The 241,227-nt window shown below is 39.4% G+C and overlaps 25 protein-coding genes, 2 long non-coding RNA genes and 6 pseudogenes across 35 annotated transcripts; 30 read left to right on the top strand and 3 right to left on the bottom strand.

Moving 5' to 3' along the window:
- Positions 1–2,313: 2,313 nt before the first annotated feature.
- Positions 2,314–6,851, top strand: LOC148366311 (uncharacterized). The gene is made up of 2 exons (XM_088336746.1): positions 2,314–2,759; positions 5,243–6,851. Exons 1-2 carry the CDS (start codon positions 2,639–2,641, stop codon positions 6,472–6,474), a joined length of 1,353 nt encoding a protein of 450 aa, XP_088192872.1. The 5' UTR covers positions 2,314–2,638; the 3' UTR covers positions 6,475–6,851.
- Positions 6,852–8,109: 1,258 nt separating this feature from the next.
- Positions 8,110–15,426, top strand: LOC148366310 (uncharacterized; annotated as a pseudogene). Its single transcript, XR_015850562.1, has 2 exons — positions 8,110–8,532; positions 12,795–15,426. The product of XR_015850562.1 is annotated as an uncharacterized LOC148366310 (transcript).
- Positions 15,427–16,170: 744 nt separating this feature from the next.
- On the top strand, positions 16,171–21,205 carry LOC148366309 (uncharacterized; annotated as a pseudogene). Its single transcript, XR_015850567.1, has 3 exons — positions 16,171–16,230; positions 16,442–16,593; positions 20,117–21,205. The product of XR_015850567.1 is annotated as an uncharacterized LOC148366309 (transcript).
- Positions 21,206–26,816: 5,611 nt separating this feature from the next.
- LOC148366308 (uncharacterized) lies at positions 26,817–30,640 on the top strand. The gene is made up of 2 exons (XM_088336733.1): positions 26,817–27,028; positions 28,815–30,640. Exons 1-2 carry the CDS (start codon positions 26,923–26,925, stop codon positions 30,194–30,196), a joined length of 1,488 nt encoding a protein of 495 aa, XP_088192859.1. The 5' UTR covers positions 26,817–26,922; the 3' UTR covers positions 30,197–30,640.
- Positions 30,641–39,846: 9,206 nt separating this feature from the next.
- On the top strand, positions 39,847–43,934 carry LOC148366307 (uncharacterized). The gene is made up of 2 exons (XM_088336760.1): positions 39,847–40,090; positions 41,803–43,934. The coding sequence occupies exons 1-2, from the start codon at positions 39,985–39,987 to the stop codon at positions 42,846–42,848; spliced, it is 1,152 nt and encodes a 383-aa protein (XP_088192886.1). The 5' UTR covers positions 39,847–39,984; the 3' UTR covers positions 42,849–43,934.
- A 3,104-nt stretch (positions 43,935–47,038) lies between these two features.
- On the top strand, positions 47,039–58,489 carry LOC148366306 (uncharacterized; annotated as a pseudogene). Its single transcript, XR_015850566.1, has 2 exons — positions 47,039–47,256; positions 57,346–58,489. The product of XR_015850566.1 is annotated as an uncharacterized LOC148366306 (transcript).
- Positions 58,490–64,013: 5,524 nt separating this feature from the next.
- On the bottom strand, positions 64,014–67,951 carry LOC148366305 (uncharacterized). Its single transcript, XM_088336734.1, has 2 exons — positions 67,649–67,951; positions 64,014–65,604 (listed from the first exon to the last, which is right to left on the bottom strand). The coding sequence occupies exons 1-2, from the start codon at positions 67,932–67,934 to the stop codon at positions 64,421–64,423; spliced, it is 1,470 nt and encodes a 489-aa protein (XP_088192860.1). The 5' UTR covers positions 67,935–67,951; the 3' UTR covers positions 64,014–64,420.
- A 3,079-nt stretch (positions 67,952–71,030) lies between these two features.
- LOC148366304 (uncharacterized) lies at positions 71,031–75,768 on the top strand. The gene is made up of 3 exons (XM_088336738.1): positions 71,031–71,296; positions 73,539–73,604; positions 73,698–75,768. The coding sequence occupies exons 1-3, from the start codon at positions 71,140–71,142 to the stop codon at positions 74,894–74,896; spliced, it is 1,422 nt and encodes a 473-aa protein (XP_088192864.1). The 5' UTR covers positions 71,031–71,139; the 3' UTR covers positions 74,897–75,768.
- An 843-nt stretch (positions 75,769–76,611) lies between these two features.
- On the top strand, positions 76,612–78,848 carry LOC148366303 (uncharacterized). The gene is made up of 3 exons (XR_015850571.1): positions 76,612–76,683; positions 76,818–76,916; positions 78,832–78,848. It is a non-coding gene; the product is annotated as an uncharacterized LOC148366303 (long non-coding RNA).
- A 90-nt stretch (positions 78,849–78,938) lies between these two features.
- On the top strand, positions 78,939–80,379 carry LOC148366302 (uncharacterized; the record flags this gene model as incomplete). The annotated part of the gene is made up of 1 exon (XM_088335269.1): positions 78,939–80,379. A coding segment is annotated over one exon (1,143 nt), but the record flags the coding sequence as incomplete, so codon positions are not given.
- Positions 80,380–80,953: 574 nt separating this feature from the next.
- On the top strand, positions 80,954–84,453 carry LOC148366301 (uncharacterized; annotated as a pseudogene). The gene is made up of 2 exons (XR_015850561.1): positions 80,954–81,550; positions 83,116–84,453. The product of XR_015850561.1 is annotated as an uncharacterized LOC148366301 (transcript).
- A 3,107-nt stretch (positions 84,454–87,560) lies between these two features.
- Positions 87,561–89,645, top strand: LOC148366300 (uncharacterized; annotated as a pseudogene). Its single transcript, XR_015850563.1, has 2 exons — positions 87,561–87,824; positions 88,343–89,645. The product of XR_015850563.1 is annotated as an uncharacterized LOC148366300 (transcript).
- Positions 89,646–91,299: 1,654 nt separating this feature from the next.
- On the top strand, positions 91,300–98,887 carry LOC148366299 (uncharacterized). The gene is made up of 2 exons (XM_088336756.1): positions 91,300–91,526; positions 94,376–98,887. The coding sequence occupies exons 1-2, from the start codon at positions 91,370–91,372 to the stop codon at positions 95,425–95,427; spliced, it is 1,209 nt and encodes a 402-aa protein (XP_088192882.1). The 5' UTR covers positions 91,300–91,369; the 3' UTR covers positions 95,428–98,887.
- Positions 98,888–99,249: 362 nt separating this feature from the next.
- On the top strand, positions 99,250–103,179 carry LOC148366297 (uncharacterized). The gene is made up of 2 exons (XM_088336758.1): positions 99,250–99,513; positions 102,019–103,179. Exons 1-2 carry the CDS (start codon positions 99,357–99,359, stop codon positions 103,038–103,040), a joined length of 1,179 nt encoding a protein of 392 aa, XP_088192884.1. The 5' UTR covers positions 99,250–99,356; the 3' UTR covers positions 103,041–103,179.
- Positions 101,030–101,199, top strand: LOC148366298 (U2 spliceosomal RNA; annotated as a pseudogene).
- Positions 103,180–104,693: 1,514 nt separating the features above from the next.
- LOC148366296 (uncharacterized) lies at positions 104,694–108,071 on the top strand. Its single transcript, XM_088336752.1, has 2 exons — positions 104,694–104,953; positions 106,085–108,071. Exons 1-2 carry the CDS (start codon positions 104,797–104,799, stop codon positions 107,194–107,196), a joined length of 1,269 nt encoding a protein of 422 aa, XP_088192878.1. The 5' UTR covers positions 104,694–104,796; the 3' UTR covers positions 107,197–108,071.
- A 2,856-nt stretch (positions 108,072–110,927) lies between these two features.
- Positions 110,928–114,397, top strand: LOC148366295 (uncharacterized). The gene is made up of 2 exons (XM_088336745.1): positions 110,928–111,174; positions 112,717–114,397. The coding sequence occupies exons 1-2, from the start codon at positions 111,018–111,020 to the stop codon at positions 113,961–113,963; spliced, it is 1,404 nt and encodes a 467-aa protein (XP_088192871.1). The 5' UTR covers positions 110,928–111,017; the 3' UTR covers positions 113,964–114,397.
- Positions 114,398–115,417: 1,020 nt separating this feature from the next.
- LOC148366294 (uncharacterized) lies at positions 115,418–119,717 on the top strand. The gene is made up of 2 exons (XM_088336736.1): positions 115,418–115,670; positions 118,265–119,717. The coding sequence occupies exons 1-2, from the start codon at positions 115,514–115,516 to the stop codon at positions 119,548–119,550; spliced, it is 1,443 nt and encodes a 480-aa protein (XP_088192862.1). The 5' UTR covers positions 115,418–115,513; the 3' UTR covers positions 119,551–119,717.
- A 1,050-nt stretch (positions 119,718–120,767) lies between these two features.
- LOC148366293 (uncharacterized) lies at positions 120,768–131,946 on the top strand. The gene is made up of 4 exons (XM_088335268.1): positions 120,768–121,153; positions 121,843–123,125; positions 125,714–125,927; positions 127,861–131,946. The coding sequence occupies exons 1-4, from the start codon at positions 120,997–120,999 to the stop codon at positions 129,846–129,848; spliced, it is 3,642 nt and encodes a 1,213-aa protein (XP_088191394.1). The 5' UTR covers positions 120,768–120,996; the 3' UTR covers positions 129,849–131,946.
- A 1,414-nt stretch (positions 131,947–133,360) lies between these two features.
- Positions 133,361–139,859, top strand: LOC148366292 (uncharacterized). Of its 2 annotated transcripts, XM_088336724.1 has the most exons (3): positions 133,361–133,617; positions 133,931–134,829; positions 139,118–139,859. In XM_088336724.1, exons 1-3 carry the CDS (start codon positions 133,461–133,463, stop codon positions 139,571–139,573), a joined length of 1,512 nt encoding a protein of 503 aa, XP_088192850.1. In that variant the 5' UTR covers positions 133,361–133,460; the 3' UTR covers positions 139,574–139,859. The 2 variants fall into 2 exon arrangements, with proteins under 2 accessions (XP_088192850.1, XP_088192849.1); XM_088336723.1 differs by lacking the exon at positions 139,118–139,859 and having other exon boundaries at positions 133,931–135,801.
- Positions 139,860–142,685: 2,826 nt separating this feature from the next.
- LOC148366291 (uncharacterized) lies at positions 142,686–146,746 on the top strand. Its single transcript, XM_088336773.1, has 2 exons — positions 142,686–142,978; positions 146,160–146,746. The coding sequence occupies exons 1-2, from the start codon at positions 142,822–142,824 to the stop codon at positions 146,744–146,746; spliced, it is 744 nt and encodes a 247-aa protein (XP_088192899.1). The 5' UTR covers positions 142,686–142,821.
- Positions 146,747–146,812: 66 nt separating this feature from the next.
- LOC148366290 (uncharacterized) lies at positions 146,813–147,822 on the top strand. Its single transcript, XM_088336774.1, has one exon. It carries the CDS (start codon positions 146,813–146,815, stop codon positions 147,515–147,517), a length of 705 nt encoding a protein of 234 aa, XP_088192900.1. The 3' UTR covers positions 147,518–147,822.
- A 3,109-nt stretch (positions 147,823–150,931) lies between these two features.
- On the top strand, positions 150,932–156,272 carry LOC148366289 (uncharacterized). The gene is made up of 2 exons (XM_088336776.1): positions 150,932–151,166; positions 154,229–156,272. Exons 1-2 carry the CDS (start codon positions 151,010–151,012, stop codon positions 155,668–155,670), a joined length of 1,599 nt encoding a protein of 532 aa, XP_088192902.1. The 5' UTR covers positions 150,932–151,009; the 3' UTR covers positions 155,671–156,272.
- Positions 156,273–159,020: 2,748 nt separating this feature from the next.
- LOC148366288 (uncharacterized) lies at positions 159,021–172,117 on the top strand. Its single transcript, XM_088335267.1, has 4 exons — positions 159,021–159,290; positions 161,751–163,108; positions 166,867–167,062; positions 169,658–172,117. Exons 1-4 carry the CDS (start codon positions 159,134–159,136, stop codon positions 171,097–171,099), a joined length of 3,153 nt encoding a protein of 1,050 aa, XP_088191393.1. The 5' UTR covers positions 159,021–159,133; the 3' UTR covers positions 171,100–172,117.
- Positions 172,118–173,322: 1,205 nt separating this feature from the next.
- Positions 173,323–177,968, top strand: LOC148366287 (uncharacterized). The gene is made up of 2 exons (XM_088336747.1): positions 173,323–173,599; positions 176,441–177,968. Exons 1-2 carry the CDS (start codon positions 173,443–173,445, stop codon positions 177,625–177,627), a joined length of 1,344 nt encoding a protein of 447 aa, XP_088192873.1. The 5' UTR covers positions 173,323–173,442; the 3' UTR covers positions 177,628–177,968.
- Positions 177,969–179,253: 1,285 nt separating this feature from the next.
- Positions 179,254–195,899, top strand: LOC148366284 (uncharacterized). Its single transcript, XR_015850570.1, has 3 exons — positions 179,254–179,463; positions 181,247–181,360; positions 194,389–195,899. It is a non-coding gene; the product is annotated as an uncharacterized LOC148366284 (long non-coding RNA).
- On the bottom strand, positions 182,826–186,649 carry LOC148366286 (uncharacterized). The gene is made up of 2 exons (XM_088336748.1): positions 186,240–186,649; positions 182,826–185,142 (listed from the first exon to the last, which is right to left on the bottom strand). The coding sequence occupies exons 1-2, from the start codon at positions 186,358–186,360 to the stop codon at positions 183,935–183,937; spliced, it is 1,329 nt and encodes a 442-aa protein (XP_088192874.1). The 5' UTR covers positions 186,361–186,649; the 3' UTR covers positions 182,826–183,934.
- Positions 187,675–193,119, bottom strand: LOC148366285 (uncharacterized). Its single transcript, XM_088336714.1, has 2 exons — positions 192,905–193,119; positions 187,675–190,685 (listed from the first exon to the last, which is right to left on the bottom strand). Exons 1-2 carry the CDS (start codon positions 192,996–192,998, stop codon positions 188,902–188,904), a joined length of 1,878 nt encoding a protein of 625 aa, XP_088192840.1. The 5' UTR covers positions 192,999–193,119; the 3' UTR covers positions 187,675–188,901.
- Positions 195,900–196,528: 629 nt separating the features above from the next.
- LOC148366283 (uncharacterized) lies at positions 196,529–201,053 on the top strand. Its single transcript, XM_088336764.1, has 2 exons — positions 196,529–196,973; positions 199,219–201,053. The coding sequence occupies exons 1-2, from the start codon at positions 196,877–196,879 to the stop codon at positions 200,199–200,201; spliced, it is 1,080 nt and encodes a 359-aa protein (XP_088192890.1). The 5' UTR covers positions 196,529–196,876; the 3' UTR covers positions 200,202–201,053.
- A 2,441-nt stretch (positions 201,054–203,494) lies between these two features.
- On the top strand, positions 203,495–211,529 carry LOC148366282 (uncharacterized). The gene is made up of 2 exons (XM_088336726.1): positions 203,495–203,852; positions 208,997–211,529. The coding sequence occupies exons 1-2, from the start codon at positions 203,759–203,761 to the stop codon at positions 210,514–210,516; spliced, it is 1,614 nt and encodes a 537-aa protein (XP_088192852.1). The 5' UTR covers positions 203,495–203,758; the 3' UTR covers positions 210,517–211,529.
- Positions 211,530–212,727: 1,198 nt separating this feature from the next.
- LOC148366281 (uncharacterized) lies at positions 212,728–217,799 on the top strand. Its single transcript, XM_088336735.1, has 2 exons — positions 212,728–213,142; positions 215,686–217,799. The coding sequence occupies exons 1-2, from the start codon at positions 213,046–213,048 to the stop codon at positions 217,032–217,034; spliced, it is 1,446 nt and encodes a 481-aa protein (XP_088192861.1). The 5' UTR covers positions 212,728–213,045; the 3' UTR covers positions 217,035–217,799.
- Positions 217,800–219,628: 1,829 nt separating this feature from the next.
- LOC148366280 (uncharacterized) lies at positions 219,629–232,954 on the top strand. Of its 3 annotated transcripts, XM_088336730.1 has the most exons (3): positions 219,629–220,044; positions 221,306–221,485; positions 231,353–232,954. In XM_088336730.1, the coding sequence occupies exons 1-3, from the start codon at positions 219,948–219,950 to the stop codon at positions 232,573–232,575; spliced, it is 1,500 nt and encodes a 499-aa protein (XP_088192856.1). In that variant the 5' UTR covers positions 219,629–219,947; the 3' UTR covers positions 232,576–232,954. The 3 variants fall into 3 exon arrangements, with proteins under 3 accessions (XP_088192856.1, XP_088192858.1, XP_088192857.1); XM_088336732.1 differs by lacking the exon at positions 221,306–221,485; XM_088336731.1 differs by lacking the exons at positions 219,629–220,044; positions 221,306–221,485 and adding an exon at positions 228,691–229,104.
- Positions 232,955–233,915: 961 nt separating this feature from the next.
- On the top strand, positions 233,916–238,854 carry LOC148366279 (uncharacterized). The gene is made up of 2 exons (XM_088336765.1): positions 233,916–234,318; positions 237,412–238,854. Exons 1-2 carry the CDS (start codon positions 234,222–234,224, stop codon positions 238,317–238,319), a joined length of 1,005 nt encoding a protein of 334 aa, XP_088192891.1. The 5' UTR covers positions 233,916–234,221; the 3' UTR covers positions 238,320–238,854.
- Positions 238,855–241,227: the final 2,373 nt, after the last annotated feature.

Genomic DNA, 241,227 nt, shown 5'->3' with positions numbered 1-241,227 from the left:
TACCACTTAATAAACTCATATGTTTAATTCTTGTGGGTTTTTTTTAAATTGTCATAGTATTAAAAAAATTGTATAACATTCTGAAGATTCAAATTAGCAGGTTACCATAGCTGCACAATTAGTTTCCACTGTCTGTTTTTAAAATGAAATACTGTGTATCATCAACTGTGTCGAACGGTTTATTTATAAAGAATTAAATTAAACATTTTAGGTATTATTTTGTAGATCCATTATCTACATGTATACTGAGTGCAAATCCATTATGTAGATAATTGATTGAATTTGACTTTGAGGGATTTGGATTCCTCGTAAGAGATGCACTTGAATGTGATATTGAATAAAGTATCACTCTACACGTTTTTTTGCAGTGTTATGTATGTCATTACGTTTTGAAACCTGAGGTGGCGACAATATATTTCCATTTCCTCAATTTCTAAAATATTGAGTGAGTAGTATAAGCGTTTAAGAAAATACAATGTATCCATTGGTGAAAGGACATTGCTATCCTGGCTCAGATTGCCCAGATTTTGAGGGTATTACAGTATCAATTTGAATAGTGTTGATAGAATGGTCGGCTCAATAAGACAAAATGGGTCTTTTGTCGGTCCATAATCCATTCATGAGTGGTTATAAGCAGCTGCAGTTCCAACATCTGTCTGACGCATTGGTCTGCACTCTGCAAAAACAAACTATTAAATACAGGATAAACTTTAAAATTGTTGCGCTAAAAAACATTCATGCCAACTTTTTGACATTAAAAAGCAGTCGATTTTACTACTCACTCTATTTCTACCTGCAAAAAAAACTGTACATTGCCAGATTGGCAGGAGACGAACAGGAATTTGGAGATCTGGTCAATCGCCTGGACAAAGCATCAACCCAGTATGGCATGGAAATAAGCACATAAAAACAAAAGTAATGACCAATAATCCCCAAGGTATCACCACCGACATCACCATCAACCACAGAGAGCTAAAAACTTCTCACCAAATGTAAATATCTTGGAGCTGTCATACCAGAAGATGGGTCAGAACCAGAAATCATGGCCAGGATAGCTCGAACCACAGCCGCACTTGCCGTACTTTAACCAATCTTAAGGGACAAGAACGGTGCAGTAAAATCAAAGATGAGACTCATGCAAGTGCTGGTTACTTCCATCTTCCTCTACACTTGCAGGGACATGTACTGTCACGACAAATCTGGAAAAGACAATCCAGGCCATGGAGATGCAATTCTCTAGGCATCAGCTACTTAGCCCATGTGACAAACAAAACGGTGCGCAACACCATTAGAGGGCACATTGGACCCTACGAAGAACTGTTGTCAACTGTGCGCAGACTTAAACTTCAGTGGTTACAGTCACATCACAAGATCATCTGGACGGACCAAGATCATTCTATGAGGCACAGTCCAAGGGGGCAGGAGGAAGACCGAAAAAGAACTGGGTTGACAACATCAAGGAATGGACTGGTACCAACCTTGCCACGACCCAAGAACAGGCCGGGACCAACAACAGTGGAGAAGGCTGTCCAGAGTTGCCTTCTCGTCTGTGCCCCGGCGACTCATGCGGTAAAGGGTTCGATGAACATATTTGAAACCGAAAATGGCAATTTTTTACCAATTATCTAATGCAATTGTTGGAACTTTATAAATTCATGCACAAATACTTGTCTTGCTTCAAAATGGCTCAGGAGGTAGAGCCCTCGTCCTGGGATCAAGAGATTGCAGTTCGAATCCCGGCTTCTTCGTGTTACATGTCGAAGTGTCCTGGGTAAGACACTGAACCCCTAATGCCCCCAATAAGCAGGTTAGCGCCTTACATGGCTGCACGGCCACTATTGGGAAATGTTAAGCACACTGTAAAGCGCTTTGGGAAGGCTTGACGTGAGAAGCGCTATATAAATGCAGATCATTTCATTTCAAAATAAAGCAGCCATAGGCTAAAATACCTGTCTCAATATAAGTCAGTCTATGTTGTTTAAATTTAAAGGGGAAAAAAACATAGATTTTCTTTCAAATTGATAGGCTTTTTAGGGAGAGAAAAGTGGTAGAGTTAATGCTTAAAACAGTTCTGTCGGTGAGTATGAAAAAAGACGATCAAGAAACAGAAACTAAGGAAATATAAATTACAATATTTACACATGTGCAAAAATAAATTGTGAAATATGAAACACTTTTTACTTTTGATTTACAAAACAATTTTTAAATCAACAACACTGAATCCCAGAAAGTAATGCATAATGACTCATCACAAGAGAGTCTCTAAGGGAGCCGGCTTGTAGAGCCGTTGGATTCACAAACGACACATCACTACAGCTCTCGCCATAGACATTCAGGCACTTTTTTTCCAAAATGGCGTCTCCCCTTAGTACTGGATTTACGACTGAGTGGTTTCGGATAAAAACTGTAGCCGCTGAAAGTAAAACTGGTGCCGTCAAAATGTGTTCTAATCTCATTCAATCATAATTATTGCTTTCTGTTATGTTAGATGCGTCTTGGTGCCAGTCGAAACGTTCCCCGTAATCCGTTATTTTAGCTTAACTCAGATGAGCTCGCTAGTAGCTAACAAAGGAGTGCGTTATTTTTGGTCTCCAAGTTAACGTTGCAGAGACTGCGTGCGAGAATAACATTAAGTAACATGTGCGAAAGGGTAAAACTTAAACACGAAGGGGACCTTTTGGAAGCGCAAGAGGAGACTGAGTGGCAACCTCAGCGGTCGGAGGTTGACGAGCATCGTTTGGTGGTGACGGACAAAGCAGGTTTGCCATTTATTTGGTTATTAATTTTTTGCAATGTTCCTTTACGGTTGTGCACTCTTCTTCTGGGCACTTTGTTGTTGTTGTTGTTGTCATTTGTTCTGAATATGCATTACAAGTACTGCAAGACTTCCTAAATATTGTCCAACAATTTCTTAAAACAAAAGCATGTAACACAGAAAAACAAATGAGGATGCTACATTAACTAGAAAACAAAGGAAGATAAAAACAAAATACATATTCAGAAAGGAGTGAGCAGAAGCGTAGCTTATTAGCTCTCACCCCTTTACAAAACATAACCAAATATATATGTGTACATACACATACAAATGAATACATACATACATACATTGTGCACCTTTCTCCGGGTACAGGACAGTACTGTAGTGCTTCTTTCCGCCGCCACTGGCGCGTAGCGCTGTGAGAGTTCACCTGGCATTCACCTGGAAGAAGAAATCCACTTCCTCTTCCTAATTCGTGTGTAAACATACTGTACTGTATCTCCAGCACGCTAAGAACTTTGACCTATTTATTGTTTGACATGTCATTTTTTTTGTATAGCCCTTAATCACAAAGAGTCGTGCATACATTTAATATGGTTGGTGCAAAGAAGAAATGAGCCGGAATAAGAAAGCTTGATGCGGTTGAGAAATCGGTTGGATCCATTTTTTTCGGCCTGTTTCCATCACGGAGGAGGAAGGCGCCTAACTCTTAAAGCTCATCCCTTCAGTCCATGTAGATGTCATTTATTTTATTTTTTTGTAGTTTCAAGGCTTTGCCAACTGCAATTCTTTGGAGAAGCAGAGGAAGTTTTTCTTCATTCCAATTGTCATTGTAAAAAAGCAGTGGCTGGCGAAGGAATGATGTAGATGTGGGTTGGGGAAATAAAAATCGAATATTTCACATATTGAACTAAAGTACCGTATTTTGCGGGCTAGAAGTCGCAATTTTTTTATATGTGAAATTATTGACGCATTAATCGGGTAAAAAAATTTCACATGTTGATTTTCACACCAAACCGCAAGAGGGCGCTGTAGGCCTTTGTTGATAATTTCAAATTTGCCTGTGTTGTCCCCCCAAGTTTTTGCACTAAAATGACTTTGTATGTAATTTTGGGGGGACGTAATAGTAAAGCACAGAGAATTTGCACCAAGTGTACAAATTACTTTTTAGCTAGCTGAAAATATTTACTTCGGTAAAAAAAGGTGGTGTCATTTCGCCAATCGGTGGACAAGTAAACAAGTGCTTTTTTTGTGATTGACCAGCGATTCAAAGGTGTAATCTTTTGAATAAAACATTTATTGAAAACTGTTATGTGCTCTACCATATAGCTATTTACGCTAAAATGATCCGTCAAATTATTGTTGCGTGTCGTTTTGAGGAGGTTTAGCATCACGCATTCTCGCAATCAAAGATATAATTGAGTAGTAATTAGTAGTCATGTGTGTGCGACTGGCTGGCAACCAGTTCAAGGTGTCCACTGCCCCAAGATAGCTGAAATCAGCTCCAGCACCCCGCGACCCTACTGAGGATGAGCGTTGCAGATAATGGATAGTTTGATGTTTTAATGATAGCTAATGTATTTTTGCTTATTAGCCAAATGAATAATGTTATTTTTAATGAAGTTTTTTTTCAACCATACCTAATCTCGTTGCATACAATGACAATAAAGACAATTCCATTCCACATTGAGTGTCTCTGATGTAAGTCATACGTGCTTACCATGAATTTGCTCGGAAATATATGAAATGTACCTTTGAAAAAAAAATGCTTGCTGCAAATCCTAGGGTACTTTGAGGGCTGCCAGTCCCTCTGTTTGATTTCAGATATCCATCGCCGTCTTCTGAACTTCTCAAAAGGGCTACGATAAAATGCCAAACTGGGCTTAGAACCTTGCCGGTTTGCACAGTCCACCGCACAGCAAGAAATCACTGTCGCAAAAAGGCGTGGTTCTATTCGTCTGCTGCGGTTATTGATATTTGTTTACCCAAAGCTCATTCAACCTCCGTGCACTTAGGTTCTTTCGCTGTCCGTCAAAGTGCTCATACTTCCGGTGACGTCACGTGCAAAGGATCAATAGGTGTCATGTTGACATGGTTATAGTTTTGTTAGATTGCCGCCTTTTTGGTTTGACTCGCTTGACTTTTTTTTAAAACAATTGTTAAAGAAATTGATGTTTTTTATCATGATAATTTTGCATTTTAGTTATTTAATAAAAAATAAAACATTTTTAGTGCTTAAAATCTTTGTGTTCTGTTTATGAAAATTACAAACCCAAGCTGGGTGAGTCAACTATTCAACAGTTGGGACGTTTCCAAAAAGTATCGGTATCAGATCAGTATTTATTGATACCACCGTATACTTACTTTAATCAGATTGCTAACAAAATCCCTTGCATGGCCCACTTCAGCGTATAGATTTTGACTCCTAATTATCAATGTTCGGCAGTATGATTTTGTAAAATATGTTTGCCATTTGTCCTGCAGATGTCAGTGACAAATATCTTCCTCCTGGTGTAAAGAAGTCAGACGTGCCTGTTGTTAAAGGGGAGGAGGTCTTGGAACCTGTTCTTGTTAAAGAGGAGAAGCAGACGTCAGCATACATTAAAGAGGAGGGAGATTTCCAAGAGTTTCCTGTGACTTCGGCCCATTTAACGCCAGACAATCGCAATCAAGATAAAAAGGAAAAACCAAAAGAGCCTCCAAATAGCATCTCAGGTCAACACATGACAACAAAAAGCGATGATGAGCTCTGCGAAAGGTCTTCATCAGAAAGCTGGGCGGCTCCAATGTCAGATGAAGACAACACGTCACACTCTGATCACACTGATGACGACAAAAAGTCTGAAGGTGATGCGATGTGTCATACTGATGACAAAGGCTGGAAATGTTCTAAGTGTGGAAAAACGTTTCCATACAAGTCACGCTTGAAAGCACATATGATTGCCCATTCGGGTGAGAAACCTTTTGCTTGCTCAATTTGCGGTCAAACATTCGCTCGGGGTGAGAGCTTGAGAACGCACGCAATAACGCACACTGGGGAGAAGCCTTTTTCCTGCTCAGTTTGTGGTCGAAGATTTGCTCATAACGCGTCTCTTAAATTGCACACAAGGAAACACACGGGTGAGAAACCTTTTACCTGTTTAGTTTGTGGTAAAACATTTGCTCAGAGTGGCAGCCTAAAAATGCACACAAGAACCCACACTGGTGAGAAACCATTTGCATGTTCAGTTTGTGACCAAAGATTTGCTCATCGTAAGATCTTAAAAATTCACACGAGGACCCACACTGGTGAGAAACCTTTCGAATGTTCAGTGTGTGGTCAAAGATTTGCTCATACTGCAACTTTTAAAATGCACACAAGAACACACACTGGTGAGAAACCTTTTGTCTGCTTAATTTGTGGTCAGCGATTTGCTCATAGCGCAAGCTTGACGATGCACACAAGGACCCACACTGGTGAGAAACCGTTTGCATGCTCAGTTTGTGGCAAGAGATTTACTCAAAGTGGGAACTTAAAAACACATAAAAGAATCCACACTGGTGAGAAACCTTTTTCTTGCTCTGTGTGTGGCCAAAAATTTGCTCTTAAGGGACCATTAAAAATGCACAAAAGAACTCACACTGGTGAAAAAGCTTTTCCTTGCTCAGTTTGTGACCAAAGATTCGCTCATTCTACTAGCTTAAAAAGGCATGAAAGAATCCACACTGGTGAGTAACATGTTCCTTGTTTGGCGAAAGTGACCATTTGTCTTTTTCAAGTTAAGCATTTCTTACTGGGGAAATCAGTCCATAATATAGTCCAAAACAGCAAAAACAATATTACGGTAGCCTTATTCTCCTCTACTGCCTCGGTTGATGTCATTGAAGGACACAGACCATTGTCTACTTCCAAAAGCACCACTTAATAAACTCGTATGTTTAATTCTTGTGTTTTTTTTAATTGTCATAGTATTAAAAAGTGTATTACATTCTGAAGATTCAAATCAGCAGGTTATCATGGCTGCACAATAAGTTTCCACTGTCCAAATACTGTTTATCAACTGTTTCGAACGGTTTTATTTATAAAGAATTAAAATAAACATTTTAGGTATTATCTTGTGGTTCCATTATCTACATGTATACTAAGTGCAAATCCATTATGTAGATATTTGATTGATTTTGACTATGAGGGATTTGGATTCCTCGTATGAGATGCACTTGAATTTTATATTGAATAAATTATCCCTCTTTACACCTCTTTCTTGCAGTGTTATGCATGTCATTACGTTTGGAAACCTGAGGTGGTGACAATAATTTTCCATTTTAATGAGCACAATTAATTGATCCTCATTTTCTAAAATATTGAGTCAGCAGTATAATAATTTGATATAGACTTGGAATTTGATATAGTGCCCAGTTAATACAAGTTTGAATCGAAACCGATTCGATACTTTTAGTTTAGAAATGTCATGATCATTGAATAATTTGTGGTGTTGCCACAGTGACGTGCCACTCCAAAAGTCCACATCACACTGTGCTTCCTGTTTGCCTCTGTCATTTTTAGATTCAGGTATGCGTGGGCGGGTCAATCGGGATGCTCTCTCACTTTGGCCTCGCTTCTCCTTTGCCTGGCAGGCAGAGTATAGCGACCAACTAGTGACTGGGTATGGTAAGGGGTTGGGCCAAAGATAGGGCGGGGCGCTATCTGCGCTGAAATGTGAGGCTTTGAAGAATCGGTGGTATAGCGTAAGTATCCACCTCAAGACAATAGTTTCGATCGGATCCAAGTAGTTACTTAGTATTGATCATATTAATATTTAGATCGATCCACCCACACCAAGTTGATAGAGAAGCTGCGCTCTTGTGATTTTCTTCTTGTGACTAAAAAGAGCCATCACTCTCAAGTCAAATCATGATTATTTGTATCGCCCTTAATCACAAGATGTCTCAAAGGGCTGCAGAGCAAAATCACTAATTTTTCATAAAGAGTGCCAGATTTCGTATGATGAAAATGTGTGACGAATGACTATTCAGCCCAGCATTCTTTAAACAGTATTTAGAAAATTCAAAGCCTAATAAATTGACTTCATACTAAATTTAAGGAGAAAAAAACAATTATCCAATTACTCGACAAATCAATTTAATAGTCGGTGACTAGTCATTAGGTTTTTGTTTCTGATTTCATCGATTTTTTAGTAATTATTATGTAACCTTTTGATTTAATAAACAATTTTTAAATCAACAACACTTAATCCCAGAAAATAATGCATAATGACTCATCACGTGAGAGAGAAAAAGGTCTTGAAGGGAGTCAGCTTATAGTGCCTTTTTGTTCGCAAACGACACATCCATCCAGGGTTTGCCATAGACATTTAGGCACTTTTACAAAATGGCGTCTCCCCTTAGTACTGGACTTTAGGATTGAGTGCCTTCGGATAAAGCCAGTGGCCGCTGAAAGTAAAACTGGTCCCGTCAAAATGTGTTTTAATCTCATTCAAGCATAATTATTGCTTTTTATTATGTTAGATGTGTCTTGGTGTCAGTCGAAACGTTCCGGGATCTGTTATTTTAGCTTAACTCGGATGGGCTTGCTAGTAGCTAACAAAGGAGTGCGTTATTTTTGGTCTCCTAGTTAACTTTGCAGAGACTGCGTGCGAGATTAACATTAAATAACATGTGCGAAAGGGTAAAAATGAAACACGAAAGGGACCTTTTGGGTGTGCAAGAGGAGACCGAGTGGCAACCTCAACTGTTGGAGGTTGACGAGCAGCGTTTGGTGGTGATGGACAAAGCAGGTTTGCCATTTATTTGGTTATTCATTTTCTGCAATGTTCCTTTACTGTTGTGCAGTCTTCTTCCGGGCACTTTGTTGTTGTTGTCATTTGTTCTGAATATGCATTACAAGTACTGCAAGACTTCCTAAATATTGTCCAACAATTTCTTAAAACAAAAACGTAAAATAGAAAAAAAAATTGGACACAAACCAGAAAACAATGGAAGAGAAAAAAAAAAGCATATTCAAAAAGGAGTGTGCAGAAGCGTAAGTTATTATCCCTCACCCCTTTACAAAACCAAACAAATATATACACATACGTATACATACATACATATACACATGCACATATACAGAATATAATTATATATATGCGCGTGCGGCACAGTTCTTAGGTCGTGGGAACCTCCTGAGTGGGTTCAAATCCAGCTCCCGGCCTTACTGTGCGGAGTTTGTATGTTCTCCCCGTGCTTGCGTGGGTTTCCTCCGGGCACTCCGGTTTCCTCCCACATTCCAAAAACATGCATTTCAGGTGAATTGGCCGGTCCAAATTGTCCCTAGGTGTGACTGAGCGAGTGAGTTGTCTGTCCCCGTGTCCCCTGCCCACTGCCCGATGATTGCTGGGATGGGCTCCAGCATGCCCGCGACCCTACTGAGGATAAGCGGTGCAGCTGATGAGATGAGATATGTATATATATATATATATATATATATATATATATATATATATGTTACTGCGGTGTACCCGTCCCACCAAGGATCCACATTCAGGCTGGACTTGATGATGAGGCTCTTATTTCAGTTACGTTAGCAGCGCGCTGGAGACTGCAATGATCTACACAACATACAGACACCATGTGGTTATCACTTCCGCTGGTTTTCAACATCGTTAGCAGCGCGTTGGAGACTGCTAACAATATCCGCGTTCCGGTCATAAAATCAGAGGCTAAACTAAACCTTACCCCATACCAGCAGGTGGCACTGTTGGACTCGTCATTGCAGGACACTTATACACAAACTATACAAACATATTTCTGCAGGAATTTCAACAAAACAAAAGTTATGATTACACCCGTTACACACACACACACACACATATATATATATATATATATATATATATATATATATAATCTCATCTCATTAGCTGCACCGCTTATCCTCAGTAGGGTCGCGGGGATGCTGGATCCCATCCCAGCATATATATATATATATATATATATATATATATATATATATATACACACACACATATGTACCTACTACTGAGCTGTAAGCACTCAGGTGGGATATCATTGTCTTCTTTTATCTCCACATACTTGAGGTTGTAATGATATTGGTAATGATTATGTTTGAATTTAATACAAATTACTTTTTAGCTAGCACAAAATATTTACTTCGGTAAAAAAAGGTGGTGTCATTTCGCCAATCGGTGGACAAGTAAACAAGTGAGTATTTCGATGTACTTGAAAGTCATGACCAGCTCAGTAGCCTAGATGTTAAGGCGCCCGCTTTGAGACTGGGAGGTCGGTGGTTCGCGCCCCGGCCGAGTCATTCCTAAGACTTAAAAAGTGGTCGGCGGCGCCCTCTGTTGGCTGCGGCTGCATCGGCTCGCTACAACGGGTCAGGTGCAATCGACATTTCGTTCTGTGTACATTGTTACACAGAATGACAATACAAGGAAATTATTATTATTATATTATTATTATTGTGTGCTTGTCTTCAATTAAGTCAAGTCACATTTATTCGTATAGCCTAGTGAGGAATAGCTTTTTTCCTCAGGGTGTTTGTTGGTTCCGGAAGGACTGTTTTCAAAATGGAGGCTGAAACAGATGAGCATTTTCTTCGTTGTTTCACTGAATATATTCAGGGAATTATTGAACTAACAGACAATGGTTTTACAATGATTCTTATAGAAAAAAAAGGCAGTTTGTTTGCTGATTGAAAACCCATTACCAGTCATACATACAGTTGAATGGAGCACTATTCTACTGATGACTGTCAAGTTGGGGAAGTTTTACTCGAGCTTCTCAAACCTTAAATGAAAAATCCATTGTATTTTGTCAAAACGGACAAAAGCTGGACTTTACTTAGTGTGATCTTCTCTGGATTGTGATGATTTAAACATCTTCTTTTGAACTGAAATTGATGTTTCCTGTCTGCCATCGTGTCATACAATCGGAGAAGTAGAAGCTTATTATAAAATAAAGCACAACCCAGGTTACATAATTAGGACTTCATAGATTAAGAAGAGACAAAGTGTTTAATCGTGACTAAATATGGGCAGTAAGAGATTTTCGTATTACAACAAGCCCTTCATCACAAAACGTCTCAAAAAGACTGCACAGGCCACAATTACAAGACCCCTTGATCTGAAACTTGCATGCAGGCAAGGAAAAACTCAAAAACCTTACATGAGTAAAATTTGAAACCTTGAAAAGGGCCGCACAATAGGTAAAATCAGTTCCAGTATGGTTGCAATAGATGTTGCATTGGGTAACAATACACAAAATGTAGACGACATCAACAATAAACATAGGTGAGACAGCTTACCATTTCGGGCAACTGAAAAGCACAGGAAAGCTAAATTATTAGGTTGGCATCAGTAATAAGCTATATACTACAAGTGTGTTTTAAGTCTAGATTTAAACACTTCCACTGAGGTTAAAGATCTTATCTGAGGGGACTTACAATTATTTGGTGAGACTCATATAATGGAAAATAAATGCAATACTTCCCAACCTAAGGGTAATTAAAATGCATGTTTATATGATAGTTCATGTATTTTTGCTTTTTGTTTAAATCAATGTTGTTTATTGTTTTTATGATCTTTTGTAACCACTAGTTAGTGCTAAAAAAATACACATTGTCCCTTTAAAGCCTATTGAACAAAGACATCCATTCAGTCTATGTAGATGTCATTTAGATTTTGTGTAGTTTGAGGGTTTTACTAACTGCAATACTTTTGGGAAAGCAAAGGAAGTTTTTCTTCATTTCAATGGTCATTGTAAAAAAAGCAGTGGCTGGCAAAGGAATGATGTAGAATAGAATAGAATAGAATAGAATATACCTTTATTGTCATTGTTACAAAATGGGTTAACATATTGTGACAACGAAATTGGGTAGATGTGAGTTAGGGGAAATAAAAAGCGAATATTTTACATGTTGAATTAAATTACCGTATTTTCCGGAGTAGAAGTCGCTGTTTTTTTCATAGTTTGGTCAGGGGTGCGACTTATACTTAGGTGAGACTTATATGTGAAATTATTGACACATTAATCGGGTAAAAATGTCACATGTCACTCTATACCACAACCCCCCTAGAATGCGTCACATGGGCAAACGTCACTAAAATGACTTTGTATCTATTTTTTGGGGGGGGATGCAATAGTAAAGCACAGATCATTTGCAGCTTGTATTGAAATCACTTTTTTGCTAGCTGAAATATTTACTTTGGTAAGAAAAGGTCAGTAAATTCAGATTCCCCAGGTCCACGTTATTTGTAAGTTGTAAGGCACAGTGTTAAAAATGTAGAAAGAAATTAGCAGCTTGTTGTCCGGAATTTACAGTATATAAATCAATACAGTCTTAGTGGGCATAAAGTTGTCTTATGGCACAAGTGTCAAACCGGCGGCCCGCGGGCCAGATCAGGCCCGCTAAGGGATTGAATCCGGCCCGCGAGACAACACTCAGAAGAGTGCAAGAGAAAAACAAGCTGCAGGTTGTAATATGTCAACTTGATGTTGCCAAAGCCAGGTGCCTCTCACAAAGACACTGTATTTGTATTTATTTCTCTCTCTCTCTCTCTCTCTCACACCCCTTTTCTCCCACTCTGTCTCTTTTTCTCTTCCTTTGTTGCTCTTTGTCTCTTTCTCTCTCTGTGTCTTTTAACCTCTTTTGCTCTAACTTCCTTTTTTCCTTTTCTCTTTCTCTCTTCATACTCTTCGCGCTTTCTTTTCTCTTTTCTCTCCTTCTGTCTTTCTATTTCTCTTTGGATTTCTTTCTTCCTCTCCTTTTCTTTTTCCGCTCTCTCACGACTTTTTATCTTTTGTTTTTCATGCTCTCTCCCTCTCTCTCTTTTTCTTTCTTTGTCCAGCCCTCTCTCCTTTTCCCTCCCTCCCTCTTTCTCTTATTTCTTTTTCTTTCTCTTTAATCTACTAGTCCGGCCCCCGACAGAATGTTTGTTCGATTGTGTGGCCCCCCGAGTTAAAATGAGTTGGACACCCCCGTTTTACGGGATAGAATTTGTGTTACAAAACCATGTTTGTGCCTTGTGTCTTACAGGCGTCAGTGACAAATATTTTCCTCCTGGTCAAAAGGAGCCTGATGTTAAAAAGAAGGAGGACTTAAAGCCTGTTCCTGTTAAAGAGGAGGAGCAGATGTCCATATACATTAAAGAGGAGGAAGATTTCCAAGAGTTTCCGATGACTTGGTCCATTGTAACAGCTCTCAATCAAGGTAATAATGAAGTGAAACTACTGCAGGAGCTTCCAAGTAGCTGCATCTCAAGTCAATACAAGACAACAGGTGAGAAAGAGCAGCGTGAAGGCTCCCAAGAAGACAGCTGGGGTGCTCCACTGTCAGATAAAGATGACACGTCGCACTCGGCTCACACTGATGACGACCAACAGTCTGAAGTTGATGCGACAGGTCACACTGACGACAAAGGCTGTAAATGTTCTCAATGTGGAAAGACGTTTCGAAACAAGTACAACATGAAAAAGCATATGATTATCCACACGGGTGAGAAACCTTTTAACTGCTCAGTTTGTGGCCAGAAATTTGCTTATAAAGATTCCTTAATTGGGCACACGAGAACCCACACGGGTGAGAGACCTTTTGCTTGCTCAGTATGTGGTCTAAGATTTGCTCACAACACGACGTTTAGAATACACACCAGAACACACATGAGTGAGAAACCTTTTGCCTGCTTAGTATGTGGTCGAAGGTTTGGTTGTAGTAGTAAATTGAAAATACATTCAAGAAGCCACACTGGGGAAAAACCTTTTTCATGCTCAGTTTGTGGCATGAAATTTACTCAAAGTGGTAACTTGAAAATGCACAAAAGAACCCATACTGGTGAAAAGATTTTTTCTTGCTCTGTTTGTGGTAAGCATTTTGCTCAAAATACAACCTTAAAAGTGCATACTAGAACCCACACTGGTGAGAAACCTTTTACCTGCCCAGTTTGTGGTCAAATTTTTCCACAGAGTGGGTGCTTAAAATCGCATTTAAGAACCCACACGGGTGAGAAACCGTTTTCCTGCTCAGTTTGTGGCCAAAGTTTTGCTCAGAAATCGCACCTAAAAGTCCACGCAAGAACTCACACTGGTGAGAAACCTTTTGCCTGTTCAATCTGTGATCAAAGATTTGCTAAGAATGGGATCCTACAACAGCACACAAGAACCCATACTGGTGAGAAACCTTTTGCCTGTTTGGTTTGTGGTCAAAGATTTGCTCATAGTGGGAGCTTAAAAAAACACACAAAAACCCACACAGGTAAGAAACCTTTTACCTGCTCTCTTTGTTTTCAAATATTCCCAAGTAATGCCAAAGCTGAAAAGCACAACTGTCCAAGTAAGAATGACAATTGACACCATCTTAATATGATCTCAGTTTTACATTTCAGTCTGATAAATGCAATTGACGGATAAACAAATCAATTAATTTTGTACTGATTGTGGCACATACATGGTAATATTTAAGCGACTCAATTGAATTGATTAATTTTAGTGTCATGGATAGGTTGCAACACAGCCAACTTTCCAATGTTTTTTCTTCCCCAAACGGTTAGAATACTGATTGACACAATACTAAAGTTGGCCCCACAGTCGGACTCCTTCCAATAATTCAATGTATTCCATTTCAAAGGAACACAATAAGGGTTAGGTGGTGTCAAACCTGTCATTACAGGGCACTATCTGAAATAAATAATGAATCATGTAAGGTACATTGATTTTCAGGAATATTTCAAGCTTAAACCTAGGCATAGTTCAATAAAGGGTTTCATGTTGGACCGTAATCTCTAAAGCCAAGGTGTTTAATCCCTCTAAACGTGCCACATATGTTTATGAGTACTCTTAAAATTGGAGAGGTGTCTTTAAAAGTTTTCAAATTATATAATCATACATTTTATGAAAACAATCAAAGGCGACATTGGTCCTCAGTGATCAGGGGATGGTGTAAGAGTAGTCTAGTGTGTACATCCCTTAGAATCTTCTGATTAAGGGCTGTACAATAAACATGACTTAACTTTACAGACGCCCTTGAAACGATTTCACATTTTTTCTGAGATTATTAGCTCACTAAAAGTTGAAGGATTTGGCAGGATTTCTTTTCCTCAATCTGCAAATTTAGTGTTGTTTAATGAACACTTTCCATCGATCCATCCATTGTCTGCACCGCTTATCCTCATTGGGTGCTGGAGCCCATACCAGCTGACTTCGGGCAGTGGGCAAGGCTAATGAACACTTTTTGGGGGTTATTTTGTGGAAGCATGAAAAACCACAATGAAACTTAAATCTGACTGATAATTTGTATATATAAGCTTGCCAGTTTAATCATACAGTAACTGCACATTTTGAAATCACAAAAATATGTTTTTGTTTTTTGTTTTGTTTTCTGTCAAAGAATCCATGTATATTTGTAATTATTGAACTATATTGAAATATACTTATTTAAATTGCCATAGTAAATGTGAATAAATAAATACATTCTAAATGTGGGATTTTGAATTTGACAATTATGCTGTTTTGTATGCAGTTGCTGCTTTTTCTTTTGGAATGGTTTGCCAAACTTGATCAATCGGGTTTGAGACTTTGGGTGAAAATGAAAATGAACATATTGTCATCAACAGGAATCTTTCACTGTTCAGAGTCGATTTTTATTTAAAAAATAAAAAACACAATGATTTGCAGACACTGTTTGTGTTTTAGTCACATTGAGACTCCATAGTTTGTATTCTTCCTTGTACTTCATAGCACTCGTTTTCTGTAATACGGAGATACTAGTGGTCAAATAATACATAATGTCTTTTTAATGACACTCATTAACATGTTTATAGCAAGAAATTTGATTCAAAAAGTGTTTATGGTCACTTTGTGTGTCCAAAGATTATATTTAGATTTTTAGCAGTCCATTTTGGTTGCACAACAGAATCCAGCAACATCTAGTGGTCAAATAATGCACACTTCCCCTTTAAATTTCATATAATGGTGGGGGCTTAAAACAATCATCCTGGGTGTCGCAATTAGCTCCAGGCTGTGAGTTTGTGACCCCTGCTCAAGGGAGAGCTTTTTTTTCTTTTAATTTTTTTAAATTTATTTATTTATTTTCTTTATTTTTATTAGTGTATATTTTGGGACATTATTTAAATGCTCTCTATCTTACATGTTATATTGGGTATTTCTGTATTCTATACCTCTTATCTAGCTAATCAAAATTAATATATTTTATGATCCTAAAAAATAAATTATAAAACATAACTATTTTTACTTTCTATATCCTCAACATATTTAAAATCAACAACACAAAATCAATGAAAACAATGCATATTGACTAATCGCAAAAAAGAAAAAAAGCCTCTCGATAGGAGCCGGCTTTCTTCGTTCACTTAAAAGAGCTGGCTCGTAGAGCCGTTACACTCGCGAACGACACATCATTGCTGGTCCAACAGACATCCAGGCACTCTAAAAATGGCGTCTCCTATCAGTACTGGACTGTAAGTGCATTTGGATAAAGCCTGTAGCCGCTGAATGTAGAACAGGCGCCGTTACGAATGTGTTTGAATCTAATTAAAAGATAATTATCACTTTTAAGTGCGGGTCAACATCTTCTGGAATCGAATAGTTTTGCTTAAATCAAACGAGCTTGCTAGCCGCTAACAAAGGGAAACGTCTTTTCTCTGTTTTCTTGTCAACAATGTGATTCAGCAGAGATGGAGTACGACCGTTGAGTAAAATGTCAGAAAGGATACAAATCAAACACGACGGGGACCTTTTCAGAGCGCAAGAGGAGCCTAAACGGCAGCCTAAGCTGTCGAGGGATTTTGGCAAAGAGCTTTTGGTGCGTGTGAACCGAGCAGGTTTGTCATTTTTGGAATGCTACTTTGCAGCCTTCATCCAGAAACTTTATGTATTGCACTGTAAATACTAATCATGGTGCAACCTACCCCAAATCCAGGGTTGGGTAGGGTTACTTTAACTTGATTACTTTCAATTACTTTTGGATTACTCCAATACCAAATAGGTTAATGAAAGACAAAAGAAACGAAATATGAATAAAATGACTAAATTTTGTGCAGGCTTGGGAAGTAACGGAATACATGGAGCGGCAAAAATGATGTTGGCAAGCTGTTTGGATTTATTTTCATTTTGTTTCTGTCGCATTTTATGTTAGTTTTGCCGGAGATCAAAGAGATCAAAGACAGGAGAGAAAGCTTACCACGTGTTGTGAGTCATTATTTTATTCATATTTAGTTTCTTTTGTGTTTTATTAGCATATTTGGTATTGGAGTAATCCAAAAGTAGTTGAAAGTAATCAGGTTAAAGTAACCCTACCCAACCCTGCCCAAATTAAACAAAAGGGGATTCATTATATCAAGACTCCAGGTTTGCAGGTGTATTAAAATGTGCTTCCAAACTGTGTAACTCCCATTAAAAAGCGAGTTGAAAATAGATCAAATAATTTGACATTTAAATAACATATTGAAATTTGATAGGAAACACATTGTAGTAATGTTTGATCATATAACTAAAATATGAAATGAATTGTAATTATTACTAATAATTATTATAAAAAAGATAAAAGATACAATACCTGTAGCATAGTGTGGGTGTCAACGTGGGGCTGCTGCTAGGACACGTTCACTTCCGGGTTGTTTAATTTTTGTACACAGTTTTTTTTTTTTATTCCAAACAGTCAGGTTTATTTATTTTACTTATTTATTTTTGGGTGTGAGTAGTTTGGATATCGTAAATTTTATGTTGATTTAATGAAGTGCTTTAATTTTATTTACTTGAGTTGTATTAAAGTATATAAAAAAATATCTACTTCCTGGTTGTGTTGCCTTCAAGGTGAATCAAGTAGCATAGACGGTATGATTTGATATTCCCTTCTTCAACAAAGATTTGTAAGAAAAGACATCACAGCTGTTGACTCAGATGCTTGCTGGATTCTTAGTCTGGGGTATTTTACCACTCGGATCACAGAGATTTCCCAGCATCAAAGGGATCGAGGAATTTTCCTGGGAGGTAAAAGAACCTGGCCTTTGAAAAAAAACTAGAGAAAGATATTTATTCTTTTTTTTAAAGGATAAACTTTGACACCGTCAAGCCCTCTGTGGCTACTTGTCAACAAACATCAAAAGGGCGACTTTTAACAGCCCGAAATAGTTACAATAACTTGTACATTTTCACAGTAATTAAGCAAGTCAAGTAACAACATAGAAGTACAATCAACAAATACATAAGATATTCGAGGAAGATCTCAAATTTGATTTAAATTTTGTAAGCTGTTACCACAGGCAACGTTTTTGTAGTGCATCAAAGCAACCTTTTAATGCTTCAAAGAGAAACAGAATCTGCACTCACCAAAACTCGTCTCGGTCATGTTTTTTTTGTCCATTACCGTCACTGTTGGGTCAACAAAAATGGGCGATTTTTCCAATTCAAGTAATGTTGTGCTAACGATTGTGGTCATAGGTTCTGTCTGTCGTCTACTCTAAGGCGCATGTTCTGCCTAGAGTGAGCAATGACAAAATCCTGGCTTTCAGCACTCTCTATGGTGATTGTCTTTGATTTATGGAGCAGATTGTAGTCTGAAATTTACAGGGATTAAATTATAAAATTACATTTTATTATAAAGCACCTTTTAGGACACCCAAGGTAGCCGTACACAGACTATAATAATAATAATAATAATAATAATTTCCTTGTATTGTCATTCTGTGTAACAATGTACACAGAACGAAATGTCGATTGCACCTGACCCGTTGTAGCGAGCCGATGCAGCCGCAGCCAACAGAGGGCGCCGCCGACCACCTTTTAAGTCTTAGGAATGACTCGGCCGGGGCGCGAACCACCGACCTCCCAGTCTCAAAGCGGGCGCCTTACCATCTAGGCTACTGAGCTGGTAACATCAGTAAGTCAAGAATAAATCAAACATGCAATAAAAACAAAGTAGTTAAAAGAGGGAGCGGGGTACATATGAAGCAGTGTATTATGGAAAGGCATGTCTGAAGAGGTGGGTATTGAGTTTCAGAACTCGGGGGCAGAGCGGCTGAAGGCTCTGCTCTCCATTGAGCCAAAACCGGCAGCGGGTACGGTCAGATGGAAGGGCGAGGAAAATCTGAGTGTGCTGGATTGCATGGCAATGTGATGGTCAGAAGGGTAGGGAGGGTCAAGATTAGTGATGGTCTGAAGGGTGGGGAGGGTCAAGATTATGGATGGCCTTATAGGTGTACAGAAGGATTCTGTAGGTGATTCTTTGGTTGGTTGGGAGCGAGTGGAGTTGGTGAAGGACAGGGGTAATGTGGTGGCGAGAAGGGTTTTTGCTGATGATGCGGGCAGAAGAGTTCTCGACCAGCTAATGTTTATGGAGGGATTTAGAGTTTGGCCATAGAGGAAGGAATTGCAGTAATTAAGGCAGGATGTGACAAGGATGGCGGTGTTGTGGGGGGTGAAGATGGTTGATAATAATATATTTAGTTTCTTTTGTCTTTTATTAGCATATTTGGTGTTTGAGTAATCCAAAAGTAATTGAAAGTAATCAAGTTAAAGTAACCTTGCCCAATCCTGGATATAGCACAGGTGATATTAAGTGGCCCTGGTGATGTTATTTGTTTGAGGGTGGAAGGAGATTGTACTGTCAAGGATGACACCCAGACTCTTGACCTGAGGGGGAGGGAAATAGTAAGGAACTGTTGATGGAGAGAGAGAAAAGATGTCAACTTTAACCAAAGTGGATTTAGTTCCAATGAGAAGGAATTCAGTTTAATTGCTGTTTAATTTTAAGAAGTTGACGGTAAACCATGATTTTATTTCAGATAGGCAGAAGGTGAGGGAGGAGGGAAGGAGTGTGGTGTTATTTTGCAGGAAAGATAGAGTTGTGGTTCATCCGCAAAGCAGAGGAAAGAAATGTTGTATTTACGAGAAAAAATGCCTAAGGGGAGGAGGTAGCGTATGAAGAGAAGGGTATCCAGGACAGAGCCCTGGTGCACACCTGCGGTGACCAGCAAAGGCACAGAGGAGAAGGACTTCAGTTGTACCAACTGAGTACAGCCTGTGAGGTACAAATGAAACCATTGGAGGGGGTGTGGGTTAATCCAGGATCTTGATGAGTAAGGAATAAAGTGACTTGATGTTGCCTTCTTGGAATGAGATGAATACAGTGTTATAGGCAGATTAATTATGTGCCATGGAGTCTTTATTTTCTCTTCCTCCAGGGAGCGGATGTTGAAAGGGAAACATTAAAGTATATTATTACTTATTATTTGGGCATGAAGTTGTTTTATGAGATTAAAAAGATTGATTTCAATTTGTGATGTGTTGGGAAGACCGTAATACCAATTTGATTTTACCAAACCATATGTCCCTTGTGTCCTACAGACGTCAGTGCCCAATATTCTCCTCCTGGTCAAATGGACGTTAAAGACGAGATGCAGACGTCAACATACATTAAAGGGGAGGAGGATGTCCAAGACTTTCCAATAACTTGGTCCCATTTAAGACCTGACAACCAAGGTCAATATGAAGAGAAAATACTGAAAGAGCTTCCAAGTAGCAGCATCTCAAGTCAGTACATCACAACAGACGGTGACAAGGAGCAGCGTGAAGGCTCACAAGCAAACAAGTGGTTAGCCCCAATGTCAGATGAAGACGACACGTCACACTCTGCTCAAACTGATGGTGACGAACAGTCTGAAGGTGATGCGACATTTCATACTGACGCCAAAGGCTGGAAATGTTCTCAGTGTGAAAAAACGTTTCGATTTAAGTCTCGTTTAAAAGCACATATGATCGTCCACACAGGTGAAAAACCGTTTGCTTGCTTGGTTTGTGGACAAAAATTTCCTTACAAAGATTCTTTAAATGTGCACACACGAACCCACACAGGTGAGAGACCTTTTGCTTGCTCCATTTGTGGTCTAAGATTTGCTCATAATACGACTTTCAAACTCCACACAAGAACACACATGAGTGAGAAACCTTTTGCCTGCTTGGTTTGTGGTCGAAGATTTGCTTGTAGTAGGAACTTAAAAACGCACACAAGAATCCATACCGGTGAGAAACCTTTTTCATGCTCTGTTTGTGGCAAGAGATTTACTCAAAGTGGTAACTTAAAGATGCATGAAAGAACGCACACTGGTGAGAAAATTTTTTCTTGCTCTCTGTGTGGTAAAACGTTTTCCCAAAATGCTAGCTTAAAAGTGCACGCGAGAACCCACACTGGGGAGAAACCTTTTACCTGCTCGGTTTGTGGTCAAATATTTGCACAGAATGGGTGTTTGAAATTGCACCTAAAAACCCACACTGGTGACAAACCTTTTTCCTGCTCAGTTTGTGGCCAAAGTTTTATTCAGAAATCGCACTTAAAAGTCCATACAAGAACTCACACTGGTGAGAAACCTTTCGCATGTTCAATTTGTGGTCAAAGATTTGCTACGAGTGGGGTCTTACAACAGCACACAAGAACCCACACTGGTGAGAAACCTTTTCCCTGTTTAGTTTGTGGTCAAAGATTTGCTCAGAGTGGGAGCTTAAAAAAGCACACAAAATCTCACACAAGTAAGAGACATTTTACCTGCTCTCTTTGTTTTCAAATATTCCCAAGTAAAGCTAAATCTAAAAATCACAACTGTCCAAGTGAGAATAGTAATTAACAGTATCATAATATAATCCCAGTTTTGCATTCCAATTTGAGAAATCTTTATTGTGAAATAATTAATTTTGTACTGATTGTGATACATAATTGGTAATACTTTAGGAAATTAATGAATTGAGTAATTTTGGTGTCATCCTTACAGATGTTGCAACCTAGCTGATGTTTTTTTAAATTCAAAATATTCGAATACTATTTGAGACAATTTTAAAGTTGGATCCATAGTTGGGCTCCTGTCAATGATTCAATGCATAAAACCTTATAAGATCACCATTAGGCTTTCTCTTCAGTCGAAAGGATTGTCTACTCATTAGTACCATGGAGAGCAAACCCGACGATACTCAATAATGTTAGGACAAGTGATTAATATTTCATGCTTTGGCCTAGGCATGGGTCATTAATAGGTTTTATGTTGAACTCTACTCTTTGAAGCCAAAAATTTAAATTCCTCTCAACTCGGCACATACGTCTTGGTGTCCTAACAAAATTGAAAAGTATATAAAACTATATGAAAAAAATCAGGAGATATAAGTACTAGGTGTTCACTTTGCACAGACTCCCTTGAAACCATATTTTCTGAGCTGGTTCGCTCAATGAAACAAGATGGAATTAGCAAGGTTTATTTCTGGCAATATAAAGATTTATTGTTGTTTAATGAACACTTTTGTTTGTTTTTTTGTAAGTGGAAAAAATGACAATGAAAACTTAAATCTGGCAAATTGTATATAAAATGTTGCCATTATAATCATACAGCAACTACGAAAACACACACACACACGCACACATGAGTATATATATTTTTTTTACCAAGACTCAATGTTTTGTAGTCCTTACTTACTTAAACAAGAGGGCAAACTCCTATCAAACCCGGTGTGAAATATACTTATTTAGAAGGATATAGTAAATGTGGTTTTCACTTTGTGTGTTTGGAAAAAATGAAAAAATTAAATCAATATATTTTGAATGTGCACAATTGTGAAGGCGACACTGATGCTGTTTGTATGTGCTTTGAGTCAATATTTTCGATGCTTATTGCTTAAAATGAGTCACCAACTTTGACAATGGATTCAATTAGGTTTGAATTTTGGGAAGAATACAAAAGATGAAAAATGTTTCATTGCTGTCTAAAAACATTGTCGGAAAGGTCTTTGGACACATATGTTTTTAATTGGTTTCGTCTTTTGATTGTTTGATATCTTTGTTCCTTAAATAAAAACGATAATACAGTAATTAAAAGTGGCGTCAGCAACTTGAAATTTTGCCACGCTTCTCTGCTTCCATCTCTTGACTTAGCGTAATCATCGCAGCCCCAGTTAGCTCATTCCTCAAGTGCTAATACCCTTTTTCATCTTTTTGGAGGTTGGGGTAGGCGATTTTAGCTGTATTTGAAACAGGCCTTTTCTTACTTTTACCATTTTCAGGCTACACTAACAAAAAAACCTTGTGCACAAGCATGAAATTACTCTCCACCCCTTTTCCTGCTTCCTAATGTGGTGCTCGTCCCGTAACATGTGCTAAAATTAAGACGAAAACAGATAGTGGAAAAATAACATAATAAAGATTCTTTAAACTCAGTTGGACATTGTTGACACATACCTAATTGAGAAAAAATTCCCCTTTTAACTTTTAGGGACACCAGAAAATGACGCATCCCACCTTTAAAAAAATAATCTAAAAGTTTTAAGTCAGGTGTCGTAAAGTCCAGAAAACCCGACCGTGCGGTATCATAAACAATGGAATCTGCACGTCCTCGTCAATGTCATATTTTACCCTGTATTCTAATCACAGTGCAGGCGGGAGCAGGACTAACACAGCAAAAACCGTTTTGGAATTGGGGGAGTGGTTGACTGACCATGATTCCTTCTGACTGACAGAGATTTGTAGCACAAATACATGAGATTTCTTAAAGTTATTGTGATACTTCGCATTTATATACATTTAAGAATATATTTGTCAATAACACAATTTTATGAGAATCTGGTGGAACCAAAACTCGTTTGTGTATTTTCAAAGTTATGAATAATGTGCGTCATTTGGAAGACCTCAATTATTTTATACAGTGAATCCTGTTATTTAGAAGAAGAATTTTACTTTTTTTTACTGTCATTCTTTGTAACCATGCACACAGAACGAAATGTATAGCGTTAAACTGTAGCGAGCCGATGCATTTTAGACCCAACTGCTGTGTTGGGAGTCATTAGGTGCCCAAACCCCCCAATTCCAACCCTTACTGCCGAGCACCAAGCAGGGAGGCAATGAGTACCAATGTTGTAAGTATAGGTATGACTCGGCCGAGGCTTGAACCAGCGACCTCCCAGTCTCGGAGCGGGCGCCCTACCAGTGACGTGTTACGTAGGCTGCTGATTTGAAATGAAATGAAATGATCTGCATTTATATAGCGCTTTTCAAGTCAATGACTTCCCAAAGCGCTTTACAATGTGCTCCACATTTCCCAATAGCGGCCTTGCAGCCATGTAAGGCGCTAACCTGCTTATTGGGGGAATTTGGGGTTCAGTGTCTTACCCAAGGACACTTCGACATGTAACACGGACGAGCCGGGATTCGAACTGGGATCCCTTGATCCCAAGACGAGCGCTCTACCTTCTGAGCTACTGCCGCCCCGATTTATTTTGTGATTTTGACTTATTTACATTTTTTTCTGTTTTATGAGACTTCTTTGAAACATGTTTAATCAGAGCACGAGTGACATTTCTGAGGGTGTAGCTGATCAGATGACAAATATTATTCAGGAGATAGGACATAAATTGGCTGATAGCATTTTCTCACGTATACAGTCACACAATATAGTAGCTCCTAGTGCTGCTGCCACACAAGATGTAGCAAACATATTGAGTCAGCCTAGTCATGTGTCAGATGTATCACAGGTTCAGGTGGTTACACAGAGAAAGGTTAAGGAACCACTGTCATTTATTGGGGATGGCTCAGACTCAATAAAAGTACATGAGTGGGAAGATCTAATAAGAACATCTATTAAGAAGAGTAATGTACTGAAGAACCGCATCCTGATGATACAATTTATAATCGCATTGTCTAAACTACAGTTTTATATTGATGACAGGAAATGTTACGTTTATAGGACGTTTTATGTTTTTATACCCAAGGACAATCAATGCAAATCCAAACTCTTTAAATTTGTCATTTATCTGAATAAATGCAAAGGGCAGCTGACTTGCAATTAACCACCAGAGCATTTTTGATGAGTGCTGCTGTAGAGAAAATTGCTTTAAATTATATTTATTTGGTTCACGATCTAATTCAGTGGTTACCAATTCGGCCAGCGAGTAGTGCTCCTAGTTTCCCACCTGAATTAATTTGACTTAGCCTAATATTTTGCTTACCATTTATCATGAAGAAAGCAATACTCTAAACATAGATAAATTTAAGCTTTGAAATAGTTATTTTTCTGTGCATTGATATGGATAACGATTAATCAGACTAGAAGGAAAATACTAGAGACACACAAATAAATAATGCACGTGTTTGATACGTACAAACTACATTTGAATTCACTCACTCACAAGAATAAAAGAGATTGTTGACACAAGCCTTCGCAGTCTTAAGTCTTAGTAAACGGGAAGGGGGAAAGAAACTGGGTTACAATAATAAAATTAAGGATCCCTAAACCCAGTTAAGATAATCAACTCATTTGAATGATCGGGAAGTATTTTCATAGCGTGTCAGGAAGGAAATATTATTTGCCCAGCACCAAACGGTTTGTTGTGAAATCTTTTCTTGCTTACCTTTATGTCAGACAAAGAAGCACGTGTGGGGGGCCGAAAACAAGGCTGATCTCTGATTTTTTCACACATAACTCTAAGGGTGTTTATCTTCTTTTTTTAAATATTTATTTTACATGAACAATACCAAAGAAAGCTGCACTTTTTAGGCCTATGTGAGTGTGAGGTCTTGTTTCTAACCATTCTTTGAAAAACTGAATAGTTCTGTATTTAGAGGTAAAAGTACACGTTTTGTATATGACACTAAAGAATCCACCCATTTTAGTGTTTGGTGTGCTCTTGCCTGTGCAAGAGTAGATCACAAAAGCCCCAAAAATGTTGAATATAAAAAGTCCATGAACATATTGAGGTTCCTTTATGTTCTGAGCAGTAACCCGAATAGACACAAAGGAATCACCTTGTTCTCCTCCTGTCGTGAATTGGAGGAGAACCCAAATGCGTGATGTTTCTCACACAAGCTTTTATTTTACGGGAAATGGGGCAGTCATGCACGTTAACCCAAACGCCTGTGGTTCAGCGATCGTTGGGCGGAAGATGTAAGGCAGCAGTCTGGCGTAGAATGACAGGAAGCCAGCGACCGACGAGATCGATACCAATTGCACTAGCAGATATCGGACGGAAGGGTTCGATACTGGACAGGACGGGACAGAGAGGATTGACATCAAAACTGGATATCGAAATTAAACAGGACAAACTAGACGGGAACAAAACTGAAAATCGATATTAATCGGGACGAAATAGGTGGGAACAATACCGGACAGGAACCCAGCACGAAACCGGACATAGTCAAATACCCCACGTCTTGCGTGTGCAGAGGTTTGTTGACGGACTGACCAAGGGTGAGTGAGAGCACTGAGTTTAAATAGAAGGGAAGCCAATCCGTCAACGAGCCGCAGCTGGCGCCACATGGGTGGGGCCAATTCGGTGCCATGGCAACCGTGACATCATCTCTTAAAAGTCGTGCAGTCTTGACCTATAAACATGATTTAATAACACTAATGCTCGACTAATTACTTAGCTTTATTCTGAAAAAAAATACTACTACAGTAATATTAAGACTATGCAAATATTACAAAAATACTTCTACAGAAATACCACAGCAATCTAATCCAAAGACAACTACAGTGATACTACAAAAATACAACAGAGATACTGCAAAAATGCTACAAAATAAATACAACAAAAATACTATATTAATCCTACATAATAAATGTGACGACAAAAATACTACAGTAATACGACAAATAAATCCTCTAATAAGACTCAAACTAAATATCCTATTTGGTGGCTCAAAACAGCCTATTATTTTGCTTTGACTTAATTGTAGTTCTGTGGATTTCGAAAGCAATTTAATGAAATTAATCTATTTATAAACAAATATAAAATTACATTTCCTCCTTGGCCCGAGCCTTTAACCAAATGTGGCCCGCCTGATTAAGAAAATGACAACCATCAGGTCAGGGTATTCATTCACTCATTTCATATAATTTACATTACACTCATTTTGATTGAAGCTAGAATGAGATATTGTTTTGTTGTTTGGTCAATAAATTGAACAAAAATATTTACAATACAAAACATTCAACTTCAATTCAGATGTCGTAATCCGTTTTGGGCAGTGTCGTAAAGTTAATGGATCCGCGCATGCGCAATCGTCCAGCAAAACAACCTCAGCGGACAAGCGCTGTCTGCGAGCTATCAGTTGAAGAAGTCGCGTTTGTGGACAATTCTTTGACTTAGCGGAGATCAAGTTTCAGCTTTAAAGTGTTGTGAAAATGTGCACAAGAGCTAAATTCGAGTATAAAGAGGAGCCTTCGGTAGCGCAGCTGGAGACTGAGCAACAACTTCACCGAAACTGTCGTGTTCTTTTGAACAGAGCAGGTTTGTCACTTTTTGTATTTCATAATTATTATTTTTTTCCCCATTTTTTGTGCTTAGTCTTTATGCATTTGTAGGCAATGCTCTATTTGTAAGAAATAATCGTGAAAACAAAGGCGCTTTGAAGCATCACTAAGCTAACTGTACTAGTGCAAATGCCAACTCACCACGACGATTTGTTTACTAGAGGCCGCCATTTTGAAGTCTAAATATAGAATTGGAACATGATACTCTCGTTACTTTGGGATATTTAGAACTCCCAAAAACTAAATTGAAGTCAATTTTTGTTAATTGTGAAATCAAGTATTATGTCGTGTTTTTTTTTTTAAGAAATGAGAAGCTTGTCATTCTTTCCATTCATATCTGCCCCCTCTACAGTGCTTGTGCATCAGAAAGAGACTTAAAATAAAGCCAAACTAATTGTTTTATTTTCAAACTTATTATCATCACTGACAAATTCTACATTCACAAGTGCTAATTCACTGGTAGAAAAATATCTTTCATTGCCTTCCAATGTGAAGTCAAACAATGCAATATATCCATAAATCTAATAATATTTGTAAACATTTTGGCATTATTATGTCACTTATCTGCTTCCCCCTCTGTTTGTTTGATTTTATTTTCTGGTATTTTAGGTTGTTTATAATGTTAACACAACATTGCTGTGAAATATTGTTTAGAAGTGTTTATACGTTTCGTTCTCATGTCATTAGCTGTATCGCTTATCCCCAGTAGGGTCACGGGGGTGCTGGAGCCCATCTCAGTAATCATCGGGCAGTGGGCAGGGGACACCCTGTACTGGTTGCCAGCCAATCGCAGGGCACACAGGGACAGACAACTCGCTCACTCATTCACACCTAGGGACAATTTGGACCGGCCAATCCACCTGAAATGCATGTCTTTGGAATGTGGGAGGAAACCGGAGTGCCCGGAGGAAACCCACGCAAGCTCGGGGAGAACATACAAACTCTGCACAGGAAGTTCCCATGACATGAACTGTGCCGCACATGCGCTAACCACTGTCCCGCCGTGCCGCCCTCAATAAAGCGATATAAAACAAAAATGCAAAAAAACACTGTCGCAGGCGTGACCAAATATGCAAAGGCGAAAAAAAAATCAATCACTCTTAATGAAATCAATTGGGCTGAAACAAAAAATGGGGAATGCTTGGGCAAAAACCAATACATTTTTAAAAAAACTATTAAAGAAATCGAATAAAGTTTAAACCCTGCAACTGGCTGGCAACCAGTTAAGGGTCAAAATATATCACAATTATTTTCCTGGATAAAATCCTGATCTCAGTTTTATTACAATTCTTTGAAAAAAAGGGGGGTGGGATTATTTGTGGCACTTTTCATACAAAACACTTCGTCACTGAAGTGTACGCTTCAGCTGAAGTACGCACGGCTCCGAAATGCAGCGCCGACGTACAGCTTCGGGTTTACTTCAGCCTCAGTCCCTCAAATAGAATGTGCTCTTCGGCACCGAAGTACATGTGGTCCCGAAGTTCAAGCGGCACCGTAGAGCAGCCACGAGGTGCACACTTCGGCCCTAAAGCGTGCATTTCGGTGCCGAAGTACGCATGGCGCTGAGGTGTAGCACCGGAGTTTGTTACTCAAGTAAAAGTACAGTTATTTCAATATGTATCTGTATGCAGTATTGGTATTAATGGCAACTTGAGATTTGACATTGTTAAGAAAAGATGTATTAAACATCCCTAAGAAACACAAAGCAGAGAAAGTCAGAGCAGTCCGATTTTATGATACCATGTTCATCTTGTCTTCCACAGAAGTCAGCAAAAAAAATATTCCACCTGTTCAAAGGAAGCCAGACACACCTGGCATTAAAGAGGAAGAAGACTTTCTTCCTGTTCTTGTTAAAGAAGAAGAATGCCTGGAGCCTCTTCACATTAAAGACGAGAAGGATTGGGATTCTGTTTACGTCAAAGAAGAGGTACAGACACCACCGTACATTAAATTGGAAGGAGATTTTCAAGAGTTGCCTATCACTGGGGCCTGTTTAAAAACTGATCATCAAGGTCAATGTGAAGAAAAATTTCTTAAAGAACCTCCAAGTACCGGCAGCTCAAGTCACCTCATTGAAACAGAAGGCAAGCACTGTGAAGACTCACCAGCAGAAAGATGGTTGGCTCCAATGTCAGATGGAGAAGACACGTCCCACTCGGCTCACACTGATAACCAAGACACTCAAGAACATACAAAAACACACACATCTGAGAAACCCTTTCCTTGCTTAGTTTGTGGTCAACGATTTACTCAAAGTGGGAACCTGAAAACCCACACAAGAACCCACACGGGTGAGAAACCATTTGCTTGCCCAAATTGTGGTCAAAGATTTGCACAGAGTTGGAACTTAGAAAGGCACAAAAGAACCCACACGGGTGAGAAACCTTTTGCCTGTTCAGTTTGTGGTCAAAGATTTACACAGAATGCAAGCTTGAAGGCGCACACACGAACACATACTGGTGAGAAACCTTTTGTTTGCTCAGTTTGTGACCAAAAATTTGCCCATAAGATATCCTTAAAAGAGCACATAAGAACACACACAGGTGATAAACCTTTTGCCTGCTCAGTTTGTGACCAAAGGTTTTCCCACGAGAGATATTTACAAGAGCACACAAGAACGCACACAGGTGAGAAACCCTTTGCCTGTTCAGTATGTGACCAAAGATTTTCCCTTAAGAGATCCCTAAAAGTGCACACAAAAACGCACACCGGTGAAAAACCTTTTGCTTGCTCAGTTTGTGACCAAAGATTTGCTAAGAAAGGAACCTTAAAAATGCACACAAGAAAACACACCGGTGTAAAACCTTTTGCCTGCTCAATTTGCGGCCAAAGATTTGCCTATAGTAATAGCTTACAAATTCACACAAGGGCCCACACTGGTGAGAAGCCATTTGCCTGCTCAGTTTGTGGTCAAAGATTTGCTCAGAGCGGGAGCTTAAAAATGCACACAAGAACCCATACTGGTGAAAAACCGTTTGCCTGCTCAGTTTGTGGCCAGAGATTTGCCTATAAAGGGAGTTTAAAAACGCACGCAAGAACTCACACTGGTGAGAGACCTTATGTATGTTCAGTTTGTGGTCAAAAATTCACCCGTAAGGAAAACTTAGATGCACATACAAGAATTCACATTAATATAATAGAATAGAATTGTCTTTATTGTCATTTATATTAATGTTGAGAGACATTGTATGCAAGTTTAGACATGGAACTCCAGGGTGAACATGTAATAAAGATTTTAAAGAGAAAATAAGATAAAATACTGTCCGGATATATAGGCCAAAATATTTACAAGGCAGTACTTAGAGACTGGCATATGTTATATATGTCTTTTAAACCTTATTATAGTTGTGCAATGACTGAATCAATATGCTCAAGTAAAACTAAAAGTCACAACTGTCCTGGTAAGAAAAGCAATTGATCCTATTGCTTAAAATTATCAAAATTGTTGTTTTTTCACCATCAAAAAATTGTTTTAACCTACTGAGTAATAAATGAATGCATGGTGTATTTATTGTGTCATATATATGTTGAGTGTGGCTTTTACTTTTATTTTAGCTATACAAATAAACATGAAATTAATTGACTTTGACGATACTAAAGTCGCCTGTTTATTCCAGCTATACATGCTAACTAAACGCCTGCTGTTATGCTTTATTATTTCTTTCTTTTTTTTCTTTAAATAAATATGAATCTTTTCACCATTTGTCTTTATGCAAAGAATGTTTGAACTCATTTTTGAAATAGGAATGAGACATTATGTTTCTGGATGGATTTATTCTAAAGAGGCACAAATGACACTTTTTATTCTCACAAGTAATAAATGGCTTTTTCTACATTATTTTTTTGATTTTTGTTTAAATAATGGGATTTTAATTGCCAAAGACTATAACCACGGATATCGTTATAATTAAACCAAATATTAATCATTGGATAATTTACCTGAACATGTTTAAGAGGTCCCTCAAATAATCACTTCCAAAATCGAACAACACTGACTTAATTTGTGGAAAAAGTACTTGTATTTTTTGTTTTCATATTTTGGACCTTGTTGCCGGTGACCAAATGTTTGTAACCAAAGTGCCTCACATTGTGTTTGTTCTGTTGTGTGGGAACAGTACTGTACTTAGGTCGTTTATTCTTATGAGCTTACAATATGTACTATATAAATACAGTATACATATATATATATGTTTTTTAGACAACACCCTTTTGCAAAACATTACTCTCCTCTTATGATGCATAGGTCGTTTGACATTAATTTATTTTGATTTAGCTTGACCTTGAATTATTACACACGGTTTTTGATGTTTTTTAAGAAATGAAACCTTTAAGTTATAAGTAATGAATAACACAAAGGACAATACCAAAGAACACTTTGTGATGAGTTCCGGTTCAGCCCGAAAGACAGAGTGAGGTAAGTTGACCCACGACTTGTATTTTGGTTGCCCAAAGACTTAAATTTGCTTCAAAATAAAGCAACTACAGACTAAAATACTAGTCCTGGGTCAATATTTGTTGCTTGTGTTTGAATTTGCAAAAGCAGTGATGTGGTAGTGTCGGCAGGTATGATACTCCATGACTTTAAACTAATTTGAGGAATTAACATTCATTTTCTTTTTGGATTTGTTGAAAAAAAGGGAGCAAATTATCCCCACATGTTGAAAATTGAAAAGCCCCTTTTCAAGATAAAAAGTAATTCTCCCCAACATTGAAAACACTCAAATTTCACAAACGCACCCAAACGCGTCAGAATAGTTTGTCTTTGGTCCCACTTCAGTGCCTGAACCTTGACTGGATATAAATAGTGTTGGAGAAACTGTCAAACTTCAGACAGAATTACTTGATGTGCAATTTGCTGCAAGTGACGCCGTAAAGGGGGCACAAAACACGTATTGGCACAGAAACGGATACTGGACCTTACTGTTTCAATTCCTCCAGCCAATGAGAAGTGTAGATCTGTTTTTTCTCCTTGTTGACAAGAAAACGCACCTCATTACTCCTGAAAACTGTGGCACAGGTCTCTGTGATTGTGGTGTCCTCAAGCGCTGCTGTGAAGATCTGCTCCCTTTCACCCGATTTGTTTGGTGTTACAGATAAGGGCGAAGTGTCCGGTGGCCGTTAAACCACTGTAGCTCGGGCAACCAATTTTTCTGACCCTCAGAGCACATTGCAAGAACATCAGTTTCAGGTTTGCTTCATTTAGTAAGTGCTGCGAAGAGGTTCGGTTCTGTCTGGGAATCTGCTGTGCGGGACTTGATGCAGATGTTCCGATCCAGAATTTCTTGGATGACGTCCGTCAAACCCAAGTAGTCTTTCCAAAGATATAAATAATTGCTCGAGTCTATGGTTAAGAAATATGAACCAGTTCGGGTCTTTCGAGCGTTAGACCGTCCGGTCTGTTCAATCATTGCTCGAATCGCCAAGTTGGAGTGTACATGACCTGGATTTGACATTGACCTTAACGCTTTGTGGTCTGCTGGTGAACTTTCATTACTCATTGGATCTTTGAATGCCTTGTGTGAAACCAAAACACGAGCGCCAGTGCCTGACCCTGTTATTTATTTATATAATCATTTTATAACGTTTTACTACACAGAAAATTGACATTCAGGGATGATAGCCCACACACAAAAATTGAAGGTACACCGAATTCTAAAACATGGAAAACTTGAGAAAATAGTCCATGTCTTTTTGCATAAAATCCATATAGATTTCATTGGTCTACTTGAATTATTTTCAGAGAAAATGTAAATTGAAGACAACCTATCTCACGTCATCAATGTAATCCTCGCAAACCAGTCACAACAATGGTCTTTCTGTTAACTAGTCGAAGAGGTAACGAGTGTTTTAAACCAAGTTTTGGGAGTTTTTGTGGCGAATGCCCAGGCATTCCCCGCGACCCTAGTTAGAAGAAGTGGCACAGGAGATGGATGGATGGATGCCAAGGCATTGTGTTGCAGGTGGATCTAATAACGGTACAACTTTGCTCAAGTGGCAACGAAAAGCAACTACAGCGACACCTGGCCAAGAATAAATCAAGTCAAGTTATTTTTATTTGTATAGCCCTTAATCACAAAGAGTCTCAAAGGGCTGCACAGGTTATTACACAGACTATTTTTCAGACTATTATTACACCATCCCCTGATCTGGAACCAACATGAGGGCAAGGAAAAACTCAAAAACCTCAACATGAAGAAAATGAAGAAACCTTGAGAAGAGACCGCACATGTTGCATCCCCCTTTCAGGATTACCAGACAGCAAAGGATGTTGCAATCACAAAAAATACAGATATATTGTCCACGAAAAGTATAGGTTATTCATATGCTAATCAATGGTCTGTCGGCTGCTAACAGGGGGCTAACCTGTAGCAAACAAAAGGAGGCAGCATAGAGCTCAGAGGTCTTGGATGTTAGAACTCTGCTTCCCTGATGACACCTTAAAAAACTCACAGGGCTACATTCAGTGGAAGATTGAGAAATAGAAGATTTTGACTTATTTACATTTTTTTCTGTTTTATGAGACTTCTTTGAAACATGTTTAATCAGAGCACGAGTGACATTTCTGAGGGTGTAGCTGATCAGATGACAAATATTATTCAGGAGATAGGACATAAATTGGCTGATAGCATTTTCTCACGTATACAGTCACACAATATAGTAGCTCCTAGTGCTGCTGCCACACAAGATGTAGCAAACATATTGAGTCAGCCTAGTCATGTGTCAGATGTATCACAGGTTCAGGTGGTTACACAGAGAAAGGTTAAGGAACCACTGTCATTTATTGGGGATGGCTCAGACTCAATAAAAGTACATGAGTGGGAAGATCTAATAAGAACATCTATTAAGAAGAGTAATGTACTGAAGAACCGCATCCTGATGATACAATTTATAATCGCATTGTCTAAACTACAGCTTTATATTGATGACAGGAAATGTTACGTTTATAGGACATTTTATGTTTTTATACCCAAGGACGATCAATGCAAATCCAAACTCATCAAATTTGTCATTTATCTGAATAAATGCAAAGGGCAGCTGACTTGCAATTAACCACCAGATTATTTTTGATGAGTGCTGCTGTAGAGAAAATCGCTTTAAATTATATTTATTTGGTTCACGATCTAATTCAGTGGTTACCAATTCGGCCAGCGAGTAGTGCTCCTAGTTTCCCACCTGAATTAATTTGACTTAGCCTAATATTTTGCTTACCATTTATCATGAAGAAAGCAATACTCTAAACATAGATACAATTTAAGCTTTGAAATAGTTATTTTTCTGTGCATTGATATGGATAACGATTAATCAGACTAGAAGGAAAATACTAGAGACACACAAATAAATAACGCACGTGTTTGATACGTACAAACTACATTTGAATTCACTCACTCACAAGAATAAAAGAGATTGTTGACACAAGCCTTCGCAGTCTTAAGTCTTAGAAAACGGGAAGGGGGAAAGAAACTGGGTAACAATAATAAAATTTAGGATCCCTAAACCCAGTTAAGATAATCAATTCATTTGAATGATCGGGAAGTATTTTCATAGCGTGTCAGGAAGGAAATATTATTTGCCCAGCACCAAACGGTTTGTTGTGAAATCTTTTCTTGCTTACCTTTATGTCAGACAAAGAAGCACGTGTGGGGGGCCAAAAACAAGGCTGATCTGTTTTTTCACACACAACTCTAAGGGTGTTTATCATTTTTTTTTTAAATATTTATTTTACATGAACAATACCAAAGAAAGCTTCACTTTTTAGCCCTATTGTGAGTGTTAGGTCTTGTTTCTAACCATTCTTTGAAAAACTGAATAGTTCTGTATTTAGAGGTAAAAGTACACGTTTTGTATATGACACTAAAGAATCCACCCATTTTAGTAGTTGGTGTGCTCTTGCCTGTGCAAGAGTAGATCACAAAAGCCCAAAAAATGTTGAATATAAAAAGTCCATTAACATATTCTTTTATATTCCGAGCAGTAACCTGGATAGACACAAAGGAATCACCTTGCCTCTGTCATGAACAGGAGGAGAACCCAAATGCGTGATGTTTCTCACACAAGCTTTTATTTTACGGGAAATGGGGCAGTCATGCACGTTAACCCGAACGCCAGTGGTTCAGCGATCGTTGGGCGGAAGATGTAAGGCAGCAGTCTGGCGTAGAATGACAGGAAGCCAGCGGCCGACGAGATCGATACCAATTGCACTAGCAGATATCGGACGGAAGGGTTCGATACTGGACAGGACGGGACAGAGAGGATTGAAATCAAAACTGGATATCGAAATTAAACAGGACAAACTAAACGGGAACAAAACTGAAAATCGATATTAATCGGGACGAAATAGGCGGGAACAATTCCGGACAGGAACCCAGCACGAAACCGGACATGGTCAAATACCCAATGTCTTGCGGGTGCAGAGGTTCGTTGACGGACATACCAAGGGTGAGTGAGAGCACTGAGTTTAAATAGAAGGGAAGCCAATATGTCAACGAACCGCAGCTGGCGCCACATGGGTGGGGCCAATTGGGCGCCATGGCAACCGTGACAACGTCTCTTAAAAGTCGTGCAGTCTTGACCTATAAACATTATCTAAACACTAATGCTCGACTAATTACTTAGCTTTATTCTGAAAAAAAATACTACTACAGTAATATTAAGACAAGAATATTACTACAGAAAGATTACAAAAAGTTTACTATCCGAATATTACAAAAAACTACGACAGAAATCCCACAGCAATCTTATCCAAAGACAACTACAGTAGTCAAGTCAAGTCAAGTCATTTTTATTTGTATAGCCCTAAATCACGAAGAGTCTCAAAGGGCTTCACAGATTGTTACACTATATTACACAAACTATTTTCAACCGACAAGAGGAGTAGGTTATTCGTATGGAATGGAGTAGAAGTGAGTTTTAAGTTTAGATTTAAACATTTCCACTGAGGTTGCAGATCGAATCTCAGGGGGAAGAGCATTCCACAGCACCGGTGCCCGGATGGAGAACGCTCTCGAACCAGCAGAAGACTTCTTTGCTCTCGGGATCATCAGAAGACCAGCACTCTCAGATCGTAGGCTTCGGACCGGGACATAGTGGCAGATCAGATCTGAAAGATAAGAGGGAGCAAGTCCATGTATGATTTTGTACAATACTAAGAGAACTTTGAAGTCACATCTTTGGCTAACTGGGAGCCAATGCAAGTTAGCCAAAATCGGTGTTATGTGATCGTACTTTTTTGTCCTAGTTAAAAGCCTCGCTGCGGCATTTTGTACTAGCTGAAGAGACTTGATTCTGGACTTCGGGAGACCGGAGAGTAGTGCATTGCAGTAATCGAGACGGGAGGTAACAAATGCATGAATTATTGTTTCCGCATCAGACTGAGACAGTATTGAACGGATTTTAGCAATGTTGCGAAGATGGAAGAAGGCAGTTCTAGTAATTTGCTTTACATGCATCTCAAAGGATAGATCAGGGTCAAATATGACACCTAAATTTTTAACTGAGTCACTCTGTGTGATGTGACATTTGTCAATGTTCACAGCAGTTTTTGAGAATAAGTCCCGGCATTTAGAAGGACCAATGACTAACATTTCGGTCTTTTCAGAGTTAAGACGCAAGAAATTGAGTGACATCCACTCTTTTATCTCAGTGAGACAGGCCTCCAAATTTCCACAGTTTAGTGTGGAAGATTCCTCCAACGGAAGATATAGTTGAGTGTCGTCTGCGTAGCAGTGGAAGCTGATATTGTACTTGCGAATAATATCACCTAATGGAAGCATGTAAATGTTGAAAAGTAGGGGGCCGAGCACTGAACCCTGCGGAACACCGCAGGTAACATTAAAGGGCTCAGATGTCGTTTCACCATATTTAACACAGTGCGTCCTATCTGAGAGGTAGGATTTGAACCACGAGAGGACGGCTCCTGAGAGACCAATCCATTTTTCCAACCGTTCTAGTAGGATATTGTGGCGCACTGTGTCAAAAGCAGCACTAAGATCCAGCAGCAGCAAAAGTGATGAAGCGCCAGAATCCATTGACATTAGGAGATCATTTGTTACCTTGATCAGAGCTGTCTCAGTAGAGTGGTTAGCCCTGAATCCTGATTGCATGGATTCAAAAAGGTTATTCTCCGATATGAAAGCATTCAGCTGCTGTGCCACTACTCTTTCGAGTACTTTAGAGAGGAAAGGTAGGTTTGACACAGGTCTGTAATTACTTAATATTTCTGGATCAAGGTTGGGTCGTTTCAGTGTGGGTTTAATAACGGCGGACTTAAAAGCTGCTGGAACTACACCTGAGGAGAGTGATGTATTTATAATATTTAGAACTGAAGGCCCAAGGACGCTAAAAAGACTTTTAATAAGTGAACCTGGGAGCGGGTCGAACTGGCAAGTTGTCGGTTTGGCCGCATTCACCACTTGTTTGAGATCATCAAGTGACAGTTCACTAAAACCGGCCATTTTCCCAGGGCAGCCACCCTGTCGTGCATCTGTAAATTTCAGTCCTTTAATACGTGTGGTACTAACAATATCTTTTGCAATTTCTTCCTGTATGCATTGAATCTTCTTAGTGAAGAAGACCATTAAGTCCTGAGCAGAGTGTGTCGAACTGTCTGCGATAGCCTGTTGCCTTGTAAGCGATGCTACAGTGTCAAAAAGGGCTTTGGGGTTGTTCTTTTGAGACGCAATCACCTTCGAAAGGTAGGCCGATTTTGCAGAGGCAAGGGCCGCTTTATACTTTAACAAGCTGTCACACCAGGTTTGATGGAAAACCTCAAGCTTGGTAGCGCGCCATTTTCTCTCCCATTTCCTGCATTCTTTTTTAAGGGTTCTAGTTTCATCAGTAAACCAAGGTGTGCGTCTTTTAGGACGTGATTTTAGTTTTATGGGCGCTATTGAATCCAGCACACTAGTCAGGGTGGTATTGAACTCATTCATGAGTGAGTCAATCGAGCCATTGTATTTAGGAAAGGACGCAACTGCTCCAGGAAGGAGTTCAAAGAGCTCAGAAACTGTGCCAGTGCTTATATTGCGTCCGCTAAATCCCTCAGCTTTATTAACTCTACATTTAGTTAGCACCTCAAATGTCACTAAATAATGATCAGAGATAACAGTAGTACACGGTAGCACCATAATGTTTGAGGTTAAAACTCCTCGAGTCAGAATCAAGTCTAGCGTGTTCCCATTTTTATGGGTTGGCAAGTCAACCAGTTGAGTAAAAACCAAATGCATCAATTAGAGAACTAAACGCAATAGTAAGTGAACTGTGTGGGGAGTTCATATGAATGTTAAAGTCTCCCATAATTATAATTTTGTCTGCATAGGTTACTAGTTCAGACAAAAGTTCAGCAAATTCGTCTAAGAAAGTTGTGTATGGCCCAGGTGCACGATAGATAGTTATTACATCAATTGACAATTGAGGGGACCGCATCACAAGAGCCTCAAACGTTTTGTAATTATTAGAGGTACGTGGATTAAATTTGAGCGATTTTTCAGAGATTAGCGCAACACCACCACCCCTTTTCAGCGTGCGTGCTATATGACTACTCTCGTAGTCTGGGGGAGAGGCATAATTTAGCGCTAAGTGCTCATCCGGGCGTAACCACGTTTCACAAAGACCCATACAGTTAAGTTTATAATCACGAATAATGTTATCAACAAGTAAAGCTTTTGGAGCAAGCGATCTAATATTTAACAGACCAAATTTCAGCTTTGCTGAATCATTTGACTTAGCTGAACTCTTTGTAGTCTTTGTCGAGATCTTCAAAAGCTCCCGGCGTTGTGGCCGTTCGTGAGCGCTGAGTTTAAAGCGTCGGTTGTCCGGCGAGGAATGAATGGTGGAATTAGTTACATCCTCGCGTCCATCTTGCTGCTTGGACTTCACACGCTTCACACATCTACCTGCACGGCAACCACGCTTCTGTTTCCTTTCTTTACGGCGCCGCCGCCGTCGTTTATTAAGAGGAATAGCTGTCCACAAGGATGCCGGGTCTCTTTGAAGTTCGCTCGGTATATCATAGCCGGTATAAAAAGTGCCCGAAAAATCGAAATTTAGACGCCCACCCAACCGAATAAGTTCGTCCCTACTGTAAGTGTTTTTGGCCACACATGTGTCCAAAAGTAAAAGCAAAAAAGACAAGAGAACGGCAATAAATAGAAGATTAGCTGGAGAGCTACGAGCCGCAAGCATGTATCCATGCGCAGCCGCCATCTCTCCTGACAAGTCACCCCAATGTAACCGCGTTGTACGTGTCCCACCAAAGATCCACATTCACGCTGGACTGGATACTGTAATACTACAAAAAAATACAACAGAGATACTGCAAAAATGCTACAAAAGAAATACAACAAAAATACTATATTAATCCTACATAATAAAAGTGACGACAAAAATACTACAGTAATACGACAAAAAAATCCTCTCGAAACACTCAAACTAAATATCCTATTTGGTGCCTCAAAACAGCCTATTATTTTGCTTTGACTTAATTGTAGTTCTGTGGATTTCGAAAGCAATTTAATGAAATTAATCTATTTATAAACAAATATAAAATTACATTTCCTCCTTGGCCCGAGCCTTTAACCAAATGTGGCCCGCCTGTTTTAGAAAATGACAACCATCAGGTCAGGGTATTCATTCACTCATTTCATATTATTTACATTACACTCATTTTGATTGAAGCTAGAATGAGATATTGTTTTGTTGTTTGGTCAATAAATTGAACAAAAATATTTACAATATAAAACATTCAACTTCAATTCAGATGTCGTAATCCGTTTTGGGCAGTGCCGTAAATTTGATGGATCCGCGCATGCGCAATCGTCCAGCAAAAAAACCTCAGCGGACAAGCGCTGTCTGCGAGCTATCAGTTGAAAAAGTCGCGTTTGTGGACAATTCTTTGACTTAGCGGAGATCAAGTTTCAGCTTTAAAGTGTTGTGAAAATGTGCACAAGAGCTAAGTTCGAGTATAAAGAGGAGCCTTCGGTAGCGCAGCTGGAAACTAAGCAACAACTTCACCGAAACTGTCGTGTTCTTTTGAACAGAGCAGGTTTGTCACTTTTTGTATTTCATAATTATTATTTTTTCCCCATTTTTTGTGCTTAGTCTTTATGCATTTGTAGGCAATGCTCTATTTGTAAGAAATAATCGTGAAAACAAAGGCGCTTTGAAGCATCACTAAGCTAACTGTACTAGTGCAAATGCCAACTCACCACGACGATTTGTTTACTAGAGGCCGCCATTTTGAAGTCTAAATATAGAATTGAAACATGATACTCTCGTTACTTTGGGATATTTGGAACTCCCAAAAACTAAATTGAAGTCCATTTTTGTTAATTGTGAAATCAAGTATTATGTCGTGTTTTTTTTTTAAGAAATGAGAAGCTTGTCATTCTTTCCATTCATATCTTCCCCCTCTACAGCGCTTGTGCATCAGAAAGAGACTTAAATTAAAGCCAAAATAATCCTTTTATTGTCAAACTTATTATCATCATTGGCAAATTTTACATTCACAAGTGCTAATTCACTGGTAGAAAAATATCTTTCATTGCCTTCCAATGTGAAGTCAAACAATGCAATATATCCATAAATCTAATAATATTTGTAAACATTTTGGCATTATTATGTCACTTATCTGCTTCCCCCTCTGTTTGTTTGATTTTATTTTCTGGTATTTTAGGTTGTTTATAATGTTAACACAACATTGCTGTGAAATATTGTTTAGAAGTGTTTATGCGTTTCGTTCAATATAGCAATATTAAAACCAAAAATCAAAAAATATATATATACTGTCCCAGGCATGACCAAATATGCAGAGGCGACAAAAAGATAAATCACTCTTAATGAAATAAATTGGGCTCAAACAAAAAATGGGGAATGCTCTGGCAAAAACCAATACATAAAAAAAATAAACTATTATAAGGAAATCAAATGATCTGCATTTATATAGCGCTTTTCAAGTCAAGACTTCCCAAAGCGCTTTACAATGTGCTTCACATTTCCCAATAGCGGCCGTGCAGCCATGTAAGGCGCTAACCTGCTTATTGGCGGTATTAGGGGTTCAGTGTCTTACCCAAGGACACTTTGACATGTAACACGGAGGAGCCGGGATTCGAACTGCGATCTCTTGATCCCAAGACGATCGCTCTACCTCCTGAGCCACTGCCGCCCAGAAGAAGTTTTTGAGATTTGTTTTTGTACTGATTGTGATTCTCCAAATCAGGGCTATATGTCAAAATACATCGCAATTATTTTCCTGGATAAAATCCTTATCTCAATTTTATAACAGTTCTTTAAACAGGGGGTGGGATAATTTTTGGCACTTCTCATACGAAACACTTCGGCACTGAAGTGTACGCTTCAGCTGAAGTATGCACGGCTCCGAAATGCAAGCGCCGACATGCAGCTTCGGGTTTACTTCAGGCTCGGTCCCTCAAATAGAATGTGCACTTCGGCACCGAAGTACATGTGGTCCCGAAGTTCAAGCGGCACCGTAGAGCAGCCACGAGGTGCACACTTCGGCCCTAAAGCGTGCATTTCGGTGCCGAAGTACGCATGGCGCTGAGGTGTAGCACCGGAGTTTGTTACTCAGGTAAAAGTACAGTTATTTCAATATGTATCTGTATGCAGCACTGGTCTTAATGGCAACTTGAGATTTGACATTGTTCAGAAAAGATGTATCAAACATCCCTAAGAAACACAAAGCAGAGAAAGTCAGAGCAGTCCGATTTTATGATACCATGTTCATCTTGTCTTCCACAGAAGTCAGCAAAAAAAAAATTCCACCTGTTCAAAGGAAGCCAGACACACCTGGCATTAAAGAGGAAGAAGACTTTGTGCCTGTTCTTGTTAAAGAAGAAGAATGCCTGGAGCCTCTTCACAATAAAGACGAGAAGGATTGGGATTCTGTTTACGTCAAAGAAGAGGTACAGACACCACCGTACATTAAATTGGAAGGAGATTTTCAAGAGTTGCCCATCACTGGGGCCTGTTTAAAAACTGATCATCAAGGTCAATGTGAAGAAAAATTTCTTGAAGAACCTCCAAGTACCGGCAGCACAAGTCACCACATTGAAACAGAAGGCAAGCACTGTGAAGACTCACCAGCAGAAAGATGGTTGGCTCCAATGTCAGATGGAGAAGACACGTCCCACTCGGCTCACACTGATAACGAAGACACTCAAGAACATACAAAAACACACACATCTGAGGAACCCTTTCCTTGCTTAGTTTGTGGTCAACGATTTACTCAAAGTGGGAACCTGAAAACCCACACAAGAACCCACACGGGTGAGAAACCATTTGCTTGCCCAAATTGTGGTCAAAGATTTGCACAGAGTTGGAACTTAGAAAGGCACAAAAGAACCCACACGGGTGAGAAACCTTTTGCCTGTTCAGTTTGTGGTCAAAGATTTACACAGAATGCAAGCTTGAAGGCGCACACACGAACCCATACTGGTGAGAAACCTTTTGTTTGCTCAGTTTGTGACCAAAGATTTGCCTATAGTAATGGCTTACAAATTCACACAAGAGCCCACACTGGTGAGAAGCCATTTGCCTGCTCAGTTTGTGGTCAAAGATTTGCTCAGAGCGGGAGCTTGAAAATGCACACAAGAACCCATACTGGTGAAAAACCGTTTGCCTGCTCAGTTTGTGGCCAGAGATTTGCCTATAAAGGGAGTTTGAAAACGCACGCAAGAACTCACACTGGTGAGAGACCTTATGTATGTTCAGTTTGTGGTCAAAGATTCACCCGTAAGGAAAACTTAGATGCACATACAAGAATTCACATTAATATAATAGAATAGAATTGTCTTTATTGTCATTTATATTAATGTTGAGAAACATTGTATGCAAGTTTAGACATGGAACTCCAGGGTGAACATGTAATAAAGACTTTAAAGATAAAATAAGATAAAATACTGTCCGGATATGTAGTCCAAAATATTTACAAGGCAGTACTTAGGGACTGGCATAAGTTATATGTCTTTTAAACCTTATAATAGTTGTGCAATGACTGAATCAATATGCTCAAGTAAAACTGAAAGTCACAACTGTCCTGGTAAGAAAATCAATTGATCCTATTGCTTAAAATTATCAAAATTGTTGTGGTTTTTTTCACCATCAAAAAATTATATTAACCTACTGAGTAATAAATGAATGCATGGTGTATTTATTGTGTCATATATCTGTTGAGTGTGGCTTTTTACGTTAATACTTTTATTTTAGCTATACAAATAAACATGAATTTAATTTACTTTGACGATACTAAAGTCGGCTCCCCTGTTTATTCCAGCTATACATCCTAATTCAACGCCTGCTGTTAGGCTTCATTATTTATTTTATTTCCCGTAAACAGCGGTGTGGGGCATAGATTTGTCATCTGTGTCTTACACTACACACTCAGTGGCATAGCGATTCTTGTACAAACAAATAATAATAAAGTGTCAAGAGAGTGCTAGACAAAATAAAAAAAGAAGAGGGAAAAAAATAATATCCATGAGTATAGTTAATAATAACAAATTGGAGTTATTATGGCTGTCCTTATTACTGATTATCTGAAAATGGTCCCCAGGCTAGTACTTATTTCAATGAAATTGTGTTTTTGATCTCTTGTATTCATTACTTCCACTTGAATGGAGGGAATCCGCAATTGAGATATAAACCTTTAACAAGTGGTTTTACTACTGTTTAGGTATTGTATATATTTTGCTCCCTTGACATGGCTTGTAATTTTTCAATCTTCCCAGTTAAACCATGTTGAAAACGGGAACATTTATTTTGATTTTTTTTTCTTCAAATAAACATGATTCTTTTCACCATTTGTCTTTACGCAAAGCGTGTTTGGACTCATTTTTGAAAAAGAAATGAGACATTATGTTTCTGGATGGATTTATTCTAAAGAGGCACAGATGACACTTTTTATTCTCACAAGTAATAAATGGCTTTCTCTACAATACTTTTTGGATTTGTGTTTAAATAATGGGATTTTAATTGCCAAAGACTATAACCACGGATATCGTTATAATTAAACCAAATATTAATCATTGGATAATTTACCTGAACATGTTTAAGAGGTCCCTCAAATAATCACTTCCAAAATTGAACAACACTGACTTAATTTGTGGAAAAGTACTTGTATTTTTTGTTTTCATATTTTGGGCCTTATTGCCGGTGACCAAATGTTTGTAACCAAAGTGCCCCACATTGTGTTTGCTCTGTTGTGTGGGAACAGTACTGTACTTAGGTCTTATGAGCTTACAGTGTGTACTGTATATAAATACAGTATACATATATATATATATATATATATATATATATATATATATTTTAGACAACACACTTTTGCAAAACATTACTCTCCTCTTATGATGCATAGGTCGTTTAACATTAATTTATTTGGATTTGGCTTGACCTTGAATTATTACATACTGTTTTTAATGTTTTTTTAAGAAATGAAACCTTTAAGTTATAAGTAATGAATAACACGAAGGACAATACCAAAGAACACTTTGTGATGAGTTCCGGTTCAGCCCGAAAGACAGAGTGAGCTAAGTGGTCCACGACTTGTATTTTGTTTACCCAAAGACTTAAATTTGCTTCAAAATAAAGCAACTACAGACTAAAATACTAGTTCCGGGTCAATATTTGTTGCTTGTGTTTGAATTTGCAAAAGCAGTGATGTGGTAGTGTTGGCAGGTATGATACTCCATGACTTTAAACTAATTTGAGGAATTAACATTCATTTTCTTTTTGGATTTGTTGAAAAAAAGTGAGCGAATTATCCCCACGTGTTAAAAATTTAAAAGGCCCTTTGCAGGATAAAAAGTAATTCTCCCCAACATTGAAAACACTCAAATTTCACAAACGCGTCAGAATAGTTTGTCTTTGGTCCCACTTCCGTGCCTGAACCTTGACTGGATATAAATAGTGTTGGAGAAACTGTCAAACTTCAGACAGAACTACTTGATGTGCAATTTGCTGCAAGTGACGCCGTAAAGGGGGCACAAAACACGTATTGGCACAGAAACGGATACTGGACCTCACTGTTTCAACTCCTCCAGCCAATGAGAAGTGTAGATCTGTTTTGTCTCCTTGTTGACAAGAAAACGCACCTCATTACTCCTGAAAACTGTGGCACAGGTCTCTGTGATTGTGGTGTCCTCAAGCGCTGCTGTGAGGATTTGCTCCCTTTCACCGATTTGTTTGGTGTTGCGGATAAGGGCAAAGTGTTCAGTGGCCGTTAAACCACTGTAGGTCGGGCAACCAATTTTTCTGACCCTCAGAGCACATTGCAAGAACATCAGTTTCAGGTTTGCTTCATTTAGTAAGTGCTGCGAAGAGGTTCGGTTCTGTCTGGGAATCTGCTGTGCGGGACTTGATGCAGATGTTCCGATCCAGAATTTCTTGGATGACGTCCGTCAAACCCAAGTAGTCTTTCCAAAGATAGAAATAATTGCTCGATTCTATGATTAAGAAATATGAACCAGTTCAGGTCTTTCGAGCGTTAGACCGTCCGGTCTGTTCAATCATTGCTCGAATCGCCAAGTTGGAGTGTACATGACCTGGATTTGACATTGACCTTAACGCTTTGTGGTCTGCTGGTGAACTTTCATTACTCATTGGATCTTTGAATGCCTTGTGTGAAACCAAAACACGAGCGCCAGTGCCTGACCCTGTTATTTATTTATATAATTATTTTATAACGTTTTACTACACAGAAAATTGACATTCAGGGATGATAGCCCACACACAAAAATTGAAGGTACACCGAATTCTAAAACATGGAAAACTTGAGAAAATAGTCCATGTCTTTTTGCATAAAATCCATATAGATTTCATTGGTCTACTTGAATTATTTTCAGAGAAAATGTAAATTGAAGACAACCTATCTCACGTCATCAATGTAATCCTCGCAAACCAGTCACAACAATGGTCTTTCTGTTAACTAGTCGAAGAGGTAACGAGTGTTTTAAACCAAGTTTTGGGAGTTTTTGTGGCGAATGCCCAGGCATTCCCCGCGACCGTAGTTGAGAAGAAGTGGCACAGAAAATGAATGGATGGATGCCAAGGCATTGTGTTGCAGGTGGATCTAATAACTGTACAACTTTGTGGAAGTGGCAATGAAAAGCAACTACAGCAACACCTGGCCAAAAATAAATCAAGTCAAGTCATTTTTATTTGTATAGCCCTTAATCACAAAGAGTCTCAAAGGGCTGCACAGGTTATTACACGGACTATTTTTCAGACTATTATTACACCATCCCCTGATCTGGAACCAACATGAGGGCAAGGAAAAACTCAAAAACCTCAACATGAAGAAAATGAAGAAACCTTGGGAAGGGACCGCACATGTTGCATCCCCCTTTCAGGATTACCAGACAGCAAAGGATGTTGCAATCATAAAAAATACAGAGATATTGTCCACGAAAAGTATAGGTTATTCATATGCTAATCAATGCCTGTCGGCTGCTAACAGGGGGCTAACCTGTAGCAAACAAAAGGAGGCAGCATAGAGCTCAGAGGTCTTGGATGTTAGAACTCTGCTTCCCTGATGACACCTTAAAAAACTCACAGGGCTACATTCAGTGGAAGATTGAGAAATAGAAATATAGCTGCATATGCTAGCCGGCCCATAACTTGAAAAATCCTTAAAAAACGTATATTGTGTCATCAACAGTTTGCTGTGGGAAATGTTTTTTTTTTATTGCAAATCATCGATTGTTTTTTTGCGAAATTTGAGAAGAAAGCTGTACAGAATCTGTCCTTTCTGTGTCCACGCAGGTCTTAAAACAGAAATATATTTTGAGTTGGTTTGACTTTGAATTATTACATGCTGTTTTGTCATTTTGTTCAAGAGATAAAAAATAAGTCATTTAAAAACATCCAAACTACAGCAAGTGTCGTAAAGTCTCCTAAACATGTGCTGGCATGTCGTAGGCCTGGTTTGTTCTGCGCATGCGCTGCAGTTCGCGCATGAGTAGAAACAATCGTGTGGGTAAAACATTGTCCCTCGAGAAGCTAAGCTTGCTAGCTAGCCCCTAAAGGCGTTGGGTTTGTCGTCTCATTGATTTGAGATTTGGCTTCATTTTGTGAAAATGAGCGCAATTGACAAATTTAATCATAAAGAAGAGCTTCGGGGAGCACAGGAGGAGACCGAGCGACAACTTCAACTGGACATCTGCAACCAGTCTCGTGCTGCATTGAAAAACAAAGGTTTGTCGCCTTTTGCAATTTATACTCTGTAGCTTATTTCATACATTGTGTTTGAAACCATCCCCTTATTCACTCCCTATTTATATCGAGAAAACATGATCGCAATTCAATGTGGGATATGGAGCAAAAAGTCGTATCCATTGCGTCCAACCATTACCTGCACCGCTTATCCTCAGTAGGGTCTTAGGGTGTTGGAGCCGATTCCAGCCATCTTCGGGCAGTGGGCAGAGGACACCCTGAACTGATTGCCAGCCAGTCGCATGGCACACAGGGACATACAACTCACTCGCTCATTCACACCTAGGGACAATTTGGACTGGCCAATTAACTTGACATGCATGTTTTTTGGGAATGCTCAGAGGAAACCCATGTAGGCACGGGGAGTACATGCAAACTCCACACAGAGAGGCTGCGTTAGCTGGACTTGAACCCTAAACTTATGCACCGTAGGTTTGCTTGCTAATTTCTAGGGTACCTTTCTGTGATCTCCATATGTCACCACATTGATTTTGAAGTTTTTCTGACTTTTCCCTCAGAAGTTACGGGGGAGTCTGATTTTGGTTGGTGTCTCATTCACAATGGTCCTCTTATTACGATTAGTGAACAACTACATACAATAAACATGCATTACAACAAGGCTACTATAGTCCACCAATTAAAAGCCTACTACTGTACAATTAGTCGTGATCGCGAGTATTATTATTGCTTTTAACTACAGTGTGTTGCCTCCTGTATTGTGGTGACATTTACAAATGTCTTAATAAACTCATTATATGGACTACCATCATTTTCTGTTTTAATCCTGCCAAACAATGTTCCTTAGTCACCACATTATACACACTATGATTGCGACGAACGTTTTGTCGGCATTGAAGTGCTAAGAAGCATAGATCACGTAAAGGGGAGTCAGATTTTGCATAGTAGTCGGATTAAGGCACAAATCCGGCCCTTACTTGACCGTTTCCGGCAACTAATTGGCAGTAACCCTTCTCTGAGAGAATTAACCGGAGCCCAAAGAAGATTTGTTTTTTAGATTTAGTTTATAACAGTGCTGTTAAATTCTAGAATAATAGTAATGAAAAGACCTAAAACAAAAAAATGAAAAATGTTAGGATGGCTAGGCAACTAGTTTGGAGGCTGGGTTAAGTTGCAATGACAGATTTCTCAACTAAGTCAAAAATAAATATGAATACCCTTTTTATACACAGGAAGAATATATATTTTATCAGAGTCTTGTGTGTTTGTATCAGGTGGCGATTTCCGGGGTACACGCTGTATCAAAGCCTATTAGTATTTGTTTTAACTCTCCTGCTGTCCCCATTTTCAGGACCACCTTTGTACTTGTTTATACAGCTTACATTAAAATGTGAATAAAAATACATTTATTTTCTACTGTTGGGATCAAATTAGGAAAAGTCATGATGTTTATAGTTGAATAAAATATGTAGGCAATAGGTATAGAGGATGATTTTTTTCCGGGTTTTTAACAACAATGTGGCGGGCCATTTTAACTTGAGTATAACAGGAGAAAAAAGCGCTAAGTGTAACTGTGGAAGAGGCTGTGGGTGGTTAGGAAAAAGAAGTCCATAATCCAGCATTGGATGGAATAGGAGAACTATAGGTGAAAGGGGTTTTTCACCAGGATCTTCGGGATGATTGCGTTGAATACCAAGCTGAAGTCTAGGAAGAGCATCCGTTCTCCTGGTAGCTCATTGCAGTATGAAGTGCAGTGTTTATTGCATCATCAGTGGAGCAGTTTTCCATTTCTGGCACTCGTATAGTTAAGGAATTTAAAGGGAACATAAACCTTACGTAATTGTGGCCTTAAAATATCTGCTCAAAAAGTTTGTTTTTAATTTAACGCAGCGATTATTGGTCTACTTATCTGAACCATAAGGACAAAAAAATGTTTTGGAGAGGATTTGGAGAATTTCAGATTTAAAGGAAATGTTAAGGATGATGATAAAATATAGTTTCCATTCCTATGATAATCGATTAGTGGGTGATTAATGTTGGACCTCTTTTTTTCACCACTTTATACATTCTTTCCACAAAATTTAAAGGCTTCATATTCAGTCAAATCAACTTTTTAAGAGTTTTTTTTTTTTAGATTTTTTGAAAAGCAAATAACTCACTAAAAGAACAGAATGTTTTCTGCTGATCACCCGCCTGATCGAATTCCAACATTGGGTACATTTACATGAAGGCAATAATGCGATTAGAAGGAGAGTATTGCCAGTATTGCGATTATGTGACGCCATGTAAGCACGCAGAGAAATCAGTTTAAGGTCTTTGTTCGACTGGGAGTATCATGACTGTAACAGTGTGGTTAGTCCTTTATTTTCCGATTACTTGTGCACACATTGTTGAATTTGGTAAGTGACATGATTTCAATCCTATAATGTCAAAAGTTTAATCCAAAAACAACATTGTAGTGTCATTGATATGACACTGAGCAAAACACCAAAGACGGACTGTTACCACAGGAGACCTGTAATTGAAGCTTTCATTCCTTCTCCGGATGGTGAACACTGCAAAATACAATACAGTGCATTAAGACGATGTGCGGATAAGTTCACGGATATAAAGTGCATAAACTTTAGATCTTTATGAACTTTTGCTCGATATAGTTGTTTACACATCATAGCATTGCCTTGTTAGTCCTTCAACATGCATGAGGGTGACGTGAGAAACCTGGAAGTAGTAGTATTTAGCTACACTTTTCAACTTGAAGCTCAAATAAACAACATATTTGTGTAGAACACTTCCTAACAAACTCTTATTTGTGTTCAGCCTTGTATTACATTTTATACACAGTCACTTATTTAGTAAAGAAAAACATTTGCGCTGAGGGCAACACACTCCATGCCTGGCCTCATGGGCCATTATGGCGTTTTCAACCTTGCAAAAGTGTCCGTTGGTAGAGGAATTACATGGTTGACTGGTCGCATACAAATCGTTAGACTTCTTTTACTTCGATTTTCCTCATGTGATGGTCTCTTTCAGGAAATATGCCACTGACCCTAGCCATGGGCCAGCTCTTGCGTGGCCTTGCTTATCCTTCTGACATGTTTTTAGGCAACCCAAAGAAAAATCGGTATCACTTTGCCTGATCCTGTTCATAAAGTGTCATCAACCTGCAGCAAAGAGGCAGGTGGATGAGACTGTTTTCAACAATTTTCCTTTCTTCCCATCAGAATTTTTGTGTACTAGTAACATTGGTATATGGATTGGTAGCCTTGACTACTCAAAATTCAGTATTCTATCTCCCTACCTACCTACCTGCGTCATATCCCTCAAGAGGGGTGACCGACAACAAGACAAACACATACAATTGTAACCGCGGTGTACGTGTCCCACCAAAGATCCACATTCACGCTGGACTGGATGATGAGGTTTTTATTATTACAGTTTCTGCAAATGGATGAGTCACAACATTAGCTTTTTCTGCTGGGTTTGATCTCTTTGATCTCTTTGTAGTACTCTGGTTAAAGTGACAAAACCCCGCCTCCTGGTCACATGTTAGAAGCCAAAACCAAACCCCACCCCATACCAGCAGAGGGCACTGTTGGACTCAGCATTGCAGGACATTTACCAAAAACTATACACATATTTTAGCAGGAATTTCAATAAAATAAAATTTATTATTACACCCGTTACATACACCCCCCTGAAATTCTGCTAAATATGGGTGTGCTACACTAAACAGAAAAAAAAATCACATGCCAAAAAGGCAAATACTGATGAAAAAGAGGACACGAAAACTGGTACAGTATTACAAGGAACAAACTGAAGTGCATGTCAGTTCTAAAACTCTCCCAAAAAGGAGTGTGAAAAGAAAGGAGGCGATCAAACTCCTAACTAAGCACAGACTCAAAGATGCCTGTTACATCTCTGAAATATCAAACATTGTTCCTGTAGTTGTAAGTGCTCACATAGGCACAATTCTTGTTTCTTACTCAAGCTTTGTTACTCAAACTGAAAGTGCATCTCTACTGAACTTAAACTAGGAACTTGCAGATATTGCGGACAGATGATTGTCACCTACCACATGGTCATTCATCTGACAAATAAGACGACTAGGAGGCCTGATGGACTGGCGGACCCTAAGACCATAACGGTTAGGTTGAGCACAAATAACCTGAGCTTGAAGGTCTGGGGCAGTCAAGTCTAAACAGTCAGTATCAGGGGAGTCTGCGTCCAGATGGTCAGTGTTCAATGGGGTCTCGTCTGGGAGACCCATACCCAAAGGGATCATGTTTTCAGAGCACTGTGATGGGCTTTCCGTATTGTCACTTGAAGTATGGTCAACATCTTGTTCGGGGATGTGCTGACTTCCTCGGCTGGATGTATCAACACTGCGAGAGTCGGACTGGGCATCAGATCTGCTGTCTAGTGAGTTATCCTCTACCTCTGGATGAACTTGCTCTTCACCTGCCTGTATCACCCAGTTTACTGTACGGACATCACTGTCTTCAACCGCGTCAGGTAAATCAGGGCATACATCACTTCCATGCATAGCAGCGTCAGACTCTGAGTGTTCAGATTCGCTGGCCAGATCATCCTCACAGGGCAAGAAGCTAACAGAGAGCAGCAAATTCCTGTGAACTACCTTCTCTTTGCCCGTCAGACAATTCTTGACTCTGTAGACATTGAGATCAGGCTTGACTGATATGACTTCATACGGGGTCGACTCCCACTTGTCTGCAACTTTGCGTTTCCCCGGGACACCTCTGTTGGCGATCAACACCCGGTCTCCCACGACGAGAGGTGATCCTTTGGCCCTACGGTTGTACAGCTTGGCATGACGAGTCTGTTCTCTGAGAGTATTCCTCTGTACAATTTGAGCAGCTTCATGTAGATCTTTCTTCAGATGGCGTACAAAGTCAGAGTAGCTGACAACAGCATCATTGGTATTAGCATGTTGAAACATGACATCGACAGGGAGACGAGGGATCCTACCAAACACTAGGTAAAACGGTGCAAACCCTGTTGTCTCATGCTCTGTGCAGTTATAGCAGAATGTGAGCTGCTGCAGCATTTGTGGCCACTTTGCTTTGGGCTGAGGGGGAAGGGTTCTGATCATATCTCCCAATGTTCGGTTGAATCGTTCTGCGATGCCATTTCCCATGGGGTGGTACGGAGTGGTATGGGATTTCTGCACCCCTGCCATCTCTAGAAGCTCTTTGATCAGTTTGCTCTCAAAATTAGCTCCCTGATCAGAGTGGATACGCCGTGGGAAACCATAGACAAGGAAGAAATCCTGCCACAGACGGCGAGCAACTTGTTTGGCGGTTTGATTTCTGCAAGGGAAGGCGTGCGCCATCTTGGAGAAATGATCAGTTACGACCAGGACATCTACAGACTTGTTCTCTTGCTCAGCAGTCCAAAAGTCTATACAGACCAACTCCATAGGCTCAGAGGTGACTATGTTCACGAGTGGTGCACGGTTGTGTGGTTCCGGTGTTTTCCCTACTACACAGCGCTGACAGAATTTGACATAATTCACAACATCACGTTCCATGCCATTCCAGAAGAATCGTTGCCTCACCAGAGACAAAGTACGGTTCTGGCCTTGGTGACCTGCTGAGTCATGTAAACCTTGAAGGACTTTCTGTTTCAATGAATCAGGCACCACAAACTGGAAGATTTTCTTGGCCATGTGAGGATCTTTCCTTATTTTGTAGAGCATTCCATTCTGTATGGTGAGTCTGCTCCAATGCTTCAGTAGTTTCATCACACTAGGCGACTCGACAGCTCTCTCACGCCTGGTAGGTCTCTTGTGTCTATGCACAAAGTACATGGTCCTGCTTATTGTGTTGTCCTGTTCTTGTAAACCAACAAGCTGACTCTGTGGGAGTGCCGTTGACTGATCTCCCTTCTGCAGAAGATTGAAGTTGGCGTCTGTTCCCATCACTTGACCCACGCCACCAGTGGACTGAGCACTGAAGACAGCAGCAACCTCTTCTGATGTCACAGAACCATTGGAGCCTGATGGAATTGCCCTTTTTACTGACTCGTCTGATGTCCCAGCACTCTCGTCTACAACAGCGTGACAATTGTTGGATACTCTGAACACCTCTTGCACAGTACTGTTGTTCACCCTGTTGACTTGGTCCAAGAGCGAAGTATAGGGCTCGGTAACAAGGCGATGACCCACACATGACCGTACAAATGGCTCACGGCTCAGAGCGTCGGCTACGATGTTCTTTGGGCCGGGAATGTACTTCAGGTCAAAATTGTATGCAGCTAGCTTCGCTACCCACCGCTGTTCACACGCATCAAGTCTTGGTTTGGTCAAAATGTATGTAAGTGGGTTATTGTCGGTCCACGTGGTAAAGTGTCTTCCTTTCAACCAATGGCTGAATTTATCACATACCGCCCATTTCAAGGCAAGAAATTCGAGCCTGTGTGCAGGGTAGTTGAGCTGGGAGCGAGAGAGCGTCTTACTTGCAAAGGCGACTGGTCTGGCTACTTTTCCACCAGGTGGCAGCTGTGACAGGACTGCTCCAATCCCATCAAAGGATGCGTCGACAGCCAGAATAAACGGCGCATCAAAATCTGGGTGCGCCAGAGTGACACCTGTCACGAGGTCGTGCTTCAGTGTTTCAAAGGCGTTCTGGCATGCATCGGACCAATCTGCAGGCGTCAGCTTCACTTGACCTTTCTTGCGGTCTCTCTTGCGCTTATGCTTGTCACCAGATTCAGATGTGAGCCTGAACAGAGGTTTTGCCTTCGCAGAACATGCTTCAATGAAGCTTTGGAAATACATCACCATGCCTAGAAAAGATCTGATTTTACTAGGGCATGGCGTCTTGCCATCCGACTCCATTAGATCAGCGACTTGTACGTCATTTATCGCTCTCACTTTCTCGGGGTCAGTCCGAATTCCATCCTCACTGATGACATGCCCAAGAAATGTCACAGTCCGTCTGAGGAAAAAACACTTTTTGGGTGCGAGCTTGAGGTTGTGTTCCTTAAGGCGAGTAAACACCATCTGCAGGCGTTGGAGTGCAACTTCCTCTGTGGGGGCAAACACCATCAGATCGTCGAGGTAACATAATAGGCTCATGAAATTCTGATCACCAAATATTGACATCATCATCCTCATAAATGTTGCTGGGCTGTTGCAAAGTCCCTGAGGGAGCCGGTTGTACTCGTGAAGGCCGAATGGTGAGGAGAATGCCGTGTACTTTTTGTCGTCAGGGTGCAAGGGGACATTGTAGTAGCCTGACGTCAGATCCATTGTGGAGAAAAAGGCATTTCCCCCAAGTGCGGCCAAAGCATCAGCTTGATGCGGTAGTGGGTAGGCATCCTTTATGGTTCTTGCATTAAGCCTTCTGAAATCAGTACATACCCTTAGTTCTCCATTCCGCTTCCATATGAGAACAAGCGCAGATGCATAGTCGCTAGTCGACTTCTGAATAATTCCTTTCTCTTCCATCTCGTTCAGAGTCGTCCTCAGTTTTTCATACTGACTTGGTGGTATACGTCTGTAGGGTAGACGGAACGGCTTATCATCAACAAGGTGGATACGATGTACAAACTCTTTGGCCTCTCCACAGTCCATCTTATGGCGAGAAAAGATTGACTCGAATTGTTCGATGATATGAAGGAGCTTGTCTTTACACTGCAGCGAAACCTCACATGACTTCAGGTCAATGTCTTGCAGTCCCAGAGCTTCCAATGCACGCATCATGTCCTCTTCTGACCTGGGTCGGACCTCTTTGCTCTGTACACTCTGCACGTTGCACTTGACCTCCTCTGCATTGGGCAGGTCTTCCGCTGCGATACAAGGAGACACATCTGCAATTTTCCTGTTTCTTCTCAGCACCACAACTCTGTCCGTGGGATTAAAGACTTTAACAGGCACCCATCCATCTCCCCAGAGTGGAGTAACAACTCGTCCGACAAGGACTTGTCTGGGCGCAGCCTTAGATTGGGTTGGCTCAACGACCACTGTGCTGCCCGCTGATGCCCCGGCCAACTCAGGTAACTTGCCCCAAATAACGTACTCGGTCCGTGGATTCAGCGTCACGCAACTCTTGATCTTTACTGTCCCTACCTTGTCTGGAATGCAATCACCTCTCCATCTCTCTGTGTTGGAAAGCATTGACAGGAATTGACTGTGGTTATCGGACAGACCGTTGTCAGGAGTGGAAACTAATCTCCAATAGCCATCGGTACTTTTCAATTGAGTCAAAATATATTTGATGGCATTGCTGCCAAGGATCATCTGTTCTGTCTGGCCTGGCACCACCATTACTGGTATTATCATTTGGCACCCGTAAACTGTGACGTGAATGTCGTACATATCTCTGGGAGAAACTTGGTGTCCACCGCAGCCTACAATGACATAATCATCGGCCGTGTAACTCATCATATCAGGGAATTGCTGCAGGAGGGACTTAGCCGTGTCCTCACTTACTGTACAAGCCATCGACCCACTGTCCAACAGCGCTCTGAAAGTGGGGCCTTCTTGCACAAGTACAGGTGTGTAAAACAGTTCGTCAGTCTCCGCTATTCTCTGAAACCCCTGAAAGATCAGCTTCTTCGATGGAGGTATCTTGTTGCTATACATCTCATAAATTGATTTATTATCTTGCATGTCAGGCTTCACATTAGTGGTGGGAGGTATACTCAGTTGATCTGCACTGTTCTCCCCTAAGCGCAGATCAGTTAGTTTCCCTGAGGCAGTGGGACAACTTTCGTCACTGGACAATCACGTCGAGAATGCCCTGGGGCATGGCAGTGAAAGCAAAGGTTTTTGTCTCGGCAATGAGAGAGAGCACTGTGGTCGACTTCTTTGCAAATGATACATGGCTTGTCAGTGAAACCATTAATTCTGTCTCCAGGTCGCCTGGTTGGAGCTCGCCTTCTCCCTTGAAACTGGTTTGAGGTAACACGTATCAGAACCTTCTCCAACATACTAATAACGTCCGTTAGAGAGACATACTGTGGGCTCGAAGTCTGAGGTGGCTCGTGCATGAGGGTTGGACCATGGTTCACCTCAGCTTTGTGTACGGCAATTTCCGCTCGATTCGCAGGTTGTTGTAGGGAATCTGCTTTGTAGCTCTTCTCAGCGTGGTATTCATTCAGCACCTCTAGTACCTCACATGCTGACCACTTTTCGATGGTTTTTGATCTGTAAGTGAGTGCCAGTTCCTTGCATGGGCAGTTCCTAATAAACATGCGAGTGACCTCTATTTCAGGGTTGTCAAATGTTTTGCCCTGCTCACTCAAGCACTCAGAGGCAAGGTCAGCTGCTCTGTTTAGTCTCAGCCAGTAGTCATAGGGGTCCTCCTGGTGTTTGGGCAAAGTTGAATAAAAGTCAGCTAAAGGGACAGCAGAGTACTTGGTACAGCTAAAGCGTTTCCTGAGGAGACTATAAATCATGTCAGGGCGGGTATAGACGTCTATATTACTGTTTCTAATGCCAAACCTAACTACATCTTTAGCTTTTCCTCTCAAATACATTTGGATTTCCTCTGCTTGTTCTTCAAGTCTCACATTACTCTTCTTAACAAAGAAAATAAAAGGGAAAAAATATCAGAAAACACACACAAAAATTGTTAACCATGGCCAACCCAAACACCTAAACAAGTTCGGCACCTAAGTTGGTCATGCTTTCGTCCCTCCAGATGAAACGGGACACGAGAAAGCGGCCATGTCACTCGGGTCAGGGTGACACAACACACTCTTTTGTTCAACAGCAGGGCACGACAACTTTCACTGGTTTACCCCTGCCGCATCATACAGGTGCCCTGCTCATCCCTTAGAACGCGCCCAAACATCCCACTATCCTTTTACAACACTTCTCCACTCATTCCTATAATATAATATATATATATAATATATATATACATAATATATTATATATAATATAATATAATATAATAGCTCTAGCTTTCACTTGATTTAGACCTCTTTCCTGCAGTGCACTCATAACACCATCCATCCACGTCAATCGCGGCCTTACTCAGTATTAGGCTGAATAAATGTGCCATTCCACGTCTATAATAAGAATAGACCTCAAAGAGTACACCGCAGTCTGAGTTTTCAAAGCCATGTGTGCCTTGTGTCCCGCAGACATCAGCGAAAAATATTTTCATCCTGGTCAAAGGGAACCGGACGAGCCCGATGTTAAAGAGGACTTGGAGCTTGTTCGTCTTAAAGATGAGAAGGACTTTGATATTGTCCAAGTTAAGGAAGAGGAACAGACAACGTACATTAAAGAGGAAGATTTCCAAGGTTTGCCTTTGACTCAGGTCCATTTAATGGCTGACATTCCAGGTCAATATGAAGATAAAAAGCAGCGGAAGCCTACATCTAGCCACCGTTCAAGTCAACGCACGACAACTGAAGGAGATGGAGAGCACCCTGAAGAATCACAAGCAGACAGCTGGGCGGCTCCAGTGTCAGATGAAGACAACACATCACACTCTGCTCACACTGATGAGGACAAACAGTCTGAAGGTGATGCGACATGTCAAACTGATGGAAAAGGCTGGAAATGCTCTCTGTGTGGAATAAGATTTCCATACAAGTCTCGTTTGAAAGCACATATGATTGTCCACACGGGTGAGAAGCTCTTTGCCTGCTCAGTTTGTGGGTTAAGATTCGCCCGGAATGGAAACTTAAAAGAGCACACAAAAACACACACGGGTGAGAAACCTTTTGAGTGCTCGATTTGTGGTCAAAGATTTGCACAGAATAGAAACTTAAAAGACCACCATAGAACACACACAGGTGAGAAACCTTTTGTCTGCTCAATTTGTGGTCAGAGATTTGCTCAGAACGGGCACTTACAAAGGCATATTAAAACTCACACGGGTGAGAAGCCTTTTTCTTGCTTGTTTTGTAGCCAAATATTTACTCAAAAGGTAGACTTAGAAAGACACACAAGAACACACACAGGTGAGAAACCTTTTGCCTGTTCAGTGTGCGGGAAAAGATTTGCATATAATTGTAACTTGAAAAGTCATTCAAGGACTCATACTGGTCAAAAACCTTTTGTCTGCTCAATCTGTGGTCAAAGATTTGCAGACAACATTTGCTTAAAAATTCACACGAGAACCCACACTGGTGAGAAACCTTTTGCATGTCCGATTTGTGGCAAATCATTTCCCTGGAAGGGACCCTTAAAAGATCACTTAAAAACTCACACGGGTGACAAACCTTATGCCTGCTCGGTTTGTGGTCAAACTTTTCCTACAAATCAGAGCTTAAAACGTCATACAAGAGTTCACACTGGTGAGAAACCGTTTGCCTGTTCTGTTTGTGGCAGTAAATTTGCTCGTAAAGGACATTTAAAAGTACACACAAGAACCCACACTGGTGAGAAACCTTTTACATGCTCAGTTTGTGGTAAAAAATTTGCTCTAAAGGGTACCTTAAAAAAGCACACAAAAACTCACACTGGTGACAAACCTTTCACTTGCTCCATTTGTGGCCAAAAATTTGCACGAAATGGAACCTTAAACAAGCACACTAAAACCCACACTGGCGAGAAACCTTTCGCATGCTCAGTTTGTGGTAAAAAATCTGCTCAGAAGGCAAACTTAAAATCCCATTGTAGAATACACGCAGATTAATAACCTTTTGCCTCCCCATTTTGCTTCCAAATATTCTGTAGGAATGTAAAACCTAATCACAAATGTTTAGGTGAAAATGACAATTGTTACTAATTAGAAGAAGTCGGACAGAAAATAAACGATATGTGCAATTTTGTGAAGTACATTCAGTGGTCAACTACAAAGTCTGTAACGAAAGAACTTTAGGAGTCTCAACAGTTGGTAATCAAGACTTGTGACAACTGGTGATTTTTTTCGGACTGTATGCCTTTGATGTCAGGCAGAGACTGGCATAACACTAAGGCTCTCTTTTTATTGCGAAATATGACCGTACAAAATGTACAATAAATGTCGTTACAATTGTATCAGCCGGAATGTTACTTGAATTATAAAGAGACAAGCCAGACTCCCATTTCCTTCAACTGTCTGACGTGTTTTCACTTTATATGTTCGTAAAACCACAAGGTACTGCCTTGATACGCAGTGACTGCTTTGCAAACTTAGCAAGTAGTCTTTTTATTTGCCGTATCGTGTCTAAAATGTTGCCAAACTTTAGTAGAAGTTTTCGTACGTGTTCTTGATGTTCACCGCATAATTTCTGTGTTACTGCTCGAGACATGCTATTCCACATGAGCGACTCCAGGGAGAGACTATAAACATTTAAGATGGTTCACTATGTTGGAAAAATGTGTATGCTGACAACCGTCAACACTGGAATTCATTGTCAACTATTTCTGTTATTATTGTCGACAACCTTCACTGATCACTGCTGCCATCTTTCTCATTGATGTGAACTAAAATATCACTCTAAGTTTTGAGACCCTGTGCTCAGTATTGCTTAGAAGCACCCGTTTCACATTCAGAATTAGAGATCCCCTGACATTTGGTCTACTTTGTGAAACTTTTTCCCATTTTCCCATTTATTTTCTGGAGCTCCACCACAGTGATCTTCCGGTTCTTATTTACCTCTCTAAACTCTCCCCTGATGCCACAGTATGGCTGGACGGACAGCTTTACGCAAAGCTTATCATGTCCCAAACTTCTTCCATTTAAGGAAAATGAAGGCCACTTTGGTCCAAGGAAATTCTTTATAACATTGGCCAGATCTGTGTCTCGCAACAAATTTGTCTTTGAGCTCCGTGCTCGTGTTTTTTGATTATGAAAATGACAGTTTGTTTCCTCAAGTTAAGTGTTTTATTTAATTTATTCAATATTTACAACCAAAATCAATGTTAGTCACACCCCACACCCTCTTCTACTGCCTATGGTGATTCCATGAAAGGAGACGGACAAGATTCCCTCTTCAGAAGTAACTACCTCATATTGAGTTCATGATGTATTTGTTGTGTCATATATTTCTCTGAAATTGACTGAGTATTTTAACTGTTACATTAACATGCTAGAGTAGAGGTCTCCAACATGGTGCGTGCTGGCACCTGGTAGCCCCCTAACAACACCTGAGTAACCTGCAGAAAGTTCTGGAAATGGCTCACCAGTGATGGGTCATTGCAATGTTCTGGTCAATTTGATTTTGAACTTATTGCGGTTGACTTAACTTTTAATAACTGCAAGCTGAAAATAACGTAAACACATAGTAATAACATAAGTTGTTAGTTTAGAAATGTGTATAAAAACGGTAGCCACACGTGCTAGTCAGTAACAAAAAGTAGCTCTCAGCTTTAAAAAGGTTTGCTGCCCTTGTACTAAAGGGTTATGGAATTTTTGTTTTTCTTATGTAAATGGTTTGCATTTATATAGCGCAATGAAGACCTCCCAAAGCGTTTTACACAATAACTAACCGATAGAATCAACTGCCTGCTATTGGGGACATTAGGGATTCAATGTCCTGCCCAAAGACACTTTGACATATATGGAGGAGTTTGGAATCGAACCTGCATCTTCTTGATCCCAAGATGAGCGCTCTGCCTCCTGAGCTAGAACTGGAGTATAAGTTGTCATGCAGTCAGGGGAGGTTGTGTCCCACCAGCCATCATGAGAATATAATGTGAAAAAATGCAAAGTATGTATAGTTAATTATGTGTTCATTCTTATTTAATTTCACAATTTTTGAATTTTTACGTCATATGACATTTCTAATACCATTAGTGTGTATTGTATTACTGTGCTGAACATCTACATATTCAGATTGAGGCTTTTGCCTAATGGCAGAGGGCTTATCAAAGTAAATTTAAAATGACTGTTGTGTCAAAGCAAATATATCTAGGTCTTAAATGATATGTTAGTGATTTATTCTCCCTCCACTCACGCATCAATATTACTCGCCATTCTTGACAATTGTTTAAAAACCTATTAGTGTATTTTTTTTTAAAAGGCGCCCTCCTTCCTAAAACACATCTTTGGTTATTTTGTGAAGTGTGGGGTAAAATAACTATGCAAAACAGTTTTGTAATTGTTGGTTTATAACTCAAATGTTTTATATACTCTACATAATTGAAAATCTGGAAATGATCTTCTTCCTGGTTCTTTTTTTTTTTAAACGAAGATTCAAAGTTATTTTTGCCATCAATCCATGCCAGCCAAAGTGAAGATGGAAAACAAAACTATTGATCTTTGTGATATAAAGTATTTCACTAGCTATAGTAAATTGACTATAATAGTCCTTGTCATTGATGACAACCTGGTGAAGAAAGTTCTTGTTAAGGTGTATCCCCTGGTATTTATTTTGTTTGTCTTTTTCTTCTTAAATTCAAATGTTTTGTGATGTGAAATAATACAGCTGTTGATTTGTACGGATTGTTCAATAAATTTCAAATTAAAATAATCTCCTGCCTCGAATGGATGGATGCCTGGATGAAAAAAACTAGCGTATATTGTGGCATAGGCATATGGTGTGGCCACAAATACAGAGCAATGATTTTTTCAATAGTCTAGTTTTGTTTGTCATGTGCGTGTGATTGTTGTTGATTTGAAAAGTCTTGAAAGTCATGGAATTCATTATTCTCATATTAAAGCCTTGATTGGCATTAAAATGTCTTAAATCCAATTTTCGAAAGTCTTAAAAATCAAAACACCAGGATTTAGTCATATTTATCAATTGTCCACCTCCAGGGCGTACAACTTTAATTCTATCCAAGCATGGTTTTTTTTGTTTTTTGGATGCTACATTCAAAATGTGTCATTTTCTATGCTTCATAGATGTAGCAAAAGAGTAGTTATCCGACAGTTTTGACTGAGGATCTATAATTTACCGTAAACATCCTTATAAGTTGTTATTCGTGTTTTGTTTCTTTAAATAGTGTTTTTTTGGTTGACTTGGTCTTAAATCTGATTTCAAAAGGCAACTAAAAAGTCTTAAATTTCACTTGCCTTAAGCCGTAGTTAACCTCGATGTTACCCCCGTCCATGTGTTGTAGCCCTTATACCAATTGTAATACATTATTGTGGTATTTTTAAGTGAATTAGTACAACCCTGGCGAGAGACTAAGACAGGGGTGTCAAACTCATTTTAACTTGGGGGCCACACGTAAGAACAAACATTCTCTCGGGGGCCGGAGAAGTAGATTAGAGAGAAGGAAATAAGAGAAAAAGAGGGAGGGAGAAGTAGAGAGGGTAAGAGAGAGAGAGAGAAACAAAAGAGGTGAAATGAGAAATAGAGAAGGGGAAAAAAGAAAATACGAAATCCAAAGAGAAATACAAAGAAGGAAAAAAGAAAGAGAGAAGGAGAAAGCAAGTGAGAGAGAGAGAGAGAGAAAAGAGACAAAAATGAAAAAGGAAGAGAGCAAAAGAAAGTAAAAAGACACACAGAGAAAGAGGAACAAAGAAAGAACAAGAGAGAGAGTGAGAAAAGGGAAGGAAGAGAGAGAGAGAAATCCAAGTACAGCGTTTGTGAGAGGCACTGGGCTTTGGCAACATCAAGTGGATGTATTTTAACCTGCGGCTCGTTTTTCTCTTGCGCTTCTCTGAGCGTTGTCTCGCGGGCCGGATTCAATGCCTCAGCGGGCCTAATCCGGCCCGCGGGCCGCCTGTTTGACACCTGTGGACTAAGATGTCATGCGAACAACTCCATTTTCAGATATGCCGCATTGTGTATACTTTGGACTGTAAATGGCAGAAATAAAACATCCTTTTTTAAACCACATGTAAATTTAGTCCAGACGCCTGTATTAACGATTAACAAATGTAGGTGCTGATTAAATGAGATCATCCGTCTTTGTTTTTTAAAGTTCGTGTAATCTTTCTCCTTTAATTAACGAAATATTGTTTTTCAACACATCCATCCCATTAATACAGCAATTTTTAAGAAAGACAGTGACGTAGTAAAGATTGGCTAGCGTCAAATAATTCATACAAACATATAAGAAAATTGTGTATCATTATATTGTCATGATAACTCAGTTGAAAATTCTCCAAACTCAGTTGAAAGTGTTCCATAGCGCCAAAGATCCAAATATTTGCAGACATCCTATGCATTCCTCTTGATTGAACTATAAGTTTACATCGAAACGCCACGATTCTTGATTGCACCCTCATTTTCTTGAGTGTTGGTCAAAGTCAAGTCATGTTTATTTGTAAAGCCTTTAATTACAAAGAGTCTCAAAGGGCTGCACAGACCACAGATTATTGCAAACCACAAACTATTATGACACCATCACCTGATCTAAAACTTACATGAGGGCAAATGATACACAGACATTGTCAATATAAAATTATTCATATGCTATAGAATAGGAGTGTGTTTTAAGCTAAGATTTAAACATTTCAGCTGAGGTCGCAGAACGAATCTCAGGGGGAAGAGCATTCCACAGCACTGGGGCCCGAATGGAGAACGCTCTCGATCCTGCGGCTCTCTTCTTGGCTCTTGGGATCACTAGTAGACCAGCATTTTCAAAGCGAAGGCTCTGGACCGGAACATAGGGGGAAATTAATTCTGAAAGACATGGGGGAGCAAGTCCTTGCATGATTTTGTATACTACCAACAGAACTTTGAAATCACATCTTAAGCTAACAGGGAGCCAATACAGGTTAGCTAAAATCGGGGTAACAATTAAAGTCTGTTATAGAAAATAATTTAAATATGACACTAGTCTTGGCTTAAAGCATTCATAACTTAGGGTGACTTGAATCTTATTTGTTTTTAATGTATCCTTTTCTTTAAGTTTCCTTGTTGGAAATGTTCTTACCTGCAGTTTACTTCTCTCTGCATCACACAAACAAGAGCTGTGATTTCCGATTGGCAAACTTTATTTGTTTCACCCCAACCACCAAACAAGTTGTGAGTATCCATAAGGGGGCACAGTTCCTAACTCCATTTCATCAAACTACAACAACAAAAAATATTCTAAAAAAGGTGACGGGGCAGCTCACGCCTTCCTTTCTCCTATGTGTGTGCTCAAATGTTGAAGCAGATTGGAATTTTTCGTTAAATCCTGACCACAATCTAAACAACTCAAAGAAATTTTCCCTTTGTGAGCTTTTATATGTTTGACCACATTTAAGTTTTGAGAAAACATTTCCCCACAAACAAAGCACCTATAGGGTTTTTCTTCCATGTGTGTCCATTATATGGATTTCTATATCCCTTTTGTTTGTGAAGGCTTGACTGCAAAATGAGCAAAAAAGTAGTTTCATGCCTAGTGTGTTGTCATGTGTCTGGTCAAACCAAGCTTTTGAGAAAACGATTTTCTGCAAACAGAGCATGAAAAGGGGTTTTCCCCCATGTGTGTTCTCATGTGTTTGGTCAAAGTGGACTTTATAGAAAATGCCTTTGTGCAAACAGAGCAAGAAAAAGGTTTTTCCCCTGTGTGCATTCTCATGTATTGGGTCAAATTAGCCTTTTGAGAAAATAATGTTTTGCAAACAGAACAAGAAAAGGGTTTTTCCCCTGTGTGTGTTCTCATGTGATCTATCAAATGACCCTTGTGAGAAAATGCTTTTTCGCAAACAGAGCAAGAGAGGGTTTTTTCCCCCGTATGCGTTCTGACATGTTTGATCAAATAAGAATTGCAAGAAAATGCTTTACTGCAAACAGAGCAAGAATACGGTTTTTCACTAGTATGTGTTCTCATGTGTTTGGTCAAAACAGAATTTTGAGAAAATGCTTTACTGCAAACTGAGCAAGAAAAGGGGTTTTCCCCTGTGTGTGTTTTCATGTGTAAAATCAAATGAGACTTGCGGGGAAATGCTTTTCTGCAAACAGAGCAAACAAAGGGTTTCTCCCCTGTGTGCGTTCTCATGTGTATGATCAAATAAGACTGGCGAGAAAATGCTTTTCTGCAAACGGAGCAGCGTTTGTCCAAACCTTTACGACAAAGCTGGCAGAAGTCTTGTTTATCTCTCTCTATGTTATTAACAAAATGTTTTTTTACAAAGCTTACTCCACAAACTGAGCAGGTGACGTCACGTTTTCCACATAGGTTGATGTTCTCCCTGGGGGGAGTTTTCTTTTCGGAACTTTTGAACTGTTTATGATCCCCCTCGCAGTTAGTGCTGTTATCTTGGTCATCACTGTCTGACAGGGGAGCCAAGTCTTCATCTGGTGGAGGTCTTTCAGACCTGACGCCACTTGGACTTGCATCGTGGAGCTGGGAGCACTTCGGTGGTTCACCATTGTCGTCTTCAACCTTCGCATACAAGTTCGTTGGTGACAACTCGGTGATCTCAAACTCCTTTTCTTCTTTTTTAACATGGGGAAGCTGCATCTCTTTTTCTTCCATTTTGACAAGATGCAGCTGAGGACTCTTCTGCTCCAAACTTGAGCCTTGAATGTGGTCCTCAGGGCGATCTTCATTCTGGCTATTTAGCAGGGCCTGGTTATCTAAAGGATACAAACACATTTCAAATAACCCTGGCAAAAATGAGCTGGTACGTTATCAAACTTTTAAAGCAAAATTGCAGAACATAAATATTGTGAGGGACAATGTTCTTGCACTGATACAGGTGGTTTTGTATACTTTTAAAAGACGGTTGAAGTGTGTTTTATGTCTGTTTTTAGTTATTACTGTATAGCGTCCTCATTTCTCCAGTTGAGCCTTCTTTTATTGTCATATGTGGCCTTCGGCGATAATGCATTAGTGCGAGTTAATAACCGCTAGAACCGGTTTTAACAGTACCTTGTTATCCAGTGGAAAATTTCATACGTTTCTCCAACAGCATACCTGTCAAGCTGTACGATTTTGCCGTACGAAGTACGTTTATTATGCATTTTAAGACGTGTACGACGTACAAAAAAATCTGTACGGAAAAAGGCAAATTTGTCAATTATGGGTACCATCCGGTATACACCGACTATCACCAAATGGCAAATCAATCAAGTCAAACGAGTTTGCCGCGGTAGCCTCTATCTCGGTATCATTTTTTTTTTTTTTGCAAACGAAGCGAGCGGTTTGATGCTACTCTGCGCATGCGTCTGCCGCCTGAGGATTTCCCATCATGTATCATTCCGATCACACGTGAACAAAGCGAAAGCAGAGCAGTAGGCCTACATTACAACATAGTTTTGATTTTTCTTTGGATACAATCATCAAGTCGCAATAGCCGAACCTGAATTAAAACGCCTTAAGCCATTCTGATCTGAAAACAACAGGCAGGGTTGATTGAGTACATTTGAAATACATGTGGTCTTAAAAAAACATCGGATTTCATGTGGTAGTTGTGTAGTGAAAGGAAGTCCGTCTCTTTCTAGCGAACCGTATTTTTCGGCTCAACTCATTAAAGAGAGCCGGCTCACCTGCTTTGAGGCACTATATTACGAATTATTATGCTGTATACAGCTAAGAAAAAAATGAAGTATAAAAGGAGAAAATGAAAAAAGACAGGTTTGTGGTTATCCCTTTAATCAGTATATTACCAACAATAAGTTAATGCAGAAAATGAATTCATCATTTGAATAAGAAAATGTATTATTCTACTAATTACTAATTAACTAATTATATTTGCAAGTATTTTTTCCTCTTACAGTGAACATCCAAGCTGCTTAATTTGGGAATTTTTTTATAATAAACCTCATTCATGTCGAGCAACTCAGTATCTCACAACAAAATGTTAATTGACAATATATATGATATAACGAAACACATGTACAATACCACATGTTAAACCACATAAATAAACAATATTGAAAAAAATGGTGTAAGATTATTTTGTAAGGGAAAATACGACAGTTTGTAAGGGCATGGAGCCAGGATCTTGACAGGCATGCAACAGTTTCCACTTTGTTTCAGATTATGTTTCCTATCTGTATTTGGATAACTAACATTTTTCACCACCCGAAATCACAAACGCATGAACGCTACGTTGCACTTTGGACTTAGTTTAAATTTGGGATTAAACGCAGTAGCACTTTCTGATATCTGACGAAATGAGCAGGTTCTGATTGTTAAACAGACTCACGGGCACCCAGGATCGTATTTATTATTAATAGCAGGGTTGGGTAGGGTTACTTTAACTGGATTACTTTCAATTACTTTTGGAATACTCCAATACCAAATATGCTGATAAAAGACAAAATAAACTAAATATGAATAAAATTATGACTCACAACACGTGGTAAGTTTTCTCTCCTGGCTTTGATCTCCGGCAAAACTAACATAAAATGCGACGGAAACAAAATGAAAATAAATCCAAACAGCTTGCTAACATCATTTTTGCCGTTCCATGTATTCTGTTACTCCCCAAGCCTGCACAAAATGTGTTAATTTTATTCATATTTAGTTTCTTTTGTCTCGTATTAGCATATTTGGTATTGGAGTAATCCAAAAGTAATTGAAAGTAATCCAGTTAAAGTAACCCTACCCAACCCTGATTAATAGGCGAACAAATACTGAATAATACGATGTTGGGTGGTAGGGTTGAAAGCAGACCTTGGAAGACAGTTTGACTCTTGGAAACCGCTTCCTGTTGTCGTTTTTGTCGGCGGATTTCCTCCTCGTATGAAGCGATCCTTTCTTCAAAAAGTCCAAAAATTTCGTCGGCAGCAACGATGAGTCGCTCTCTTATCAAATCTTTCAACATTTTCTCCTTAAAAACAATTTTCACGGGCAAACGGATCACAAGTGAAGTAGATTCTCTGTCGTGCGTTGAAGCATCAAAGATGCGAACATTTGGTTCCGGCGTTTTCTTCTTCGTATTACTGTTAGGAGTTGACATTCAAAGCCAGAGACTTATTACTGACATCTTGTGTCTAACAAGAAGAACGCTTTTCACCACCAAGCCGCTAGCTTCGGCTTCTTCCCGTCATCCTGTTTTGTGTTGTTTTGTCAATTATGTATTGAAGTTGTTGATATTGGTTTACCGTATTTTCCGCACTATAAGGCACACCTAAAGTTATTCGGAGGTAAAGGGGGCGGATCCTTTTTATCATTTACAGGCTCGCATAGGCTAAAGGGGCAAAAGAAAGCCTGCAATTGGCCGAAAAAGTAAATGTGAATCACACGTTGGGTTGCACTACGGCATAGAGAAAACATTTTTTACTATTCTGTATTTGTAAACATTTTACTCTCCTGGCTTTACTACACTCACGGTTGTAAGAAGACCATGGTTACGTATCATTATTGAACGTGATGGCTGCAAGAGAACTTAGGTGAGCCATGCGGATTTATATTTTCCCGGTATCTTGTTTTAGAACGATCTTGATGTTTCTGTGATGAGTCTATTATTAAACTAAATTCAATTCAAAGTGTTTATTGTCATATGCACAGTAAAGAACCCCGTTTCCCTGCACAATAAAATTCTTACTTTGCTGTCCACACAGTTGCCAGCAAAAAATAAAATGGAAACTAAGAAATGTTTGTTTGGTGACATCGTACGGACACCGCATGGTCTACATTTATATAGCGCTTTTTAAGTCAAAGAAGACCTCCCAAAGCGCTTTACAATGTGCTTCACACTTACCCATTCACACACACACTCACACGCCAATAGGGAGTAAGCCATGCAAGGCGCCTACCTGTTTATTGGGGGCATTAGGGATACAAAATCATGCACGGACTTGGTCCCTCATATCTTTCAGATTTAATTTCCCCCTATGTTCCGGTCCGGAGCCTTTGCTTTGAAAATGCTGGTCTACAAGTGATCCCAAGAGCCAAGAAGAGATCAACAGGTTTGATAGTGTTCTCAATTCGGGCCCCAGTGCAATGGAATGCTCTTCCCCCTAAGATCCAAACCGCGGCCTCAGTGGAACTGTTTGAATATAGGCTTAAAACACACTTCTTGTCTATTGCATATGAATAACCTATAATTTATGTTGACAATGGCTGTTTATTATTTGTTATTGCAACATCCATTCCAGCCTGGTCATCCTGGAAGGGGGAGGACCTTATGTCCCTTCACAAGATTTCTTCATTTTCCTCATGTTGAGGTCTTTGAGTTTTCCCTTGCCATCATTTAGTTTTTAGATCAGGGGATGGTGTAATAATAGTCTGTAGTTTGCTTTAGTCTGTGGTCTGTGCAGCCATTTGAAACTCTTTGTGATTAAGAGCTATACAAATAAACATGACATGACTATTAACTTCAGACACTGTTCATATTTTGATTCTCCTTGAGTGTGTGTCCAAAAGTCTCGCCTGAACATAGTGCTTTTTTACAGAAAAAAAAGTATATGTCCATGCTGGTGCTGGAAGGATGACCACCCACATAGCTTATACTGTACATACGCAACAATTAGCTAGGTTGATCATTATTGCATTGGATTCAATGCAGCTAAAAGGAAGACTAATATCTGTTGATGATAATAATGTCATGGTATTTGGTGGCAAAATAGTTCAAAATAACCACTGTATAATATACTCTCGACGAAGTAGTGAGGGCAAAATGAAGCCCAGTATAGCAGTAAAGTCTTCGAACAAAATGCTTCAAATAGGGGCTTCAAGATGGTTCATTACTTCGACTACACCATCATGTTGTTTTTCAAGCTTCTCTGTGATGCGGGCTTTACGTAATGACTGGCGCTTACTGGGCTTGTATGCCTTAGCATTTAAAGCGGTTTCTAAAGAAAAATATGTTGAATTCATTGTAAACGTTAAAAAAACCACTATAGGATCTCTTGTTAAATGTATCTTGTTAAAATGGATGTAAAAATGTATTGTGATATTCTAAAATTTAATTTTTGTAAATTGAAAAGAAAGCGCAGCACGGCGGCGCAGTGGTTAGCGCGTGTGCGGCACAGTTCATGTCTTGGGAACCTCCTGCGTGGGTTCAAATCCAGCTCCAGACTTCCTGTGCGGAGTTTGTATGTTCTTCCCGTGCTTGCGTGGGTTTCCTCCGGGCACTCCGGTTTCCTCCCACATTCCAAAAACATGCATTTCAGGTGAATTGGCCGGTCCAAATTGTCCCTAGGTATGAATGAATGAGTTGTCTGTCCTTGTGTGCCCTGCGATTGGCTGGCAACCAGTTCAGGATGTCCCCTGCCCACTGCCCGATGATTGCTGGGATGGGCTCCAGCCTCCCCGCGACCCTACTGAGGATAAGCGGTGTAGCTGATGAGATGAGATGAAAAGAAAGCTCTTTGATAAGCTTTTGGGCAGTCAACAGAGCGAGCTGCCAACGAGATCAAAGACATCAAAGCCAGCAGAGAAGCTAATGTTGTGACTCATTTCATCCGCAGAAACTGTAATAAAAACCTCATCATCCAGTCCAGCGTGAATGTGGATCTTTGGTGGGACAGGTACACCGCGGTTACATTGGCTCTGGATACCAAAATATACATTTGAAGAGTGTATTAAGAGAGTCATGTTAATTCGTATAGCCCTTAATCACAAGAAGTCTCAATGGGCAGCACAGACCACATGCCATTACAGTTTTATTATTTTATACCATCTCCTGATCTAAAACTTGCACAAGTTCAAAGAAAAAAGTAAAAACCTCAATATGAGGTGCAATAAACTTCGGAGCATTTGCAGCTTGTAAGTGAAATCACTTTAGAGCAAGTCGAAAATATTGTCTTTGGCGAAATGGCAGTGGGAATGTTGCGGTCAGGAATCATCTGGACACCACCATTTTAAGGCAGTTACCTTGTTCACATTTTTATTTTGTTTTACTATTTAAAAATGCATCTAGCGATTTTCATCATATCTAATACTATCCTGTACTTTATTTTAAAAAAAACGTTTTTTAACTTATATACATGTTGAGGGTGCTAGTTCCGCACATGTTTTGAACTGATCTCTGGATTCTATCGACAGGGAGGCAGAAAAGCGTCTCGGGCTTTAGATGTCCACACCTTATATGTACCACGAAGAAGAAAACACCGGAAGTTAGCCAATTTGCTAAATCCAATGCTACACTATCTACAACTGAGTTAGAACTAGTTTTTTTTTCTCCCCCGTTTGGCTGACAAACTTTATTTAATGCTAAAATGTTAAAACAGTTTGTAAGAGCGCGACTCATCGCTGCGGCTGACGAAATTTTCGGACTGTTTGAAAAAACGATCGCTTCCTACGAGGAGGAAATCGACCGACAACGACGGCAACTGGAGACGATTTGCAAGAGTCAAAACGTCGACAGGCTTGAAGGTCTGCGCACAAACTTTCATTTAAACTTTGTTTTACTGAGTACTTGATCGTCCATTCATATTAATTATGTGTGAGTCTCAAAAAGTCAAGTCAATCAGAACTGTAGTTCAACGGAAGTATTACTGTGCGCTTTAGCTTGTCGATACATGAAGCTTGCATGTTCTTTACATGTTTTTTATATGATGCCAATAGGTTGATGAAAACAGGTAGGGCGTTCCGACAATTTATTCAATTGGGTTCACTAGATTATGCCTCCTCGGGTTGTTACTTCTTTCCACTCCACCAGTTTTTCCTTTGCCTTCTCACTTGCAAGCACACCCACTCCTTCTCTAGCATGTCCACCCGTAATTCCAGACTTTCTATCATACATACCTCCAAGCTGTAATCCACCCTTTCCTTTCATCTTTGTTTCACTCAAGGCTAACTCATCAACCTTCCTTTTAGTCATCTTCCTTCCGATCTCCTCTTTCTTCCACTCAGTCGCTTTACTTCCACATCCTCTCACATTTAGTGACCCTATAACCAGGGTTTGCGACCCCTTTCGGTCTCCCGCCCCTCTTTCTTTGCCTTGCTGTCTCTTGGGGAGTAGGGATAGAGAGGAGAGGATCCCCAGTCCCCTTGCTCGCTCCACTTTAGTCGCCTCTTACGACACGCAGCGGACCACGGTGGGAGAATTCTATTACCTCTCACGAGGAGAGGGCCCCTCACCACAGGGTACTTGCATGATGCAGCAGGGGTAAACCTTTGAAAGCTGTTGGGCCCTACTGTTGAACAAAAGAGTGTGTTGTGTCACTCTGACCAGAGTGACATGGCCGCTTTCTTGTGTCCCGTTTCATCTGGAGGGACGAAAGCATGACCTACTTAGGTGACGAGGTGCCTAACTTGTTTGGGTGTTTGGGAATTTGGGTTGGCCATGGTCCAAAAATGTTTGTGTGTGTTTTTTGTTATTTTTTTCCCCTTTTTTATTTTCTTTGTATTTTTATGTGTTTGTCTTGCTGTCGGTCACCCCTCTTGAGGGATATGACCAAGATAGATAGATAGATAGGTTACTTGATTTCTTTTTTGGGCACTTTTATCCATTTGACTTTGACTCTCTTGACCCAGTAAGAACTTACAATAAGAACTTTCACTTAAAACAAAAAAAACATATTCTGCTCTCACAGCTAAACATTAACATTAAAGTATTACTCTTATTATCTATTTTACTGATAATACCACTTCAATCTCGGTGAAGTCTCCTTCACAGTTTGGCATAGAGCACAACATACAAGTCTTCTGCATTACCTAGATTCTAGGTTCCTGTTGAACGCAAAAACATAAACACCCATAAATGACTATTTGTTTACATGTTTATGACTCATAAAAAATCAATATGTGGTTATAAATGAGAAAACTTGTTTTACTTAAAGGTGGTGTCCGTAACTTCAAAATATTCTATTCGCTGACGCCATTTTATGGCTGAAATAATGATTGCATCTTCTGTCAAGCTGCTCATGTGGTGCGTGCACGTCCGTGTTTCTCTTAGAGGTGTTGATTGAACTCTTTACATTTTTGGGGGGTTTAGGTTGGCATTTGGACTGTATTTGAAACGGTCCTTTCCTTACTTTCACCATTTTCATCCTGGAGCAAAAGTAAACCTCGAGCACGGTGTGTGCCTGGGCAAGTACAGTCTAGTTGCGCCGATTTTTATCCTTTTTACACTTATTAAGGTATTTGGTATTCAAGTAAAAACCAGATGGCCACGATAACTTATCAAATATGAAATTCAAACTCAAACGGACTCTGAAGAGCAGCTAAAGGAAAAACAGAAATCTTCAAACTTTTAAGGGACAAAAAGACAGAATACTGAATAATGCACATTACTAGACAATTTGGCCTTTGGACTTACCTTGATTTTTGGTTAAGTTAAATTTTGAAACTTTCTGTTAATATGGAACAGTTTTGTTGATGAACAAGTAAATTGAAAATGTTATTTTGAGATTGTGTTAATTGAAACCACATTATGCCATTTACAAGGAGAATTCTGGCATAAATCAATCAATAAATCAAAAGATTGATGTCACAGAGTGCTGTCCATAATTATCAATATCAAGAACATTTGATACAACATAAAACAGAGACTGCAGCAAACACGAATGAAATGGGATACAGGATCTCAGTTTCATTTTCTATGCCCCATTCATGCTGCTGGTTTAATATTTGGCTAAGGATTTATCCAATTTTCTGGTTCTTTTTTCTCCAGGCATCACTCAGTCACCTCAAACAACAGGGCTATGGAATGATTCACAACAGATTTCTTCTTTTAATGGTACTGTAGCCATTGAAAATTGGCCTTGAAAGTGCTTGAATTTGGCCATTAAAAAGATGGACGAACCCTGTCTGAACTGTTTGTCTGCTCTAGAAATCCAGCATCTGTTCAACCGCCAGGATGATCTCCTCCCTGAGGACCAAGGTCGAAGCTCAAGTCTGGAGCAGAAGAATCCTCGGCTTCAAATCGTCAAAGAGGAAGAAAAAGAGGCAAAGCTTTCACGTGTTAAAACGGAGGAAGAGGAGTTTGATGTCAGCAAATGGCCGCCAACGGGCTATGGGGAGATTCAAGGCGACGAGGTCGACCCACCCGAATGCTCACAGCTCCAGGATGGAAGTCCAAGTGGTGACGGGTATGAAGGACCCCCACCAAATGAAGACTTGGCTCCCCTGTCAGACAGCGATGACGAAGAGAGCAGCGCATACTGCGAACAAGACCTTGAACAGTTAGAAAGCCCTAAAAAGAAAAACACTCCCGGAAAAAACTCCCAAAAATGTGGCAAACGGCACATCAACTGTTCAGTTTGTGGTGTAGTCTTTGCGAAAAAATATTTTCTGAATCGTAAAGGGAAAGAGAAACACGACTGCTGCGGGGTTTGTCGTAAACGTCTGCCCCAACGTTGCTCCGTTTGCGGAAAAGCATTTCCTCGCAAATCTTATTTAATCACGCACATGAGAACTCACACGGGAGAAAAACCGTTTTCTTGCGCCGTTTGCAGGAAATCATTTTCTCTCAAGGGACATTTGATCCCACACATGAGAACGCACACGGGGGAAAAACCGTTTTCTTGTTCTGTTTGCAGTAAAGCATTTTCTCTCAAGAGTCATTTGACCGATCACATGAGAACACATACAAAGGAAAAACCCTTTTCTTGCTCGGTTTGCGGAACAGCGTTTTCTCAAAAGATTAATCTGATCACACACACGAGAATGCACACAGGGGAAAAACCTTTTTCATGCTCGGTTTGCGGTAAAGCATTTTCTCAAAAGCCTAGTTTAACCAGACACATGAGTACGCACACAGGTGAAAAGCGATTTTCCTGCTCGTTTTGCAGTCAAGCCTTTGCAAGCAAATTTAATATGGAACTCCACATAATAACGCACGTGGAAGAAAATCCGTTTAGGTGTTTCGTTTGCGGTGAAAGACTTATTAAAACCTCAAATGTGGTCAAACACATCAAATCTCACAAAGGGGAACATTCTTTGAATTGTTTAGATTGTGGGGAGGATTTGACGAACAATTCTGATCTGTTTCAGCACTTGAGTGCACACATAGGAGAAAGGAAGGCCTGAGTTGTGCCGTCTTTCCTCATACTTTGGAGAATGTTATTTTTGTTGTTGTTTAGAGAAATGAGATTTAAAAGCCTGCCCTTATGGGTACCGACGACTCGTCGGGAGTTGGTTGTACTCTTGAAATGTGTCACAGCATTTATAGACATGACATCATCACATTATTTTTTTATTTGAGTTAATCATTTAATGGTCATTAATGGATGATTTAAAGGAAGTTTTTTGCTTAGTTACTTCCTGTCTTTTTTACTTGACGTCTTAATGTCAGTTAGTTTTTTTTACTTAATTTATTTGGTGCCCTTATTTTCACCAACTGTGCCAGTCAGTGCTGTCGCAGTGAAGCTCTTGCCAACTGACCGATTTACAGCATCTGTTTTTTCCAGGCGGTCTCCTATCCAATTAATAACTAGGCCTGACCCTGCTTAGCTTGCCGAGATCATGCGTATTCATGGTGGTATGACTGTAAACTTTTTTTTTCTAAGTGGTGTTCTGATTTTCTGTTGGAAGAGTCGCCTTTATTATTATCAAACCAACGGCATTATTAGTCAGGACACAGGACTGGTGTAAAACTGGAATTTGGTAGAGCTTTCCACAGACTTATGTTTCGTTTTATGTCATCGCCCGTTAGTATTCCGTTCCTCTGGTATATAAGTTAATGAGGACTTGTGAAATAATCACAGCCTATGGAATGGCCCTCAGGATTAACTCGAGTCAAAGGGCTGGTGTAAAGCGGGGAATTGGGGAATTTTCCACTGACCTATGTTTTGTTTTTGTCATCGCACGCCGCCGTGTTCCACCCCTGTGGCATGTAAAGGAAAGTTCACTTCTGAAACCATTACAACACAGTTTTATTCAATAAAACATGTGAAATTGTACTGACAATAATTTTTTTGGGGGGGGAAAGGCTAAAAACGTACTTTTTTGAAAACAATAGTTGCACTTAGTCTTTTATTTTTAGATCACTAAGTAGTAAGTACTGCTACCAAACAATGAGTTTGTCGAAACAATCGCTAATTAGCGTATAATTGATTAAAATGGTTTGGGTCATAACACCCAGATTATCATGATATATTGTTTAGTAATCTGTTCGATTGTCATGAAAGCCATCATGAAACTGATCAGGAGTTCTTATTCAGTGTGATGAATAAATTTGCCAATCAGAATTTATCGGACCGATCTGTGTGATGCATTTAAGATAGAACATTTCGAACAAGAAAACACATTGATACCGTTACTTGAAATTCAAATAAATTATCTTAAAACCAGCGTTGGGTAGGGTTACTTTAACTTGATTACTTTTAATTACTTTTGGATTACTCCAATACCAAATATGCTAATAAAAGACAAAAGAAACTAAATATGAATAAAATTATGACTCACAACACGTGGTGAGCTTTCTCTCCTGGCTTTGATCTCCGGAAAAACTAACATAAAATGCGACAGAAACAAAATGGAAATAAATCCAAACAGTTTGCCAACATCTTTTTTGCCGTTCCATGTATTCCGTTACTCCCCAAGCCTGCACAAAATTTAGTAATTTTATTCATATTCAGTTTATTTTGTCTTTTATTAGCATATTTGGTATTGGAGTAATCCAAAAGTAATTGAAAGTAATCAAGTTAAAGTAACCCTACCCAACCCTGCTTAAAACCACCTGAAATCCTGATGTCTTTTAATCCGGCTACGTTGGCCTACACTGAAGAACACAGGGTGGCAGCAGAGAGTCTTGGTTTTTAGATATCTACTTCTAAAACTAGAACGAAGATGAACACCGGAAAATAGCAAATGAGGTTCGTCTTCGCCGATCCAATGCACAACAGAATTTGAACTACGCTCGTTATTAGTTTGTATTTTGGGGGCACGTGAACATGTTAAAACAGTTGGTAAGAGAGAGACTAATCGCTGCCGCTGACGAAATTTTTAGCCTTTTTGAAGAAAGGATCGCTTCGTACGAGGAGGAAATCGGCCGACAACGATGGCAACTAGAAGCGCTTTGCAAGAGTCAAACACGTCCAGCTCGAAGGTCTGAATCTTACTTTTTAATTTTGTATTATTTACTATTGATTGTTATATTGTGCACAAGTATTTCTTATCTGCGTTTAACTCCAGGTATAGAACTAGCCCACCGTAACTAACAAGCATTTTTGAAAATATGAACCCTAGAATCCCAACAGATTTCTAACATGTTCACTACCAGAAGTCCTTGAAAAGACAAATAATATTTTATTTTAAAAACAGGCCTTTCATTTGAATTAAAACGTCTTAAATCCAATTATCAAAAGTCTTAAAAATGTGAACACGTGAGAATTTGTTTGAAGTAAAAATATTTTGTAACCAAGTCATTTTTTTCATGATTCATGATAAAAATGTATGTAGCAGAAGACTTTTATGGAATTAGTTGTTATCTGCCAGTTTTGACTGAGGATCCATGATGTACTGTAAACATCCTTTTGATTTATATTTTTCCATGCCTAAAACTTTGGAGAGAGCTATGTTTTCAGATGGGCCGAAACGTGATTTAAAAAACAAATTAAAATAAACATTCGTTTAAAATCACCTCTAAATCATCTGTAACGGGTGTAATAATAACTTTTATTTTATTGAAATTCCTGCTGAAATATGTGTATAGTTTTTGGTAAATGTCCTGCAATGCTGAGTCCAACAGTGCCATCTGCTGGTATGGGGTGGGGTTTGGTTTTGGCTTCTAACATGTGACCAGGAGGCGGGGTTTGTTGTTAGTCTTACCAGAGAGAACTACAAAGGTAAGACATATCTTTTGGTGCTCCACAAAAGAAGTTAATTTTAAACATTATAACCCCAGCTGACAAATCTCTCACCATGCATAGTAATGTGATTGATATTGTCAAGCTGTTTAGGTTTATTTTCGTTTTGTTTCTGTTTTACTAAATATTAATTCCCCTTGTAGAGATCAAAGAGATCAGACCCAGCAGAAAAAGCTAATGTTGTGACTCATCCATTTGCAGGTAAATTGTACCCATTTTTATACTCATTATTGTTTTTATCCCTATTTTCTCATATACATTAAAAAGGATGATGTTGGTTAAAATTCAGACTAAAGAAAAACATGTTGAATTCATTGTAAACGTTAAAAAATCCACTATACGATCTCTTGTTAAAAGTATCTTGTTAAAATGTAAAGATGTAAAAATGTATTGTGATATTCTAAAATGTATTTTCTATAAAGTGAAAAGAAAGCTCTTTGATATGCTTTGTTGTTAGTCTTACCAGAGAGAACTACAAAGAGATCAAAGAGATCAGACCCAGCAGAAAAAGCTAATGTTGTGACTCATCCATTTGCAGAAACTGCAATAAAAAAAAACTCATCACCCAGTCCAGCGTGAATGTGGATCTTTGGTGGGACACGTACACCGCGGTTACACATGTGGTGATTTTTGTTTTGTTGTTTCAATTCTGAGTTTTTTTGTCGACTTGGTCCCAAAAATGATTTCAAAAGGCATTGAAGAAGTCTTAAAAAGCCTTGAATTTAACTTGCTTTCAGCTGTAGGAACCATTATTACTGTTCAAGGGTGACTCGAATATTGTGTTTTAAAACTACGTAGACATGTTGGATACTGTTTGAAAATTTAGTTTTGGTTCGTCATTTGAAAATGGCTTAGTATGACATAAATCCACAACCTCCAAAAAAAAATAAGGAGAGAACGAGCTTTTTTGTGAGAAAAAGAAACCAAACGAGAATACTTTTTGGGATCGCAAAATAAAGATTAGTGTACTGCAATTACAAGTTGTAATATTCTCACATTGTACAAAATGTTTAGAACATTTTGGCTATTAACATGAATGTTTGTGCAGGTGGGTGTTTTTTTAAACCCAATACTGTATTTTGATGTGTTAACACGTGAAGTTTTGCCTGTGTGGAAAGGAAGTTTGAAAGATTTGATCCTGTTTGTTTCCTTCAGCTCCTAACAAAACAAACTGTATCAATGCTAAGGCGGTTGACTGGGCCTGTAACATTGTTGTTTCATTTTTAAAGGTTCCTATTGTGCCACCACTTGTTTGAGTAATAAAATCTTTACTGTGTTTGTGCCTTGCAGAAATCCAGCCCTTACAAAATATCAACAATGAAGATCGCCCTGACGACCATGGATGGAGCTCAAGTGTAGAGCAGAAGAGTCTTCAGCCTTCCAACGTCAAAGCGGAAGAAAAAGAGCTTCAGCTTCCCCATTTTAAAACGGAAGAAGAGGATCTCGATGTTGGCAAGTCACCGCCGACTGGCGTCCATGCGGGGAATAAAGACAACGAGGACAACCCACCCGAGTTCTCACAGCTCTATCATGAAAATGTAAGTGATGACGTGTCTGAAAGACCCCCACCAGATGAAGACTTAGCTCCCCTGTCAGATAGCGATGACCAAGACGGCAGCACCAACTGCAAACAAGACCCCGAACAGTTGGAAAGCTCCAAAAAGAAAACGACCCCCGGCAACAACCCCCCAAAATTTGGCAAATTGGACATCACCTGCTCAGTTTGTGGTGTAGGCTTTGTGAAAAAACGTTTTGTGAACTATAACATTAATGATGAAGGCAACTGCTGCCGGGTTTGCCGTAAAGGTTTGGACAAACGTTGCTCAGTTTGCAGAAAGTTATTTTCTTGCAAGTCCCAATTGAACATGCACATGAGAATGCACACGGGGGAAAAACCCTTTTCTTGCTCTGTTTGCAAAAAAGCATTTTCTTGCAAGTCTAATTTGATCAAACATATGAGAATGCACACTGGGGAAAAACCTTTTGATTGCTCTGTTTGCGGAAAGGGATTTGTTCGCAGGTCTCATTTGATCAAACATATGAGAACACACACCGGGGAAAAACCCTTTTCTTGCCATGTTTGCGGAACGGCATTTTCTCAAAAGGCTCACTTGATCCCACACATGAGAACACACACAGGGGAAAAACCCTTTTCTTGCTCTGTTTGCAGAAAAGCTTTTTCTCTCAAGGGTCATTTGACTAATCACATGAGAACCCATACGGGAGAGAAACCTTATGCTTGTTCTGTCTGCAGAAAAGAATTTTCTCAAAAGCTCAGTTTGACCAGACACATGCTCTCGCATTTTGACGAAAAAGCATTTCCTTGCTCATTTTGCAGCCAAGCATTCGCAGACAAAATGGACATGGAAATGCACATGATAACACACATAAAAAAATCCCTGTAGGTGCTTTGTTTGCGGGAAAACATTTACTCAAAAGGGAAATATGGGGCAGCATGGCGGCGCAGTGACTAGCGCGTGTGCGGCACAGTTCTGAGGTCGTGAGATCGAACCTCCTGTGTGAGTTTGCATGTTCTCCCCTTGCTTGTGTGGGTTTCCTCTGGGCACTCCGGTTCTCTCCCACATTCCAAAAACATGCATGTCAGGTTCGTTGGCCGGTTCAAATTGTCCCGAGGTGTGACTGAGCGAGTGAGTTGTATGTCTGTGTGCCCTGCAACTGGCTGGCAACCAGTTCAGGGTGTCCACTGCCTGAAGACAGCTGGGATGGGCTCCAGCACCCCCGCGACCCTACTGAGGATAAGTGGTGCAGATAACGGATGAATGGTTGGTAAATGTGGTTAAACACAAAAGGTCACGAAAGGGTACATTTTTTAAATTGCTTGGATTGTGGTCAAAATTTAACAAACAGTTCTGATCTGTTTCAACACTTGAGCGCACACATAGGAGGAACAAAGGCTTGAGTGAAATGTTACATTTCTTCAACAAATTGTTGTTGATTTGTTTTTTTTTCTCAGACATGAGGGTACAAAGCATGCCCCCTCGTAAATACTGATTACTGGTTCGTTGGTTGTGAGTTAATGAATAAAGTTGCCAATCAAAACAATGGGATTTTTCTGCTTGATGCAGAGAAACATGCACTGAAGGTAAGAACATGTCGAGCAAGGGAGACCAAAAAAAAACCCCATACAATAACATTGATTGATTTATTAGTTTTTTCCCCGTCGTTCATCAGATACAATGTTAAAATGATTTTATAACGAACAACTTTAAGAAACAATTGAGAAAACAGAAAGAGGAAAAGGGAAGAGTCCCCTTGACATTCTAAATACTTCACAATTATTCAATCGTAAAACCAAATTCTTACCAAGTATTATACAGTACAATGAATCATATCTCATAATTGTAAATAAATCAACATATGGCTTCATATAAAGGCCAATAATACATGTAAGGATAATTTCCAATCACCCTATCTGAATCAACATTTCTCACACAAACTTAGACAAAAATATTTCGAGACACGGATACATTTGTTGTTTCCGTTCTTTCTCTCCCCTCACTTAAAAAATAAATTAGCTTGTCCTACTCAAAGAGACAGGGAGCGGTACTCAATCTTAGCATTTACATGTTAACTCCTTACCGTACAACGAAGAAGAATTCACCGGAAGTCAAACATATTTGCATTGCTTTTGCTACAGTGAATGACTGAGTTTGAGCAACGCTTGCTATCCTTTTATTTTTATTTTTTTTGAATGTGAAAATGTTAAAACAATTGATAAGGGAGCGACTCGTTGCTGTTGCCGATGACATTTTTGGACTGTTTGAAGAAAGGATCGCTTCGTACGAGGAGGAAATAGGCCGACAACGACGACAACTGGAAGCGGTTTGCAAGAATCAAGTCGTCCAGCTCGAAGGTCTGCTCACACACTTATATTTGAACTTTGTATTATTGACGATTGACAATAAAGTGCACAAGTACCTAATTTTACAATCAACAGTACAGTGTCATGACGTCACAAAACAGCGACGTGCCGCTGTGTTTAACAAAACAAGCCCAGCGTATTTAGTTTTAACGTTGCAGTCTTTTTTCCCTTCTCCTTGTCAAGTCAAGACATGTTTGTTTGTATAGCCCTTAATCACAAAGAGTCTCAAAGGGCTGCACAGACCACAGATCATTGCAAACCACAGACTATTATGACACCATCCCCTGATCTAAAACCTACACGAGGGCAAATAATACACAGATATTGTCAACAAAAAATATAGGTTATAAAGCATATAAATTGTAAAGTACAGTGGAACCTCGGTTTTCGAGCGACTCTCAGTTCGAACAAATCGGAGTCCGAACAAAAAATGTGGGAAATTCTTGCTTCGTTGTTCGAACAAAAATCGGAGTCCGAACGCCGGGGTGGATGTTTCACATCACATTTTTTTACTCCTTTTAATTTTCTCAGGTGCAATTGCACCTCCAATAGACTAGGGGACGTCCGAGATTAAACAAATGTGTAGCAAATGGGCTGAGTTACAGAATTTCACCTTACCGATGAAGCTGCAGCCACCAGAGTCATCATGACTTTAATGACACTGTCATAAACCACTTCCGAAAAGTGCGAAAAAGAAGGCAGAAGCAAGTGTCATTGGATAGATATTTTAAGAGAAAAGAACATCCTGTAGCCAGTCATCCATAGCAAAGAGATTTGAATGTGTGAGCACCCCTCAGACAGAAGAGCTCCCCGAAGTTTTTATGGAAGGGGACTCTCCTTCCAAACAATCATTTTCCTTCCTCTTCCATCCCTCTCACCGTCCATCTGCGCCTTCTGCTGACCACCACAAAGGTAAAAAATCCTATTCATAATTATTTTCTTTCTTTTTTTTATTTTTACACGTTCATGTTAGCGCAATCTTTCGTACGAAGATTACGATAACGCGAACGTACTATTAGCCTGGGTTACATTTATGTTATTTGTGTCTTAAAGGTAACAAAGGTAAACATTCGGGGTGTTGGAACGGATTAAAACAATTTACATTATTTTTAATGGGTAAAAGGATTTCTGTGTTCGAACAAATCGCTTTTCGAACAGGGTTCTGGAACGGATTATGGTCGAGAACTGAGGTTCCACCGTATATCCATTAATGTATATAGGTGCTGAGGCCCCCCCAGAAGGAGATCATACATTTTCTTTCTTGCAACACGGGTAATTAATAGTCTGCAGTCTGTACAGCAGTTTGAGATTTCTTGTGATCAAGGGCTATACAAATAAATATGACTCGACTTAACTTGACTTAAAGGCTGCCTATGCTAAATAGGCCAGGTGGAAGAATCTTTACGAGGTGAGTGGGCGGTCATTCAGTATTGCCTCAACGTCACGGAAGGCAGTTTCCAAGGCTTTATCATCCCATGTCTGTTTGTCGTAGGAAAGGTTGGAGCACACTCTTTCTCTCTTACTCATGGAATCTCGACTGTGTTTGTATCTTGTAGATGTCCAGTCCATGCTAAACCGCCATGATGACGATCCACCTGAAGACCAAAGACCAAACTCAAGTTTGGGGCAGAAAAATCCTCAGCTGCCCATCATTAAAGTGGAAGAAAAGGAACCCCTGCTTCCCCGTGTTAAAATGGAGGAAGATGAAAGTGATGTTGCCCAGTCGTCACGGACCGGAATCTGTGTGGGGATTGAAGGCAACAATAATAACCCACCTGAGTGCTCACAGCTCCATCGGGAAAGTCCACGATGCGACGGGTATCAAGGACCCTCGCCAGGTGTAGACCTGGCCCCCCTGTCGGACAGCGATGACAAAGAGAGCAGCGAAAACTGCGAAAAAGACCTTGATCAGTTGGAAAGCTCCGAAAAGAAAACTCCCGGCAAGAGCTTCAAAAAATGTGTCAAACTGGACGTCACCTGCTCAGTTTGTGGTTTAAGCTTTTTCAAAAAACGGTTTCTGAACCAATTGGGGAAAGATGAACGTGACTGCTGCCGGGTTTGTCAAAACAATGTAGACAAACAAGAGAAATGTTTTTCTTGCCCTTTTTGCAGAAAAACATTTCCTTTCAAGTCTTATTTGACCATACACACGAGAACGCACACGGGGGAAAAACCCTTTTCATGCTCTGTTTGCAGAAAAGCATTTTCTGTAAAGTCGGTTCTTATCCAACACATGAGAACGCATACGGGGGAAAAACGATGTTCTTGCTCCGTTTGCGGTAAAGCATTTTCTCAAAAGTCTGATTTGATCATACACATTAGAACACATACGGGGGAAAGGCCTTTTTCTTGCTCTGTTTGCAGAAAAGCATATTCTAAAAAGGCGGTGCTGACCAAACACATGACGACGCACTCCGGGGAAAAACCCTTTACTTGCACTGTTTGTGGAAAAGCATTTTCTCAAGAGAAATATTTAATCTTACACTTGAGAACGCACACAGGGGAAAAACCTTTTTCTTGTTCTGTTTGCAGAAAGGCATTTCCTCGAAAGACTCGTTTGAGCCAACACATGACAACGCATACAGGAGAAAAACCCTTTCCTTGCTCGATGTGTAGAAAAGAATTTTCCCAAAAGTCGAACTTGAACAAACACATGCGAACGCACACAGGAGAAAAACCTTTCCCTTGCTCTGTTTGTGGTAAAGCATTTCCTCAAAAGCCTCATTTGGTCAAACACATGAGAATACACACAGGGGAAAAACTGTTTCCTTGCTCATTATGCGGTCAAGCCTTCTCAAACAAAAGGGATATGGAAATTCACATGCTAACACACGTGGATGAAAATCCCTATCGGTGCTTCATTTGTGGGGAAAGGTTTACTAAAAAGTTAAATGTGTTTAAACACATCAAATCTCACAAGGGAGAAAGTTCTTTGAGTTGTTTGGATTGTGGTCAGGATTTGACAAATACTTCTGATCTGTTTCAACACTTGAGTGCACATATCGGAGAAAGGAAGTATTAACTTACTTAAACTTTTGAACATTTGTGGGAGGGTTTTAGGGGGGTTCTTCTTTTTGCCGTAGTTTGAGACATGAGTTTAAGAAGCGTACCCTCTTGCAAGTAGTGCCTACTTTTGGGGTGTTACAATAAATAAAGTATATCTGAATAAATGGGACTTCATTGACTTGCACGAAAAAAAGTGTACTGTTGATACGAACCGGTAGAGGGCGGACGCGCACAAAAAAATTATAGATTTAAATTACAATAAATTACGTTTAAATCCCATTAATTTATAATTGATTTGAAATCAAGACTTGATTCATATTTTAACCTCTGACCTTCATTGACTAGCAATGAGAAACACAAGGAGGCAGTAAAATGTTTTAGTCTTTAGATGTCAACTCTCAATTCTACAGCGAAGAAACCAATGGGATTTCGCCTGTTCAACTTATCCTTTTTGTTACAATCCACGACAAGTCAACACTACGTTTGTTAAAATAATCTTACACCATATTTTTTTTTCAAACGTGTTTATGTAGTTTAACATGTTATATTGTACATGTGTTTCTTTATATCATCTCATCAGCTGCACCGCTTATCCTCAGTAGGGTCGCGGGGGTGCTGGAGCCCATCCCAGCAATCTTCGGGCAGTGGGCAGGGGACACCCTGAACTGGTTGCCAGCCAATCGCAGTCGTTATATCATATATATTGTTAACTAACATTTTGTTGAGAGATACTGAGTTGCTCGACATTAATGAGGTTTATTAAAAGTAAAGTTCAAAAATTAAGTAGCTTGGACGTTCACTGTAAAGGGAAAAAATACATGAAAATATAATTAAGTAGAATAATACATTTTCTTATTAAAATTATGAATTCATTTTCTTCATTAAATTATTGTTGGTAATCTACCGATTAAAGGGATAACCACAAACCTGTCTTTTTTCATTTTCTCCTTTTATACTTCCTTTTTTCTTAACTTATTTATACAACAATAATGATTCGTAATATAATGCATCAAAGCAAGTAAGCCGTTTGAGAGCCGGCTCTCTTTAATGAGTTGAGCCGAAAAAGCTGGTTCTCTAAAAAGAGACGGACTTCCTTTCACTACCTAACTACCACATGAAATCCGATTGATATGCCGTTTTGTCATAGTCGGTGTATACCGGATGGTACCCATAATTGACAAATTTACGTTTTTCGTACAGATTTTCTTGTACGTCGTACACGTCTTAAAATGCAAACGTACTTCGTACGGCAAAAACGTACAGGTTGACAGGTATGGATACTTAATATAGAAAATATACAACGTAAATATTAAAACAGAAATACTACAAAAATACAAATACAGTAACATTACAAAAATACAAAATTCTTACTACAAATATCCTACTATGTAAATACTATAAAAACATTTCTGTGAAAATATCACAACAGTGATACAATAATATAAAATATTACAGTACTACAAAAATCCAAATACAATAATAACGTGCCCTTAGACAAGACACTGACTCCCGTATAGTCAGGTAGGCGCCTTGCATGGCTATCGTTACTATTGGTGTGTGAGTGTGTGTTTGAATGAGTAAGCGTGAAGCACATTGTGAAGCGCTTTGGGAGGTCTGCAGCGTCTTGAGAAGCCCTATATATGTAACCGCGGTGTACCTGTCCCACCAAAGATCCACATTCACGCTGGACTGGATGATGAGGTTTTTATTACAGTTTGTGCAAATGAAATGAGTCACAACATTAGCTTCTCTGCTGGCTTTGATCTCTTTGATCTCGTTGGCAGCTCGCTCTGTAGACTCCCCAAAGCATATCAAAGAGCTTTCTTTTCAATTTACATAAAATACATTTTTACATTCATTTTAACAAGATACTTTTAACAAGAGATCGTATAGTGTTTCTTTTTTAACGTTTACATGAATTAAACATATTTTCTTTAGTCTGAATTTTAACCAACATCATCCTTTTTATATATATGAGAAAATAGAAATAATAACAATAATGAGTATAAAAACGGATACAATTTAGCTGCAAATGAAATGAGTCACAACATTAGCTTCTCTGCTGGCTTTGATCTCTATAAGGGGAATTAACATTTTAGCACAACAGAAACAAAACGAAAATAAATCCAAACAGCTGGACAACATCAATCACATTACTGTGCATGTTGAGAGATTTGTCAGCTGTGGTTCTCATCTCATCTCATTAGCCGTACCGCTTATCCTCATTAGGATCGCAGGGGGGCTGGAGCCCATCCCAGCCATCTCCGGGCAGTGGGCAGGGGACACCCTGAACCGGTTGCCAGCCAATCGCGGGGCACACGGGGACAGACAACTCACTCGCTCATTCACACCTAGGGACAATTTGGACCGGCCAATTCACCTGAAATGTATGTTTTTGGAATGTGGGAGGAAACCGGAGTGCCCGGAGGAAACCCACGCAAGCACGGGGAGAACATACAAACTCCGCACAGGAAGTCTGGAGCTGGATTTGAACCCACGCAGGAGGTTCCCATGACATGAACTGTGCCGCACAAGCGCTAACCACTGCGCTGCCGTGCTGCCCATTCAGCTGTGGTTATAATGTTTAAAAATAACTTTTTTGAGGAGCACCAAAAGATGTGTCTTACCGTTGGCAGCTCGCTCTGTAGACTGCCAACAAAACCTCGCCTTCCGGTCACATGTCAAAAGCCAAAACATACCCCACCCCATGCCAGCAGATGGCACTGTTGGACTCATCGTTGCAGGACACTTACCAAAAACTATACACATATTTGAGCAGGGATTTCAATAAAACAAAAATTATTATTACACCTGTTACATATAAATTCAAACCATTTACCATTTACTTTGCACTTTTTAAAAACAACTCAAACGACACACCCCACCTTCAAACTTTCAAACGACAAACCTTTATTGCTTTACCCTAAAGAATACAGAGCAGCAGTAAATTGTCCTGGGATTTAGATGTCAGCTCTTAATGTACAACGAAGAAGAATTTACCGGAAGTTAGCAATATTTACGTTCTTGTTGCTGCTACATAGCACGACAATTTGACCTACGCTTATTATTTGTCCTGCAGTGGGACTCTTTTTGCACGTTAAAATGTTGAAACAGTTTATAAGGGAGAGACTTATGGCTGCCGCTGACGAAATATTCGGACTGTTTGAAAAAAGGATCGCTTCGTACGAGGAGGAAATCGGCCGACAACGACGGCAACTGGAAGCGCTTTGCAAGAGTCAAATCGTCATCAGGCTTGAAGGTGTGCTCACAAACGTACTTTTTAACTTTATATTATTGCTCCTTCCATTTAGATTAATTATCTTGTTTGTGGGTTGAGTCAAGTCCTGTTTATTTGTATAGACCTTAATCACAAGGTGTCAAAGGGCTGCAGGATAGAAGGAAGAAAGAGAAAACTAAAAAAAGACAGAGCGGCAGGAAGACAGAAAAAGACAGGACGAGAGGAAGAGAGAATGAATAAAGGAACAAAAGGAATAAAGAAAGAAATAAACAAGTAAGGAAGAGAGAAGGAAGAAGTGATGAGTCTATATGAAAATAAGCGCATCGAAGCTGTATCATGACGTCAAACAGAAGAATGTGCTGATGTATTTATCCCTAAATCATGTTTTAACGTTGCAATTATTTTCCTTCAGGAACTTTTACAAGTACACAAAGCCATCTCTTTCGGCCTGCTAATATTGTTGCCTTGTTCTTTAAGGTTCATATCGTAACAGGACGTATCTGCCCAAAGAATTTTGAATTGTGTTTGTGTCCCCCTAGACATCCAGCATCTGTTAAACCGGCAGAATGATCATCTCACCAAGGACCAGGATCGGAGTTCCAGTCTGGCGCAGAAGAATCCTCGGCTGCACGTTGTCAAAGTGGAAGAAAAAGAGTTGCAGCTGCCAAATGTTAAAACAGAACAAGAGGAGTTTGATGTCGACGAGTTCCCACGGTCTGGCGTCTATGCGGAGATTAAAGACGATTATGTCCCACCCAAGTGTTCACAGATCCAGGATAAAAGTCCAAGTGGTGACATTTCTGAAGCACCCCCACCAGATGAAGACTTGGCTCCCCTGTCAGACAGCGATGACGCGGAAAGCAGCGCAAACTGCAAACAAGACCCTGACCACTTGGAAAGCTCGAAAAAGAAAACATCTCCTGGGAATAAATATGAAAAAAGGGACATCACCTGCTCAGTTTGTGGCGGAAGCTTTGTCATAAAACATTTTCGGAAGCATAAAGTGAACAATGAACGTGACTGCTGCCGGGTTTGTCAAAACAATCTGGAGAAACGCTGCCCTGTTTGCAAAAAAGCATTTCCCTTCAAGTCTAATTTAATATTGCACATGAGAACGCACACAGGGAGAAAGCCCTTTTCTTGCTCCGTTTGCAGAAAAGCTTTTCCTCGAAAATCTTACCTGATATTACACATGAGAATGCATACTGGGGGGAAACAATGTTCATGCTCAATTTGTGGAAAAGTATTTTCTCAAAACGCTGATTTGATCATACACATGAGAACACATATTGGGGAAAATCCATTTACTTGCTCTACTTGCAAAAAAACGTTTTCTCTAGAGAGATATTTGATGCTACACTTGAGAACGCACACAGGAGAGAAACTGTTCTCTTGTTCAGTTTGCAGAAAGGCATTTCCTCGAAAGACTTGTTTGAGCCGACACATTAGAACGCATACAGGAGAAAAACCCTTTTCTTGCTCGTTTTGTAGCAAAGAATTTTCTCGAAAATCAAACTTGATCCAACACATGAGAACGCACACGGGAGAAAAACCTTTTCCTTGCTCTGTTTGTGCAAAAGCATTTTCTCAAAAGTCGGATTTGATCATACACACGAGAACGCACACCGGGGAAAAACCTTTTTCGTGCTCTGTTTGCGGAAAGGCATTTTCTGTTAAGTCTGTCCTGATCAAACACATAAGAACACACACAGGTGAAAAACCCTATCCCTGCTCTGTTTGTGGAAAAGCATTTTCAAAAAAGGCTGACTTAATCATACACATGAGAATGCACACGGGGGAAAAACCCTTTTCTTGCTCTGTCTGCAGAAAAGCATTTTCTGTAAAATCTGTTCTAATCAAACACATGAGAACACACACGGGGGAAAAACCCTTTCCTTGCTCTGTTTGCGGAAAAGCGTTTCCTCAAAAACCTCATTTGGTCAAACACATGAGAATCCATACAGGGGAAAAACAGTTTCCTTGCTCTTTTTGCAGACAAGCCTTCGCAAATAAAAGGGATATGGAAATTCACATGTTAACACACACGGGCGAAAATCCCTACAGGTGTTTTCTTTGTGGGGAAATATTTACTAAAAAGTTGAATGTGGTTAAACACATCAAGTCTCACAAAGGGGAAGACTCTTTAAATTGTTTGGATTGTGGTGAGGATTTGACAAATACTTCCGATCTGTTTCAACACTTGAGTGCACATATCGGAGAAAAGAAGGCATGAGTTGCCCTTTTGATGGTAAAAACGTTGACTTTTTTAAACTTTAGATATTTTTGTTGTTGTGTTTTTTTGCTGTATTGTGGAGACAAGAAGTTATGAAGCATGCCCTCTCATGGGTAGTTACAAATGTTGGTTGTTATGAATAAAGCTTTCCAATCAGAATCAGGAATTATGGGACTTGTTGGTGTTACGCAGATAACAATGGATTGTAGGTAGAAACATGTGGATCAGGGAAAAACACTAAAAAAGTGATACATTCAAAATAAAATAAATAAGCTATAAGTTATATAAAGCTACCAAAATGTTCATAAATGTTATTAGTTTAAATTGTCTTTTGGTTGGGAGAAAGCTTGATGGACCAAATATATTGTTTTATTTCACATTAAAAACTAAAGAAATATCTTTTTTCTGCTTGTGAATTTGCAGTTAGCAATGTGTAATTTTACGAAAATTATATTAAGATTGGCAATGAAGGTTTCTTTTGGCTTTGATATTAGTTTCTCAGGGTTGAATATTCCAAATATATCTTTCCAAAATAATTCAACCCAATTGACATTTTCATCTGCAATAAAATGATAAATTTCAGAGAAGAATTCTTTCACCAAGGGACAATGCCAAAATAAACGGGTTACAGTTACAGCAGAACAAAATGTACATTTAACATCAATATCTTTTAAAAAATATTTAAAGGGTGCACTCTGGAGGGGTAAATCATTTCAAAGGAAATTCTCGCCCTTTGTTAACAAATAGCAGTTGGGTAACAACCAGACTGTTTTCCAGTCAATTCTATGAACACATTTCTTCCGGAAAAACATCACATATGGAACAGTCCCTTTTTCCATTTTAATTGGTGATCTGTTAAGATTTTTGATATGATGATTGCTGGACAAAGCGCTTCTATCAGACATCCATCCATTATTTTTTCATCAGTAGGGCTGCGGGGAATCTGGAGCACACCTCAGCCACCTCAGGACAGTACACAGACACATACAACTTACTCGCTCATTCACAATTTGGACCAGCCAATTATCCTTTTATTGGTACCTAGAGGAAACCAGAGTGTCCGGTGGAAACCCTTGCAGGCACGGGGAGAATATGCAAACTCCACACAGTAAGGCTGGATGCACGAACCACTCAGCTGCTTGTGCCACCTGCTTCTAACGATTGACTTTCACTGACCTGCACTCAAGAACCAAGGGGGCAGTAAAGTTTATGGCCCTTTAAATGTCAACTCCAAATCCACAGCGAAGAAGAACACAACAGAAATCGGCCTATTGGGTGATTATTTTCTTCTACAAATACAGACAGAGTTTGATCAACGCATTCTATCGATATAATGTTGAAACAGTTGATAAGGGAGCGACTTGTCGCGGCCGCTGACGAAATTTTCGGACTGTTTGAAGAAAGGATAGCTTCGTACGAGGAAGAAATTGGACGACAAAGACGACAACTGGAAGCGGTTAGCAAGAGTCAAATTGTCATCCGGCTTGAAGGTCTGCCCACAAACCTACATTTAACATTAAATGATTGCTCCCCTGTTATTAATTATTATCAAGAAACACAGAGTGAGAAAAAAAGAGTTTTTTTTGTGTGATCACGTTGCAGTTTTTTGTGTTTAGTTATTCCAAATGCGACGCAGATTCTTGAATAATATTACGAGGAAGGAACGTCCTTTTGGGATGTCTCCACGTCGCTGTACTGCTGCAATGCAACCAACGATTATTTTGACAGTCAATTAGTCACCCCACCCCTTAGCTGCACCGTGTATCCCCAGTAGGGTCGCGGGGTTGCTGGAGCCCAGATCCGGGCAGTGGGCATGGGACACCCTAAACGGGTTGCCAGCCAGTTGCAAGGCACACAGAGACGGATAACTCACTCTCTCTTTCACACCTAGGAATAAATAGTCACCAACTATTAAAATGATTAGAGTGATCATTTGATTTAGATTTTTTTTACCTTAAATTTAGAGTAAAGTAATAATTTGGAAAACGGTGATTCTAAAACAAGGTCCTAAACCGAGAGGAAAAGCAGGATATATCAATGAAAATCTGAACCCCAAAAATTCTGAAATCGCAAAAAAGAAGCTGAAAATCTGGGATGACAAACTGCAAGATTTTGGTAAAACAAATGGCCGCAACCTACAAGAACACAAAAACAAGCTGATCAAATCAGTTGAGGATCCGACAGACTTTGAAAATAAATAAAAAAAGAAGACAACCTCACAAGTTTCTCAAGATATCTTCAACCTATCAACTTCACACTAAACAGAAGCCCCCTTGAAACAAAAATCAAATGATTTACACTTAGTCAACATGACCAAGAACTAATATTGGATTACAGATCTACAGACCCTACTTGATTATTTGACCCTAAAAACAACATGCAAAAAAAACTATAATATGGAGACTAGCAACTTGAACAGTTTACTCCAGAGTATAAACTTTCAATTATCGATCTAAATGCCAGGAGTCTCTTCATCAATTTCGATCAATTCAAGGATTACCTGGACCTTTTTGACCTTTTTGCAATTTCAGAAACATGGATAAATTAAAAAAAAAACACAGAGTTTAATCTTAAATGCTGCAAAATGGTATGTGTAAATAGAAATCAAAAACAGGTGATGGTGTTGCATTTTTTTTAATGAGAAGAATATTGCATTTCATGTTACAACTAACATTACAACTGCTATCGAGCCTGTGTGAATATATTACCTTAGGGATGGGCAGGGCACACATATGATGCGGCAGGGGTAAACCAGTGAAAGCTGTTGGGCCCTGCTGTTGAACAGAAGAGTGTGTCGTGTCACCCTGAACCTAGTGACATGGTTGCTTTCTTGTGTCCCGTGTCATCTGGAGGGACGAAAGCATGACCAACTTGGGTGCCGAGGTGCTTAACTTGTTTGGGTGTTTGGGCATTTGGGTTGGCCATGGTACAAAATTTCTGTGTGTGTGTTTTTGCTACTTTTTCCCATTTTTATTTCCTTTGTTTTTGTATGTGTTAGTCTTGCTGTCGGTCACACCTTTCGAGGGATATGACCAGGGTAGCTACGTAGGTAGGTTGAAATGAACAAAAATAAAAGTACAATTGTTAGCTGTATGAACAGGTCACCTTAAACCAAGATATAAGTCTTTGCTGAGTTAAGAGACTTCATGTGGAAAAAAAAACCCCACAGGAAGACATTCCTTTTTGGTGATTTTAATATTGATCTATTGAATTTAAACAAGAAGAGTAATATTGAAATTGTTGTGAATATGACATGGACTTAGATATGCAACATTATTGTGGAATGATTTAACTTATATTGCTGGTCGCCCGCCCCGAGACTGGGAGGTTGCTGGTTCGATCCTCGGCCGGGTCATACCCAAGACATACAACATTGATTGGTACCCCTTGCCTCTCTGCTTGGCGCTCAGCATTAGGGGTTGGAATTGGCGGGATTGGTCACCTAATGACTCCCAACGAGATGTTGCAACACATCAGTTGGGTTGAGTGAGGGGGCTGGGAATCCTCTCCTCTGTATCGGAAAGAGTCAAAAATGTGAATGTATTCTTGACTCTAGCCACCTCCCACTAGGGGGAAATTTAATGACTTCTTTGTGAAAGTGGGGCCTACTTGTAAAAGGAGATAGAGTTCTCCATGATGCCTTTATCTCGATAAAATGACATTTATAAACTCTTGCCAAAAGAATTCCAAAAATAGCACTGATTTACACAGATTTAATATAAATTTGATAAAAGAATTATTATGCTTAATTATCTGACTAATTCCATACATTTGTTGTTTGTTGTTGGGAGTTTGTCCCAGAAGCATGAAAACAATATAATATAGATGACACTGGCACCGAAAGGTCCATTTGTTTATTGACACACCTCTCAAATATTCTTGAACAATTCTTTACTAACAGACTCGACCACTTCATTAAAAAATTCAGTTTGGTAATTTTGATCAAATTGATTCAGGAAAATCACTACTTCCCTAGAGTGATTTAATGCTCGTGCTCGCAGTTATCTGTTAGTGTGGCATGAAAATGGTGAAAGTAAGAAAAGGACTATTCCCAATACAGTCCAAACGACAACCCAAACCTTAAAAAAGATGAAAAAGAGGAGTTTATACCAGCTCAAATAAGAAATCCATCTACTCGCTTGCACCACACAAGCAGCTTGACAGAGACTGCGATAATGATTTAAGCCAGAAGATGGCTTCACAAGTCGAGCATTTTGAAATCCCAGACAGCATCTTAATATTTTTTAAATAACACTATTTTTTTGTTTTATTTTTTTCTGGTCCATATTGTTCCTCCTTATTTGATGAATTAAATCTAAGAATTGATTGTGTCCACTAGATATCCAGCCCCAGCTAAATTGCCAGGATGAAGATGCTCCTGAGGACCAAGGTCGACGCTCAAGTTTACAGCAGAAGAATACTTCTTTGCCCATCGTCAAAGTGGAAGAAAAAGAACTGCAGCTTCCTCACGTTAAAACAGAAGAGCAGGAATTTGTCGTCAGCAGCTGGGAAAAATCAACCGGCAGCCCTGTTGAGAATAATGACAACAATGACCCACCTGAGTGCTCACAACAGCTCCAGGATGAAAGTTTAGGGGATGACATATCTGAAGGACCCCCACCAGAAGAAGACTTAGCTCCCCTGTCGGACGATGACAAAGAGAGCAGCGCAATAATTGACATAGACATGAGAACACACACGGAGGAAAAACCCTTCCCTTGCTCTGTTTGCAAAAAGGCATTCCCTCAAAAGATTTGGTTGAGCCGACACATGAGAACGCATACAGGGGAAAAACCATTTACTTGCTCGATTTGTAGAAAAGAATTCTCACTTAAGTCAAACTTAATCAAACACATGAGAACGCACACGGGAGAAAAACCCTTTGCTTGCTCTGTTTGCAGGAAAGCATTTTCCTGCAATTCCAATTTGATCAAACATGTAAGAACACACACAGGGGAGAAACCCTTTTCTTGCTCGGTTTGCAGAAAAGCATTTTCTGTAAAATCAATTCTAATCCAACACATAAGAACACACACGGGAGAAAAACCCTTTCCTTGCTCTGTTTGCGGAAAAGCATTTTCCCAAAAGCCTCATTTAGTTAAACACATGACAATACACACAGGGGAAAACAAATTCCCATGCTCGTTTTGCAGTCAAGCCTTTGGGGAAAAAAGGGAAATGGAACTCCACATATTAACACACATGGACAAAAATCCCTACAGGTGTTTCTTATGTGGGGAAAGATTTACTAAGAAGTTAAATGTGGTTAAACACATCAAATCTCACAAAGGGGAAGATTCTTTGAACTGTTTGGATTGTGGTCAGAATTTGACGAATAATTCCGATCTGTTTCAACACTTGAGCGTACACATCGGAGAAAGGAAGGCCTGAGTGGCCCTTTCGGGGGAAGAAATGTTTACTTTTTTTGAGTTTTTGAAAATGTTTTTTTGTTTATGTTGATAGTTTTGAGACAGTAGGTAAAGCCTTCCCACCTCATGGTTGATGAAAACTTGTGGGGTAATGCAGAATGGAATACACTGTAGATACAAACGCTAGGAGCAAGCAACTGCAAACTCAAAGAAACACATAAATCCATCCATTGTCTGTGCCGCTTATCCTCATTAGGGTCGCGGGGGTGCTGGAGCCCATCCCAGCTGTCTTCGGGCAGTGGGTAGGGGGCACCGTGAACTGGTTGCCAACCATTCGCAGCCCACACAGAGACAGTCATTCATACCCTCACAATTTGGACCGACCAATTAACCTGACATGCATGTTTTTGGAATCTGGGAGGACACCGGAGTGCACGTAGGAAACCAACGCAGGCACGTGGAGAACATGCAAACTCCACACGAGGAGGCTGCGGTAGCTGGACTTCAACCCTGAACCTCTACACTGTCGGGCTGCGTGCTAACCACCCATCCGCTGTGCTGCCCTGAAACGCATACAATAAAATTAAAAAAAATTAGCTTTAAAATAACTTATATTGGGCAGCACGGCGGCGCAGTGGTTAGCGCGTGTGCGGCACAGTTCTAAGGTCTTGGGAACCTCCTGTGTGGGTTCAAATCCAGCTACCAGACTTCCTGTGCGAAGTTACTATGTTCTCCCCGTGCTTGCGTGGGTTTCCTCCGGGTACTCTGGTTTCCTCCCACATTGCAAAGACATGCATTTCAGGTGGATTGGCCTTTCCAAATCGTCCCTAGGTGTGAATGAGCGAGCAAATTGTCTGTCCCTGTGTGCCCTGCGATTGGCTGGCAACCAGTTCAGGGTGTCCCCTGCCCAAGTCAAGTCAAGTCATTTTTATTTGTATAGCCCTTAATCACAAATAGTCTCAAAAGGCTTCACAAGTTATTACATATAAGAAGTTTAGGTTATTCGTATGCTATAGAGTAGAAGTGAGTTTTAAGCTTAGATTTAAACATTTCCACTGAGGTTGCAGACCGGCCCACTGCCCGATGATTGCTGGGATGGGCTCCAGCACCCCCGCGACCCTACTGAGGATAAGCGGTGCAGCTAATGAGATGAGATAACTTATATTAAAAATGATTTGAAATCAAGACTCGATCCATATTAAAGCTAATATTGACTGACTTTCATTGACCTGCACCAAAGAACCCAAGAATTCAGTAAAGCATTTGGCGAAAAATAACACAATAGATCTAATAGATCCGACAGCGGTGTTTTCAGCCAATCAGAATGCGAGGCAGACGACAGCTCTGCGCCTTTTTGTATCACACACAATGTATCGCATGCGAACGGCTTCACCATCAACTCAAAGTGCTTAGGATCAATGGGAACTGAAATAAGTGTTTTTTTTCTATGACACTGCTGTTGGGTCGATTAGTTTTCAGTGAGAAAAGTTTTTCAGTTACTGTGGCCGCTCTAATTGAGCTTTCTTTGAGTATATCACTGCGCCATCGTTAGCATACCTCGTTAGCAGGGTTGGGTAGGGTTACTTTAACTGGATTACTTTCAATTACTTTTGGATTACTCCAATACCAAATATGCTAATAAAAGACAAAATAAACTAAATATGAATAAAATTACTAAATGTTGTGCAAGCTTGGGGAGTAACGGAATACATGGAACGGCAAAAATGATGTTGGCAAGCTGTTAGGATTTATTTTCATTTTGTTTCTGTCGCATTTTATGTTAGTTTTGCCGGAGATCAAAGAGATCAAAGCCAGGAGAGAAAGCTTACCACGTGTTGTGAGTCGTAATTTTATTCATATTTAGTTTCTTTTGTCTTTTATTAGCATATTTGGTATTGGAGTAATCCAAAAGTAATTGAAAGTAATCCAGTTAAAGTAACCCTACCCAACCCTGCTCGTTAGCATATGACAAAAACAAATCTAAGCGATGGTGGTGTTTCGTAACTTGAGTAAAACAAAATCATGGGATAGATAGGATGCACAGTTTGTGATCCGGATCTGTGATGTAGTTTCCAAATGTTCCTCGCCAGAGACTTGGAAGGGGTGGAGATAGCAACACTCGTATCGTGAATTCGATGTGCTGGGTCTCTTATTTGTATATCCTCTATACATCGTAATCTCTCACAAATCTGAATCTATTTCTATGTGTAGTCGGTACAGGGCTTCCAAACTCCTCATAGATCGCCACAGTTTCGCATCCACCCTTAAAATGTTATTAGCGTCTTTGGACACCTTGATGCCATGACTATAACTGTATATAATAATTGAGACCCTTTGCTACTGTCTTTTGAGATGAGTTTGTATAATAAGGACGAAATGATGCGGCTATGCAATCTGGAATAGCGACCAAAGAGTCGCTCGCTGTTGTTTCAGCCACTCTATTTGCTCGGCGTGTGATACATGGATACAGCAACTATGGAGGGTGTGGCTTGTCGGATCTATTAATTCTGCTTCTTAGGTGATATATTTTTCTATACAGCACGACTGAATTTGAACTACGTGTATAATCCGTTCCGCTGTGGGTCATATTTGCATTTAAAGATGTTGAACAGTTGCTGCTGGCGACAAAAAATTCTGACTTTTTGAAGAAATGATTGCTTTGTACAAGGAGGAACTTAGCCGACCACTACGATAGCTGGAAGCGGTTCGCAAAAGTCAAATTGTCATGCGACTCGAAAGTCTGTGTAGGGTTAATTAAAGTATAAATGTGTGACTTTATGTTATCAATTCAGATTCGCTGAGGGTGATGTGACCTTATATTCAACCCGTAAGAACAATGTATGGTCTCACTGCACTTCTGCTGATAAAACCCAATGTCACAAACATATCCTGGTGTTTTCAATGATTGATTGTCTAGTTAAGTCTCCTCGAGATGGCAAAACAGCATCCTGCCATCTGTGCTTGATGTAAATGAGCTGGGTTGTTCTCAAACAGATGTATACTGATAAAATTGTCTGAGGGAAGCTGGCTTTCTTTTAGGTCATATCCTGTTTTGCACTCTGTGTGAATGTCACCATCGTTTATTGTGTTTGAGCCTACGATACAGCTGTCTTCATGGATGGATTGCGCAACTAAGTTTCAACTCATATCCTGTTTCGCACTCTGCGTAAATGTCACAATTATTAATTGTGTTTGAACTCACGACTGGAATTGAATAGAAAGCCAGGACAAATGGGGACTAGGCACACTTCAGCTTGCTGCATTCTGTCCATGTCCTTCTTGCAAGAAGCTAAATAAGTGTCACTCCGATCCGAACTCAGACTTCTGTCTTTATTTTACATGTGGGCGGCCAGAACCAAAGTAATAGAGGTTTAGACCTGACAGTCTGCTGACAAATGTATCTCTTAACTTCATATTATTGACTATTTTCCTTCCCCTTCAACATATATTATCATCTTGTGTTTGCACGTGATTCTGTTGAAAAAAAAAGTGTCAGAGCCATTAAATGACGTCACACAAGGAAATGTGCTGCTGTATTTTGCCCCAAATTAAAACAAGCCTATTGTGTTTTGACGTTGTTTTTTTTCTCTTCAGCTCCTTTTATAATTATATAAGACCCTTTAGGGTGTTACTTTCAAAATGTTGTTTTTATTAATATCACAAGACAAACGGATGTATTGAACCACCTTAATTTATAGACTATTTAAAATCAAGACTCGAATCATATTTAGAGTAAATTTCCAAATCTAGAAACTGAATTTCATTGACCTCCACCCAAGAACACAAGGGGGCGGTAGATATCCATAGCTTTTACGTGTCAACCTCCAAGTCTACAGTGAAGAAAAACAACGGAATTTGGCCTATTGGAGGACATTTCTCCATCTACAAGGAACGACATATTTTAAATTACGCTTGTTATCCTTTCTGTGGTGGGACTCTTTGCACGTAAAAATGTTGAAACAATTAATAAGGGAGAGACTCATCGCTGCTGCCGACGAGATTTTTGGCCTTTTTGAGGAAAGGATCGCCTCGTACGAGGAAGAAATCGGCCGACAAAGACGTCAACTGGAAGCGGTTTGCAAGAGTCAAATATTCGTCAGGCGCGAAGGTGTCCACAATCGTACCTCTTAACTTTTTATTATTGCATATTTGCTCCCCATTTGTATGATCGTCACTGTGTGTGTGTGTGAGAGAGAGAATTCAAAAATCAGAACTGTGTCATGACATCTCATCAGATAATGTGCTGACGTCTCATCTCATTTCATTAGCTGCACCGCTTATCCTCAGTAGGGTCGTGGGGGTGTTGGAGCCCATCCCAGTGGCAGGGGACACCCTGAACTGGTTGCCAGCCAATCGCAGGGCACACAGGGACAGACAACTCGCTCGCTCATTCACACCTAGGGACAATTTGGACCGGCCAATCCACCTGAAATGCATGTCTTTGGAATGTGGGAGGAAACCGGAGTGCCCGGAGGAAGCCCACGCAAGCACGGGAAGAACATACAAACTCCGCACAGGAAGTCTGGAGCTGGATTTGAACCCACGCAGGAGGTTCCCATGACATGAACTGTGCCGCACATGCGCTAACCGCCGCTGTCAATCTCAGCCAATTGCAATTCCCCTTATTAAATGATGGTAACGCTAACAAACGCAATGTAGGACCTATTTACTCACAGCAAGACTGAGTATGTAGAACATACTGTTTCCTGTGAGGGCCACATAACTTTTTCCTTCTCTGATGAGGGGCCCGGGTGTCAGTTTGTGACAGAAAACATGTGATGATTGTAGGAGTTCCTAAATGTAAACAGAAACTGTTTTCCAGAACGCCACAATCAACCCTTCTCGATTCTTCAAAGAACAAATAATAATAACAATTTAAAAAATAACACTCTTTGGGTCCTTCATGGAAAAAGGTCAGTGGAACATACACTTTCTGTCTTAACTGGTCTCAGATCAGCTTAGTCGTCAGAGCACTGGACCACCAGTGGTATACATAGATGAGTTGCGAAAAGGCATTTGATATTATCTCACTATCACATTTATTTTTGGTCTTGGTACCAGAGACAAATGTTAATTTCCAGATACGATCTACAACTTCTGTGTAACTCTATAAATCTAGGCTTGAAACACACTTTTATTCTATAGCTTATGAATGACCTATGTTTCATGTTGACATTATCTGTGTATTATTTGTTATTGCAACATCCCTTGCAGCTTGGTCACTCTGGAAGGGGGGTTATCTCATGTGCGGTCCCTTCTCAAGGTTTCTTCGTTTTCCTCATGTTGAGGTTTTTGAGTTTGTCCTTGCCCTCATGTAGGTTTTTGATCAGGTGATGGTGTAATAATAGTCTGTGGTTTGCAATAATCCTTGGTGTGTGCAGCCCTTTGAGACTCCTTGTGATTAAGGGTGTCTCAAATAAACATGACATGTTACAATGACAATAGATTATATTCTTCTCTTCTATTCTAATCATTGTGGCCAATGTATTGTCATTGTAACATATGAAATGGATAACCAAATTAGTAACTGGTACCGTTACTAAACACAGTGTGATAATGAGATAAAACCCAATGCCTTTTTAAATGTCACATTCATCAATGGTAATCTAGTGGTAAGAGTCTGATTATACTCTTAGGGATCGTGGTTCTAAGATTGTCTACTATATTAGAAGCTAAGTACTTAGCTTGGCCTTATGCTTTGATTTTTGCAATCTGGAGATGGAATAAGAGCTTGCTCTGTCCACTCCATGCATCGGCCCGGTATTGCAGTACCTCCGGGAACGGTGCATTCGCAATGATCGCAACAAGGCTTTAGGGCTAGAACCCTTAGCTTGGCCTTTTGGCTGAGAGTAAGAGTCCCGGCTCCTTGGCTTTGTAGCGTATTATGAACTGACCGATAACGGATAATGGATAATAAATAACGAAGATAGAACAATAACCCTTAAAAACCCCAAACCCCCCATACTCTTAGGGATCATTTCTATAGTTTTTAACTTCGCAATGATTGCAGCAAGGCTTTAGGGCTAGGACCTTAGCTTGGCCTTTCGGCTGAGAGTAAGTGTACCGGCTCCTAGGCTTTGTAGCGTTTTATGAACTGACCGATAATGGATAATGAATAACGAAGATAGAACAATAACCCTTAAAAACCCCAAACCCCCCGCCGTGAACCCAGGTCATTTTTATTTTAAGTTAAAAAAATTAGCATCAAAATGCTCTCAGGTATTGATCAGCAGGGAAGGTGGAGATGGGCCATATCCGACCCGCAGGCCGTAGTTTGGGGACCACTGATGTAGCATAAAAACAAAGATGATGTATATAACCAAGTTTATTTTATTTATCAAATAAACAACACATCTTTCTCAGTTCTTTCCCCACTTTCATTCATTTAGTGTTGCTCATTTCACGTAGAAGGGCCGGATTTCCCAAACCAAATCTGATCTACAAATGGTTTTACTTTGTAACAGGAATTGTCACAATTTAGTTCAATTGTATATAATAATTTGAAAATGTTCTTAAATCGTATATAATACGGAAGATGTTGGGGAGATATACGTTGACAGGTATTCACCACTTGTTTGAATTACAAAACCTGAACTGTCATTGTGCCTTGCAGACATTCAGCCCTCGCAAAATATCCACAATGAAGACCCTCTCAAGGACCATGGTCAGAATTCCAGTTTGGAGAAGAAGAATCCTCAGCTGCCCTTCGTCAAAGAAGAAGAAAAAGAGCTGCAGCTTCCGAACGTCAAAACGGAAGAAGAGGAGTTTGACGTCGACGAGTTCCCACCTTCTGGTGCAGAGAGAGAAGACGACAAAGAGGAACCATCCGAGTGCTCACACCTAAATGATGAATGTCCAAGTAGCCACGTGTCTGTAGGGCCCCAACCAGATGAAGACTTGGCTCCTCTGTCAGAAAGCGATGACAAAGACAGCCGCGCAAACTGCGAATGGAAGCCTCAACAGTTAAAAAGCTCCAAGAAGAAATCAATTCCCGGAAAGAATGCCAAAAAATGCCTCAAACATGACGTCACCTGCTCAGTTTGTGGTTTAATCTTTGTCAAAAAATATTTTCGGAAAGGGAAAGACGAAGTTGACTGCTGCCGGGTTTGTCAAAAGCACTTGGACAAACGTTGCTCTGTTTGCGGGAAAGCATTCTCTCACAAAGGTCATTTTCTCAATCACATGAGAACGCACACCGGGGAAAAACCCTTTTCCTGCTCTGTTTGTGGAAAAGCGTGTTCTCAAAACTCTGATCTGATCATACACATGAGAACACATACGGGGGAGAAACCCTTTCCCTGCTTTTTTTGTAGAAAAGAATTTTCTCAAAAGTCTAACTTGATCAAACACATGCGTACGCACACGGGGGAAAAACTGTTTCCTTGCTCGTTTTGCGGTCAATCCTTTGCGAACAAAAGGGATATGGAATCACATATTATAACACACATGGACGAAAATCCCTATAGGTGCTTCATTTGTGGGGAAACGTTTACTCAAAAGTTAAATGTGGTTAAACACATCAAATCCCACAAAGGGGGAAACTCTTTGAATTGTTTAGATTGTGGTCAGGATTTGACGAATAATTCCGATCTGTTTCAACACTTGAGTGTACACATCGGACAAAGAAAGGTCTGAGATGTCCTTTCGATGGTAAAAAAGTTGACTTTTTTTAATTTATGGAAAATTGTTTTTGGTTCTTGTTTTTATTGTAGTTAAAAGACATGAAACTATGAAGCATGCCCCATAATGGGTAATGACTAATTTTGGGTTATTATGATAAATAAAGTTTCCCAATCTGAAATTATGGGACTAATTGGTGTTGTGTAGAGGAGAGTGTACTGTAGATTCAAGCATGTGGAGCAAGGAAAGACCCAAATAAACTGATACATGAAAAATATAATAAAGTAGGTTAAAATCAAGTTCTAAATGATTTAAAATCAAGACTTTATTCACATTTAAAGGGACAGCTTGTAATAGTGATTGGCTCTTAGTGGTACAAAAACCTTTCATTCAAAAAAAAACATTTATTTGAATACATGAACTATCATACTAATATAATTTCTATAAATATTCAAAGGTCAAGACGTTTATAGATTTTTAACACGTTATAGGTCGCTGCCACGTTTGTCTGGAATCTTGCTGCTATGCCGTGCTCATTTGGCCCTGGTTTTCTTTCACCTTCGACCAGAGGTCTCAACCCGGCGACACTGGGGCTAATTTCGGCCCCCAGATGATAGTTTGAGGCCCCCGCCTCAATATGAAAGTTAAAGGGACAGTGTGTAGCATTTTCCCTCTATATGTTGCTGCATGCTGCTGTGTTACCAAAAACGAGTGCTAAAAGTATAACGAGAGAAGAGAAAATAGATTCGAATTGACCAAAACACACCCTATTACATTTGAAGAGTAGGGAAATAGAAAAAGAAAAACAAAAGAGAAACTAAAAAGCAAATAAAAGAAAAATGGGGGAAAAGTGACAAGACAAAAAATGAAACTCAAAAAAGTGAAAAAATAACAAGGAGAAAATGAAAAGAATAGGGATGAAAAAGAAGATATAAAAAACGAAAAAAGAAACAAGACAAAAAATAAAAGAGAGAGAGAAAGAGACTGTTTTTTTTCGTTTTTGTCTTTTTTTCTCTTTAATTCTATTATTTTCTTGCATTCCTCTTTTTCTTTATTTTTCTCCATTGTCCATTTTTGCTTTATTTTCCTATACTTTTGTTTTCATTCCCGTTTTCCTATTATTGCATCCGTTTTTTTTTAATTTCGTTTCCCCTATTTTTTATTACCTTGTTTCTTTGAATAAATTAGGTTATTTTGCTCACTTTCAGTCTCCTTGGACTGATTTTTGGTTGCACCACACATTACGGCGACATCTAATACATAAATATAAAACACTGTCCGCCCTGCGATTGGCTGGCAACCAGTCCAGGGTGTCCACTGCCCGATGATTGCTGGGATGGGCTCCAGCATCCCCGCGACCCTACTGAGGATAAGCGGTGCAGCTGATGAGATGAGATGAAAACACTGTCCCTTTAAGAACAGCGGAATGTTTTTATTAGCGCCGTTCTTGTGGAAAACCCTATTTCGCCCAACCTCACTCAGATCTTAACTTCAGTGGCCCCCAAATCAATTGAGTTTGAAACCCCTGCCTTAGACAATACAGTGCCATCCAGTGGTCAAATATTACACAATGCATCTTTAATTCCGCTTCTATCGAAAGACTTTCATGCAATCAAGATCACAGAGAAGCAGTAAAGCGTCTTGGGCTTTAGATGTCACCTCCCAAAACAGCGAAGAAGAGTTCACCGGAAGTCAGATTTATTTGCGTCTTTGTTAATACAACGCACGGCAGAGTTCGTACTACGCTAGTTATTCTTCTTTTAAAGTGAAAATGTTGAAACAGTTGGTAAGGGAGAGACTCATCGCTGCTGCTGACGAAATCTTCGGGCTTTTTGAAGAAAGGATCGCTTCGTACGAGGAGGAAATCAGTCGACAACGAAGACAACTGGAAGCGGTTTGCAAGAGTCAAATTGTCATCAGCCTGCAAGGTCTGCTCACAAGCATGCATTTTAACTTTTTATTATCGAGTATGTTGTCTACTGTTATCATTAATTATGATCTTTTTTGTGCGTGAGTCTGTTTAAAAATCAGTCCATCAGTACTATGTCATGACGTCACACAAAAGAACGTGCTTCTGTGTTAAACCCCAAACTCACAACAAGCCCATTATGTTTTTGCTCTTTTCTTCCTTCAGCTCTTTTTAAAAGTATGCAAAACCATCTCTATCGGTGCTTAGGCTCTCGAGGTCCCCTCGAATATTTTTTTCTGATTTTAAGTCAAGTCACAAATTATTTGTAAAGCCATCAATCACAAAATGTCTCAAATGACCACACAGGCCACAATTACACCATCCCCTGATGTGAAACCAACTCCGGGGGCAAGGTAAAACTTAAAAACCTCATCATGAGGTCAATAAGAAACCTTGATAAGGGGCCAAACAAAAGGGAACCCCCCCTTCCTGGATATCCATGCTGCATTAGAAGTTGCATTGGGTAACAAGTCACAAAACGTTGTCAACATCAACAATAAACATAGGTTATATGTTAAATTCACAAAGTCAAAGACAGCGACAACGCAGCTCCCCATCTTAGCCAGCTGGTGGATGAAGATGTTTACGTTCTTCAGGATCAGGTGCTGGTCAGCTGACTCATCTTAGTTCGTCTTTGTCCCTCATTTCGCCACGCACCAGGCAGTTGGAAAGGACAGAAAAAGAAAAGTATGAGGTCGGCTTTAATCACTCGCTATAGAATAGAAGTGTGTCTTAAGTCTAGATTTAAACGCTTCCAGTGACGTTGCAAATCTTACCTAAGTGGGAAAACCATTCCACAGCCCTGGAAAGAGAACGCTCTTGAGCCTGCAGATTTCTTCTTGGCTCTGGGAGTCACAAGTAGACCAGCATTTTCTAAGGGGAAGCTCAGAGCAGTAACACAGGGGGAAATAAAATCAGAGAAATAAAAGGCGGCAAGTCCATGACAACTTTTGTATGTTACTAACAGAACCGGACAGGGAGCCAGTGCATGTTAGCTAAAATTGAATTGATATGATCAGCTGGTTGAAGGTTAATATTGCTACAGCTCATATTTGACCAATGGAATTTTAACCGTGTTTGTGTACTTTAGATATGCAGCACCTGCTAAATCGCCAGGTTGAAGATCCCCCTGAGGACCAAGGTGGGATCACAAGTTCAGAGCTGAAGAATCCTCAGCCTCCCATTGTCAAAGTGGAAGAAAAAGAGCTCCAGCTTCCCCACGTTAAAACGGAAGAAGAGGAGTTTGAAGTCAGCAAGTCTTTACCGATTGGCGTCTATGCGGAAATTAAAGCCGACATGGACGACCCACCCGAATGCTCACAGTTCTATCGTGACAGTCCCAGATGTGACACATATGAAAGACCCCCTCCAGATGAAGATATGGCTCCCTTGTCAGACATTGATGACATAGAGAGCAGTGCAAACTGCGAACAAAACCCTGAACAGTTAGAGAGAAAGAAAATAACTCCCGAAAAAAAGTCCCAAAATTGTGTCAAACGGAACGTCACCTGCTCAGTTTGTGGTGTAACGTTTATCAAAAGACATTTTCCGAATCAAATGGGGAAAGACGGATGCGACCGTTGCCGTGTTTGTCAAAACGGTTTGGACAAACGTTGCCCTGTCTGTGGAAAAGCATTTCCTTTCAAGTCTCTTTTAATCATACACATGAGAACACACACGGGGGAGAAACCGTTTCCCTGCTCTGTCTGTGCAAAAGCGTTTTCTCAAAAGTCTGATTTGATCATACACATAAGAACGCACACAGGGGAAAAACCTTTTACTTGCTCTATTTGTGGAAAAGCATTTTCTCAAAGGACTTGCGTAAACCGACACATGACAACGCACACAGGAGAAAAACCGTTTGCATGTTCCGTCTGTGGGAAAGCATTTTCTCAAAAGTCGGATTTGACCATACACATGAGAACGCATACGGGCGAAAAGCGATTTTCTTGCTCAGTTTGCGGTCAAGAATACACAAGCAAATTTTGTATGGAAATGCACATGGTAACACATATGGACGAAAATCCCTATAGGTGCTTCATTTGTGGGGAAAAGTTTACGCAAAAGTTAAATGTGGTGAAGCACATCAAATCTCACAAAGGGAAACATTCTTTAAATTGTTTGGATTGTGGTCAGGATTTGACGAATAATTCTGATCTGTTTCAACACTTGAGTGTACACGTCGGAGAAAGAAAGGCCTGAGTTTCCCTGTCGGAGTAAAAAACCTCACTATCCCTAACCTTTAGAAATGTTTATTTATTTTTTGCCTTTGTGTGGAGACATGAGGTTGTGAAGTGTACCCCCTCGTGGGTTTTGACAACTTTTGGGGTGTTATGATGAATAAGGTTTGCCAGTCAGAAACCACCAAACTTATCGGTGTTATGAAAAGAAGAATGTATCGTAGTTAGGAACATGTGGAGCCAGGAAACGCGCAAAGAAACGCACACCGGTCAACGGATATGTTTTCCATCAATTTATGTTTTTTTTTAATCATTTCAAAATGTGTACGCAATAAAATTTTTGTACAGGAAAAACAAATACAGAATATACACTGCTACATATACAAAGCAACCCTGAATTGACTGCAAGTTGGGAAATAACTAAGAAATATGCTGAAAGTATTTTGTGTTGCGTATTTGTTACACAAATTGTCTTTTTTTTTTTCATTGGAGGTCTCAAACACGCATCCCTGGAGCCATTTGCGGCCCGTAGCATGATATTGTAAATACCCATCTAATATGTAATTGTTATGTGTTCCAGATTACCACGGGTATCACACAACAATATTGATTTAAAGTAGCCTAGGCCTCACCCACAGGGTCTCTGTAAAGTTAGTATATTGTGTGTTAGAATGAGGCTGAGTGGACCACTCTGCTTGAATCCTTAAACTGATGTGATTTGGGCGGAAGAGGCTCACGCTATAAAGGACACCAGTGAACAGCTACCACACAAAGGTTCCTACCCCATACATAACACCAGGGTTGGGTAGGGTTACTTTAACTTGATTACTTTCAATTACTTTTGGATTACTCCAATACCAAATATGCTAATAAAAGACAAAATAAACTAAATATGAATAAAATTATGACTCACAACACGTGGTAAGCTTTCTCTCCTGGCTTTGATCTCTGGCAAAACTAACATAAAATGCAACAGAAACAAACTGAAAATAAATCCAAGCCGCGTGCTCACAGCTCCATGACTCTCCAAGATGCGACGGGTCTGAAGGACCCCAGGCGGATGATGACTTGGCTCCCCTGTTGGACAGCGATGATGTAGAATGCAGCGCAAACTTCGAACAAGATCTTGAACTGTTGGAAAGCTCCAAAAAGAAAACAACTCCCGGCATGAACTTCCCTATTTGTAGCAAATGGAACGTTACCTGCTCAGTTTGTGGTGTAAGCTTTGTCAAAAAATATTTACGAAAGCACAAGGATAACGATGAAAGTGACTGCTGCCGGGTTTGCCAAAAACATGTTGACAAACGTTGCTCCATTTGCGGAAAAGCGTTCCCTCGCAAGTCTCATTTGATCAACCACATAAGAACGCATACAGGGGAAAAACCCTTTTCTTGCTCTTTTTGTGAAAAAGAATTTTCTAAAAAAGTCTCACTTGATCAACCATATGAGAACGCATACGGGGGAAAAGCCCCTTTCATGCTCTGTTTGTGGAAAAGCATTTTCTTTAAACTCTTATTTGATCATACACATGAGAACACATACAGGGGAAAACCCCTTCTCTTGCTCTATTTGCAGAAAAGCATTTTCTCAAACCACTTGTTTGAGCCGGCATATGACGACGCACACAGGAGGAAAAGCGTTTGCCTGTTCAGTCTGTGGAAAAGCATTTTCTCAAAAGACTGGGTTGACTATGCACATGACAACGCACACGGGGGAAAAACGATTTTCTTGCTCATTTTGCAGTCAAGCCTTCGCAAGCAAATTTTGTATGGAAATGCACATGGTAACGCACATGGACAAAAATCCCTATGGGTGCTTCATTTGTGGGGAAACATTTACTCAAAAGTTAAATGTAGTTAAACACATCAAATCTCACAAAGGGGAAAACTCTTTGAAATGTTTAGATTGTGGTCAGGATTTGACAAATAATTTGGATCTGTTTCAACACTTGAGTGTACATGTCGGAAAAAGAAAGTCCTGAGTTGCCCTGTTTGAGGAAAACAAAACTTCACTCTCTTGAACTTTTGAAGATGTTTTTCTTTTTGGTGTTGTTTATTTTGTAGTTTGGAGACATGAGGTGAGGAAGCGTGCCCCCTCATGGATAATGACTTTTGGGGTATTTTGGGTGGAATTAATAAAGTCAAGTCAAGTCACATTTATTTATATAGCCTTTAATTACAAAAATGTCTCAAAGGACTGCACAGGATTACAATGACACAATTACCTGACTGTAAACCAACCAGCTCGGTAGCCTAGATGGTAGGATGCCCGCTCCGATACTGTGAGGTCGCTGGTTCAAGCCTCGGCCGAGTCATACCTAAGACTTAAACATTGGTACCCGTTGCTTCCCTGTTTGGCGTCCAGCATTAGGGTTTGGAATTAGGGCTGGTTTGGTCACCTAATGACTCTAAACGCCTCGGTTGGGTTGAGCGAGGGTCCTGGGAATCCCGGCAAATCAATCAAGTCAAACTAGTTCGCCGCGGTATTCTCTATCTCTGTATCGTTTTTTTTTGTTGTTGCAAACGAAGCGAGCGTTTGATGCTACAGCGCGCATGCGTCTGCCGCTGTAGTGCCTAATTTCGACTCCCCTGCAAAATCTTCCCCCCCTCGCCTGAACGCGCATTCTGCTGCGCTTCCGACAATAGGTATCATATTCTATATAATAGGCTTATTAAAACAATAAAGCTATTGTCGGAAGCGCAGCAGAATGCGCGTTCAGGCGAGGGGGGGGAGTATTTTGCAGGGGGGTAAATATTAGGCACTATACCAGAAGACTCCTCAACAGCTGCAGAAGTGATGTTTTGCCATTTCATCACAGAGCACAACATACCTCCAACAGTTGACGATCACTTCACAAGGCTTATGAAAAAAAATATTTCCCAATCACAAGGCTGCAGGTTTGTATTTTCTGTCCCTGTTAAATAGTCTGTTTGCAATTTTAAATACAAGCGTCAATGGTTGATATTGTGGTTTGGTTTACAAAATAAAAATGCCAACTATTTTTTTCCTCCAAAAAATATATATTTATTTACAAATTTAAAGTGTTATTAATGGATATTTTATTTCATCTGGAGGGACGAAAGCATGACCAACTTAGGTGCCGAGGTGCTTAACTTGTTTGGGTGTTTGGGCATTTGGGTTGGCCGTGGTCCCAATTTTTTGTGTGTGTTTTTGCTACTTTTTTCCCTTTTTTATTTTCATTGTTTTTGTATATGTTTGTCTTGCTGTCGGCAGGGTTGGGTAGGGTTACTTTAACTGGATTACTTTTGGATTACTCCAATACCACATATGCTAATAAAAGACAAAATAAACTAAATATGAATACAATTACTAAGTTTTGTGCAGGCTTGGGGAGTAATGGAATACATGGAACGGCAAAAATGATGGTGGCAAGTTGTTTGGATTTATTTTCATTTGGTTTCTGTCGCATTTTATGTTAGTTTTGCCGGAGATCAAGGGGATCAAAGCCAGGAGAGAAAGCTTACCACGTGTTGTGAGTCATAATTGTATTCATATTTAGTTTCTTTCGTCTTTTATTAGCATATTTGGTATTGGAGTCATCCAAAAGTAATTGAAAGTAATCCAGTTAATGTAACCCTACCCAACCCTGGCTGTCGGTCACTCCTCTCGAGGGCTATGACCAGGTTCGATTGATCCACAGAATCTAACCTCGCGAACACTAGATGGCAGTAGAGCCTCTTTGGGTTTGGATGTCAACTAAAAGAAAAACAAAGAAGAATTCACCGGTAGCAACATTTTCATTTCCGATGCTATCAACCAACGACAGTGTTAGAATAAAGCGTGTTGTCTATTTTGCTGTTGGACTTTTAATTAATCGAGAAAATGTTGAAAGATTTGATAAGAGAGCGACTCGTCGCTGCTGCTGACGAAATTTTTGAACTTTTCGAAGAAAGGATCGCTTCGTACGAGGACGAAATAGGTCGACAACGAAGACAACTGGAAGCGGTTTGCAAGAGTCAAATTGTCATCAAGCTCGAAGGTCTCAGCACAAACCTACGTTTTAACTTTGTATTACTAAGCTTTTACCTCTACATTCATATTAATCATGACCTTTGTGGGTTAGTGGCTGTTTAAAAATACACCAATACGAACCATGTTATGATGTCAGTACAATACGTGCTGCTTTGTTGAACCCCAAAATGTTACAGTTTCTTTTTATTACTCAAATTAAGTGCAGTCGTATGAATTTCTATAACACTTATTCACAAAAAGTCTCAAAGCGGTGCAGAGACCACCATTACAAAATCCCCTGATCAAAAACCTACATGAGGACAAAAGACGACCCTTAGGATGCGGAAAATGAAGTAACCTTAAAAAAAATGGTCGCACATGTGGTAATCCGTCTTTCAGGATGACCAGGTTGCAACATGACACATAGGAAATAATAAAATGTAAAAAAAATCCAGTTGATAGCTTCCTGTCCCAAAACCTTGACAAATGCATCAGGTTCTAGTTTAGAGGTGGGCAAACTACGGTCTGTAAGCCCCTGCGTCAGGATTTTTCATCTGTAAAATTATTAGTATAATGATGATACAGTGGTACCTCTACTTGCAAATTTTGTCATGCACTTCCTGGACACATTTTCATCACGTTACCTAGTGTTTACTATGTTTGTGTACTGTAATGCTAAATCTATTTCACCCTGGTCGTGCTGGAAGGGGGATTACCGCTTGTGAGGCCCCTTCTCAGGTTTCTCTTTTTCCTCACGCTGAGGTTTTGAGTTGTTCCTTGCCCGCATGTTGGTTTAAGATCAGGTACTGTAATTGTGTAATTATAATCCTGTGCAGTCCTTTGAGACATTTTTGTGATTATGGGCTGTATAAATAAATGAGACTTGACTCGACTTAATTCGTTCTAAGAATAGTTTTGTAACCTGAACATTTGTAAGTAGAGACGCCTTTTAAATGGAAATGCACTAATCCGTTCCAAGCCCTGCGAAAGTATAATGTTTTTTTTTTATCATAAAAGAGCATCAGAACATGAAACCTACATATTAAATTGTATTACTTCACAATAAACATAAAATGAGGGGCACATTATGTTAAAATAAATAGAGGAACTAATACAAATATTAATTTACCTTTCAACTGGCCTCTTTATTTGCTGGTCGTCAGCAGTGTTTTTTGCATCGCGTTTCTTGAAAAAGTGATCGATCCAATGGCATCTGCTTTTGACAATTTTTGGGAATTTAGCATCACTCATAAGCTATAGAATATAAGTGTGTCTTAAGTATGGGTATAAACACTTCCAATTAGGTTGCTGAGATTATCTCAGGGGGTGAGGCATTCCAAAGAACCATGGCCCAAATGGAGAAAACTACTAACCTGCAGATTTTCTCTTGGCTCTTGCAATTACAGAAGACAAGCATTTTCTGATCAGATGCTCAGAGTAGGAACTCTTTTTAAAGTATAAAAAAACATCTTTATTGATGCATGTACCCCAGAGTCCCCGGCTAATATTTTTGTTTGGTTTTAAAATGGCATTATCATACTGTATTCTAAACTGTGTTTGTGTCCTTCAGATACTCAGCCCCTGAAAAATTGCCATAGTGAAAATCCTTCTGAGGACCAAGATCGGAGCTCAAGTTTGATGGAAAAGAGTCCTCAGCCGCCCATGGTCAAAGAGGAAGAACGAGAATTGCAGCTTTCCTTCGTTAAAACAGAAGAAGAGGAGTTTGATGTCAACGAGTTACCACCGACTGGCGCCTATACGCGGATTAAAGACGACAATGATGCCTCACCCGAGTGCTCACAGTTCATTCATGACAGTCCAAGCGACGACAGTTCTGAGAGACCCCCGCCAAATGAAGATTTTTCTCCCATTTCAGAATGTGATGATGAAGAGGGCAGCGCAAACTGCGATTGGAACCCTGAACAGTTGAAATGCTCCAAAAGGAAAGCTCCTGACAATGATCAGCCACCAGAGAGCTCACAGCTTATTTGTGACCGTCCAAATGATGACAGGTCTGAAGGACCCCCGCCAGACGAAGACTTTGCTCCCCTGTCAGACAGTGATGATAAAGAGAGCAGCGCAAATTGCGAAAAAGACCTTGAACAGTTGAAACGTTCCAAAAAGAAAACTCCCGGAAAGAATGCCAACAGTGCAAATTACAAACAGAACCCTGAAAGCTCCAATCAGAAAACAATTTTGGGAAAGAACACCCAAAAAATTGGCAACATGTGCCCTGTTTGCAGAAAGGAATTTTCTAAAAAGTCTCTTTTGACCAAACACATGAGAACACATACAGGGGAAAAACCCTTTGCTTGTTCCGTGTGCGGTACAGCATTTTCTCAAAGGAGTCATTTGACCCCACACATGAGAACCCATACAGGGGAAAAACCATTTTCTTGCTCTGTTTGCAGAAAGGTTTTTCCTCAAAAGTCCGACTTGACCAAACACATGAGAAGACATACGGGGGAAAAACCTTTTGCTTGTTCTGTTTGCGGAAAAGTATTTTCTCAAAAGAATCATTTGATCCCACACATGAGAACGCACACGGGGGAAAAACCTTTTTCTTGTTCATTTTGCAGCCAAGCTTTCACCAAAAAATTTAACATGGTAACGCACATGATATCACACATGGAAGATAATCCCTTCAGGTGCTTCATTTGTGGGGAAGAGTTCGCTCAAAAGTTAAATATGGTTAAACACATAAAAGCTCACGAAAGGGAAAGTTCTTTGAATTGTTTAGATTGTGGTCAGGATTTGACGAATAATTCTGATCTGTTTCAACACTTGAGCGTACACATTGGAGAAAGAAAGGCCTGAGTAGCCTTTTTCGGTCATGATATAGCATATGGACAAAAACCCATTTTGCTGCTTTATGTTTCGGGTAACGTTTACTTCAAATGTAAATGTGGTTAAACACATTAAACCCCTCAAAGAGCAATAGAACAGTCTTTGAGTTGTTTAGATTGTGTTCAGGCTTGAGGAATAATTCTGATGTTTCAACCAAGAGCATACACAAGGGAGAACAAAAGGCCTGAGTTGCCACCTCTGTGGAAAAAAAGTTCTTAAACTTAACAAAATGTTTTTGTTGTTGTAGACATGATGTTATAAAATGTGCCCCCTTGTGAGTAATGACAACTTGGTGGGTTTAAGGGATGGAATGAATAAAGTTTGCCAATTAGAAATTATCGAATTGATTTGTTTGCCGCTGAAAGAGGTCACCGGTAGAACATGTTGAACAAGAGAACACACCCAAAACTGATTGACATTAAACATTTTAAATTGGCTCCAAATCCACTTAAATTAACAATGATTTGACTCAAGGCTGGATTCGTATAGTGCAGGGGTGGCGAACACGTGGCTCTAGAGCCCCATGCGGCTCTTGACCAATAAGAATGCGGCTCTTTTCCTCATCATATTTTCTATATACTGTGGTTCTTTGCCTTATTTCATGTTTAGTTTTTTTGTGAGTATTGAGGGTGGACACTTTCCTTTCTTAGAATCGTAACGACACCAGCACACCGGGCCCGGTATTGCAGTACCTCCAGGAACGGTGCATTCGCAATGATCGCAGCAAGGCTTTGAGGCTAGGACCTTAGCTTGGCCTCTTGGCTGAGAGTAAGAGTCCCGGCTCCTAGGTTTTGTAGCGTATTATGAACTGACCGATAATGGATAATGAATAAAGAAGATAGAACAATAACCCTTAAAAAATCCCCCCCTCCTTGAAATCAACCAAGAACAATATTTGTATTGTAAGGAGAGGAGTGTGACATGGGAAATAATATGTTTTGAATTGTGTGTGTTTCTGTGTGTCCGTCTGAGTCAAGTCAAATTTATTTACACAGCCCTTAATCACAAAAATGTCTCAAAGGACTGCACAGGATTACAATGACACAATTACCTGATCTTAAACCAACATGCGGGCAAGGGTCAACTCAAAACCTCAGTGTGAGGAAAAAGAGAAACCTTGAGAAGGGACCTCACCAGTGGTATCCCCCTTTCAGGATGACTAGGGTGAATTACATTTAGCATTACAGTACACGAACATAGTAAACACTAGGTAACATGGCAGGTCAGTGCGTGGGGTGGCTCTTTGACTCTCATTGTTAAAAATTTCGTCTCTTTGTGTCAAACTTGTTCACCACCTCTTGTATAGTATAGTGTATTGAACTTCGAGCAATAAACGTTCATTGACCAAAACTCCAGAACACAAGGTGGTAGTAAAGCGTCTTAGGCTTGAGGTGTCCACTTCTAAATTACATTGAAGACGAACATCGGAATTCAGCACATGACTACATTTAAGTACATCTTGGTGCTACACTTCACAACAGAGTTTGAACTACGCTTGTTATACGTTTTAACACGTGAAAATGTTGAAAGATTTGATAAGAGAGAGACTCATCGCTGCTGCCGACGAAATTTTTGGACTTTTTGAAAAAAGGATCGCTTCGTACGAGGAGGAAATCAGCCGACAAAGACAGCAACTGGAAGCTGTTTGCAAGAATCAGATTGTCATCCGTCTCGAAGGTCTGCTCAAAAATGTACCTTCTAACTTTGTGTTAGGGTCTATTACTGAGCGCAAGTATTTTTTTATCCACAATCAGGTGTTGGGAAACGAGGAGCTTTAACGTTTAAAAGTTACGTTTTTTTCTCTTTCTCCTTTAAAAAGTCGTCTGTATCGATGCATAGACTGTCAATTGGCCCCGTTATATACATGTCTGTATTTACATCCCTCATGGTATGTTAGGTATGGTACCACTGACCGTTATTCGCGGTTAAATTTTGACCCGCGGTCTGACCACCATAAAGAACGCAGTACAGTATTGCTCAATATAGTCAAGTCAAGTAATGTTTGCACAGACTACAGACTATCCTTACACCATCTCCTGATCTAGAACATACATGAGGGCAAGGAAAATAAGGAAATAAGAAAAAAAAAACAACAACAAGAAGAAAGGATTACTGTATCTGAAAATGGCCCAACAAATAGCAAATACACCTGTAACAATTACATATTATCAATATTCTGTATGTTCTGTGATTTTGGTTTTCCAAGGTAGTTGTGAAGGACTACCTTTTAGAGAAGCAGGTTCTAACTACCACCTTTCCCACTACTTTTGCGCAGTATTTCCTGGATGGGATGCAAGTAACGGTTGTCTTTTTCTGTTTTAGAGGAAATCCCAGGGCATAAAAGCATGCATGTAGGCAATGTTCCCTGTAATTTTCCACGGGTCCGAGCGTTCACACAAAGTCGGTGAGCAACGCTTGAAACAACAGTGAGCAACCATAATCCCAAGTGTGGCAAGATAATTAATTATCAAACATGTCCAATACTTGACATCAAGTTACATTTTGCTGAGTTTCCGGCAATGCAAAATTATTTTTCTTTTTTGAATGAATTGACTCATGTACAATTGCAAAGGTTGTACGGCCTACAAACGTCGTTTGTTCTTACAATTCTTTTACAAGATATCTATTTCTTGATATATTTTGTCACATGATATTAACATTTTGGGGGGCTTATTTAGTCGGTTGCAAGATACAGAACTGTACTTAATCACATTTTTTTGTGGAAGTACAATGTTGGCAACAAGATTCACTTGATATCATTGGAAATTATTTAAATGCAACACAAACTTTTTCCGTGTTTTTTTCCACTTTTTTTTAAAGTCCTTTTAAAAAATCTCATTGTGTTTATTTTTTGTATGTTGGGATTAAAGAAGCAAAAACAACCTGGAGAGCCGTTTAGGACCCGAAAGAGCCGGTTCCTTTTAGTGAGCCGAGCCAAAGAAGCCGGTTCTCGACCAACTCTACTAACTTTACTCAACTTCGTTCTCCTCTGACTCGACTTCAAAATACCGCATTTAGGACACAACGTCAGGGGAACCCGTATATTTTTACCTTCATGCACTGTAACTTTGAATTAAGTCGCTTCTTAATTAGTAATTTTGAGCCCTCATTTTTGTGCGCCGGCTAGATTTTCTTGTGCGCAGAGAATGTGCGAGCAGTGCGCAATGGCGCACGCGCGCAGCTTAGAGGGAACACTGCATGTAGCCCTTGTGAGGTATAGGAGTCTGATGCCCATAAAAATAAGTCAAACTGTATGTCCATGCTGAGCACAACCCCAACATCCCAAAAAAACACTTTAGACATCCTTAACCATCCGTTCCCGTTGTGATTTAATTTTATGGGCCCTGAGACACATACGTTATTACATTTTATAACCTTAAAACAGGTCCAGAGACCCTAACATATCATAAGGGATATACACTTACCGGCCACTTCATAAGGTACACCTTCCCAACTACAACTTAACACTTAAGTTCTGTAAAGCCAATAACATGGCGTCACCTCAGTGCATTTAAGTATGTAGACATGGTCAAGACAGTCTCTTGCGGTTCAAACCGAGCATCAGTACGGGGAAGAAAGGTAATTTGAGTGAAGTGGAACGTGGCATGGTTGTTGGTGCCAGAGGGGCTGGTCTAAGTATCTCAGTAACTTCTTATCTACTGAGATTTTCACGGTCAACCATCTGTAGGGGTTTCAGAGAATGGTCTGAAATAGAAAAAAAATATCCAGTAAGTAGCAGTTCTGTGAGCGGAAATGCCTTGTTGATGCTAGAGGTCAAGAGGAGAATCGCCAGACTAGTTCGAGCTAATAGAAAGGCAAGAGTGACTCAAATAACCAACCAAAGTAAGCAGAAGAGCATCTCTGAATGGACAGTACGTCGAACTTTGAGGCAGATGGGCTACAACAGCAAAAACTACGCCGGCTGCTACTTCTTTTAGTTAATAACAGGAAGCTGAGGTTACAATTTGCGCAAGCTCATCGAAATTGGACAGTACAAGATTGGAAAAATATTCGCCAATTTATGAGACCATCATGTCAATATGGACAAAGCTCTCAGGAATGTTTTCAGCACCTTGTTGAATCTATGCCACGAAGAATTGAGGCAGTTCTGAAGACAAAAGGGGGTACAACCCGTTATTAGCATAGTGTACCTTAAAAAGTTACCGGTAAGTGTGTATAAATATACATATATAATTTTTCTTTTTAAAAGGTTCGTGTCTTATCAGTTTTCTTTTGCCCGATATTATTTGAACTGTGTTTGTGTCTTCTAGATATCAAGCCCCTGCAAAATCGCCAGGATGAACATCCATCTGAAGTTCAGAGTCAGAGCTCAAGTTTGCTGCAAAATAATCCTCATCTGGACACCGTCAAAGTGGAACTAAAAGAATCGAAGCTTCCCTACGTAAAAAAGGAAGAAGAGGAGTTTGATTTTAGCAAGAGTCCACAAACCGGCATCTATGTGGAGATAAAAGATAACAAATATATCCCACTCGAGTGCTCACAGCTTATTCACGACAGTCCAAGTGACGACAAGTTGGAAGGACCCCCACCAGATGAAGACTTAGCTCCCCTGTCGGACAGCGATGGCGAAAACAAGAGAGCAACCTGCGAACAAGACCGCGAACAGTTGGAAAGCTCCAAAAAGAAAACAACTCCCAGCAAAAACTCACCAAAATTTGGAAAAGTGGACGTCACCTGCTCAGTTTGTGGTGTAAGCTTTGTCAAAAAGCATTTTCCGAATCGTAAAGGAAAAGATGAATACGACCGCTGCCGGGTTTGTCGTAAAGATTTGGACAAACGTTGCTCCATTTGCAGAAAAGAATTTCCTGGAAAATCTGATTTGACCAAACACATGAGAACACACACAGGGGAAAAACCATTTTGTTGCCCTGTTTGCAGAAAAACTTTTTCCCAAAAATCTTATTTGATCCCACACATGAGAACGCACACAGGAGAAAAACCCTTTTCTTGTTCTGTTTGTGAAAAGAAATTTTCTCAAAAGTCTCACTTGATCAACCATATAAGCACACATACGGGGGGAAAGCCCCTTTCATGCTCTGTTTGTGGAAAGGCATTTTCTATAAACTCTTCTTTGATCATACACATGAGAACACATACAGGGGAAAAACCCTTCTCTTGCTCTATTTGCAGAAAAGCATTTTCTCAAACCAATTGTTTGAGCCGGCACATGACGACGCACACAGGAGGAAAAGCGTTTGCTTGTTCTGTCTGTGGAAAAGCATTTTCCCAAAAGACGGGGTTGACTATGCACATGACAACGCACACGGGGGAAAAACGATTTTCCTGCTCATTTTGCAGTCAAGCCTTCGCAAGCAAATTTTGTATGGAAATGCACATGGTAACGCACATGGACACAAATCCCTATCGGTGCTTCATTTGTGGGGAAATGTTTACTCAAAAGTTAAATGTGGTTAAACACATCAGATCTCACAAAGGGGAAAACTCTTTGAAATGTTTAGATTGTGGTCAGGATTTGACAAATAATTCAGATCTGTTTCAACACTTAAGAGTACACGTCGGCAAAAGAAAGGCCTGAGTTGCCCTGTTGGAGGAAAACAAAACTTCACTTTCTTGAACTTTTGAAAATGTTTTCCTTTTTGTTGTTGTTTATGTTGTAGTTTGGAGACATAAGTTCAAGAAGTGTGGCCCCTCGTGGATAATGACTTTTGGGGTGGAATTAATAAAGTGTGCTAATAAGAAATCATTAAACTTTCTTTCGTTGATGCAGAGGTCAAGTGCTTGTGATGTCGAGTAAGGCAAAGATGCAATAAAGTTTAAATACATTAGCTTCAAATCACCTTAAATCAATATTGCTTTGAGCTTGACAGAATTCATTAATTCAACGTTCGAAGGACAAACTTTCATATTTTTATCCTTTTTATCTTATTGGCTTAACTCATGTTGAATTAATCTTGTATTTTTATCTTTTAAATATTTGTAATATTCTTCTATGTATATAGTTTCTTCATTTTATTACCCTGGCAATTGTGTGGACAGCAAAGTAAGAATGTTATTGTGCAGGGAATCGTGATTTCCTTACGGTACATATGACAATAAGCACTTTGAATATAGCCTTTTTTTGTCCTGTGGTGAGGGGCCCTCTCCCCCTGGGAGGTGTGAGAATTCTCCCACCGAGGTCCGCTGCGTGTTGTAAGAGGCAACTAAAGTGGAGGGAGAATGAGAAATTAAATTGGGAGACACAGAACTGGAGTAGTAGTGGAACTGAGCAAGTGTGTGGATAAGAGAGTACTCGGTTGGTTTGGACACATGGGGAGGATGGATGAGGAGCGAATGTTGAAGAGGATCTACAGAGTAGAAGTCAATGGAAGGAGACCAAGAGGAAAGCCGCGATTGACGTGGATGGATAGTGTTATGAGTGCACTGCAGGAAAGAGGTCTAAATATCGTGATGGGAATGAGTGGAGAGGTGTTGTAAAAGGATAGTGGGGTGCTTAGACACGTTCTAAGGGATAGGCAGGGCAACTGTATGATGCACCAGGGGTAAACCAGTGAAAGCTGTCGGGCCTTGCTGTTGAACAGAAGAGTGTGTTGTGTCACCCTGACCCGAGTGACATGCCCGTGTGTCCCGTTTCATCTGGAGGTATGAAAGCATGACCAACTTGGTTGCTGAGGTGCTTAACTTGTTTGGTGTTTGGGCATTTGGGTTGACCATGGTCCCAAAATTTTTGTGTGTGTTTTTGCTACTTTTTCCTTTTTTTCCCCCCAATTTTCTTTGTTTTTGTATGTGTTTGTCTTGCTGTCCGTCACCCCTCTCTATGACCAGGGTAGATGAATAGAATTTAACCTCGCAAACACCGGGTGGCAGTAAAGCGTTTTGGAGTTTGGATGTCAACAAAAAGTAAAACAAAGAAGAATTCACCAGGCGTAAGCAACATTTTCATTTCTGGTGCTAACAACCAACGACAGTGTTTGAACTAAGTTTGTTGTCCATTTTTCCGTGGGACTTCTATTTTATCGAAAAAATGTTGAAAGATTTGATAAGAGAGCGACTCGTCGCTGCTGCTGACGAGATTTTTGGACTTTTTGAAAAAAATATCGCTTCGTACGAAGAGGAAATCAGCCGACAAAGACGACAACTGGAAGCGGTTTGCAAGAATCAGATTGTCATCCATCTCGAAGGTCTGCTCAAAAATGTACCTTCTAACTTTGTATTGGGGTCTGTTACCGAGCGCAAGTATTTTTTTTATCCACAATCAGGTGTGAGGAAACGAGGAGCTTCAACGTTTAAACGTTACGCTTTTCTCATCCTTTTAAAAGTCGTCTGTAACGATGCATAGGCTATCAATTTTCCCCCTAATATACATGTCTGTGTGTAGGCATGGTACCACTAATTTTGACCCGGGGTCTGACCACCTAAAATAACGCAGCACAGTATCGCTCAATATAGCTATCCCCAAAAACATTTTAGGCATCCTTAACCATATGTTCCCATTGTGATTTGATTCTATGTCCCCCGAGACACATACGTTATTACATTTTATAACCTTAAAACGGGTCCCGAGACTCTAACATATTATAAGGGATAGAAACACTCACCGGCCACTATATAAGGTTTTGAGACCATCATGCCAATATGGACCAAAGCTCTCTCAGGAATGCTTTCAGCACCTTGTTGAATCTATGCCACAAAGAATTGAGGCAGTTCTGAAGACAAAAGGGGGTCCAAGCCGTTATTAGCATGGTGTACCTAAAAAAGTTACCGGTGATTGTGTATAAATATACATATATAATTTTTCTTTTTAAAATGTTCGTGTCTTATCAGTTTTCGTTTGCCCGATATTATTTGAAATGGGGTTTTTGTTCTCTAGATATCAAGCCCCTGCAAAATCGCCAGGATGAACATCCATTTGAAGTTCAGAGTCAGAGCTCAAGTTTGCTGCAAAATAATCCTCATCTGGACATCGTCAAAGTGGAACAAAAAGAATCGAAGCCTCCCTACGTAAAAAAAGAAGAAGAGGAGTTTGATTTTAGCAAGTGTCCACCAACTGGCGTCTATCTGGAGATAAAAGAAGACAAAGATATCCCACCCGAGTGCTCACAGCTTATTTGTGACAGTCCAAGTGACGACAAGTCGGAAAGCCCCCCACCAGATGAAGACTTAGCTCCCCTGTCAGACAGCAATGGCGAAAACAACAGCGCCCCCTGCGAACAAGACCCTGAACAGTTGGAAAGCTCCAAAAAGAAAACAACTCCCAGCAAAAACTCACCAAAATTTGGCAAAGTGGACGCCACCTGCTCAGATTGTGGTGCAAGCTTTGTCAAAAAGCATTTTCCGGATCGTAAAGGAAAAGATGAATACGACCGCTGCCGGGTTTGTCGTAAAGAATCGGACAAACGTTGCCCTTTTTGCGGGAAAGCATTTTCTCGCAAGTGTCATTTGACCTTACACATGAGAACACACACAGGGGAAAAACCCTTTGCTTGCTCCATTTGCAGAAAAGAATTTCCTCAAAAATCCGATTTGACCAAACACATAAGAACGCACACGGGGGAAAAACCCTTTTTTTGCTCCGTTTGCAGAAAAGCATTTTCCCAAAAGTCTTATTTGATCCCACACATGAGAGCGCACACGGGGGAGAAACCCTTTTCTTGCTCACTCTGTCGAAAAGCTTTTTCTCAAAGGTCCGTTTTGATCAAACACATGAGAACGCACACAGGGGAAAAACCCTTTTCCTGCTCTGGATGTGAAAAGGCATTTTCTCAAAAATGTGCTTTGGAAAATCACATGAGGATCCACACAGGAGAAAAACTTTTTGCCTGTTCGGTTTGTGGAAAAGCATTTTCTCAAAAGCCTGGTTTGACCATGCACATGACAACACACACGGGCGAGAAACCTTTTTCTTGCTCATTTTGCAGTCAAGCTTTCACAAGCAAATTTTGTATGGAAATGCACATGATAACACACATGGGAGAAAATCCCTATCGGTGCTTTGTTTGTGGGGAAACGTTTACTCAAAAATTAAATGTGGTTAAACACATCAAAGCTCACAAAAGGGAAAATTCTCTGTGTTGTTTAGATTGTGGTCAGGATTTGACAAATAATTCTGATCTGTTTCAACACTTAAGAGTACACATCGGAGAAAGGAAAGCCTGATTTGTTCAGTTTGTGGACGAAATGTTACATTTTTTCAAAAAATGTCATCGGGTGTGAAGACTGTACCGTACATAAAGCATATCAGCCCATACCATGAATTGATATAGGTGCAAACTAGAAATTTAAACTAATGTCAAGATCTTTAAACTCAAAGCAAGAAGTTCAAGCTAATGTCAAGCAACCATAAGACCATAGTGGTAACAGTTGTATGGGAAAATTACTGTTAAGTGGATGTTGGGCAACTTGAAAAGAACAAAAAACTGTCAATTTGGCTGGCAACCGAAAGATGTCCAAACCCCAAAATTCCGAGAATGGCTGATAACTCGAAAAATGTGCAAAGCAGAAGACTGCAGTTGTGGTTTCCTGTTGTACTTTATGCCTGAGAAAAGGTATAAAAACCTTGCTTCAGACAGACTATTGCTAAGATTGTCGTCCATCTGTGTCCAGAATATATCCTACCAATAAAAAACTTCTCGAGAAGCAGTTGATCTCCAGCCTCTGATTTTACTGAGATTCTCCTCACCTGAAATTCACAGGTAAAGGACAACAGAAAGAAACTGCCAGCCTTCTTCAGGTGTAATGAACAGTGTTCGTCAATCAGAAATCTTAGAATTTAGCTGTAAGACGTGTCCCGGAGAGATGCATGACCTTCATGTTTTGGGAGTTTCTCTGGTCCAATACAGATGATTCTTATCTCCTGGATCATTATCAAGCTCCAACACAGTTGATATTTTGTATCACGTGAGTTGGTCAAGAGAAACCTCCAAAACATGCAGCGCATGCGGCTCTAGTGGACCAAGTTGGCAACCCCTGCTATCGAGTAATTTAGTTCGATGTAGTAACTCTTACTAATGACTTTTTAAAGTAACGTGCCCAACACTGATCATCAACATAAATTAGACTAGATGACTGGTCATCAAATTGAAATTAAAAAAATAATCAGGGTTACTGTGTATATATGTATCACGGCAAATGTATAATAAATAAGTAATTACAATTATTCTACAACTCTGGTGTATCCTCTATTAATTTTATCACTCACCAAACTTAGGATGAGTCTAGTAGCTTTTGTTCCCTCTTCCTAACAACATAAGTGCTACGTGTTTTTATTATTGCTTTTATTGTTTGGAGATGTAAGGTTATAAAATGTTCTGTGGGTAATGACAACTTTTTGGATGTTTACAAGATCATGCATGGACTTGCTCCCTCCTATTTTTCAGATTTAATTTTCCCCTATTTTCTGGTCCGAAGCCTTTGCTCTGGAAATGCTGGTCTACTAGTGATCCCAAAAGCCGAGAAGAGATCTGCAGGTTCAAGGGCCTTCTCCACCTGGGCCCTGGTGCTTTGGAATGCTCTGTTCCCGGAGATTCGATCTGCAAACTCAGTGGAACTGTTTAAATCTAGGCTTAAAACACACTTCTATTATATAATTTATGGATGACATATATTTCATGTTGACAATATCGGTGTATTATTTGTTATTGCAACCTCCTTCGCAGCCTTGTCATCCTGGAAGGGGGCGTGCGGTCCCTTCTCAAGGTTCCTTCATTTTCCTCATGTTGAGGTTTTTGAGTTTTTCCTTGCCCTCATGTAGGTTTTAGATCAGGGGATGGTGTAATAATAGTTTGCAATAATCTGTGGTCTGTGCAGCCCTTTGAGACTCCTTGTGATAAAGGGCTTTACAAATAAACATGAATTGACTTGAATGTATAAAGTTTGCCATTCAGAAATCATGGAGTTAATTTTGTTTGATGCAGAAAGATGTCAACTGTAGAACATGTCGAGTAAGGGAACACGGAATACGGGAACGGGTATACTGTATTTACATTTAGATGAACAAGCTTCAAATCACCTTAAATTATTAATGAGTTGAAATCAAGCTATCATTGTTTTGTCCCTATCAATATTTGATATTGATTATGAGTCCTTAATCACAAGAAGTCTTAAAGGACTGCACAGACCACCATTACAACATCACCCGATCTGAAACCTACACGGGGGCAAGGAAAAACTCAAAAAACTTGAGGAAAACATTGGGAAAATTAAGAAACCTTAAACCACCTTAAATTAGGAATGATTTTAACTCAATTGGCTGTGGGAAGCTCTGCCCTCTGAAATTTGATCTGCAACCTGAGTGGAACTGTTTGAATCTAGGCTTAAAACACACTTATATTCTCTATTTTATGAATGACCTATATTTCATACCGACAATGTCTGTGTATTGCAGCATCAATTACAGCCTGGTCATCCTGGAAGAGGGATTACCTCACGAGCGGTCTCTTCGCAAGCTTTCTTTTGTTTACGTTTTTCATTGCACTCATGTCGGTTTTAGATCAGGGGATGGTGTAATAATGGTCTCTTATAGTGTGTTGTCTTTTCAGCCGTTTGAGACTTGTTGAGAATAATGGCTATACAAATAAACACGACTTGACTCGACTTGATATTCCCTCAAAGAATAAAAGAGGGCAGTATAAAAACACGGGCTTTAAATGTCAACTGCGTGAACACAGTGAGGAAGACTTCACCGGAAGTGAGCACATTTTCGTGTTCGGTGCTCCAACTTACGACAGTTTGAAGTAGAGTAGTACTCTATTCAGTACTCTTATTTTCTGTTCGACCGTGGAGGATTTTCAAAAGTGAAAATGTTGAAACAGTTGATAAGAGAACGACTCATCGCTGCTGCGGACGAAATTTTCGGACTGTTTGAGAAAACGATCGCTACGTACGAGGAGGAAATTGACCGACAAGGACGAAACCTTGAAGCAGTTCGCAAAGATCAAACAGTCGTCAAGCTCAAAGGTCTGTTTATAAACCTCCCTCTTATCTTTGTATTGTTGACCGTTGATTGTAGGTTTATGCGCAAGTATCTCTTTAAAATCCGTTTTTTAGAACCGTGTCATGCACATAATGTCTTAACGTCGCTACAGTGTTATGTTTTCAAAAATAGGCCATACAAAATCATTTGTATCCCGTTGCTGATGAATATTTTTCCCCTCTAAGATTCGACCTGCAACTTCTTTGCAATTGTTTATATCTAGACCTAAAACGCACGTATATTTAATAGCTTAAGAATGATGTGGACTTTAGGAAACTGTTAACTGGTCATAACCTATATTTCGTGTTGATGATGTGGTGTATTAGTAGTCTGTACAGCATTTTGAGACTTCTTGTGATTGTGGGCTATACAAATAAACATGATTCGACTTATTGGTACATAGGCTGCCAAGTGCCCCCCCTAATATATGCCCGAATTTATTTGAGTTTTTTGGTTTGAACAATTTTATTGACACTATTAACAGCAAATTAACAATGTGAGCTTTGAACAATTTTTCTCAACAATTTTAACAGCAATTAAGCATATTCACAATTTCGTTATATCTGACAATATGACGTTTTAACATTTTTTCCGACATTTTTAGTAGAACAAGCTCTTTTATTTTCAACTCAAACCATAACTCAAGATTTGGGTGCGTGTTATTTACGAGGGCTAGGGTAACACGTGTAGCTGTACGATTTCTCAGTCGAAGATATCACTGACCGCAATCGCAAAACATTGAATGAAACCACACCTTTCAACAAGACTCCTACGGTCCAGTGGCGAGTTCTGATTTTGGGGGGTGCTGAGCACCCAGAGAGACATATCTCTCTCCCTTTCCACTAAAAAACACATACAAACATCTTTCAGTCATTACAATTTTAGTTCAGTCATTAATATGCTATAAATAATGCACCCCAATGTTGTCAAACACAAGTTTTTTTATTGCCAAGAAAATAAGCATTAATAATACTTTTACCCCCAAGTATCAGTATCTCACACACCACTGCCCAGCAATACTGAGGTCCAACTCATCTCTAAAGAGTGGGATAACGCTTTACACAGAAAGACAACAGCAACCAGATGATGAACGTGCTGTATCTGAGTCAGATCAGAAGGCTTCCCATGCTACTTGTAACTATGGAATCCAGGACTACGTCTTTCATATGGGAGAGCAAACTCTAAAAAAGTGGGCTGGAAAGGGATAGATGCAACCAGCCTGTACTTACCCAAGACACACCACGGGAAGTGGTGCCTTTACTACTTTAGCGGTTAAGGGATCATAAACCAGGAACAACTTGCACCACAATGTCATTCATGCGCAGGCATGAAATGTGCGGGGCGACTGTATAGCCCAGTGTTTTTCAACCTTTTTTGACCCAGGGCACATTGTTTTACATTGGAAAATTTTTGCGGCACACCACTAACCAAAAATGTTGTAAAATGACACTGAACAGTATGCTTAATTACAATATAATTTATAATACCCCCTGTTCTTACAGCACAGACACTTGACAATGATATATTTGCAGAAAATGATTCATAAATGTTTTATAATAAATTTTAAAAAGTGACATTGGATAATTTCTCACGGCACACCTGACGATCTCTCTTGGCACACTAATGTGCCGCGGCACAGTGGTTGAAAATCACTGGTATAGCCAACCAGGATGCGGGATGAAAACCCGGAAAGTAACGAAACCCCGATAAGTGATGCAGCAAGGGATTCAATTCAAATAATATAAATGACTTATCATGACAGCAAGAATTTAACAACATTTGTCTTTAACAATGCATCGTTTGAACCTATAAACACATGTGTTTTACTCAAATAAATACCGTGTTTACTGTATTTTTTTTTTTTAATTACCATATTTTACCAGCTCGTATTATCTTAACTGTGTCTTTGTCCTTTAGACATCCTATCCATGCATCACCCTCATGAAGATCCCCCTGGAGAAAATGTTCAGAATTTAAGTTTGGAGCCAAAGAATTTTCCGCTGCCCATAGTCGAAGTGAAAGAAAAAGAGTCAACACTTCCCCGTGTTAAAACAGAAGAAGAGGAGTCAGATGTCGGCATGTCGTCTCCGACTGGCGTCGATGCAGGAATTAAAGACGATGAAGACAACCTGCCTGAGTGCTCACAGCTCCATCGTGAACCGATGGACTCTGCACCGTGTTTGCGTCCTTTAGAGATCCAGGAATTGTTAAACCGCCATGATGAAGATCCCCGTGGGGACCAAGTTCAGAGTTTGAGCTTGGAGCCCAAGAATCTTTTGCTGCCCATCGTCAAAGTGAAAGAAAAGGAGTCAACACCACTTCCCCATGTTAAAACAGAAGAAGAAGAGTTTGATGTCGGCATGTCTTCTCCGACTGGCGTCTCTGCAGGAATTAAAGACGACGAGGACAACCTGCCCGAGATTTCACAGCTCCATTGTGAACCGATGGACTCTGCACCGTGTTCGCGTCCTCTAGATGTCCAGGATGTGTTAAACCGCCATGATGAAGATCCATCTGCGGACCAAGGTTGGAGCTCGGGTCTGGAGCAAAAAAATCCTCAGTTGCCCATCATCAAAGTGGAAGAAAAAGAACTGCAGCTTTATCATGTTAAAGAAGAAGAGAAGTTCGATGACAGCAAGTGGCCGCCAACTGGCGTCTTTACGGAGATTAAACACTACGAGGACGATCCACCCGAGTGCCCACAGCTCCTCGATGAAAGTCCAAGTAGCGACATGTCTGAAGGACGCCCACCAAATGAAGAGAACAGTATAAACTGCAAATGGAACCTTCAACAGTTGGAAAGCTCTGAAAAGAAAACAACTCCCGGTAATAACTCCCCATATTGCTGCAAAAAGAATGAATGCGGCTGGTTTTGTCGCAAAAAATTGGAAAAATGTTGCTCAGTTTGCGGAAAATCATTTTCTCGCAAGTTTCATTTTCTCAATCACATGAGAACGCACACGGGAGAAAAACCCTTTTCTTGTTCTGTTTGTGGAAAAGCATTTACTCAAAAGGTTCATTTGATCAAACATATGAGTACGCATACAGGGGATAAACCTGTTTCTTGTTCTGTTTGTGGAAAAGGATGTTCTCATAACTCTGATTTGATCAAACACATGAGAACACATACGGGTGAAAAACCCTTTTCTTGCTCTGTTTGCAGAAAAGTATTTTCTGTACAGTCTCATTTGATTGTACACATGAGAATGCACACAGGGGAAAAACCATTTGCTTGCTCTGTTTGCAGAAAAGTATTTCCTCAAAATTCCGATTTGACCAAACATATGAGGACCCATACAGGGGAAAAACCCTATTCTTGCTTAGTTTGCGGAAAAGCATTTGCACAAAAGCCTTATTTGATTCCACACATGAGAACGCACACTGGGGAAAAACCATTTTCCTGCTTTCTTTGCAGAAAAGCATTTTCTCTAAGGTGGTTATTGACCAGACACATGACAACGCACACTGGGGGAAAACATTTTTCTTGCTCTGATAGTGAAAAGACATTTTCTCAAAAAGCTTATTTGCAAAAACACATGAGAATCCACACAAGAGAAAAACGATTTTCTTGTTCTGTCTGTGGAAAAGCTTTTTCTCAAAAGGATGGTTTGAACAGACACATGACAACACACACAGGCGAAAAACGATTTCCTTGCTCATTCTGCAGTCAGGGCTTCACAAGTAAATTTAGTATGGAAATGCATATGATAACACACATGGAAGAAAATCCCTACAGATGCTTCGTTTGTGGGGAAAAGTTTACTCAAAAATTCAATGTTGTTAAACACATAAGAGCTCACAAAGGGGAACATCCTGTGAGTTGTTTGGACTGTGGTCAGGATTTAACGAATAATTCCGATCTGTTCCAACACTTGAGAGTACACATCCAAGAAAGAAAGGCCTAAGTATACCTGTCTATTGAAATAAGTGCTCACATTCTTAAACGTTTGAAATTGTTTTAGTTGTTGTAGTTGTACTGTGAAGAATTCACAGTACTTATTTGTGTGATGTAGAAAGAAGTGTACTGTGGATAGGAACATGTTGGGCAAAGAAACAGATACTGCTACGTTTATAGTTTAATACTCTCGTATTAAAGAGAGAAGACATCGATGAATTTTGAGCTTGCAAGGAGAACATAATCGTGTACAACTAGATATGTAATTATCCATCCTGTTTTTAAGGTCCAACATTGTGTCCTCTCATTTTATCAAAATTCCTAGGTTACTAAAAGCGCATCAACCATAAAGGGTTTAAAATATGGTCTGCATTTATATAACACTTTTCAAGTCAATGAAGACTTCCCAAAGTGTTGTACAATGTGCTTCACACTTTTCCCAAAATTGAAGAACAGCAGCATGATTGGCATACTGTGACAAAAATCAAAACCATGCAAAAGTGTTTAATAACAGTTAAAACAATGAACAATAGTGAGCAATAAAAGCCTAAACAACTCAAACCTGGCATAAGCATCAAAATAAAGGAACATAATAAGAAAATAGTTCCAATGGTAGATATTATTTGTACTATTTTTTAGGTGTTATTTTTACTTTTTTTGAAAAACAAGGAAAAAAAGTACAGTCAAATTTGAAAAATAAGGTAAAATATCTATTTATAAAAACTAAACCTAAATCAAAAGTTTTAAATAAATTACTCTGATTAACTCATGAGCCACGGTGACCACAAATGAAAAACTATATTCTGTTAATGTAGGCCTCATGCTAATTTTAACCTTGAACAAATAACATATGTGAAACTAATTTTTAAACATTGTCGATAGACGGTGTAGCTTAAAATTTTTTAATGAAATAAGTGTGCCTCGGCTTAAAAAAAAATGGGAGATGTTAAAATGGAACCACATTCATCATTGTAAGATTTCGAATAAACATATATTATTTGTCTTATTGTAGGAATAATTGTAATTACTTATTTATCATACATTTGTCGTGATCACAATATATATTTGCTGTGTTATGAACTCCATATTTAGCGTTTTCAGTTAAGGTGTGACTTCCAAACCCAGCGCATGTTGATAAGCATGCACCCGCCTAACAAGGATGTTGACGAACCTTCTTTTTTAAGCTCACATTGCAACCTTTGAGCCCTCTTCTGACGATGTCAACGGGCCTCTGTGTCGAACCGCGATGTTGTAACATTTAATCTGGGGTCTTGCGCCTATAAAAGGTCTGTCCAAATAAACCATTAAGAGAAATGCTGCATTGCTGCCCAGAGAGAAAGGCTGACAGTATTTCTCCTACGTGAAAACCTAAATTTGTGTATCTGTCTCCTTGTTTGGTGATTTTTACAAAATCCTTTTGGATGAACCTGACACTTATCAAATGCATTAAAGTGAACATAAAATAGTCATAACTATATAGAGCACCAAGAATGTTCTCCCGTGTCTGCGTGGGTTTCCTCTGGGCACTCCGGTTTCCTCCTACCTTCAAAAAACATGCTTATTGGGTTAATTTGACAGACCGAATTGTCCCTTGGTGTGAATGAGTTGTCTGTCACTGTGTGCCCTGCGAATGGCTGGCAACCAGTTCAGGGTGTCCCCTACTTACTGCCCAGAGATTGTTTGTTGTTGTAGTTTGGAGACATGAGGTTACAAACTGTGCTCCTTCATGTATACTGTTTACTTGTTGGGTGTTTGGAATGGAATGAATACAATTTGCCAATCAGACATTTTGGAGTTTGTGTGTGATGGATTTAAACTGTAAATATGTTATTCTACTGTTGCATTATCTTCTTTGCATACTGTGTGCCTTTCTTACTTGTGTTTGAAGAAGGAGGAAACAGGATGACACCTTATCTACGGCGAGATAAGGGACCTCTCTGACCGCAGGCTCACCTAGTTTCGTTTACTATAGATAACATGTTATCGTATAAACAGGTCTCAACTGTTTGTTTTGTCACTCCCCCTTCCTTTAGCAGAAGAGACCTTATGTAAATTAGGGCCTTCCGAACACAATAAAAAGGCAAGGTGCATAAGAATATTTTAGAGTGTCCAGAAGTCTACATTATGTAGACTATGCCCATTTCTCCTTGCAAGTAAGTTTAAACTCACGTTTTCTGTGTCTTTTTTGTATATAGGTTTTGTTACATCTGTTGGGTTGAACCTGACAGTGTGATGCGGAGAAAAGTGCACTGTATGAGAGAAAATGTTGAGCAATGAAACACACAAATAAATGGAAACGTTAAAATTACAACAAGTTGCTTCAAATCACCTTAAATGATAAATTATTGTATCCAGAGTTGTTGTAATTGTTTGCCCCAATGTTGCTCTGTTTGCGGAAAAGTATTTTCACACAAGTCACATTTGATCATACACATAAGAACGCACACAGGGGAAAAACATATTCTTGCTCTGTTTGTGGCAAAGCCTTTTCCACACAGACTAATAAGGGAAGACACGTGCGAACACACACAGTGGAAGTCAAGTCACATTTATTTATATAGCCCTTAATCACAAAAATGTCTCAAAGGACTGCACAGGATTACAATTACAAAATTACACAATTACCTGATAAAAAAACATTTTTTTGCTCGGTTTGCAATAAAATCGTTTTCACGAAAAAACGCTTTGGGAGCTTACATGAGAATGCTCACGGAAGTAAAAACCTTTTTCTTGTTCTGTTTGCGGAAAAGCTTTCCTTCAAAAAACTCATTTGATCAAACACATGATAACGCACACAGGCAAAAAACGATTTTCTTGCACAGTTTGCTATCAAGCCTTCAGGAGTAAATTTGGTATGGAATTCCTTATGATGACACACATGGAAACTCCTTTTCGGTGTTTTCTTTGTGTGGAAATGTTCAATAAAAAGTTAGACGTGATGAAACACATGAACTCTCACAAAGGGGGGAATTCTTTGAGTTGTTTGTATTGTAGTCAGGATTTAACGAATGATTCAGATCTTTTTCAACACTTTATAGTACACAATAGAGAAAGGAGGGCCTGGATTATCCAAAATGAATGTTAATGCCTTTAAATGTCTTTTTATTTAATTCATTTAATTGTTTTTCAGAGACAGGATATTATAAAGCGTGCCCCTTGCTGGTGCTGGTGACTCGGGTGTTTGGAATAAATAAAAAGTTTCTCAATCAGAAACCATGGGAGTTATTTGTGCAATGCAGAGAGAAGTGAACTATGGAACACGCTGAGCAAGAAGCATACAGAAAGCTTATACATTAAAAGAAAGTGGCCTTGAATCACTTTAAGTTATGAATGTTTTGAACACAAGACTGGATTCATAATTGAAATTAAACTTGGACAGTATTTTATTGTTTGACTTTCAGTAGTAAAATCAAGCCCCGCAACCCTAATAATGATAAGCGGTACAGCTAATGAGAGAGATGAGAGTAAAATCCAGAACACGGGGAGCAGTGTTGCGTCAAGACCACTAAATGTCAAATAATTATTTCGACGAAGAAGAAACATTACCGGAAGTTAACAAATCAGTGAACCATTAGCTCCGTTCATTGTTCTTGTTGGGCGTCAATTTTTGTTTAACGCGAAAATGTTAAAACAGTTGGTAAGAGAACGACTCATCGCTGCTGCTGACGAAATTTTTGGGCTTTTTGAAGAAAGGATCGCTTCTTACGAGGAGGAAATCGGACGACAACGACGACAGCTGGAAGCGGGTTTCAAGAGTCAAATTGTTTTCCGGCTCGAAGGTCTGCTCACATCACCTTAGATTTTGAATCATCGATTATTGTTCGCAATTCATGACAACATTGTGTGCGTGCAGGCATCTCTTTTTAGAATCTGCTTTTAAGAACCGCATCATGACGTCACATAAAGGAACGTTTTGCTGCTTAACCCCAAATGTAATACCAGTCCACCGTGTTTTAACGTTGTCTTCTTTTAGCTAGCTTTTAAAAACATACAAAACCAACTGCATCAACTTCTGAAGGCCCCCTTAATAGTGTTACTTGAAAAGGTTCAGGCTGTACCAAGTCATACATACTGTGTTTGTGTGTCCTGCAGACACTCAGCCACTATGTCGCCCAGATGAAGATCCCCCCGAATACCAAGGTCTAAGCTCAAGTTTGGAGCAGAAGAGTCCTCAACCGCCCATCGTCAAAGTGGAACAAAAAGAGCCCGAGCTTCCAAACGTTAAAGCAGAAGAAGATGAGCGTGACGTCAGTCTTTTCCCACTGACTGGCAGCCCTGTGGAGAGTGAAAATAATGACGACCAACCACCCGAGTGCTCACAGCGCCATCGGGAGAGTCACGAAGGACCCTCGCCAGATGTAGACCTGGCTCCCCTGTCAGACAGCGATGACAAAGAGAGCAGTGCAAACTGTGATCGAGAAATGGAACAGTTGGAAAGCTTAGAACAGAAAACAGCTCCTGGAGGGAACTTGCAAAAAAGTGACAAACGTGGCGTCACCTGCTCAGTTTGTGGTATCGTTTTTATGAAAAAACATTTTCGCCATCATACAGGAAGTGAAAAACACGAGTGTTGCGGTGTTTGCCGCAAACGTTTGCCCCAGCGTTGCTCTGTTTGCGGAAAAGCGTTTTCTCACCAGTCTCATTTGATCAAACACATGAGAACGCACACTGGTGAGAAACCCTTTTCATGTTCTGTTTGCAGAAAAGATTTTTCTCAAAAATCCCATTTGATCCCACACCTGAGAACGCACACAGGGGAAAAACCCTTTTCTTGCGCTTTTTGCAGGAAGGCATTTTCTCAACGGTCCATTTTAATCAAACACACAAGGACGCATACAGGGGAAAAACCATTTTCTTGCTCTGTTTGCAGAAAAGAGTTTTCTTTAAAATCTGTTTTGATCAAACACATGAGGACACACACAGGGGAAAAACCCTTCTCTTGCTCTGTTTGTGGCAAAGCCTTTTCCCGACAGACCAACATGACAAGACACATGACAATGCACACAGGGGAAAAACCCTTCTCTTGCTCTTTTTGCAGAAAAGCATTTTCTTTAAAGTATATTTTGATCGAGCACATGAGAAAGCATACAGGGGAAAAACCATTTTCTTGCTCTGTTTGCAGAAAAGCATTTTCTCAAAAGTCCGTTTTGATTAAACACATGGGAACGCACACAGGGGAAAAACCTTTTTCTTGCTCTGTTTGTGGAAAAGCCTTTGGCCGACAGACCAATTTGACAAGACACCTGAGAACGCACACGGGCGAAAAGCGATTTTCCTGCTCATTTTGCAATCAAGCCTTCGCAAACAAAAGGGATATGGAAATGCACATAATAACACACATGGAAGAAAAACGATATAGGTGCTTCGTTTGTGGAGAAAGGTTTACTCAAAAGTTAAATGTGGTCAAACACATAAAAGCTCACGAAGGAGAACATTCTTTGAGTTGCTTGGACTGTGGTCAGGATTTGACGAATAATTCTGATCTGTTGCAACACTTAACTGTACACATAGAAGAAAGGAAAGCCTTAATTGCCCCGTCTGTGGGAAAAAAAAATCATGTAAAAGTCTGATAAGGTTTGATCCATGACAATACATAGAGAGAAAAAACATGTTCCTTGCGCTGTGTTGATGGCTCGGACAATTATTCAACTCTGCCCTGGCACATGAAGATATACTCAAGTGGTTACTAAGAACATTGTCGTAAAAGTCGTACGTTTTGTTTCTTATTTAAATACATATTGTGTTACTGTTGCTTGTACAGTCTTTTGAATATTCAAAAAAGACCATTGTGGGTTATTGTGTGAGCATGATCATATCCAGATGCTAATTATTGTCTGCATCGAGTTCATTTAAAAAACATATTGTGTCTTTAAAGAAAGTGGTTTCGGAAGCAGGAACTCTTTGTAGTTGAGCAGCGATTTTTTTTTTACAAGAAAAGCTCAAATTAAAAAAAATCCACGCTTCTCATGTATCCTTTCAAAAACCTGCTACACATAATAAGATCACGAAACAAAAACCATGAAAATCAATGAATCAGTGATAAATCAATCCATGTTTTTGCATCAGTTGCACTTACATGAAAGGGACAGTGTGTATTATTTGGCTGATAGGTGTCGCTGTATTGTGTCGTGCAACCGAAAAGGACAAGGAAGAATACAGACTACGGTGACTCAAAGTGACCGGAACGCAACATTTTTTCTCCTGATTTATTGCTCAGCCTTTTGCAAAGAAATAATAACAATGAGGGGGTAACGAGGAAAAGGACAAAAAATAATAGACAAGGGATAAAAGCAGAGATAAAAAGTAAAGGGAAAAAAAGCAAATGTTTTTTTTTTCTGTACTGGTAGAAGTAGGATGGCCGAATTTCTCTATTTACGAGTATTCTAAAACATGTCCATTTACATCATAGTTCATGTACATTTGCTTATTTTTTTGATTCAATGTTTGTTTATAATAGGATTTTACTAATAGGGGCCTTTAATAATACACACTTTTCCTTTAATCTTTCATATTAAGACAGGGACCTTAAACTATTATCCTGCAGCCTGGAAATGGCCGCAAGTTTGAGGGCTTTGTTTGCATTAGAAAATAAAACAAATTCAGGAAACATTATCTTGTTTGTTGTGTACATAAAACAGGTTTTTCTTTAAATATTTGATATCCTGTTTAGAGACACGAGATTATGAATTTCTGTATGCCCTTTCATGGTTACTGACGTCTCAATGCGTTTTTGTGTTCTAATGAAAACCAGAGAAAATGTTGCAGATTATATAAAAAAAGAACAATTATATGATAGTTAAGGTATTTTTGCCTAGTCCTCAAAGTTTTTTTCTTACCGAATAAAAGTTTTTTGTACCACCAGGAGGCACTAAATATCACACACTGTCCTTTTAAGTTATAAATTCTTCAAACCCTCAGTTCATGTTCAAAGCCCCAGTGTATAATATTTGACCACTAGATGGTAGTGTACTGTCTAATGTAAACAAATACCAGAGCCACAGAGCACAGCGTTGTAGCAAATTGCCAGACTATCATGACAGTGACCTATGCTTTTTCATAAAAAAAATAACACTAGTAAGATAATTCTGTATTTTTCCCTGGTTCTCAAATCAATGTTTTTTACTGAATCAAATTTTTGTACCACTAGGAGGCTATATATTAAACACTCATCTCATCTCATCAGCTACACCGCTTATCCTCAGTAGGGTCGCGGGGGTGCTGGTTCCCATCCTAGCAATCATCGGGCAGTGGGCAGGGGACACCCTGAATTGGTTGCCAGCCAATCGCAGGGCACACGGGGACAGACAACTCACTCGCTCATTCACACCTAGGGACAATTTGGACCGGCCAATTCACCTGGAATGCATGTTTTTGGAATGTGGGAGGAAACCGGAGTGCCTGGAGGAAACCCACGCAAGCACGGGGAGAGCATACAAACTCCGCACAGGAAGTCTGGAGCTGGATTTGAACCCACGCAGGAGGTTCCCAAGACATGAACTGTGCCGCACATGCGCTAACCACTGCGCCGCCGTGCTGCCCTATATTAAACACTGTTCCTTTAAATTATAAATTCTTTGAACTCTTGATTCATATTTAAAGCCCCAGAGTGTAATATTTGATCACTACATGGCAGTGTATTGTCTAATGCGGACAGAAACCAGTGCCAATCATCACTGCGTAGGAGCAAGATGTCAGGGAAACATGGCGGCGACCTTAGGTAGGGATTCCACTATGTGAAATAAACACACATTTATTTACCTACGATAGTTTATGAAAATATTTTTGGAATGAAAGTTCAGGTATTTTTTTCCTAGTATTCAAATCAATGTGCTTTTTTAATGAATGGGAGTTTATAGTACCACTAGGAGGCTCTTAATATTACACATTCTCCCCTAAAACCTTATATCGACCGCCTTTCATTGGCCTACACCAAAGAACACAAGGTGGCAGTAAACCGTCCTGGCCTTTAGATGTCAACCACTAATAGTAGATCGAATAAGAAATCACCGTACCTTAGCAACTTGCTAACTCTTTATTGCTAGAATACAAAACAGAGCTCGAATTACGCGTTTTATCCGTCGAACTTAATTCAACGCAAAAAAATGTTGAAACAGTTGGTAAGGGAGCGACTCATTGCTGTTGCCGACGAAATTTTCGGACTTTTTGAGGAAAGGATCGCTTCTTACGAGGAGGAAATCGGACGACAACGACAACAGCTGGAAGCGAGTTTCAAGAGTCAAATTGTCATCAGGCCTGAAGGTCTGCTCCCATTTACAAACTTGAGTTATTTTTGTCATATTGAGTACTTGTCAGGCCGTTATTTATAATATTGTGCGAAAATGTTTCTTTTGAAAATCATCTATCAACAACGGTTGTCATGGCGCCGCTCAAAGGAACGTTCTGCTGCGTTAAACCTCAAAATTAAAACTAGAAAGTTTTGTGTTTATTTGCATGGCCCTATAATTACAAGAAGTCTCAAAGTTCCCTCCTGCATTCCAAAAAACATCCATGCCAGGTCCAAGTTGTCGCTAGGTGTGAATGAGCGAGTGAGATTTCTTTCTCTGTGTGCCCTGCGACTGGCTGGCAACCAGTTCAGAGTGTCCCCTGTCCACTGCCCGAAGATAGCTAGGATGGGCTCCAGCACCCCGCGACCCTACTAAGGATAAGCGGTGTGATAATGGATGGATGGAATCTCAACTGTGTTTGTGCCCCACAGATACCCAGCCCCTGCAAAATGGACATAATGAAGACCCCCCTGATGACCAAAGTTGGTGCTCAAGTTTGGAACAGAAGAAACCTCTGCTGCCCATCTTCAAAGTGGAAGAAAAAGAGCTGCAGCCCCCTTGTGTTAAAACAGAAGAAGTGTGTGATTTCAGCTTGTTCCCACTGACTGATAACCCTGTGGAAATTGAAAATGATGTCCTACCGAAGTGCTCACAGCTCCATTTTGACAGTCCAAGTGAGGACATGTCTGTAGCACCCCCGCGAAATGAAGACCTAGCTCCCCGTTCAGACAGCATTCACGTAAAGAGGAAAGCAAACTGCAAACAAGATCAAAAAAGCTCCAAAAGAAAAACAACTCCTGGGAAGAACCCCCACAAAGTTGGCAAACAGGTCATCACCTGCTCAGTTTGTGGTGTAAGCTTTGCGCCAAAAACTATTTTTAATCCTATGGATAAAGATAAACGCGACTGCTGCCAGGATTGTTATAAAACTTTGGCGCAATGTTGCTCCATTTGCGGGATAACATTTTCTCGCAAGTCACATTTGAACGCACACATGAGAACACACACCGGGGAAAAACCATTTTCCTGCTCTGTTTGCCGAAAAGAATTTTCTCAAAAGTCAAATTTGATCTCACACTTGAGAACTCACACAGGGGAAAAACCTTTTTGTTGCTCTGTTTGCAGAAAGGCATTTTCTCAAAAGTCGGTTTTGACTAAACACATGACAATGCACACAGGGGAAAAACCTTTTGCTTGCCTGGTTTGCGAAAAAGCCTTTTCTCTCAAGCTTTACTTGATCCTACACATGAGAACACACACAGGAGAAAAACCCTATGCTTGCTCTGTTTGCAGGAAGGCATTCTCTCAAAAATCAGTTTTGACCAAGCATATGAGAACTCACACAGGTGAAAAACCCTTTTCTTGCTCCTTTTGTGGGAAAGGATTTTCTCAAAAAATTCCTTTGGACAATCACATGAGGACGCACACGGGGGAAAACCACCTTTCTTGAAATTAAAATGGTATCTTTTTTTTGTTTTTTAACTAAATATATTTTTACTTTACTGATGGCAAATGTTTAGAGCATCAAATACAGGAATAACATTTTTTTCTCTCGAAATTAATTCAAGAAGCATGTTTTTATTTGTTTGTAATGCGTAAGAGCATTTAAACAAATTCACAAAGGCTCATGTTGTGTTCTTTTCAAAAAAAAAATATTTTCTGTTGTGTGTAGAGTTTAAAACACAAGATTATGAAGCGTGCTTCCTCCTGGGTGTAACAAATAAAGGTTATTTCATTCATTTCCCAGCTGATTGTCCTCAAAAGGGCTGAACGACTGCCCAAGCCCAGTGGGCATGGGATACCTTGGACTGATTTCTAGTCAGTTTTACAGCACATAGAGACAAACAACCATTCAATCACACATTTCATTCCCCGGGACTATTTGTAGGGGAAAATGCAGGTTCGATAATCTTTTAAGTCTTCTCTTACGTGATTTAATCAAGTACACGGAGGCTTGCCATGAGGAGGAGCTCTTTATTTCGTCATCCCAAAGAACTCAGAGAACTCCAGACACAACAATGCTTTTATAGCTTCAATTTGAGTACAACCCAAGAGGCGGCGGAGATCTGACGTAACAACAAGAAAGATGCTGTCATACCCTTATTAGGACATGTTGTTCGCCTCAGTTTGCTCAGAGAGTCCTTGCAGGTCCCAAGGACCTTCCCGAAATGATGTCAACATTCTCTCACAACTGTAAGCAAGTCTTTCTACATTTCTTTCTAAATGTATGCAACTCTATTCTACAAATGCAAGTCTATTTTCCACAACATATTCAGACTTGCTAATCCACCCGCCGTGCATGTGATTGGAATGTGGGAGGTAACCAGAGTGAACCCACTCAGGGGAGTCCATGCATACTCCAAACGGGGAGGCGAGTTAATGAAATTGAACCTGGAACCTCTGAGCTGTGAGACCAGTCGGCCACTGAGCCACCTGAATAAAGGTTGTAGATCAGAAATTACGGAATTTGTTAGCTCAGAGACTGCCCTAAGTTAAAATATTAATTCAAAGTTTGTTAATGACAAAAATAGTGCATCGTAACAATGGTGCAATGAAAAGATTTGCGATAACATTTAGTTGCTACACACAAAACAAAAAAGTTATAGGGAACATATTTTCACAGTTTCGTGTAATAGCATTTAGCAGCAACAGAAAAAAACAAAGTCAATTACCTTTTTTTGTGGATTTTCCCGTGTTAAATTTTTAGTGTTTGACTGCTTCATGCCATATTTTTTGTTATTGGTGCAATGTTCAATAAAAATATGATTACAAATAAGATACTTTAAAGCACTGGTTCTCAACTAGTCTGACATGAGGACCCACCATTCCACCCAAATCAAGAATAAATGTCCCCTTCTCAAATCTATCCAAGGAAATGATGGTGCCGTTTGAAACCAAGTTATTAGACTGTATTCACCCCTTTTTCAAAAAACGAAAATGACCAACACAAAAATGACTTTAAGTACCGTATATATGCCTACATCGCATATAAGCGACGCCTTAAAACTACTCTAAAATAGCCACATACTAAAAGATTTTTTTTTTATGAGTAAAGTATGATGATGATTTTATTTTGTAGTTAATAAATATTAATATCATGGGCGGTCTACAACACTATTTCACTTGGGTTTTTTGAATGTAGTAATGATTCAACTTGTTAGATCATATTTATGGATATTGTGAGCTCAAGAAATTAAAAAAAAATCTCTATTATTATCTGTATGTCATGTTGCCAATATCTGTGTAATTTTTGTACAGCCCTTTGAGACTTCTTGTGATTAATGGCTACTGTATACAAATAAACATGACTTGTCTTTTATTTAGGCAGTCACACTTTCGAAAGGTGACAGTTCTTGTTTATTGTTCAGTCCCTATAAACAGCTTTGCCTGGGGTGCCTTGTTCAAACTGAAGAAAAACAAGGACTTTTACAAGAAAGTTATGGATGCTTTCATTTAAAAGAAGCGGCACGTTGACTTTGTTTTCTTGGCCCAAACATTTCACAGAAACCGTATCCAACAAACCAGTGTAAGCAATCCTGAAATTAGAGCGCCAAAGTCCAAGGCGTTAGCTTTAAATACAGTGGAACCTCGGTTTTTGAACGCCTCTCAGTTCATACAGATCAGTTCTCGACCAAAATATTCGAGAAATTCTTGCTTCGCTTTTCGTTCAAAAAATCGGAGTTCGAACGCCGGTACGCTAGGGTGCGATGCTGAGCGGCGTACGGGTGTAGATTGCCCCCACCCCTCGTGAAGAACTGTTATGACGTGCGCGCACTTCTTTTCGCTTTCGCTTTTAATATCGGTGAACGGAATGTTAGCCCTTAATTATGCCTCCGAAGAAGGTCGGTGCAAGCAGCAAAGTTGCTACAGAGAGTAGTGCGTACAACTATTGCATTTAAGAAAGAAATAATAGCAAAATATGAAGAAGGTGTGCGAGTTTCCGATCTTGCTATACATACAGCATGGCTTCTGCTGAGCACCACAAAGGTAAGAAATCCTATTCATAATTCTTTTCTTTATCCTTTAACCGCTCACCACTTTTTTGGGGAGACCCGGGTGCTAAATGACGTATAAACGACCTGATTTGTTTATTTTTACACAGTCATGTTAGCGTAATCTTACGTACGAAAGATTGCGCTAACGCGAACGTACGATTAGCCTGGGTTAGCTTCATGTTTACGTTCATGGTAAACATTTAGGGTGTTGGAACGGATTAAAACGATTTTATATTACTTTTAATGGGAAAAACGATTTTCGGTGATCGAACAAATCGGTTTTTGAACAGGGTTCTGGAACGGATTATGGTCGAGAACCGAGGTTCCACTGTATTTAAAAGAAGCAGCACGTTGACTTCGTTTTCTTGGCCCAAACAATTCACAGAAACCGTATCCAACAAACCAGAGTAAGCAATCCTGAAACTAGAGCGCCAAAGTCCAAGGCGTTAGCTTAAAATAACTTAAACTTTTTTTTTAATTAACTGAGTTCACTCTTCTATCCGAGGACTTTCATTGACTTTATACTAAAAAGACAAGAGGGGGCAGTAAAGAGTCTTGGGTCTGAGATTTAGTCTCAAACCACAACCAAGAAGAAAAACGGAAGTCAGCAGATTGTAGTATATCCGACTGCTGCAACGCACAGCAGAGTTTGAAGAACAATTGTTATTCTTTTGGCCAAGGAACTTTTTTTTCCAACGCGAAAATGTTGAAACAGTATGTAAGGGAGCGGCTCATCGCAGCTGCAGACGAAATTTTTGGACAATTTGAAAAAACGATCGCTTCGTATGAAGAGGAACTCGCCCGTCAAAGACATCAACTGGAAGCGGTTTGCAAGCGTCAACTTGTCATCAGACTCGAAGGTCTGTTCACAACATAGCCTTATAACTCTGTATTAGTCAGTTTTTAATTGTAATATTAATTATTGTGTGATAGTATCTTTTTGAAATCCGCTATGAACACTCCTCTTGTGTTAGGGCCGCCAACGACCATTTTGGATTTGAAATGCATACAGGGTTGGGTAGGGTTACTTTAACTAGATTACTTTCGATTACTTTTGGATTACTCCAATACCAAATATCCTAATAAAAGACAAAAGAAACTAAATATGAATAAAATGATGACTCGCAACACGTGGTAAGCTTTCTCTCCTGGCTTTGATCTCTTTGATCTCCGGCAAAACTAACATAAAATGCGACAGAAACAAAATGAAAATAAATCCAAACAGCTTGTCAACATCATTTTTGCCGTTCCATGTATTCCGTTACTCCCCAAATCCTGCACAAAATTTAGTAATTTTATTCATATTTAGTTTATTTAGTCTTTTATTAGCATATTTGGTATTGGAGTAATCCAAAAGTAATTGAAAGTAATCAAGTTAAAGTAACCCTACCCAACCCTGGGAATTTGTAGTTAATTAACCAAATAGTGTACGGAAAACAAGATGTTTTCCTCTACAATATAAAACACCCAAATTAAATTTGTTAAGTCAATTCATTTTATTTGTATAGCCCTTAATTACAAAGAGTCAAAGGGCTGCAGAGGTTATTGCAAACCACAAACTATTATTACACCATCCCCTGGTCTAAAATCTACATGAGGGCAAGGAAAAACTCAAAAACCTCAACATGAGGAGAATGAAGAAACCTTGAGAAGGGACTGCACATGTGGCAATCCTCCTTCTAGGATGACCAGGCTGCAATGGATGTTGCAATAACTCATAATACACAGATATTGTCAACAAAAAAAACAGTTTATTCATATGCTATGGAGTAGAAGTGTGTTTAAAGCTTAACATTAAACATTAAGCTTAGATTTGTGGTGTTAGGTTCGGTTTCGCCTATAACGACAAGATTATGAAACACTAACTACTACTACTCATATTGCCATTTTGCCCACAACAAAAATAGAAAAAACAATATTTTCATCGATATTAAAGCCTTGCCAGGTAACTAAGAAATTAGAAAGAATTGGATATGGTAGTGATTTGTAGTGTATTTCACAGCTGATTTAGGACACGGGTCGCCACCGACTCCCTGACAGAGAGGGTGTTACCTAAAAACCAACACAAGAGGAGGGTTAGGCTAGGTGTCATGACTTCACACAACATGTTGTTGAAGGCAAAATAGAAAACAAGCCCACATTTTTAACGTTGCGCCTGCCACCTATTCAGGTCCCTTGAAAGGGATCCAAAAGACCATTTTTTCCAATTTGGCACAGAACGTGTAGTGTTCCTCCACAAGATCATGCAGATATGTTCCAAAATATTTGACGCACCATGGATCTCGAGGAACATTTTTCAAAGTCTAGTTTGAGCTCTTATCCCCTAGAACTGTAACGTCAACGAATGAGGACGAGAACCAAAACAATGGCGCGCTCTGTTGAAAAACAGACTCGATTGTAGTGATCAACGAATACATAGCGCTAATTCCAGCTTGGAGTCATTGGAACTTTGCTTATTGTGGGGGACTTCTGACTGTTTTCTCTGATGCCCTTGCTTTTGATCATTTCCAGCTTAGTCCAGTAAGTCTACAGTACCTGCCATCTTGCACAGCGTGCGTTCCTTTTTTGTCTTTGCCTCCTCATAGGTATGATTGTGACTTTCCCTCCTTATTTTTGCAGCATGTTTTGCAATTAATATAATATTTTCCAGATAGCTCCTAGTGTGCGGGCTCCTGAAGGCTTCCAGTTTAGTTTGTTCTAGCTTAATCCCTTTAGCAGTCAGCTAGCTGGCCTTCCTGCCGTGCTCATTGTTTTTTCTCCCGGCTGGGTCCATGTTTGCTGCTGGCAGTTTTGTCGATGGTGCACGGTTATCCTGGCTGCTTACTGCATGTATTCGGTCAGCCAGCCTCCCGTTTTTCCGCCGATCGGTCCCGGTTAGCCGTTCTTAGGAGCCGGCTAGCTTGCCTGTGTGTTTTTTTGCCAGTTCGCCTTATTTTGGCTGCTCGCCATTTGGTGTACCATTAATGCGCCCACCTGCGACACAAAGACTAGATTTACTACAAAAACTACCAAATTTGGCTTTAGATACTTGAAACCTTTTTGACTAGTTAACATGTAAACCAATAGGGTGACTGGCTTGCTAGGGTGCTGGTGTGCTTCACATGACGTCAGAGCTCCGGAAGTGAAAGACGGGACAGGCTGTTTTCAAAATCATTATCTTGGAAAATATTCAGAATGAACCAAGGACATATATTTAGATAATATGCAAAAAAACGTACTATTTTGCCAAATTTTGATGCTTTAGAACAGGGGTGTCAAACTCATTTTAACTCGGGGGGCCACACGAAAGAACAAACATTCTGTCGGGGGCCGGACGCATAGATTAAAGAGAAAGAAAAAGAGAGATAAGAAATAAGAGAAAGAGGGAGGGAAAAGGAGAGAGGGCGGTACAAAGAAAGAGATAGAGGGAGAAAGCGTAAGAAACAAATGAGATAAAAAGAGAAGTCGTGAGAGAGGGGGAAAGAAAGGGAGCGGGAGAAAGAAATCCAAAGAGAAATAGAAAGACAGAAAGAGAGAAAAGAGAAAATAAAGCGTGAAGGGTAGGAAGAGAGAAAGAGAAAAGGAAAAAAGGAAGTTAGAGCAAAAGAAGTTAAAAAGACACATAGAAAGAGACAAAGAGAAACAAAGCAAGAGAAAAAGAGAGACACAGAGAGTGAAAGACAGATAGTGGGAGAAAAGGGGTGGAAGAGAGAGAGAGAGAGAGAGAGAGAGAGAGAGAGAAATACAAGCACAGTGTCTTTGTTCGAAACACCTTTCTTTGGCAACATCAGGTTGACATATTTCAACCTGCAGCTCGTTTTTCTCTTGCGCTTCTCTGCGTGTTGTCTCGCGGGCCAGATTCAATCCATTAGCGGGCCAAATCTGGCCCGCGGGCCGCCTGTTTGACACCTGTACCTTAGAATATGGTTCTGTTTAAAAGTAAACAAAACTAACTATTGGTGCAAGGGCTGCGAAAGCACCCCTGACATGTTTGTATCATTTTTAAAGGTTCACACTGTACAAGCTCTTAATTTTCTGATGGCATTTGAATCTGTCCTTTAGATATTCAGCCCACGCTAAATCGCAAAGAAGCTCCCTTTGAAGAGCAAGGTTGGAGCTCAAGTTTGGAGCAAAAGAAACCCCAGTTGCCTATTGTCAAAGTAGAAGAGCTACAAGTTCCCCACCTTAAGACGGAAGAAGAGGAGCGTGACGTCAGCTTGTTCCCACTGCCTGGCAGCCACGTGGAGAATGAAAATGACGACAACCAATCCAAATTCTCTCAGCTTAACGATGAAAGTCCAAGTGGCAACAGGTATGTAGGAAGTCATCCTGATAGAGACTTGGATCCCCTGTCTGACAGCAATGACAAAGAGAGCAGTGCCAACTGCGAATGGAAACCTGAAAATGTGGAAAGCTCCAAAAAGAACACAACTCCTGGCGATAACTCTCCAAAACATAGCAAACGAGATGCCACCTGCTCCGTTTGCGGTATAAGCTTTGTTAAAAGACATTTTATGAAACGTATGGGGAAAGATAAACTTGACTGCTGCGGGGTTTGTCGTAAACGTTTGCCCCAGCGTTGCTCCGTTTGCGGAAAAGCGTTTTCCCACAAGTGTCATTTGATCATGCACATGAGAACGCACACTTGAGAAAAACCATTTGTTTGCTCTGTTTGCGGAAAAGCATTTTCTCAAAAGCCTGTTTTGGTCAAACACATGAGAACACACACCGGGGAAAAACCCTTTTCTTGCTCTATTTGTGTCAAAGCATTTTCTCAAAAAACTGGTTTGAAGAAACATCTGAGTATGCACACGGGCAAAAAACCTTTTGCCTGCTCTGTGTGCAAAAAATCATATGTTTTAAAGTTTACTTTGATCGAACACATGAGAACGCATACAGGGGAAAGACCCTTTTCTTGCTCGGTTTGCAGAAAAGCCTTTTCTCAACAGTCTGTTTTGATCAAACACATGAAAACACACACGGGAGAAAAACCTTTTTCTTGCTCTGTTTGTGGTAAAGCCTTTGTCCGACAGACTAACATGGAGACGCACATGAGAACGCACACAGGCGAAAGACCCTTCTGTTGCTCTCTTTGCGGCCACGCCTTTGCCCATCGAAGCAATATGATACGACACGTGAAAAAACATACAGGGGAAAAGGAATTTCCTTGCTCGTTTTGCAGGAAAGCATATGCTAAGAAATGGGATATGGAAATGCACATGATAACACACATAGAAGAAAATCCCTATAGGTGCTTTGTTTGTGGGAAAACATTTACTAAAAAGTTAAACGTGGTGAAACACATCAAATCTCACAAAGGGGAACATTCTTTGAATTGTTTAGATTGTGGTCAGGATTTGTCAAATAATCCAGATGTGTTTCAACACTTGCGAGTACACATAGGAGAAAAGAAGGCTTGAGTTGCCCCGTCTGTGGAATAAAAGTTCACTAAAAAGTACAATCATGTTCCATACAACACAAATCAAAAGTTGTATGTTTTGTTGTTATCAATTTTTTTGAATAGCCCTTTTTAAATATTCCAAATAATCTCTTGTGGGTTACTGATAAAAACCACGTCCATGTGCCAAATGTTTACACCATCACGTCCCAAAATATAACATTGTCTCACCAAGTGGATTTCAGAAGCGGTATAAATAATGTATTCGAGCAGTGTTTTTTATGTCCTTTCTGTATGGATTAAAATAAATGGTAATAAATTGTGGAATATTTTGTGTACGTATCATGCATTAACTAATTGAACATACACAGTTGTTATGTGTGTTCAATATTTACTTTTGGGCTTTTGAAGACTCATGAGAGAGGCGGTTTAACCTCTTCCTGTTTGGCCTCTTCCTGTCTGTGAGAAAGGACGAGTGTCAGAACTTTTCAATTCCTATCATATTTTGTGTCGCGGCGGTTGCTAAAATGTGCAAGAAATTATACTGCTTCCCCTTCAACAACTGGAAGGCTGTTAAACATATGAATGTGATGCAAACTTTATCAATAAAATGTATAAGGAGATGCAAAATGCCGGAAGAGTTTACATCCAAATATTGCCACTCAACCATAAGCATAAATCAATCTTGAGTGTCTATTTCTGTACTAAACAAAAATTGTACATTCTAAAAAACTATCCATCCATCCATTATCTGCACCGCTTATCCTCAGTATGGTTGCGGGGGTGTTGGCGCCCATTCCAGCTATCTTCGGGCAGTGGGCAGGGGACACCCTCAACTGGTTGCCAGCCAGTCGCAGGGCATACAGAGACAGACTCACTCGCTCATTCACACCTCGGGACAATTTGGACCGGCCAATTAACCTGATGTGCATGTTTTTGGAATGTGGGAGGAAACTGGAGTGCCCGGAGGAAACCCACGCAAGCACCGGGAGAACATGCAAACTCCACACAGGAAGGTTCGATTGAATGACCTCAGAACTGTGCCACACACACACGCGCTAACCACTGCGCTGACCTCTAGAAAACTAATAATCAAAAAATAACATAATTACAGCTAACTTAGCAATGATAACTAAAAATAAACTAAATTTGTGATCTTCACATTTTAGTCTTAAAATTTTACAGCCAGCAATCAAATATCCCTGGTACATGTTTCTTTCGTCGAATTATGAAAATTGAATTTGAAGTGGTCAAGATTATATAAACTATTTAATTTGTTATACAATAAACAAAGGTGCATTTATTTTTGCTAAAAACAAAAAGGGAACATCTTACCAAAGTATCTGCTGATAATAAAACATCCAGGAAGGTATTTCAGTTTGAAGTGGTTCAGATAACAATAAGTCTTTACAATAATAAAACAAAGAATTACTCTTTACAATTACCGAGGGAGTAGGAGCTGGGGTAGTTTCTTACATAATTATATTTCAGGCGGATACTGTCAAGATTTCGGAAAGCAATCAGAAAAATTTAGAATGACACGAACACCTTATAACTGCAATCCGTTTTTCTTTATCAGCCACCATGTTGATCATCAAAGAGTGATACTACTTCCTCTAAGGAGGAGTCCTCCACGTGTTTATACCTTCATGACTATGGTTTGGACCTATGTTTGTGAGTTAATTCCCTAACAAAATATTCAGTATGTTGTGTACAAATGAAACATATATTTCCTAAAGTGTTGTTCACAATGAAAATGTTTGTTTGTTTTGTAGTTTGGAGACGGAGGCTTATGATGTGTGCCCCTTCGTTGATACTTGGGATTCGTTTAGTGTTTTGAGTGTCATGGAAAAAATGTTGTCATTAAAAATATTGGAATGCAGGAGCGATTTTAACTTCAGCGCTATGGGGCTGCTGAACACCCAGAGTGTTTGGCTGTTTTTTTTTTCTTTTTTAAATTTCATTTAAAGTGATTTAAGATCAATCAACGTTGTTCAGGAATGTCACTTTACATTTGTGAACATCACACTATACACTATTGCTACGCCATGCCCAGTTTAGCTCATTTATTTCTGGAGAAAACACATACACATCCAGAAGAAGAAGCATGAAACTTATTAGAAAAACATGCATTTTATCCAAAGCTTAACAATTCCACCCTACATGACATTGTGTGGTAAAATAGTTGTTAAACACAACCCTTGTATAACCAGGGTTGGGTAGGGTAACTTGATTACTTTCAATTACTTTTGGATTACTCCAATACCAAATATGCTAATAAAAGACAAAAGAAACTAAGTATGAATAAAATGATGACTCACAACACGTGGTAAGCTTTCTCTCCTGGCTTTGATCTCTTTGATCTACGGCAAAACTAACATAAAATGCGAATGAAACAAAATGAAAATAAATCCAAACAGCTTGCCAACATTGTTTTTGCCATTCCATGTATTACGTTACTCCCCAAGCCTTCACAAAATTTATTAATTTTATTCATATTTAGTTTATTTTGTCTTTTATTAGCTTATTTGGTATTGGAGTAATCCAAAAGTAATTGAAAGTAATCAAGTTAAAGTAACCCTACCCAACCCTGTTTAAATCACATTTAATCATAAATCCGGTGGCTGTATTCCATTATTGATGCACTACACTCAATAACACAGGATGGCAGCAAAAAGTATTGGGCTTCAGGTGTCTACTATCTATCACAACAAAGAAGAAAATACCGGAAGTTAGCAAATTAGCCTAATCCTGGATGCCACAACAAATAACAAGAGTTAAAAATTGGGCGTTGTTCGTCAAATGTATTACAACCTGAAAATGTTGAAACAGCGGATCAGGGAGGGACTCTTTGTAGCTGCCGATGAAATTTTCAGACTGTTTGACGTATAAATGACCTGATTTTTTTATTTTTACACGTTCATGTTAGCGTAATCTTTCGTACGGAAGATTACGCTAACGCGAACGTACGATTAGCCTGGGTTAGCTTCATGTTTACGTTCATGGTAAACATTCAGGGTGTTGGAACGGATTAAAACGATTTTACATTACTTTTAATAGGAATAACGATTTTGGTCATTGAACAAATAGGTTTTCGAACAGTGTTCTGGAACGGATTATGGTCGAGAACCGAGGTTCCACTGTATTTAAAAGAAGCAGCACGTTGACTTCGTTTTCTTGGCCCAAACAATTCACAGAAACCGTATCCAACAAACCAGAGTAAGCTATCCTGAAACTAGAGCGCCAAAATCCAAGGCGTTAGCTTTAAATAACTTAAACTTTTTTTTAATTAACTGAGTTCACTCTTCTATCGGAGGACTTTCATTGACTTTATACTAAAAAGACAAGAGGGGGCAGTAAAGAGTCTTGGGTCTGAGATTTAGTCTCAAATCACAACCAAGAAGAAAAACGGAAGTCAGCAGATCGTAGTATACTCGACTGCTGCAGCGCACAGAAGAGTTTGAAGAACAATTGTTATTCGTTTGGCCGAGGAACTTTTTTTTCCAACGCAAAAATGTTGAAACAGTATGTAAGGGAGCGGCTCATCGCAGCTGCAGACGAAATTTTCGGACAATTTGAAAAAACGATCGCTTCGTATGAAGAGGAACTCGCCCGTCAAAGACATCAACTGGAAGCGGTTTGCAAGCGTCAACTTGTCATCAGACTCGAAGGTCTGTTCACAACATAGCCTTATAACTCTGGAATAGTCAGTTTTTAATTGTTATATTGTGTGAAAGTATCTTTTTGAAATCCGCTATGAACCCTCCTCTTGTGTATGTTGTGTCGCTCATTGCAGGTAAATTGTTCCCGTTTTTTATACTAAAAGTTAAAACCACTATACAATCGACCGTTTTGGATTTGAAATGCATACAAGAACCACATACATTTCTTCATTGCATCAAGGCATCTTGACTTTGTTAGGAATGTGTGGTTAATTAACCAAATAATGTTCGGAAAACAAGACGTTTTCTTCTACAATATAAGACACCCTAATTAAATTTGTTAAGTCAAGTCATTTTTATTTGTCTCATCTCATCTCATTAGCTGCACCCTTAGTAGGGTCGCGGGGGTGCTGGAGCCCATCCCAGCAATCATCGGGCAGTGGGCAAGGGACACCCTGAACTGGTTGCCAGCCAATCGCAGGGCACACAGGGACAGACACCTCGCTCGCTCATTCACACCTAGGGACGATTTGGACCGGCCAATCCACCTGAAATGCATGTCTTTGGAATGTGGGAGGAAACCAGAGTACCCGGAGGAAACCCACGCAAGCACAGGGAAAACATACAAATTCCGCACAGGAAGTCCGGTAGCTGGATTTGAACCCACACAGGAGGTTCCCAAGACCTTAGAACTGTGCCGCCGTGTTGCCCTTCATTTTTATTTGTATAGCCCTTAATTACAAAGAGTCTCAAAGGGCTGCACAGATTATTGCAAACCACAGACTATTATTACAGACTATTATTACACCATCCCCTGGTCTAAAGCCTACATGAGGGCAAGGAAAAACTCAAAAACCTCAACATGAGGAGAATGAAAAAACCTTGAGATGGGACAGCACATGTGGTAATCCTCCTTCCAGGATGACCAGTGTGCAATGGATGTTGCAATAACAAATAATACACAGATATCGTCAACAAAAATATAGGTTATTCACATGCTATGGAGTATAAGTGTGTTTAAAGCTTAGATTTAAACATTTAAGCTTACATTTGTAGTGTTAGGTTCGGTTTTGCCTATAAAGACAAGATTATGAAACACTAATTATTACTACTCATATTGCCATTTTGCCTACAACAAAAATAGAAAAAACAATATTTTCATCGATATTAAAGCCTTGCCAGGTAACTAAGAAATTAGAAAGAATTGGATATGGTAGTTATTTGTAGTGTATTTCACAGCTGATTTAGGACACGGGTCGCCACCGACCCCGTGACAGAGAGGGTGTTACCTAAAAACTAACACAAGAGGAGGGTTAGGCTAGGTGTCGTGACTTCATACAACATGTTGTTGAAGCCAAAATAGAAAACAAGCCCACATTTTTAACTTTGCGCCTGCCACCTGTTCAGTTCCCTTTAAAGGGATCCAAAAGACCATTTTTTCCAATTTGGCACAGAACGTGTAGTGTTCCTCCCCACGATCATGCAGATATGTTCCAAAATATTTGACGCATCATGGATCTCGAGGAACCATTTTCAAAGTCTAGTTTGAGCTCTTATTCCCTATAACTGTAACGTCAACGAATGAGGACGAGAACCAAAACAATGGCGCGCTCTGTTGAAAAACAGACTCGATTGTAGTGATCAACGAATACATAGCTTGGAGTCATTGGAACTTTGCTTATTGTGGGGGACTTCTGACTGTTTTCTCTGAGGCCCTTGCTTTGATCATTTCCAGCTTAGTCCAGTAAGTCTACAGTACCTGCCATCTTGCACAGCGTGCGTTCTTTTTTTGTCTTTGCCTCCTCATAGGTATGATTGTAACTTTCCCTCCTTATTTTTTGCAGCGTGTTTTGCAATTAATATAATATTTTCCAGATAGCTCCTCGTTAGTGTGCGGGCTCCCGAAGGCTTCCAGTTTAGTTTGTTCTAGCTTAATCCCTTTAGCAGTCAGCTAGCAGGCTTTCCTGCCGTGCTCATTGTTTTTTCTCCCGGCTGGGTCCATGTTTGCTGCTGGCAGTTTTGTCGATGGTGCACGGTTATCCTGGCTGCGCACTGCATGTTTTCGGTCAGCCAGCCTCCCGTTTTTCCGCCGATCGATCCATATTAGCTGTTCTTAGCAGCCGGATAGCTTGCCTGTGTTTTTTTTTTGCCAGTTCGCCTCATTTTGGCTGCTCGCCATCTTGGAAAATAATCAAAATAAACCAAGGACATATATTTAGATAATATGCAAAAAACGTACTATTTTGTCAAATTTTGATGCTTTAGAACAGGGGTGTCAAACTCATTTTAACTCGGGGGGCCACATGATAAAAAAAACATTCTGTTGAGGGCCGGACTCGTAGATTAAAGAGAAAGAAAAAGAGATCAAGAAATAAGAGGTAGAGGGAGGGAAAAGGAGAGAGGGCTGGACAAAGAAAGAAAAAGAGAGAGAGGGAGAGAGCGTGAGAAACAAAAGATAAAAAGTCGTCAGAGTGGGGGAAAAGAAAGGGAGAAGAAGAAAGAAATCCAACGAGAAATAGAAAAACAGAAGGAGAGAAAAGAAAGTGCGGAGGGTATGAAGAGAGAAAGAGAAAAGAGAGAAAAGGAAAAAGGAAGTTAGAGCTAAAGAGGTTAAAAGACACAGAGAGAAAGAGACAGAGAGCAACAAAGGTTGAGAAAAAGAGACACATAGAGTGAAAGAGACCGAGACAAAGTGGGAGAAAGGGGGTGGAAAAGAGAGAGAGAGAGAGAGAGAGAGAGAGAGAGAGAGAAACAAAAGTACAGTGTCTTTGTTCGAAGCACCTTTCTTTGGCAACATCAAGTTGACATATTTCAACCTGCACCTTGTTTTTCTCTTGCGCTTCTCTGAGTGTTGTCTCGCGGAGCACATTCAATCCCTTAGTGGGCCTGATCTGGCCCGCGGGCCGCCTGTTTGGCACTTGTGCCTTAGAATGTGGTTCTGTTTAAAAGTAATCAAAACTAACTATTGGTGCAAGGGCTGCAAAAGCACCCCTGAAATATTTGTATCATTTTTAAAGGTTCACACTGTACAAGCTCATAATTTTCTGATCTCATTGTAATCTGTCCTTTAGATATTCAGCCCACGCTAAATCGCAAAGAAGCTCCCTTTGAAGAGCAAGGTTGGAGCTCAAGTTTGGAGCAAAAGAAACCCCAGTTGCCTATTGTCAAAGTAGAAGAGCTACAAGTTCCCCACCTTAAGACGGAAGAAGAGGAGCGTGACGTCAGCTTGTTCCCACTGCCTGGCAGCCACGTGGAGAATGAAAATGACGACAACCAATCCAAATTCTCTCAGCTTAACGATGAAAGTCCAAGTGGCAACGGGTATGAAGGAAGTCATCCTGGTCGAGACTTGGATCCCCTGTCTGACAGCAATGACAAAGAGAGCAGTGCCAACTGCGAATGGAAACCTGAAAATGTGGAAAGCTCCAAAAAGAACACAACTCCTGGCGATAATTCTCCAAAACATAGCAAACGAGATGCCACCTGCTCCGTTTGCGGTATAAGCTTTGTTAAAAGACATTTTATGAAACATATGGGGAAAGATAAACTTGACTGCTGCGGGGTTTGTCGTAAACGTTTGCCCCAGCGTTGCTCCGTTTGCGGAAAAGCGTTTTCCCACAAGTCTCATTTGATCATACACATGAGAACGCACACTGGAGAAAAACCATTTGTTTGCTCTGTTTGCGGAAAAGCATTTTCTCAGAAGCCTCATTTGACCATACACATGAGAACGCACACAGGGGAACAACCCTTTTCTTGCTCTGTTTGCAGAAAGGCATTTTCTCAAAAGCCTGGTTTGGTCAAACACATGAGAACGCACACCGGGGAAAAACCCTTTTCTTGCTCTTTTTGTGTCAAAGCATTTTCTCAAAAAACTGATTTGAAGAAACACCTGAGTATGCACACAGGCAATAAACCTTTTGCCTGCTCTGTTTGCAAAAAATCATATGTTTTAAAGTTTACTTTGATCGAACACATGAGAACGCATACGGGGGAAAGACCCCTTTCTTGCTCCGTTTGCAGAAAAGCCTTTTCTCAACAGTCTGTTTTGATCAAACACATGAAAACACACACAGGGGAAAAACCTTTTTCTTGCTCTGTTTGTGGTAAAGCCTTTGCCCGACAGACGAATATGGAAACGCACATGAGAACGCACACAGGCGAAAGACCCTTTTGTTGCTCCCTTTGCGGCCACGCCTTTGCCCAACGAAGCAATATGTTACGACATGTGAAAAAACATACAGGGGAAAAGGAATTTCCTTGCTCGTTTTGCAGGAAAGCATACGCTAACAAATGGGATATGGAAATGCACATGATAACACACATAGAAGAAAATCCCTATAGGTGCTTTGTTTGTGGGAAAACATTTACTAAAAAGTTAAACGTGGTGAAACACATCAAATCTCACAAAGGGGAACATTCTTTGAGTTGTTTAGATTGTGGTCAGGATTTGTCAAATAATCCAGATGTGTTTCAACACTTGCGAGTACACATAGGAGAAAAGAAGGCTTGAGTTGCCCCGTCTGGAATAAAAGTTCACTAAAAAGTACAATCATGTTCCATACAACACAAATCAAAAGTTGTATGTTTTGTTATTATCATTTTTTTTAACAGCCCCTTTTAAATATTCCAAATAATCTATTGTGGGTTACTGATAAAAACCACGTCTATGTGCCAAATGTTTACACTATCATGTCCCAAAATATGATATTGTCTCACCAAGTGGATTTCAGAAGTGGTATAAATAAGAATGTATTCGAGCAGTGTTTTTTATTTCCTTTCTGTATGCATTAAAATAAATGCTAATAAATTGTGGAATATTTTGTATACGTATCATGCATTAACTAATTGAACATACATATTTGTTATGTGTGTGAATATTTACTTTTGGGCTTTTGAACACTCATGAGAGAGAGAGGCGGTTTAACCTCTTCCTGTTTGGCCTCTTCCTGTCCGTGAGAAAGGACGAGTGTTAGCACTTTTCAAATCCTATCATTGTTTAGTGTCGCGACGGTTGCTAAAATGTGCAAGAAATTATACTGCTTGCCCTTCAACAACTGGAAGGCTGTTAAGCACATGAATGTGATGTAAACTTTATCAATAAAATGTATAAGGAGATGCAAAATGCCGGAAGAGTTTACATCCAAATATTGCCACTCAACCATAAGCATAAACCAATCTTGAGTATCTATTTCTGTACTAAACAAAAATTGTACATTCTAAAAAACTGTCCATTATCTGCACTGCTTATCCTCAGTAGGGTTGCGGGGTGCTGGCGCCCATTCCAGCTATCTTCGGGCAGTGGGCAGGGGACACCCTCAACTGGTTGCCAGCCAGTCGCAGGGCATACAGAGGCAGACTCACTCGCTCATTCACACCTCGGGACAATTTGGACCGGCCAATTAACCTGACGTGCATGTTCTTGGAATGTGGGAGGAAACTGGAGTGCCCGGAAGAAACCCACGCGAGCACCGGGAGAACATGCAAACTCCACACAGGAAGGTTCGATTTAATGACCTCAGAACTGTGCCACACACACGCGCTAACCACTGCGCTGACCTCTAGAAACGGCATAATCAAAAAATAAAATAATTACAGCTAGCTTAGCAATGATAACTAAAAATAAACTAAATTTGTGATCTTCACATTTTAGTCTTAAAATTTCACAGCCAGCAATCAGGTATCCCTGGTGCATGTTTCTTTCTTGGAATTATGAAAGTTGAATTTGAAGTGGTCAAGATTAAATAAACTATTTAATTTGTTATACAATAAACAAAGGATTGGCTGGCAACCAGTTCAGGGTGTCCCCTGCCCACTGCCCGATGATTGCTGGGTTGGGCTCCAGCCCCCCCGCGACCCTACTGAGGATAAGCGGTGAAGCTTATGAGATGAGATGAGTATAAACAAAGGTGCATTTAGTTTTGCTAAAAACAAAAAGGGAACATCTTACTAAAGTATCTGCTGATAATAAAACATCCACGAAGGTATTTCAGTTTGAAGTGGTTCAGATAACAATAAGTCTTTACAATAATAAAACAAAGAATGACACTTTACAATTACCAAGGGAGTAGGAGCTGGGGTAGTTGCTTACATATTTATATTTCAGGCGGATACTGTCAAGAGTTCGGAAAGCAATCAGAAAAATTTAGAATGACACAACACATGCTTTCTCTCCTGGCTTTGATCTCCGGGAAAACTAACATAAAATGCAACAGAAACAAACTGAAAATAAATCCAAAGAGCTTGCCAACATCATTTTTGCCGTTCCATGTATTCCGTTACTCACCGAGCCTGCACAAAATTTTGTAATTTTATTCATATTTAGTTTATTTTTTCTGTAATTAGCATATTTGGTATTGGAGTAATCCAAAAGTAATTTCAAGTAATCAAGTTGAAGTAACCCTACCCAACCCTGTGTATAACATACTCTTAACGTAATAAACCGGAGCCTCCACAGACTCTGCCGCCATGCCACAAGTGACACTAGCCGAACTGAAGAGGAGCAGGAAGGAGGGTGAGAGCGGTGTTAGGATTCAAATGGACGGAACCATTGCAAGGCAGTGGAGTATTTCCGACGCTGCGTTGTTCACACTTTTGTTTTGTTTTACTTTTTTATCCAGCATTTGTCATCATTTTTACGCATATCCATCCCTCTATAAAGGAAAAGCAAGTTTAAAAAATGCTATACTTTTTGGGGTGCTTAGGTTGAATTTGGGGTTGCTTGAGCACTCCCAAATCGGGCTGGCAACACTCATGTTGGAACTTTTGTAAATATGAATAAAATAATGATTCACAACATGTGGTAAGCTTTATCTCCTGGCTTTGATCTCTGGCAAAACTAACATAAACTGCGACAGAAACAAAATGAAAATAAATCCAAACAGCTTGCCAACATCGTTTTTGCCGTTCCATGTATTACGTTACTCCCCAAGCCTTCACAAAATTTAGTCATTTTATTCATATTTAGTTTCTTTTGTCTTTTATTAGCTTATTTGGTATTGGAGTAATCCAAAAGTAATTGAAAGTAATCAAGTTAAAGTAACCCTACCCAACCCTGTTTAAATCACATTTAATCATAAATCCGGTGGCTGTATTCGATTATCGATGGACTACACTCAATAACACAGGATGGCAGCAAAAAGTATTGGGCTTCAGGTATCTACTATCTATCACAACAAAGAAGAAAATACCGGAAGTCAGCAAATTAGCCTAATCCTGGATGCCACAACAAATAACAAGAGCTAAAAATTGGGCGTTATTCGTCAAATGTATTACAACCTGAAAATGTTGAAACAGCTGATCAGGGAGAGACTCGTTGTAGCTGCCGACGAAATTTCTGACTGTTTGACGTATAAATGACCTGATTTTTTTTTTTTTACACGTTCATGTTAGCGTAATCTTTCGTACGGAAGATTACGCTAACGCGAACGTACGATTAGCCTGGGTTAGCTTCATGTTTACGTTCATGGTAAACATTCAGGGTGTTGGAACGGATTACAACGATTTTACATTACTTTTAATAGGAATAACGATTTTGGTGATTGAACAAATCAGTTTTCGAACAGGGATCTGGAACGGATTATGGTCGAGAACCGAGATTCCACTGTATTTAAAAGAAGCAGGACGTAGACTTCGTTTTCTTGGCCCAAACAATTCACAGAAACCGTATCCAACAAACCAGAGTAAGCAATCCTGAAACTAGAGCGCCAAAGTCCAAGGCGTTAGCTTTAAATAACTTAAACTTTTTTTTTAATTAACTGAGTTCACTCTTCTATCAGAGGACTTTCATTGACTTTATACTAAAAAGACAAGAGGGGGCAGTAAAGAGTCTTGGGTCTGAGATTTAGTCTCAAACCACAACCAAGAAGAAAAACGGAAGTCAGCAGATTGAAGTATATCCGACTGCTGTAACGCAAAGCACAGTTTGAAGAACAATTGTTATTCGTTTGGCCGAGGAACTTTTTTTTTTCCCGAAAATGTTGAAACAGTATGTAAGGGAGCGGCTCATCGCAGCTGCAGACGAAATTTTCGGACAATTTGAAAAAACGATCGCTTCGTATGAAGAGGAACTCGCCCGTCAAAGACATCAACTGGAAGCGGTGTGCAAGCGTCAACTTGTCATCAGACTCGAAGGTCTGTTCACAACATAGCCTTATAACTCTGTAATAGTCAGTTTTTAATTGTAATATTAATTATTGTGTGAAAGTATCTTTTAGAAATCCGCTATGAACACTCCTCTTGTGTTAGGGCCGCCAACGACCATTTTGGATTTGAAATGCATATAGAGTTGGGTGGGGTTACTTTAACTTGATTACTTTCGATTACTTTTGGATTACTCCAATACCAAATATCCTAATAAAAGACAAAAGAAACTAAATATGAATAAAATGATGACTCGCAACACGTGGTAAGCTTTCTCTCCTTGCTTTGATCTCTTTCATCTCTTTGATCTCCGGAAAAACTAATATTAAATGCGACAGAAACAAAATGAAAATAAATCCAAACAGCTTGTCAACATCATTTTTGCCGTTCCATGTATTCCGTCACTCCCCAAATCCTGCACAAAATTTAGTTATTATATTGATATATAGTTTATTTTGTCTTTTATTAGCATATTTGGTATTGGAGTAATCCAAAAGTAATTGAAAGTAATCAAGTTAAAGTAACCCTACCCAACCCTGGGAAATTGTAGTTAATTAACCAAATAATGTACGGAAAACAAGATGTTTTCCTCTACAATATAAAACACCCAAATTAAATTTGTTAAGTCAAGTCAAGTCATTTTATTTGTATAGCCCTTAATTACAAAGAGTCAAAGGGCTGCAGAGGTTATTGCAAACCACAGACTATTATAACAGACTTATTACACCATCCCCTGGTCTAAAATCTACATGAGGGCAAGGAAAAACTCACAAACCTCAACATGAGGAGAATGAAGAAACCTTGAGAAGGGACTGCACATATGGCAATCCTCCTTCTCGGATTACCAGGCTGCAATGGATGTTGCAATAACAAATAATACACAGATATTGTCAACAAAAAATACAGTTTATTCATATGCTATGGAGTAAAAGTGTGTTTAAAGCTTAACATTAAGTTTAGATTTGTGGTGTTAGGTTCGGTTTCGCCTATAACGACAAGATTATGAAACAATGACTACTACTACTCATATTGCCATTTTGCCCACAACAAAAATAGAAAAAAACAATATTTTCATCGATATTAAAGCCTTGCCAGGTAACTAAGAAATGAGAAAGAATTGGATATGGTAGTGATTTGTAGTGTATTTCACAGCTGATTTAGGACACGGGTCGCCACCGTCCCCCTAACAGAGAGGGTGTTACCTAAAAAAACAACACAAGAGGAGGGTTAAGCTAGGTGTCGTGACTTCATACAAAATGTTGTTGAAGCCAAAATGCAAAACAAGCCCACATTTTTAACGTTGCGCCTGCCCCATTTTCAGGTCCCTTTAAAAGGATCCAAAAAGACCATTTTTTCCAATTAGGCACAGAACGTGTAGTGTTCCTCCCCACAATCATGCAGATATGTTCCAAAATATTTGATGCACCATGGATCTCGAGGAACCATTTTCAAAGTCTAGTTTGAGCTCTTATTCCCTAGAACTGTAACGTCAACGAATGAGGACGAGAACCAAAACAATGGCGCGCTCTGTTGAAAAACAGACTTGATTGTAGTGATCAACAAATACATAGCGCTAATTCCAGCTTGGAGTCATTGGAACTTTGCTTATTGTGGGGGACTTCTGACTGTTTTCTCTGAGGCCCTTGCTTTGATCATTTCCAGCTTAGTCCAGTAAGTCTACAGTACCTGCCATCTTGCACAGCGTGCGTTCCTTTTTTTGTCTTTGCCTCCTCATAGGTATAATTGTGAAGTTCCCTCCTTATTTTTGCAGCGTGTTTTGCAATTAATATATTTTCTAGATAGCTCCTCGTTAGTGGTCAGGCTCCCGAAGGCGTCCAGTTTAGTTTGTTCTACCTTAATTCTTTTAGCAGTCAGCTATCTGGCTTTCCAGCCGTGCTCATTGTTTTTTCTCCCGGCTGGGTCCATGTTTGTTGCTGGCAGTTTTGTCGATGGCGCACGGTTATCCTGGCTGTTTACTGCATGTTTTCGGTCAGCCAGTCTCCCGTTTTTCCGCCGATCGATCCAGATTAGCCACCTGCGACACAAAGCCTAGATTTTCTACAAAAACTACCAAATTTGGCTTTAGATACTTAAAACCTTTTTGACTAGTTAACATGTAAACCAATAGGGTGACTGGCTTGCTAGGGTCCTGGTGTGCTTCACATGACGTCAGAGCTCCGGAAGTAAAAGACGAGACAGACTGTCTTCAAAATCATTATCTTGGAAAATAATCAGAATAAACCAAGGACATATATTTAGATAATGTGTAAAAAAAAACGAACTATTTTCTCAAAGTTTGATGCTTTAGAATGTGGTTATCTGTTTAAAAGTAAACAAAACGAACTATTGGTGCAAGGTCTGCTAAAGCACCTCTAACATGTTTGTATAATTTTTAAAAGTTCACACTGTACAGCTCTTAATTTTCTGATGGCATTTGAATCTGTCCTTTAGATATTCAGCCCATGCTAAATCGCGAAGAAGCTCCCTTTGAAGAGCAAGGTTGGAGCTCAAGTTTGGAGCAAAATAAACCTCAGTTGCCTATTGTCAAAGTGGAGGATAAAGAGCCACAAGTTCCCCACCTTAAGACGGAAGAAGAGGAGCGTGACGTCAGCTTGTTACCAATGCCTGGCAGCCACGTGGAGAATGAAAATGACGACAACCAATCCAAATTCTCACAGCTTAACGATGAAAGTCCAAGTGGCAACGGGTATGAAGGAAGTCATCCTGGTCGAGACTTGGATCCCCTGTCTGACAGTGATGACAAAGGGAGCACTGCCAACTGCAAATGGAAACCTGAAAATGTGGAAAGCTCCAAAAAGAACACAACTCCTGGCGATAACTCTCCAAAACATAGCAAACGAGATGCCACCTGCTCCGTTTGCGGTATAAGCTTTGTTAAAAGACATTTTATGAAACATATGGGGAAAGATAAACTTGACTGCTGCGGGGTTTGTCGTAAACGTTTGCCCCAGCGTTGCTCCGTTTGCGGAAAAGCGTTTTCCCACAAGTGTCATTTGATCATGCACATGAGAACGCACACTGGAGAAAAACCATTTGTTTGCTCTGTTTGCGGAAAAGCATTTTCTCAAAAGTCTCATTTGACCACACACATGAGAACGCACACAGGGGAACAACTCTTTTCTTGCTCTGTTTGCAGAAAGGCATTTTCTCAAAAGCATAGTTTGGTCAAACACATGAGAAAGCACACCGGGGAACAACCCTTTTCTTGCTCTGTTTGCAGAAAGGCATTTTCTCAAAAGCCTAGTTTGATCGACCACATGAGAACGCATACAGCGGAAATACCCTTCTCTTGCTCGGTTTGCAGAAAAGGCTTTTCTCAACAGTCTGTTTTGATCAAACACATGAAAACACACACAGGGAAAAAACCTTTTTCTTGCTCTGTTTGTGGTAAAGCCTTTGCCAGACAGACTATTATGGAGACGCACATGAGAACGCATACAGGCGAAAGACCCTTCCGTTGCTCTCTTTGCGGCCACACCTTTACCCAACGAAGCAGTATGTTACGACACGTGAAAAAACATACAGGGGAAAAGGAATTTCCTTGCTCGTTTTGCAGGAAAGCATATGCTAAGAAATGGGATATGGAAATGCACATTATAACACACATAGAGGAGAATCCCTATAAGTGCTTTGTTTGTGGGAAAACAATTACTGAAAAGTTAAACGTGGTGAAACACATCAAATCTCACAGAGGGGAAGATTCTTTGAGTTGTTTAGATTGTGGTCAGGATTTGTCAAATAATCCAGATGTGTTTCAACACTTGCGAGTACACATAGGAGAAAAGAAGGCTTGAGTTGCCCCGTCTGGAATAAAAGTTCACTAAAAAGTACAATCATGTTCCATACAACACAAATCAAAAGTTGTATGTTTTGTTATTATCATTTTTTTTTTAACAGCCCTTTTTAAATATTCCAAATAATCTATTGTGGGTTACTGATAAAAAACACGTCTATGTGCCAAATGTTTACACCATCATGTCCCCAAATATAACATTGTAAATGAAATGAAATGAAATGAAATGAAATGATCTGCATTTATATAGCGCTTTTCAAGTCAATGACTTCCCAAAGCGCTTTACAATGTGCTCCACATTTCCCAATAGCGGCCTTGCAGCCATGTAAGGCGCTAACCTGCTTATTGGGGGTCTTAGGGGTTCAGTGTCTTACCCAAGGACACTTCGACATGTAACACAGACGAGTCGGGATTCGAACCGGGATCACTTGATCCCAAGACGAGCGCTCTACCTCCTGAGCTACTGCCGCCCCAAGTTGTCTCACCAAGTGGATTTCAGAAGCGGTATAAATAATGTATTCGAGCAGTGTTTTTTATTTCCTTTCTGTATGCATTAAAATAAATGCTAACAAATTGTGGAATATTTTGTATACGTATCATGCATTAACTAATTGAACATACATATTTGTTATGTGTGTAATATTTACTTTTGGGCTTTTGAACACTCATGAGAGAGAGAGGCGGTTTAACCTCTTCCTGTTTGGCCTCTTCCTGGCTGTGAGGAAGGACGAGTGTCAGAACTTTTCAATTCCTATCATATTTTGTGTTGCGGCGGTTGCTAAAATGTGCAAGAAATTATACTGCTTCCCTTCAACAACTGGAAGGCTGTTAAGCATATGAATGTGATGCAAACTTTATCAATAAAATGTATAAGGAGATGCAAAATGCTGGAAGAGTTTACATCCAAATATTGCCACTCAACCATAAGCATAAACCAATCTTGAGTATCTATTTCTGTACTAAACAAAAATTGTACATTCTAAAAAAACTATCCATCCATCCGTCCATTATCTCTACCGCTTATCCTCAGTAGGGTTGCGGGGTGCTGGCGCCCATTCCAGCTATCTTCAGGCAGTGGGCGGGGGACACCCTCAACTGGATGCCAGCCAGTCGCAGGGTATACAGAGACAGATTCACTCGCTCATTCACAGCTCGGGACAATTTGGACCGGCCAATTAACCTGACGTGCATGTTTTTGGAATGTGGGAGGAAACTGGAGTGCCCGGAGGAAACCCACGCAAGCACCGGGAGAACATGCAAACTCCACACAGGAAGGTTCGATTGAATGACCTCAGAACTGTTCCAACACACGCGCTAACCACTGCGCTGACCTCTAGAAAACTAATAATCAAAAAATTACATAATTACAGCTAGCTTAGCAATGATAACTAAAAATAAACTAAATTTGTGATCTTCAAATTTTAGTCTTAAAATTTCACAGCCAGCAATCAGGTATCCCTGGTGCATGTTTCTTTCTTCGAATTATGAAAATTGAATTTGAATTGGTCAAGATTAAATAAACTATTTAATTTGTTATACAATAAACAAAGGATTGGCTGGCAACCAGTTCAGGGTGTCCCCTGCCCACTGCCTGATGATTGCTGGGTTGGGCTCCAGCACCCCTGCGACCCTACTGAGGATAAGCGGTGAAGCTAATGAGATGAGATGAGAATAAACAAAGGTGCATTTATTTTTGCTAAAAACAATAAAGGAACATCTTACCAAAATGTCTGCTGATAATAAAACATCCAGGAAGGTATTTCAGTTTGAAGTGGTTCAGATAACAATAAGTCTTTACAATAATAAAACAAAGAATTACTCTTTACAATTACCGAGGGAGTAGGAGCTGGGGTAGTTTCTTACATAATTATATTTCAGGCGGATACTGTCAAGATTTCGGAAAGCAATCAGAAAAATTTAGAATGACACGAACACCTTATAACTGCAATCCGTTTTTCTTTATCAGCCACCATGTTGATCATCAAAGAGTGATACTACTTCCTCTAAGGAGGAGTCCTCCACGTGTTTATACCTTCATGACTATGGTTTGGACCTATGTTTGTGAGTTAATTCCCTAACAAAATATTCAGTATGTTGTGTACAAATGAAACATATATTTCCTAAAGTGTTGTTCACAATGAAAATGTTTGTTTGTTTTGTAGTTTGGAGACGGAGGCTTATGATGTGTGCCCCTTCGTTGATACTTGGGATTCGTTTAGTGTTTTGAGTGTCATGGAAAAAATGTTGTCATTAAAAATATTGGAATGCAGGAGCGATTTTAACTTCAGCGCTTTGGGGCTGCTGTTTGGCTTTTTTTTTTTTTTTTTTTTTTTTTACTTTCACTTAAAGTGATTTAGGATCAATCAACGTTGTTCAGGAATGTCACTTCACATTTGTGAACATCACACTATACTATACTATGCCATGCCCAGTTTATTTCATTTTTTTTCTGGAGAAAACACATACACATCCAGAAGAAGGAGCATGGAACTTATTAGAAAATCATGCATTTTATCCAACGCTTAACAATTCCACCCTACATGGCATTATGTGTTAAAATAGTTGTTCAACATATCCACTGTACAACATACTCTAAATTGAATAAACCGGAGCCTCCACAGACTCTGCCGCTATGCCGCAAGTGATACTAGCCGAACTGAAGAGGAGCAGGAAGGGGGGTGAGAGTCGTGCTACGAATCAAATGGACGGAACCATTGCAAGGCAGTGGAGTATTTCAGACGCTGCGTTGTTCACGTGTTTGTTTTGTTTTACCTATTTTTATCCAGCACTTTTCATCATTTTTATGTCTATCCTGCCCTCAATAAAGAAAAAGCTAGTTTCAAAAATGCTATACTTTTTGGGGGTGCTAATGTAACGGGTGTAATAATAACTTTTGTTTTATTGAAATTCCTGCTGAAATATGTTGTATAGTTTCTGTATAAGTGTCCTGCGTGTTGTGTTTTGACACATTCATTTGCAGGTAAATTGTATCCGTTCTTTATACTCGTTATTGTTATTATTTCTATTTTCTCATATATATATGAAAAGGATGATGTTGGTTAAAATTCCGACTAAATAAAAATATGTTGAATTCATTGTAAACGTTAAAAAGCCACTCTTAGATCTCTTGTTAAAAGTATCTTGTTAAAATGGATGTAAACATGTATTGTGATGGTTGATATTATAAAATGTATTTTATGTAAACTGAAAAGAAAGCTCTTTGATATGTTTTGGACAGTCTTCAACGAGCTGCCAACGAGATCAAAGTCAGCAGAGAAGCTTACCACGTGTTGTGTTGCGACTCATTCATTTGCAGCGACTATAATAAAAACCTCATCATCCAGTCCAGCGTGAATGTGGATCTATGGTGGGACAGGTACACCGCGGTTACACTTAGGTTGAATTTGGGGTTGCTTGAGCACTCCCAAATCGGGCTGGCAATGCTCATGCTGGAACTTATTTGCGTGATGCAGAGAGAAGAGTATTGGAAATTGTATCATGCCGAACAACTGAAAATTCAAAGAAACAGACACGTTGAAATTAGGTAAAGTAGCTTTAAACCACATTTAATTATAAATCCGGTGGCTGTATTCCTTTATCGATGGACTTTCATTGATCTACACTCAATAATACAGGTTGGCAGCAAAAAGTATTGGGCTTCAGGTGTCTACTATCTATCACAACAAAGAAGAAAATACCGGAAGTTAGCAAATTAGCCTCCTCTTGGATGCTACAACAAATAACAAGAGCTAAAAATCGGGCGTTATTCGTCAAATGTATTACAACATGAAAATGTTGAAACAGCTGATCAGGGAGAGACTCGTTGTAGCTGCCGACGAAATTTTCGGACTGTTTGAAGAAACTATCGCTTCTTACGAGGAGGAAATCAGCCGACAACGACGACAGCTGGAAGCGGTTTGCAAGAGTCAAATTGTCGTCCAGCTCGAAGGTCTGCCTACAAACGTACCTTTAAACTTTGTATTATACACCAATAATGACAAATTTGTGTTAAGGTATATCTTTTAATATCCCATAACAATATGTGACTGTGTTCAAACCCAAATTTAAAACCAGACCGTCGTTTTTTCGTCTTTTATCCTTCATCTTGCTCCTTTTACCAGTAAATAAAACCATCTGTATCAGAATACAGTATTCTCTTTGTTATCGCGGTTAAAGGTATCAAAGATCTCCACAAAAAGTGAAAATCCGCAAAATAGCCTTGCATCTTCATAAAAGCTCCCAAGGGTCAAACTTACCCTGAGATGACGTCCTTACCGACTGAGAGTGAACGACTGCAACAAAATAACGTCTGTAGATCTACAAATAACAACACAGAACACATCGTTACAGTTATAATGGTAGATGGTCTGCATTTATATAGCGCTTTTCAAGTCAATGACCTCCTAGAACGCTTTACAATGTGCTTCACACTTACCCATTCACACACACACACACTCACACACCAATAGCAGTCATGCTTATTGGGGGCATTAGGGATTCAGTTGAAAATTGGAGGGCTTCTCACAGAGTAAGAAAGGGATTAGAGAGCGGCTGGCTAGCTGGACGCTAGCATCGGGTATCCCCGGGAAGCCAGGTCTCCGTAATAATTAGAATACTACCGTCCCGATTGTAGTGGTTTCCCATGAGTTGTTCCTCCAGGTCATTCCTTTATTGGGTAATGGATCCGGTGTCGGTGAAATACAGGCTGAGCATGGGTGGCCTTAGACACTTGTTAGCCTTGATATAGCAGCAGGCCAGACTTGCTGCCTAATTATTTGCTTTCTCTCCCGACGCAGCATCTGTTGCTTCCCAAGCCCGACAATAATCCACGGAGCACCCTCTGGTGATCACCATTTCTTTGTGCTCTTTTGAATTTCCTCAGAGTCTGATTTCATTGCTGAGTTTATTTTCAATGTAACGAGACACTTAAAGCTTTCTGGCTCCATGCTTCGCATTTTGTTTTGGTGACAACTTGTGCATCCACAAAGCTGTTTGACTGATCGCATACACCAGCCTATCACAGTTGCGTACACAGTCATGCCCACCCAGCCCACAAAGCCCTCCCTAAACTGTCCCGTGATAGCATTTCCAGTATGCTGGCTGAACACAATACATGATACATTTAATCTATATCAATGACATCAAAGATAATACAATTAATAATCTGTGAAGCAGTAAACCAGTGATAACCAAAATGCAAAGTAGTGAAGATCTCTGAATAGTTTTGGTGTGAAGTCTTGTGCATACCCGTATGTAGACAGTTGGCCATACAACAGATGTTCCGGTCCTCAAAAGCCACATGTCCTGCATGATTTTTGAGATTTCTCTGCTCCAATTCACGTGTTTCCAATCACCAGGATCATTAACAAGTTTTTACTGGTTTGCTAATGAGTTGATTATTCGTATCACCTTAGATGAAGGAAGAGAAACCTCTAAATTCATGCAGGACATGCGTCCCTCAAGGACCAGTTTTCCCAGGTCTGGTCTCCACTGTTGTTATTGGCTGTTCAAATGAAAGTGGAAGGTGAACGGCTTGTGATTTTTATCTCCCTGCTATAGTCACCTCTCAGGTTGAGAGAAGTAACTAACTAATCACACAGTTATCGAGACATAGTAGAGCAGATCTAACACCCAAATCAAATCCATATGAGAGCGATTGTTCTTAACATTTTGTAAACTGTAGGTGATCAGAAAACACAAAGTATTTTGGGAATGAATAATAGGGAAACTTTGTCTTATTTCTTGTTGACTGTCTTTTGGGTAAACATGTAACTTAACGTATCTTGTCAGGCCAAACATGTGTTTTTCCTGCCAAATGTAAGATATAGCATTAGCAGCACTTGGTCTTCCTGAGGCTAGCTACCAACTATCCTTGCTTTTCTCAGATTCTCTACGCATAATTCAAAAAAAGAAATTCTTGTTTACATATTGTAATAATACAACCTTAAACTCCCATTGAACTAGTTATGAACATTTTACTGTTTTTTTCTATTAAATTGACAAACCATCTGCCTTGTACTCTTTGTGAAATAGTATCTTTCAGACATCAAAAAGCATAATATCACAGAAAGGGGGGGATTACCACTTATGATGCCCCTTCTCAAGGTTTATTTTTTCCTCACGCTGAGGTTTTGAGTTTTTCCTTGCCTGCGTGTTGGTTTGAGATCAGGTGATGGTGTGATTGTAATCCTGTGCAGTCTTTTGAGACATTTTTGTGATTGAGGGCTATATAAATAAATGTGACTTGACTTGATTTGACTTGAAAGGCAAAAAAACATGTAAGTACTAAAACTATAGAACATGACAATTTATGAACATTTATCGTTGTAAAATGGCCTTAGAAGTTTGTCTAACCAAACCACAATGTAAACATGCACATACCATCCGACATGGTCGCCACCACCTGGGTTGCCCGTATGTACATCACATGATTAGAAACCATCTACAGGCTCTTGGTTGCCCCTTAATATTTTACTTTCATTCATAATATCATCATTGTACCACCGCATACTGGTGCTATCTGAACATATCTTGTTCCCTGCAGACATTCAGCCCCTGCTTAATCGTCAAGATGAGGATCCTCTGGAGGACGAGGGTCTAAGTTCCAGTTTGGAGCAGAAGAGTCCTCGGCTGCCTATCGTCAAAGTTGAAGAAAAAGAGCCACAGCTTCCATACATCAAAACAGAAGAAGATGAGTGTGATGTCAGCTGGTTCCCACCGACAATCAGCCATGTGGAGAGTGAAAATGATGATGACGACGACCCACCTGAAAGCTCAAAGCTCCATCGTGAGAGGTATGAAGGACCCTCACCAGATGAACACTCGGCTCCCCTGTCAGACAGCGGTGACATGGAAAGCAGCGCAAAGTGCGATCAAGACCCTGAACATTTGGAAAGTTCCGAAAAGAAAGCAACTCCCCTGAGGAACTCCCCAAAATGTGTCAAGCGGGACATCACCTGCTCGGTTTGTGGCGTAAGCTTTGCGAAAAAATATTCTCTGAAACATGTAGGGGAAAATAAATGCGACATCTGCCGAGTTTGTCGCAGCAATTTGGACAAACGTTGCTCAGTTTGCGGAAAAGAGTTTTCTCACAAGTCCCGTTTGATATTACACATGAGAGCGCACACGGGGGAAAAACCCTTTGTTTGCTCTGTCTGCAGAAAAGCATTTGCTCGCAAATCTTTTTTGATCAAACACATTAGAACGCACACGGGGGAAAAACCATTTGCTTGCTCTGTTTGCAGAAAGGCCTTTTCTCAAAAGCATTACCTGATCACGCACATGAGAATGCACAACGGCGAAAAACCTTTTCCTTGCTCTGTATGCGGAAGAACATTTTCTCAAAAGTCTCATTTGATCCCTCACATGAGAACGCACACAGGGGAAAAACCCTTTGCATGTTCCGTTTGCGGAAAAGCATTTTCTTTAAAGGTTATTTTGGATGAACACATGAGAACGCATACGGGGGAAAAACCTTTTGCTTGCTCTGTTTGTGGAAAAGCATTTACCTTAAAGGTCATTTTGAACGAACACATGAGGACACACACAGGTGAAAAACCCTATTCTTGCTCTTTTTGTGGTGAAGGCTTTGCCGGAAAGACTAATTTAACAAGGCACATGAGAACGCACACGGGCGAAAAACCCTTTTCCTGCTCCTTTTGTGGCAAAACCTTTGCCGGAAAGACCAACATGACAAGACACATGAGAACGCACACTGGCGAAAAAGAATTTTCTTGCCCAATTTGCGGTCAAGATTTCACAAAGAAAATTGGAATGGAATTACACATGATAACACACATGGAAGAAAGCCCTTATAGGTGCTTCGTTTGTGGGGAAACGTTCACTCAAAAATTAAATGTGGTTAGACACATAAAATCTCACAAAGGGGAACATTCCGTGAGTTGTTTGGATTGTGGTCTGGATTTGTCAAATAATTCCAATCTGTTTCAACACTTGAGCGCACACATCGGAGAAAGGCAGGCCTGAATTCCTCGTCAGTGGAAAAAAAGTTTATTTAAAAGTCTGATTGAGTTCTAAACGACACAAAATGAAAAATGTGTTTTTGTTAATATCTTGTATTGTATTTATGTTCACTTATGCAACATATATCAAATATTCGAAATACACAATTGCGTGTTGCTGCGCTGAAAAAAACAACGTTATTATGCCTAATATTAATGGCATAAAGTCCATTAATAAAACGTTGTCTCTTGAGAAGGGTTCCAGAACCAGGATCTAAGTACTGTATGCATTTATGCAGCATTTTTTTTCATTACACTTAAAATTAGAACAGTTTCATAAAGAAACTGTCCAAAAATTTATAAAGTTATCACCCATTACTATGTAAACAGACCTTATAGTTGTATGTGTTCAATTTTCATTGTTGAACTTTTGATGGGTGAGAGAAGGGGTTTAACATGATTCTGTTTGTCCTCTTCTACCTGGGTAAGCTGTTTCAAGGTGTTTTAGGTTTGACAAGAATTAGAGTCAGCGCTTTTTAGGTCCTCTTTTTGTTTATGTCGCGATGTTTGCTAATAAGTGCTTCTCGAGATATGAAATTATACTGCATTCAAAAACTATACTTCTTTTAAACAACTACAAATCTAGACGTCTGTTGAACATGTAAATGGAATTCCAACTTGGTCAATGACATGACAAAGGTGCTGCCAAACAGGTTGTGCCAGTCCCAAAATTTCCTTACTCCCGCATGTGTAAATCAAACTTGCATGTCTGTTGCCTTTGTGGTCCTGGATTAAACAAAAGCCCAAATACACTACAGGTCTACTGTTGGTGTTTGGTCTCCTCGTTTACTGCATTGCTCATTTAAAGATGTATGCAAAATATGCTGGTCAAAGAATACTGCTTGGGACACTACCTAATCATGGGTGTACTAAATAACAGTTATGATCATGTTAATATTCTTCGAACTTTCTCAATAAAGTGCCGGGAGCGCCGCAAATCAATGAGGGAATTTGAGTGGCTGATGTCACTTTTCCCACACGTTTAAATCAATTGAGTGTCTGTTGTCCATGTTGTCCAGTATTGAACAAAGCTAAAGGAGAAGGGCCAGAAGGGTCTCCCTTGGTCTGCTACTGCTCTGTTTCCAGCCATGTTTGTTCGTCAATTTAAAAGGGAGAGTGTATTGTTTAGGGCCTCCTTGTGGTAAAAAAATTGAAATGTTTAGAAGTAAAGGATTTTCTACATTTTACTATAAAGGATTTTATACGATTAAATACAGGTTACATTTATCGAGTGCAATGAAGATTTTCACTGAGTGGGCTACAGGTCACGCTGATCTGAATGCGGAATGTTTTGTTTAGTTCTGTTGATAACAGAACTCTTACGCAGAACAGCAGGCATTGTTTGGAGAACTTGTTTTGATAAGCGCTCTGCTTTTATGAGTTTTTCAGACATTGGGACGCTCTTCTCCGAGATGGTGGGGTCACGTGGGGGGCTTCATTGGCACGCCCATGGGAGGAGCCGGCACACCAGCTTGCGGAAAAACCGTGGGCTGAGAAAAAAAAAAAGATCGAGAGAGGAGACTTGACAGACTCGAGCGACACTAATTTGGCCATATATTCGATGGAGTTCACTTAGAAGTAAACAATGTCTATTTGAATAATAAGCAAAAATACACAAACTATCATATAAAAGTGCATTTTTAAATGTTTTTCTTCTCTTATTGTTTTTCTTTTCTTTTTTCTTGTTCATTTTGTCTACTATTTTGTTATTTCTATTTTTTATTTATCTTTGTTTTTTTTCTTCTTTCTTTCGTCCCCCTTTTCTTTGTCCCTTTTTTCTTTTGATTTTTCGTTGTTTAGTTTTTTTTTACTTGTTTTGTTTTATCACTTTTGAAATAAAGTTTCATTGATTCTATTTTTTATTTTATCTCATTCGTTGTTACTTTTTATTTTTTTCTTTATTTTGTTTCCATCGATTAAAAAACGGTGTTAGTCGTTTGGAAACAGAAGTACTAAGCATGCCCCATTCATGGGTATCCTACTGATACATTGTTGGGTGTTCGGGACGTAATAAATTAAATTTGTCAATCATGGAATAATGCAAAAAAATAAGAAAGCTGAAGAACAACTTGGGAGCTGAAAGAGACAAACAGCCGGTTTTCTAAAAATACTTTCACTGTCCCTCCCTCAAAGACACAGGGTGGCAGTGTTACGTCTTGGGTGCTAAATATCAACTCATAATTTGTGCAATGAAGAAAAAAACGTCGGAAGTTAGCTTATTCGGTTACTCTTTGATGCAACAACGCAAGGAAGACCTTTGAAGTTAGCTTTGGTTCCGTTCGGTTGTCGAATTTTGTTCGATTCGAAAATGTTGAAACAGTTGGTAAGGGAACGACTCATCGCAGCTGCTGATGAAATTTTCGGACTGTTTGAAGAAAGGATCGCTTCTTACGAGGAGGAAATTGTCCGACAACGACGGCAACTCGAAGCAGTTCGCAAGAGTCAAATGGCCATCCGACTTGATGGTGTGTTCAAAATCTCTCCTGATAACTTTGTAGTATTGACTGTTTTTTTTCCTCATTAACAATGATATTGTGTGCAAGTATCGCTTTAAAAAAACAACTATTAAGAACGGTCCTGTGCCGTCACACAAAAGCGTGTGGTGCTCTTTGAAGTTAAGACTAGCCTCACCGGTTATAACACTGTTTCTTCATCTTCTCTTAAAAGTATAAAAAAAACAACCTTATCGGTACAAAAGCATGCGAGTTGTGAGTGAAATCTCTTAGACAACCCCCTTCCAACAATTTGGTTCTTATCCAGTAGTGATGGCAAAATGAAGCCCCATAAAGCAGTGAAGCCCTCAAGGAAAATGCACCACACACACGTAGGGGCTTCAAGGTGACGCATTAATGGTAGAAAAGTGTATAACAAGCTTCATTCATTGAATACAATTGTGGGATGTAAAATATGCTATAAATTAACAAAATTAATGAACCAAAATTCCCCCCTGTTGAGGGATATGACCAGGGTAGATAGAGATTCACAAAAATAAATGTAAGGAGTTTATTCAGAGAGTAACAGAGTATGAGAAATGCTTCTGTGTTACTTTGTGAAAAAGTGAAATCGTTTTTGGGGAAGCCCAGTTGGTTTCTTTTTTTGCAGAGAACTTTATTTGCTTCTGAAAAAACTCTTTCACGTGGTACAGATGAAGCAGGGGTGCATAGGTGTTTGATAGCAAGTTTGTAAAGAATTGGAAGGGCATATTTCTGTGATTCCCAGTACTGAAGGGACTTTCAACTATAGGGGTTTTATTTCAAACCACACTCGAAGCTAGCGAATCCTTTCCTGAATCAGACATGTGGTACATCCGTTTCACAGGACTTTAAACGTCACCGCAAACGGCATTTCATGATCCATTCGAGTCAAAGAGCACATCACTCACATCCAGTGTCGTGTGCGTTACTGAAAAGATATTATTTAGATACTGTTACCTTATTTCAAAAGTAACTCAGTTTATCCCCCAGATGACTGATTCCCAAATGTAGCATGTTACTCTGAATGTAACTATCTAGAAATTACCATATATACTCTTATGATCTGCATTTATTTAGCACTTTTCAAGTCAATGACTTCCCAAAGCGCTTTACATTGTTCTTCACATTTCCCAATAGCGGCCGTGATCTGTGCAGCCATGTAAGGCGCTAACGTGCTTATTGGGGGTTCAGTGTCTTACCCAAGGACACTTCGGCATGTAACACGGGATTCGAACTGGGATCCCTTTATCCTAAAACGATCGCTCTACCTCCTGAGCTACTGCCGCCTTAGAAGCCAAACCCCTAAAACTATAAATAAAATAGCCTTATAATAATAAAAAAAAAGAAAACGTGTACATCAACTGGTAAAAGTAGTGATGCCTTCTTATTTCTTGGCTTGTGCAATCTAGTCAAGTCAAGTCATATTTATTTGTATAGCCCTTAATTACAAAGAGTCTCAAAGGGCTGTACATATTGTGACAAAATGCATGAATAAATACAGGAAAATAATCCACAAATAAATATGTGACAAAATACATACCTAACTAAACAAGTGTGAAATGAACTGGTGAATTTATTTATTTGGCAGTCCTTTGAGACATTTTTGTGATAAGGGCTATGTAAATAAATGAATTGACTATTTAGATGACATCTTAAAGGAGTTCTGTTCAATTTGGTATAGACCTTGCAAACAAATACTTTGCCAAGATATTTCATGTCTATTTTGTCCCTGGGCATCAAACCACACTCTTCAATTTCTTCTTTTTCCACCCTTAATTTTGTTGTAGCAATACAATGATAATTAAATGATTCAGATTTCTTGGTACAGTCCAAAAAAATTTTTTCAATCCAGGCCTGGTGTATTCCAAAAATATTTTGCGAATATATATATACATTTATATATATACATATATATATATATATATATATATATATATATATATATATATATATATATATATACCACTGCCATATCCCCCTAGTGGGAGGTGACTCTTTTTGGGAGATTGATTTAGAGGAGGGGATTCCCAGCCCCCTCACTCAACCCAACTGATGTGTTGGGAGTCATTAGGTGACCAATGCTGAACGCCAAGCAGGGAGGCAACGGGTACCAATGTTTAAGTCTTAGGTATGACTCGGCCGAGGCTTGAACCACAACCTCCCAGTCTCGGGGCGGGCGCCATACCCCCAAGGCCACCAAGCTGGTTTGCGAATAAAAAGACCAAAACTAAGTTGTTTCTGTATAAGCCATGCTGCCTAGCGTTCACTACTGGTGACACAAAACCTAATAAGTGCATATAAGCTGACCCCTTGATTGGGCTATTTGATTGTATAGTTGTAAATTCTGCTTGGATCTAGGTATATACGTTAGGGAGAATTTCTCCGCATTGAGAAATGTCCTCCTCCTCATTTTCTGTCCTCGAAACGGCACCACCGTGACTGTATTCAGTTGAACTTTCTATTTAAATATAAACACACCCACCCTTGAAATATTATTGCTGGTGGATCAAGGATTGTATGTGACAACATGGGTGATGCAGGAAGGATCAGTTGTTGGAGGACAACGTAATGCATGATCTGCATTTAAAGAGTAGCTGAATAATGCAGTAACGCACCATGTAGTAACAACATTATTTCCAAGGTTTTATTAATAACCAGGATTTGTATGAATGCTTGAAATCCTTGAAAATGTTTGTTTTTTTACAAGGATTGGTGAAGTGCTTGTAAATGCTTGAAATTGTTGTCATGTTTTAGGTGCACGCTAGACTTAAACAGGGCTGTGTATCGTGTCACCTATTTGATAAAACCTGAACTGCGTTTTTTGTTCTGTAGATATCGTGCCCCTGCCGAATTGCCATGATAAAGATACCCCTGAGGACCAAGGTCGGAACTCAAGTTTGGAGCGTAAGAGTCCTCATTTGTCCATCATTTATGTGGAAGAAAATGAGCCGCAGCTCCCCTATGTGAAAACGGAAGAGGAGTTCGACGTCAGCAATTTGCAGACCGGCAGCCCTGTGGAAAGTGAGGACGATGACGACCCACCCGAGTGCTCGCAGCTCCATCCTTACAGTCCAAGTGGTGACAGGTCTATAGGATCCCCACCAGATGATGAAGACTTGGCTCCCCTCTCAGACAGCGATGACAAAGAGAGCAATGCAAACTCTGAACAAGACCCTGAACAGTTGTCAAGCTCCAAAAAGAAAACGCCTACAGACAAAAACTCTCCTAAATTTGGCAAACAGGAAGTCACCTGCTCAGTGTGTGGTGTCAGCTTTGAGAAAAAACACCTCTTGAATCCTATGGGGAAAGATCAATGCTACTTCTGCCGAGTTTGTCGTAACGATTTGGACAAACGTTGTCCTCTTTGCGGAAAAACATTTACCTACAAGTCTCATTTGATCAAGCACATCAGAACACACACTGGGGAAAAACCCTTTCCTTGCTCTGTTTGCAGAAAAGCATTTTCTCAAAAGTGCAATTTGATCAAACACATGAGAAGGCACACTGGGGAAAAGCCATTTCCTTGCCCTGTTTGCAAGAAGGCGTTCTCTTTAAAGTTTATTATGCTCGAACACATGAAAATGCACACGGGTGAAAAACCCTTTTGTTGCTCTGTTTGCGGAAAATATTTTTCTCAAAAAACGAATTTGATCAAACACATAAGAACGCACACGGGGGAAAAACCCTTTTCTTGCTCCGTCTGCAGGAAAGCATTTTCTGCAAAGATTATGTTGATCGAACACATGAGAACTCACACGGGGGAAAAACCCTTTGCATGTTCTGTTTGTCGAAAAGCATTCTCACAAAAGTCTGGTTTGAACAAACACTTGCGAATGCACACGGGTGAAAAACCATTTCCTTGCTCTGTTTGCACAAAGCCTTTTTCTCAAAAGTCTGATCTGAACATCCACATGAGAACACACACGGGGGAAAAACCTTTTTCTTGCGATGTTTGTGGAAAAGCATTTTCTCAAAAGGCTGTTATGATTAAACACATGACAACGCACATGAGGAATTAACCATGTTTTGCTCTGTGGCAAAGATTTCTCCAGACAAACCAATATGACAAGTATAGTTTTGAAATGCCTGATTCAGTACGACAGACAAAATGACAGTCACATGTTTTTTTTTGTATATACATAACTCGTACTATAATCTTTTACAGTACTTTTCACATATTCATACTACGAACTTAATCGAGCAGTGATTTTTAAATATTTGCATTGGAAAATTTAAACAAATTTACAAAGGTGAACTTCTGTGTGTTGTTTACAAAAACACATATTCCATTATTATATTCCATTGACTTTTTTTGTAGTTTTGTAGTCTTGTATACTGAATAAAGTTTGTCAATCTGAAATTATGGTAGTCTTTTGAGTTATTCAGAGGGGATCTCAAATGACACATCCCAAATCTATATCATTTGTCTTTTTCTTTTATATATCTTAAAATATATCTATGTATTTTGAACAGTGATCCCACTACTTTATAAATGTACTTTGTCAGATTTCCCGGAGTGAATCGTGCTTTTGATGTGGCGCACTTAAATTTAGTTAAGTTCCCGCGGTTTATTTTTGCGTACATGTTATCCTTTTCTCACACTATTTTTATTCATCGTACCAGAAAAGAATGTTTGAGAAAGGAGAAAACAAAGTTGTCTTTAAATATTTATATTTTCCCCCCAAAAAAACATTATAATGGAAACAAGTCTTTGGTGTATCTGATCATGAATCGGACTTTTGACGGACATGAGATGAATACATGGCAAACTTTATGTTGGTGTTGTGTTCATAGTAGTCAACAAACAATTTGAATCATGGCTGCATTTATTTAACATTTGTCACTTTCAATTATTAGTTTGAGCTTGAAAAAAGTAAAAAAAAAATAGGGGTGTGCGTTATACACAAATAAATATGGTATATCCTCCACACCCTATTCACTTTTTTAAGCCCTGACCAATTTTCATGCCTCACATAAATGACTTCCCTTCAAAAAACAGCAAAGTTGGCAAATGATCCCCTTATAACACTCTTTGATCACGTGTGCTCTTGAAACTAACACTCTTTGATCACATGTGCTACTCAAACTTGGTGGCCAGAGGAAAAAAATGATAATGAAATGACATGTATATTTTTTGCAAAATTGGAATACTACAAAATGCAGTTGTAACTCCATACATTTTTGGAGTAAATGAACTTCCTTTTTTAAGTATAGAAACATTTCAGTTAAAACTCCGGTATTTACTGAACGTGTTTTTCATTAAAATCAGTATTTGAAAAGGCAAGTTGCCCCTTTCAACATGGCCGCCACGTAGGCATGTCATTTGATCACATTGAGCGTGCGTAAAAGGTCGGCCATTTTAGGTAGGAAAGCAGCAAATACACGGAGGATCTAAAACAGATCGGTTGTGAATGGTAAATACACGAAGCAAAGCAAAAATGATTCAGACATATTAAACTATTCATTTGAATTGTCACAATTTCAAATAAATTAACATTGTTCTTTCGGATTCAAATTTATTAAAAGTTACATTTGGTTTGTCAATTTCGATGAACGTCCTGAGTTTTGCCGCTAGTAAGCAGTTTTGTATTGAGAGCATTGTCCCGCTGCTTTAAAAATACAATCGAGGAAGAAAAAGACGGAAGTAGTAATAATTTGAAAACAACAAGACTCCAGTATGACGACCGTGTGGACTCGAGTGTAAAACTGTGCAAATGTCGAAGTAGTTGTCAAAACAGATGTCAAAGAATGTATCATCGAACTCTCTAGGGCAATGGCGTTGGACGAGATGGAGCAGCGACCACGAAACCAGTTGGAAGATGATGGCGTAAAATACTTTGTGTAGTACAGCCAAGGTCTGCCTCCACCCATCTAAGTACATCATGCACAGGGTTGGGTAGGGTTACTTTAACTTGATTACTTTCAATTACTTTTGGATTACTCCAATACCAGATATGCTAATAAAAGACAAAAGAAATTAATATGAATAAAGTTATGACTCACAACACGCGGTAAGCTTTCTCTCCTGGCTTTGATCTCTTTGATCTCCGGCAAAACTAACATAAAATGCGACAGAAACAAAATGAAAATAAGTCCAAACAGCTTGCCAACATCATTTTTGCCGTTCCATGTATTCCGTTACTCCCCAAGCCTGCACAAAATGTAGTAATTTTATTCATATTTAGTTTCTTTTGTCTTTTATTAGCATATTTAGTATTGGAGTAATCCAAAAGTAATTGAAAGTAATCCAGTTAAAGTAACCCTACCCAACCCTGATCATGCATTATACATTCCTAACGTGGTCTTCATCTTATTTGAATAGCTAACGATAACTTTTAATGGAACAGTGTGCACTATTTAACCACTATGTGTATGGTGTTGTGCACCCGAAAACGAGTGCTAAAAAGCACAAGGAAGAATACAAATTACGGAAGCTCACTCAGTGACCAAATCACAATGTTATTTTCCCTATTTTACTGCTAAGCTTTTTGCAAATAAATAAAACATTTAAAGAAAATAGGAAAGAAAAGAAGAGGTATAAAGGGAAACAGCAAGTCAAAGAAAAAAATAAATAATGGAAAATAAAAAATGAAAAGTAAAACAGATAAAAGCCAGAAAAGGGAAGAAATAAAGGGGGAAATAAATTAAGAAAAATAATTAAAAATAAGAGACAAGAACAAATGGCAAACAGTGGACCTTTTTTCCTCGTTGTTCTTAATATTTTCAGTCTTTTTTGTGTTGGGCAAAAAAAAGCGTTCCGACCATTTTCTCAACCGCATCAATCTTTCTCATTCCACTTTCATTTCAAAAGAAACGGCTCGCCTCTCCTTTACACCTAACACCAACCATATTAAATGGATGCACGAGATATTAAACAATAAAAGCGTCAAAGTTCTGAGCGCGCTGGAGATTCAGTACACATCACATTGTATATTGACATACAAACTGGAAAGAGGAAGCGGATTTGTTTTACTTTCGGGTGGATGCTGGGTGACCTCTCACAACGCCACACGCAGGTAGCGGCGGAAACAAGCACTGCAGTAATGTCCTGTACTCGGAAAAAGGTGCAAAAAATAAAAAATCTAACTTACAGCAATGTCTGGATATTTTTCGACATCCCGGAAAAAATGTCCGTATCTACCGTTTTACGTGAGTCGTATGGGCGTAAGTAGGGGAGCGTCCGTACTTATTATATAAATTATTGCAAACGCCATGGTGTGTATTTGTGCTACGTATCTTTATCAGTCAGAAGAAAACTTTGTCAGTTAATAAAGAGGAGTGTATCAAAAATGTGTTTAAAAAAAATCAACTGTTTCATTAATTATTAAAATAATCGTTAATTGCAAAATAAAAATAGTCTCACGACTGAGGGTCATTGATTAATTATTGTTTTGTTCCCACTAGGGCTGCAACTAACGATTATTTCAATAATCGATGAATCCGTCTTATTTTTTTGATTATTTGTATTGAGAAAAAACCCACATTTTTACATTCTTCTTCTTTATTCAAATATTAAAGTTTCGTAGGGATAGAAAATTACTAATATATAATATACAACAATAAAAAATCCAATTGTTTGTCTTAACCCATAGACAATTCTACACACAAAATGTAAGATTTTTTTTTTTTTATGTACAGGAACTCGAGACACCCTATGCCGGATAAAAGTGCTACTACAAGTTCGGCGTCAGATGAAGAGGAAAACCCCACAATAAAATGGCGTCTCGGGTCGCTCTCCATTGGAACAAAATGGTAGACAAGCATCTCCCTTTAACATCATGGCAATTGCACAGTTATTTGCATCAAATTAACATGCCCAGTGGTGCTACATCGCACTGCACAATGAATCAATGATGAAATTTGTTGCCAGCACTTTTAATAACTTCTTTTTATCGATTAGTTGTAGCAGCCCTAGTACGCACCAGCACGAATCCTAACTTCCTAGCGCAGCGCCAATGAAAGGGAGGAGGTGGTATTACAGCATTTCGGTCTCGTACGCTGATTCGAGCGAAAAAAATCGAATAAAAAGGGATTAAGAGGGGATTTATGTGAAAGTGGTAATCTAAAACAAAATCACACTTTGATTGTCTAGAATGCTTACAAAAAAACAAGGGCCACAATTAAGACTAACTGCAGTGACAATAGTCACAATATTCTAATAGCCTTCTCTACAACATACAAATAAATAGGTAGAGTTTTTTGGGGAAAAAAAACAAAAACAAGACTTAAATGTAATAAATTAGTAGTTGAAGAGATATTTTTAATTTTACAACATAAAATACACTGGTTGCAAAATAATACACAATCCTATCTATCTCCCATCTTGCCAATCTATTCATATTGAATGTATTAATATTTATTTATACATGTTTCTGCAAATGCAATTGCACAATTTCCTAGTGCGCTTAAAATTTAGTCTTTTATTCTATGTTTAGGCAGCACGGCAGCGCAGTGGTTAGCGCATGTGCGGCACAGTTCAAGTCATGGGAACCTCCTGCGTGGGTTCAAATCCAGCTCCAGACTTCCTGTGCGGAGTTTGTATGTTCTCCCCGTGCTTGCGTGGGTTTCCTCCGGGCACTCCGTTTCCCTCCCACATTCCAAAAACATGCATTTCAGGTGAATTGGCTGGTCCAAATTGTCCCTAGGTGTGAATGAGCGAGTGAGTTGTCCGTCCCCGTGTGCCCTGCGATTGGCTGGCAACCAGTTCAGGGTGTCCCCTGCCCACTGCCCGATTATTGTTGGGATGGGCTCCAGCACCCCCGCGACCCTACTGAGGATAAGCGGTGCAGCTAATGAGATGAGATGAGATTCTAATGTTTATCTTGAGAAGTCGCGTCTGTTATTCGTGTTTTTGTGAACGTTGGTTGATAGGTTGGATACCTTAACCACCAGGGTCATAGGGACACTATTTCCTGTGGTGTGTCTTGGGCAAGTAAAGCCTGGTGGCCTTCATTCCTCTCCAGGCCAAAAATGTTTCCACCCAGTCTTGAACTGGGGCCTTAAGCATGTTGGGAAAATATGCTAACCACTGCACTACAGAAACCATAGGGATGTCATTAAAACGATAAGTAAAGAATAATGTAACCACCAATTTTTCTGTGGTACCTGGTACAAAATGACCCGTGTCTGGTTGGGATCCTGGTCATTCAACAAATATAGCCAAGTGTTGAACATGCGACCAAGCTCATCAAATAAATCAATGATTCAAAAACCAATCAACGGTTTCTCTTTTTAATGGAGCTTGAAGCTTTACTTTCTTTCGAAAAACAAATGAATACTTGACCACTTGTGTCATTTCTTGAAAAACATCCACACAAACATAAATAGATGATTGATATAACAACATACTTAATAGATGGTCAATGAAAATATTTTCAAAATAATACAATGGAATGTTGAGATTGTCATTAGAATTCAGTATTTATGTCAAAAGTGGCTAACACAGATAAACCTGACAGACTATTGCCCCTAGAATGTTCATGCAACATTTTGTACAGTCAATGAAAAAAGTACGAGTATTGTCTGGAAATCTACACTCCATGACAAAACATAGGTCATTAGTTCATTCCATGATACATATGATTTATGTTCGGCATGAAGATGGGTCTTAGCCTAAAAAGGGGAGAACAGAGTGAGGGAAATACTATATTTATTTGTGTATAAGCACACCTCTAATAATTGATTACAAATAGGTATGACAGAGTATTAAATCCATGTCCTTCAATATCCGATTCATTATCAGATACACCAGAGTTATTCCCATCGCGGTGCTTTTTTTCCTTCTTTAAAAATTTGTCTCTGGTACTGTGAAATAAAATTGTGTTATAATGAGATAAAATCAAATGCGCGTTATACACAAATAAATACAGTAAACCTGCCCTTGTGAATTACAGATTTTCATAAAACGCAACACCTCCAACACTCGATATTCCGTCGGAAATCTAACCAAACCTTCCCCAGTCAAAACATTTTATCTTTGGGTCTATACGTTACATGTAGGTCCCCCTTTTTTGATTCAAAATGGTGAATTTCTTCTAAAGGTGAGGGGTTTTCCATGCCTATAATGCTAAAATGAATTCATGTAAAGCTTTGGTAACACTTGTTTTTTCACGTGACTCAAAGCTTTAACATTATTTGGGAATCTGATCATTAACTGAGCAGGCGAAGTTTCTCACCACTGTGGGGCCTGGTGTGGCTGTATGTCAACAGATCCTTTAACAAAAACAAGCAGACAAAACCTCTCTCGCCAGTGTGGTTTTTTGTTTATGTTTTGAAATTGCAACTATCAGCAAAGGTTTGGCCACAAACTGAGCAGGCAAAATGTTTCTAATCAGTGTGAGTTTTTGTGTGTGTTTTGAAGCTTCTACAGTTAGCAAAATGTTGTCCACACACTGAGCATGTGAAGAATTTTTGATCAGTGTGGCGTCTCATGTGTGTTTTCAAGTAACACGTGCGGGTAAATTTTTCACCACAAATTGAGCAGGCAAAAGGCTTCTCACCGGTGTGGGTTCTTGTATGTATTTTTAAGTGCCCCCCCTGAATGAATGTTTTACCACAAACCGAGCAGGCAAAAGGTTTTTCGCCAGTGTGGGTTCTTGTGTGTCTTTTTAATTGCCCCGCCTGAGTGAACTTTTCACCACAGACTGAGCAGGTGAAAGGTCTCTCACCTGTGTGGATTCTTGTGTGCAATTTTAAATTACCCTGGTGAGTAAATGTTTCGCCACAAACTGAGCATGGGAAAGGTTTTTTACCAGTGTGGGTTTGAATGTGCATTTTTAAGTGCCCTCCCTGAGTGAATTTTTCCCCACAAACAGAGCAGGCAAAAGGTTTCTCACCCGTGTGGGTTCTTATGTGTATTCTTAAGTTGGACCGCTGAGCAAATTTTTTCCCACAAACTGAGCAGGTAAAAGGTTTCTCGCCCGTGTGGGTTCTTGTGTGTGACTTTAAGCATCCGCTCTGATTGAATTTTTGCCCACAAACTAAGCAAGTGTAAGGTTTCTCACCCGTGTGCAATCTTAAGTGTATTTTTAAGTTGTGATCGCGGGTGAATGTTTCACCACAAACCGAGCAGGTGGATCGTTTCTCCCCTGAGTGGACAATCATGTGTCTTTTCCAACTGGACTTCAGTTTAAAGGTTTTTCCACATTGGATACACATGAAGGATTTCCTGTCAGTGGGACATGTCGGCTGTTCTCTGACATCAGTGTCAGCCAAGTGTGATGTGTTCTCACCATCTGAAATTGGAGCCATCCAGCTGCCTGCTTGTGAGCTTTCACACTGCTCATTACCTTCTCTTGTCCTGTATGGATTTGAGCTGCTGATTGGAGTATCATTCCGTTGTTTCTCTTCCTGTTGATGTTCAGTCGTTCGATGGGCTTCAATCACAGACAACTCTTGAAAATCTTCCTCCTTTTTAATGTTTGGTAGGAGCTGCTCAACTTCTCTAAACTGAAGAGCCTCCAAGTATTCCTCTTTTTTCATACTAGGCAACTTTGACTCCTGGCTCCCAGAAAGAAGATAATCTCCGCTGGCTTCTGCAGAAAGCAAACACATCGAAAATCAGACTTATGTGATTTTTATGTACATTTCTTTCTTTTCACACATTTAGTATTATCAAATATATAAAATGTTATGGATTGTCCATATTTTTTCATGGAAATTGTGTAGGTTATTCCCTGGCAGTGGTGGGGACATGGTACATTTTTTTAAAAAAATCCCATAATATAGGTGAAGACAAAACAATGATTAAGAAGGAGGTGTCCCCTGTATCCATGCCAAAATGTCTTCCTCAGGGCCACCACCACCCTAAACGAGTACACAAAACGGAAAACATATCTTGCGACTTTTTTATTTTTTGTTGTTGCTGCTGAACTTCATTGCAGGAAACTGTGAATGTACATTGTAACTTATTTTGGGGTGTTTGACGCTGCTAAAGGGTATTGCACTTCTTTTTATTGCACTAGTTATACGGTACACCACTTTTTTCATTCACAAACATTGCACTACTATTATTATAACTTGGGACAGTCTCTAAGCACTACTGTAAATTGTTTTTTTCTGCCTTATTCCTGATAGTCTTATACCATTGTATGTCTTTCATCTTTATTATACGTTTACCCTGAAGTGCCATGTCTAATCTCGTTGCATAGAATCATTCACAATGTTATTATCAATTACAAAGACAATTATATTCAAATTTAATTCATTAGCAATCTTATTTCTATGAAAAATTGTACTCGTCATGGAATCAACAAAACTAAATGTTGCAGTTCATTCAAGGAGGTCGGTGGTTCGCGCCCCGGCCGAGTCATTCCTAAGACTTAAAAAGTGGTCGGCGGCGCCCTCTGTTGGCTGCGGCTGCATCGGCTCGCTACAACGGGTCAGGTGCAATCGACATTTCGTTCTGTGTACATTGTTACACAGAATGACAATACAAGGAAATTATTATTATTATTAATATTATTATTATTAATACCAATGCACCTCAGCAGACTCTCTAACATCTAAAGGACATTTATTTTTACCTATTTTTATTTTTTCACAATGGGAGTGGGTTTTAAAAATATCTTATTTAACTGCAGAATATAATAAAGGAACCAACAAGGGATAATTTTGCAGAAAAGTGATCAACCTGCTTTGATGAGCCCAACTCGAAGGTGCTTGAAATCAGCGTTCGGCAGACTTGGTTGTTGCTCGTTTTCTGGCGTCCCACAAATTTCATCCTCGTACTTCATTTCTATTCTTGCAGACATTTTAGGATTAAAAGCTCGATTTTGATCTTGAGTCCAACTATTGAGTTATACGACAACAAAACGCTTCTATTTTGTTAGCTGTCTCAGCTAAAACAAACTATTACAAAGCTAAAATAAAATCAACCGGCGTCTTTCAACACTGGTAAAATGTTACCAGACACAAACACAAAAATAATTGTAAAGTTTGATATAAATATCGTTCTGGGTATCGGATGTACTCAAAAGACGATATTAGATCGCGGTCATTCACTTTCGATCCATTTTAACTGCGGTCGCGTAGTCGAGTGGACTCAGAGAAGTGTTACCGGAAACAAGTGACGTTAAATACCGATGTTGTAGAGCAGCGCCACGAAGCGGGAGGCGGTGGTATTAAAGCAACACTTAAATTTGGGTTCTATCCCGCCCGTGTTTTTGGTTTGATTTAGGCAGTTTTCCCAACATTTTCGGAGCCAAGGCACTTTTTTTTTAAAATAAAAAATCTCTAGGCACACCAGCGGCGTCACCAGACATGAAATTAAATGATCTGCATTTATATAGCGCTTTTCAAGTCAATGACTTCCCAAAGCGCTTTACAATGTGCTCCACATTTCCCAATAGCGGCCTTGTATTGCAGCCATGTAAGACGCTAACCTGCTTATTGGGGGTATTAGGGGTTCAGTGTCTTACCCAAGGACACTTCGACATGTAACACGGACGAGCCAGGAATCAAACTGGGATCCCTTGATCCCAAGACGAGCGCTTTACCTCCTGAGCTACTGCCGCCCCAAAACATGAGCATATCAAAAATATAGGGGGCACAACTATTTTTATGGTGGGCACAACTATTATTATTATTTGTTTCGGGGCTGTAATTTGGGATTTATCTATATCTTAACACATTTTTCAGGTTTTACTCTTTACACGATATATATATTTGTTTTTCTAGAAAAAAAACCTTTAAAAGAGTAAAAATTAACTGTAACTTAAACGTCTTAAAAACGTTTTTTGTGGGGGGGGAGATAAAAACTAAAGTCAGAAAAATAATGTGCAAGATCTTTACTGTATTTATATTCTTTTATATTTAATTATTGTTTGCAGTACAATTTGAAACGGTTTTATCAAGCAAAATAGGTTATTAAACACACCGTGCTACCTCACAACCTGTCACCTTCTCACAGTTACTCTGCTGATCGCTGGAAGAAAGCAACAATATTGAGCAATCGCGTGCTTTTTTTGCAAATATAAGGTTGGGCAAGTTCCTGCAGCACACTAGACAAGGTCACACTGCACACCAGTGTGCCACGGCACACTTGTTAAAAAACACTGGTCTGAGGAATCAAGTAAGGTGGATGAAATCAAATTTTTGTGTAGATGTTGAATTCTTAAGCAAGAGTATATCAGATACATATATAAATAAATACAATTATAAGAATGTTTTGACTTTTGCGACTACAAATCTGCTTTCGCCATTTGTGTAAAAGTTTTTGAAATTGACGACCCATTTTTCCTTTTTTTCAAAGCCTTTGAGTTATATTAGCAACCAGTCTGTTTCAGTCAAAATAAGAGACCCCAAAAATAAAATAATTGTACTCGGTGTTACATATAAAATATCAAATGTCTGGTTCCCTTGAGACAACTTGCAAGGATACGAATAATGAATGATAACAATGATCATTATTTAATGAAGTAGTTTCGGTGGGGTGCGTATAGTATATTATTTTGATTTCAACGAGGTCGAGTTTTATTTCTACCAAAGTTGCAGCACAGCGCTACTGCAGGAAACGGGTGGCATTACAGCATTCTTTTCTGGTTAGGTTATCTCATTGAACTATGTTTTTTCTAAAACAAATATAAAAATAAGGCTGTCAAAACTATATTTCTCAAGTGGTGATTGTAAAAATGAAAGAAGAGCTTGATGTTGACTTGTTTATAATTAATTTCCTTGTATTTTGTACAATTTCTGTGGCTTCATTGACATTCACTGTTTTCATAGAAAAACTGGAATTTCATTTTGACAGCAACTCTAACACTTAACAAGTAAGACTGAGTGCTTTACAAAATAAAATAAGCATATTCTATTGGGGCATATTCTTAAAGTCTGAGCTTTGAAGAAGTCGGAAATGCAGAGGAAAACAAACTTGTAGTTGATTACATCAGAAAGTGATGTTAAAAAAATAATAATTTTACAGTACAAGCAAACCGCCAGTCCTTAGAATTATCCTAGACACGATTCTACAACATTGATGAAATCAATAATTTAACAATGAAATGGTAGACTCCAAATCTCTTTTCTCCAACAGTTTTCAAATAAAATGTGGCTAAAACCACAACAAAAAGAGGCATCAACAGCCAAAAACATTAAAAGAAAATCAACTAATTGGTTATTTTAAAAAGTTTTTAGCAGATCCATTTGTATCTTCTTAACTAAAAAAAGTCGCAAATTAGCTTTTGATTTTGTGTCATATCCACATCTCAGTAAAACATTTGCGATACTTGTATTTTTTTCCCATTGTGCTTCATTCAATATTTCAACAGTCAGATTTTCTTCTTGCATCAAACCACCTAGGTCGTCTCTCTCCCGTGTGTTCTCATGTGTTTATTCATGTTGGACTTATGGGAGAACATTCTAGCGCAAACTGAACAACTGTAAGGTTTTTCCCCCGTGTGTATTCTCATGTGAGACGTCAAGTGTGACTTCTGAGTGCACGATTTACCGCAAATTGCACAGCAATACAGTTTTTCTCCCGTATGCGTTCTCATATGTGACGCCAGACTGCGTTTTTGAATGAAGGACTGATCACACACGGAGCAAAAAAATGTTTCTCCCGTGTGTGTTCTCATGTGCGATTCCATGCTTGACTTATGAGCAAAGGTTTCCGTGCACAAAGAGCAAAAAAAGGGTCCTTCTCCGGTGTGTGTTCTTGTGTGTAATGTCAGACGGTGTTTATGATAAAATGATTGAGTACAAAGAGGACAACTGTAGGGTTTTTCTCCTGTGTGCGTTTTGACATGCGACAAGAGGCGAGAATTTTCAGAGAACGTCTTGTCACAGATTGAGCATTCAAATGGTTGTTCTCCGGTGTGCGATTTCATGTGTAACGCCAGTCGCTGCTTCTGAGAGAACATTTTTGAGCAAATGAAGCAATGAAAGGGTTTTTCACCTGTGTGGGTTCTAACATGTGAGATCATGCTTCGCTTCAAAGAGAATCTCATAATGCAAAACGGGCAAGAGAAAGGTTTTTCACCAGTGTGAACTTTAATGTGTGTCGACAGATGTGACGTTTGTGAGAATGTTTTCGCGCACCAAGAGCAACTAAAGGGTCTCTCTCCTGTGTGCGTTCTCATGTGTTTTGACATGTTGGATTTATTTGAGAACGTTTTCTCGCAGACTGTGCAACAGAAAGGTTTTTCTCCAGTGTGTGTCCTCATGTGTGCAACCAGATTTTGGTTTTGGGTGAATGTTTTACCACAAACAGAACAAGTATAAGGGTGTTCGCCAGTGTGCGATCTAATATGTTGACGAAGATGTCGGTTTTGGGAGAACATTTCCTCACATATGGAACAAGAAAAAGGTTTTTCTCCCGTGTGAGTTCTCGTGTGTGCCATCAGGCTTCGTTTGGTGGTGAATCTTCCATCACAAATGGAGCAAGTGAAAGACTTTTCTCCTGTGTGCGTTTTCATGTGTGATGCCATGTGTGACGTCTGGGAAAATTTCTTGTCACACTTGGAGCACCTGTAAGGCTTCTCCCCCGTGTGCGTCCTCATGTGTTTGACCATGTTGGATTGATTTGAGAATGTTTTGCTGCATAGGGAGCAACTGAACGGTCTCTCCCCTGTGTGGATTCTCACATGTTGCACCACTTGCGCCGTGTGAGAGAACAGTTTGACGCAGAAAGGGCATCGCAGTCGTTTTTCTTTCGTGAATCCTTTCCGTCGCTTTCGAGAAGTCGCCTTTAACCGTCCGTTGTCTAATTCAAAGTCGATGTCGCTGTCCGATAGCGGAGCCAAGAGGTTGGCTTCCGGGGGAGGTTCTTCCTTTCTGCCGCCAAAATTTTGCAACTCGATTTCAGCGTCATACTCGCGACTTACTTTGACGCCAGTAGGTGGCAGCGTGCTGACTTCTAACTCCTGGTCTTCCTCTTTAATACAGAGGGGATGCGGTTCATCGTCTTGGTCTATGACCATAGTTGGCTGTACATCCTTCTGGTGTTCTTTGGAGCTGAACAGAAGATCGTTTTCATCCTTTTTTAAATGCAAGGGTTTTGAATCATCATAATGGATTTTGGAGCTCTTCTGATGTGGCAGAGATACAAGTTGTTCCTGAAGGATTGAATTCTGTTGGATGTCTGCAGGACACAAAAAAAGTGGTTTGAGATTAGAATGACAAATAGAATTGTCTTTATTGTCATTGATAACACCTGAGACATTGTTTTTAATGAAAAGACAAGGTTGACTCTTATTTTTGTTTAGTAAAGGAGCATAGTGCGTTATTTAGCACCTCGTAGTGGTAAAAAGTAATATTCTATTATAAAAACTTATATTGATTAAAATGATAACAAAAAACACAAGAACAGTTGTATAATTTGTAATACAATGCAACGCAGCAGAAGCTTGCCATTGTACTGCGCTGATTTGTCTGCGATCCATTACCCCAGGTCGACTTTTTCCGAGAGAGCAAATTATCATGCATGGCGGCTCCTATTTCCTTTCTTTCCAGCTCAAATGAACAGCACCCAGATAGCCACGTTCCATTAACCCTGGTCGACTATCGCTTACAGCAGAGGCAGAGTGTGTTATTTTCCGTCAGGGCCACTGAAGTGTGCAGTTATGACCCGCTTAAGATAAACTGCAGTTTTTTCAGCCATCCATTATCCCCGGTGAACTATTTTGATGATATTATACTACATTGAGTAGAAGAGAGAAAATATGTGTTGTGTGTCTTATTTCACGGTTCTTACAGCTTAAGACAAGTTACATTTATGACTTTAAAATACTTTTTTAATGCCTTTTGAAATCAAATTTAAGACAGAGTTGACAAAAAAACAAAAAAACAAAATTGAAACAAACAACACAACAAAATCACCACAAACATTAGATACAATTTTTAACTAACGTTTTTTTTATTCAAATTTTGGTCCAGTTGAAAACTTTCCATCTAAAATATATAGCATTCTTCAACGTTTTAGACATGAAAAACGATAAATCAAACGGATGTTTACACAACATCATGGATCCTGAGTCAAAACTGGGAGATAACCACTCATTCCAAAGAACTCTTCTTCTACATTCATGAAGCATTTTTATCGTGTTGCATGAGAAACGACTTTACCAAATATTTTTAGTTCAAACAAATATTAATCTTATTAATGTGTTCACATTTTTAAGACTTGCGAAAATTTAATTTCAAACACTTTAATGCTAATTAAGGCTTTATTTTTAGAATAATGAATTAAATGCCTTTTAAGACTTTACAAGGATTCGCGGTGAAGGATTTTATACAAGTAACATTTATTGAATGCAATGAAGATTTTTCACAGAGAAGGCTTAAGTTCAATAACAGGTCACGCCGTTCCGAATGTGAATGTTTTGTTTAGTTCTGTTGATAACGGAATTCTGACGCAGATGGCAGGCGATGTTTGGAGAACAAAGCCCAGATGACGTGGAAACGCGCAGGGATGTTTTGACCATGACAGACATCGAGGAGACGAGGTGGAGTCCACGTGGGGAGTCTATGGCCCGCCCATGGGAGGAGCAAACACGCCAGCTTAGGAGAAAGACGAGGGTCGAGAGAAAGGCGGAAGATCGGAGAAGATCGCAGAACGGGAGAGACAATCGAGAGAAAAGGCTCGACGAAAGCTCGAGGAACAATAATTCGGCTAATTCGATGAAATTCATTTAGTTTATTATTTAAGAATATAAATCTGCCCCCGTGTGGAAATGCCGGTCTCTTGTCCGTCTTTTCACAAAAAGAAACGAGCATGCATTGTAAGGTGAATGAGGGTTATGTTTGGTTAATGGAGTCAGATAACTCATTTGAACAATTTGGTAAAAGATACATTTCTTAATGTATTTATTTTCTAACAGCGGGAACCCTATATTTCCCTTTGAAGCGTGCCTTTATGGCTTACCTTAAATAAACTACACAGTTGCGTCCACGATCCGTTTTCCCAGATAGACTATTTCTGAGAGTGGGGGCCGAGAGAACATTTTGGGTCATGTGTGGCGGCTCTTATTTCTCTTTTTTCTGCCTAAAATGCACAGCGCTGGTGCGGCCGCGATCCATTATCCCTGGTCGAAGCTGTTAAAATTGGGAGGGGATATCACTTCGCGGATTTTTGCATATCGGAAGGAATTCTGGTCCTCGTTAACCGCAATAAAAGAAGGATTACAGTATTTAACTTTATGGTTACTGTTTGCCTTGTAATATTTACTTAAATGTCCCTTGCATGCGTGGAAGTTGCGTGTGTGGAAAGGGGCGGGGTTTGATGGAAATATTTATTCATATATTTTCGTGTTATAGTATTTGAAAAACGTTACACGTTAAAAACAAAAATAAATGACGGACCTCCTCCCTTGTCCAGCAGTTGACGTCGTTGCTCGATCCCATCCTGCGTTCTCCATAGCTTCTCTTCGGATGCAACTTGTGTTTTTTCGCACATATTCACGAGTTGTGACGCTCAAACTCGTACTCGATCGACGCAGAGTCAAATATTGACGACAAACGCGTCTCTTTTGTTAAGCTGCCGAGCAAGCTAGGCTTGTCAGAGCCGCTTGTCTATTCTGCGCATGCGCTTATTGTGTTGCAGCTAATGGCGGACAGTAAAACTCAGCTCAGACCTCCCCCGCATTTTTTTTTTTTTTTTACTGACAGTTTGACTCAACTGAGACCGACTGCGAGCTTTTAGAACCTTCAAAATTATTTTTAAAATAAAAGTTAATTCCGAAGAGGATTTTGGGGAAACGCGATAGGAGCCCAAGCGAGAACGGCTTCAAGTTGTGTCGAACAGAGGAGGTTTGATATTAAATTAAGCCAAGCCAAGTCAAGTTACATTCATTCGTATAGCCCTTAATCACAAAATATCTCTAAGGCATGCACAGGTTACAATTACACCATCCCCTGATCTTAAACCAACATGCAGGCAAGGAAAAACTCAAAACCTCATTTAACTTTTTATGATACAACTTTAAATGAAACTTCATTGACAGTTCATAACAATAATATTGATTATGAGAATCAATATCTAACTATTAGTATTATATGTTAGTATAAACCTGGAATCCACCTTTTCATAATTCAGTAATCGCTCTCGTGTGGACATATTAGGCATTGTCCCAGGTATTTAGAATTTACTACTATTATTTTCAAACATGACCAGTGCCCGACATCCAAAGTAAGCGGGTTACTCTGAAATCAACCACTTACTTACATATTGCCGTATATACTCGCATTGAGGCCGACCCCCTTAAAACTGCATAAAAATGTAAGCCAATTTGTGGTTACAACACAGTTTACAATGGCAATCCAGGATTCTGTACATATTTAAGACTTTACAAATAAAATGAAATAGAATACTGGCAAAAATGTGTGATTTTTACAAGGAACTGATTATACACTGCCTTAAATTTTATGTGCTTCAGAGAATACTGCAAAAGAGTGCAAAAATAAGAATAATAGATTTTTTTCCATACATGGGTAATATTGTTTTTATTTTACTGTTTTGTGCGCTTGTTTGGGGGGGTAAAGAACTGTGTCTGAGCCTGTTGACCTTAGTTTCAGCATCTAGGCCAGCATCTCAAAAAGGTCTTGGTGAGAAGAATCCCATCATACTTTCTTGTCGGCTCTGGTGTGGTAGGGAGATATCCCCTGGACTGGGCAGAGAACAGCAACTGTTTTTAGCCTGTGTTGATGACTCTTTGTAAAAGTTGATATGAGTTACTGACTACCTTTAAACACGTTTGAGTGTGCCAAGTGGATTAAAGAGGAAAAGCTGAATATCAAACTTACAAAAGTCTTAATCTACAAAACCTTGTGTGTCTTGTGTCTTGCAGACGTCAAACTATCTTCGTCCTGGGTGGCAGGAGACAGACTTGCCTGGTGTGAAAAAGGGGAAGGACTCGGAGCTGGTTCACATTAAAAAGGGGAAGCAGTTACTACCAAACATTAAAGGGGAGGAAGATTTTCAAGAGTTGTCTGTGACTCAGATCCATCTGAAGACTAATGGCCAAAAGGAAGACGAAATTTGGAAGGAGACTCTAATCAGCAACTCAAGTTGACACATAAAATTAGAAGGCAATGACAAGGATACTGAAAGCTCACAAGCGTAAAGCTGGTCGGCTCCAATTTCAGACGGTGACGACACATCACACTGGCACTGATGTCGACGAACAGTCAGAACTTGATACGCCTGATGCTAAATCCTGGAAATATTCCCAGTGTGCAAGTACTTTTCCATCCAAGTCCGATTTCAAATGGCATAGGCTCGTCCACACTCGCAAAAAAACGCATCGCCCTGCTCCATTTGTACAGGAGGTGCAATTTACATTTAGAATATGCAGAGGGAGAAGATGAAGAAGGGGCTTGTAGGAGAAGGAATAAAGACAATGTCACTAAACGGATTGTCAGACTTAAATAAAAGACCTAAACAAAAGATACCTTTACGATTTTCGAGGGGTAGAGGACGTTTTGATAGAATTTATGGTGTGGAACAGTTACTATGATCCATAATGATAGGAAGCGGTAATGCACCAAAGTGAAGGGTGCCAACCGCCGGTAAATTCCAAAAACAGCGGATCAATTCTACGCATTCGCATGTTGATACGCATAGGCAAAACTGATCGTGTGAATGGAATAGTTTTTTATATTTTATTTTTATTTTTTATGAATATTGCTTTATTTACTTTCACACAATGTATCAGTGGCAGACAAAAAAAAACTCAAAATGTTCTCTGTGTGGTAAGACATTTAGTAGAAACAATTTTCTTAAAAAGCATATGACTGTCCATATGGTTGAGAAACCTCTTGCCTGCTCCTTTTATGGTAAAACCTTTGCTACGCGAACACACTTTAGAATTCAAACAAAAACCCAAATTGATGAGAAACCTTTCACCTGCTCGATTTTGGTCAGAGATTTGTTTACAGATGGAGTTTAAAAATATGCACGAGAATCCACTCGGGTGAAAAACCTTTTACCCCCTTAATTTATGGTCGACAATTTGCTTGGAAGTATTGCTTTTACATACACAATAGAACCCACACAGGTCTAAAACCTTTTGCCCGTTCAGTTTGTGGTGAGAAATTCTATCAGGGTGAGACTTTGAAAAGAACCCACACAGGTGATAAAACTTTTGTGTGCTCAGTTTGTGGTCAAAAAGCCATGCCCAGTGTGACCCTCAAAGGCCACAGAGGGACCCACACTGGCGAGATACTGTTTTCCTGCTCAGTTTGTGGTTGAAAATTCCTACAGAAATTGCACCTAAAACGTACACGGGAGTCCATACTGATGAAAAGGCTTTAAACTCCTCCATTTGTGGTAAAAGATTCCGAGAGTCACAACCGTAATGTTCAAGCAGCAGCAATCACAACAGGTTAACATGATCAAATATTTGCATTTATATTTAAGAAATTAGACCTAAAACTGGAAGTATAAATGAATCGTTTGCAGATTAAAGTGAACTCTGGCTACATTCTCTTAATTATATCTAAATGCGCAGGAAAATTTGTCAACTTGTTTTAATCAATGTATGTAGGTAAAAAAATAAAATCAAATTTTCTTGTTGTTAGACTTCAATATATACTTATAGAATGAAATACTGTCTATATGCTGTAAACAAAGAATAAAACAACGCAACACGTGCTTTAATCTTTCTGTTTTTCTCCATCTAGAATAATACATGAATGATTGAAATTGACTTTGAAGAAAAGTATGCTAACAAAAATGCAAAGCTGCGTGTAGTATATTATTTTTTGTCAAGTTATTGTGATTTCTATTTCAATTAAATAAAAGCATTTGTACACAAAATTAATTCGTGTATTAATTTACAATTGTTTAATTTTTTTTTATTTTGGCAGTTTTATTCTGTAGTTATGTAATGATTAGTAAAATTATTTAATTAAAAAATGCATCCTTACGCTTATGAAATAGGTGACGTGTAGGGAAAAGGAGATGACGTATTTCCAGTGATTGCTTGTATTCCTTTGCTAAACTCCGGACGAAGCCTGGCCATGAAGGACATCGGGCCAATTTCATCACCCTAAAATATTTTTTTTACCTGCACTGCGTCGAGTTAATAGAAGTCAAAACTCACTTCTGCGTCTTGTTTCCTTAGGCCAGTTTCCGTGCAGTTCTAAACTTTCTGGGATCGATTTTGTTAGCTTTACCTAGCCTAGCCTGTTAGCCTAGTTGAATTTGCTGACATCGCATTTTTTTTGTTCATCCCGAATGCGCTTACCACTGCAAAAAAAATTAAGAGCAAAATCTTCTTTTTTTTCAACAATTGGACTCTGTGAGAGCAAGTAAGAATTTTGATTCCCGTGAAAATGTGCGAAACAACAAAAGTCAAGTATGAAGAGGAGCGACATAGTCGACTGTCGGACGCTTATTGCGAGCAGTTTCATGTGGTGTTGAACAGAGGAGGTTGGTTCATTTCCCTTTTCCGTTAAATTGTTGGTTTTGTTGCCACATATTATTGGGTTTGATTTTAGGTAGTCCTTCGATTATTTAATGTTTTTGTCGATTACAGATTATTTTTCGAACAGGGTCTCTACGCCTACAAGTAGTGGTGGCCTTAAAGGTTGAGTGTAAACAGGTATTTTTACCTCAATATTATTTAAATAACATTGGAAATATGGCAATCAGAGCTCTAGTTTGACTGATGTCAAACGTTCAGGGCTAATTTAAGACCGCAAATCTTGACTGATGTACAAACAAAGCGTGTGGGGAAGGGGTTTGGGTTGATATAATGAGATGCCTTGGACTCGTTTGGGCCAGAGAATGAATTATTGAATGAATCGTCTTTATTGTCATTATACAATAGTAGAACTAAAATTAAGGACCTCTCCTTTCAGTACAAGAAGCGATGTAGTGAGCATCGAGTTGAGCCAGAACTCCATGATGATTAAAATACAACAGTCGGTTTCCACAAGTTGTTGCTCCAGGTCATCTGTCTCCTAGGTAGAGGAACTGACGTTGGTGAGAGAATGGCTCAACTCTGCTTGTAGTTGAGAGTTGTTTCGTAGCCGCAGCCGCAGCTTTTGCTTTCTCTACCGACGCTGCCTCCCTCGCTTCACGGCCCTGATAACAATCCACTGTGCACCCGGTGATTGACCGAATTTTTTGTTCTCGTGTCGAACGACTAAGAGGATGGGCTGCCGCACCTGGCCAACAAAGTATAAAGTCACCAAATAAATTTCCATTTTTACCTTAAAGCAATTGCCTTTTGAAAGTGTCGTCCTCTGTTGCTATGCGCTATCCCCCCATTGCTGCAGGTCTTTACTTTATTTCTTTGTTCACGTATTTCATCCACCTTCTTTGTCGTTTTCGTAACATGACGTTTGACCCTCTGCTACAACGATTTGGTTCCACTTCAAGCAAAGTGGATAAAGTTGTAACCTTTTGGAGATACATAGTCCAACATTTAAATAGAATAGAATAGAATAGAATATACCTTTATTCTCATTGTTACAAAATGGGTTAACATATTGTGACAACGAAATTGGGCATGACACTCCAGTTTTACACATTCACAGTGAGGTATGAGCCAAGAAGATAAAGGAACAGAGAAGATAAGGTTATAAAACAAGGGGGATAAGGCTATAAGTATAATTTACATGGTATTTACACAAGAAATGTCGGCATGTGGGATGTTACATACAGTGTTGTCGTGATACCGTTGGTATCGTAAGGGTTGTGCAATATTGCATTGGTGCAAAGTCATCATAGTGCAAAAAAAATAGTCAGCATATGCATTGGTGCAAACATAGACATCATAGTGCAGAAGAAGGAAATGGTCGGACATTGTGCAAGGTGAGCAGTAAACGTAGTGCAGTCGACATGTGCACGAACATAGACATGAGTACCATTATATTCGTATGAGGTAGTGTTGGCACGAGTTTTCAGTTTTTTTGTGCGGTGTCTGTTTTGAGCAGTGAACAAACATAGTGCAGACAGCATGTACGTGAGTACCATTTTACATTCGTGTGAGGTAGTTTTTTGCAACAGTTTTCAGTTTTTTTGTGCGGTGTCTGTTTAGGGTGGTAATGGCTGTGGGGAAGAAACTGTCTCTGAGTCTGTTTGTTTTTGCTTTGTGTGACCTGTAGCGCTTGCCACATATCACATATTTTCCAATTTAATACTCATTATACATGTACTGTTTAAAGATGGCTCCCTTGTGGAGTCAAGAGACACGCAGGCTACGTGAAGTACATTGTACTGATATATTAACTCATCTACTCGTATATTACTACGTGCATCATTGTTTTCGACCATCCCCGAACGTCACAAGACTGACAAGCCACAAGGTTGAAATGACTTTGGACATTACCCATTACGAGGTGGCCCATAATACATGGTATCATCATTTTAATGTGACACAACTTTGATCGACAAAATACCAAGAAAAGCAGCAAATGGGCTAAAGAGTGGAGGTGCAAAATGGTCTCTCTCCCGCATGCGTAAATCGAGCTCAAGTGTCCGTTGTCTTTGTTGTTCTGGATTGTAAAGGACCCAGTGGCTTTCTCTGCCATTGCTCTTTTTCTACCCATATTTGTGCGTTGACAATTATTAGGAAACGTATATACAAGGGAACCCATGTTAAAGTGCACCATTTGTTTGTAATACATTAATCAGTGTTATTTATAATATGTATTCTTGTGTTTTGCAGATTTCAGTGAAAAATATAGTCCTCCTAGTTCGCACGTGCAGGAGTTGCCTGGCGTGAAAAAGGAGGAAGACTTGGAGCTGATTCACGTTAAAGAGGAGGAAGAACTTCTACCAAACATCAAAGAGGAGGAAGATTTTCATGAGTTGCCTGTGACTGAGGTCCATTTTAAGACTGAAGATCAAGTTAAACATGAGGATAAAATTTGGAAGGAATCTCCGAGCAGCAGCTCAAGACAACACATGAAAACTAAAGCCGGCGACGAGTATGGTGAAGCATCACAAGCAAACGAGTGGTTGGCTCCAATTTCAGATGGTGATGACACATCAGACTCAGCTAACACTAATTCTGATGAACAATGGACACGTCACACTGATGGGAAATCCTACAAATGTGTTCACTGTGGGAAAACGTGTAAATGGAAGTCTAATTTAAAAAGGCATTTGATGGTCCACACAGGTGAGAAACGGTTTACCTGCTCAGTTTGTGATAAAAGATTTGCTCTAAAGGGACACTTAGTGAAACACATTAGAACCCACACTGGTGAGAAACCGTTTACCTGCTCAGTTTGTAGTGACACATTTGCTGACAAGGAAAAATTAACATTGCACTTAAGAATCCACACTGGTGAGAAACCTTTTGCCTGCATAGTTTGTGGTAAAAGATTTACTGACAAAAGAAACTTAACAACACACATAAGAAACCACACTGGTGAGAAACCTTTTGTCTGCTCAGTTTGTGGTCAAAGTTTTGCTGACAAGGGATACTTAACTGCACACACAAGAACCCACACCGGTGAGAAACCTTTTACCTGCTTAGTTTGTGGTCAAAATTTTGCTCACAGGAACTCTTTAAAATATCACATAAAAACCCATACTGGTGAGAAACGTTTTGCCTGCTCAGTTTGTGGTCAAAAGTTCAGTCAGAAAGGAATGCTACAAACCCACACTAGAATCCATTTTGATGAAAAACATTTTGCCTGCTAAATCTACTTTGTGGTAACAAATTTCCATGGAAAACTAAAACTAAAAGTACCAGTTTTGCTGTTAAAGCAGTAATGTTCAGACAAGCTTACATGATCACATTTTTTCATTTATATTTCAGTAATTGCTGATACAACTAAAAGTATTACGGATTTGTTTACTCATTGTGTCCCGTATACGGTGGATGTCAGTTGGACAGTTACCTGTTGGCCAAACATTGTTGACAGGTAGTAACTGCAATGTTTTGTCATCCACTTGCCCGAATACGAATTGTCCGTGAACCACATTTTAAATGGATAAAAAGGGGGGATTAAGGGTGAATGCCAGTATTGGACAGTTTCTAGGTTGACAAACATCGACGCTTCTAAAGAATGATCCTCTTCAGTCTGCTTTGTGCCCTTCTTGTGTTGTCCAAACGACTTTGTTTTTCTGGTTTTGACGAATATCCTTATGTGTGTACTGCTACAGGTATTCTTAGGCTGTAATTTAGCAAAGAAACGCTTCCATTCAGCTGCCAAAAATCGCCAGGTAGAATAAAGAAATGAAAAACAAGCCATTTGCTGTCTCAGGTCGCTTTTGGTGATGAATTCAGTAAATCTGCTTCCAACCACATAGTGCACTTTATGATTCTTATCTGGAATCATCTGCCCGAACTAAGCAATGTGCTGAATTATTCTTGTTTTCTTTTTCAACTAACATTCCACAAACCTTGTCCCGGACACAGCCAGATCTAGAGCTCCCGCATCATCTACGTTTATCTTTCTATTGCCTGTTATTATTGTGGCCTGTGCGTGTGTTTTCATTATTTCCTTTTTTTCTTAGATAACTTTGTATTAAACATGCACAGAATTCCAATTTCATTGAGTATTTGGCTGTGTGTGTCTTGATTTTTTGTAAATCATGGACCTCTAAAAACGGTAGAACTAATTCACTTCTAATGTCTTGAAGCCAAATTTCAGATTATGAGACAGATTATGAAGTTTTTCATTACTTCTGGTCTAATTATCTAAAAACAATGTGATGCTCTGAAAGGCGGGACTATTTTTAAAATAAATATTTCATTCGTCAATCGTTTATTTATCCATTTATCCGAATAATTTATTGAGTGCTAAATTCGCCCAACTTGTATATGTCTAGACTAGAGCCACGGGTTAAGGATTAAAATTAAATCTGGCTAAAATTTGGAAGAATTCCTTTTTAATCCACGTAAATATGCACAATCCATTTTAACTCTTGTGCAGTTTGTTGGCCTGGAGAAGGATGGGCGCCACCAGGCTGTACTTGCCCGAGACACACCACAGGAAATGGTGCCCCAAACGACCCTAGTCTTTATGGGATCCAAACATCCATTATCTGCACCACTTATCCTCACTAGGGTCGCGGGGCTGCTGGAGCCCATCCTAGCTATCTTCGGGCAGTGGGAAGGGGACACCCTGAACTGGTTGCCAGCCAGTCGCAGGGCACAGACACACAGTGACAGGCAATTCGATTGCTCATTCACACCTAGGGACAATTTGGACCGCCCAATTAACCTGACATGCATGTTTTTGGAATGTGGGAGGAAACCGGAGTGCCCGGAGGAAACCCAAGCAAGCACGGGGAGAACATGCAAACTCCGCACAGGAAGGTTGGTAGCTGGATTTGAACCCATGACCATAGAACTGTGTCGCACACGCGCTAACCACCGCTCCGCTGTGCTGCCGGGAACCAAACAAACAGTGAATAAAAAGTGAGATTGAAATTGTGCTTTTTGGTATTTTAACTCCATTTGCTTTCAAGTTTGAAATGCTTTTGTTGCTAAACGAGAATTCCCGCAGTTCCATTGGTTCACATGGGAAAAACCTGGCCTCATAGAACAATAACCACCAAGTCATTACAAAGTATTTTGCTGCCTTGACTTGCTACCAACAGATAGATAATTCAACCCTTGAATATTTATATCTGTGTGTCCTATGCATGAGCAGTAAATGCCAACGGTATTTCTGTTTTCTGCCTTTTGAGTTTTTGTTTTCTCTTGCTCTCGCTTTCTCTGTAATTTATTCTCTTAGCTGCAATTATATTCAAACAAATCACAAATACTTTTCTTGTTTTGGATTCCTGGAAAAGATCTTGATCTTTGTTCCCATTAATAGTGTCCATAATCAGAATTTACTATTAAACACGTATATAGAAATGTAGTTTTTTTTAATATACATTAAGAGATGAATGATTAAAATTCACGATGAAAGGAACTCTGGGTCGTTTGGCGTTTGTGATTTAAAACAAATAATCTATTATCAGGTACTGTACAGGAGTTGAGGAGGTAAAGGACAAACACAGTGTCTGAATCACAGGTGTTATTTACTGCCAAAAATAATTATTTGAATAAGCAAAAATATATATTAACTCTCATGTAAACATGCTTTTTTAAAATACTTGTCGGTCAAAAAATGTGCATTCATTTAATAGAAAATGAACCTCACCTAGAGGGAGTTGACATGATTGGCCGCCATCCCTCTGCCAAGGCTCAAAACCTGTGTTTTTTTTACTTTAGTTTTTGCACAGAATTTAAAAAAAGATTTAGGACATAGAACATAGTATATAATTATCCCCAACTGTAAGATATTTTTAATTCATTTTAAGTATAATATGTTTTTTTTTCTTTCCTTTCAGCTTCTTTTTTCTTTCCCTTTCTCTTTCCTTTTTGTCTCCCCCCCTAACCCCCTCTCCCTCTTTTCTGTCTTTTTTCTCTTTTACTCTTCTATTTTCTCTACATTATCTTTTTTTCCTATCTTTCCTTTTTTGTTTTCCTTTAATTTTTCATATTTTATCTCTTTTTCCTCTTCTTTTGTTCTTTTCTTCTTGTACTCCCCCGCCCAATTATTTCTGTGAAAAGCTGGGCAAAAGAGAGAGGGAAAACAATATTTTGTCTTGGTCGCTTTAAGTCATTGCCCATTCCATTCATTATATGCACAGCTCATTCCATCGCAGCTGTCTTCGTGCAGTGGGCAGGGGACACCCTGAACTGGCTGCCTGACAGTCGTAGGGCATCATTGTAGTTTGTATTATTCCTTGCGCTTTTTAGCGCTCGTTTTCGGCAGCAAAACAAAATACACATATAGGGGTCTAATATTACACACTGTACCTTTAACATCAAACTAAAACAATATCTTCTGTAAATCACAAACTATATCCTTCTAAAAGAATCAGTCATTATTTACCAGTTAATGACAATTTGACGCGTCTGCAACCGAACGAAGCAGGAAGTGAGTTGGTCACTTGTTTTCTCCGGATACCAAGGGTGGTGTCTCGACCCGAATGCGCATGCGTGGAGCTTTCGGTGTTGTTGAACCCCACTTTGCTTCATTCCTGTTTTCTTAGACGCTTTAAAGTTTCACGATCAAAACTTTTAGGCATTGACTTAGTTAATCTATCTTATTTTAGCCAAATTTGGACTATTTTAGCCACGCATAATTCGTCGACCTTGCTTTCTTAGTTTATGCTGCGCTTGCTAGCCGCTAACAAAGGAAACGGTTCTCGTGTCAGTAATTTGACGCAGCAGAGACCAAGTGGGGTTTAAAATGTCGAAAATGTGCGACGGAATAAAAGTCGAGGACGAAAAGGAGCACCAACGTCTAGAATCGGACGCTTTTCGAGTGATATCGTACAGAACAGGTTCGTCTGCTACCTATTTTTGTTTACCTTTTGTTTGTTACGCACGCTTGATTAAATTGATTGGTTTGGTTTTCCCCCAAATATTACATTTGTTTATAGATCTTTTGGGCTCTTATTCAATTTAAGATTATTTTCTTATTACAGTATTTCCGACAGCTAAGAGGCCTATGGTCACAGAGCCAAATCTCGCGAGACTTGCGCGAGTCGGGTAACGGGGACCATGAAAATGTAATTGTTCTCGTTGCGTCACACCAAAACGATAGATAGATAGATAGATAGATAGATACTTTATTCATCCCCGAAGGGAAATTCACTTTTCCAGCAGCATCCCTAAGCTGAGAACAATCGAAAATAACTGAGAACAATCGAAAATAACACGGGAGCTGCTGGAGTGGCTGCCATTCGTGACGGCGCCGGAGAAACGATTCAATTTGAATCATGTACAAACAAACAATTGAATCATGTACAAGAAACGATTCAATCTGAATCATGTACAAACAAACAAACAATTGAATCATGTACAACAAACAAACAAAATATTTATGTTTCAATAAGTGGAGTGTTAATAAAATGGGGGGAAAATAATTTCTGATACTGATATAACCAGGTAAAACTAATTTTAAGTTACCTGTCCAAATGAATGTTGTGCCATCTCACCTTTCCCACTCTCTCTGCTCGCTCCTGAAACTTTATCAAATAGTCCAAAATTTTACCTCATCTTCTCCGCTCACCTCGTCGTCCTCTTCTCCTTCCACTTCGCACTACAGAGACTTTTTAGCTGAGCCGTCTCTTATGACAAGATACAATCGAGCAAGATAGTGCTCCCCCTTTCGCAATCGCGCACCGCCCGCACATTCTCAGCGCACAAGAAAATCTAGCCAGCGCAATGTTCCCTCTAAACTGCGTGTGTGCGCAATTGCGCACTACCCAGAGCTTTTCAGCGCACAAGAAAATCTAGCCAGCGCACAAAAATCAGGGCTCAAAATTGCTAATTAAGAAGCGAATTAAGTCAAAGTTACAGTGCATGCAGGTAAAAATACATGGGTTTCCCTGACGCTGTGTTCGAAATGCGGTATTTTGATGACAATGTCGAAGTAGAACGAAGTTGAGTAAAGTCAGTAGAGTTTTTCGAAGACCGGCTTCTTCGGCTCGGCTCACCAAAAAGAACCGGCTCTTTCGGGTCCTAAACGGCTCTTCAGGTTGTTTTTGCTTCTTTAATCCCTACACGACCAAATATTATGTAAAATTGTGCACAAAATGACTTAAAGGAAGGGGGGAAATTGAACAAAAAAGAAAAAGATACCAAAATGAAAAAGAATTAGAATTTAGAATTTTACTTTTATTGTCATTCTTTGTAACAATGCACACAGAACGAAAATGTCGATACAACTGACCCGTACAGTTAAACTGTAGCGAGCCGATGCAGCCGCAGCCAAACAGGGCGCAGCCATTTTAAGTCATTAGGTGACCAAACCCCCCAATTCAAACCCTTAATGCTGAGCACCAAGCAGGGAGACAATGAGTACCAATGTTGTAAGTCTTAGGTATGACTCGGCCGAGGCTTGAACCAGCGACCTCCCAGTCTCAGAGCGGGCGCCCTACCATCTAGGCTACCGAGTGAAAAGCTGAGAAAAAAAGAAATGAAAGGAAGAGAAAAAAGAAGGAAAAATTCCGAAAAAAGTCAGAAAAAAAGAAAAGAAACAAACAATGGAAAAAGAGTAAATCGAGAACAAAAAGAAAAAGTAACACCTAGGAGAAAAAAAACAATGAGATTTTTTTAAAGGAATTAAAAAAAATAGAAAAAAAAACTGGGAAAAAGAAGACAAAGTTTGTGTCAGATTCAAATAATTTCCAATTATACCAAATCAATCTTGTTGCCAACATTGTACTTCCACTAAAAATGTGATTAAATACAGTTGTGTATCGTGCAACCGACTAAATAATACCCAAAAATGTTAGTATTATGCGACAAAAGATACAAGGAAAGAAAAAGAAATGGAAATCTTGTGAAAGAATTGTTGTAAAAACAAATAACGTTTGTAGGCCGTACAACCTTTGCAATAATACATTAGTCAATTCATTCAAAAGTGAAACATTTTTTTGCATTGCCGGAAACTCGGCAAAATGTAACGTGATGTCAAGTTTTGGACATGTTTGATAATTAATTATCTTGCCACACTTGGGATTGCCGTTGCTCACTGTTGTTTCAAGCGTTGCTCACCGACTTTGTGTGAACGCTCAGACCCGTGGAAAATTAGAGGGAACATTGCTCGTAACACTTTTCTTCTTCAAAGCAATCGCCTTTCTACCGTAAGTTACCGACAACAGAGCGGACCTGATTTAAAGCTGCATGTGCAGATTTTAGGAAGAAATTCAAAATTATTTTTGCCTGTGACCCCAGTGAAGATGGGCACAGATAATTATTACGTATTCGCAGCCACCAAACTGTCTCAAAACAAATCTCAATGCACTGTACTGACTAAAATTCAGAAGTCCGTACATTCACAGCAGCCGGTACACGTGCTGAGCAATGCTCACACGGTTCCCATGGCGCCCAATTGTCCTGCCCGTGTGGCGCCAGCTGCGGCTCGTTAACAGATTGGCTTTCCTTCTACTTAAGTTCAGTGTTCTCACTCTTCGTCGGTCAGTCCGTCAACAAACCTCTGCCCCGCAAGATGTGGATTCTGATTTTCTGTCCGGTATTGTTCCTGTTTATTTTGTCCTCTTTAATATCGGTTTCCAGTTTTGTTCCCGTTTATTTTTGTCCTGTTTATTATTCCCTCCAGTTTTCTTTCCCGTCTAGTTTGCCCTGTTTGATCTCGATATCCTGTTTCAGTATCAATCCTGTCTGTCCCGTCCTGTCCGGTATCGATCCCATCTGTCCGATATCTGGTCGGACAATTGGTATCGATCTCGTCGGTCTCTGGCTTCCTGTCTTTCCACGCCAGACCGCTGCCCAACGTGCATGACTCCCCATTTCCCGTAAAATAAAAGCTTGTGTGAGAAACGTCACGCATTTGGGTCCTGATCCTGTTCTGGTTCTTGACACATGTGACAGATCTTAAGTTTTGACAAAGTGATATAGGGGAGACCAAGTATTGCTACTACTACATGAATAATCACTATACTTGCAATCTTTCTAACAGTAGCATCGACTGATTGAATATTGTAGTGTGGCAGCAGGTGACTATACGGCATATTTTTCGCATGGAGATGAAAATTTCAGTCCGATTACGGTCAGCCCTGTTACTATTGTGTACGCCTCCTTAGTTAGTAGCTAGTAGAGATAAGATCTTCAGCCTGAAATTCGGCATAGAATGTCAATCATAAAGTCAGGCTTCTCTCTCGCTGATTTTTCCCTTCTCAGACAAGCTGTTCGTTGTCGCAAATGGCAAATATTACATTTTTGGAGTAGTCTGGGTACTGTGCATGCTGCACACTTGGAAGACAAAGTGTGGACTGTGGCGCCGGGCGTTTCGTTGTCGAAGATGGTAAAAATCACTCTTATGAGGTCGGCAGGGTAGCGTGCATGGAGCACACTTCGGAGTTAGCCAAAATAACCTTTGTTCTCCTCAAATAAAATGTGAAAATCCGGGTTTTTATCAGGCTCAGGCTGTTTCGGGCTTTTATACCCTCAGGCCGGGTCGGGTTGGACTGGAGTTTTTAGGCCCGATCTTACCTCCAGTAATTGGTGTCAGCATGTAATGTATTTTCACGCACCGGGTTAAACGATGCAGTCTCCGTAGGTGGTTCTATTTCTGTATTTAACACATACATATGGCGCACCTTATAATTGGGTATGATTGTCCTTTGGTGCGGCTGCCTTGCAACAACACAGGCAAGCATACAAATGTGTGTATTTAAAAATACAGCGGGAAAAAAAATAAGTTTGTGTTTGTTGTGGTTTATTTAAGTATTGATTACAAAGTAAAACAGGGGTAAAACATTGTTTTTTAAAAAGAGCTGGAGCAAAACTTGAAAGATTGCCAGTTTTCATTATAAGTCGCTGGAAGTTTCTGCTCTACCGTAGTCCTGGTCCAGATTAAACGAAAGCACGAAGAAGGACCTCCTTGGAAATGTTCAATTCGCATCTCTTCTGCTAGCGTTGCTGATTTTAGCCGATTGGTGACCATGGAAACGCTTATACCACTTGTTCCCTGCCCCATGATCCACTGCTCAAATTTTTACTCTAACTCGACTACCTCGCCTTATTTCTGCGGACGCTCAGCTGTGTTTTCTATACTTGTCTGAATAAAATTTTCAGCTTCTTCCACTCGACAGCAATTGATACATTCGTCTTCATTTTTTTCGCAGATGCTCGGTTTCCATGTTCTTCCACATAGTTGCTCCACAAACCCCCCGGTTGGAATATTTCACTTAAAATTAACCCGGCAATTATTCACTCCAATTAACTCGTTGACTAAATCATGTGTGTGGAATTAATCTCACACACAAACAAAAATTTTAAAAAATAAACGCTGCATCTGTCAAATTAAGTCACAGCATCTCCCATGGAAGCTCTTATACTTCATATAGTCAAAATAAATAATTACATCAGCGTAAATCAAGCTTGAGTATCTGTTGTCGTTGTTTTCGTGGATTGATTACGACCAGGGTTGGGTAGGGTTACTTTAACTGGATTACTTTCAATTACTTTCGGATTACTCCAATACCAAATATGCTAATAAAAGACAAAATAAACTAAATATGAATAAAATTATAACTCACAAGACGTGGTAAGCTTTCTCTCCTGGCTTTGATCTCTTTGATCTCTGGCAAAACTAACATAACATGCGACAGAAACAAAATGAAAATAAATCCAAACAGCTTGCCATCATTTTTGCCGTTCCGTGTATTCCGTTACCCCCCAAGCCTACACAAAATTTAGTAATTTTATTCATATTTAGTTTCTTTTGTCTTTTATTAGCATATTTGGTATTGGAGTAATCCAAAAGTAATTGAAAGTAATCCAGTTAAAGTAACCCGACCAAACCCTGATTACGACCTAAGGGGAAAAATGAAGAAGGTGTAAATATTTTCATGTGTCATTGTTTTTGTGATTACAATGCAAAAGTTCACTGCAGTGCCAATGAAAAAGAAAAATAAAGCAGTCTAATGTATATTTTTACTATCGTTTCCCCCAGATGTCAGTGATAAGAATCTCCCTCCTGGTCTTCTGAAGCAGGAGTTGCCTGGTGTTCAAAAGGAAGAGGACTTGGAACCGGTTCCCTTTAAAGAGGAGCAGCAGCTGCTAGCAAACATTAAAAAGGAGGAAGATTTTCAAGAGTTGTCTGTGATTGAAGTCAATCTAAAGACTGCAGATCAACAGGAAGAGAAAAGATGGAAGGAGCATCCAAGCAGTAGTTCTGGACAACACGTGAAAACAGAAGACAATGACAGGCACCTAGAAGGCTCACAAACTGACAGCCGACTGGCTCCAAATTCAGATGGTGATGACACATCACACTCGGCTGTAACTGATTTTGATGAGCAGTCAACAGGTGTCACTGACGGAAGATTCGCTGACAAGAGAAACCTTATGTTCCACACAAGAACCCACACTGGTGATACCCCTTTACCCTGCTCGGTTTGTGGTCAAACATTTCAAAGCAGTTTTAAGTTAAAAAAACATGCAAGAAAGCATACAGGTGAAAAAACTTTTGCCTGTTCAATTTGCTGTCAAACCTTTGCCCGCAAAGAATATTTAAGAAATCATACAAAAACCCACACGGGTGAGAAACCCTTTTGCTGCGCCTTTTGTGGTAAGACATTTGGCCAGAGAGGGCACTTAAAAAGGCATTTAAGAACCCACACTGATGAGAAACCTTTTGCCTGTTCTCTTTGTGGCAAGAGATTTCCCTGTACTTTTAAATTAAAACTACACGAAAGAAAGCACACAGGTGAAAAACCTTTTGCCTGCTCTATTTGCGGTAAAAAATTTGCCCGTAAGGACTGCGTACAATTACACTTAAGAACACACACGGGTGAGAAACCTTTTTCTTGCTCATTCTGTGGTCAAACTTTTGCTCACAGAGACTCTTTTAAAAATCACACAAGATCCCACACTGGTGAGAAACCTTTTTCCTGCTCAATTTGTGGTCAAACATTCTCATTGAAAGGGAATCTTAAAAGCCACACAAGAGTCCACACAGGTGAGAAACCTTATTCCTGTTCATTTTGTGGCCAAATCTTTGCTCACAGGGAATCTTTAAGAATTCACACAAGATCCCATATGGGTGAGAAGCCTTTTACTTGCTTAGTTTGTGGTCAAAAATTTTCTGAAAGTGTGCATCTTAAAAGCCACATAAGAACCCACACAGGTGAGAAACCTTTTTCCTGTTTGGTCTGTGGTCAAAACTTTGCTCACAAGCAATCTCTTAAAAATCACACTAGAACGCACACAGGTGAGAAACCTTTTCCTTGCTCAGTGTGCGGTCATAGATTTGCTGTTAGAGCAAATCTCAAAAGCCACATAAGAACCCATACGGGTGAAAAACCATTTTCCTGCTCAGTTTGTCATCAAAACTTTGCTCACAAAGTTTCTTTAAAAAATCATGCAAGAACCCACACGGGAGAGAAACCTTTTTCTTGCTTAGTTTGTGGTCGAAAATTCTCTCTAAGGGGGAATCTTAAAAGACACACAAGATCTCACACTAATGATTAACCTTTTAATCAACTCAGTTTGTGGTAAAAAAAAAAACTCGCAAGGAAGGTTAAGAGTCGTAATTGTCCTGGTGAGAATTCCAGTAAATACCAAAACTTGATACAACCTCATTTTTGGACTTATTGTTTAGTAGTCACATGTGAACCACCAGTAATTTTGTACTTGTTTTCAATGCTGTTCTTGACACTCTCAAATGTTGTCTTATGTTTCATTATTTGCTCAATTTATTAAAGTTTATTAATTCATTAAAGTCAAGTAATAATAAGTATTACGCACGGGGCATAAAAACTTCGCTTATATCGGTCATAAGAATGGTAAATACTCCATACCTGCAGGTTTTTCTCGACAGCCGCCCAGTTTGACCTCCCTGTTTGACTTCTGCATTTATTTTAACGTTTCATTTATAGTTTTTTTTTTCCTTTTCAAAGTTAGTTTTTTTATTTCTTATTGACATGTTTTACTTTCCACAACGATATTGTGATATAAATCAAGCAAACACCTCTGTGTGAACACACAAAAATAAGTGGGCCAGGGATACAGAAATGAACAGCCCCTTTAAATAACTGAAAATAGCATTATATCAGTATCAAACCACTGTAGAATAAATGGGATTTGTGTTTAAACAAAATTGCTAAATATTTATGAGGAAATTAACTGACCAAGCAACTCATCTTATAATCAGGTTTCTGGTTCAAGAAATAAAGAAATACATTCTCAGCAATTGTAAAGTACTGTATATAAAGTGATGTAAACAATATTATTATTTTTAAATGGATTAACAAATTATTTTTATTACGATATGGAGATGATAATTTTGTTGATAAGATTAATGAAAGAAGCGTCCAAAGTTATTTCGGGGACGGTTCTCTTATAAGCCTTTGGTTTCAACATGTCATCCCCTTTTTTTCTCTCAGTTATTTGTTCCTTTCATGATGTTTATTGCAATATTATTGAAAAAAAATGAACAAGAAAATACAAAAAGTGAACAGAAGTGGTCGTGGCATATTTAAGGTGTTGTTTGCACCTTCCATCTGGTCACAAATGTAGCCTGGCCACCGAATAACCGCAGGTCAAATTTGTCACTCGAGGAGTTTTGTTTTATTCCTGGGCCTTCACTACTTACTCGAAGTCAAATTTTAATTATAACTCCTGTCCTGTTTGCGTGGACTAGTTTCCTTTGTTGAAACAGAGTGTTTTAGAGATCTGAACATGTTAGGCCTTCCAGAAACTGGGCCTCCAGATCTGGACTGGAATCTTGTTGGACAGGATCTTCAGGATGCATGTATGTGGAAAGAGAAGCACATGCATTTCACAATAAAAACTTTATTTTGAATCGTTTATCAGCTGCTTCAGCATCGTGATGAGTCTTTTTCCCAAAGTCGAGGGCAGTTGTGAGTTTTTTGTTTATGAATAGAGAATGTATTGTTTTAAAGCCTAGCGGTGAAGACCCAAACAATATCAAGTTCATTTGATTGTTAATCATAGTTTTAAAGGTACACAAGCTCCCCACCGTTTTTTTTCTTTCCCATTTAGGTTCGAGAGCGTTCTCCATTCGGGACCCGGTGCTATGGAATGCTCTTTCCCCTGAGATTTGATTCGCAACCTCAGTGGAAATGTTTAAATCTAAGCTTAAAACACACTTCTATTCTATAGCATATGAATAATCTTTATTTTATGTTGACAATATCTGTGTATTGTTTGTTGCAGCCTGGTCATCCTGGAAGGGGGATTAACTCATGTGCGGTCCTCATGTTGAGGTTTTTGAGTTTTTCCTTGCCCTCGTGTAGGTTTTAGATCATGGGTTGGTGTAATACTAGTCTGTGGTTTGCAATAATCTGTGGTCTGTGCAGCCCTTTGAGACTATTTGTGATTAAGGTCTATACAAATAAACATGACTTGACTTATCTTAAAATACATTGCCTGTTGTTGTTTTGAGGGGTGGATCTTAAAGAGCATCATCAACTGAACTAAACCTTGCCGACTCCCTCAGGGATACTAGAAAACATTGCTTCAAATACTGTTGTTTAATCATCAGGTGAAAAAAGGGATTTGTGTTGGAAACAAATATCCTTATTTCCCCAAATACAGTTTGTAAGTGGAAAGATTTCGTTTAAAAATTACGCCGCCTCTTATGGTTAAGTTTACGAATCTGTACAGAAATAAAGTGACAGGAAGTGGTTGTGGCGTATTTCCCGTGATTGTTTACAGTCGTTCACTGCTTAACGAGCCCGGGTTGGTCCGCCAAAGGACCTCTGGACAATTTTGTCCCCCGATGGGGTATTTTACTCGCGCTGTGACTACTTAATCGAAGTTACACCCAATTGATAAATTCCTGTCTGCAAAGACTCGTTTCCGTGCGGGTCTAAACTTTCAGGCATTGTTTTGGTTAGCTTAGCCGATTAGCCTAGCTTAAATGGCCGATCTCTGTGCCTTAGTTTACGACTGAGGTAGCGAGCCGCTAACAAATGAAACGGTTATCTTTTCAATAATTTGACTCACTGGAGATCGATAAGGGATTCAAGTGTGAAAATGTGCGAAACGACAAAAGTCGCGTGCGAAGAGGAGCGGCGACGCCGACTGTCGGATGCTTTTTGCGGGCAACTCCAAGTGGCGTCGGACACTGCAGGTTTGTTTTTTGACTGATGATTTATTTAAAGCAGTATTAATTGACATGGTCTGTTTCATTGTTCTCTGCATTTAAATTCATTTGAGTCTAAAGATTCCTTAGGTTTTCGATTTCTTTCTTTAGATTTTTCTACTTGAATGCATAGGAGGCCTATTGCGACGAACACGCCGAAGACGAAATATCGCGTGAAGCCGCGAGACTTGTGCGAGTTTGATCGTTTGGCTCTTGATAGTCTTTTGACAAAGATACAAACTAGCAAGATAACTCCCCTCTAGTGTAGCAATTCTTTTTAACAGTAATAACTTGTTTCCTACAAAGTTAAATAGACAAATTGGCCAGGAAAAAAACGACCATCACTGCAGTTTTCTCTCTGAAGCAATCACCTTTGTAGTTCAGTCCTCTATGGGAAGTTCCTCCACGAACTGTGATGACTACGTTTTTTGAATTACAATCGTTTTTACTGTCATTGACATACCTGTCAACCTCCACGGCTCCATCCCCTTACAAACTGTTTTATTTTCCCTTACAAAATACAAAATAATCTTACACCATTTTTTTTCAAACGTAATTGTTTATGTAGTTTAACATGTTATATTGTACATGTGTTTCGTTATATCATATATATTGTTAATTAACATTTTGTTGTAAGTTCCTGAGTTGCTCGACATGAATGAGGTTTATTATAAAAAAAAAATCAAAAATGAAGTAGCTTGGACGTCCACTGTAGAAGGAAAAAGCACATGCAAATAGAATTAAGTAGAATAATACATTTTCTTATTTAAATTATTAATTCATTTTCTGCTTTCAATTATTGTTGGTAATATGCTGATTAAATGGATTACCACAAACCTATCTTTTTTAATGTTCTCCTTTTATACTTCCTTTTTTTCTTAACTTCTTTATACAACATAATAATTCGTAATATAATGCATCAAAGCAAGTGAGGCTTTTGAGAGCCGGCTCTCTTTAATGAATTGAGCCGGAAAAGCCGGTTCTCTAAAAAGAGACGGACTTCCTTTCACTAAACAACTCGAACTCGTTTGATTGATTTGCCGTTTCGTGATAGTCGGTGGATACCGGATGGTACCCATCATTGACAAATTTGCATTTTTCCGTACAGATTTTCTTGTACATCGTACACATCTTAAAATGCATAATAAACATACTTTGTGAGGCAAAAACGTACAGGTTGACAGGTATGCAATGATAACAACATAGTCAACAATGTTTACTCCGAGATTAGACGTGAGATTCCAGAATAAACATGTATTAAAAGACTTAAAGCCCTTGGGTGTAATATTTGACCACTAGATGGCACTTTATTGTCTTAGTTAAACATAAACCAGTGCCAATAAGCACAGTACAGACGCTCCCCTACTTACGACCATTCGACTTACGTAAAACGGAAGATATGAACTTTTCTTTTGAGATGTGGAAAAATAGCTAGACATTGCTGTTAGTTAGATTTTGTATAGTGTGCACCTTTTTCTGAGTACAGTCAACAACTATGATGTGGCTCTTTGTAGTAACACAGATGAAAAATTGGATCTTAGTCGCTAAATGGTTGGCCACCCCTGCTTTAAATGGAAGATGTTGAATAAAGGTGGAGAGAGAAGGCAGCCTTGGCTTACACAAATCTCCAATGGTGGCATTGATCAGGACTGCACTGCTGGCATTGGCGTACAGCTGTTCAATGGTCTGAACTAGTTTCTGGCCCATGTTGTAGATGTGTAGGGTGGCCCATGAGATGGCTTGCCTTACTCTCTCAAATGTTTTCTTGAAATCCAATAAGACATGATAGAGGATCTTCTGGTGTTGTCGAAACTTATGGCGTGGATTAAAAATCAGTTTTTTGGCACATTACCCCGATTTTAGCTAACCTGCATTGGCTCCCTGTTAGCTTAAGATGTGTTTTTAAAGTTCTGTTGGTAGTATACAAAATCATGCATGGACTTGCTCCCTCATATCTTTCAGATTTAATTTCCCCCTATGTTCCGGTCCGGAGCATTCGCTCTGAAAATGCTGGTCTAGTGATCTCAAGAGCCAAGAAGAGATCTGCAGGTTCGAGAGCGTTCTCCATTGGGGCCCTGGTGCTGTGGAATGCTCTTCCCCCTGAGCTTCAATCTGCAACCTCAGTGGAAATGTTTAAATCTAAGCTTAAAACACACTTCTATTCTAGCATATGAATAACTTCTATTTTATGTTGACAATATAAGGGGATGGTGTCAGAATAGTCTGTAGTTTGCAAAAGTCTTTGTTCTGTGCAGCCCTTTGAGACTCTTTGTGATTAAGAGCTATACAAATAAACATGGCTTGACTTGACTACCGCTTCCTTCTCTTAAACCTGCCTGTTCTTTGGATAGGATTTGGTCAGCTTCAGTCTGCTCAATAGGACATTGAGCTTAACTTTACTTGTTTGGGTGATTAGACTGATGGTTCTATAGTTGGAGGGTTCCTTTCTTGTTGATTTTTTTACATTTGATTAAATACAGACATGTCTTACACACTTAGGCTTAATGTATAATTGTTATCATTTCCCGCAGATGTCAGCGATAAATACCTTCCTCCCGGTCGGCAGAAGCGGGATTTGCTCCGGGTTAAAGAGGAGGAGAAACCGTTAACAAACATTAAAGAGGAGAAAGATTTCCAAGACTTGCCTGTGACTGATGTCGATTTGGAAGACGATGGTCAACATGAAGAGAACAATTGGAAGGAATCTTTAAGCAGCAGCTCAAGTCAACACATGACAGATGAAGGTGATGACGAATATGGTAAAGCGTCAAAAGCAAGCAAATGGTTGGCTCCAGTTTCAGATGCTGACAACACGTCACACTCGGCTGACACTGATGTAGATGAACAGTGGACATGTCCCATTGCTGGGAAATCTTTCAAATGTGTTGAGTGTGGGAAAATTTTGAAATCCAAGAAGCGTTTGGAAAGACATATGATCGTCCACATGGGCGAAAAGAGTTTTGCCTGCTCTGATTGTGGTAAAATATTTACCCGCAGTTACAACTTAAAATTACACATAAGAACGCACACAGGTGAGAATCTCTTCACCTGCTCGGTTTGTGGTAAAAGATTTGCTGACAAGGGAAGTTTAACCAAACACACAAGAACCCACACGGGTGAGAAACGTTTTTCATGCTCAGTTTGTGGTCTAAGTTTAGCTGACAAGAGAAACTTGATAAAACACACAAGAACCCATACTGGTGAGAAACCCTTTTCCTGCTCAGTTTGTGGTCAAAGATTCGCTGACAATAGAAACTTAACAGCACACACAAGAACCCACACTGGCGAGAAGCCATTTGCCTGCTCAGTTTGTGGTCAAAGATTTGCTCACAGGCAATCTTTAAAAAATCACACAAGGAAGCACAAAGATGACAAACCCTTTGCATGCTCAATTTGTGGTCAAAACTATGCTCACAAAGAATCTTTAAAAAATCACACAAGAACCCATACAGGTGAGAAACCTTTTGTCTGCTCGGTTTGTGGTCAAACATTTGCTGAAAGTGGGGGGTTGAAAAGGCATACAAGAATCCACACAGGTGAAAAACCTTTTTCCTGCCCAGTTTGTGGTCAAAACTTTGCTCGCAAGGAATCCTTAAAAACTCATACGAGAACCCACACGGGTGAGAAACCTTTTCTCTGCTCCATTTGTGGTAAAACTTTCTCCCAGAGAGAGCACTTAAAAAAGCACACAAAAACCCACACTGGTGAGAAATGCTTTCCCTGTTCAGTTTGTGGTAAAAAGTTTCCCACCAAATATAAGTTAAAAACACACACAAGAAAGCACACAGGTGAAAAACCTTTTGACTGCGCAATTTGCAGTCGAAAATTCGCTCGGAGGGACGGCTTAAAATTACATGTAAGAACACATATAGCCGAGTAACTTTTTTTGGTTGAAACTTTGCTCACAGGCATACTTTTACAAATATCCCTCAAGGACCCACATAGGTCAGAAACTTTTGTTTTTTTCTAAGTTTAACGTGAAAATGTTCATGAGGGATACATAAGTTTACACACAAGAACTCAAACTGGCGAGTAACCTTATTCGGCTCAATTTTTAGTGAAAACTTCCACGGAAAACTAAAACTAAAAGCTGTTAGTGTGCTTGTGTGATTACCAATTATCAAATAAGCTTGCTATGCTAATTTTTGCATTTATTAAGAAATATTATTTATCACTATGGTATAACATACTTGTTTGTATGTTTGTTGGCGTTTGAAATCTTACATCAACAAGATTATGAAAGGCAAATTTATATTTTTTCACACTTTCATGTTGATATTATCTTCTAAACATTTTTACGAGAGTCATTTATTCGACTAATAATCATTTGTTTGAAAAATATTGCATATGTATTTCAATGAACCCCTCTGAAATTTTGTTTTCAATGTTCCGTTCACTCACATATTAATTATTCTTGTTTATTTCTTTCGGATTTCTACATGTTCGGCAGTCCAATTAATAAAAAAAAAAGCATCACACATGGGCATCAAGGGTTTGATTATGCCGTTTAAGAATTAAAAACGGTTGATCTTCAATACCAACAGGTTTCATCTGTTCCTAGCAGCTCCTCAGTTTTGCTTCCCTGTTTTACTTTTGTAGTTATTTGAACTTGTTTTTATTATTTTTTTACCTTTTTTTAAATGTGAACACCCTCTTATGTTTTTTTCTTACATAATAATCTTGTGATATAGAATTAAATCTAAATGTATTTCTTGTCATTGATATCAACGGTGTGAAACATTAAATGCAATTAAATCAGACTTGGTACTCCAAGGTAAACATGTAATAAATACTTTTCAAAAGAAAAAAAAGATAAAATACTACCTGGATAAACGTCAGAAAGAAAAACTTAGAAGGTAGTGCTTAGAGACTGGCTTCAATTATAATAAATTAAATGGTAAAACAGTCTGCATTTAAATAGTGCTTTTCAAGTAGCTGGAGACCTCCCAAAGCACTTTACAATGTGATTCACACTTACCCATTCACACACTCTCACACACACCGATAGCAGCGCCAGCCATGCAAGGCAACTACCTGCTTACCGGGGGCATTAGGGATTCAGTGTCTTGTCCAAGGGCACTTCGACATATAACACTCTTTCTGAATGAAAAAGAATGATGTGTTGTAACAATAAATAAGTGCAATAGTATTTAGCAGCAACAACAACAAAAAAGTTACAATACAGTATACTCACAGTTTTGTGCATCAGAAACAAAAAAGAAGAAAAAAGTCCCAGGATATGTTTCCACAGTTTTGTGTGCTTATTTAAGGTGGTGATGGCCCTGGGGACGAAGCTGTCTCTGAGCCCTTTTTGAGGATCATGTAGCGTCTTCTAGAGGACAACAGGTGAAAGAGGTTGTGACCAGGGTGGAAAGTGTCTTCATAACGTTGATGGCTCTGCTATGGTACCGCAAGCTGGCATTGTCCTTTAGACTGGGCAGAGAGCAGCCAATGATATTCCGGGCTGTGTTGATTAGATTTTCCTGTCAGAACAATACACCATTATCAATATTACAAGAATGATTTGAACAAAAATAAAAAGGAACAAAAAATAAGTATGTCAGCGGTCCAGAAAAACTATATGAGATTAAACCAAAAACTCATGAGTTTGTTTATAGTAAACATAAAAATGGTTGATCCATGACATCCACCTGAGTCAATGACCGTTCCTCTGTTTTTTGGGCGATATAAATCATAGAATAGAATATACCTTTATTGTCATTGTTACACAATGGGTTAAAATATTGTGACAACGAAATTGGGCATGACACTCCAGTTTCACACATTCACAGTGAGGTAAAAAAAAACAAGAAAATAAAGGAACAGAGAAGATAAGGTTATAAAACAAGGAGAATAAGGTTATAGTTATAATTTACACAAGAAATGTTGTCATGTAGATAGATAGATAGATAGATACTTTATTCATCCCCGAAGGGAAATTCACTTTTCCAGCAGCATCCCTGAGCTGAGAACAATCGAAAATAACATGGGAGCTGCTGGAGTGGCTGCCATTCGTGACGGCGCCGGAGAAACGATTCAATTTGAATCATGTACAAACAAACAAACAATTGAATCATGTACAAGAAACGATTCAATGTAGGATGTTACATACTGTTTGGTACCGTAAGGGTTTGTGCAATATGCATTTGGTGCAAAAACAGTCATCATAGTGCAAAAAATAGTCAACATATGCATTGGGTGCAAAAATAGTCATCACAGTGCAAAAAAAAAAGATAGTCAACATTGTGCAAGGTGAGCAGTAAACATAGTGCAGTCAACATTGTGCAAGAAACATAGACATGAGTACCATTTACGATCGTATGAGGTAGAAATCCAGTTTACATTCAGATAAGTGTTCTTTTTAATACTGCGAACAAGTTCAAATCTTTGCTGGATCGTTTGGTTAGAATGGGTATTCTCATATCGAAATAGCGTAACAGGAAGTGGAGATGACGTATTTCTGGTGATCGTTTGCAGTCGTCCACCGTTTAGCTATGCTAGCGCAGTGGCCGAAGAACTCTGAGCCAAATTTCGTCAATTGTGGAGATCTTTTACCCGGACCGTGACTACCGAATCGAAATCAAACCTAAATATTCGATTCATGTTGGCTAAGAGTAGTTTCCGTCTGCCTCGAAACTTTCCGGCATTGGTTAGCCGAGCTTAACCTAGCCCAATTTGCCGAAGTTGTTTCCTATGTTTACGACGACTGGGCTTGCAATCCGCTCATAAATGATACGTTATCTTGTCAATAATTTTACTCACGGGTGCCCAATAGGGATTTCAAGTCGTAAAAATGTGCGAAACTACTAAAAGCGAATACGAAGAGGAGCGACAACGTCGACTGTCGGACGCTTTTTGCGAGCAGCTTCTAGTAGTGCCGGACAGAGAAGGTTTGTTATTTTCCTTGTTTTTTGCCATGCAGTTTTATTGGTTTAAGTTATTGTTATTAAGTTTTACACCTTTTATTTAATTTGAGTTAAGTCTGTTTCTCGAATTGTTTGGATAATTCATATTATATCCGAAGGTGGCCTACTGCTACCAAACCCACTGAGCGTGAGATCTCGCGTGAGATCTCGCGTGAGTTGATCGAAAGCGCCCCTCTTCGGCTCATTACTTACTCCTGCACAGATGCAAATGTATTTTATGCACTGCTGCAATGAAGTCCCGAAAAATTGGTATTAATTGCCGATTAATGCATGCATATAATTTCACAAATGACTGTTTATTGATTTTTGTTTATAAAAGCCATCGTCCCCAAAGCAATGGGGCTCAATTTATTTCGTCTCTGACCGCAAATGAATGAACTACCTGGCTGACTGAAAAATTGACTTAAGTATAAGTAACTCATGAAACAATAAATCTTACAATCAGGAAAAAAAAATCAGTCTCTTGCCGTTGCCGTCCCTACCTCTCCTGACTCTTTCCTCATCTCTCTCTTTGTCCCTCTCGCTGCGTATCAACCCCCATCTCTTTCAACCTCCTTTTTCCCTCTCCATCTGATTCCATCACTCGTTCCGTGTGTCTTTCTTCCCCTTTCTCTCTCCCTTTCCCTGAATCTTTCATTCTTTATCTCTCACTGTATCTCTTTCTTTTTATGTCTCTGTCACTCCCTTCCTGTGTGACTCCATCTCTGTCTTTGTCTCTCTCTATATGTCCCCCTACCCCATCTTTTCTGTATCACGGTTCCCGTTTTCTCCCTGATCTCCCCTCTGTCCCTACTCCTGGCCACTTTCTATGCATCTCTCTCTTCTCATCTCTCCTTACATCTCTCCCTCTCTCTCTCTGTCTTACTCTCCTTTTTCTCCCATCAGTGTTTCTGTCTCTCTAAACGTGTCCCTCTTCCCATCTCTCTCCGTCGCTCTCAGTACCTCTGTCTCCCGTCCTTCTCCATCCCTCTCTCTCCATTTATCTGTCTGCTCAGTCTCTCACTCGCCCTTCCTCCAACTCTATCTTCCTCTCCTTGTCACGCTTCATATCTGTTTCAGTCTCTCCATCTGTCTTTCTCTATCTCTCTCTCTCCCACATTGCTATTTCTCTGTCTCTCAATCTCTTTGAATAGAAAAATTGAAACCATGAAGGGGGCAAATGTGTGCGTGTTTAACATGCTTGTTGATCAGTCTAACATAAAATTATTATTCTTGTTTCCTGCAGATATCGTTGAAAAGAATCTTCCTCCTGGTCGGAAACAAGAGTCGCCTGGTGTGGAAAAGGAGGGAGACTCGGAGGCTGTTCAGGTTGAAGAAGAGGACCAGCTTCTACCAAACATAAAAGAGGCCAAAGATGTTCAAGAGTTGTCTGTGATTGAGGTCCATCTAAAGACTAAACATCAAGGTAAATATGAGGATAAAAATTGGAAGAACCCCTTAAGCTGCAGCTCAAATCATCGCATAATAGAAGAGGGGGGCGACGACAAGCACCAAAAAGGATCACACCCTGACAGCCGGTTGGCTCCAATTTCAGATGGTGATGACACATCACACTCTGACACTGATTCTGATGAACAGTTGACCGGTGTCACTGACGGGAAATTCTTCAAATGTGTACAGTGTGGGAAAACGTTTAAATGGAAGTCCAATTGGAAAAGGCATTTGATTCTCCACACAGGTGAGAAACGTTTTGCCTGCTCCTTTTGTGGTAAAACATTTGCCCAAAGGGAGCACTTAAAAAGGCACACCAAAACCCACACCGGTGAGAAACCGTTTGCGTGCACACTTTGTGATGAAAAATTTGCTCAAAACGGGAACTTAAAAAAACACATGAGGACCCACACTGGTGAGAAGCCGTTTGCCTGCACGATTTGCGGTAAACGATTTTCTCACAGTGTAAGTGTTAAAACACACGAAAGAAAACACACGGAACCTAAATGTTTTAGCTGCTTAGTTTGTGGTCAAAACTTTGCTCACAAGGTAACTTTGGAAAATCACGTAAGAATCCACACGGGGGAAAAGCCTTTTGTCTGCTCAGTTTGTGGTCTAAAATTTTCTGTGAGATGGAATCTTAAAAACCACACAAAAACACACACGGGTGAGAAACCTTTTTCTTGCACAGTTTGTGGTCAGAACTTTGCTCATAAGGTAACTTTAAAAAATCACACAAGAATCCACACGGGTGAGAAACCTTTTACCTGCTCAGTTTGTGGTCAAAGTTTTTCCAGAAAATTAACTTTAAAAAAGCATACAAGAACACACACAGGTGAGAAACTTTTTGCCTGCTCAGTTTGTGATCAAAAATTCCCTGACAGAGTGAATCTTGAAAGCCACACAAGAACCCACACGGGTGAGAAACCTTTCTACTGCTCAGTTTGTGGGCAAAACTTTGCCCACAGAGTATCGTTAAAAAAACATACAAGAATCCACACGGGTGAGAAACCTTTTTCTTGCTCAGTTTGTGGTCAAAAATTCTCTGCCAAAGGGAATCTTAAAAGCCATGCAAGAACCCACACTGGTGAGAAACCTTTCACTTGCTCTGTTTGTGGTCAAACATTTTCTGCGAGAGGGAATCTTAAAATCCACTTAAGAACCCACACAGGTCAGAAAACCTTTTCCTGCTTAGTTTGCCTTAAAACTTTTTCACAAAAAGAACATTTAAAATTACATACTAGAACACACACAGGTGAGAAACCGTTTTCCTGCTTGGAATGCCCTAAAACATTTGCCCAAAAGGAACATTTAAAATTACACACAAGAACACACACAGGTGAAAAACCTTTTACCTGCTCCGTTTGTGGGAAAGAATTTGCTCGGAAGTACCACTTACAATTACACAACAGAACACACACAGGTGAGAAACCTTATTCTTGCTCAGTTTGTGGTGAAAAATGTGTTTCTAAGCGGCAGTTGATAAGACACACAAGAATTCACACTGGCGTGTAACATTTTTCCTTCTCATTTTTTAGTGAGAAACTTCCATGGAAAGCTAACGTTAAAAGTTGTAAGTGTGCTGTTGATAATATTCTCCAAAGCTTTTTATCATCTAATTTTTGCATATCATATTTGGATATCAGTAATAGAAATATGTAACCAAGCTACTTTTTTAAATTTACCAATAACTAATTAAAAATGGGCAAAATACAATAATTATTCCTTTTTACAGTATGTTATTGTTTGTTCCTAGTTTTTTTTCCTTTCACTAATGCAAGTAAGGCAATCAAAAAACACATTTTCACACTTTTTAAATTGATGCTATCTCTTTGTCTTTTAAATTACCCCTGTTTCTAACAAAATAGAATTATGTGAACCTCTGAAATTCTGTTTTAATGCTGTTATATACACTCACATTTATTTTCTTGTTCTTTTGTTACTCAATAAATCCAAGTAGACTCTATTGTACAAGTTCAACAATTCCATTAAAAATAAAGTTTCATGCATGGGTAACAAGAGTTTGTTTGTTTATATTGATCATAATGATGTTTTAGCCTCGACATTTATGGTTCCTGTACTTTCTTCACAGCTGCTCGTTTTTTTTTTTGTTATTTTGATTTTTGGAATGTTGAAAAACATCCCTCTTGCTTTTCCAAAATTATTGTGGTAAGTCTTGCTTATTTTCTTACAATTTGTTATCCCTTAATTACGCCTGTCAAAATACAATAAATCACGACTCTATCTGCAAATCATCTTTCAAATAGAGACGGACTGTTACTCTTTTAAGTTAAGGTAATTCGTCAATTCGTCTAAGTTTTAGGCATTGGTTTGGTTAGCTTAGCTTATTAGCCCAGCCTAATTTGCCGATCTTGCTTCCTTGGTTTACATGGGTTGAGCTTGCAATCCGCTAACGAAGGAAAAGTCCTCCTGTCAATAATGAAAATGGAAAAAATAACTACATTTTTTAGTACGGTGTAGAACATTTTGGTCATTTTAAGGATATTTTTTCTTTATTATAATTTTATTATAAGGCTACTAAATGCAGGTGTAACTTGGCATGCATTGCACAGGGCTTCACCGTGCTTTGTTGGTGTTCTGGAACAAAACTCAACATATCAAAATCTAAGTACCTTATGCCCTCAGCCACATCTGCAATTTCAAATCATCCTTTGGCTTCTTGAAGGAGGAAAACAATGGATCACAAAGCAGTTTCGTGCTATACATGCATGTAAGTGATTTAATACAGTAATTTGTAATTAGTTACTTTCAGAGTAACGCGCTACAGTACGTTTTGTTATCAGTACTCTGGGGGATTACTAAATTATTTTTGAATGAAGAAACTAATAACTCTAACTACTCTTTTTCCAGTAACGCGCCCAGCACTGCCAACCACACAGAAAACAAAGTGTCCTGCAAACAACAAAGCAGTGATCATTTAAAGCCTTATTGTACAAATTTGTAATGAAAATAATTGTTTAATATTTATAGCAATCAACAGGTTTAGTGATTAAGATACGTAAATAAACATATAATTATAATATTATGTAATATAATAATAATAACAACTGAAATGTCATGAAGTACTTGTTATATTGATTCTTCAAGACAAAGCTCTTCGTCTAAAGATCATGCATGTAAATGGATCAGGTGTTAAAAAGGTAAGGACGGTGTGGAGGAAATATGTTTTAGTACACTGTACAACTCAACAAAATATTGAGGTCTGTCGCTAAACCAAAATGAGCGATTAAGCCTGGATGTGTTTGTTATTTTCGTTGAATTTAGCCTCAAGTCGATTGTATAAAAGGAGGTTGAACTTAGCCTGGCTTAGTTACTGTGTTAATTTTCTCTGCTCAGCTAGCCTCCTCCTGACCAGGCTACCTAACAAGCTAAGATTATCCTCAGAGATACATATGGCACCTCTACTATCTATCGTGTGAAAAGTTAATAGATTTTATAGCATTTCAATGGACTTTCTTGATGTTGCATTTTAATTATCCTGAATTAAAATTTTATTGATGTATCATTAACCTCATTACCGATAGCTCAACTGGTAAGATTCTTTTTATCCTCATGGTTTGAGTCATGGTTAGTGTTTTGATCAATAGGGACATCATTGGTAACTCAACTGGTAAAGAGCCTGTCTTACACACACAGAGTTGTGGGTTCGAGTTGTGGTTTTGGTTGCAGCTAGGGTTAGAACCTTTATGAATAATATAAAGAAACTTACTGTTTATGCATGAAGATTTTCTTTAATTAAATTTTCGTACAAGACTATCGTTTGAATGAATTGAAAGAAACAAGAATAAATATGCGAGTGTACAGAACAACATTGAAAACCAAATTTCAGGGAGCTAACAATCAAGTTTTTTTTAACAGATATCAAAAGTGACACTTTTTAAACGAGTCATTTATATGACAAATAGTATCAATATGAAAGTGTGAAAAAAATGGATTTCCCTTTGCTATACTGGCAATTGTGAAAAAGAAATAGTTTCAAAAAAGATTGTTTTATACATCAGAATTTGATTATTGTAAGATTTTTTTTACTACAAATTAGCAGGAAAACGGTTACTCGCCAGTGTGAATTCTAGTGTGTCTCTTAAGATTCCCTTTTATAGAGAATTTTTGAACACAAATTGAGCAGGCAAAAAGTTTTTCACTCGTGTGCGTTCCAAGTGTGTAATTGCAACTGGTATTTCCGGGGAAATTTTTCATTGCAAACTGAGCAGGTAAAAGTGTGTTCGTGTGTGAATTTTTAAGTGTCCGTTTTGAACAAATATTCTCGGGCACACTGAGCAAGAAAGGGGCTTCTCTCCTGTGTGTGTCCTTGTGTGTATTTTTAAGTGTTCTTTTTGAGTAAACTTTTTGGGGCATACTAAGCAGGAAAAGGGTTTCTTACCAGTGTGAGTTATTGTATGATACTTTAAAGATACCTTGTGAGCAAAATTTTCCCCACAAATTGAACAAAAAATAACGGTTTCTCGCCTGTGTGGTTTCTTGTTCGGCTTTTAAGATTCCTTCTGTCAGAGAATTTAAGACCACAAACTGAGCAGGCAAAATATTTCTCACCCACATGGATTCTCATGTGTCTTTTAAGATTTCCTCTTACTGAGAATTTTTGAACACAAACTGACCATGAAAAAGGTTTGTCACCAGTGTGGGTTCTTTCGTAGGTTATAAGATTCACTTTCACAGTAAATCTTTGACCACAAACTGAGCAGGCAAAAGGTTTCTCACCAGTGTGGGTTCTTGTGTGATTAGTTAAGCTTCCGCTGTCAGCACACTTTTTACCACAAACTGAGCAAACAAAACCTTTCTCCCCCGTGTGGACCGTCATATGCCTTTTTAAACGGGATTTCCATTTAAACATCTTCCCACACTGAACACATTCCAAGGATTTCCCATCACAGAGATCTGTTGACTGCTCATCAACATCGGTTTCAGCTGATTCTGATGTGTCGTCGACATCTGAAACTGGAGCCAACCACTTGTCTGCTTGTGAGCCTTCACGCTTCTCTTTATTGCCTTCTCTTGTCCTGTGTTGACTTAAGCTGCGGCTTGGAGTTTCCTTCCAATATTTAACATTATCTTGACCTTCATCTTCAGTCTTTAGATGGACTTCAATTACAGACAACTTGAAAATCTTCCTCTTTAATGTTCGGTAGGAATTCCTCCTCCTCTTTAATGTGAACCGGCTCCATGTCTTTCTCCTTTTTCACTCCAGGCAATTTTTTGCTTCTGCAGACCAGCAGGAGGATCTTTTTTCACTGACATCTGCTGAAAAAAAAAACATCAGACTCCTCAAAGCAATAGCTTATATTTGCTCCATTATTGATTATTTGTATGTATATATATATATATATATATATATATATATATATATATATATCCCCAATTTATCTCAGTTCATCAAACACATATTATTATCACAAAGCATGACCTTTATATTGTTAATGCATCAACTGGAGAATGCAAGAATCATCGAAAGAGTTGGAATAAATAAATTTTTTCAGTTTCGCTTGAGACGGAAGCCAATCAGCGTAGAAAACTGTAAAATGGCAGCCAAGAATGTCACAGAAACTACACCGGTGTTAGATGAAATACACTATTACGTAAACAAACATATGGCAAAGGAAGAAAAGGAAAAGAATAATTATTTGCTTCACAAATACTCTATATGGAACAATCAAGTTTAAAAAAAAAATGAATCCCTTTTTTTAACATTTGTTTGACTCCAATATTATAATGGTGCCTCGATTATTTAATAGGTTTGGTCAACTAAATTCTTGTATAGAATTAATTCAAACATACAATTTTCCTATTTTATCTGGTGACTATGCAAAAGTCGTTGGAGCATTCTCTCCTGGGATATGCATGTTATTCAAATATCCAAGCGATGGGGGATATCAACAAATTTATAGAACATCTATGGACACCAATGTTTGGAAAAAATCAGCTTGTCCAACAATTGTCATCAGAGTAAAGGACTTATCAGAACACTGTGTCAAAAGGATAATGTATCTGGTCCATATGTTATGTCTTTTTGGAAGAAATTTGTTCAATTCATTGGAAAAAAGTCTGGTCGTCACCCAGTTTACATTTACTAAGAAAAAGTAAGAAAATTTCATTGAAAATAATTCACATGATATACCCGGCCAAAGTGCATATTACAAAAAGATATTGAGGTTTTGCTCCGCTGATCTGGAAACTGAAAGACATTTATTTTGGCTCTGCCCTGAGGTGATAAAATTCTGGTCTGTAACCTTTATTGTCAACCTTATCATCATCATGGCGAAATTCTATATTTACAAATGCAAATTAACTTGTAGTCAAGTGATGTTTATTTGTGACACCCTGAATCACAAAAAGTCTCAAAGGGCTGCACAGACCACAGATTATTGCAAATCACAGACTATTATTACACCTACCTTGATCTACAACCTACATGAGGGCAAGGAAAAACTCAAAAACCCCAACATGAGGAAAATGAAGAAACCTTGAGAAGGTAATCCTCCTTCAAAGGATGACCTGGCTGGAATGGATGTTGCAATAACAAATAATACACGGATATTGTAAACAGGAAATAAAGGTCATTCATAAATTAGAGAATATAAGTGTGTTTTAAGCCTAGATTTAAACAGTTCCACTGAGGTTGCAGATCAAATCTTAGGAGGTAGAACATTCCACAGGTCCAGGGCCCGAACGGAAAATGCTCTCGAACCTGCGGATCTCTTCTTGGCTCTAGTATACCAGCATTTTCAGAGCGAAGGCTCCGCACCGGAACATAGGGGGGAAATAAATAAATATTGGCAGGTGACGAAAAAATTATTTAATTGATTTCCAATGTGAAGTGAAACATTTCATGGTATCCATAAAGGCCATTGAAACAAATAACATTTGCAAACATTTTGCCGATTTTATGTAATTTTCTGTTCCCCCTTGGCATGTTTTATTTTACTGTTTTTTTTTGTTTTGTTTTTTTTTCTTTATTTGTATTTCGACTTGATGTACAGTGTGAATGTACTGTTTACGCAACATTGTGGTAAGTTGTTAGTACAATGTTTGAATAATAAAATACATTACATTGGACAAAACGAACAAAAAAAAAACAATGCATTGCTGCACTATTGGTTGCAGTCATGCGCAAAGTTAGGCGCATGCGCAGAATTGGCCAGGGTTACGACACTGGAGCAGTAGAGTTTCTCAACGGGCCACGAAAGCAGAAGAACCCACGACGAGATTTTTTACCGTATCGTCACTACTTAACCGGAATCAAATTAATAACTGCATTCATTTTTCCTTAGAGCCATCGAAGTTTATAAGATCGAAACTTTCAGGAATTAGTTTGGTTAGGCTATTAGCCTAGCTTAGTTTTGCCCGATCTCACTTCCTTAGTTTACGACGGTTGAGCCTCGAAACCGCTAATAAAGAAAACAATCGCTTGTCAATAATTTGATTCTGTAGGGATCAAGTGAGATTTGAAGTGCAGGAAAATGTGTGAAACAACAAAAGTCGAGTACGATGAGGGGCGACAACGTCGACTTTCGGACTTTTTTTGCGAGCAGCTTCCAGGGGTGTCTGACACAGAAGGTGTGTTGTTTTACTACTTGGTATTTTCCCTTTTGCAGTCTTAATTTAAATGGTGGTATCATTGTTCTCTACGTATTTTATTATAAAGAGTTCCATTGTAGATATCATTTAATTATTTTCTCTTCGATTTTTCAAACAACATAAACGGCTAACACAGTGAACGCAAAATCTCGTGTTGCGCCCCAGACTCGCGCGAGACTTTTCTATTCTCACAATGAACATAAACTTTCATATAATAATTAAATGGTAAATGGTCTGCATTTATATAGCGCTTTTCAAGTCAATGAAGACCTCCCAAAGCGCTTTACAATGTGCTTCGCACTTACCCATTCACACACACACTCACACACCAATAGCAGCCATGCAAGGCGCCGACCTACATTAATGTTGGGTTTAGAATTTGAGCAAACTGTACAAATCAAATAATAGGAAAAACAAACCAACACACAAGGGGCAATTAATAACTTTCGTTAAAAATATTTATTTTTAAATATGGATATTATTAGTTTTGATAGTTTTCTGGTTCGTGAAAGCTTTATGGAAGTAATTCACTATTTAGTCCTCTTTTAAAGGCGAACGATATGCCCTCCCTGTGAATTTTCACTTGTGAATGAAAATTTTTAGCAATACGGGTAATAAGTTTGACAATGAACGTTTATTTTCGCTTTAATTTGTACAGAGAACATAGAGGTAAGATCTTAAGCCTGCACTCGACCCAGATTTCGGGCCTAAAATGTCATTACGTTCAGGTTCAGCCAAAGGCTGGGCCTCTTTGCCGCTGAATTTTTAAAATTATTTTCAACCTGACATTGTTCTTTGTTTCTTTTTCTCAGCGCAAGTAAGTTAATTGGTCGGGCTCTGGCTGGGTCAGGCTTTAAAACTCGCAAGCCGGGTCAGGTACGGCTAGATTTTCTAGCTCAATCTTACGTTTAATAAAACAGTATTTATTGTCATTAAGAACAATGTAGTGACCATTGTTTGCAAAGGGATTGAACATGATACTCCAGGATAAACAGTAAATAAAGCCATAAAAGAGAAGAATAAGGTAAAAGAAAGTCATGGTGAATAGTAAAAAAAAATACTAGGTAGTGCTTGGAGACTGCATTAAGTCTTAATGATGCAATGGAAAAATAGTGCATGGTAACTATTGTGCAATGAAAAGTAGTGTTAACGCATTAAGCATCAAGACAAAATCCTAAATAAGTCGGAAGATATATAATTTTTAGTTCTGTGCACTTGTTCAGGGTGGTTATGGCCTTGAGGAAGAATATATATGTCTGATAAGTTTACAGTTTATTAATTTTGAAGGATTATATTTTTCTCCCCTTGTCGTTTGCATGTTCGTTGGATTCCAGGTGATTAGAATGTTGGTAAAATCAGAGGCTGGAGATGAAGTGCTGCTAGAGAAGTTTCAGGACAGCATCGTGATGTAGACACGGCATACATTCTGGCAATAGTGTGTCTAAGAAACATTTGCAGCAATCATTTTACTTTTAGTTGAGGTGATGCCAAAGTTGCACTGAGCAAAATCAAAATGCTACTGCCAGGGCTCTGAGCCTCTCCCCTGTTGCTCAATTTCCTATACTTAACCTTTGTGCCACTAAGGTTTCGCAGGCTGAAGAACACCCTGTGGGCTTCCTTGCAGCTTTCACATTTTCCCTGTGCCATTAAGACAATTAGCCCCTAACCACTGTGCCACTGTGGTCTTGTGGTCGTATAACTTCTTGACATTAGGTTGAACTTCCACAAACAAATCCTTATGTCTCAAGCTGATATGCATCATGTACAGTATGTTCTTCAGCCAACACCCAAAATAAGGAGGGAAGACATCAATTAATTTTGAACTTGCAAGGAGAACTGGAAAGGATTGTTCTGCGCTCCTTGTGTGTCCGTGGAACTCAATTCAGCAGCATCTAAACTCTTAAAATAAAGCACTGAGTCAAGATTCGTGTCCAGGCTCCACTTTAATCCAAAATAGAGTAAAACTGAATAATTCAATTAAAGCCCTTTAGGTCTGGCAGTCTTTCACGTTAGCTATTAATGGTAAAGATTAAATGAAAACCGTATAAAGGACCTACTTACCTTGGACTGTGTCTCTGTGATATCAAAATTTGATGAACTGGAACATTTTGCAGGGATAATATTGCCAAAATAATAACAAAGAGAGAAGGCGAGAAATGCTAGCGTGTATAAATGGTTTACATTGATCAGTCTAATGTAGAATTATTATTATTATTCTTTCTTGCAGATGTCAGTGAAAAATATCTTCCACCAGGTCTGCAGAAGCAAGACTTGCCTTTTGTGAAAAAGGAGAAAAACTTGAAGCCGGTTCATGTTAAAAAGGAGGAGGAACTTCTACCAAACATTAAAGAGGAGGAAGACTTTCAAGAAGTTTCAGTGATTGAAGTCCATCTAAAGACTGAAGATGAAGGTCGGCATGAAGATAAAAATGGGAAGGTATCTCCTAACAGCAACTCGAGTCAACACAGGACAAGAGAGGGTGATGGCGATGAAGGCTCACAAGCAGACAGCTGGTTGGCTCCAATTTCAGATGGTGATGACACATCAGTTTTAGCTGAAACTGATGTTGATGAGCAGTCAAAAGGTCTCACTGAAAGGAAATCCTTCAAATGTGTCCATTGTGGAAAAACTTTTAAATGGAAGTGTCGTTTGAAAAAGCACATGCTGGTCCACACGTGTGAAAAACGTTTCCCCTGCTCAGTTTGCGGTCAAAAATTTGCTGACAAGTTATCTTTAAAAAATCACACAAGAACTCACACAGGCGAGAAACCGTTTTCCTGCTTCAAGTGTGATGAGTGTGGAAAAACGTTTAAACGGAAGTCACGTTTGAAAAGGCACATGACCGTCCACACTGGTGAAAAAGGTTTTGCATGCTCAGTTTGTGGTAAAACAAATTCCGATCTTAGGGACTTAAAGGGGCACCTAAGAACCCACACAGGTGAGAAACCTTATGTCTGCTCGGTTTGTGGTCAACAGTTCTCTGTCAAACAGAATCTTAGAATACACACAAGAACCCACACTGGTGAGAAACCTTTTGCCTGCTCAGTTTGTGGCAAAACATTCTCTCAGAGTGGGAATTTGAAAAGACATGCAAGAACACACACTGGCGAGAAACCTTTCGCCTGCTCAGTTTGTGGTAAAACATTCTCTGAGAAAGGGGATCTCAAAATTCACATGACAACCCACACAGGTGAGAAACCATTTTCCTGCATGGTTTGTGGTCAAAACTTTGCTCGCAAGATAACTTTAGAAAATCACAGAAGAACCCACACAGGTGATAAACCCTTTTCCTGCTCAGTTTGCGGTCAAAGATTTACTCTTAAGGGGAACTTAAAAACCCACACCAGAACCCACATGGGTGAGAAACCTTTTTCTTGCTCAGTTTGCGGTGAAAAAAGTGCCAATAAGGGACAATTAAAAAGACACACAAAAATCCACACTGGCAGTTAACCCTTTTTCTGCTCAGTTTTTATAGTGGAAGAACTCTGAATTAACGCTAAAACTTTGTCATAAATGCGCTGGTGACATTTATGACAGAATCACTAAAGCAATGATCTAATCTTGGTATTTTATATTTAGAAATCACATTTGTCACTAAATGGACAAACGATCAATATTGTCATATTTATTACTGTTTAAAATCTTACATTATTTGGATTTAAGTAAGCAGATCACATTTATTTTTAGAAAAAAAAAAATCCTATTATTTTTTTATTTTAGGATTATTTTTCATTCACAAATACAAGTATGGCATTCTAAAACCAACTTGTACATGTTTTCAAACTGTAGTTTGGTATTTACTGTATAATATACATTTGATTTGGAAAATGTATGTTGTTCTGCACTTTTGCATATTTATTCTTGTTTATATTTTTGCACATCTACTTTTTCATACAGCTTACATGGAAATGTGGACAAAAATGTCATTTTTTTTGTATATACTGTTGGGACCAATCTGAGAAAAGACATAACATTTAAAGTTAAATAGAATATAATTTAAGGGGGTTTTGTCTGGGTTTTTAAAAACACAATGGCAGGTCATTTGACGCAAAGACAATGGGGGTTATTTGAAATACCCTGTACAAGTGTTAACTTGTTTATATTAGTAATAAATGGATGACTCTCAACATTCATGAGTTCCATCTTTTCTTGACAGCTTTTCTTGGCTGAAGAAGTAGGGAGAGTTTTCCACCCCCATATTAGGCACTCCATACCGGACCAAATGAAAGCTCCTATAGCTTTTTGGGAAAACAAATCATCTAGTTTACACAGTGAGAAAGAAAATCATTTTTTCCCTACTTTTAAAAAGTTGAAATCTTTGCTGGACAAATTGGTTAGGCGAGATATGATCTTAAGTGCCTAGCCTTCATGGTTCAGTGTACAGTTTGTAGAGAACCGAGGTCAGCAACCCAAAATTGAAAAACGAGCCGTAACGGACCCAAAAACAAATATCTCTGGAGCCGCAAAAAAAAAAAGCCTTGTATAAATAAATTTTCAAATGAGAAGAAAAGACTAGACTAGTCATACTTTAAGTATATTAATTTTATATTTATTTAACATATTTGTAAAACATTGAAAATGTCTGTTGTGTTTGTCCTCATACAAAAAAAACATCACGTAAAATATGTTTATTTCCCTACCCCATCTTTCCATTTCAAATATTTTCTGAAAAAGCCCCAGGGAGCCACTGGGGCAGGGTCAAAGAGCCATTTGCGGCTCTAGGCCCATAAGTTGTGGACCCCCATTGCAGAAAGCCATAACCGGAAGTGTGGGTGACGTATTTCCGGCGATTCTCTCCACTTCATAAACACACCGAGGGGCCATCGAGGAGATTTCTTTTGCCCGCAACGCCACTACTTAATCGAAGTCAGACGTATCAACCAAATTCTCGATTGCTTAGACTTGTCTATCTTTCTATTATCGAGATTTGGAGGCATTTGTTTTGTTAGCTTAGCCTAGGTTGACCTAGCTTAATTTTCCGATCTTGCCTTCTTAGTTTATAAAAGGTGCGCTTGCGAGCTGCGAACAAAGGAAACGTTTTATTGTCAATAATTGCATTCGGCAGAAACAGAGAAGGGATTTCAACAGCCTTGAAAATGTGCGAAACAACAAAAGTTAAGCACGAAGAGGAGCGACAACATCGACGGTCGCACAGTATTTGCAAGCAGCTTCAAGGATATTCGGACAGAGCAGGTTAGTTATCTTCTTACTTGTTATCTTTGTTTCGCAGTCTTATTTTAAATAAGTTGTGTCCTTGTTCTATGTGTATTTTAGTTTAAAGAATCCGATTAGGTGATGTATCTCATTGTTTTCCTGCAAGCATACAGGGCTAATGCTAGAAAACACACCGAAGGCAAAATCTCGCGTGGTGCCACGAGACTCCCGCGAGCTTGATTGCGGAGTTTGTAACGGAAGCGGCCATCAAAACAAAGGTAGTAATTAGCGAGATAACTCCCCTCGTTTTAGTTTAATCTGTTGGTGGCTCTTATTTTACTACAACTTAAATAAACAAACAATTTATACGGCCATCGGTGCTCGTTTCTCCCATAAACCACCTGCCTTTTTGGTATTTGCATAATTAATATATATAGTTTCACATTAGATATAAATGGTGAAAGGAAATAATGTATTCACAATATGAAGGTCGTACCAGGGATCGGGAATCTTTTTGACGCAAAGAGCCATAAGAGTAATATATAGATCTCATCTCATTAGTTGCACCACTTATCCTCAGTAGGGTCGCGGGTGTGCTGGAGCCCATCCCAGCAATCATCGGGCAGTGGGCAGGGGACACCCTGAACTGGTCTCCAGCCAATCGCAGGGCACACGGGGACAGACAACTTGCTCGCTCATTCACACCTAGGGACAATTTGGACTGGCCAATCCACCTGAAATGCATGTTTATGGAATGTGGGAGGAAACCGGAGTGCCCGGAGGAAACCCACGCAAGCACGGGGAGAACATACAAACTCCCCACAGGAAGTCCGGTAGCTGGATTTGAACCCACACAGGAGGTTCCCAAGACCTTAGAACTGTGCTGCACACGCGCTAACCACTGCGCCGCCTTGCTGCCCATATAGCTATAAGTATATATATATATATTTTAAGGCCCGCTTCATATATATTCCATCCATCCATTATTTGTACCACTTATCCTCAGTAGGGACGCGGGGCTGCTGGAGCCAATCCCAGCTAACTTTGGGAAGTGGGCAGGGGACACCCTGAACTGGTTGCAGACAGACAACTCTCTCGCTCATTTGGACCGGCCAGTTAACCTGACAGGCATTTTGGTAAGTGGGAGGAAACCAGAGAGCCTGGAAGAAACCCACTAAAGCACGAGGAGAACATGCAAATTCCACACAGGAAGGCTGGTAGCTGGATTTGAACCCGTGGCCTCAGAACTGTGCCGCGGACGTGCTACCGACTCAGCTGCCGTGGCGCCCACTCCATATATTTTGAGACAAAATTCAACGAAACCGCTAAAACCGCTCTACAGACAATAGCTTATTCTTCAGCACATTTAACTGTGTGAAATTTGATGATTTGATAAAATCTATGAAATAATAATAATGCCATATCCCGTGTCCCATATAAATACACCAGTTGAAATTGACTCCCTGTTAAGTTTCTTAAGAGTGTTAGTGTTCGTTTTACCATCATTTTTGTCTTAAATAATGTGTTCAAGTTATTTTGTAAAAATGTCACAAAATTCTGCAAACAAGCATTTTGACATATTTACCTTCGCTACGGTGCGGAGCAAGAGACAGGCGGGAATGCTTGAGCTCTATGCGTAGCTCCACCCATCCCTACCGCTCATCCAATCAAATTGCTTTGGATGCTCTGATTGAGTCTTTAGAGTTTGTTCTGTGGATTATTATTACCGTAAATTCCGGACTATAAGCCGCTACTTTTTTCCCAAATGTTCAGCCCTGCGGCTTATTCAGTGAAGCGGCCAATTTATGGAATTTTTCTAACGACCACCAGCGGCGCTGGAGTATAAAAGATAAGATTAAGACCAGTAGAATATGTGCGCCAAGAAAGACTGCAATCTCTAAGTCTAAGCATACATTGTCTGTAAAGTTAAAGTTTGTTCTGGTAATGAGGAAGACGCCCTTGATGGCGATAGTTATGAGGAGGAAGTTGAGGACGATCTACCGTGAATCTCACAATTGCGGGATGCTTTTTTTTAACGGGCACGCTTGATACATTGCGAGCGTGATCCTAACTAGCGTGTTGGTACCTTTCAAAGGCACTGTTTGGGATGAAAGTTATATTATTATTAGATAGATAGATATTATTATTAAAGCTTTGAAAACTCTCTCGGTGTGCCGTCTTTCTTCGTAAATATGTGTAACCATGTATAATATGTATTTGCAAATGTATATTTTTGTAATGTATTTATTTTAGAGATTCATTCTGTTATGTGTTCTACGGACGAATCAAAAAGAAGGGGCAGAGCAAACGCGGGCTGATGGGAAATGGGGTAAAGCGGAGTTACCGGTAGATCTGTCTGTTGTCGCAGCGGACAATAGTGGATATATATTTTTCCCACCCTTAACTTTGGAAATATACATTTTGTTTCCTTGGATTACTTTCAACGGGACCTGGACTTTACAAGTCTGCATCATACGTTAATTACGGAGCTTAGATTTGTAGGATTGTGTACTATATAGGTAGTTACAATCGTGGAACTTAAGTCTGGTCTGAGTTAAGCTTGTGATTGTATCACGAGTTTTAATGTGGGCGCACGCGGCTTGTACATGGGTGCGGCTTGTGTAAGTACAAAAGTGGCAAATCACCTAAAAAGTGATGGGTGCGGCTTATAATCAGGTGTGCTCTATAGTCCGGAATTTTTGGTACAACAGTGAACATCGATTATTTGATGATCTTCCATATAAAGGATATCTTAGCGATGTACAGCCAAAACGAGTTATTTTGGGTGTGAGACCTGGACTATAAAGTGTAGTAAAAATGTGCCCTATACTAAGGTCTTAGCATTAGTTTGGCGCGCGTGCATTACAATATACTTCTCTCACGCAAATTTGGAACGACGTAGAGAAAATTTGCATGCAATTAATTTTGTCTCCGAGCCATACATACTCATGAAAAGAGCCATACATGGCTCACGACCCATAGGGTTATATCTTGTCCCCTTGAGTTGTCTCGTTGTGATTTTTAAATGTGTCTGATGAATTGAAACATTTTGGAGGAATGAAAAAAAAAAGCATTTATCATTTGTTTGTATTGATCGGTCTTATTTAGAATTTTTTATTTTTTTTCCTGCAGATGTCAGTGTAAAATATCTTTCTCCTGGTAGGCAAAAGCAGAAGTTCCTTGGTGTGAAAAAGGAGAAAGACTTGGAGCCAGTTCACGTTAAAGAGGAGGAGCAGTTTCTACTAAACATTAAAGAGGAGAAAGATTTTCAAGAGTTGCCTGTGACTGATATCCATTTAAGAATTGAAGGTCAGAAGGAAGAGGATAATTGGAAAGAGGCCCTACGCAGTAGCTCAAGTCAACACATAAAAACAGAAGGCAACGAAAAACACCGTGAAGCCTCACAACCGGAAAGCTGGCCGGACCCAATTTCAGATGGTGACGACACATCGGACTCAGCTGACACAGATTCTGATGAACAGTCGACATGTAAAACTCATGGGAATTCATTCAAATGCGTCCATTGTGGGAAATTGTTTAGATGGAAGTGTCTTTTGAAAAGGCATATGCCTGTCCACACGGGTGAGAAACGTTTCTCCTGCTCAGTTTGCAATCAGAAATTTGCTTACAAGGTATCCTTAAAAAATCACACAAGAACCCACACAGGTGAGAAACCTTTTTCCTGCTTGGATTGTGGTAAAAGATTTGCTGACAAGGGAAACCTATCGAAACATACAAGAACCCACACGGGTGAGAAACCTTTTGCCTGCTTGTTTTGTGGTCAAAACTTTGCTTACAAATTATCTTTAAAAAATCACACAAAAAACCACACCGGTGAGAAACCTTTTGCCTGCTCGGTTTGCGGTCAAAAATTTGCTCACAAGGTATCTTTAAAATATCACACAATATCCCACACAGGTGAAAAACCTTTTGCCTGCTCTATTTGTGGTCAAACATTCTCTGTGAGAGGAAATCTTAAAAGACACACAAGAATTCACACCGGCAATGTGACTCCAAGCAACGCTAAATATATATCCTAAGTGTGCTGGTGGGAAGCTCAATAATCACTAAATCTTATTATGGTCTTTTTGTGTATTTCCTATTTAGAAATCACATTCATCACTAAATGAACAATCAGTGTATGTTGTTTTTTAAAATCTTACATCAACCAGAATAAAATGTGAAAAAGATAATAGTTCTTATAAATGTTTTAATATACCTTTTTGGTTATTTTGTCTCAATATGTTTTTATTTGCAAATGAAGGTATGACAATCAAAAACCGTTTTTCACTATTTTGTATTACTAATATCTTTTGGTCTTATACTGCCAATGACTGTCGTAAAAATATTTAAAAGTATGTGAATCCCCCTGAAGTTTTCCTTGTTTTTATTGTTGTTCTATACGCTTGCATTTTTATTCTTCCTCTTGTTTTTTTTCCAATTCATTCAAGTAGACTGCTTAGTACAGATATTCAATAAAATTAAATATTCGCGCATAGGCAGCAGGAGTTTGCATTTATTAGTCTAGAAATGATTGAATCTTAACATCCACAGCTTCAATCTTCTCTCACCACCAAGTTCACCCCCAGTTTAACTTTGACTTTCGGAATTTGAAAATCCTATTTGTTTTCCCATAAGTATTACGGTTAATCCAGCTTCAAATTATGCTCCAGTTAACTATATTTGAGTATGGAAGGAGGTGGTGTCTTTGTTCAATCAGCTTTAAAGGGATTCTAAAGGACCCTTTTTTTTAATTTGCCACAGAACGTGTAGTCTTCCTCCCCACAATCATGCAGATAAGTTCCAAAATATTCCACGCGTCATTGATCTTGTGGAAAACCTTTAAAAGTAGAGAGTTTGATCTCATACCTCCTGGAGCTGTGACCTCTCCAAAAGACAATGAGTACCATAACAAATGGCGCGTCCTGTTGGAAAACCGACATCGATTGTTGTAATCAGCGAATGCATAGCACACATTTCAGCTTGGAGTCATTGGAACTTTGCCTACTGTGTCGCTGGGGGGACTTGTGACTGTTTTGTCCGAGTTGATCATCAAAGGGTAAGTTTACCTGCCGTCGTGTACAGCGTGCATTCCTTTTTTGACTTTTCCTCATTTTAGGTATTTGATTTTGACTTTTCCTCTTGTGTTTTCGCTGCATCTTTTGCAATTGATATAATATTGTCTAGATAGCTCCTGTTGGAGTTTATAATAATAATAATAATAATAATTTCCTTTGTATTGTCATTCTTTGTAACAATGATAAACCCACGGCTGACCAAAGAATTCAGGCAGAGGCAGGAATTGAAGTTTAAAAAGTCTACTGCAGTAGGTAGAGCGATCCGATCTCTAGCCTGACCAAATCCCTCTCAACTACTTCCGGTTTCAGTAGCTGCATTTATTGAAAAGTCACGCATGCGCAGTACATACAATGTATTCACGCATACGCATTATATTACATACAATGGAAAAAGACTGAAAAACGTGGATCTTTGAATGTGACTATGTGTGTGTATGATAAAATGTGTATTGAAAATAGAAAAACAGGTTAAAAAAGTTATTTCATAGCAAGTTAATTTGTAACATAGGAGTCTGAGGAATACACAATACAGTGGAACCTCGGTTTTCGAACGCCTCTCAGTTCGGACAAATCGGTGTTCGACCAAAATTTTCGAGAAATTCTTGCTTCGCTGTTCGGTCAAAATATCGGAGTTCGAACGCCGGTACGCCAGGGTGCGATTCTGAGCGGCTACGGGTGTTTTAGCCCCTAATTATGCCTCCGAAGAAGGTCGGTGCAAGCAGGACAGGTGAAAAAAGAGAAGTTGTTCGCTAAACTATTGCCTTTAAGAAAGACATAATAGCTAAACATGAAAGAGGTGTACGAATTTCCGATCTTGCTAGTGAATACAGCATGGCTAAATCTACTATCGGGGGTTTTGGGGTTTTTAAGGGTTACTGTTCTATCTTCGTTATTCATTATCCAGTACGATAGTAAAGAATAAGGAGGCTATGAAATCGAGTGATGCGGCTAAGGAAGTTAGCGCTATAAGCAAGCAACTGCCGCAAGTTTTGGAAGAGGTTGAAAAACTTTTGATGATTTTTCTCTCCCCACCGTCCACCACAAAGGTAAGAAATCCTATTCATAATCCTTTTTTTTTTTTTTTTTACATGTTCATGTTATTGTAATCTTTCGTACGGAAGATTACGCTAACGCGAACGTACAATTAGCCTGGGTTACTTCATGTTTACGTTCATGGTAAATATTCAGGGTGTTGGAACGGATTAAAACGATTTTACATTACTTTTAATGGGAAAAAACGATTTCGGTGATTGAACAAATCGGTTTTCGTACAGGGTTCTGGAACGGATTATGGTCGAGAACCGAGGTTCCACTGTAACTAAAAGTAGCTTACTTTACACTCCCCATGAGTGTGCGGGTACCCGAAGGCTTCCAGTATTGTTTGGTCTAGGTTAGCCCCATTAACAGTCGACTAGCCGGCTTGCCTGCCGTGCTCATTATTTTTGTTTACTCTCGGCTAGGTTCGTATTTGTTGCTGTTGTGACTCGCTGTTATCCTGGCTCATCATGTTTTTGGTCAGCCAGCCTTCCGTTTTTTCCGCCGATCGGTAATGGTTCGTCAGCCAGCTGGCCTGCCGTGTCCGGGATTTTAGCTCCGTGTTATTTTTGTCAGTTCACCCTATTTTGGTTGCTCGCCACTTGTGCCATTAATGCATCCATCTGCGACACAACCCCTAGGCCAGGGGTCGGGAACCTTTTTGACTCAAAGAGCCATAAAAGCAAAAAATATTAATTTTATTTTGGGAAAGAGCCACACCATATATTATGAGACAAATTTACAAAATTGCTAAACCCGCACCCCAGACAAAAGCTTAGCCTTCAGCACATTTATTTTTGATGATTTGATAAAAAAATATGAAAAGAGAATAATG

Source organism: Urocampus carinirostris, chromosome 5, assembly GCF_059441175.1.
Source record: "Urocampus carinirostris isolate Australia breed hairy pipefish chromosome 5, RoL_Ucar_1.0, whole genome shotgun sequence".
NCBI lineage: Eukaryota > Metazoa > Chordata > Actinopteri > Syngnathiformes > Syngnathidae > Urocampus > Urocampus carinirostris.
This window is presented reverse-complemented; position numbering and strand designations above follow the sequence as displayed.

Bases quoted from the DNA above. Each gene is read 5' to 3' on its own strand.
- LOC148366279 (XM_088336765.1), top strand. From the start codon at position 234,222: ATGTGCGAAACAACAAAAGTTAAGCACGAAGAGGAGCGACAACATCGA. The intron at 234,319-237,411 runs GTTAGTTATCTT...TTTTTCCTGCAG, and splicing joins AGGATATTCGGACAGAGCAG to ATGTCAGTGTAAAATATCTT.
- LOC148366297 (XM_088336758.1), top strand. From the start codon at position 99,357: ATGTTGAAACAATTAATAAGGGAGAGACTCATCGCTGCTGCCGACGAG. The intron at 99,514-102,018 runs GTGTCCACAATC...TGTGCCTTGCAG, and splicing joins AATATTCGTCAGGCGCGAAG to ACATTCAGCCCTCGCAAAAT.
- LOC148366288 (XM_088335267.1), top strand. From the start codon at position 159,134: ATGTTGAAACAGTATGTAAGGGAGCGGCTCATCGCAGCTGCAGACGAA. The intron at 159,291-161,750 runs GTCTGTTCACAA...TCTGTCCTTTAG, and splicing joins ACTTGTCATCAGACTCGAAG to ATATTCAGCCCATGCTAAAT. The intron at 167,063-169,657 runs GTCTGCCTACAA...TGTTCCCTGCAG, and splicing joins AATTGTCGTCCAGCTCGAAG to ACATTCAGCCCCTGCTTAAT.
- LOC148366280 (XM_088336730.1), top strand. From the start codon at position 219,948: ATGTGCGAAACTACTAAAAGCGAATACGAAGAGGAGCGACAACGTCGA. The intron at 220,045-221,305 runs GTTTGTTATTTT...TGTTTCCTGCAG, and splicing joins AGTAGTGCCGGACAGAGAAG to ATATCGTTGAAAAGAATCTT. The intron at 221,486-231,352 runs GTAAATATGAGG...TCTTTCTTGCAG, and splicing joins TCTAAAGACTAAACATCAAG to ATGTCAGTGAAAAATATCTT.
- LOC148366285 (XM_088336714.1), bottom strand. From the start codon at position 192,998: ATGTGCGAAAAAACACAAGTTGCATCCGAAGAGAAGCTATGGAGAACG. The intron at 190,686-192,904 runs GTCCGTCATTTA...TGTGTCCTGCAG, and splicing joins ACTGCTGGACAAGGGAGGAG to ACATCCAACAGAATTCAATC.
- LOC148366282 (XM_088336726.1), top strand. From the start codon at position 203,759: ATGTCGAAAATGTGCGACGGAATAAAAGTCGAGGACGAAAAGGAGCAC. The intron at 203,853-208,996 runs GTTCGTCTGCTA...CGTTTCCCCCAG, and splicing joins AGTGATATCGTACAGAACAG to ATGTCAGTGATAAGAATCTC.
- LOC148366291 (XM_088336773.1), top strand. From the start codon at position 142,822: ATGTTGAAACAGTATGTAAGGGAGCGGCTCATCGCAGCTGCAGACGAA. The intron at 142,979-146,159 runs GTCTGTTCACAA...TCTGTCCTTTAG, and splicing joins ACTTGTCATCAGACTCGAAG to ATATTCAGCCCACGCTAAAT.
- LOC148366296 (XM_088336752.1), top strand. From the start codon at position 104,797: ATGTTGAAACAGTTGGTAAGGGAGAGACTCATCGCTGCTGCTGACGAA. The intron at 104,954-106,084 runs GTCTGCTCACAA...TGTGTACTTTAG, and splicing joins AATTGTCATCAGCCTGCAAG to ATATGCAGCACCTGCTAAAT.
- LOC148366287 (XM_088336747.1), top strand. From the start codon at position 173,443: ATGTTGAAACAGTTGGTAAGGGAACGACTCATCGCAGCTGCTGATGAA. The intron at 173,600-176,440 runs GTGTGTTCAAAA...TTTGTTCTGTAG, and splicing joins AATGGCCATCCGACTTGATG to ATATCGTGCCCCTGCCGAAT.
- LOC148366289 (XM_088336776.1), top strand. From the start codon at position 151,010: ATGTTGAAACAGTATGTAAGGGAGCGGCTCATCGCAGCTGCAGACGAA. The intron at 151,167-154,228 runs GTCTGTTCACAA...TCTGTCCTTTAG, and splicing joins ACTTGTCATCAGACTCGAAG to ATATTCAGCCCACGCTAAAT.
- LOC148366292 (XM_088336723.1), top strand. From the start codon at position 133,461: ATGTTAAAACAGTTGGTAAGAGAACGACTCATCGCTGCTGCTGACGAA. The intron at 133,618-133,930 runs GTCTGCTCACAT...TGTGTCCTGCAG, and splicing joins AATTGTTTTCCGGCTCGAAG to ACACTCAGCCACTATGTCGC.
- LOC148366299 (XM_088336756.1), top strand. From the start codon at position 91,370: ATGTTGAAACAGTTGATAAGGGAGCGACTTGTCGCGGCCGCTGACGAA. The intron at 91,527-94,375 runs GTCTGCCCACAA...TGTGTCCACTAG, and splicing joins AATTGTCATCCGGCTTGAAG to ATATCCAGCCCCAGCTAAAT.
- LOC148366305 (XM_088336734.1), bottom strand. From the start codon at position 67,934: ATGTCAACTCCTAACAGTAATACGAAGAAGAAAACGCCGGAACCAAAT. The intron at 65,605-67,648 runs GTCTGCTTTCAA...TGTATCCTTTAG, and splicing joins GAGTCAAACTGTCTTCCAAG to ATAACCAGGCCCTGCTAAAT.
- LOC148366311 (XM_088336746.1), top strand. From the start codon at position 2,639: ATGTGCGAAAGGGTAAAACTTAAACACGAAGGGGACCTTTTGGAAGCG. The intron at 2,760-5,242 runs GTTTGCCATTTA...TTTGTCCTGCAG, and splicing joins GGTGGTGACGGACAAAGCAG to ATGTCAGTGACAAATATCTT.
- LOC148366307 (XM_088336760.1), top strand. From the start codon at position 39,985: ATGTGCACAAGAGCTAAGTTCGAGTATAAAGAGGAGCCTTCGGTAGCG. The intron at 40,091-41,802 runs GTTTGTCACTTT...TGTCTTCCACAG, and splicing joins TGTTCTTTTGAACAGAGCAG to AAGTCAGCAAAAAAAAAATT.
- LOC148366286 (XM_088336748.1), bottom strand. From the start codon at position 186,360: ATGTCTGCAAGAATAGAAATGAAGTACGAGGATGAAATTTGTGGGACG. The intron at 185,143-186,239 runs GTTGATCACTTT...TGCTTTCTGCAG, and splicing joins AGTTGGGCTCATCAAAGCAG to AAGCCAGCGGAGATTATCTT.
- LOC148366304 (XM_088336738.1), top strand. From the start codon at position 71,140: ATGTTAAAACAGTTTGTAAGAGCGCGACTCATCGCTGCGGCTGACGAA. The intron at 71,297-73,538 runs GTCTGCGCACAA...TTTTTTCTCCAG, and splicing joins AAACGTCGACAGGCTTGAAG to GCATCACTCAGTCACCTCAA. The intron at 73,605-73,697 runs GTACTGTAGCCA...TGTCTGCTCTAG, and splicing joins ACAGATTTCTTCTTTTAATG to AAATCCAGCATCTGTTCAAC.
- LOC148366293 (XM_088335268.1), top strand. From the start codon at position 120,997: ATGTTGAAAGATTTGATAAGAGAGCGACTCGTCGCTGCTGCTGACGAG. The intron at 121,154-121,842 runs GTCTGCTCAAAA...TTTGTTCTCTAG, and splicing joins GATTGTCATCCATCTCGAAG to ATATCAAGCCCCTGCAAAAT. The intron at 123,126-125,713 runs TGATTTGTTCAG...GAAGTAGAGTAG, and splicing joins ACATCGGAGAAAGGAAAGCC to TACTCTATTCAGTACTCTTA.
- LOC148366295 (XM_088336745.1), top strand. From the start codon at position 111,018: ATGTTGAAAGATTTGATAAGAGAGCGACTCGTCGCTGCTGCTGACGAA. The intron at 111,175-112,716 runs GTCTCAGCACAA...TGTGTCCTTCAG, and splicing joins AATTGTCATCAAGCTCGAAG to ATACTCAGCCCCTGAAAAAT.
- LOC148366283 (XM_088336764.1), top strand. From the start codon at position 196,877: ATGTGCGAAACAACAAAAGTCAAGTATGAAGAGGAGCGACATAGTCGA. The intron at 196,974-199,218 runs GTTGGTTCATTT...TGTGTTTTGCAG, and splicing joins TGTGGTGTTGAACAGAGGAG to ATTTCAGTGAAAAATATAGT.
- LOC148366308 (XM_088336733.1), top strand. From the start codon at position 26,923: ATGTGCACAAGAGCTAAATTCGAGTATAAAGAGGAGCCTTCGGTAGCG. The intron at 27,029-28,814 runs GTTTGTCACTTT...TGTCTTCCACAG, and splicing joins TGTTCTTTTGAACAGAGCAG to AAGTCAGCAAAAAAAATATT.
- LOC148366281 (XM_088336735.1), top strand. From the start codon at position 213,046: ATGTGCGAAACGACAAAAGTCGCGTGCGAAGAGGAGCGGCGACGCCGA. The intron at 213,143-215,685 runs GTTTGTTTTTTG...CATTTCCCGCAG, and splicing joins AGTGGCGTCGGACACTGCAG to ATGTCAGCGATAAATACCTT.
- LOC148366294 (XM_088336736.1), top strand. From the start codon at position 115,514: ATGTTGAAAGATTTGATAAGAGAGAGACTCATCGCTGCTGCCGACGAA. The intron at 115,671-118,264 runs GTCTGCTCAAAA...TGTGTCTTCTAG, and splicing joins GATTGTCATCCGTCTCGAAG to ATATCAAGCCCCTGCAAAAT.
- LOC148366290 (XM_088336774.1), top strand. From the start codon at position 146,813: ATGAGAACACACACCGGGGAAAAACCCTTTTCTTGCTCTATTTGTGTC.